Below are 250,374 nucleotides of genomic sequence, written 5' to 3' on the forward strand. Positions count from 1 at the left end.
CCTGTGGGCTTATTGCATCGACCCCACTGATGGGTTGTCTGTTTCTTTCCATCAGACTTGCCCTAAGGGTATTGGGACTGTTATTTTGTTAATTTCCAAGGGTCTCACATTCACTGATCCTTCTAGGCATACGGGGAGAATTTAAACTAACATATAAATACCCCAAATGGTAAGACTGGAGAGCGTCCTGCCCCTTCTAAATATCTGTGGCTGCTCTGTGGCTCTTGAGGTTTTCTTTGACTTAAAACCCTTCAGGTCAGCATCTCCTCTGATTTTCCTGCCCACAGGCAGCACTTCTGCCGGCCTCGCGGCACTTGTGCTTGTTGCTTGGAATTTAATTACATGTGAAAATGTCAGGTAGGCACATAGACATGTATCACGTGCGTGTTGCACGCAAGTGTAAAAACACGCACACACGTTTGGGGTCCTCTTTAAATCAAAAGTCCTTGTGAGTGAATGAAAGGAGAGCAGGGATTCAGGGACAAGGAGCTGTCTGCTGACGTCTTCATCCTGCGCCAGGTAGCAAATGGTGGCTTGTCCGGAGCTGGAGAGGTTTGCATTTAAACGTTTCCATGGAAAGAGGCACCCGGCCTCCTGTGGGTCTGCTCATGTCAATGGTGGCTCCTGGGGTGTCTGGATCCCCTCACTCCTATGGCTCAGATTGTTGCGGGGGTCTCTGCTATCTCCTCCAGCCTCTGCCGAATCATCAGCCGCAGCACGGTGTACCTGGGGACAAGAAACGGGCGCCAGTGGAGAGCAGGCAGCAACACGGCCCTCCTCACGACCTTCCTCGCCACCCGGATGACACCAAGGTGACTCCGGGTAAAACCAGGAAATGGTGTAGGCCAAGTGTCCTGCCCCTTTACTTCCATTTTTGGCCTACTCTTTTTCATTTCTACAATAGGATGAGAGGGGATAAAGAGGCCAAGTCCAAATTAGACTATTTTACTATGGTTAGAACATCTGGCAAAAGGAAGATGAAAAGGTAAAAATAACAACAATAATAAGCATTCCATTAACTGAGTGTTTACTATGCCCAAGACACTATACATAAGACTTTCTATACACTGTAGCTCGTTGACCCTCACCTAGGCGGGATTATACGAAATTGCCCATATTTGACCTTTTTGGAGGACCTACAAAAATGGCAACTGCGTGTGCTTCAACCCTATACCAGAACTTGCATTTTGCAGAAGAGGCCATAGCAATGCCTAGGCATGGAGGTCCACGGCTGGTGGGTGAGTTTGGTTTTCCCTGAGCCGTGGCGCCACAGCCACTGCAGTGGACACTGTCGTTCAGGGCTACATGGGCATATTCCTTATGCTCAGGGATTTGCACTGTGCAGCAAAAGCTATTTTTAAACTTTAAGACATACTAAGTGTTCAATAATTGTTAACTAATAACATTCCAGTTATTATCATTGATATAGCAAACATAGCATTGGCTTTATTCTCCAGTGGCAAACATCAATCACTTACTCTACCATACCTATAAGATGCAGTCCATTCTATGACTAAACATGGCAAAGAAATCATAAAATCCTCCCCAGAAAGAAGCTTTACTGGATTTTTCAATCCAAATGAAATTTCCAGAAAAGAAATGTTTAAAAGCAAGGAAGGGTGGAAAGAAAGGATTTTTGAGGTAGGCAGCTCAGTCTACTTCCACTAAGACAACCTTCCTGGAATCCCGGAACCTCTGGGTCTTGGTTAGCACTCCTTGCCCTCAACCAAAGTTAGGCAAGGGGTGGTGACACTAGCTCCCAGGGCTGCACCATCCCTTGAAGTTACCCCAGACTCTGCCCAAGTCTCTGTAAATAGTCCCTGCATCAAACACCCCTCAAAGACCCTCCCTGGAGTGGGCATCTGTGTCCTGCTGGGAGCCTGATCATACACTTGGGAAACAAGGATAAAGTCACCTCTCCCATTTCTGAATCTAGACCCCAAAGAAATTTGAAACCAACACCTTCTTTTCAGGGTCCTTCCATAGAAGGGGGGAACAAAAGACATTCTGATATTCCACATCGAAATGAGAAGCTGACACCAGAAGCAGAGAGACAAACACACTTAAGTTTCACGTCCCCATCTGAGGTCCAGATTGGTCAGCGGGCAGCCCCCCAGAGAAAGCCCATAAGACCCAGGCCCATGCAGCAGCTCGGCACAGTCCCTGCGAGGCACCTGAACAGAGAGGTCCCTCTGGTTGAGACCCCAGGGGAAACCCACCCAGCACCCCGGAGGCCACACTCACTTGCGCATCAGCTTCTTTACTTCCCGATCTTCTTCCTCTTGGAGCTTCTGAATGAAGCTTTTAAGAACAGGCATCTCAAACTTTATATACTGGGCCACCTGGGGAGAACAAAGTAAGTTCTGGGGTGCAAGCCCCTCCCAGTGTTATTCCAGTTCCTTTTGGCATCACTCGCAGGCAAGGCACAAAGCCTTGGGAGATCTATTTTTCCACTAACCCAGGATTTCCTTAAAGGTGGGGACCAAGCCTCATTCTTCTCAAAGCTGGCAGAGAGTCTGAGATGAAGATCGCTTCATATACATGACACTACCTCATAGCTTCTCATTTTTCATCTCATGTATGCCGTCCATGATGGGGGATGGCAAACACGGAAAAGCACTTTCTCCTGATGCATCAATGTAGAGAAAGAACTGATCCCATGATATTTAACAAACCTCTTTGTTCTCCACTAAGAGCACTTAAGAAACCATGGTGCAGAGGGACCATTGGGGTCTCAAGGCTCAAACAGGCATCCAAATGTGAACTTGCTTCAGAGAGGCTGTGGGTGGCTCCCAGGTGAGCTAAAGTTTAAAATCAGCTTCCTCTCCCCCACTACAATCCACCCCTCTTCTTCTATCAACCCTCCTCCTGGGGAGAAGTGTATTTCTCCACCCTGTGAAAACTGAACTCAGCTATGCGACTTGCTTTGGCCAATGGAATGTGTGTGGACATGACATACGCCAAATCTGAGTGGAGGTTTCAAATGCACTCCCTGGTTTGGCATGGTTTCTTGTGCTCCATCGTCCCCCAGGAGGAGCATATACAGGAAGAGGAGTATGCCCTGGAGCCTGAGCCTCTGAATAAGATACACATTGCAGACTGAACTTAACCCACAGCCTAGAGCAGAGCCCCTGCTACCAGCCTACAGAATCACAAGCAAAAAAGTAAATGTCTGCTGTTTGTAAGCTACTAAGATTTTGGGGGATGTTTGTTACTGCAGCAAAAGCTGACTAATACACTGCTAACTTCTTGATGTTGCTAAGAGAGTGTCCAGAGAAACTTCTCAGGCCTCTTATAGTACCCTAGGAAGGCTCAAGAAATGTATTCCTTCTATGGAAATCACTTTCTGCCTGAGAATTCCTCCAACAACTCCCACAGGGCACACCCTCAGTGTGCCTTCATGAACAGCTGGTATTGAACAACGGCAGTGAAAGGGGACACAGTCCTTGGTGAAAAAGTCATGCTATACCCCAGACACAGGTAACATCACCAAATCCCCCTCCCCCTGAGGGCAGACCACTCAAGCAAAAGGGGACTCACGTCATAGGTGACTTCCTCCACCTGGTCCTTCTCCATAAGGAACACTTTGGAGACCTGCTCACATGGGCCCTGGAGAATTCGGGCAATCAGGGGATAATCGGTGGTCTTCAGCTTCTGTTTCTCTGGAACCACACACAACCAGAAGCAGCCTTGAGTTTGGCTAGCGGCCTTTCTCACCTTGAGTAGTGGTCAACTCAGGGGCCCAAAGGGACAGACACCTTAGGAGACTGATTTGTCAAATGAACCACTTAACAGGTGCTGTTAAACACAACCTCCACCCACTCTTCTTCCCCCAACGATACTATGGTGCTTCAAACCCTTCAGAGGAATTGGGTTTATCTGTCTCTTGAGAAAATCTAGTTCCTTTTTTAATAGGCAGTTAGGTTTTAGAGTTTGTTTACTGACCATATATGGCATTCCCAGTGGGTTCATCCAGCAAGCCCATCAGCCTTGGAGCCAAACAACATTTGGAAGTTTCCAAAACCCAAACAACAAGCAAGGCAGAGGTATTTTTTTTTAACTTGCTATTTTGAGTTAATTAGAAGTTTTAAAGTACACTGCGGTCGTCAGACTTACCACCACTGGTATGGACCACGTACAAAGCAAACTCCTCCGCTGAATTCTCAATCTGAATCAGGAGCAAAAGGTACTAGTTGAAAGCATATATTTAAACATCCTCACTTTGAGCTTTTCCCTCTTCTTTAACACTGCGAAGCTAAATTGATTTTAGGCTCTTTTGAAGGGAAAGCTATATATTAACAGTTCTTAGAAGTGATGAGGAGATGGGACAGGTGGATAACTTTGTCAATAATACAGCCACGCATCACTTAACGACAGGGAGACGTTATGAGAACTTTGTTAGGTGATTTCATCATGCGAACATCCTAGAGTGTATTTACATAAACCCAGATGGTACAACCTACTGCTCCTATGCTACAAACCTGTACAGCAGGTTACTGTACTGGATACTGTAGGCAATCGTAACACAATGGCAAGTATTTGTGTATCTAAACATATTAGACATAGAAAAGGTATAATAAAAATACGGTATTATAATCGTATGGGACCCCCAGCGCATATTCAGTTCATCATTGACCAGAACGTCATTGTACGAGGCGTGACTACAACAGATAAAAATAGCTAAAATGTATTGCAATGTACCAGGCCTAGTTCTACACATTTCACATGTTCTAACTCATCCATCACTCATGACAACACCATGACAATGTGCCATTGTCCTCATTTTACGAATAAGGAAGCAGAAGCAGAGGCAGGTTAAGTAACTTGTCCAGTTCATTCAACTAGCAGGTGACAGGTGGGGACTGGAACCCAGAGACTGTGCTCTTAGGCAGCTAGGCTGCACTGGCTTCCAGTAAAAATAAGATTACCTGGTCTCCAAAAGAATGATAAGGAGGTTGTGGAAAACATAGAGTAACAGGATGTTAAAAGCATTCATGCACCATAATTTGCACATTTATTTAAGTATCATCTTTCAAAGTAGGTTCCCCAACTGTGTCCTAGAAGTCAATCTGTGCACTGAGCCCAAAACCTGTCAGCAGGTCCCAGGGCCCTTCCATAGCAGCCCATAAAGGACCCGAGGGCCGATGCCTCTCAGACTTCAGCAGGCACCAGAATCCCCTGCAGGGCTCGTTAAACAGGTACCCTGGCCTCACCCTCAGGATTTCCAACGAGCTCCCAGGTGATGCTGGTGCTGTGGACCTTCCTTGAACAGTGAGAGTCTAAAGAATCCAAACCCACTGCCCAGTGCCCCCCAAACCATACACTCTCCTCTAGGGGTCCCCAAAGCACATGTGTGACCCTATCTGCGGCCAGCCAGCAAAGGGAACTTGCCTTAAATTTGTTGAGTAGCAGCTTCAGGACCTGCGGGGTGGTCATGGTGCTGTTGATGCGGACGTTGGTGACGGAGCCATAGGCCGGCGTGAACACCGATGTCTGTCGATAGAGGGGTCCAGCTCAGGGTGGACAAGGACGAAATACTAAAACCCACATGCAGTATAGGGCACAGTGACATTGGTACTCAAAAATGGTACTCGAAATGTACTCCTGGAAAGCCCCTGGCAGCCGGGCAAGCAGCAGGCTTTATAGACAAAGCAGCCCTTGGGGTTTGCCTAATTCAGTTCATGCTCTTGCAGGGAGCTCAAGTCTGAGCTCCCCAAATGGCAGGACTGGGGAGGGGGACCCAGACGCGATAAGTGAGGTCCTCTCCACATAAAACACTCACAAAGACCCTTCCACGGGGACTTCTACACGAGGAGGACTCTGACCACTCTGCCACCAGGCACTTGCCTCTGGGCGTAGGATGTGAACCAAGCAGCACGAGGGGAAGGAGGTGTCAGCTAACTTGGGGTGGGGTGGGTGGCGCACTGGCACTCCCAGATCTGAGGCCTGCAGCTCTGCCTGGGAGGCAGCCCTTAGCTCAGGGGACTGTCAGACCATGCACCAGCCAGCAGGCACAGTGTGCAGGAAGAACGGGACACATAGATTTACCTGGGAGGGGTTAAAGAGGTGTGTTTGTGGGGTCTTCCAGGCTACAGCAGGGGCTGCTTCCTACAGCCCCCTGAATTCACCCACCACCCTAGGGAGGTCTCAGAGCCTCTGACTAGGTACCCTCATCCTTCAGGAAGCCAACAGAGCTTGCAGCCCACCTGCCACCCAAAGCCTAAACAGCACCACGTGGCTTCCCAGGGATCCCACCTCGGACCACATGGCTACAGCCCTGAGGTGGCAGCGGCCCAGGAAGAGGGCTTGCCCCCGTCTCCCACCCCCTATCCACTCTACCTTATGGTTGTAGTAATGGCCGTTGATGGAGAAGCGGTGGCGTCTGATTTTCCGCTGATCACTGGGAGTCCTCACGTTGCCCCGGCGACGCACCCCAACATCACTGCGTGTGCGCATCAGCTGTGGGGTGTCTTCCTGCAGGGGCTTCAGACCCCTGGCATCTGAGAGGAAAGAGGAAAATGAGCTCTCTGGACCCTGGACAGCTTGCACATGGTTCCCTCTTTGTGGCCAACGCTACAGCGCCCACTGCCTCAAAATATATATATTTTATACAAATAGTATTTTCTGCTGGAGGAAAAATATAATGCACAATTGACTGAAAAGTTATGCAGTGAAAAGTTTCAGAGTATAGACTTTGAGCCAGACTACCAGGATTCAAATCCCAGCTCCCCTATTTCCCTATATCACTAACCTCCGCATGCCTCGGTTTTTTCATCTATAAAATGGGGATGATGATAACACCCACTTCATGAGATTGTTGTGAGAGTTTCAGTGACTTAATATACATAAAGCACTTAGAACAGTGTCTGTCACAGGACAAGCACAATATCAGGGCTTGCAAGATACTGCAAACAAATTCTGACATATTACCACATGGATGAACCTTTTGGACATTATGCCAGGTGAAATAAGCCAGTCACAAAAGACAAACACTGAATGATTCCACTCATATGAGGTACGTAGAGTAGTCAAAATCATAAGAGACAGAGAGGAGAACGACGGTTGCCAGGGGCTGGAGGGAAGGAAGGAAAGAGAAGGAAAATGGGGAATTATTGTCTAACGGATATAGAGTTTCAGTTTTACAAGATGAGAAGATTCTAGAGACAGATGGTGGTGATGGTTGCATAACATTATGAATGTATGTAATACCACTGAACTGCACACTAAAAAATGGTTAAGAAGGTAAATTTTATGTTATGTGTATTTTACCACAATAACACATTGGAAATAAAATGCTTAATAGGGCACATAAATATACACAAATACGACATATTTCTGTCCTTGTGTGTATAAATATAAAATATTGACATTAATCAAATAGGGAAGCAGAAATAGGTTAATCTGTTTTATTAAAATAGTTTTAATCTATATTATGTTAAAAAAGATATTGCAAATTGATAATATCTATTAAAGTTACAGATGCACATAGCCTCGAACCCAGCAATTCCACTTGAAAGAATCCTACACACACACTGATAAATACGCAAAAGGACACATGTATAAGGCTACCCACTGCAAGCTTGTTTGTCACAGCAGAGACTTAACCATCTATCAGTAGGGTGTGATTACATAAATTATCATTTTTCCATAGAATGGAATAATGCAGTGTTGTAAAGAAGGAGGAAGTTCTTTACGGATTTGGATGGAACAATCCCTAAGATAAACTGATAAATGAAAAAAGCCATGTGCAAAATGCTACCACTTACATATTAATAAAAAGCAGAAAAAAAGAAATTACATCCAACCATAAAGGTATGTTGGTGTGTATTTGCTTATATGTGCATGGAATACCCCGGGGAGGATGTTCTTGGTTGGATTCTAGGTGGGCAGATGAGGTGGGTAACTTTTAATTCTTTCTTTGTAATACTTTTAGTTTTTCTTTTTTTTTTTTTTTTTTGTGACAGAGTCTCACTCCCCGCATAGAGTACAGTGGCGTTATCACAACTCACTACAACCTCAAATTCTTGGGCTCAAGTAATCCTCCTCCCTCAGCCTCTTGAGTAGCTGGGACTACAGGTGCACACCACTGAGCCCAGTTAACTTTTCTATTTTTGCTCCGGCTGGTCTCAAACTCCTGAGCTCAAGCGATCCTCCTGCCTTGGCCTCCCAGAGTGCTAGGATTGCAGGCGTGAGCCCCTGCGCTCAGCCTAAAATCTTGAACCATATAAATTTTATGTTTTCAAAACTAAATCTCTGTTTACAACAGCTATCACAGCAGTCTTCACGCAGCTGGCCCCTAACCCGAAGCTCCTTCTACGATGCATGTACCTGCGGGACTCAGCGTCTGGTCACTCTCGGGCGGTGCATCCACCTCTGAGATCTGAATGCTGGGCGCGGTGAGGGGCTTCAGGATGGTGCTGTGGGGGGGAGGCGAGCAGAGACAAACAAAAGGAAGACTGGTTTAGCCCCTGCAGGGAGACGCCCCCACTCCCACCCCAACCCACCCCACCCCACTCCTGCAAGGGGAGCGCTTTGCTTGTGCCAGGCTGGATACCAGCACCCATCAGGCGAGGAAGGGTGCACGTGGCCTGCCCTGAGCATCCCACCAGGCTGGCCAGGCTCCCAGACTGAGCAGCGGCTGGGAGGGGGGAGTTCTGCAGAGAGATGTTTTTTCCCAGCATCTGCAGCAACACAAGCACCCAATTCATCAATCCCAGGATAAAGAACACCAAAGAACAAAACCCGTGTGTTGCCGGCACTGAGTTTCTAAGCACATATGGGTTATTTGGAAAACCCTAATAATGGCCGTTTGTTTCGCAGGACAGGATTCCAGTTCAGATCCATCTCTGTTGGAGGAATAACTCATAAATTGCTTCTGCCATCCGAAGGGAATGAAAGGTAATATTTGATGGCTACAAGGGTCGGGGTGGCTTTGGAAGGGGCGCTGATGACAGACAGTGTTCGCAGGGTTACAAGGACAGAGTCCTCCACCAAGCTGGAGAAAGGGCCCCAAGTAGACAGTCCAAGCTAAGACCTGGGTTTGCTGTGATAACTGGCAAATAACTTCTCAAGGTGAAAAGGAACAATGGGAGTAGCATAGAGAGAAACATCCAAAATCCACAGAGGATTTGGTAGTAAAATTGAATCATATTTGACCAGTTAGGACCATCCCATGGTGAGAAGAGCGTGGTCTCCCTGGGACCCAGTAGAGACAGGCTTCATGTTCCAGGGATGGTAGTGTTCAGAAAAGACAACTGAAATTGGAAATCTGAAAGAACTTCCTATTGTGATAGAACTCAAAGATTTCTGAGCTGCAGAATAGGTCTGGTCAGAGCCTCTCTGGATGGAATGTAACAGGAATGGAATGGTCTGGGGCTCAGGGCTGGGCTGTGAAAAGGGTTTGGCCCACTGGAAATCAAACACAGTGACGGTGCCGAAGCAAAGCAGAGTGTGACTCCAGCAAAGTTAGATGAAACCAAAGAACCTTGACCAGACGTCACAGCGCCCAACGGGATGGGCAACAACTTTCCTCCTTAAATTCCTTGGAAAGAAACCAGAGCAGCCCCAGGATTTGGCCACATCCTAGGTTTCTCTAATTGTACAGAGAGATAGATTTGGCTGTGGAGTTGAACAAAACGTTCGATGTGGCCAAGAGAGAGGGCTTGGTTCTCATTTAAACCAGAAATAACATCACTGTGGTTTGGCTGGGGGGCCGGCGCGCTCCACCCAGGCTCTGGCCTGAAGGCCGTCGGCGTCAGCAAGTTCCAGGATGGAGCAAGGCTAGTCACTCGATCCCGAAAACTGAAGACCCAGAAAGACAATAAAAGGGTGTGCCGAAGGGCTACTCATTTGGCTGTGGAGGATGGGGAGGAACAGGCTAGGTTCACAGACCTTCCAGTGGGGACCCAGAGGAGGGGACTTCCCAGACTGCTGGCCATCACCCGGCCACTCACTCCAGGTGTGGTGTGGAGAAAGGGCCCTGGCAGGCCTCGCTGGCTGGCTCAGACATTCCTTTACCTCTTGCAGGTTCCTGGAGACTCAGAGTGCCTTGGTCAGAAGGTTCTAGTCCTAAATGTCTCTGGAGCAGGGCCATTCTATAAGAAGCAAGCTCAGCGGGGAGGATGCTGGGGCCCTGGGCGTCCGGTCAGAAGTCTGCAGGCTGGGCCTATCCAGCCCCTAGCAACACCCCTCAGAGACTCCAGAATTCTCCACGAGAGAGGGCACGCTATCACCCCAGCCTTGGCATGGGGCTCCCCCTCTGACTCAACAGCTCCTTTCCTTCCTGTGACCTCACTCAGCGATTGTGGTGACAGGACAGAGGCCCCATCACATCAGTGTCTGCCCCTCTCTCCTCACCCCAAGCCCAAAGCGGGGACGAGGCAGTGGAAGTGGTGGGACAGGAGCCAGGACGAAGGCTGGCTGGAACAAGGTGGCCTTGACCTGCTGGGAACACAAAGAGTCCCCAGGCACTACCGTCTCCCGGCCCCATCCCGCCTCACTCACCTCTGGGCCCCCAAGTTACAGCCCGAGTGCCAGGAGGAAGAGGATGGAGGGGGACGGATGCGCTCATTGTCATCCTGCATCTGCAGACGAATGGGCCGGCGCAGGCCCCAGGAGATGTTCAGCAGTCCCTCCACAATGAACTCATCTTCTTCCTGCCCATGGAGCAAGCGCACAGTGAGCCCAGAAAAGTCCCATGGAAGCCAGGACCACGCTGGGGGACGAATGGCAGCATCCTTCATGTGCCCTTGCTGGGTGTACCCAGATTGAACTCACAGGATGCGGGCAGCTGCCCAGTCCACACTCTAGCTCCAAGACACTCTCTACTGCAAACTACCCCAGACCTTGAAGCTGACCTCACAGGTCAGCACGAAAGTTGCCGTGAAATTCAAATGTACATGTGCAAATTATAAAACTTTCTTTTGCTTTGGTACTAATGACTTTTTTTTAAGGCAAGCACGAAAATGAGGTTCATTGAGGAAAGATAGGATTATCGAGCAAGAGCAAGATATAGGCTTACAGGGCGTGGTACATACGCCACAGATGACAATTGGACCCATTGTCACAGCAAAGGGGGAGCAAAAGAAAGAGCCAAAAAAAAAAAAAAAGGTACTAATGACTTTTAAAGACAGCAGAATACATCTCTTAAAATAAATGAGACTAGTTTTGCTAACAGAAGCAAGAATTGGATTGTCGGGTTAGCTATTTCCCCTCCCCCCCCTGTGGGAAATGATGTCTTTAGCTAAAACACATGTTTAGCAACCTGACCCGCTAGATCAGGGGTCCCCAACCTATGGTGAGTTGCATAATTGTTTCATTATATATTACAATGTAATACTAATAGAAATAAAGTACATAATAAATGTTATGTGCTTGAATCATCCAGAAACCATCCCCACCTTCCCCAGTCTGTGGAAAAATTGTCTTCCATGAAGACAGGCCCTGGTGCCAAAAAGGTTGGGCGTTGGAGAGCGCTGCACTAGATGAAGGAGATTTCCTCAGGTTCATTCTCTGCCTGATGCACTGTTGCCTTCAAAAGACTATCAAGTGATTGTGAGCTGGGAGAGGCTGTGTTAATCAGATTTCCTAACAGCAGAATGTCCCAGAGCCTATAATAAGCTAATGTGTTACATGACAACGCTTTAAGAGGTGAATAAATCCTGCAGGAGTTCCCAGTTTATATAGTCAGAGGTTGCTGACTAATAAGCTACATGTAAAATCCATCCAAGGGCATTTTTATGCTCTATCCCAAAGAAGTGGATCTTATGTACGACCATGACAACCTTTAATCATGGAGCACTTTGAGGATTTATTCTATAGGACATACCCCCAGGAAAGCTATTTGAGAACCAAAATCTCACTCATGGCCCAGCCACTAATTAGGATAAGCTCTGAGGACAATGCCTAAAAGAGTCAGGCCTCCCTTCTCCAGTCTCAGAAAAACCTTTCTGAACCCATGTTTTACAAGCAGGGCCCACAAGTGTCAGACTTGGGTCATGGCCACATCTTCAGGACAAGCCTCATAGGTGAAAATGACATCTGCCCCATGAGCAACTAACCTGGGCCATGCCTTAGAGAGGGAAGGGGACATAGAAGAAGGTAGGAGAGGGATGGAACAACTTCAGGGCATTTGGGGATTTGAGGGAGAAAGGCCTTATGTATGCATAGCTATATATATATGGCCATCCAGCTGGTCTAGGTGGGTATCATTACTTTACATTACACAATTGTAGGACAGAGTTTAACTTGAAACAGGACTTTGCCTAAGTGAAGTGGTTTGTGGGACACAGAAAAGGCCACTGCATCCACATACTGTCCCCAAACAGGCTGCTTTCGTAGCTGAAATTCCATCAGCTGCTATCTGTTTCTATGGATTAAATCACCATGGCTTGCTGACCTGAAAATGTGTTTCGAAGGGTATGACACATATGTACCTTCTTATCAGTCAAGAACACTTGAGTATAAATTACTCTATCAGACTCCTTTATAACTCATCTTCTATCTGATAACAGGCTTTACCGAAATGTATACAGGATGAGTAAGCTTAGATTCAGGCTGGGGGTGGGGAACAGCAGACGGATAACAAAGGGCATTTCAGGAAGGCAGCCAAGAAAATCCACTGCAGTTGTGGGGCAAAGCCACACAGAGCTTGTGTGACTCGCCCAGGTCCCTGGAGCGAACTGGGCCCAGACATGTAAACCTAGAGGACTGGGTAAGGTTCCTAAATTGCCCAACAAGAGGAAGCCCTCTTGGGAGACTTCTGAAAGAGTGATTTCATGAAAGCTTCCCTCTGAAAAATCTCCCCTCTGAAGCTGTGTTAGCCCAGCCACACACGGGCAGGAATGGAACAGAAAAACTCATCCCTTTTAGAACAAAACTGGGCCTGGGGTCTCCTTCCAAAGAACCCCAAGGACTCTTGAAGTTTTTTGGAAGAAACATCCTAAATGAGAGGCCACTGACTGTGGCAGGAGAGGTTATGACCTCTTGGGATCTCAGGAACCCTTAGACCGAGGACACACGTTGACAAAGACTGGGCCGGCCATCCAGGGCAGGAGACTCACAGGCCTTCCCTGAGGACTCCTTACCTCTCGGTGCCGGAGCTGCAAATTCTGGCCTTCATAGTATAAGTTATAGGTCTTCAGATGCAAGAGAAGTTCATTCCTTAGGGGAAAAAGATACAAGAGGTGTTACGTTTTCAGCTGAAGCCACATATAATGCAGTTGTTCCTTCTTTATCTCACCTCTAACCTGGTCTTCAGTCACCCTGCTTTGTCCACATGTGTGTATCCACACACACACAGGCACACGCAGAATTCTACCACCGCCACCCCATCACCATCCTCTCCAGAATCAAGGTCAAGAGTAAACACCACCCAAGAGCAGGCTGAAGGTAGGGGGCAACTCCAGAACACCAAAGCAGGCCTTGTCTGCGGACAGCACCCCGCAAACCCGTGCTGAATAATCAGGTGTTAATGAGCTACAGATGCACAGAGACAAACACACCTGGAAGCCCAGACAGGGTTTCTCCCGCCCCTGCATGACCTTTCCCGCCTCAAGCATGCCGAGTGAGGAGAGAACAATTACTGCAGGCCTTCTCAAGATCCAGAAACTTCCAGGCTTTTTAGCAGATTAAAAGGGACAGGTCTGGGCCTCACTGACTTATGCTTCCTAGACACGATCTTATCATGTGTTTAAAGACTTACAAACTCCCAGCAACAGTGGAATACACAAATCTAGTTTTACCTAAAAGTATGTGTTATTGCACTCCATGAGGGGGTTGCTGGGTGCTTTTGCCTATTCTCAGGCAAGAGGTGACAGAGGTCAGTCCCCCTAAACACAACCATGCAATGGAGAGGTATTTGGACCACACCAGAAGTCAAAACCTGCTGGAAATTCCAAGAAACTCCTGACAAGTTAAACCTAGATAAACTGGAATCATTCTTTGCCAGCTGAAATGAATTAGTGAAAAATGCGATTCCAAGTAACCTAAAACAAAAAGCTATTTGGTACTTTTGAACACAACAGGTCTGAAGCCAGGATTTAAAATTTCTGGTTGGTAGAAAGTCTCTGGGGAAATCTTTCAATAAAGAGATAAGAATGATGTGGATCTCACACAACTGGTGTCTGTGTATGACCGAGTGTGTCTATGGACTTAAAGCAATTTAGTCTCAGATCAATTAAACATTTAATTAAGATATAGAGAGCATCCAGTATGTAAAATCCCTGCACTAGACATAAAAATATATCCTCAAACTTACAGTTCGAAAAAGTCCATTTTGGCACAACTTGTCACATTAGCAAAAAGGCTGAGTTCAAGAGACTTTAGTGCATAGAAAGCAATGAAACTGTCCCCATCTATTCAGAGGGCACCTGTGCCAACTGTAGCCAGAACCACAGCAGCCCAGGGAGACATTACCCCAGCCAGGAGTCCCTTGTGCAACACCACAGACAGGACAGTGAGTGGTTTCTTAGTCCATTTAGGCTGCGATACCATAGGCTGGGTGGCTTATAAACAACAGAGATTTATTGCTCATGGTTCTGGTGAATGGGAAGTCCAAGATCAAGGTAGATCCAGCATCTGGTGAGAGCCCTGTCCTCACAGATAGTGCCTGCTCACTGCATGCTCACATGTTGGAAGGGCAGACAAGAGCCCTCAGCCTCTTGTATAAGGGCACTCAGATCTAATCACCCCCGAAAGGCCCCACCTCTTAACACCAGCACCTTGGGTATAGGTTTCAACATATGAATTTGGGAGAGGACACAAACATTCAGACCATAGCAAACAGCCACTAGCCAACTCCTCTCCTGGACACCACTTCTCTCCAGCCCTCAAAGGTCCCATGTCTTGATCCCGCTTTACTTCAACCTCCAGGTTCGGCGGGGCGGGGTGGGGTGGGGGGGTGTCCTTATCTATGGCAGCAGCCTTGCTGATGCTCTCGCTAAGTCCAAGTTCAACTGCTCTGTTCCTTCTTACACACAGGAGCCCCGGCTGTCTGATGTACAGGGGAGACCCCTCTGTCAGCGGCTGCCATCCACCCACAACATCCCAACACAGGGTTGGCCACTGGGGACAGAGCACTATAGCAAAACATCTTACTTGGAAATGTATTTATCTTGTCCACAGGGGACCAGGGAAGTTTGGTGACTATAGTCCATTCTTCCTTTCTCTTTTCATCAGAAGGAGAGGCCTGTATTTGAAAGGAGAAGACAGAGGTTAATGTCAGGTTATGTCCCTGGAAACTCAGCAAAACGTGGGCAGCAGGGAGGGTGGGGTGGGACGTGGGAGTGGAGGACACAAAATTGGATGACATAGCTTTTGTTCCCCCCAGCTCCACAAAGCTCTAACACTGGCCTAGGACGAGTGAGATGCCACATTGCTGGCTGTTGCCTCTGCTTGCCACAGCCTCTGGGGAAACACCCAAAGGAAAGATGACAACCCTTTACGGTCTGAGAACAAATGCCCCAGCCGCAGAGAACACTGACACTCAAGTTGATTTCAAGGACGACTGATGAGTTCTCCTTTCTGAAGGGACCTTCACAAGACAGAATAGAGACTTATCTGTCAGATTCTACTGAGGTATACTGAGATGGGTAAACCACATAAAAATGCCCAAATATAGCTGGGTGCAAAAAATCACAACATATATGCCTACAATCACCCTTAAAATATGACAGTGTGAAAGGCAATTTAATTATTTGGGAAAATAATACATTATGAAAATGCAGGTTACAGAACTATGAGTTCAATTTTGTTTAAAATACACGTAAGTGTACAACATGCACATGTATAAACATATATGCACATTTATATATGAATATGTATGTTCAGAGATGTGTGTGTATGTATGTCAGGGCTTTTCAACCTCAGCATTATTGACATTTGGAACTGGGTCATTCTTTGTTGTGGGGGTTGTCCTGTGCATTGGATGATGTTTAGCAGCATCCCTGGGTTCTACCCACTAGATGCCACCAGCACCGCCCCAGATATGATAATCAAAAATGTCTCCAGGCATTACTATGTGTCCCTGGGGGCAAAATCACCTCTGGTTAAGAACTGCTGGCACTTATATATATATAGATACATAAATGAATGAAAGGCTAGCTCTATCTGGGTAATGGCATTACCAGCAATTTTTCATAAATATTTTATTATGAAAAACTTCAAACATAAAGACATATGACAGCTAGATGCTGTGGCTAATGCCTGTAATCCCAGCACTTTGGGAGGCCAAGTCAGAATGATTGCTTGAGGCCAGGAGTTTGAGACCAGTCTGGGAATTATAGCAAGACCCCGTGTCTATGAAAAATTTAAAAATTAGCTGGGTGTGGTGGCATGCACCTGTAGTTCCAGCTACTTAGGAGGCTGAGCCCAGGAATTTGAGGTTACAGTCAGCTATGATCAGGCCACTGGGTCACTGCACTCCAGCCTATGCAACAGAGAAAGATGAAAGAAAATAGAAAAGGAAAGAAAAGAAAAGAAAGGAAAAGAAAGAAAGAAAAGAAATATGACAGTGAGTAGCCATGTGTCTGTGGCTATTCTACCCTTAACATTATACTATGCTCACTCCATCATATATCTGTTCATCTATATATCCTTTTATCCAGCCACCAATCCATGTTATTTCTGATGCATTTCAAGGTAAATTACAGACATCAGTAATTTTCCCTTAAATACTTCAGTATGTGTATCATTAAATTGAGCTCAACATTTGTTTATAGTACTAGTGAATTTTTTTTATTTTCCCTTTTACTTTACTATACCTTTCTGGACTGTTGACAATTATGTAATATATATAACTGGAGCAAAAGGGGTTAGACACTGGGTGGCTCCAAGGAAGTCAGGGAAGAGCCAGAGGCACACATCTGTCGGGGGTGGGGAGACATGTTCAGAGCAAATGGAAGCCCTTTCCTGCCACCACTCACTGCCAGGGGCTCCAGGTGGTCACAGGGGACTGGGGACTCAGACACAGGTGAAGGTGCCCACTGCCCACCCACTAGCTGCCAATCTCTTCGTTCTTTAAGTCTAAGCAAAAACTGAGATGGAAGGAGATATCTCAAATTAACATGGAAGAGGCCAGCTCATGAGCTCACCGGGAAGACATGTGTGCTCTTCCTTTTAGCTGCCGGTGAAGGAGGCAGAGAAATGGATCCTAGCGGAGGCTAGAGCAGGGAGTTGAGGCCTGTGGTGGGCAGAATAAGGGCCCCCCAAAAGTCAAAAGGTAATGCTGGATTGTCTAGGTGAGCCCAATGTAATCATAAGGGTTCTTAAAAGTGAATCAGTAAAGTGAAAAGGCAACCCAAAGAATGGGAGAAAATATTTGCAAATCATGTATCTGATGAAGGGTTAATATCCAGAATATATAAAGAACTCTTACAATTCAACAACAGAAAAATGAACAACTCAATTCAAAAATTGGCCTAGGTCTTCAACAGACATTTTTCCAAAGATGATATACAAACAGCCAATAAAAGATATTTAACATCATTAATCATTAGGGAAATGCAAATCAAAACTACAATAAGATACCACCTCATACCCATTAGGGAGCCTACTATTAAAAAAAAAAAAAACCAGAAAAAAGCAGTTGGCAAGGATGTGAAGAAACTGGAATCCTTGTGCACTGTTCTTGGGAATATAAAATGGTGCTGTTGTTATGAAAAACAGCATGGCAAGTCCTCAAAAAATTAAAAACAGAATTACCATGTGATCCAGCTTCTGGGTATATGCCTAAAAGAACTGAAATCAGGGAATTGGGGAGATATTTACACCCCTATATTCACAGCAGCATTATTCACAATAGCCAAAAGGCAGAAGCAACCCAAGTATCCACAGATGGATGAATGGGTAGTACACACATAAAATGGAATAGTATTCAGCCTTCAAAAGGCAGGAAATTCAGACACATGCTACCACATGGATGAATGATGACATTATGCTAAGTAAAATAAGCTAGACAAAAAAGACACTGATTCCACTTTTATGAGGTACCTAGAGTAGTCAAAATCAGAGACAGGAAGTAGATTAGAGGTTGCCAGGAGCCGGGAGGAAGGGGAGATGGAAAGTTAGTGTTTCGTGGGTACAGAGTTTGCAAGATGAAAGAGTTCTGGAGTTGGATGGGCGTGATGGCTGCACAACAATATGAATGTATTTAATGCCACTGAACTCTACACTTAAAAATGGTTAAGATGGTAAATTTTATGTTTTTACTTTGCCACCATTTTTTTTTTAAGTGGAAGAGGAAGGCGGAAGAGTCAGTACTATTGGACTGGACCTGCTGTTGCTGGCTTTGAAGCTGGAAGAAGGATCCATGACCCAAGGAACAAGCCTCTAGAAGCTGGAAATGGACCCTCCTCTAGAGCTTCCAGAAAAGAACACAGCCCGGCTGATACCCTGATACTAGTAACCTGGTGAGACCTGTGGCAGACCTTTAACCTACAGAGCTGTAAGATATCTGTGTTACTTCAAGCCACTAAGTGTTGGTAATTTGCTATGGCAACCAACAGGAAACTAATATTAATACAAAGACATGCTAAGGAAGGGCCATGAGTGGGGGAGGGGAGCACAGTGAGTTCCACTCAGAAGACGCAGACTCCACCCACGCACCCAAAAGTGGCACCCTGAACACAGCTGGTCTCTCTAAAGTTTAAATTTTTTTATTTTTCCAAAAAGGAAAAATAATCTAATCATACAAACCAGTGTACATACGTACTGCACAAAAAGGTAAGAAGAAAAGTCAGATTAGTGAGAATGGTTTTATTTTTTAAGTGACAATTATCCGCAACTCTTGAGTATTTATTTTAAAAAAATGTACCTCTTCTCTGCATGTGTAAATGTGCCCATTCAGGAAACATTTATGATGCTTCCTGATGGTGTTTCAACAGCAAAATAACCAGGTACAAGCCTGTCCTCAGGGCTACATGGTCCAGGAGGAGGGGGACAGAGGGTTCTAGCCAGGGAGGGTAGGGGCTATGGTAACACACATGAGGGTGGAGAGGTCCAGGCAGAAAGAAGGAGTATACACCACAGAATTGTGCAAGATGGGGTGGCAAGAGGAGGACCACGACATGTTGAGGAGTTTGGATTTCATCTGGCAGGCAAGGACATGCCCTGGCGGGTGTGGTAGGACAAATACCGCATCCCGATCCCAATCCCTGAACTCTGTGACTGCTACCTTATACGATAACAGGGACTTTGCAGATGTGATTAAATGGAGGATCTTGAAATGGGGACACTACCCTGGATTATCTGGTGGGCCCTGAAAGTCATCAGAAGTGTCCTAGAGCTAAGGCGACAGGACAACCTCAGCAGAGAGAGAGATGTGAAGATGCTCCACTGTGGATAAAGATAGTGGCCACAAGTGGCTCCCCACGCTGAGAAAGGAAAGCACACGGATTCCCCCCAGAGCCTCTGGAGGGAGCGCAGCTCTGCCCACACCTTGGTTTTGGCTCAGGGAACCTGATTTCAAGACTTCTGAACTTCAGAATGGGAGAGTGCACATTTGTGTTGTTTTAAATCGCCAGGTCTGTTGTAATGTTTTACAGTGGCAAGAGGGAAACAAGGGCATCCTTACAGGAGGGATGTGATCTGACGTGCACTCTGGAAAGATCGCCCCACCCCACTCCCTGCTTGATGGAGAAGGGACCCAGCAGGTGACCAGGTGAGAGGCCTGAGCCAGGGAAGGAGGATGAAACGAGAGAATCTGAAGGTTTCAAAGAAGTAGAGGAAAAAGTCGTGATGCATCAGTAAAAAGCCTGGGACGAGGGGGTGCCGCTAGACTGGGGGTGGGGTGCGGGCAGAGGCACTGGCTGCTGGGGAGGGCAGCCAGGTGGAGGTGCCACGGCCGAATTTGAGGCAGGCCCGTGGAACCCTCTGGTGCAGACAGTGAGAAGCACAGCCAGGTCTGGGGTGCAGGAGGGTGGGTCCTGGCACGTGAGGTCAGCAGAGCGGACGAGGTCATCCGAGGAGAACAGGGAGGGCAAAGAGGGCAGGGCCAAGGGCAGAATGCCACACTGTCCTGCTCTTTAGACAATTCCCTTTTGATACCATGTCCTCCTAAATCTACTGAGAATACCAATTCTCAGAAAATGTATGTCTTCTCTACAGTTATTAAAACTATTTTGTTCTAGAGAGAAACAGGCAGATCAATGAAACAATATAGCATACAGAGAAACAGGTCCAGATATATCTGGGGACAGAACGTCAGCACCATTTCTAAATAGCAGGGAAAAGTAGATTAATAAAAAAAAAGTCACTAGAGAATTGGTTGGCCTTTGGAAAAGGGAACCTTGGGAAGCTGAATCCCTACCTTACTCCTTCCACCATAAGAAATCATAATTGAATAGAAAAATTAAACATTAAGAAATAAAATGCTGAAGGAAATGCTCATATTCAAGATCCAAAATCCAGAGGCATAATTTTAAAATATTGGTATCAATCTGTAAAAATTTTAAACTTCTGTTTAGAAAAAAAAAATACCCTATACAAAGTTAAAAGTCAAATAAAACACCGGGGAAGAATATTTACAATACATATGTCAAAGGGCCAATGTCCTTAATCTCTAAAGGGATATTAATATTAATATTAATAAATCAATGAGAAAAATGTCCTACCCTCATTTAATAAAATAAGCAAAGGACATGTGTAACAGTTTATGGAAAAATAAATACAAATAGTTAATAGATATACAAAAAAGCCTCCTTCATGACTATCTTTTTACTTACCAGATTGATATTATACAAATCAAGTAGTCTGACAGCCCCAAACGTGGGACATCTCCAGGACTCAGTCACTCTCTACCTGTTGGGCGATCTTACCAAGGCCATAGCTATTTATGCGACCCATGGGCTCCTGTTGCCCCGTCTTTGTCTCTGGCCTGACTGCTCCCCACCTTTTTTCTTACTTTTACATTTCTTGGAGAAGGAGCATTAGGAAAATACGTACATCGCCCCCACTTGGTTGAACTGAGATTACAGGTAAGTGTCTGTCTGCCTTAAAGACATCTGTACCTCTCTTCACCAACTTTCCAACCGTCACCACACATCACCGGCTACCCCCAGCCAGCTGAAAAAAGCCAAGCTAAATCTACATACACTTTAAGGCAAACACAAGAGCAGCGCTAACAAAGGGCCGGAAATTTACAGTTAAGTCTGATGTTTTTTAAACAGAGCATTGTTCCTCACACAAGGAAGGGTCAGAGGAAGATGGTTAAGGAGCTGGAATGTGGATTCAATTGGACACTTCCTCCAAGCGTGCCTGCCAGTAGCTGCAGCCTTGGAGAGAGGGATTCTCTTAACAGACTGGTTGCAACCCTTCTGCCTTGCCTGTTATTATCTAGAAGTTATGGGACCCTCCTGGGCTCCAAAATGCCTTGTAAGAACCATTTACAAGCATCACTTCCCACGATGCCTTGGCATATGGCCCGATGGTCACCATGTCTTTGTAGAGGGGAGAGCAAGGCAGGGAGGAGAGAGGGCTTCCCGCATCAGCCCGCATCCTAGGCACGGGACTGAAACACCTCCTAGCTCACTACACCAGGAAAAGAGATAAGAAGGAGTGGATTTTACACAACTAATTTTTAATGTGGAGCTGCTCTTGGGATGTCTAAAACATTTCAATCTACTGAACTCCCTCTATGGACACAGCTATGTAACCCCTCAAGAATTCTAAATTAGTACTGCTCCTTAGAAAAACCACTTTAGAAAATTACGTTCCCTGGAGCCTGCTCAAAACACAGAAATCATCTGCCTGGTGTTGTTTCTTTCCCCTCCTGGGCCTGCAGCTTCCTCTCTCCCGGCCTTCAGCCCAAGGACGCTAACCTGCTGCCTTGGGTCAGGGGATTCGAGAAGCAGAGCCCGAGAGGAGGATGCTTGTGTACGTGATTAACTCAGGAAGTGAAGTGTTTGCAGGAGAAACCTGTGAGGGAGTGAGGAAAGCAGGACAGGACAGGGCGGTGGGGGCAGCTAAGGGTTCAGCTGGGGTCCAGCCACAGCCTGATCCCCGTGGGAGCTCTGCGGTGTGGGGGGCACCATAGGGTCATCTGGCCGGGCCTGTGGAGCCCTGTCAATCATCAGCTGAGAGCCACCCCTGGGAGGAGGGGCTGACCCCCCCCCCTGGCATTTCCCTGCAAGAGCCATTATCAGGATAAGGAGGCAGTCAACACTCACAACACACCGCACAGATTGAGAGGAATAGGGTGGGCACAGTGTCCATGACACCTGCCCCATGTTTGGGACTGAAGCAGCTGCTTGCTGTCACCTTCCCCCACCCCCATCCCCAAGCTGGGAGGCCACAGCTGCCCACTCAGGACCGGCCTGGCGCTGCGTGAGCCCCGGCTGCAGGAACAGGGCAGACTCACCCAAGCTCTGGCCCAGCCAAAGCCCTGCAGCGGTTGCACAAAGGATCTTTTCCTCTTCCTTTCCGCAGACCCCCACTCACAGGTGTTTCCAGCCTTCCCGAGAATACACGAAGGGCTGTCCAAGCCCTTGGAATTCACAGGCTCAGCTTCCTGTGAGGAGAGCAAATGCCAAGTCCTGTAGAAGCTCTGGGAGGTGGAACAGGCATTAGAGCTCCCTCCAAAGGTGGCAGAATCCCCTCTTCTGAGCTCTTGGTTCCCCCAAACGCCCCGCAGTCAGGGAGCCTGGAGGACGAGCAGTGGTTAATCTGGTCTCCGAGCATCCCCAAGATGCTGGCTGGCTCATCCCTACAGTTTCTGTCTGGCCTGAGGACCAAGCATCTCTCCTCTTATTTAGCAACTGGAAAGCCCCCGGAGGGACAGCAGCAAACGCAGAACAGAAAGGCAGGCAACCCTGGCAGGAAAATCCAGAGCAAGAGAGATGAAGAACCCCTCTCTGGTGGCTGCTTTTTGTTTTTTGTTTCCCTAAACTGTCTTGCTGGTTGTAGAGCAGGGGCCAAGCCCCACCCCACCCCCAACTCTGCTCATGGAGAGATGGGGGAGGGGAGGGCAGAGGTCGATTTATAGGACCCAGGCAGCCCCAGCTGTGAGAAATTACACCTGGGCGAAGGGAGAGACAGGTGCGGGGAGGAAAGGGCTTTCCACGGAGAATTCCCAGAGTGGCAAACCCCACAGAGCCACGCCTGACCAGTGAGAGGGCCGGGCAAGGACGGGGGTGGTGGGGAGGCACAGCTGTGCCTAGGGACACATGACATCTCAGGGGTGTGGGCTCTGCGTGCTGATCAGACTCTTCCGGAGCAGAGGCAGGGCAGGGGCTGGGGAGACGGGTTGCTTTTAAAACCCTGATGTCCAGGCTTCAGCCCAGACCAGTTACATCAGACCCGCTGGGAGGTGCCCAGGCATGAGCATTTTTAAAGCCGGTCATGCCAGTGTACAACCAGGGCTGAGAACTGCTGGGAAATCTGGTAGGGATAGAGCTGTGTAGACTGAGGCCACCACCAAATGTATTTCAAAGCTGCCTTTCAAGAAAGGAAGAAATGGAATTTTCTAAAAGCAAACTGAGTTGGGTATTTAGTGCCCTCTCCCCATTACTAATATTTCTGAGAAGGCCGGGGTCAGTGTAGACCCCCCCCAAAGGCCCGTGTGTGTAGACACAGAGCTGACGCAAAGGGCCCCTGCTTGTGCACCATGTCACAGAAGCCAGGAAGCCAGCGCCAGCCCCAGGCCCGATGCAAAGGAAACCCTGGCTGGAGGACCGCAGCTTCCTCTTTTGGGGCCTGTCCCCACCTCCTCTCTGAGCCCTGCCCCTCCCTCTGAGGACAGTCTGGGACTGGGGTGGAGAGGAAAGTTATCTGACCCAGTGCTTCATACTATAGTGTTAAAGACTGACTCGGCCGGGTCTGCTGAGGGAATGCGGTGTAACCGAGCAGCCCCAGAGGAGACAGTGCTGAGCCCTCTGCGTGCATTTAAGCCCCATCTCTGCGCCTCAGCCCCCTGGTAGCGGGGCAGGAAGACGTTTTGATGGCAAACAGGAAACCCCAGTGCTATTGTGCCACACGAGGAAGGAGACTTGAGCTGCGGGCTGGGACCCTGCCAAGACCTAGAGATGACAAGAGATTGCACGTGATGCTTCCTAAACCTGAAGCCGTCCTGGGCATTGCAAAATTCGGGCTGCTTCGGGAGGAAATGGAAGGCCTGCTGACCAGCCAGGCCCGTGTGCTCTCTGGGACTTATGCCTCCTCCATCCCCTTTCCCACCACACTCCGCCTCCTGGGGCTCTCCCAGCCACTCTGCTCAGGAAGGGACCCGGCACCCAACACCACCTCAGGGAGAACTGAAGCTGCTGGCTCTAGGTGCTTTATCTCTGTCCCTCCACGAACTCCCGGAGGAAGGTTTTATTGTCACCATTTTACAGATGAGGAAACAGGAGGTCCCCAGACTTGGGTGACTTGTCCCTGGTCACACAGCCAACATGAAGCCCAGTGTCCCTTCTGCGGTGCCCGGGCTGAGAGCTGGGTGTGGACGGCTGGCAGGTGCAGGCTGGCTTCAGTTCCCAGCCCGCAGCAGCCCCGCCTGTCCTGGGGAAGGGAGGGGAGTGAGTGACCAGCCCAGAGGACAAGCTGTGGGAAAAGCAGACCCTGCAGAGGCCAGGGAGGGAGACCCAGAGCAAGAGCTGGGCACTGTGTGCACAGAGCCACTGACTCTCACCCCAAGTCACCCTCTGTCCAGGCAATGACCTAACCCTCACACTCATGGGCCCCACAAACTGTCCCAAACATGCTCCCAGAAAAAACCTGACAAGCGACAGGCACAGGCCCTTGCAGAGGCCACCCCTGCTGCCCACCCCATACAGGAGGGACTGAGGTGCAGCAGGGCAGAGCTGGGGTCCCCCCAAGCCTGCAAAGCCCCCACTCTTCTTGCTCCTGGCTGGGGCCCCAGCCCGGCCCTCCCTGCTCAGGCCTTGCACACTGGTCTGAATTCCCCAGCACGACAGCGGAAGATCCGAGGAAGCGGTTCCGGGACTCCTCCGCGCCATGCCAGCGGGCGGGTGGGCAGGTGAGTGACCTGGAAGGCCACCACGGGGGCCGCCCAAACAATAGCCTCCCAGGCCGGAGGAGCAGCCACATGTTTATAGGGAAGTCTCTCCAGCGTCCGCAAGCTTTGACCTTCTGGATGGATGTTTAGAAGGAAACCCAAGAGCCCTCAGCTCTTATCAGAGAAGCAGGGTGTCGGAGGAGGACAAAAAAAGAGGTACAGAGGAAGTAAAAACTCCAGACAGAAAAAGCTGTATGTGTGAGTGGGTGTGAATGTATAGGTATGGGTGTGTGAGTGTGCGTGTGGTGTATGTGTATGGGTGTGTGTGTGTCCAGGTGTATGTGTGTGTCCATGTGTATAGGAGTGGATGTGTGTGTGTCCATATGTATGGGAGTATGTGTGTGTCCATGTGTATGGATGTGTGTGGTACACGTGCATGGGTGTGTGTGGGTGTGTCCATGTATATGGTGTGTGTGTTCATGTGTTTGGATGTGTGTTCATATGTGTGGAGGTGTGGCGTGTGTCCATGTGTATGGGGGGGGTGTCCATGTGTATGTGTGGAGATGTGGCGTGTGTCCATGTGTATGGGGGGGGTGTGTCCATGTGTATGTGTGGAGATGTGGCGTGTGTCCATGTGTATGGGTGTGTGTGTGTGTGTGTGTGTGTGTGGTCAGTACATGTAGAATTTAGACTCTGGCTCAGAGAAACCAGAGACCTACAACGCTAACCCCCCAATATCTACTGACGGGCAGGAAAGAGCCCGGTCACATGTGCCTCCCTGAAGCAGCACCTCTATGACCTTCAGCCAGAGGGACCCAGCCAAGACAGACCCCATCTTGGGCTCAGATTCAGACAAGTGAGAAATTCCATGTGACAGGTTTGGCCCGAGGGGAGAGTTGGAAGTTGGTGGAGAAAACACTGGCCCAAATAAAGCAAAGAGGACTAAACACCCCCCGACCTGCATTTCTCAAAATGGAGGGCTATTTTATAGGGTGGCTTTAATGTCCTACCTGGGGCCGCTGGGAGGCCACCCCGCAGGCAGGGAGGGCCTGAGGCCTGTGTCACTGGGTGCTCCCACTCAGCTGTGTGCAGGCTGGTCTCTCAGCTCTGCAGAGACACGCTGACCGACCCCGGCAGGTGAGGAGGGGCTGCCTCCGGTTCCCCACTTCCTACAAGCGCAGGTTTCATTGATAGCCGCACTTCCTGTTTACCGGGTGGTTTCCAAGTCGCAGGTCTCTCTGAGACTCATCTCTGAGCTCACATCCCCTTCCTAAAGGGAACCCCAGCAGTTCTTCCTTTTTTGGTGCTATAGGCTGAGACTCTGAGCTCTGCATGCAGAGACCGTGGGGTCTCCTCTGCTTGCTACCTGGGGACAGGATTGGAAGCCTAAGAGCCAGGCTGGCTGGTCTCCTCCACCCTGAGATGGGCAGCTTCCTTGGACGCGAGGGGCAGTGAGGGGGAGAGCGAGGAAAGGGGCAGCCATCGTGGGGGCATCGTGCATCCACCCTCCTTGTCCACACCAACATCACATGCGGGGAAATCCACCCTCCCCCAGCAGACGGCGGGCCCTGTGCGGGGCCAGGAGAGGTGGCACATCTGGGGGTTTCCAGAACATTTCCAGGAGGCTGAGGGGAAGTTTGCCACAGTACCACATTCACAGCCTCCCCAGCCTGCCTGCCCTGTGACCGGCTGACTAACCCTGAGGGAAAGTCAGCACCACGAAAAGCAGAACTGCTCCTCAAAGCCGCCTTCAAAGGCGTCTCTCTGAAATCTTTGCGCTTCCCTAACTGCCAGCGCTTAAAAGGGGCAGCTGCCCACTGGGCAGATGGAAAACAGGCAGAGCCGGGGACACCTGAGAGCCCTTCTGGACCTACAGGGCAAGTGCTTCGGGGAACTCACTTAACAAGGAACTTAAAGCATTTTCCGCAGAACAAGGCGTCCCAGAGAAAAGCCGCCTGACCCACTGGCGTGACCCCTGAAGAGACTCACGCGACCTAGTTTCCTAGTTCTGGGTCCCGCAGCCTCCCCATGAGATCTGAAGTGCCCCGACCCCGTGCACCGTGGCCCCAGCTACACACAGGAGAGCAACAGCTGCCTTCGTTCATCAGCCACAGCCACAACCACCTGATGGGTGTTTAGCAGGTCGAGTCCAGCCGCAGGGTTTGGAGCACCCAAAGGATGCTTGAAATCGACAAATTGAGACTCTCCCAAGCTTCGAGGCAGCTGGTGTGGACAACCCCACCTCTACCTGGTTTGGAATCTCACTCACTGCAGGGCAGCTGCCCCGTGAACCGCAAGCCCACCCTTCCAAGCCCACCAGCACACTCGGAAGACCCTGGGGTGAGATGACTCAGCAGCAGGCAACCAGCAAAAGCCACACTGTGGTCAGCGCCCAGGCCAGCGGGGCCATACTCCACAACCGCTGGCTGCCTGCCTTTGTCCTGCCAGGCTGAGATGGAGGTCACAGCCTGACACCTGCCCCAGGGCAGGAAGGATGCCCAGGACCTCTGTGGTCCAGCCTGAAATGGAACCACCAGGGCCAAATACCACAGCTCTCTCCCAGGGCTTGCCTTTCCTTTCTACTACACAAGTAAAATAAATATTTCTTATTTGTTTTATTTTAAAAATACAGATAAGCAAAAAGATTAATACCCCAAAAGGACAAATATTGTACAATTCCATTTATATAAGGTACCTAGTGTAGTCTGACTCATGCAGACAATAAGTAGAACTGAGGTTAACAGGAGCTGGGGGTGGGAGGGAATCAGAGGTTATTGTTTAATGCGCACAGAGTTTGTTTGGAATGATGGAAAAGTTCTAGAAATGGGTAATGGTGATGGTCACACAACACTGTGAATGTACTTACTGCCACTAAATTGTACACTTAAAAATGACTAAAAGGGTAAATTTTATGATATCTATATTTTACCATAATTAAAAAATAAAAGTAATTACATATAAAAAAAGATGAAGATCAAAATCTCCCAAAATTCCACCACCCAGAGACAATCACTTTAACCTTTTCCCATATATCCTTCCAGATACGAATATAAATGGGTGATATAGTTTACAAAAATATCACACTGTTAATCTGCTTCTTAGAAATATATTTTCCATGTTAATAGATACACATCTACATCTTATATTTTTGCAGCCACATGGTATTCCAATGTACAGATATACTATAATTAACTAATTTATGACTGTTGGGCATTTAGTCTCAATTTTTTTTTGCTGCTGTTGTCATTATAAATAATGTGGCAAGGGACATCCCTATATACTTATTCTTCTGCACTTGCCCAATTATATCCTTAGGATAAGAATTCCTATGGGTAGAATTGCTGAGTCAAGGACTCCCTCGGGAGAGTTTTCAATAGAGCATTAAGGCTAAAACTAAACCCCTTGTAGTCCCAGCTCCTCAGACTCAGGAGGCTGAGGCAGGAGGATTCCTTGAGCCCAGGAGTTTGAGGTCAGCCTGGGCAACATAGCAAGACCCCAACATTAAAGGAAAAAAAGAATAAAAGTACACAAGGATGTTGAATTTGTCACATAAAAGTCTCTTTCTCCACGCGGACTTTCTTTGGATTCCACTTGGATGTTTATGACATTGCATAGTGGATCAGAAAGGGATTGTCCTTTCAATAAGAAACCAGCACCTCCCCCCCAACCCTGGGCCTCTTGTGGGGACACACTATGCCTATGCCATGAAGTGAAACTAGTATACATAAAGAGGCTGGATTATACTGGGTTAATGTCTACTGAATTCCGTTGTCCAGCAAGAAAGACTCTAGGATGGCCCAGGGCTGGGTACCCCATATTGGGCAACACAAGTGTAGGTACATGGAAGGTTTTCTGTGGTTAAAGGTTTTGTTCTTATATAAACAGGACAAGGCACCAGATTCTTCCTAAAGAGATCAAGGGCTAGAAGGAACCTGTGGAATCCTCTACTCCCATGCCTTGGAGATAAACTGAGGCTCAGAAAGACTCAGTGTAAACATTTCAGTCTTCTTTAAATGTAGCCCAGAAGTGTCCTACTCACAGCGATCCAACCTGGTCAGGGCAGAGCTGGAACATATGCCAAGTTTTTGACACCTAGTACAACTCTTGCCCTCCCCTCCCCCATGTACAAAATTGGAAATTGAGATCACTGGGGTCACCTGCTGGCTCAGTCACGGCTAGGTGTGTGCCAGAGCTGGCTCCTACTGGCTCTCAAGGGCTGGAGGTGCTCACCTCTTCCCAAGTCAGTAACTCAGTGCTCAGTAACACCACTTGGCAGCTTGAAATCACCATGGTGGGAATATTTACACCACAGAAATTGGCAAACACTGCCAAGCAGGGCTCCCTCCACTCCAGCCTTCCAAGAGCCAGTTGGTTAAACATTGGTCACAACCAAGGAATCACTGGGTACAGCCTAGGAAGGCAATCTGTAAGCAGGTGACCTCAGTTTCCTCACCTAACATAAGGACAGCCTCTCTCCAAAGTACTGAATTCTCCGTGTTCCACCATGTTGCACTCTCAACTCCACCATAACCCACCCCATACTCACCAATGAGTACCGCATGGTGGGCACAAATGCAGACAAATGCTTTCTTGAATGCTTGCTATATGCCAGGCCACCGCCTGAACACATACAATAGCTCATCTGATCTTCACAATATTACTGTGAGATACTTATTGTAATTTCCATCTTATGGTTGGGGAAATCGAGACTTTCAACGACTTTTTCACCACATACTAAAGCCCGTCTTAGGTTGGTTTCCTCCAAAAGTAGACCCTGAGACAAGGATTCAAGTGCAAGTGCAAGGGGAGTGGGGCAGTGAGATGGGGAAGGGAAGGCAGCCAATGAAGGGAGCGACTTATTGCCATGAGTGATTGGGGCTCAGGCCTGCTAGGGAACTCTCAGGGACAGCAGAGAACGTCCCTCAAGGTTATCTCAACAGAGAGGTGAGAGGGCTGGAGCATTTATACACCTTCTCCCTTCAGTCATTGGTGGAAGCCAAGCAAAAATGGGCAGGAGGCTGACAGCATCTATGACACTGCCCGATATCCTGCAGCTAGAATATGGTAGAAAGCATTCGAACATCCAAATCCAATGCTCTTTTCATTACACTTACAGAAATGAGCAGTTAATCATGCACAAACACTTAACTGAGCACTAAGCATGGGTAAAGCGTCACACCGATGAAGGAAACCTACTTTGCCAAATCACTTTGGGTTGATGTCCAAAGAAAGCACAAGGTATCTCTCCACCAACTTTTATCAATAGAAGGAATAGGAAAAGCCCTTGTAAGTCACTTTGTGCATCCCACAGGAATTAGTCAAATACCCTTTCAGGCTCCCTTATGTGAGAGGTTCCTTTCTCTGGTGCAGCCACAGCTGCCTTGGGCAGGAGTTTGCCAGACCCAAGCTGTCACCCTAAATAGCCACATCAACCTGTGATTACAGGATCTAGAGTCTGCCATTCCAGAGATGATAAAAAAAAAAAATGACCCGCTGGCCGCCCAACCTGCCGAGACTGAGAATGCACTATTTACTATGCCCTCCTTCCCCAGTGCCTGCTGTCCCACACTACCCCCTACCCTCACACGGCCACGTCCCCCATGGGAGCCCATAAGCAGGGCGCATAAATGAAACCAGCAGTTTCATTCATCCCAGGCCTGCGGGGGGAGCTCATCCCACCTTCAGGACTTTTTAAAAATTCTTCTGGGAGTCAAGAAGGTATTTAAATAGGACAGTATGTCATTGGGGCAAACAACTGAACTGCAGGAGGGGCAGGAAGGTGGCAGGAGGGGACTGCTACCCTGCTTTTATAAACCCAGCTGTGGCAGCTCTCAGCAGCTACACGTTGAAGACAGAGACTGGACATCTTGTTCCCTTCCAAGTACATTGCTGAGACCTGCCCGGTGGCTCACTCTGGGAGAGCGGAGGAAACTGAAGCAAGTCCTGAGACTACTCTTGGGATCACCCAGTCCACCTCCCGGCCTCTCCTTGGGCCTCTCTGGTGACCTGGCCCTGCCTCTGTGCCCACACCTCCCACTCGGTGAGGATACTTCCTGCCAAAGTATTCCAAAGAGGACTGAGAGCAGTAATCAGGCCAAGGTTCTTTTGTGCTTTGATGACAGGTCGCCTTTCTGGCAAGCAAGCGGCGCAGCCCAGCCCTCCGAGGCAGCAGATGCACAGCCCCGGGCGCCTCTCCAGCGGCTCTCAGCCATTCCTAAGCAGCTCACGCACAGAGCACAGACACGAAGCCTAGCTCCGAAGCACCAGGAAACAGACCAAGAAGTAAAAGCAAAGCCAGCGGGTGACTGAGCCGTCCCAGAGCACCCAAGAGTGAGGGACTGAAAAGAAGGCGTAGGGTTGTCTACCACCCCGAGTGACTCCTAAGATAGCACAAACTGGGGAGAAGGCCTGAACCTCCAAACAGAAGCCATGCAGAGAAGCAGAGAGGTGGACTGTGGAGCCCCAGGGAGAGAGTGAGACCACCCTCAGGAAGGTGGGGATGATGCTGGCTGGAGATACAGCAGCCGCAGGCGCACTTGGCCTGATGCAGAGGGCACCCCACCCCCTTCTCCTGGAGGAAGGCGTGGCTGGGGCCTCAGATCCCTGGCCTTCTCTCAGCCAAGCTCCTCAAAGGGGTCCTCATCATCCTAACCGAATTTCAACAGCCCTCCATCCGAATGAGGGTAGTGGAGTACTTGGGATATGTCTAGGCTGAACCCCAAGGATTTTCCTGTGTCTCCCCAATATTCCACCTCTGCTCTCCCATCTGCCGAAGGAGGGGCAGGACTTACCTCCCAGCCTCCCCAGCACTGGGAATCCCAGACTGGAGCAGCCCACCCCCCGGGGTGCCCAGGCAGCCTGCTCATTTTGCCTCTGTCTTCTCCCAGGGCAAGAGCTACCCCTGTCTCCAAAACTACTCCAAGCTCAGCCATCATTTGAGACTCTCTTTTGTCCCCCTGAGGCCCACTGGACTGCCACAGTTCCCAGGCATCGGGCTGGCCTGTCCAGAGAAGAACACACAGTTGCTGCCCCACTACAGGCTCTCTGGTCCCAAATGGGCACCACCCAGGTAGATGTCACGCTTAGTCCCTGGGACACTGCATTTGAATACAAGTTGTTGAGGTTTTTTTAATCTCTTCTCAAGCCAATTTATCTTAGCCATGAGAGGTTTCCTTAATTCTTCAGACTACCTGCAGAATAAGTTCCTAGTAAGTAAATGTGTTTTGATTAATAAGATAAGCCAATCTCAGATTCCTCACCAGATGCTCCTAAAGAAGGTCCCTGGCTCCGTCTCCCGGATGTTTAAAAGAATCACGGTTTCTAATTCTTTCCTCCCATTGTGCCAGGATCAACGGGAGGAACCAAGGAACCTAGTCCTCCTCCAGGACAAACTGTTATTTGTCAGCTCGTTCGTTCATATATTCATTCATCACACGTCAGGTACTTACTATAACCCCAGCTGGCCGTAGACACAGCCTCTGCTCTCCGGGAGGACACGCTCTAGGCACCGGGGTTGCGGACACCTGGGAGGAAAGTGCGAACAGCGTTGAGCAGCCTCGCGCTCAGCCCCTGCTGTCACTGAGGCGCAGAGGTGCAGTGGACAGTCCGGGACTCACACAGCGCCCCAGAGGTGAAACAGAACCCTCGACCTCCCTGTCAGGCCACCCCCACTCTGTTGTCCCCAGAACTCTCCAGCTTAGCGCTTAGTGCATAGCAAGCGCTCGAAATGAGAAGTTACCCTGGGCACCTGCAAAGAGAGGATGCAAAGCAGAGGTCCCCGGCGACCTCTGCTCAGGCACCAGTTCCGGAGGTGGGGACAGGAGACCACAAAGGGGAAGTGCCCCAAGGACCAAGGGCCCCCGCGTATTCTGCGCCCTTCCGAAGGCAGAGGGAACCCCGAGCGCGCCGCCTTCCCGCGCCGGGGACTAGGACCCGCCTCCGGGAAACTGTCCACTGCGCGAAGGCGGCGGACTGGGGTCGGACGCCCTCCGGGGCTGTCCCGGCCTGCCCAGCCATGCACCTGCCACGCCTCCCCACCTCGCCGGAGAGTTCCGGAGCCCCCGGGATGGGGTGGGGGCGCCTTCCCGCCGCCACCCCCGGCGCGGAGAGAAGGGAGGACCCCCTAGGGGTCGGAGAAGGAGGACGAGCTCGGAGCCACAACTTTCTTCAGCCAGAAGGCGGGAGGGCTGGGGCTCCGCGCCTACGCGGCCCCTGAGGGGCTCTGCACGCCCAGGGGGAGTATAGGAGAGACCAGAGGCTGGCAAGGACCGAGGGGATGACCAGGACCCTCAAGGGCCATCGTGGGAAAACTTTCGGCGAGGTGGAGGGACGGGAGAGAGAGAGAGGACAGCCTCGTGCCCTGCACCTTGCGCCCGGCATCCCGCGCCGGTGCCTGGCCCCCAGCGCCCCACGCCCCGCACCCGCGCCTTGCCTGCATCCCGGGGCAGCCGCATCGCGCGCGCGCCGCGGGAACCGTGGACTTGGAAAGTGGGGGCGCCGCGGCCGGGGGGCTGCTCCAGCTGCGCCTCGGCCAGCGATCGGCGGGCCCGGCTCAAATGCAGCCAGGCTGGGCAGGCGGCTGCAGCGCGAGGGGGCATAGGGCGCCCGGTGCTCCCCGCTCCCCTTCGCCCCTCCTCGGCCTCCCTCCCGCCCCTAGGCCTTCATCCGCCCCTACCGGGTGCGATCGTCCTCTCTCCCCCCGTTCCTCGCGCTCTCCATCTCTCTCCACCCCTCAGCCTTCGCCTTTCTTCCTCCCCTCCTCTCCCGCCCTCCCTGCCCTTCTCCCCTCCCCTCTCGGGGGCGGAGCTTCTCCCCTCCCTCCCAGACAATGCGGTGGCTGCGCGTCCCCTTCCCCGCCCGCGAGTCGGGGCTCCCGCTGCCAGCGCTTCTTCCGCGCTGGAGGTGGGGTGGGGGCGGGTAGAGTGCGGGGGTGGGGAGGCCGAGCTGACTCCCCTGGCCCCGCGGCTGCAGCTCTCTCCAAGCGGGATGCAGACTTGACCCAGGCTCCTCCGCTACCCGGGCGCCGTGACAACCACTCCCAGGGAACAGTCGCGCTGCCCCACCTCGAACGCCCCGGCTTCCCCAGGCAGCTATTGTGGGATTTGTTTCCAACGCCCCAGTTCATTCCCAAAAGGGTTTGAGCTGGACAGGGGATAAGCAGGCCCCTTGGACTTGGCGGGCTGGCAGACGTGACAGCAATGTGAAGAAGGCCAAGTTTCTTTGTCCATCTCTCACCTCCCCCCGCCCTTCTCCGTCCCTGGACCTCCGGGGGCTCCAGTGCACAGGAGGCCGTTGAGCTGCCGGGCTGCGGCTTCCCTATCTGCTCCCTTCCTCTTATCGGAGTTCTCCTCCTCCCTCCCTCGCCTACCCCGGCCCTGCAGAGTCCTCCCCACGCCAAAGGGGAAGGGAGCCTAATGGTTCATGGGTGGCCAACCCCCAAGATACAGCCGAACCAGCTCGTCCAGCCTGGAAACCAAACATTCCTCACTAAATTCATTGTTTGGATCTTGGAATGTGTCTCCCTTAGAAACAATGTTATAAATGGTGATCTGCTTCCCAGGCCAGCCACAAAAGTCTGTTGAACCCAAAATGCAGCTGTAGGGTGGTGCTGAGAATTGTGTCAGCTACCCTGGAACAAGGAGGCCACTGATCCGCTTTTATGGGGGGGGGGGGAATATATATATATATATATATATATATATATATATATATATATATACACACACACACACACACACACACACACACACACACACACATATATATATATCTTCTGGTTCTTTCCCCTTGAGCTATAAACACTATAAATTAAATAAATTAAAGCTCTCTCATTAAGTTTTCCCCCACTGGAGCCACCACTCTGTAAGTGAAGCTTCTTTCCTTTGCAGGTAACAGGAACACCCTGGGGGGGGTATATTTTGAGGACACGGGTTTCTAGAGAATCTCGGTGTCAGAACTGCAGGGAGAGATCAGTAAGAGGCAAATCCAGACCCTGAAGGGCTTGCAGTAACCCAGGAAGTCTTTTCTGAGAGGCCCTTTCTTCTCTTTCATCATAGACTGGCCTTTCTTGCAACCTGGACACCTTACAGAGCGTGGCCATGGCTTCCATCACTGGGGCTGGGAGCCCTGCTGTTCAGGAAAGCAGCCAGCCAGATGCTGGTAGAATCCTTTAGTCTCTACTTTAGTCTCCTAGGAAAGCAGTTCATTGGCTCATCTTGGGTCAGGTGATGATCCTATGACCAATCATCTGGGGCCAAGGGTGGGCTTGGGTTTTCCAGTCTGGACTTCCAGAAACCCTGACCCTAGGCCCTGTTTAAAAGAAAACCCATTTCTGATGACTTATATTCTCCATCTGGTGAATTGATTGATTGATTAGTTCAAGGCACCGGAAAACATTTTTCTATTCATCAATTTCCCCATACTGAAGCCACAGGAGAGAAATAGACCCTCATCCTTCATCCTTCAAGGTAGAATAGAGGCGACAGATCTGTAACAGAGATAATATTGTGTATATATTAAACTAATGTATTAAAATCCACCCTTAAACTGTTTTCTTTTAGGCTTCAGCTGCTGGACCACGAGCTCGTAATGCAGGAAGCAACAGGTGAGCATTGTCTAGAATTGTCTAGAATTCTCCAATAGAAATACAATGCAAGCCACAGTGCAATTTTAAACTTTCTAGTAGCTACATTAAAAATGGTAAAAAGAAACAGGTGAGATTAATTTCAGTAAGATATTTGATTAACCCATATCTAAAATACTGTCATTTCAACATGCAATCAATATGAAGATATTATTCATGAGATATTTTACATTCTACTTTCACACTAAGGCTGAAATCCCGTGTTTCATGCTTCAGCCCATCTCAATTTGTACATTAAATTTTCATCCAAAATACTTGATCTGTATATAGGTTTTATAAAACTTCTAGTTGAAAAAGTAGATTTACATACCCAAGTTATTCCAAACATCCTTAAAAGCTTCCAGATAACTGAATCAAGGATCAATGTGTAAATTATAATTTTAGTTAATTATGAATAAATAAACTTAAAATTCAGTTCCTCAGGGCCACTAGCCCCATTGCAAGTACGTGGTGGCCATGGGTGATTAGTGGCTACCAGACTGGGATGGCGCAAGATTAGAGCGCGAGGAGGCCACTGCCGAGCTTGGAGTCCCAGAGCTGACTTCCTTTTTTTCTTTAACAAAACCGTGGTGGGAGTATCAAGCACGGCCAAGAGAAAGCAATTTTCCACATTTCTTTATCTCCTCCCTGTGATATCTCGAGAGGCAGGCCTGGCCACTAGATCGGAGTTCTACCCTGTGCATGGGGAGGAGGCGGCTACACAGAGAAGAACTGGGAGGCCCAAAGCCCACTCTTCAGTTCCCAGAGGATTCTGGGAGAAGGGAGGGGTGATGGGGGAGACAGGGAGTCCCGGATGCTGCCTCTTCCCTACTTGTGACCTTTGGCCATAGAGCGGAGGTATGTTGGTGGGACATTACCACACTGGCTGCCTGCTTCCTTCTCCCCTGTTTTGGGCACTAACCGAGGCTAAGGGACAGCCTCATTCAAGTCAACTCAGTGGGTCAACATGGCCACATGGAGGGAGGGCCTGGGTTTAGCATCCTGGGGCCACCGCAATGCCCCTGTGGCATAGGCATGATGCCGGAGCCCCTCCCTGCTCCCGAGGACCAGGGGCTTCAGAGGGAAGCCGAGTTGTGTGGGCCACAGGCCTTCCTCAGGGCCTGTCCTGGTTGGAGTTCCCTCAGGGGCAGAACCTAAGGCAAGGACTTGGGTACAGGTTGTTTACTGAGGACCCAGGAAGCAGGAAGGAGGGAGGCAGGAAGGGGAGAGGGAGACAGGGAAGAAGGAGAAGCTAATAAAGGTGGATTATCAGGCAAGCAACTGCCGTGGGCAACTGGGGCTCGAGTCCTCTGGGCACCCTCCGAGGAGCTGTGTAAAACATGCCTCAGAATTGTCCTATCCAAAGTGGGTGCCGGGGCGTTTGCCCAGTGCCTCTCGTCCCCCGCTAGCTGAGGTGCCCCCTGGGAGGGCTTGCCTCCTCTCGCTTCCTGGTGTGTGTGAGCTTGCCTGGTCTGAAGGAAACATCCGTGGCAGAGAAGCAGGAGCCACTGCCACCGTCCCCGCCTTGGGATAGGATGAGTCAGGGTTCATGGAGCGTCCACCACAGCTTTGCTGGGCTAAGGGGCCTGAGAGGGTGTGACACAGAACACGCAAATCATCTGCTCTGAGCCCCATTGTGGAGGCTAGATCAGGGGCTGGCAGGAGGATGTGATGGAGATCCAGAGAGGGCACTGGTGAAGGCCAAGTTAAGGTCAGGGATGCAGAAGGATCGTGGAGCACCCAGACCCTGAGTTACATAAGCTGCAGGCGTCAGCAGTGGACTCCAGCTGAACACTCAGGGATGGGACCATTGCCCCTCAGCATTCTGGTTTTAAGGGAAGGTCCAGAGCAGGCCCCTGCAGTGGTCTCCCTGTGACTCTGAGCACCAGCCTTACATGCCACCACAAGACAAGTAGGTATAACCTCTCCCAAAGATGCATCTTGCAAAGATGCTGGGAAGGAAGGGAGAACTCTGAGTTTTCACATAAGGAGACCAGAGGGACTGTTTGTTTATTTATTTGTTTGTTTATTTATAGAGACAGGGTTTCACTCTTGCCCAGGCTGGAGTGCAAGTGGCCTGATCCTAGCTCACTGCAATCTCAAACCCCTATGCTCAAGCGATCCTCCCACCTCAGCCTCCCCAGTAGCTGGGACGACAGACACACACCACAATACCAGCTAATCTTTTAATATTTTGTAGAGAGGAGGGTCTTGCTATGTTGCCCAAGCTGGTCTCGAACTCCTGGCCTCAAGTGATCCTCCTGTTTTGGCCTCCCAAAGTACTGGGATTACAGGTGTGAGCCACCATGCCCAGCAGAGATGGCCTGTTTAAATTATCACATTAAACTACATTTACCAGACTATCATTAGGGGTTGGTTGTTTGTTTTTTCTCTACTGTCCAGGAAGTGAGAATTTATAGAGGAAGATCCGGTAAGATATAGAGAAACAAGCAGCGTAAGCAGGGTAGGATGCAGCCACGTCTGGGCACGTCTGGCACACTAGTGTAGTGGGCATGGTGGAACTCTGTTTGCTGGGGAGGTGAAAAAGGCCCTTTTCAGAGATAATTTTTGTTCTAAGAAAAGAAGAAAAGAAGTTTGGCCTGGTTCAAAGCTTTAGTTGACAAAAGGGTAATGAGATTGTCACTCAGCTCTACCCCCAACCTGGTCCACTGGACACATGGGAGGGAGTTCCTGGGAAGACGGAAGCGGCTCTATGCTACAACTCAAAGTGCTATTTCATAAGCCTTGGGGTACCCTGGGGCCCAAGCAACCATGCTTTGGGGAACCTCCTGCTGAGTAATATTTAAGGAACCAACACTCCATTGCTCAGCTTCTCTATTTCAAGGGCTTGGTGTGTTGACAACACGACCTCAATAGAGGTAGATGGATTGCCAAAATGGTCACAATTATACCCCTCCTATGTACGGCACACATTCCCTTTGCAAATGTGACTCTGCAGTCCCTCCAAGAAAGAGGTGGAGTCTGCTTCTCCACCTTGAACCTGGGTTGACATTGTGACAATGCTGTGCTTTGGCCAGTAGAATGTGGCAGAAGTCATGTTGTGCCTTTTCAGAGCCTCAGGAAGCCTTGGATTCTCCCACTCTGTCTATGGGAACATTGCCTCCACCATGTGAACGAGCCTGAGTTAGCCTGCTGGAGGATAAGAGACCCCCCGGCCCAGAGCCAGATCAGCCCAGGCGTGTGAGAGAGCCCAGCTAAGATCAGTAAAGTCCCATACCCAACCCAGAGCCGACCACCAAGGCATGAGGGAGCCCAGCTGAACCCAGACCAAACAGCCAACCAATAAAAGCACAAGCTAAATAGATGGCTGTCATTTTCAACCAATAACGTTTGGGGTGGTTTGTTTTATAGCAATAGCTGACTGCTAAAGAGCTTAACAGGATACTGCAGTCATGACCAGGGTACTCAGTGGACATAGCCCAGAGGTGCCCTAGATTTGTTTATGAGCTCGTGTGAATTACCTCTAGGAACTCTGCCCCCACTGCCCGCCCCATGTCCCCTCTCCCCAACCAAAGCAGCACAGAGATGTTTTCAAATGGCTCAAATGTGAGTGAGCTGGTGAAATGAAGGTTTATGGCTGTTAGTGAGACCCCATTTGTTCTCACAAACTGGAGAAACCTAGGGAAATTTGAGTAACAAAGATTTTGTCACTGAACTCCACAAGTTTATCTTTCGTGGGGAAGCACTATCTTAATTAAACGGGGCCATGTAATCCACCACTAAGAAGTTTCCATAGCTTCTAAAATATTTATATGAGACAGTGTCCGGATTCATCCTTGCAGGTGGGAGGGTAGATCACAGCCTGTCACGCAGCTGGTATCTAAGCAGACTCAGGTGCACGAGTCTAGGGCCACAGACAGGAGACCGATCTTACTAGATTTTTCTTCCTCCAGTTGAAATGCAGACATGGGGCAGGTAAGAGGAAACAAAGATAAGCAAAAGATCCAGAGCACATGACCTAGACTCGTTCATTTCCACCCAATATGTCTCTTGTCACAAAAAATATTTGGTAGAGAGCCTCAAGGCTGAACTCTCTCTCGGCAGCCTTCCTGCTACACAGAGTGCTTATAAACCGTTTGGTAACTGACCTGTTTCAAATCGATGGGATATTTCATATAATTTTCCTGGGAGTCTATTCAAGTTCTATTAATCCCAGGGTTACATTCCACCAAGTTCCCCTTCCCTGTTTGGAAGGAAATACCAATTACTTGGTGTGAAAACGTTACTCTGCCATAATACCAATTGAATATACATTCAACATAACATCAGTAGACATTAACTAGACACCTATGGTGTGCAAGGTGCCACGCTAGGCATGGTATATGAGCCAAAACAAGTAGTAGGCAGCATCTTGTCCAACAATATATTTAGTGGGCTCACAAAATGGGACTTAGAGAAATCAAGTCACCACACCATTTGGTTGCAAGAAACAGAAGCCATTTGAGCCAGCTTACGTAAAGACAGATTAATTTTAAAGAATTTCTTGCAGAACTAACAGGAAAGCAGTGAGCCAGGTCTACAGACAGAACTTTGACCATGACCTATAGCATCTTCTCTCTCTTTTTCTCTCCCTGTCTTGCTCTCTTCCTGCTTCTTGTATTGCCTTTCTCTTATCTGCTCCAACTTCTGCCCAGATGCCAGTCTTGATCCATACTCTTAGAGATTTTGCACCTACCAACAACTCACTCAGTCTCTGGGTGCTATCAGATGTGGCCAGCAGTGGCGTAGGGGCCAGGACATGAGATGGGTCAGTGTTCTCAGAAGGGCGAGGGGTGGGCAGAGATGGTAAGTGAAGTCCCTATCTGAGCGCTCATATGGCCTGTTCATCTCCCACCTATTGGAGCCCAGGTTCATGGCCAGGCTTGAGGGCCCCTCTCTACTTCCCCCAGCCCCTGAAACATCCTTGAGAGATTCTGGATGGTGAGTTCCCTGAACATGCCTTGCTTTCTCATTCATACCTCTGTATATTTGCCCAGGTATTTTTCTTCTCCTGGGATGCCCTTACCTCCCCTCTCTGCCGGACTGTTTCTCCCATGGCAGTGCCAAGGGTAATGATATGGGAGAGCTTTGCCTATCGATGTAACCTCCATCTGTGTCCCTACCCTTCAGCCTCTCAATTTAAATGTACAATCTAACTAAAAGATCCATTCAAACGTAGCATCTTGTGCATCCCCTGAGCAACCTGGTTCAACTAGAACTGTGCCCAAAGCCCCCATCATCTTCTAGAGCTACTCTTCATGCCCGCTTATCCTCCAAAACTTGGTTCAAGTGCCACCTCTACTGGAGAGCCCTCCCTGCCAGCCTTTCCCCACCCATCCCCTCACTTCCTCAGGGCTCACACAGCTCTGTTTCAAAATGCATCTACAAGGACCACTTCCTCAGGTCAACACACCCAAGGGCCAGGATGGGGTCTTATTTACCAGTTCATCTCCTTCTCCATTGGCCACTCCATGAGTATTCAATACATACTGGCAAATGAAAGCAATGGAAGCAGGGAATTTATCAGCTATGTGTTGAGTACTCACAATGTGGCATATTCATGTACTCATGAGAGCATGACATATGTTATGCAACACGTGTATAGTTGGCATTCAAATCCCGTCACACTGCAAGCATCAACTCATTTAGTCCGCATGCAACCCTAGGAGGTAGTACTGTTATTATTCTCACTTTCACAGAGCATGAAACTGAAGCACAGAGTGGTGAGGTAACTTGCCCAAGATCACAGCCAGAAGGTGCCAGAGCTGGAATCTGCACCAAGGCAGTCTATCTCAAGTCCCTCTCTCCACCCCTGTGCTTTTTGCCTCCTGAGCAGCCAGGTCCAGTTGGGGAATGATGCCCACTGCCCCTCACTCAGACTGCTAGCTTCAACTAACACCTGAAACCAAATGGGGAGCCTGAGGCTGGAGGCTGGTCTAAGTCCTAGGGTGGGGGTAGAGGGAGTCAGGGTTGTTGCTTCTTTGCAGTTTCCACAAGGCCAGGCATTGGAAGCAGCAGAGCATCCCCTTAGAGCCTCTGGGATGAGAGGGGAATGTTCACCCCCACTGGGCAAGGCTGTGAGGTCAGTTGAAGTTGGCCTTGGTTTACTGCCCTCACTCCCTTGTCTTTCCCTCCTATCCCACACCCCCATTTTTTCTTTGATTATGATGTGGAAGGCTCTTTCCTTCACTGATTCATTCAACAAACACTTAGTGAACATCTACCATGCCAGAATTGTTCTCAGCATGCTGGAGATGAAGCCCTGTCAAGTTATTATTGTGTAATGAATGAAGTCAATACATATTACTGTGGTAAGATAATATGCTTAAGTACTAACAGATGTCACACACACACACACACACAAGTTCTGGCTGCAGGAGAGGAGCATTCCGGAACCCCATATTACACCAGAGACTGGCAGGAAGATGGGTGCTGAATGAAGAAAAAATGCATAGATGTAAGACACCAAAACAAAGTTACAGAATGAAGGAAAATCTGTGTCTGTGTTTGTCTTAGGAAAGGCCAAATTATCCCCACCACTCCACACATAGACCACACACAACTCCACTGGTCAGAGCTCTCCAATTAGCCAGAAAAAGACTTCTTGTGAACACTTGAGAAAGGTTTTGTCTTAGACAGATAAAAACTGAGACCAAAGATTTTCTCATGAATTCAATACTTAATTAAAAAATCACCTATAAACAACAACTCAAAGAAAAGTTACAAGTACACAAGAAAAAAAATGTAAGACAAGGGAAAGAGGGGAAATATAATCTGCCAAGTCTCAAAGAAAAAAATGAAAGAGAAAAATAAAGCCATCACAAAAGTGAAAGACCCAGTGAAGGAGCAAAACACTACGGAAATTCAGCTAGGAACCTGGAAGATACACTTCAGAAAAATGAACATAATAACATGGAGGATAACAGTGAATTCTAAAAGACAAGAGAAGAAATAATAGATTGGAACAAATACAGAGGAAATCCAACATATGTATAATTGGCATTCAAATATATAAATTAAGAAAACTTTCCTAAACCAAAAAATTTGAATTTATAGATTGAAAATCCATACTATGTTCTGAGAAAATGGATATATGTGTTTTCCCCCTTTTTAGTTCTTCATCAGAATGTATGTTCCATGGGGTATGAAGATAGGGATTTTTGTCTTTTTTTTTTTTGTTTACTGCTATGTCCCCAGTGCTTAAATAATGGCTGGCACCTAGGAGCCCCCAACATACATTCACTGAATGAACAAACCAACCCACACCAACATATCCTATTAATGTTACCATACTTCAAAGATAAATATTCTTTGGTGGCCTGGCAGAAAGTTCAAATTATAAATGTTCAAAGCTAGAATCCATGAAACAATCTTGTACCTCACATGTTACCAGGATGTCCTTAGAGAAAGAAAACATGACCCAAGAACTTTATATCAACCCAAACTGTGGTCTAAATATAAAACTTGCACTTATTTTCAAAACTACAAAAACTCAGCCATATTGAAGAAAATATTAATACTAAAAGAACAAGTTCGGTAAACAAATGAATTGAGAAACAGAAGCAAAAGCATCAACAGTAAGCACTGAATATGTTTGGGATGAAAGTTAAAACAACTATTGGAATTATGGTTACAAAACAAAACATAAATGTTATAGACCCTGATAATGTAGAAACTGTAAAAGCCAATGAAGGTAAGAATTTGTTAACTATTCTTATTTCCTCATTATTTAAAGGAAGGGAATGATGATGTATTTAAAGTGGATAGCCCAGCTACTAGAGACATAAATAAATTTGAAGCTGTACAAGTAGCCACCAGAGAGAGGTTTTTGGCCAGGGGTGGCGTCTGCATCTTTGGTGGTCTTGGAGCTTGAGCAGTGTTGATGTCATTTAGTGTGTTGGGATCAAAGACAATGAGCAAACTGCAAAGCGCTCGACTGTCTTGGACAAAGAAGATCTGTCTCATACAAACACTCCCAGTGTCCCTAAGGAGGAACAGAGCACTAGAAGTAATAACAGCAATAACCAACCCAAACTGAGCGAAGCAGAGGAGATCAGAGTTGGGAAAAAGTGGAAGCCAACTGTTTTGTCATCACTCGTGGTAGAGATTCAACTGATTATGTCCTAAGAAATAGAGGATTAGGCCGGGCGCGGTGGCTCACGCCTGTAATCCTAGCTCTGGGAGGCCGAGGCGGGTGGATCGCTCGAGGTCAGGAGTTCGAGACCAGCCTGAGCAAGAGTGAGACCCCGTCTCTACTAAAAATAGAAAGAAATTATCTGGCCAACTAAAAAATATATATACAAAAAAATTAGCCGGGCATGGTGGCTCATGCCTGTAGTCCCAGCTACTAGGGAGGCTGAGGCAGTAGGATCGCTTAAGCCCAGGAGTTTGAGGTTGCTGTGAGCTAGGCTGATGCCACGGCACTCACTCTAGCCCGGGCAACAAAGTGACACTCTGTCTCAAAAAAAAAAAAAAAAAAAGAAATAGAGGATTAAATAAATTGCATAAATATATGAATATTCTTTTGTACTACAGACTTATTTTTTTTCCATGTACATATATTAACTAGTCAAAAAAACAAAAAGCAAAGAAGATCCTATGGGTGGTGGGGAGAGGGGAATGGGGAAGACAGGAAGAGGAGAGGTGGGGATGAAGCAGGTCAGTGAGATGCTGGTGGGGGTCCTGAGAAGGTGTCCAGCACACTGCCCTCTCCCCAGGGTTATGTCCAGAAGGATGGGAGTGGACAGTAAGACCCTCAGGTTGCAGATAGTGTGGGATCTGAAAGGACAGAACTGTGCATCAGTCAGCTGCAGTGACATGGCTCCCATGGCGTGGGGCTGCCTAGGGCATCTCTAGCAGCAGAGGGACCTCAGCACACCTAGAGAGCTCCAGGGTTGTAGGATAGCAGCCAACATTTCCCATACCCCAGAGAAGGGCATGGAACCAGATGGGAAAAAGATGTGGAAACTGAGGGTATCTCATAATCAGAACAAGAGGACCCATGAGAAGACACCAATCTGGGCCACGCGAGGGACCACATGGAAACTCAAATACCTTGGGAGAAGCCCAGCAGAAGGAGCCTGTACTGGAAGCATCATGACACCCACACAGGAACCAGATGCTCCTTTTACCTCCCCAGTTGCTGAGATGTTACATAAGCCCACCACCACCACCACCACCCAAACAGAGATGAGACCCTAGGGAGAAAGTGGAGGTGGGACGGGCAGAAAGGAAAATTTCAGAATTAACTGAATTTTAACCTGAAATGATCAAGTTTATCAGAAACTTACCAGCATGTTTTTTGCTACTACCCAAATGGGAGTTCAAAGCAGAGATTAAGTTGTATTTTTTTTAAGATGCATGTGTAGCACATCAGAGCGTTTGGCCTGAAAATTCAAGCGAGAGAATGAGATAAATGTTTTAGATCTCTGCGGCTCAGAGGGTGGTCCATGGACCAGAAGCCTCATCATCACCTGGGAGTTGGTTACAAATTCTGAACCAGGACTCAGGCCGTGTTGGCGATGTTAAGTTGGAGCAAGATGGTCTCTGCGTGCCTGTTAAAGGTGGAGACCGTGCTCTAACACAGCCGCTCCATGGAAGCACCCAGGAAGACAGGACTAGGTGTATAAGGGGAGATCTCACACAGGAAGTGACATCTGGGTCAAGCCTTAAGGGTGAGATGCAGAAGGACATTCCAGGCAAAAGCAGAGGCAAGTTCAAAGCCATGAAAAGCTTAGGTCAGCCAGAGAACAGCGTGTGGTCCAGCGTGGCTGGAACAGAAGGTGGGAAGTGAGAGGTGTTTTACTTACAAGGTTCAACTTACACAGCCAAGAAACAAAATTCAAGACGAGTCGAGTTCCCTGTTTCCTGTGGCGTTTCAGGGACAGATCTCTCACTTTCCCCTGTGTGTGTACGTGGTCCAAACTGCAGGTCCGGGTGGGCAGCCAGCGCCACCTCCCATGGACGTGCGGAACCGGTTGAGAGGAGCCAGCTGGGAGAAGTTTCTTGGAAGACAGACACACTTCCCGGGCCAAGAAACCTCAGGAAGAAGCCAAGGAGGGGAAGACAGCCAGCGGGACCGGCCCAGTGACCCCTTCCAGCTTGTCGTGAGACACCTGAGACGCTGACCCTCCGCCCAGAGCTGGCCAACTGTCTGCAGTCGCAAAGCCAACGTTCAGGGCTTTGCCACCAGGAGACCTTGACTGCCCCTCCCTCCTGCTCCTGGCCGAGCCCACCCTCCTGCGTGCTTGGAGATGGACGTTCAGCATGTTCTCTCCCACGCTTTGCCTAATCACTTTGCTATGGAGCAGCCCCACGCCTTCCTGCTGGCCCTGATTGAGAACAGGCCCGAGCTATCCAGGCCTTCCAACAACCTTAACCTCTTCCTCCCCAGACCCAGGCGAGCAGGGCAGGGGTGGGGAGGAGGATCTCAAAGCAGCTACGAGACTGGACAGAGAACGCAGGTCACCCATGATCAATCAGTGCATTGGCTCTTGCTCTGAGGGGATGATGAAATAGCGCCCAGGCAAGCAGGCACACGGGCACTCGGAGATGGGCACAGAATGAGGTGGGAGACGCCGGGTCATGCCTGGTGTGGCAGTCCACGATGAAGAGTTTGGGGTTTCATTCTTATTGCAATTGGATGCCCTTGAATGGTGTTTATTAGTGGGGTTAGACCTTCTGTCCTTGTAGGAGAAGCTGGTGAGGTAGCACCTATAAGAAGACCACTGGAAGGTAAGAAATAAGTCACAGGGGAGGTGATGAAGAAATCTGAGGAAGGCCACTGCCCCCGTGTGCAGTGGCAAATCGAGGTCAGCTGGGGCAGGCAGGGAAGAAAAGCTGGACACAAAGTGGGGACAGCAAAGATGAATGGGGACCCGCAAAGTCACACTAGAACCCGTGAGGACAAACTGGAAAATGTGTCTATCTTTTACAAAACTGGAAGGGACCTGCAAATGACACTAGTGCACAGCCTCAGAGCTGCACATGTAGGGGATCCAGCGTGAGGAGGGGGACCTGCCCGCCTGACTGGCCGCATCCAGCAGATTGGGGACAGGGACGGGTGCTGCTGCAGTGGCACCTGGACCCTGCACCTATCTTCCAAATGTAACAGCTGCTGCCTCTTTCCAAATCTTGCTCAAGTTCCACTCGTGGCCAGCCCTGCCCTGGACCCACACAGGGAAGGGAATTCTGGGAGCTATGACCCCAGCTTAGCTTGGCTGACACAGCACACGCTGTCACAGAGTCCAAAACAGAGACGGTGTGTCGCATACATCGAGAGCTTTCTTTAATTCTGGTTTTGTTTAATATTACAAATGCGCTTGGATAAATTAGCATTGTTTCTGAAAGCTGTTTTGAGATATTGCATTTGCAGGAGTGGTGGCATAGGATTTCTGTGTTCCCAGTTTTTTGGCACTCCATCCTTTACTTGATAAGTGTATTTGCCTTCTGTTTTTCATTTGAGATCTACACAATTAAACCCTTTAATGGCTGCACCACTAAAAGGGCTTGGTCTTAAAAAAATTGACCTTTAAAAAAATTGCAGTGGGATGCCATTGAAGGCCTTTAAACTAAGAGGCAATCTGATTTACAATGAAAAATATCACAGTGGCTAGTTTAAAGAATGGATTAGCAAGGGGCAAGATTAAAATATGTAAATTGGTTAAGAGGCTATGGAAGTTAAGAAACAAAATTGTGGCCACAGGATCACAGAGTTGTATCAGTCAACTACTGCCACAATATTGGTGTGTAACAAACAGTGCTAAACCTCAGGGCTTAAAACAACAAAGATTGATGGGGGCAGTTGGGACAGCTCTGCTTCCTGCTGCAGGGCTGCAGCTCTGCCGTAAGCCTCTCGTGTTCCAGAGACCAGGCGGCTACCCTGAGGTGCAAGAGAGCAACCCCCGTCCCGCAAGCACATATCAAGTCTTTATGACATCTTATTGGCTGAAATAAGTCATATTGGTCAAGCCCAAAATCAAGGCATGTGGCAGTGCACCGCATTTCTAGTGGGAGGAACTACAAAGTCATATGGAAATGAGCGTGGATTCAGGCTAGGTGAAAAACTGCAGTCCGCTACCAGAGATAACCGTGGGTGTGCAGAGACGAGGATAGACTTAGGAGGTGGTCTCAAGACAGAACCCACAGGGTGTGGTGATAGTCTGGATGTATAAGGTGACAGAGGAGTGACCATGAGTGACAGCCAGGCTTTGAGGGAGGGTGATGGGGCTGGAGGACAGGCATCTTTGGCGGAGAGGGAAGGCAATGCTTCTGCTTTGAGAAGCATCCCATGGTGACATCAGGTAAGCAGTTGGCTCTAGGGTCTGGAATGTGGACACAGGTCTGGGTAAAAGTTTAGAGCACCCCATCATCTGTTTGTCAAAGCCTACCAGAGCGCTTTGGGAAGTATTTGCTGTGGCAATAACCCATGACACCACAGGACATCTGTGCTCCTTTTCCCAACCCCACCCCCAGACAGGGACCCCTGAAGATACCAGACCGCATGTCCCCCAGCTCCAGGGGCACCATGCTGCCGCTGAGAAGACGATTCTCACACAGGTCCAGAGACTGAAAGGAAGAGATAAACTGCATTTGGCTGCAGAGAGGTTTTTTTCTGTTTGTTTTGTTTTGAGAAAATTATTTGTAGGAGCTTGGTAGTAATGTGCAACCTCCCCATCTCCACTCCTAGAAGGAGGCACCTGTGAAATTCGGTGATAACTGTGGGTGGGAGTCACAGTTTGGGTTCCCCTAAATGCAGACACCTAGACGCAGACTCAGGTGCAAGTTGCTGAGCTGGAAGGTGGCAGGGGGAGTGAAAGCCCCAACACAGGGTGTGTGGAGCAGGTTTCCACTGGGGGCCACAGGGGCTCAGTCCCTCTGGAACTCTGGGAGAGTGTGGAGCATATGCCTTTGCCACCTGCCTGAGGGACAAAGGAGCTGGCCACTGATCCTCCAGTCGCTGGTTGAGGGCTGTGCCTGTGGGCGTTATCCTCTGGCACTTCCTGTTTGTTCAAAAGGTTCCAGTGAGCAGCTTGGTCAGGCGAGTGGCCAGAGGGAGCAGTGGACACTCACAGCGTCTCCCACAGCGGGAAGGCTGCTGTCCCGTCCATCTCAGGGACGCCATGAAAAGGCAGTCCTTCTCCCAACAACATGGCCAGAGCTACAGTCATCGGGAGGAGGGACAATAGTGACCACTTCTAGGGAGTCTCTGGGAGCCACAGATGCCACCTGGGATGGCAGGATGGGTGTGCCCACTTCAGCAGACCATTCTAGGGATGGATATGGGTAGTTCACCGAGGGTGGGATTGAGGGGTGGGTGGGATACGACTCCAGTTCTGGGGGACATGTCCTACTCAGGGATGCAGTTTCTTTGTCCGTCCCAGATGACAGAGACGGCTGCAGAAGGCCTCAGGTGAAATAAAAGCCCCCGTGGACACCAGCCACCATGCAATGAGAGCAGCCAGGAGTCTGAACACATAGACGCGGCCGTGGAACATTCCGCGGGGCTGGTGAGCAGCCTGAGGTTGGCGGGGAGGAAGTTGGGGGGCACGGGCTGCAGAGGAACCGCTCTGAACAGCTCCCGAATGGGACTGGCAATTCCCGCCTGAACTAACTGCCTGTACTGGGGAGGACCAAAGGAAAATTCTAATGGATTCTCAGTGTCAAGAACAGAATAGTCAATCGTAAGACAAATGATTCATTTTGTGCATATCCAATTTGTGTTTGTGCTGTCTTGCATGATAATGTGAACCATGGCCACAGGAGAGGGTGGGCACCCTGAAGAGAGAAAAGATCCAAGGTGGGGTCTGCTAGTTAGGGGTGGGTGCCTGCCCTTGAAATCCTTTTGCCATTTCCCACAGCTGTAGGACTACGTCCTGAAGCCTCATAGTGGCCCACGTCTTCGTTTGGCTTCACCCAAGAGCAGACTCTGTGTATGAATTAATTATCTATTGCTATGTAACAAACTACCTCAAAAGTTAGCAGCTTACAACAATAATAAGCACTTACTATTTCATACAGCTACTGTGGGTTAGGGATCTGGGAGTTTGGCTGACTGGCTCTGACACAGGGTCTCTCGCGGGGTTGCCACCAGGAGGTCAGCTGGGGCTGCGATCATCTGAAGGCTCGACTGGGGCTGGTGGAATCCACTTCTAAGATGACTGTGCACGTGGCTGTTGTCAGAAGGCCTCAGTTCTGTCCCACATGGACCTCTTGACAGGCATGCTCGTGTGTCTTCATGACATGATTCAAAAGCACAAGGCAGAAGTTGTAATGTCTTTTATGATCTAACCTTGAAAGACACACATTGCCATGGCTACTGTAGTCTGTTCCTTAGAAGTGGTCACTAACTCTACCCATACTCAAGGGGAGGGAAATTAACTCCACCCTTTTTTTTTTAATTTTTACTTTTTTCTTACTAAAAGCCATGACTTAAGCATTGTAACTCCACCTTATAAAGGGAAGAGTGTCAAAGAATTTGTGAATATATTTTGAAATCACCACACCCTGAGGCAAGAATTTGGGTGCACATGGTTTATTTGGGAGGTAATTCCAGGAAGCATCATTGAGGGAATGTGGAAGTGGAACAGCAGAGGGAGGAAGGCCAGTGAAAGGTGCAGTAACGAGCATGTTACCCCTGTGGGCAACTGGAGCTCAGTCCCATGTGTCCTCTGAGAGATTGTGTGGAGTGTGCCTCAGAGTCACCCCATTGGAAGGTGGAAGGTGGACATTTCCCTCCTAACTCCTGTCTTGCATTGGTTGAGGTTAAAATTCCTGCATCCCCCACTTCCAGGGTACACCTGCCTTCAGCTGAGCAAATTCCCATGGTGCCCAAGCCTTAAGCAGAGAAAATGCACGATGTTCAGATGCTCAAGGCTGGAAGCTGTCTTCCTCCGCAGCTGCAGGTGAACACAGCTGGGTGAGGGATTAAAGAACAGAGCATGAACACCATCAACTGGGGCCTACAAGGCAGCCCGTTGGCTCACCCTTGCCTGAGGCGCCATTTCCATTTCTTACTTCTCTCTGGGTCACATGTTATGTGTCAACAAGGCTGAAGTGCTTGCTGCTCCCTATGCCTACTCTGCTGTTTTACGCTTCCTTGACTTTGCTCAAGAAATTGTCAGACCCCAACAAGAGCAAAAACATTCAAAGAGTACCTAAAAAGAGTTGAGAACAGCATAAAAAATATTTTCTGGCACTAAGATATTGAGCTTTATTATGAATATTTACATACCCACAGCAGTAAGTACTGTGGACCTCTCCATCTGCCACCCCAGATTTAACAGCTGCAAACATTTTGCCACACATGCTTCACCAACTCCTTTTCTTCGCTAAGTATTTTTCCCATGTTTTTATTGTGCTAAAATACACATAACATAAATTTACCATCTTAACCACTTTTAAGTTTATAATTCAGTAATATTCAGAAGTATTAAATACTTTCATAATGTTGTGTAACCATCACCACCATCCAAACTCTGTTCCCATTAAACAATAGCTCTCTCAAACATTCCCTGGGCAGCTGTAAAAAAACAAAAACAATGAAAACAAACAAACAAAACAATAGCTCTATTTCCCCCTCTCCACAACCCTTGGCAACAGCCATTCTGTTTTCTGTCTCCTTGATTTTGACTATTCTACATACCTCATATAAATGAAATCATATAGTATTAATATTTGTCTTTTTGTGACTGACTTATTTCACTTAGCATAATGTCCTTGAGGTTCATCCATGTTGTACTGTATGTCAGAATTTGTACTGTATGTCAGAATATTCTATGATGTATATCTATAGACTACAATTTGCTTTTCCATTCACCTATCGAACACTTGGGTTGCTTCCACATTTTAGCTTGTGAGATTCTACTTTCAATTTTCTGGGGTATGTACCCAGAAGTGGAATTGCTAGATCATATGGTAATTCTATTTGCTTTTTTTTTTTTTTTTTTGAGAAACCACCATACTGTTTTCCACAGTGATGTATGTATCCTTTTACATTCTCACCAACAGAACACAAGGGTTCCAATTTCTCCACATCATCACCATTTATTATTTTCTCAACATTTTTTATTATTATCTCGACATTTATTATTTTCTGGTTTTTTGGTAGTAGCCATCCTAACGGGCATTAGTTTCGATTTATATTTCCCCCATGATTATTGAGCATCTTTTCCTGTGCTTACTGGTCAATTGCATGTCTTCTTTGGAGACATGTCTATTCAAGTCCTTTGCCCCATTTTTGACTCCTGATTGTTTGGGTTTTTGTTGTTGTTGAATTTTAGGAGTTCTTTATATACTCTGGATATTAATTGCTTATCAGATTTATGATTTGCAAATATTTTCTCCCATTCTGTGGGTTGCCTTTTTACTCCACTGATATCTTTTAATGCACAAAATTTTTAATTTTTACGTAGTCCAATTTGTATATTTTTTCTTTTGTTGCCTGTGCCTTTGTCATATCTGAAAAATCGTTGCCAAATCCAATGTCATGAAAATTTTGTCCTGTTTTCTTCTTGGAGTTTTATAGTTGTAGGTCTTTGGTCCATATTGAGTTAATTTTTGTATATGGTGTTAAGTAAGGGTCCAACTTCATTCTTTTGCATATGGATGTCCGATTTTCTCAGTAACATTTGTTGAAAAGACTGTCTTATTGCCTATTGAATGGTCTTGGCCCCCTTGCCAAAAATCATTTGACCAGGCTGGGCACGATGGCTCATGCCTATAATCCTAGCACTCTGGGAGGCCAAGGCTGGAGGATTGCCTGAGTTCAGGAGTTCGAGACCAGCCTGAGCAAGAGCGAGATCCCATCTCTACTAAAAATAGAAAACAAAAATTAGCCGAGTGTTGTGGTGTGGGAGGCTGAGGCAGGAGGATCGCTTGAACCCAAGAGTTTGAGGTTGCTGACGCCACTGCACTCTAGCCTGGGCAACAGAGCGAGACTCTGTCTCAAAAAAAAAAAAAAAAATCATGTGACCATATATGTGAGGGTTTATTTCTGGGCTCTCTATTCTATTCCATTGGTCTATTTGTCTGTCTTTATGCCAATACCACACTCTTTTGATTACTGTAGCTTTGTTCTACTAAGTATTTTAAAGCCAATTCCAGACACCATGCCGTATCACCCCATGTGCTTCAGTGTGCATCTATAAAAGCTACACATGTTCTCGTCTAATCACAATTTGACACATGCTTTAACTACCCACTTTCGTACTTTGTAAAAATATTTTAAAGCTAACTCTCTTTATAAAATGGACATTTTACCATCTAAGCATGATTTTTAAAATGCAATTTTTAAATTAAAATATATGGTAGATGAACTAAAGGAAAGGATGGTCAATACTGAGAATTGAAAGAAGGAACTAGGCACTTACACAGGAAAAATAATCAAATTGGGATCAGACTTTTAATCTGCAACTCAGTAAGCTGACAGACAGTGGAATAACACATCCTGATTTTAAAAACCCACAACAACCCAGCAACCTAAGAATCCTCTACTAAACTAAGATATTACTGACAAGTCAGGATGAGAGGCATCAGAATGTACTGTACCTTAGGAAGTCTCTTTACCCACTCTTAAAAAAAAGAACCCTTTCTCAAAACCAATGACTCAACACAGAGATTTCAGGTTGAGAGAGGGTAAGAAAAAGAGGAAACAGTGTTGAGCAATGGACCATTCAAAATGCACGCTATTAATCTAACAGAATAATACATTGTGGAAAATTGTATAATAAAAGTACTCTGTAATACTTTATAAATAGAAGAGACATACTGCAAGAGAAATTCAAATAATCAGCTGGAATGAAGAGTATTAACCTATCTCTGCAAAACTCAGTAGTTATAGGGTGACAGGGATTGGAAAGTAAAAGCTTTCTGTATGTCTCGTCTGAGATGAGGAAATGAAAGTATTGTGTCTGTCTCGACTTATTCAAGGGAGGGGATAAAAGTAGTGAGAGGAATGATTGGCATCTTGGTTTTGTAATAGAATTATATTTACGTAATTATGAATGCTGCAAAAAGTTCAATGATGTTCCCTGGCTAACTGGACAGAGAGGGGGAGAAAGAAGGAAATAAACACAATTTCATAAAAATTAATAAAAATTTTAAAAAGGTAAAACACAACAAAGTCATAAGTAAAATAAAGGAATAGAATCAAGAATAGCAGTTAATACAATAAGAACAAACATAATGAATTATTCCAACAAAAGACAGAAATGTCAGACATAGTTAAAATATAGGCCGGGCATGGCAGCTCACGCCTATAATCCCAGCACTCTGGGAGGCCAAGGTGGGAGGATTGCTTGAGCTCAGGAGTTCGAGACCAGCCTGAGCAAGAGCGAGACCCCGTCTCTACTAAAAATAGAAAAAATTAGCTGACCAGCTAAAAATAGAAAACAAAAAAGTTAGTATGGTGATGTGCGCCTGTAGTCCCAGCTACTTGGGAGGCTGAGGCAGGAGGATCACTTGAGCCCAGGAGTTTGAGGTTGCTGTGAGCTAGGCTGACACCACAGCACTCTAGCCCGGGAAACAGAGCAAGACTCTGTCTCAAAAAAAATAAATAAATAAAAATAATAGGCTGGGCGCGGTGGCTCACGCCTGTAATCCTAGCACTCTGGGAGCCCGAGGCGGGAGGATTGCTCGAGGTCAGGAGTTCGAGACCAGCCTGAGCAAGAGCGAGACCCCATCTCTACTAAAAATATAGAAAGAAATTATCTGGCCAACTAAAAATACATATATATATATATATATATATATATATATATATAGAAAAAATTAGCTGGGCATGGTGGTGCATGCCTGTAGTTCCAGCTACTCGGGAGGCTGAGGCAGGAGGATTGCTTGAGCCCAGGAGTTTGAGGTTGCTGTGAGCTAGCCTGACGCCACTGCACTCACTCTAGCCCGGGCAACAGAGTGAGACTCTGTCTCAATCAATCAATCAATCAATAAATAAATAAAATAAACATAGAAAAGGTACAGTAAAAATATGGTATTATAATCTTTTGGGACCATTGTTGTATATGCAGTCTGTCATTGACAGAAACGTCGTTATGTGGCACATCATTGCATTTATAATACAATTTATACTTGCTATTAGCTTTACAATGTTACTCAGAAAGGAAAAGGCTTAATCTTTGTATCTGATCAAGGACACGCCAAGGGCAGAGGAACATGTTAAAGGGATGCATTTTGCATCTTCTGTGGAAAACTGCAGTCCAAATAAATTGCTCAACAAATAAGTTACAAGGAAGAGAGAGAGTGAGCATGAGAGGACAGTGCGGGGAGGGGGAGAAACAGTCATCAACCAATGGCAAAATGCAGATGTCATGTGGATCCTATTTCAAATATTTGAGACAGCTGGAAACTTGAACGAGATGCTTAATCGTATTGGGAAAATACTGTTAATTTTCTAAGGTATAATCATTGTGTTGGGCTATTTTTTAAGTCTATCTTTTAGTTGTAACTACTGAAATATATGTGAAGTGGTGTATTTGGGATTTGCTTCAAAACAAGAAGGGAAATAGAGGGATGTAGATGAAATGCAATTGGCCAGGAGTCCACATCTGTTAAGCTGTATGATGGGCACGTGGTGGTTTATGATGCTATTCTACTTTTGTGTATGTTTGAAAATGACCAAGATAAACTGTTTTAAAACTGTACTAAAAGACATCAACAAGAGGTTGGGTATTCTACAAAACCCAGTTAGTGATTTAGATAACTGCTCAGGGAATTCTCCCAAAATTTTAAAGGAAATGGAAAAAGATAATGAGTGAAATACGTGAAACTTAGAGAGTAAGGGATGCAGTATGAATGTAAAATCAGAATCCCAGAAGGAAGTGTGAATAGAACAGAGAAATGTGATATCCTTCATTCAAGAACATTTCCATTTTTGGTTTCTTCTTTAAACAAGCTATCTAGCAAATACTCAGGGATTTTTATTTACATTTTTACTAAATTGTGTATAGTTAGGAAACATGTTCTCTGTAACACTTATTTTTGAAAACTTTTGGACTTGCTTTAATGCACAGAACAAGACCAGTTTTTAGAAACATCCTTGCACACTTACAAAGAATGTGTATTCCCTAATCGTTGGATGCGGTTCTAAGCGTGCCCTCTGGTCACTTTTAAGCCTTGCTGGGGGTGGGGGGTTACTTTTCTGCTTTATCAAAAGCAAAGTGTTCAAATCTCCTCCAGGCAGATAGACTCATCAAGTTCTCCCTCTACTTCTATTTACACTGCATGAATTTTGAGGCTGACTAGATGCTTGTGTTTAAAACTGACTCTTCTTTATAAATTGAGCATTTCTGTCATTACCTCATGAAGCTCCCTACTTCTAACAATGCTTTGTGCATTAGAATTTATTTTGTCTGAAGTATTAATAATAGATGGATAGTATTTGCCCAATGTGATTTTCCTACATCCTTTCACTTTCAAATTTACATGTCCTTATGTAAACCAGAGCTTCTCAACATATCTATGGTGAAGGATCAGTTGTTTTTTGCTATACACTGATCATTTTGTAAAATATTTTAAAAATGGTTATGGAATTAAAGATATGCAAAATATAAGCCCAGACATTTTAGTATTAAATTCAGCACACATAAAATTGTTTAGAAGACTTTTATGAACTTTATCATTTCTAGGACACTGTCAATTTCTGATCATATCTTACGGCAGTCTTTAACTATCTGAGACCACAATTTTGAACACCAGTGTTAAAAACAGGATATCTCAGGATTTTGTTTTGCTATCTAGCCTGATAATCATTTAACTGTTGAGTGTGGTTTATTTGCAGTTATTGGTCCATTTGGACCTGTTTCTACCTCTCACATCTGTAAGTCTCCTCTTTCCCCCACACCATATTGACATGATCTTGAATTATAACTTGAGATTATGGGCATGTATTTTGTTCTTCCCTTTGGTCCTTAAAAAACTGCTGCCAGAGAATCCGACATCCATCGATCCCAGCTCTAGAGCTTTTGGTTCTGCGTGGTCTCTCTGGAAGCTTTCAGAATGTTCTTTGTCTTTGTTCATCTTAAATTATACTACCCAGCAGTGAAAATGAATGAACTACATTAAAGAGACATATCAATATGAAAGAAGCTTCACAACACTGAGCAAAACATGTCAATACATACATCATTCTTTTACATAATGTTCAAAAACATGCAAAACTAAACAGGAAACTGGTTAGGGGTGCAGATATATGGCAAACCTGTGAAGAAAAGCAAATGAAGGATTAATCCAAAATTCAGGGTAGTGGCTCTCTCTTGGTGCGGATGGAGCTGCACTAGGAAAAGCGTCCAGGGGTGCAGAGGAGGTCTGAAGCACTGGCAGTGTGCCGTGGTCCAAGCTGGGACCACAGATATTCTTTATTTCAATAGGTAAAACCATCCACCTTCCTGTGGACTCCCCAGCAGTGGTTCATGGTCAAGATATTGGGAATGGGTGGCAGCTGGCTGCACATCCTTCAGGAGTGGCTGTGGTGGTCACACATGCCTCGAGTGGCCAGAGAACCAGAGATGGAGACAGGAATGGGGTAGTTCTAAGTTTGCTCTAAATGGGAAAATACTTCTATGCACCTTTGAACCCAGCTTTATGCCCCATCAGTGAGCCACACTGTGGACTAGCTGGAGCCCCAACACGCTCAGAAGCTGCTCTCAGCCCTTCTCAGCCACCCACAACTCAGCACTTCCTGGCGCACGACTCAGCCCGACAGTGGCCATCATGGCTGCTCCGGGACCCTCTGATCCCACCACGCGAACATGCAGCCTTTCTGGTCACCATTCCCAACATGTCTTCACCCCCCAGATGTGTTGCCATAAGAGCAGACTCATAGGTTCACATCCAAAGGCTAGCGTGGGTGTATTCTCCAACTTTTTAACACCTCTGAGGTTTCATTTCCCCCTTTCACATCCTCCCAAGAATCCGGTCCATGTCACAGTGCTCCGGGAGGGAGGACTGATTGTACCTTTGCTCCAGCTTTCACTGTTCAGTCTTCCAGGTACCTGATGATGATAACGCCTGTGAACTTACTGAATTGAATTTCTTAATAGTCAATTTCCCTCCCTAGCTGATGACTTGCAATTAATCAGCCTCTCACGTCTAAGGCTTCTGCATCCTTCAATTCAACTGATGAAAAATATCTAAAAAAAATAAATAAATTGAAAAATACAGTATAACAACTATTCACACAGCACTTACATAGTATTAGGTATTATAAGGAATCTAGAAATGATTAAAAGTAGGCAGTAGGACGTACATAGATCATACCCACATGCTACACCACTTTACATCAGGGACTTGAGCACACTTAGAATTTCACATCTGAGCGGGGTCCTGGAACCAGTTCCCTACAGATACTGATGGACGATTGTGCAGTTTTCTTACAGACCAGCCCAAGAAGGAGGCACGTGAACCGCAAAACTGTGTCCAGGAGAGCTTTTATTTGTACGGAACAAGTTTTAAAAATACAGAATAAAATAGCTTTATCTCTACTATTATTCACAACATCTGGTCCAAATATTACATATTTTTTAAAATACTTAAACATTTAATGAAGCCATGTTAGAAAAACAATATGAAAATTCTTTTTAAAAACTCCATAAAAGAATTACACATCTCAGAAAACAACCCCACCCCAAATACCCTCGGTATGCAAAATAAAAATAAACAAACAAAATCCCAGAAAGGTATATAGCCAAAGTCAGTCACAAAAACTCAAGGAAAATATAGGCATCCCCACTGTTTTAAGAACAGTCAGAAACGTATTAATGTGTCAAACAAAGGTCGTTACTAACGAACAGAAAGGGAGATTCATTTGAACTGTCAGTAAGATGGTGACGCTGGTAAGGGTGCCCTAAGTGCCTGGAAACACAGACAGCAATGCTATGGACGCTGGATGACAGGGTGACGGTGAGGCACGGTCAACGACAACCTGAAAGGATGGGAATGTTTGTGAGGGTGCTGCGAAGGGATCCCCAGCACTCACGTGCTGTGTGAGTCCACGGGCGGAAGCTGAACACTGGCAAAAACGGGCAGCCTTCTTGCACTACTCGGGTCTCACTGGAAGAGGGGGAGAGGGGAGATGTCCTATTCTCTGTGTCCAAATCATAAGGGGACAGAGTACAACAGGCAGCACCTGCATCCCCGGCCTCTTCTCTGAAGCCGAGGGGTGGCTCCCTGGAGAAGTGAGCTGTGTCAATGCTCAGGCACGGGGAGGAGGACGCGGGGCACACTCCCAGGGTGCACAGCAGGCGTGGCTGGGTGCACACAGCTGGCGTCCAGCGACAGCCGGGCAAGCAGGCCCTCCTGCCAGCCATGCCAGGCCGGGCCAGTGCATGCAGCAAGCGTACACCCCAGGAACAGCTACCTGCAGGACACCGCCTCTTCTCTGGCCAGACCAGTTCTGGAACGAGGCTTCCGCTTCACCTTCTGTCTGGCCTGGCCACTCTTATGGCCTCGGTATTACTGAAGATTAGGCTTGACAACTTTACGTCTAAGTTGCTAGTACCAATAGTTCAGCAGGGACACGAATGAAAGAAATCACAACTTAGCTCATGGTCATAAAATACGTGGATGGGTAAATAAAGTATACACACATACTAGAGATTCATCAATGGAGAAATTCTATCATCACATGACATTGTCATGAAAATTATATCATTCCCTCCCTGGAAAACTGTGACTATTATCCTGGGTAGAAATGTTATTTTACTATATGGAAATACTGCAATATTCATGCATAAACCAAGTTGCCATCATGAAGGTCAGTATTCTACAGTATAAAGCAAAACCTGTGTGTGAATTTGTTACCATGAAAATGGGAAACCAACAGGACCTGTGATGCTGCACTCTGGCTGGCATGGCTAAGCCACTTCTCTTGCCTTGCTCAATCCCAAGAAACTAACTAAAAGTTAACATATTTGAAATCCTCTTAATGGTTCTGAAAGTAAAACATATCAGTGAATCTACATTAAACTTCCTAATGAGAATGAAGATCGCTTACAAAGACTAGAGCTATTTATTTCCCATTATTCTGTGAACCAGTGGTGGGGTCCCCCACCTCCCCCTACTCCACACTGTGAAGCTGGCATCATCTCCTGTCCTTATCAACACTTTCTACTTTCCATGTTGGGTTTGCCAGCACAAATGCTTTCTTTCAGGGACCAGGCAGGTGACATGTGAGGGTGGTAGGGTAGTCACTATGGAAATTGGAGACTGAATGGCCTGCAAGGACATTCACATCCAAAGTATTTTAGAACAATCTACTGGCAAAACAAAGCACGATGGTCTGAAGCCCCAGCAATGCAGGACGACAACGTGAATGGGAAGTGTTATGACCACGCATGTTACAACCACGCACGGCCACTGAGTCCCCCAAAATCTCCTTTTGGGTGTGTGCTTAAACCCAAGAAGCAGATGGATTTATTCTTTTTTTTTTTTTTTTTCCAAATACAGACTTTCATGCCGTAGCGTACGTGCTACCAGGAGGACCACTTCCTAAAGGGGTTTGTGAACGTGTTGCATGTCCAAGATACGTTAGTTATCAGGGGACTGCAATCACTCTAGGCTGTGCAGAAAGTACCAGATTCAAGGGAGGCATCGAAGCAGGCTGCCCTCTTTTCTCCCCACCTCTGATCCCCTTTTGCCTCCTTGGACAGAATATCAAAAGATGGCCCCCCGATGGAGTAAGAAGGGCAGAAACCCTCTTTCGACGGGAGGTGCAGAAGATATGAATGCTTGCAGAGGACGTCCCCCAGACTAGCAGGGATGGAGCCTGCCAATAAAACCCAGCCCAAGGAGAGCTCCGGAATGGAGTCGGTTTCTGGACATCTAAAGTACACACCCTGAGTGTTATTCAGAGGAGGGAAGATGCCCAGTTAGGTGGAAGAGAACTTGCTCCTGAATTGCTGATGGTGCCCATTGTTTTTATTTGTCTTATTTCGTCCTTCTGCACACCTAGAGAGCTAGAATACTGCAAATCTCTGGGACGTTTAGCAGTTTCCCCCATTTTTCAGAGCAGAGAAATTGGAGATCTTGAGCAAAATACAAATAGAAGGAACTGAGAGCAGCTCAGGGTAGAAGGGCGTGAGCCTGAAGGGCTTACCGCATTCAGAGGTATGGAAACTGTGAACCAGTGTGCTTCCAAACTATGCAGTGAATACACATTTTAAAAAATAAACAAAATTAAATGTAATTTAGAATCTAAGTCCTTTACTTTATCTGCGTAAGATTTTGGCAAAACAATGTAGTGGCTCTGAGGTGTTCTTCTGGAATAAACCCTGAAGCCCCAAACTTCCCGGAGTCCAGGGGGGCTGCAGAGACACACCGATGCCCTCAGCATCACAGTGCGGAAAGCCGAGCCAGCCTGGGGTTGAGGGGGACAGGAGACGCACCGCGTGGACCTGAGGCTGCTGAGAACCGCGCCTGCTGCTGGAGACGGGAGTCGGGAATGCCTGCTGCCCCACCAAAGCTCGCCCAGGGCAACGACCCCCTAAGACATATGACCTCGTGAAGCAAGGTCACCACTTCCTATCTCAGGCTTTTCCTTTGGCTGAAAAACTTCAAACCAAATTCGACAGCAATCATTTTTTCAGAAAGAATTTAGTGTTATTAGTTAGAATTCTCTTAACAGCGGGAGCCTGTGGGCTGCTTTTCCCACCACCTTCCGCCACAGCTTAAACAAGAAAGGCGGCATTTGGGCAAGGGACCTAACCTTACCCTCTGCAAAATCAAGATCTCATGGGCATGCAAGCCTGACAACCCACAGAAAGCCTCCCTAGGCCGTGACTGCCAGAAATGACTCGCCACAGGAGAACCAGAGCATTCGGTTTACCGGAGGATGGCCCAGTCCACGCGGCGGCCCTGTCTGGTACCTGCCCAGCTTCCCTTCTTCACAAAACAAATTCACATACGACTTGACCCACCGTTTCTGGGCTCTGGTCCAGTAGTCAGTTTTGATAAATAGATTAGGCATTACAGTATTTACACTTTCATGGTATCAAGCAATACAAAACACAACCACAACAATGGTTACTGGCCTCCAAAAGCCGTTACAACAAGCTTCCTTGACGGTGTCCACAGCTTTACAAATGCTGGTTCTCTTCTTAGTCAGGGGGGGTGGGGGACACAGGTCATAGGGGTGCCAGGAAAGAGGGTCACATGGAAAAACACTGATTTCAAAAATCTGCTATAGTCAGTAACATTAAATAGGAATAAAACCTTGAACTTATGGACGCGCACGACAACAGCATCACATGACGGCAGAGCCAAGACTCCCGTGAACTTGTCTGATTGGTGCCCTCGCGTGGCACTCTATACCTGTCACACCAGCCAGGAGTGATATATGCCAGGTAGAGTGTCTCGGCCACAAGTAAATAGAGGCCAACTGGGGCCAGGACGGTGGGAGAAGGAGCAGTGGAGAATCAGACATTGGCTTCAGGGTCCTCTCCCTTCTGCTCCAATCCCCGGAATAGATTTTCACTCGACAGCATCTGTACAGACCTGACCCACACCCAGGCCTGGGCGCAGAGCAGCGACAGCACCGTCTCCACTCAGGATAACAGCCTCCTCCTACAGGAGTTACCAGGGACAGCAGAATCACATGAGCCAGGCATGACACTGCGAGGACACTGGTGCCCCTTGGTCAGAGGGGGTCTCTGCAGGTGCAGGCTGAGGTCAAACAAACGGGAAGTGGGTCCAGGGGCTCCCGAGACAAAAAGGCCCGGAGATCCCAGAGGCAACCTGTAGGAAAGCCAGCATGGGGTGGCAGAAGGGGACTGAAAACAAGGATTCACTGCGGATTTCAAACACCCACTCCCACGGGGGGGCTGGAACTTCAAGTTCAGTGACCACGGCCAGCAATGGACACTCTCAAAGGGCAAGGGGTCAAGGGCTTAAATAAGGAGATAGGCGAGACACGTATTAGACACGATCACCACCCACAACGGAAAAGCTACTTGCAATCTGTCTTAGCTCTGGGGTGAAGGATGTAAATGTAGATATACAAACATATATTTCACTTCTCGTTACCCAGCAGGAACTACGGGCACGCGCCTCCCCGCGGCTGGCGCGGCTGGGGCTATACCGCAGCCTGCGAGTCCTCATCCGAGCCCCGGCTGCTGTCGCTCTTCCTGAGCCCTTTCCACGTGTAGCCCACAAAGGTGGGGCTGATGGGCAAGTAGCTGAAGCATCTGTATTTCTTAATAATGTTCATGCCAAACGGCAAATTGTAGGATTCCATGCCATCCAGTGACTTGTTCCCTTTGCCCACGCCCTTCTTCCACTTCCTAATTCCTCTTTCCTCTGGGGTACCTGTCACACACACCCCAAAATAAAACACAGGAATGCTTAGTTTCATCGTTCTACTGAGAATGAGACTCTCGTTTCGTATATATCCAGTCTCTTAGCTGGTTATCCAGTCTTCCAGCTCACCACCCCCTCCCCGAAATCTGTTCTCAAGTACTGTGCACAATATACCTCTCTAAAATGCAAATTTGAGCTCAGAGTCTTTATTATAACATACATTGCCTTCATCAACCAATCACTGCATACTCACCTCCCACCCAGACAGGCCCAAGTTTTCTATTGCTTTGCTCCACTTTAGTATGGGAGGGTGGGGGAATCTGCAGAAGTCATGTAACTGTGCTCCTGTGAGCATAAACTTCCACTGGTCTAACACTCCTGGTCACTCTGAACCCTGACAGATGAGTCAGAGAGAAAGAGCTGGGCACACAGGGCTTAGCAACTCCTGGATCCTATGGTGCAATGTTTAGGAAGCTCATGACTTTTTTTTTTTTTTTTTTAATGTCTAAGCTATAACCTCTCGTCAGCATTTCAGTTAATATTGCAGTCTTTAATTTTTATCTGCATGGCTGGGAATGGTGGCTCATGCCTGTAATCCTAGCACTCTGGGAGGCCGAGGTGGGAGGATCGATTGAGGTCAGGTGTTCGAGACCAGCCTGAACAAGAGTAAGACCCCGTCTCTACTAAAAATAGAAAAAATTAGCCAGGTGTGATGGTGTGCATCTGTAGTCCCAGCTACTGGGGAGGCTGAGGCAGGAGGATCACTTGAGCCCAGGAGGTTGCTGTGAGCTAGGCTGACACCACAGCACTCTAGCCCGGGCAACAGAGTGAGACTCGTCTCAAAAAAAAAAAAAAAAAAAATTTCATGTGCTTTACTCCTACGCCCCCCTGCATGTCTCTTGTCATTGATTCTGGCAGCACTGATCTCCAGAATCAGCTTTTGCCCACTGTCCTCCACTGCCTTTTGGTCTTAGGTTGCTGGAAGCCCACCTGAGGAATGACTTATTTAAAGGAGAGGCTCCCCAAGTAGAAATAGGCTGTTTCCAGCTGGCTGGGGAATGTGTGCACAGTTGATGAAAGCCACAGTGCAGGGCCCTGGGCACAGGGTGTGCAGGGAGGGAGGCGGCAGCCCAAGGCATGCCCATCCCACTGCCATCAACCACACGCAGGGAGCTCATCTGCTGGTCCTAACGGTCATTCAGAGGAGAACCAAATTAAGCTGGGAGTGTCATCTCAACTGTTTTAGAAGATAGTTTTAACCAGTGATGGCTTTGAACTGATTCACTCTTCCTGTTTCCTACTTCTATCTGGCAAAAACATAACTCACATATGTAAAAATGCATGCTTAATATATACCACATACCTGGGATGGTGTTATCCAAAATAAAAGCCACACAGCCTCCCACAAACATAGCAGTTGTGAGAAGGACGTTTAATACTTGATCGATTCCTGTTATCCCTGGAAACAGAACATACACACAAGGGTCATCGCTGCAGATGGGACAGACCTGCCCTTGACTCGGGAAGGAGCAATGGTGTGGGCTCGACTTCACCAGTCAGTGCAGTGCGTGAGAGTATAAATTTCCCAGTTGTACATGTGTAGATGAATAATTACCAGTAATGTCTTAAACTACTACTATGAATACTCTCAACAACAATCCAAAGGTAGCTCCATAAGGGAGATTCCTAACAGTGGAGCACAGAAGATGAATCTAACAGAGTGATGTTCATCCTATGATGAATTAATTAGGAAGCCACTGGGGCATGGTCTACAGATAAAAAAAAAAAAATTCATAATAAAAAATGGTTGTCATAAGGCTGATAACCATTACAAAGTGAATGATAACACAACAAAAATATCTGTGGTATCTGCAATCAAACAAGGGTTTTCAGTATCCTGGATTACTAATTTGCTGTGTTCAATCAAGAGCAACTGGATTTATAAAGATGTCCTCCCATGAATGTGATATATTAAAATGTAAAAAGCAGCAAAAATCTCCTTATTATTAGGAAGATCACATACTTTGTATACTTAACATGTAATGATCCTCAACAGAAAACAAGTGTTGGTGAGGATGTGGAGAAACAGGCACCCTTGTACACAGCTGATGGGATAGTAAAATGGTACAGCCAGCATGGAAAACAGCGTGGCAGTTTCTCACAAAGTTAAATACAGAATTACCATACGACCCAGCCATTCCACTCTTAGGTATGTACCCAGGAGAACTGAAAACAAGTACTCCAACAAATTGTGAATTTGCATATGCACTAAAATTTGTTGATAAACCCAAAATGAAATACTCTGAGCACTTTCAGTCATGCCCAGAACAGTGAAAAATCTGAGTCGCCCAACAAACACATGTTCTCAGCTGAAGTCAAACAAAGCAAGGCGAAGCTCCACCTTTCTGTTTTGGCTCTCATACTGTAAACAAGTGTCCTTTTGGCAGTCTGTTTAGTACCATGTGTGTCACATTTGGTGCTTTCTGTTGGTGACTTTGCTGTTTAAAACAGCCACGAACTGTGCTGGGGTGCTGTCCAGTGTGCCTAAGTGCAAGAAGGCTGTGGCGTGTGTTAGATAAGACTCATTCAGACATGAGTCGCAGTACTGTTGGCCGTATTTTCCCTGGGTACAATGGTTCAGTATTTGCTAATTGTTTGCAGCAACTTCACAGAACATAACTATCATGAATAATGAGCACTGATTGTATCTGTACACCAATATTCATGACAGCCAAAGGTGGAAACAACCCAAATGGCCATCAATGGATGAATGGATAACCAAATTATGGTGTGTATAGATACACACACACATTGGATTATCTAGTCGGAAAAAGGAATGAGATACTTACACGTGCTACATGTATCAGTCTTGAAAACATGCTAAGTGACAGAAGCCAGACATAAAAGGCCCCATATCGTGTGAGTTCTTTATGTGAAGTACCTAGACTAGGTGAACGCATAGAAACGGAAGGTGGAGTGGCGGCTGCCAGGGGCTGGGAGAAGGGGGACGATGGGGACTTACTACTTACTGAGTATGGAGTCTTATTTGAAGTGATGAAATGTTTTGGAAACTAGACAGAAGTGATGGTTACAACATTGTGAATGTACTAAATGCCACTGAACTGCTCACTTTTAAGTAGTTAATTTTATGTTCTGTGAATTTCACCTCAAAAAAATATATAAAATTGTCCTCAATTCTACATTTGCTAAAATATTACCTGTAACAATAGCTATTTCTTAAGATGCTTCCTTTGTTTATTCTTCATGACATCAGCGGATTAAAATAAAAAGTAGAAGTTAAAAAGGTTAGTCTTAAATTCAAAGTAGCTATACTCCCAGTAGAAAGACATGTGTTTTGGCCGAGAGCAGTGGCTCATGCCTGTAATCCTAGCACTCTGGGAGGCCGAGGTGGGAGGATGGCTTGAGCTCAGGAGTTTGAGACCAGCCTGAGCAAGAGCGAGACTCCGTCTCTACTAAAAAATAAAGGAAAAATTAGCCAGGTGTGGTGGCGTGTGCCTGTAGTCCCATCTACTAAGGAAGGCTGAGGCAGGAAGGTTGCTTGAACCCAGGAGGAGTTTGAAGTTGCTGTGAGCTATGCTGATGCCACGGTACTCTAGCCTGAGTGACAAGAGTGAGACTCCGTAAAAAAAAAAAAAAAAAAACCAGAAAGAAAAGAAAAACATGTATTTCAAAGTCTATGAAGCTGAGTTTCAAGAAATTATACATATTAATACAGCCATAAGTTTAAAAAATCAAAAAGTTTACAGAGAGGCATTCTCCCACAAGAGAGGGTGAAGGTAAAAAGAGAGTTATGTGCACACACGAATGGGAAGACCCTGCTGTGAAGTGAGATTCAAAGAGCCGCACAGACAAGTGTTCACCGAAACAATTCTTGAAGTTCCAAAGTCCATTCCAACCAGTGAAGAGCTATGGTTCCAGCTCCTGCCCCGAGACTCAAGGCCTGTCTTCCTTACCTGTGACAAGAGGGTTCTGTCTGAGGTAACTCGGAAGGACGAGCCCAAAGAAGATTGAAAATCCGAGCACGAAGAGGTTCCGGGAAGAATTTAAATCAATGAACTGCAGGTTAGAGAGGCCAACAGCTGTGATCATTCCTGGAGAGACAAGCACAGCAGACCACGAGTCCCACTGAGCCCACCACAGAGTGGACGACAGACGCTCACAGCAGTCCCTGACGTCCTCTCTCTGTCCAGCAGAAGCAGACTGGAGAACCATGCAGTGGCAGGAAGGGGGAAGGTGTAGGGTCAGGTGAGGCTCCAAAGGGACCCTCAGCCTAAGCACTATTTGGGCTTAGAAAGGGGCATAAACATCACACGAAGTTTTCATTAGATTGAGTAGAAAACTAAGGAAGCAGAAACTTTTGACTGAATCCAATTTTACAGAACAAATCCTTTTCATAGGGATTTGTTCTGAGAAGTTTGGATTCCACGGAGGGGTCACACTCGGGGATCTGGAGGGCCACATGTGGCCTTAAGGCTGCAGGTTCCCCACCCCGGACATATCCTTTTGTATTTTAAAACAGAAATTTACCTTCTTACTGAAGCTAGTCAGCAAAAACCTCGTGATCCCTATTAATAATTAGCAAATATAAAGAAAGGAGGCCAAGGGGGGAGGTTTACCGAAGAGTGTGCAGAAGAGGGCTCCGAGCACAGGATCCGGAAGAGACGCAAAGAGGGCGCTGAACTTGCCGATCATGCCCAGGGCAAGCATGAGGGCTGCTCCGCACTGTATCACGCGGCGGCTGCCGACCTGCGGGATGCAGCAGAGGCAGGGCAGGCTCACCGGCCGTCCTCCAGGAGCTGGGACTCCACCCAGGCCTCCCGGGGCCCAGGGTAAATGTGACAGAGTCCTTAGGCAAAACCTAGATTAAATCTTTAAACTTTCAGTTAACAGGGACTGATCTCAGTATGCATCACTATGAATTACTCTAAAGACATCCAGAATAGAGATACTTGGCACCCTCCCCTCCCCCCAGCTGACTCCCCTGGCCTGACCCTAGGTGACCCGCAGGATGGGCTGTGGCTTCTCCATGCCTGGGTGATGCCCCCTGCGCTCAGGCCCTGGGTCTCCAATGTCTTCATGTGACCATCGGCTGGGATGACCCTCTGTCTCCACCGCAAAAGCCACACTTTGCCCCTGCCTCTCCCCTGGGTTCCCTGCAACACCCCTTCAACAAGTCGGTCCTCCCCGAAGCCTGTCAGCCGCAGCTCTAGCTCCCCACACCCTAAATCAGACCAAACCCCATACACCCAGGCAACCTCCTCTGCTCATGGCACCTTGCCCATGACAGGAGCCACAGTAGTGGGCCCGGGGGTGAGGACTCAGCCCTGCCACTGTCTTGCATCCCTGCCCTGCCCTTGACTGTGTGACCGGGCAAGGAACTTGGCCTCTCAGGGCCTCACGATCCTCATCTCTGTCACAGGCAAGCCATGTGGTTTGGCTTTGGGGACTAAATGAGACGAGCATAAAACAAACAGTCTGGACGGTAGCTAGCAAGCACTGAGCCATCTGACAGCCTCCCAACGGGGACTGCCGCCTCTGGCCTCTCCTGCGTCCACTTGTCCTCTACATTGCCACAGAGTGACCTTTTTAAAACATGGATTTGGGCGATGTCAGTCTCTGCTTAAATCCTTTAGTGCTCATGAAATAAAACCCACTTCTCAGGCTCTTCCCAACAAAGCCTCGCCTGCTGGCCCTCCCTCCTGTGTCCCAGCCCCGGCCGTGCTGGGAGCTCAGTGCCAGGCCCGTTTACCTTCCTGGCCAGTTCCCGGACATATCCTTTGAACGCAACCCCTGAAAGCCTTCCTGACTCCAGGACTCGTGCCCCACTCTGGGCCTCTGCAGCACCGTGGATGGCTTTTCCCACATGGTCGCATCCTTATCTGTTCCACCTGATCTCTGCCTTCTGGCAGCTTCCATGTGGCCTGCTGTCACCCAACAGCGGGAGGTGAGCTGGCACCTGGCTCAAGAATCCTGCACTGCTGGCCCTATTCTGGGCTGCCTTTTCCAGCAAACATCTGAAGACATAACGTGGGGCAAGGAGGTTCCAGAAGTGTTTGGGGCCGTGTCCACAGGCCTTGATGTATGACTCACAGTGAGAAGACGGCTGCTTAAAGTAATTAAAATGAAATAAAATTTAATATGCAGTTCCTTATTTGCCATCTTGAGAGCACTCACTAGGCACATGTGGCTGGTGTAGCCGTATGGCAGGGCGCAGGGCTGGAGCACTGTGACCACTGTGCAAAGCTCTCAGAGGACCCCAGGGTCAGCTGGTCAACCTTCAGAGCCCGATCGTTTACTGTACAGGTGTGAGGCGGCCATCCAGCCAGACTCGGCCACTGTGTCCAGCCCCTTCCCGCACCACAGAGGGCAGGGAACAGTGGCAAAGATCACACAAACTGATGTATCAAGCAAAGGGGACATATTCTTGGCAACTACTACAGGATAAGCCAAGTGATAGTTTTTCAAATAATTTCTATCCCAAGTTAGTAGAATCCAAGGATAACGGAATCCATGGCTAAGGAACTCAAGGACGCGGAGGGTTGGCTGTGATTTTTGGAGATTAGCTATGTGCCTACGGGCTTGTGGCAGCAAACTGCCTAAAGACTGGCCTGGCTCAGGCCCCATTCTGTGCCCATGAGACCTGACCCTACCTCCCTGTGTGCGGCACCTGCTTCTCACCACAGGCAGCACCGGCGTCCCGGGGATGGGCTGCAGGGAGGTGCCCATCAGGCACCTGCCCTCGCATGCCCCGTAAACCGGGAGCAACAGACAGGTGGGGCTATCTGCACACCTGAAGCTGGGCCCTGGCACAGACCTGACAACTTAGTGAAAACCAATGAACAGACCAGGCATGCGCCTGCGTACATGTGCCCTTCCCTCTCACCTGGATTTGCAATCCAGACTAATAAAACTTAGTATCTGGTTTTGTTTATCTGGTTATAAAAATCTCACGTGGGGGTTGGGGTGAGGGAGACCTGTGAGCTGTGTGGGCCGTCAGGGAGGGGGAACCAGCTAGAACAGCTGCAGCCGCACAACACGCCACTGCTGGTGGGGGGTGGGGCTGCGTCCCTCCACACCCTGGCAAGCAGTACTCTCTAGCCTATGGCAGCTGGGCTAATAAAGTTTATGTAAATATAAACTGGAGTATAAAGTAATAAACTTGAAAGGCCTGGGAGCAGGCTTTTGGGGTGGGGCAGCCCCAGGTTCATGTATCGGGGTGTGGGTGGGGTGGGGAGGGGAGGAGAGGTAAGTGTGTCAGGCTCGTGTCCAGGCCCTGCTTCAAGCCGGGTGACTCACTGTGACTTGTTTTATCCACTAGACGCCACATCAGATTTCATTTGCAAGAGAAGGACCCTGCTGCGGAGGTTCAAAAACTATTCTTTAATGTAAGATCAATGTAATTCTATAGTGAGTGGCATGATCTCTCATCTAAAACTAGTGACACCTCCACTTGCTTTCCCATTCTGTCTCCTCCCCTGCCCCCCTCAAGGTCTAATCCCATCACAGCAAAAAAAATTTTTTTAAAAAATCAGATTGAGCCGCGCCCTTTGGCACCCCTTCCACCTAGCATCTGTGGCTGAACCCACAGGGCCTGCGGGACCTATAGTCACCTGATCCTCAGTCACCTGGCAGGCCTACCTGCTCTTACTCCTCCCCTCCTCACCCTGCTCCCGCCCCTGTGGCCTCCTGGCTGACCTTCCACTCCCAGGACAGGGCTACCACACCCCTGCATGCAGAGTGTCTGGAACAGTCTTCCCCAGCTCACCTGCAGGCTGCTTCCCTCCACCCTTCAGGTCTTTGTTCAAGGTTGCCTGGCTACTATTTAATACTTAATCGTCCTCTCGCCATCATCCCCCACCCTACCCCATGTTGTTTCCTCAGTGTTTATCACGGCTGGCATCCTGTATCACTTACTGACTTAGTATGCTTACTGTTGATTGTCCGTCTTCCCTTGCTAGCATGTAAACTCCACTGTTTTATTCACTGATGTAGCCCAGGTGCCTAGAACAGCAGCTGGGCACAGGGTTGGTGCATAGGAAATATTTGAAGGAATGATAGCACCTGAGTGCCTCCCTTCCCGGGCCAGCAAAGTGAGGAGAGACTCCAAATAAGCCCTCTAAAAACTCAGAGAAGGGGACAGAAGATCATCTCAGAATTGGAGGCCCTTCCCTTTGAAACCTGCAGTAGTCACGCCACTCAATAACATGATGAATGTTTAGTGGCCCAACCATGTAATTAGAAAAATGTTTGTACCTTTGTAATTCCCAAAACGCCAATGTTGGGACTGGATGATGTAGAGCCATTCCCGGTACCAAATATGCCATCGAGAACACAGGAGAGACCCTCCACGAAAATCCCCCTAGAATGTAAAGAAAAACATTCATCCAAGGGGGGAACCACCCGGAAATAGCCTCCAAACACCTGCAACCCAAAGAAGCCTGGTCCACAGACCCGCAGCTTCCACATCCCGGGGAGATGGGAGACGCAGTCTCGGGCCCCACCCCAGACCTGAAGCAGAACCCGCGTGTTAACAGAACCCCCGTGCTTGTGTGATTCTGAGAAGCACCTCTCCAAATCACACAAGACACGGGTGGTTTAAAATCATTCCAAATGAAAACAAAGGATTTTAGCCAGAAAATAAAGCATTTGTTGGGATATAAGACAAACATGAGCTGTGTGTCGAAATAAACCATACGGATTTGATCTGTTCCTATTAAAATCCAGTTTCATGAGGAAGGAAATGTTTTGTGATTTCATAAAACACTGAAACTTTTAAACCTATTGATATACAGGTATTTGACCACATGCAGCAACTCCATTAGAGAAAGACGTAGAAACCAGGACCAAAAGTCCCAGCAGAACCAGCGCAGGACATGCCAAGAACCAGCCCACAGATCTCATCACACACAATCCCTCTGCAGGTGCAGCAGCCGGCTGGGACGGGGGTGCCCTGGGCTATTTTTTTTTTTTTTTTTCTCTCTGCAGCCTCCTCAGGGTCAATTCCCTACCGACTTCCAGAAGCTAAAGACCACGTGTTTTGACAGTGTAAACCCCACAGCTCATAAACCTCTAGATCCTGCAGATTTCATTTATTCCTCCCTCTTCCTGTTCCTATTTATATATGAATTGTCATTGTGAACAGATTACATGGCACCTACCCTTAGGAACAGATGAAATGCATCTATTGGACAGACCTGGAGCAGTTACTGTCTGCTGCTAAGGTTTCCACTACAGATACGAAAAAAAGGTGTCCCTGTGCTTTCTGACTGATTGTGGCAGCCCACATGGAATGGTGGAATATGGAAGAAAAATAGGTAATCTTTGCAACTCAGAAATAACCGTGGTTAGCTGGGTGTGGTGGCTCAAGCCTATAGTCCCAGCTACTCGGGAGGTGGAGGCAGGAGGATTGCTGGAGCCCAAGAATTTGCAACTGTAGTGCGCTATGATCTTGCCTGTGAACAGCCACTGCACTGCAGCCTGGGTAACACAGTGAGACCTGGTCTCTTTGAAAAAAAGAAATGAAAAGCAAAAATAAACAACCCTATAAACAGCGAAGAGCCTGTTTTACTGCAAAGAATCTAAAATTTTAGTTTACAAAAAAAAAAAAGAAAAAGAATAGTTGGAAAAACAAGACAAGAAAATCAAAGCCAAGATATAAAGAAATAAATCAAGAAAAACAAGACAAGAAAATCAAAGGTGGGGTGGGTGAGAGAGAGAGAGAGAGAGTGTGTGTGTGTGTGTATCTTTCTCAAATGACACAAAACCAGGGCGATGCCTGGCGTTTGTTTCAGGGCATTTAAGGCTTACTTACAGTGGTTTCACGGAGAGTATCTCCTCTGGTCATCACCGCCAGTGAGGGAGCATAGAAATTCTGTTTTGTGTCAGGACGAGGAAAATGAAAGTGAACGAGGGCAGTGATGTGTCTGACGACAAACAGCCCAGAAGCAGCCCTGCTGCTCGGCTGCCTTCACGCTAAAATGCTTGGCTTTGTCTTCAAGGTCACTGAAACCTAAGAGCAAAGGAACAAGGCGCTGGGCCCAGGGAATGTACCTGTTGATGGCGTGGATGGGAGGCGGAGGGGCACAGGACAGCCTCGCACAGGCGTAGTAGTCACCAATAGACTCGATGATGCTGGCCACCACGGCGCTGAGCATGCCGATGACGCCGGCCGCGGACACGGTGGGCAGTCCCCACTGAACTGAGGGAGGAAAGCCACCGTGAGTGCTCCCGGAGGGGCAGGCAAAAGTTACCAGGGCCAGTTACCAGAAATTGTTCTGAATGCTGGAGGACCCTGCAAGATCCACTCAGATTTTGAAGCTCGTGGAAATTATTTACTTTTAAATCTTAAACATGAATGTATCAGATGCCTGGGACCAGTCACTGAGGCAGGGGAAGGTGGCCGTAATGAGGACGATCTGCTCTGCGTCTTTACCTAGAAGAAGAAGAAATCTCCTCTTGGCTGGAAGAGGTGGCTGCTTCTCTTCCTGCTTCAAAGTCACATTCAGTACCTACTAAATAACAACTTAACATGGCCTGCAGTGTTCAGATAGAAATCCATATGAGAAGAATTCACAGCCTTGCTGCACAGAGCATGGTATAAAATAACAGTGACCTTGCCCAGGGAATGGCATCAAATGCAAAAGCAATGAAAAATCACCACCTAAATTTAAATCGCAATAGTCAAGCGTCCACAAAGTTTGGACAGCCTTTCTCCACTACAATACCAGAGCTTTATTTTTAAAGTAAATCATAAATGATTCATAGGAAATTAAATAGTTTCATTTAAGAAAGAGACATCCCACTGAAATTTCATTTTGAGTATCTGAATTTACTTAATTCTTCATTAGATATTTTTTTTCTTTAAAAATACATCTATTTGGACTTGAGAGCCATAGATCTTTCTTGATAAAAAATAGCACGGGTCTCTTTCAGCATTTGAATGAATAGACTCCTTTGATAGAGGAGCTCGCGCCCTTTTTCCCTTGAACCATCAGGTATAATACACCAGTGAGGTATAAAGCACGGTGGAAGAAGAAAGATGGACAAAACATGGTCTCCCACGCAGAAGCCCACAGTGTAGCTGGGGGAACAGGACACTCAAAGTCCCAGGGAGAGTGTGACAGGGCAACTTCAAATGAACGAGCCGAGCTGGGTCACCAGGAGGAAAACGGGGAAGGCAGGAAAGGGGCAGAACTGGAGGAGGAGGTGGGGGTGGCAGTGCCCCCTGAAGGATGGGGCGCGTTTGAGCGGGGAGATGAAAGGAGAGGGCACTCTGGTGGAAGCAGAGCGCTCACACGGGGTGGGAGGCAAGTTTAGGAAGGACTCGATATGCTACCTGAGCCACCAGAGGGGACTGGCCTTTGTGTCCTAGGAAAAGGGGAAGGGAAAGATGACATGTAAAGTCAGGTACGCAGAACAGGCCTGGAGCGTGTTTGAGGGCAGAGCTGTTTCACCTGTGGGAGCAGGCAGGGGACACGGGGTCACAGGTGCATGGCCCACAGGTGCACAGGCGGCGCACAGCACGTCCTGCGCCCATCGGCAACAGCATCGGCATCTCACCTCGGCGCTGCTTTGGGATGGATTTTCCTCACCCAGAGGCCTTCTTTACCGAAGCGACACTTTGCGACACTTTGCTTTTTCTAAATAATCTTCTTTTACTGTTACCTTGACATTGTTGTAGCATTGTGGTTTCATTTTAGTGTCTTGATTTTGAGGGGGGGAAAGGGGTTCTTATTTTGACCCTTTTTCGTTTAGACAGATTTATTTTTAAAACCTCGTTGGCTTCCAGCCTTCTATCTTAAATCTGTTATTTCATTTCTCCTTTTACCTAGAATCTTTCATTTGTTTTGTAACTTTACAGCAGGGTTTCTCAACCTTAGCACTGTTGACATTTTGGAACAGAAATCTGTATGTTACTAATTTGGGTAATTCTCAACACACTAAAGATTGAGAACTACTACTCTAGATATTTGAAAGCCTGTCTCCGGATTAGGCCAAATCATTGGAGAGTACACAGGCTACATCTCTGGGGGTGGCCTGTTATCTAGTGAAGCTCTAGCAACACACCAGCTCTCAGCAATCAAGGGTTGTTGCTAACGGCAGCCCTGCACGCTCGCGCAATGCCCACACTCTGTCTGCTAAGTCACACCTGCTTTGCATGGACCCCGGGAGGTCCCTGGGGGAAATCTCTCTGGTCTCAGCACGTGAACAGCTGCTTCCCCTGAGCCCAGCGGTGCTCCTACTGGTGCTCACTTGGGGAGCTGCCTGCACAGGCAGACAGGACCGTTCCACATGTGCCATGGGCCTTCCTCTTACCCACTGCCTCCTCCCGACGGCCTCACCAATGCTTTATCAAGGATTATAGGTATGTTTATGAACCATGCACATTCCTTTTTGGAAGAAGGATAGGTATATATAAATATACACTTAGACCATATGATCTGATGAGAATGCTATTTTAGAAAGATGAACCTTTTTGAAGCTTTCATAATGTATTGAGAACAAAAGGAACCACCACCAACATCTTCGTCATTCGACACACTCACAGCAGTCATCTTCACCCAACCTTAAAATTGTTGTCTTTTTTTGTTTGCTTGTTTTTCCTCCTTCCCATTATAAAATATGAAAATAAGATGGCTAAACAAGGGAATAAATTGGCTAAACTTGACTAAGCTCAGGCTCCAATTTTAATAAAAACCCAAATGCTGGAAATAGAGTCTCCCCAATAGAACCACATGTAACACCCACTGGGTTCATACAGGTCACTTCTGGGGTTAGGGTTTAGAAAGTGCACCCATGAATCCAGGCGATACCTCTTCCTCCTCCCCCAGTGGTTACTCAACACTCAAATTACAACTTAAGACCAGGCTTCTGGCCATTTGTGACTATCCATTTACCTCTATAGCTGGACCAAATGAAAAGGATTACTGCCACCCATTAAAAGATTACATAAATTCCATCACGGTTGAGCAGTTCACTTGCTAATCTTCGGGCCCTCCCAATCAAACCTTTTCACTATGGCAGCTCTGGTACCAACAGGTCTGTACTTGTCTTTCTAAGCAGCTGTCCTCAAATCCCAGCCACCAGAGCTCAAATCTGGCAAGAGACCCCTTGCCGGGGATTTCCTCCTAGTGGACCCCAAAAAGCCAACTGGTTAATCCAAGAAGGGAACTCGTCTCTGTGTGTTGATTACTGCCCTCTGGGAACAGGGTTTTCCCCTTTTTTGCTGTCTAATCCTCTAATGACCAGAATGGTGAGAACTTCAGGAGACATTCTGGGACAAAGAAGCCTTTTCCACCTGGCTCCTGACCTCTCTGGCCCGGGAATACTTACAAGGGTAAGGAACCTTGAACCACGGGGCCACCAGAAGCACGCCCTGCCTGGCATCCGTGCGAGCGTAGAAGCCGTACTTTGCGCTGTCGGGAGGGAAGACGTCTGTCACCGTGAAGATGAAGCAGAGCAGCCAGGACACCAGGATGGCCAGGATTATCTAAAGTAGTCAAGGGAGAGCTTTCAGGCCAGCAGAGCTCGTGACTGTTGGCAAAACACACATCTTCCCACGGTCTGAATAGCACACCCCAGAATCCACCACGGTCAGTATGCTGCAGACCTACCCCTTGAACCGAATCAAATAGAAAGAGCAGTTTCACGCAGGTGATTTGACTTTAACCCCTCCAAAGTCTGGCTAGTAAGGTAAGAATGGACATCGTGTCTGCAGGGGCCACACGGAGTCAAATCTCACTCAGCCCCACGTTGTCCAAAGGACAATGTTGTCCTTTGGCACTGCTCAAAGGGTGTGGCTCCCACTTCAGAATCAGAACCTTTCACCACTTCTAAATATTACATCTGTGATGATTTGGGTGATCACTATACCCCAATGTCACCAACAGACACAGTCCCTCCCCGGGAGGCCTGCTTAAAACCCTCCCTCCACATAAATATCATACATATAAGCCAAAGGCAATGGCAAGGCAAAGGGGGGGGGAGTGGTTCAACTACTCACAGGGAACATTTTGAAAAGCTGTAACTTGTATGCAGTCCACCCTTTCTTGGATTTATAAATTGGGAGAGGAAATTTAACATTTCTGGCATACTGAGAAAACAGTAATACTAGGAAAATTGTCCTGAGGAAAGAAAGAAAATAAACCAGGTTAAATGCTGTTATGTTCGTGTTGTATAATAACACCCAACGCCTCCATGGCAAAATTGACTACATGTGTTCAGTTTATCTACCTAGAGAGCCATTGGTCCTCTTAATCACTGTATGGGAAATCATATCTTTTGGAAATACCATTTGGGGGAAGATGTTACGATTAATTTACCTAGCATTTCTTGATACTGAAATGCAATTGTAATATAAATGCCTTTGACTAACTTTTCCTAAATAGAATAAGAAAATCCAAAGAATATACACATTGATGGGAAAAGCTCACACTATGGAAGGGGAAAAGGTGCCACATTAAACAGGATGCACAGTAGGGGAGGGGTAAAAACCTAACTAACAGGTACAGTGAACACTACTCCAGGGATGGCCACACCTACAGCCCTGACTAAAGCATTATAAAATGCTATCCATATTAACAAAAACATTTGTACCCCCTTCATATTTTGAAATTAAAAAAATAATGCATAGTAAAATTAAAACTATGAAGTAACCATAAAGCAAACCAAGAAACTACTGCATACACACACACACACACACACACACGTAAACAGGAGAGAAAGACATGAGCCAAATTATTCACAGGGATTAGCTTTGGGAGGTTGTATAACCTGTGACTGGTTTTTCCACTTTTCTGTATTTTCTGATTTACTTACAATGAGCGTAAATTACTTTTAAAAGAGCAAAATAACTTCAGTATTTTATTATAGAAAATTGTATACAGAATTCAGTATTAATAATATGCCTGAGGAGTTCCCATGCCAGACACCACACTAAGGTCCCTCCTGTGCATCACCTCAGTCTCATGGGGTGGCTTCTATGATCACCCCCTTTTCACGGACACACAAAGCCAGTGGTCCAAGATCACACAGCGAGAAGCTGCCGGGTGGCAGGGCCAGGGGTCTAACTCTACAGCCCGAGCTCTTAGCTACTGCCCTCTGGTCACAGGGCAGGAAGGTCTAGGCTGGCTGCCCAAGTCCCTCTCCTCTGAGCCCCAGTGGTGACCCAGCTGTACTGAGCACCACAGGAGGCAGCGACAGGCGGTGCCCTCCCTGCAGCGGGACCCTGACATGTCCTCATCCATCTGTGCCCCATGCGGCTGGCGGGTGTGGGGCCGCTTCCCATCCCCTGGAGGGATTTACTCCTCACTGAAACAACAAAGGCGCACGTGTGGGATCCTCACGCGGACTCGCTCTTTCGCTTACAACCTGAGGAGGAGTTGGCAGGAAGAGTGGGTTCGCAGTCAAAGCTAAGCTTAATTGTTCCCGGGCACAGTTCCAGCTGCTGAGATGGAATCATTAGCTCCATCGACAGCCAGTCAAGTGCGGCCTCATTGTCACATTCCTAATGAGGTGTGGACAGCAGCCTGGCGGGAAAACAGGCATGTGCTGCTCTGCCGGTCTCCCCGCCTCGCTTCACCGAATTTGGGGGGTGGGGGGAGCAGGTCTCTGCTAGTACCAGTTTGAGGCTGAAAACATAAAGGGTGCCCAAGTTATTTCAACTCCTCTGAGATAGTGAAGTTTAACAAAAAACAATATGATGACATGGGACACTAAAACTGGCATATTTTTAAACTTAGGCCTACAGAGAATTTTCACGTTTAGAAAAATTAAGTGCTACTTAATGTGCTTCAAAGTGAATATTACACAATTCTAAGGAGCCTCAAGTCTGGGTTATTATGTCAGGCAACATCTACCTGCATGATGGTGCTGACTTTTCAAAGCATGTTTAAAAGGGGAGGGGGACACAGAGAGATTTCGGAGAAGGCGCAGATCTCAGGCCCAAATCTAGCAACTCACACTAGGGAAGCAGATTAGGCAGATGAATACTAGTTTATTATTAGTTTTCTAGTTTATTATCATCATCACATATACCTGGAGGCAGGCACCCCCAAGATAGGCAGAGGTGAGGGCATGTCTACATTCTCAAATCTTGACTGAGCAGAGAAGGGACAATGGTTTTGGTCTCAGCTCCTCAGGTACCGTCTATCATGCCAGGCACTTTCCACCTCATGTTTACATCTTGCTTCTTTGTTGACTTTTACTTTAAAATATTATGCAAGTAATGTATACCAAAGCACAGAAAAAATTTAAAAGGTAGATAAGCAAAAAGCAAGAGGCAAGACCCTGAAGATAACTCATAATCTTCCATTTGGGTGATAAAACTATGCAACATTCTGGTCTGTTCTGAATGGCTTTCATTTCCTGGATATTTGCTGGGTGCCAGGAACTGAGGTCAGAAGAAGACAGTCATCTTCTTTGTCCTTAGGACAAGGACAGGTCATTTTCTAACCCAAACTGGGATCACACTTAACATGCTGCTTCCTAACCTGCTTTTAGCACCACTAATTCCAAGAACACTTTCCCACCTCACCAGATGGAGATCTGCACCAGCACCTCCCTGACTGCTCAGCGTTCCATTTTATGGACATACCATAAAATGGTATGTCAATCCCCATGACAATCCCCATACTGTATGACACTGCAAGGAACAAACTTTAATTAAGAAGTTGTATCATCACTTATTTTAATATTCATTCTTTATGCACAAGGCTATGTATTTTAGCATTGTTTGCAACAGCAAAAATTTTAGCAACATCAATGAGCATCAATTGGGAAATAGTTGAACAAATTATAGACTATTCATACTATTAAAGATTGTGCAGCTTCACGAAGAATGAGATCAATCTAAACAACTGAAGGTGAACCCAACAAATCAGTAGAGTGAAAAACAAATTATAAAATGATAGTAAAGGTATTTATTTGCATGTCTGTATTTGCATAGAAAAAAATATGGATGGATAAACACTTAACTTTTACTAGTTAACAATCATGAAAATTTTTTGAGAGATAGCATGAGTGGGAGAAAATTACTGTTTTACTTTAGATTTCTCTATTTAATTACTGTTAAATGTCAGACTTTAACTGATTTGGAGGAGGCTGGGAAACAGGGGTGTGGAGGTATACAAAAGAACCACCACCACTGGTGGTGGAAGCTCTGGAATGTATTCCTGTAAAGGGAAGTCACTATTTCCTTGGGTGTCTGGTAATGACGGGTGGGGGTTCATTATACTATTCTCCCTACTTTTGAACAGATTTGAAATTCTCCTTAAGAAAAGTAAACAAAAAATAAGTTTTCTCAAGAAAAACACAATTCCTATCAAGGACTTATACACTGTTCTAGAAATAGCAGTCACTGGATTTGCCACACTTACCCTCCCCTGAGACTGTCTCTAAATTCCATCACTGTTGGAGTGACTTAGAAACCCATGTTTGTGCAACATGATCCACTCCCAATTCTAACAGAATCATGTGAATAATATACATGTTGGTAACTATCGAGGACAAAGCTTCTTAAACATTAATCAGCTATTTGCATTTCCTTTTTTGCTAAATAACTGTCCATATCATATCCTTCATCCATTAGTGCACTGGGATTCTCTCTCTTTTAAATTAATTAATGAAAGTCTATGAATTAAGGACATTAGCCTTTCTTGCACAATTTTTATAAATATTTTCCCAGATTTGTTTTTTTTTCAGTGATTTTTGACAACTATTTTAAATGCATTCATAGTAAAATCTATCAATCTTTCTTTCTCTTTTCAATATCTGCTTTAAGAACAATCTTCCATCCCTCCTGATTAAATATTTATGTAGGTTTTCTTCTAGCACTTTTATGGTTTTATTTTCTATAAGTCTTTAAATTAATTGAAATATAATTTTTTATAAACTAGGAATCTAACTTTATTCTAAATAATCATCTAATTTTTCCTATACAATGTCCATTCCCCACTGGTTTCAAGTATGACTGCCATCTTTCAATATTATAAAAATAAATATTGATTTTTTTTTTTTTTTTACTTGGTTCTGTTTCTGTCCCTCCTATTCTGCTCTACCTATGTCTATTCCTGTTCCAGGGACACAGTATTACTTATGAAGCTCTGGAATGTATTCCTGTAAGGGGAAGTCACTATTCCCTTTTCCCTGACCTTTTTGGGACTGATCCATATTATTTTATTTCTTGTCTTATGCACTGGCTAGAACATCCAGAGCAACATTAAATGATAACATTGATAAGAAACATGTTACCTTGGCTCCTGATTTCAGCAGGCAGGACTGATTTGAGTCTTTCACCTCTAAAGTGAGAGGCTTTTTTTTTTTTAAATAATATTTTTCCCTAACTGCAAGAACCCAGCTGGGAGGGCTTGGGGCCCCAGAAGCCAGCATGAGGCATTTAAAAATCTTATTCAAGAAAGATCAATCTATTCCCATACTGTTAGCAGTCTGCAGCAAGGAAGTAGGATGGTCAAAAATAAATTTTTTTAAAAAACTATTACCATGGCTTTTATTAATAAAATCCACCATGGAGCCCTGACAGAGTTGCAAGGAACAGTACAGTAGAGAAAGATTCTGAACTGTAGCATGCTACCTGAACATATTTGATCTCAGAACTCTTTGCTTGGGAAGTGCCCAAAGAACTAATGAACAGCTCAGGGTTTTGTTTTTGTTTCTAACACAACTTCAGGAAGGAAAATGAAGGTCTACAGTTCTCTTCTACTATTAGCTCAGTCAGGATTTGCCAGTCAGATAAAACTGACTGAAGTTTCTTTCCCAAAGCTCTAGAGTACTTTAAACAGTGCAGAATTTTCTCTTCCTTGAAGATTTAGTACACTCACTGTCTAACCGCTTGGGTCCAGGGCTTCCATTAGGAAACAAAGTCCTTTGCTAACAATCTCGACCATTCCTGTGGTCATGGGTTTATTTGGCTTTCTAAACCTTCCCTCCCTTATTCACAATCTGCTTACTGAGCACCTGCTCTGCAACAGGGTGCGGATCAGGTGCTGGGGGTGGCACGGTGACCGGCTCAGAGGGAGGGCCTGCCCTCACAGAGCCCACAGCCCCAGGACAAAGAGGTCTTGGAAAGTTAAAAAAAAAAAAAAAAAAAAAAAAGGAGCAGAAATGAAACGCTTGACTGAAGGAGAATTCCCATAACTTGAGAAAAAAGACGAAGAGGTGGAAAACAGGCAAGGAAAGAAGGAGTCCAGGAGGTCCAACATCCTTGAAGTTCCAGAAAGACACAAGCAAGGGTGGAGTGGACGAAGACATCTGCAAAATAATTCAAGATCACTTCCCACTTCTGCACGCCTGGTTTCCAGAAAGAAAGGGCCCTGAGTGCCCAGCCCAAGACGCATAAATACACACAGTGGGTGAGGTGTCAGACATCGGGACAAACAGGAGACCTAAACGCTTATAGAATTCTAGCTTGTGTCTAATCAGAGTTTCAAAAGGCGAGGACAGAGAAGGACCCTTGGGAGACACTAATGGCTGAGAATTTTGCCAGACAGAGAATGGACAGGCAGAGGGCAAGAGAGAGGCTGGGGACCAGTGAGGAATCCGCGGCAGAGGGGGAGGCTTGCCTGGGGGGCGGCAGTGAGGGCCCAGAGAGAACAGAGTCGGAATTTGCTCTGGAGGGGGGGGTGACGGAAAGGGAACAATCAAGACAGCTCCAGGGTTTCGGCTTCAGCAACTGGGAGCACAAACTGGGAATACGGTCATGCTGCTTACTGACAGGAGGAAGACAGGAGAAGGAAGTGGTTTGGGGGCAGGGAGGGAATCAGAAGTCTGGTGCTTTTTTCATGTAACGCTTGAGATGTGTGATCGTAAGTGCAGAGGGAAAATTGGAGGCTGGACCTGTACGTCTGGACCTCTCAGGTCCGAGCTACAGGTTTGTGCGCGTCTCCAGCAGGAAAGATGTTTGCTGGTGCTGTGGCCCAGATGAGACCACCTAGGCCGGGGGTGCCATACGTGGACAGGAGGCGGCCAGAATCACGATCTGAGGAGGCTTTTCTGGAAATCCATGATTTTATTACTGTTTTCTTTTTCTCAATTTGAGGGCAGGAAGCATAGATTTAACTCCTGCCTGGATTGCCGTTTACCCCTCTAGACACCCCCACAGGTATTCTCTCATCTTCATTAGCCTCCCCAGAAGTTTGTCTACTTTGTTTTCTCTTCCCAAAGGACCAGCGTTTATATTTATGACTTTGTTTCACATTTTCTGAAACATTATTAACTCTCCCCTCCACCCCGCCCCTTCCATTAAGTTCATTTTCTGTCCTGTTTTCCCAGCTACTGAAATTCCTCATGTGCTTTATTTGCCTTAAAGCTTATGAATTTTCTTAAGAACTCTCTAAGCACGACTAGTGCTGTTACTGTCATCATTTGCTAAATTATCAGTAATTATGAAGCTTCAACTTCCTCTCTCAGAGTTATTTATAACAATGTTTTCTTTAGCTTCTAAGTGGTTTGGGTTTTTTGTTCATGCTTTTGTTGTTGGTTTCTAATTTTACTGTACTGTAAGTACAATTTTGCCTTTTTGGCATTAATTACATATCACCGAGTGAACATTCTTACATGCCATCTTCACGCCCGTGCTAGTGGTGAAATGAAGAAATTCAGAACAATCTCGGACAAGTGTGATGACTGGGTTTTCACACTCATGTGCGAGTTTTGTGTTGCCCTTAAATCTTGTTTTTTCTTTAAAAAAAGATCTTGAGTACTTTGGATACTTTTGTATATTTTGATGTAATTTGTAGTGATGTATATGGGCTGCATTTCTGCTATGATCCACTTTATTTGTGCACCATGCCCTAAGACACAGAAGCAGGACTGAATCCAATGAGTTAAATCCCAATTAGACCTTGTGGGTTTTGGAACCCATCTACTAGCTGTGAGATGCTGGGCAAGTAACACTGCATGTTTGTGTCTCAGCCCTTCGGCTGTTACACGGGGATGACACTGGTATCTGTTTTATCCATTAATATTACAAGTGTTATGTGAAGCAGTGAAGCACAGTAAAAGATCAATAATTAAATAATTACGGAATATTGCACAAAGCAAAACAAAAGAATTTGAAATCGCCTTATGTTATTACTTCATTTCATGAAATTTTACTGTTTGGTAAAATTCCAGAGTCCTGGAACCATTTGTCTATGAGATACTCAGTTCTTACATATGCTCTACAGACACACGCAAAGAGAATGTGGACTCAATTTGTGGTATGCAGAACTCTGGCTCATATCAATCTTAGATTATCCAAGTCCTATATGTCTTCTTCACTAACACAAAATGTGACTTCACTTAAAGGGCAAGGGACATCTATAATGGACTTAAAGTTCCGTGCAAAATGATTGGCTCTGACTAGCAGGATCATGGAAGAAATCAAATCCCCAGCCCTCACAGAAGTGCAGAGCTCTGCTTGGCCTGGGGGGCAGTCACACTCTCAATGCCAACAGACCCTCCCGTGTGACTCTGTCTCCTGCCAGTCTGTAAGTATTTTGGAGTCTCATCTAAAGATGTGGCTTCTCAGTATTTCAACTCTTACATACAAGACTTGGCATGATCTCAGAAGTCAAGAGTTAATGGCGCTACCACCTTACCCCATTACCGAAGTTTAAAGCCTTGCAACCCACCCTCTACACATCACTGCCAAGTACATCTTTGGAATATCTTGAGGGTATGTCACTTCCCAACTTCTGAGTCTAAAAAATCCTTCAACTATTGTCTAGCATGAAGCAAAATAAAGTTTAAACTGTCAAACCACTCTTACTCACCAAAAAAAAAAAAAAAAAAATTTTTTTTTTCCTCCCAAAGTGTGAATGTTACAAATGTTCCCAAAGGCTGTCCCCACAGTGGTGGGATGAGGGGAGATTTTTACACTTACAGCATGGCGATGCCCCAGTGCTTGCCAGCCCTCTCTCCTGCTGCCTGGAAACCAGAGAGGCCAATGAGGGCCACCGTGGGCGTGATAGTCAGGGGCCCGATGTATTTCAGCAGAGCCCCAGGCAGGCCTAGGAGGCCGATGACCACTTCTATCAGTGAGGACATGATGATGGCCCCCTGGATCTGGAAACAAGAGATGGCACAGATGTGAGAGTGAGCTGCTTATGTGCTAGACACTCAATGTCACCTGCAACCACAACCGATAATTCTGCAAGGCAACAAGGTACTATATTACCTAACAGGCATGACACAGATGGAAAATGCCCTGGAACCTGATAAGAAACTTCAGTGGGGTTAATCAGGGCCTAGCAAACACGAAGCATGGCAGCACTGATGCAGACATATTACAGAAATGGGCACTGAACTCAAAGCCCACTTGCCTTATCCACTGATAAACGATACAGTGAATCCCCATTTAAGAAACACAACACCGCAGCACAAAGACTCTTGGCTTTAAAGAGTGAGCCCCTGTAGGACATTTACAAAATAGTGTTACCGACCAAAAATTCTTAAGGAATGTTTCCAGTGTACAGAATGGCCATATCTGTGCTCATTCTGAACTGAAGGTGAATTATCTCATAGATCTTGGAAAATATGAATAAACGGTTACTGTTCTTCATGTCTGGGGACTGCCACACAGTATTCTGCTCAAGTGCACTTTGGCAGACAAATATCTTTAGTTCTTTCGACAAATACAGGCATACACTGAGGCCAAAATGAACAACTCTGCTGATTGTCCCCAAACGTCTGTAGCTACTTCCAGTTAGTGAGCTACAAGCCTCAGCTAGTTGCACTGGAAGGTGTGAGTGGACAGGTCTGGGGGTCTGCAACAGGAGGGAGACAATTCCTTCTAGTTGCACAAAGCACTTCCACATGCTTTATTTTAGAATGACGCTGAACTGAATTTAGTTTAACAACAGAAATAAATGTATCCATAATTGAAAAAGAAGGGTTTAGTACGATCAACTGTGGTTTCCTGGGCACAAGCAATGCTGAAGCTGAGAAGAAACACAAGCCACAAGCAGACAACGCTCGGCTTTACCTCTCGGATCCGGGGGTACCAGATGTGTTCTGTGTGCAACAGTTCGGCTGTTCCATTGGCAACTGAAACATCTTGAAAACAAAAACAAAAACAAAATTTTTCTTGGAGTGACACTGATGTTTCCCAGGAGGTATTCATTTCACCCTTTAAAAGAATTTCTTCCCTATTTTAATTATATATGTGTCAATACCCATCCCTAAAATTCAACCTACAGCATTACAGCTTTGTCCTACTGAAAGGTGGATTCCCCAATGCTAATTTAACCAAATGTATTCATCGACTGAGAGTTTCCCCAACTTGTCAAAAGCTGACTGACGTGGTGATACATGTTACTGGTACCAGCCTCACACAAAAATCCAACCTTTGCAAGCAGCTTACTGAAATGCCCAACAGCAAGGTTGCTGGACTGAGGGTTTAAAAACTGAGATAAAACAGAGGGCCTTTTCCAGTTCCAAAATCAAATCAATGGTCACAAAGTAACCCCTAGGAGCAAGGAAGGAAATGAAGGCTGGAAAACTTTGCTCCTAGAACCTCAAAATGTAACCCTATTTTGAGAGTACATGTCTGACTCTGATTTTCTCAAATTCCCTGTCTTTATCTGACCTTATCGGGTTCCTTAAGGATCTTTGCAATCACTAAGGAAGGGGAAGGAAAGTCATTTGCAGAAAACCACAGTAGCCAGATCCTTAAAAAGCAAAGATGTTTCAGAGAAGGGATGCTGACGCAGCAAAGAGAGTTATTACTGGTGGGTCATAAAATCCACTGAAAGAGAGAGGCAGAAAAATAGCACAAATATTTTTCTATTCCGTCCCCATATTTATCAATTTCATTAGCATAGAGAAATGAGGTCATTTCTGGTCCTTTCTCGCTCTAGGGTTAGGGATGAACAAGTGGATAGAAAGAGAGAGACAGACATGATCTACAGATTGGAGTGTTCTAAGCTGTTTGTGTGTTTTGTGCCTAATTCCAGAAAGGATTTACCGCTGCTGAGGGCAGCATGTCCAGGCCTCCCTTTTATCACCTGCATTAAAGGACCCCAATGACATATGTGGAAATAACTGCAATTACCTGTGGTGTTACATTTCCATTTATCTAAAGACAGGATGGCTCGAGCAGGGGCCAAAAATGCAAAAGCACTGGCCTGAAACAGGGGTAACCTAAAAGAAACGAGACCAAAACCATGATCACGGCATCGGGAACTACCGAGGTAGTTCACTATTTGACAGCTTAACAGTCTTTTCCATAGACATACAGCACATGAGTTAATGCAGGCACACCTGAAAGAAAGAGCCCCGGTCTGCAAAGGTCTCCTATGCCATGCAGCGGGGGCCACTGGCTTCTCCATCCTCCCCTCCGCTGCTCTCCCCCCGGCAGCTCCAGGGTGGGGCCTGGGGGACCCTGTGGTCAGTGCCAGCACCCCAACACCAGCCCCTGCCATCACCACCTTTCCTCTGTGGGGTCAGGGGGCTTCTGGCACCTGGGCTTCCCTCTTTCCTGCTGAGCTTATAAGCTCCTTTTTAGACCTCAGTGTATTTCTGCTATTTTACCATCCTCTTCCTCCTCCTCCTTTTCCATTTCAAATTCTTATCAGTTATCACAGAAAAAAATCTATCTCCCTTTGTTGTTTGATTTTGTGAGTCCAAAACCACCATAATCATGGAGGATAAGTATTAAAACCATATTAGTGATCTTGAGCTATCAAAATTGTAAGCTACAAAGTCACAGCAGATATAATAAATATTCTGCTTAGTCATAAAAACACTTATAAGTGTTCTAACACATCTTTAAAGAGCCCAGAAAGCTTGCAGAATCTCCATTAAATTTCCTGTCCACATCTTCCAACTAGATACAGAGATCCTCAAATGCCATCACTTGATTCTATTTCAGATACTTGATGTTGGCTTTACGAACACTTTAGCTACTCAAAATGATTCTGACACTTTTTTATCAGATATGTACGGCATTTCAGCTAAGATGTATTAAAGAGGCTTTATGGGTTAGCATGAGAACCTAATCATTATTCTTAACATTATTTCGGAGGTAAAACATAAAACTGGCTCCTTCTGTCTGGAGGGCTGGGAACTCTCAGACATCCAAATCCTTAAATGCCCCAGGCAGCACTTGGCAATGGCCTGGCCGGTGAGACAAGCGCCCAGCATCCTCCCTCTGAGCTGGCTGACAGCAAGTGCTGCCCGCAGTGAAACAGGAACTGGACTGAGAAACGTAAGTGGCTCTGGCCGAAGGACAAGCAGCCACACTGCAAGGCCAGAGCCCAGCACGCACCATTCTGAGCCAGATGAGGTTAAGGCTCCCTTGTTACAGATGCTCTCCTGGCCATTTTAATCATGCAGTGAAATCAACCGGGAGTGCGCGGGATGCTGGCTGTGAGGCAGAGGCAAGCCACACCATACACACCAGATGCACTGCTCACGGCCACTCCCATGGGCACGCCCTCCACCAACCATCCAGTTATAATTACCTGCCGGAGGGGCCCGGAGCATAGTGCTGTCAAGATCACCTGGTGGCAATGTACATCAAAGGTAAAACATGCTTTGACTTACAAAACTCCTTAAGCACAAATGTTCAGAAATATGTTTAAAGGGTAAAGGAAGGTCAGCATGTAATTAGGAATGGGAGCTGTCTCAAAAGGCCCAAAAGGCATCTGGTCTACTATAGTTGCAGGTTCCAGCCATGCATGCTAGGGCAATGTACTAGGAATGGTGAAATACATTCAGAGATTTTTGTCCTTAGAACATGGCCATCCCACTGCACTGGGGATTCACTGGAAGTGGCCAAAGTAAAGGCTGGATCCGGCTTCTCCTCCTCAGGTAACCTCAGTCTGAACCTCGTCTTGCTTTCAGGGCAAGCAGTTCATGGCTTAACCAGGACTAAAGCCCCTCTGAGAGCACTGCTGCAAAGCAGCTTACTCGTTTGCAAGCAGCCAGGGCTCTGGGTTCTTTTGAAAGTGGGTAAACAGAGAAGGTCTCCCAAGATGACCTGGAAAGGGCTGCTCGTGCTGCCATTATGCGTTCCCTGTTCGGCCACGTATACCAGCTGCCAGGAGCCATTAACACCCCAGCAATAAGTGTGGGCTCTGTAACCAGCAGCACATACCCGTGGCTGGACTGAAATGTTCTCAGGGCAAGTTGCAACAAGAGCACATGAACACGTTAAACAGATGAGAGCTCCCCTAGATCACGATTAAGAAAGCCAATTTTCTGAGAAAAAGATTGAAGATGACAGAGTGGCGTTTTCAGGCACTTGCCTGGCATGAAGCCAGTCAACCCTCAGCTCTTGTCTCTGTACATGCAGCAGGGCTCCTGTCTCAGTGCCTCTTGCTCACGTGACATCTAAGCCTCAGGCGTGGGGGTGGGTCTCCCCCAGGAAGACAAGACTGTCGGTTCTTCTATTTTGTACTGGAGACAGGAAAGGAAACAAATTAAACTAGGCCTTTCTTTACACCGGGGGCTGCCAAACTGGGCCAAATCTAGCACACCACCTATTTTTGGAAGTCAAGTTTTACTGGAACGCAGCCACGCTCATTCATTCGCTCGCTGGCTCTTGGTGCTTTCGTGATACAAGGGGAGGGCTGAGTTGTTGCAACAGAGACGCGACAAAGCCTAAGGTATTTACTGCTCGGCCCTCTACAGAAAAGGTTTTCTGACCCATCTACAGGAAAGACATATCTTAAATATGCGAAGAAGCAGTGGATTTTTGCAGATCAAAATTTGTACAGTTAATAGTGTCACGAGATATTAGTTTTAGAAAAAGGAAAACCTGAGCGGATAGAAAACTCCATCATGACACAGTCCCATGTTGGGCTCCAGTCCCAGGAGGACAAAAGGAACCTCATAAGCCCCACACAAGTCCTTATTTTACTCAAAACCCTGGCAGAGGCCCCGTATTTCCAACTTTGTACCCAGGTAACCTGAACCCCGTTCCCAGCCCAATCTCTCACCCACCCTCCTCACGTGCCCTGTGCCACAGTCTCGGGGTCAGGATTCTTTTCTGTTAGGCACATTTCTAACTAACGTTCAGCTTTCATTCACCAGTCAAGGCACAGAGTAAGTATCACCTACCCCAGGAAATATTCCAGGATCTCCTCTGAGCATGTAACGCTTTCCCCTACAACCCACAACTTTCTAGCAAAGATTTCTGCAAGTCACCCCCCAAGTTGCCAGGAAGCTACTTCGGGATCCCCTGGAGCTGCTGGTTAAAAAGGGAGGTTTGTGCATCTCGCCCAGTCCCCGTTAATCAGAACCTGGGGGCGGCTGCACCAAATCTGCATTTTCAACACTCACTTGCAGATGAGGCTGAGATGCGGAGCTCCTTGCTAGATGAAAGGATTTATCATTCTCACTTGATAAATACTTTCCGGTACCTGCTTGACACAGGCACAATTACACACAGATACGATGATGGAAAAACACCACCCAAGCCATTGAGGGGTCTCTGTTGTGTGAAGACGACACTAATCGTGGTCACACGCAAGGGGCAGGGATGTGACGGTGTGAGACTCTGTGGGGCTCAGAAGGAGCAGTCGCCAGAGCTGGGCTCGGAGTACTCAGAGCGTGGGGAGCACTTCACCGAGGGCGAGGGGTTATGAGCACCCCGGGCAGAAGGAAGAGGGGTGCAAGATGAGAGCCACATAACAGGCCAGGAGCCCTGGGGGAACTATAGGTGCTTTACTGCGGGAGCAAGCACAGGGAGCTGGCACGGTGACGGCCAGTGGGGACCAGAGGGCAGAGGCCCTGTGTTCTTCCTGCACCATGAGGAAGAAAACTACTGCAGGAACCACTTTGGGGGAACTGGAAACAGCGACCTCACCCGAAGGTGACCTTACCCAAAACTGTTCTCAGTCTTGAAAGAACCAAACCACAGAGGACTATGACACAGCCCAGATGACCAGCCAACCTGGGCCAGGTCTCCACACACACCCCGGCCTGCCTGCTCCCATCCCAGCCCTGCTGCTGTCTGTGCTGATGCTCCCTGTGAGCTGCCCTGTGCATCTCGCCCTGGAGGCTGGGACCCCCCGACAGTGGGAAGTGAGTCCGTGTCCCCCACTATGGCATTCCCAGCACCAATAAATACTTAATGAATTGAAGGTGCTATTTACAAATATTCTCCAAATGGAATTTTATTAGACTAGAAATAAGAGGTTAAGTCTTTCTGGCATGTTGATTTTAACTGCAAATTTGGAGGACATTGTTTAGATTAAAAGCTCTCATTAGAACAGACAATAAAATGTGCACGAATTTTCGCAATAAACCCAGATACTCCTCCAGATCCCAGGGCTTGCAGTCCCCCTCTGGTGCCACCAGAGAAAGGTCTTTAAAAGGCAGTGTTTGTACAGGAAGCACCATGAAGGTACAAAAGGTAACTGCCCAGAACTAAACCGTTTAATAAAATCTATGCCTGGCTTCCTCAACCTACAGAGACAACAAAGTTGATACAAAACCCTGCATTGCCAAATGAACACTGGCTTCAGTCTGAACTAAGGACAATTTTACGACAATAATCTCTAAGAGATATAAGCAGGTCTGGCTTTGAGGAGCTATAGTTTTATTATTGAATCCACTATCTGGAGTGTGGGTCCTAAGAGCCTTTTAAGAAAAGCAAGACACTATGTGTCAAAGATAATTTTCTTAACTGAGGACACTTTCCAATCATTTACTATACGGGTGTGTGTGTGTACATATGCATTTATCTGCTGAATCATTAGAAAGTAGCTTACAGACCTAGTATACTTCACCCAAACCCTTTAGTAGGCATCTCCTAAGAATAAGCATATTCTGGGCCAGGAGCAGTAGCTCACAACTGTAATCCTAGCACTTTGGGAGGCAGGAGGATAGTTTGAGGCCAGGAGTTCGAGTTCAAGACCAACCTGAGCAAGAGTGAGACCCTGTCTCTAACGAAAAATAGAAAAAATTAGCCAGGCATGGTAGCACACACCTATAATCCCAGCTATGGGGGAGGCTGAGGCAGGAGGATCGTTGAGCCTAGGAGTTTGAGGTTGCGGTGAGCTAGGATCATGCCACCGCACTCAAAAAAGGTATATTTCCCCATATTACCACCTTCCCCTTATCATACCCTCAAAAAAGTAACATTTAATAATGTAATCTAATATTCAGGCCATATTTAAATTTATCTCATTTTAAAGAGTACTCATAGCTATTCCCCCCAACCATCCAAAACGAGTTTCTATATTGCATTCGATTATCGTGTGTCACGATTAGCACCAGGCCAGCATTTCTGGCAAGGAGACTTGTTATGGCTTCACATCAGGAGACTGTCACGTTAGATGTTCCACCAGGTGGGAATGTTCAGGTAAGGCCGTGGCATTGTGTCTCTCCATTTAAAAAGTGCCTTTTCCTGTCTGTAATTAATAAATAACCCGTAGGGTGATTCTTAGACTGTGTGTATATTATTTTATCAGTAACTTCATATTATAACATAGTGGATTTGAATATTTTTCAGTTTTATCATTTCATCGATACTTTATTGGTGTCCCTTTATCAAGAAGGGCTTTCCTTTTTGAACAATTTTATCTCCTTTTCACCCTCTTTTCTGAGTATTGCTGTAGACTCATGGATTCCTTTTTAATTCAAAGTTTTATAATTCATTACCATGACTGTTCTTAATAATTAATTGTCCCAAACTTGCCTAAAGCAATCTTGTCTTCAAGCTGGTTCCTGTTCCTTTGAACGTGGCCGACCCCACTCGCCATCCCTCTTTGAGGGAGCACCTGGCTTTCTGGCACAAGATGTTCTGGGCTCAACTTATGTTTTTCTCAGCACCAGCCTGGACTCAATCACTTCTCCAAGGAGCCCTGGTTCATTTTAATGGGGAATGTTAAGTAGAAACCAAGGTCTGGGCACCAGGTGGGCTTGCCCTTACTGAGGATGTCATTGGTGTCATTGTTTCTGGGCCCTTTCAGTTCGTGAACAGAGATAAAACTTTTTTTTTGATCATGGGATTATGATACCTCCAATTTCGATCCAATACCTCTGAGTCACTTCCTTTCTTTCCACATTGGTATCTCTCCTTTTCCAACACTGAGCATCTCAATTCCTATCATCATCAATATACTTACTCATTTGTTCTATCCTGTAACATTATACAACAGTTCTGAAATCACACTGACATTACTGCTAACATGACCACTCTAAGTTTAAGCATAATATTTCTCTGTGCTTTTGGGGTTTTTTTCTCTCCCTTAGAACATATCCCATTCAGGATGTACAATGTACTGTGTTCTAAAATCTAATTCTTTTCTCTACATGGTTTAGCAATTTGACATACAGTTAGGTTTACTTGTTTCTGTGTGCATTCAATTTTAGGGTTTGCTTTTCTTAAATTTACCATTCTTTTATTGCTCCTGGAGTTTGAATCCTAGTTCAAAAGTCTTTTCCCACTCCTAGGTTATAAAGGAATTCACCCTTGTTTTACTCTAATACTTATATAATTTCATGGTTCTTACATTTGGATCTCTAAACCATTTTAAGTTGATTCAGAGAAAATTCTTAATTAAAGGCAAGTGCAACCTTTATCTTCGAGTTCATGTTATTTTGGTTTTATAGGTAAATATCAGTATCATATGAACAATTCTGGTGAGTGCTTCCAATCAGAGAGACTCCTGGAGTGACAAGCTGCTGAATGGCTGCCCCCACAACCCCACAGCTCCCAAATAGAATGATTTGTCCAGGGAGAGCACAGAATTCTAGAGGGCTAGTCGGATAAAATTTTGGTAACCTCCTGTTCATACATGATAACATCAAACTATGCTAGGTCCAGGATTTGCTAGCATCAAATACTTTTACTACTAAGGACCTGGCCATTTACAAAGAGGCATGAGGGACTCTCTGGGGAGTGGCAGTGTTCTCTGCAGACTGCAGTGGTGAGGAGGTGACTACACACATGGGTAAAAGCTCATCAAACTACACGTTACAAAGGGTGAATTTTACTGCGTGTCAATTACCCCTCAATAGAGATGATAATAAAAAATTGTCTATCAATCCATCAGTAATGGGGGTGGCAGTGAAAACATATTCCTTAAAATATGAGAGTCATGCCAAATAGTCACAAAACTCCCAAATTTAAAAGAGGAAAAGAGCTCCCCTCCCAGCATTTGGTGATAAGCCCTATCCTCTACTCCTGTGTCGTGCTGCTTTTGCCAGGACAGTCATCTGCCTAAAAAGTAAGGAATGGGAAGTGGGGAGGGTGTGGACCAGGAAGAAAAAAGGAAGAGCAATCCAGAGCACGTGGACCGCGTGGGGCAAGCAGGACCTGACAGGCAAGGGAAGGTCGTAAAGAACTAGATGCATCAAACCCACACATAACAAGAGGACTCCTCACTCTCGGAGGCTCTAGAGCATCAGAAATGGAGAAAGGGTGTATTAACTGAACAGGACATCACCAGAAAAGCCACAGCTGAAAGGCTGTGAACAGCCCTCAGCCCTGCCCTAGAGAACACACTCAGCTGAGAGGCAGGAGGGACTCGGGAAGGACTAGAACAAATGCCCTCACGGCTTTCTGATGGCCTCTGCCACAGAAGGACGTGCCGCTCCCTGAGGCTTCCTAGCCCTGGCTGGCTGTGTCCCCATCTCCTGCCATCCTCCTTCCCTCCTTCCCTTCGGGGACCTCACTCAAAGGACGAAAGCCTACAGGTGAGGTGGATGGGGCCGGGCATCACTTACAATCTTAGCACCAGCTTGCATTCCAAGGAAGGGGGCTTGCCCAAAGCTGCAGGGCTGGTGACAGGTGCAAAGGGAGGCAAGCCCACCTCTGCGCCCAAAGCCCCCACTGCAGGTATCTGGGAGAGTGAGGCAAAGCCCGTCCTCCAAGGTCATTACCTCCGGGTTCTCACTGGCCTCCCAATTTTAAATTTCCTTTCAGTTAAATGGATGGTCAATTTCTTATTGGCAAAACCCCCTATAACCTGCTGTTATGTGCCTACTTGACAGGACAGAATACAAAGCGGCTGACGTCACCTACACAGTAATTTTGGCAGAAATGTTCACCCTGAGTCAACCGTGCCTCTGGCCAGAGCTTCTAGTTTACAACAAACAAGGAGGCTTGCGGCACAAATCAAACCACGAAACAAGGACACAAGCGACGTCAGACTGTGGAACACTCAACAAGACAACTGGCCTGTGTTCTTTAAAAAGATGGTGGTGCAGGAGGGAAAAGGTGGACCAGCGAGACAACAAACGAACGTACCACGTGAATTTGACCGGATGCTGGTTTAGGGAGGGAGAGGGAATAGCTATGAAGGGCATTTGGGGGGTGACTCGAGAAACTGAATGTGGGCTGCATATCAGACAAGACAGGACATTCGTTTTCGCAGGCGTGATGAATGAACGGAGGTTACACAGGAGACCCTCACTCGCAGGACAGCACTTAGGGGTGAGCCATCATGCTGTCTACAACTTTAATTTCAAGAGGTTCAAGAAACCAAAAAAATTGCACATGTACCCCACACAGATACATACGTAGGAAGAGAGTAAGGGAGGAAATCCGTCTCTCCCACCCCAGTTTGATCACTGTGTCCCTCCATTCGTCTAGGTTTTGTCAACAGTCATGAGTTCAAAGCCCCCAGATTTAAGACCTTGAAGTATCCTGGAACCATGCCCTGTTCTCAGTGAGCACATAACATGGGCTAGGCCCCCTTACAGGCCTCAAAACCTGGTAAGATAGAAGACAGGGAAACTCTCTCTCCTGGACAGAAAATCTGGTTAAGGACCCGGTTCCTGAACTGGCTACGATGATTCTCTTGGCCCAAATCCTACCTTTTTTCAGTATAAAAACATGCTATGTGCCTACAGCAGGCATGCAAATGGCCAGGAAAGGCTCCTCCTGAAGTCTTTTATTTTACTGAAGACATTAAGAGTGACACCTCCAAAAGGGGCCTAGAGCTAAAGGCTGGGGGTGTCCCCCTAGAGTAGGGCTCTCGTCCTGCCAGCCTGTGGGGGCAGGTGAGGGGGGAGGGGCCAGGTCTTGGAGGACCCTAGAAACAGCAGGGCTGGGGTGAGGACTTGGGGAGCTCGGAGCTGCCACAGAAGTGTGACAGCTGCAGGCTGGCTGACACTAGGTTTGGGGGGACTCTGAACAACCCTGCCCTGCTCTCTCAGGATTTTAAAGGCTTTGTACTAATTCCCAGAACAAGGGGTAGCCAGAGTCGACATCCCACAGATCAACCAGAATGAGGACTGTTGAAAGCTGGCTCAAGGGAACTGAGTAAGACCTCCTTGAAGCAAAACGCAAGGAAAGGGGGAAGAAGGAAAAGGCAGGGATGGGGAAGGGGAGGCAGAGGGAAGGAAGCTGCTCCCTCCCCAGAAGACAAAGGCTCTGGGAAGGACAAAAGCCCCAAAAGTCACAGGACAACTGGAGCTGAGACCCAAGACCTCCAACGCAGAAAGATCATGGCCCCTGGAGGAAAACAAAACACTTTCGTGCCAGGAGAGACGTGCAGCGGAGGAAGGAGGGTCTACAGCATGCCCAGCTCAGACTTATTTCGTGTGGCGCCAGTCAGCCAGCCCAGGGAGAACGTGGCCCCAGTAGTGTGTGCGCTGTGGCTGTGGCATCTTAATGTTGGCATTCTGTGCTCCGAGCAGGCCTTCCAAGGCACCTGTCTGTTTCCCCTCCACGGGTTTCCCCTTGACTCTGGGTATTTTTGCAGAATGAAACAGGCTTTCAGGACAGCACTCCACTCTTAACCACAGAGCCCGTGTGAAATGAGGAGGGAAAAAACGACCACAGCACTTCGTTCCCTGCTCTGCTCTGGACACTTCCTCAAAATAAAGACCCCAGCCCTCAAGGCACGGGCCACGGTTTGTCTCCAGACCCTACACTGGATGTGCACAGCATCCAGCGCGATGGGAGCACTGGGTGTTCAGCTAGAGGTAGGCGAGTACACAAAGAAACACGTGCAACTCAAAACACAACCCGCAGAACCACCACCTTGAGTCGGAAAAGTCTGAGAAGCTGTCTTAGAAATCATGAAAGCTGAACATGAAAAACTTTTCCTCTGCTGCTCTAAGCCTAAGGAAATGAGTGGTGAGCTGCTCCAGAAAGAAAAGAAACAAAACACACCCGGCACAGGCCATCTGCAGTCCTTATGGCCGTGATGCTGGGAATAGACCCCACACTCGCGGCCACATCTGCCTCCCCCCACGCCGTCCCTCCCTCCCGCCCCCACACCTCACTCCAACTGCTTCATCTATTTATTCAGTCCTGCTTGGAGCAGGAAATAAACATACAAGTCTAAAAAAACAATCCGCAGCCTGTGCTGGGTCTGTCTTGGTAACTAGCAGAACTAAAGGGATCTTCATATTATTCATACCCAGAACTTCTCAAAAGTATTTCAGGAAGCTTATAACAATCTACAAAAACACAATAGATTCATTAAAATAAGGACAACACATTGTTCACAGGACACGTTAGAAAGAGCCTCCTCTTGTTTTCATAAAGGAAACAGAGCTGGGGAGGTCACCTGTCTGAGGCCAAGCCACACTGGTCCCTCTGACTTCTCCTTTGCCACATGCTACGAGCTAATGCTTTACCTTGGGAAATGCAGGTTCTGACTGCCCGAGGGATTAGACTTTCATAAAGCTATCCAGAGACGTGACGTGCGCTAGCACTGGCCTTGCCACCAGTTCCGGCAAGGCTGGCTTTGGTGAGTGCCCTGGCACAGACACTGTCCTGAGTAAGGGCTGGGTGTCCGAGGACAGGGCAGCGGGGGGGTCTCTCCCCCTGCTGCAGTCTGGCTGCCAACCTTGCTCTGCGGGAAAGAGTGGGGGTAGCGGTGGGGCGGAGGGGGGGGCATATGAATGGGATACTTGGCCACTCTTGGGATTTCTGCTCTTCCCTCACTAAACCCAGAGGAAACCCAAAACAAGGGTGCGAGAGGTGGCTCAGGCGGAGGGGTGGCCCTGCCCTCTCTGGCACGGTGGAAGGATGGGAAGATGTGGGATGGAGGAGCCAGAGTCCAGACAGAAAGGGAGGAAGCAGGGAGAGATGCAGGGGGTGAGAGGAGATGAGACACATACATACATGGCGTAGCAAACACCCCCTTAGATGGTGACTGGCCAGGCAGAGAGGGAAACAGCCGCCTGTCTCGCCACCTCAGCACACCTTCATGGCCTCTTGAACAGCAGGTCCCCGAGTGCAACCTGGACCCACACTGAAAAGAACCTGCCTACAGGGTCTGAGGCTGTGCTGAGGGGAGACCCTGCCTTCGAGCACCTGCTCACTGCCCAGTGCGGGCCAGGGTGGAAGCAAGGGTTCCAGGAAAGAAGTACTGCTGACACGGAGAATCAGGACATGAGTGTCACTGAGCGCCAGGAGGGCCAGGAATGCAGGCAGGGTGACAGCATATGGCTGGGGCACTCCCCCGCCCCCATCCTGAAGGCACTTTCTAATCCATAAGGATTCTTTAATCGAGACAAATGAGGAATTGACCTCTAGAACGTGCGCTGGAACTGAACTCATCCGCCAGACACACCCTCCCTTCCTCCCCCTCCGAATCCACTCTCCTGCTCCTCGGGGTCTCCTTCCCATCCCCCACCCACCATGTGTGCCCGGACCCACAGTGTTGCTCCCGTGGATAGCACGGATGCCCTGGGATGCCCTCACCCCCCATACTCCTTCCAGGCACAGCCCCATTGGTGAGTACCCCGTTGACAAGGTCGTGGCAGAGTCCCTGTGCCCTGCTGATCCTGCCAAGCCCCTCTGCACTGTGGGCAGAGGAACTGCCCGCCAGCCCGTGTGGTCCTGCCTTTGACGGAAGGTGCTCCCTCGCCCTCCTGGGCCGAGAGCTGCAGAGTCCTCAGGGGCTGTCTCAGACACCACGTGCTCCATGACTCCCTGCAGGACACCACTGCCTCTCCCTGTCATCACCTCTGCTCACCAGCACAGCCAGGCCCCCGGCACTAAGTCTGTGGGATGGAGCCAGGACTAGTCCTCTTTGCCCAGGTTAAGTGTATGGGCACCACCCACACCCCAACTGCCACAGAAAACCCACACCTCGAGCCCAACACCACACCAAAGCCGCTCCCAACTCCCTCACCCGCCCAGCGCACACGTTCACAGACGCAGGGACATGACAGAGCCTCCTGGTTCACGGCTGAGCACACACACACACCTCGGGCAGGATGGAAGCAAGGAGGGGGCCGCTGCTCCCCACACGCCAAAGGACTCAGCAGGGCTCTCCCTGACTCGCCAGGCAGAGAGCAAGGGGACACTGCGCGCACCGAGCCTTGGGGGTACAGGGCACACACGCGCCCCCCACAGGTCATAAATCTACATTCTGGGCCCCTGAGCCACCTCGGCAGGGTGTCAAATCCCACCCCTGTTCTTCCTCAGCTCAGCTGCTCTTTCAAAGAGGCTGAGGGAGGTGAACAGCACTGACCGGTTGTTCCCTTTAGTCCTTGTGCCCCAAAGGTGGGCAACAGGGTGCCCTCCATGACCCAAAGTATCACCCAAAGCCCCCAGGCCCTCCCTGTGCCACCATCACACAGAGACGCCCACTGGGCTCCACTGTCAGCCAGGACTGGCCTCCTTGGTGGAGACGGGGCAGAGTTCATGTCCCAGTGCGTGTTTTATTGCAATAAAGACATCCTTCATTCCCTCTTCACATCAACCAACAATTCTCAATCAGAGGCACTGCCCAAATTTACAGATGGACTGTGCCTACGGATAGTTACTGATAAGTCAGCTGTTTAGAAAAAGATTTCCCCAGAGAACCTGCACCTGCATGCAAGGTAAGGCTCCCAAGTTAGCCAATAAAAGCCTTGTCATCCCCTCTGGACGTGAAGCGAGAGCTGTGAAAGAGGCTGCCAGCCACATGTAACTGCCTGGCTGGAGTCCTCCTTGGGAGGCCCAGACCACACACCTCCTTCCCCAGCAGGTCAATGACACCCCTGCCCCTCCCCTCCAGGTGCCCTGAGGAGACCCTCCCTTCTGCTCAGCACAGTGTGTGCCGTCTAACAGGGCCTGGGGACCTGGGAACCCCACGAGCTTGCCGGCCCATGGCTTCCTTCTGTCAGCAGACCTGCCGCCTGCCCTCTCAGGGCATGGTCCACACTGTCAACTGGAACACCCTAACCCTCTCACTGCCCCCCTAATCCCCTGCCCCCCAAGTAAGGGCAACCCTCTTGAGGTCCTGAGGATTCCCACTCATCAGAATACAGTCCCCGACACCCGGGCTGACTTCCGTACTATGTCCCTCTCCCACTCCCCCAACAGGAAGGGCCGAGCCTCACTCAGACTACCTCTGAGGGAGCAAGAGACAGAACTTGCAGGTGTGCTCTGAGGACAGGCAAGGACAGTCCCGCTAGAGTAGGCGGCACCCCCTGAGCAGCGCGCTGGGGTAAAGTACGAGGGCAGAAGACAGGGAAGGAGAGGAAAAGGCAAACTTGCAGGAGGTGGTAGGCAAGGACGTCCCCATTCCCTCCTGGCCAGCTCACACCCACGTAGGCTGGGGGGCGGGGGTGCAAAGGCAGACGCGCCAGAGTCCTGGCATCAGGGAGAGAAGCACTACCCAGTGGGAAAAAAAGACAAAAACAAAAAAGGGCAAATTGGAGGAAGAGCCACATTAGAAAGATGAACACAAGATGCGAACAACGAAGGCTTCCGGGGAGGCAGGGACGTGTCACAGGAGGAAAGGACAGGCTGGGACCGGAGGATGAGCAGGTCCGTGCCAGGTGGGTGGGGAGCAGACACACAAGAGGGTGAGACAGCAGAGCCTGCTTGAGGGTGACAGTGGGGAAGGTGGGCGGCGGGGCTCAGAGGCATGGCCAGAAAAGTCGGTGGGGCAGAGAGCGAGGGACACACCTAAGTGCAAGGCACATCCTGGGTTGTGAACAGAGAGTACAGCTGCAGCCTGGCCAACACCAAGGAAGACGTGGGTGTCAGGAAGACAGTACTGGTGGCAGGACACAGAGTGGGTCAAAGAGTGGCCCCCTGGAGGCAGGGAAGCCACTGGGAGCCAAGTGGAACAGTCTGGGTCTGAACTGAAGGAACGGGGGCCGGGAGGGGTGCCAGGGAGCAGGCGTGACTTGCTAGGGGATGAGAGGAGGGGCGAGTGGGACTGAGCTTCCAGCTCGCACAACTGGGCGTGGGAGAGTGGTGCCGTTCACCAAGACAGGAGACATGGGGGACGAACCCTGCGGGGCTGGGGGCCACGGGCCACTAGGACGCTCCTCCCACTCCAGTGGGTCCCTGTGAGCAGCCTTGTGGCGCAGCTCAATGCCTTACGGGGGCTCCGGCATCCCGCTTTAGTACCCCAATCTCACCTGCATCCAAACGTCGTCTGCAGCAAAGTTGTGATCCCCACGCAGAAGAAAATGGTCCCGATGAGCTGGCTGGTGGCCCACTGGTCGTACCCCACACACATGGCGTCGGCCAGCAGGAAGGGCACCGCGATCGTGCCGCTGAAGCACGTCAGGTAGTGCTGCGGGGCGGGAGGAGGGCACAGGGGAAAGATGAACCCTTCCTCGTTTTTTCCTGATTTTATCCTAACTTTGCTCCCCTACTGTCTTTAAAAAATAGCCCAAGTGAAGACTTCTAGGTACACATTCTTACCATGTGCCAAATGATGGTTTTGTCCTCTTTTCCAGCATTTCTCCCTTTCTTTATGTTTTCTTGTCTCATTATTCGCTGGTATCACTATTACTTGCATGGATCCAAGCCAGCACAAAGAAAGCAACCAGCACAACACAGGGGATCTGTTTTACTTATATAATTCTTATTAGGGGCATCTTTTTCATGCTTTTCTGGCATCAACTGCTAAAACCATAGGCCTTTCTCCTCTGATCTTTAACAGGAATGGTATTGTGCTAACCCATTCTTGCATTCTTGGAACAAACCCTAGTCATGTTGTATTTTTCTTCTGGGATTTGATTTGCCAATATTTTATATAAATTTTACATCTACATTCCTAAAACAATTAAGTCCACTCTAAAAAAAAAAGTACTTTCAGGTCTGGGGATTAAAGTTACATAAGCTTCATTGCATGGGGTGTTTTCCTGTCTTTCTCTGTGGGCTGGCACTGTTTTGCCAACATGGAATTTACCTGTTCCAGTCAGGGCAGGGATAAGGGCATACAGTAGCTGTGGCTATCTTCCAGAAAGAACCCCATCCCACTCTTCCTTTGGGGACTTCTCCCCTAGACCTGCAGCCCTAGGAGGACAGTCCCAGCCTTCCCTGGTTGCCAAGTTATTACTTCTTTTCTGCAAACTTCCTACTTTTCTTCCCAATAGCTTTCTATTTCTGCCCGTGTTTGCCAAACATGTCGCTTGCAGCCCACGAAGCCCAGCTGCACAGGTGCTTCCTGGGGAAGACGGACATTCCTGCTCAGGACTTAACTCAGAGCTGCTTACAAGTCTGGGCACTGAGTATCATCAAGAAGTGCATGACGCAGGCAGGGCTTCCCACTCCTATCTGACCAGGGAAGACTTCCAGAAACCTCTACAATATAAACATTACAAAAATCATGTCCGCTGAACCTGGTTCGGAATGCTCAGCCAAGCCCACTCAGCTTCTTTGTCTCTGACTCCTCCCCCTTTCTGGACACCCTCCAGTCCAGGTTACCATGTGTTTTGATATCTGAAGGGGTGGGGGTGGAGGAGCTGGACACTCAATCAAAACGAACCTGTCTGGGCAATGAGACTGGTTTTCCCAACATCTGAGATACCTTAAGTTCAACTGACCACACAAATTTGAGAAACAAAGAATGGAAAGTCAGACCTCAGAACAGGGTTCAAGCTAAAACCAAAGCAAATACAGGCCAGGGGTGTGGGTCTAAGACAGAGTCTCCCACCTGGTCCCCTTCAAAAAGCCCTACTTTAATCCTGTAATAGATTAGGCGCAGTGGCTCACGTCTGTAATCCTAGCACTCTGGGAGGCCAAGGCAGGAGGATCGCTTGAGCTCAGGAGTTCGAGATGAGCCTGAGCAAGAGCAAGACCCCATCTCTACTAAAAAAAAAAAAAAAAATCCTGTAAGAGGGAAGAGAGGTGCTGAAAAGAGAGGAGGGAAAGTGCCAAAGACTCAGGAAGGCCCCATCAGACTGTGTCACTGCCACCTTGGCCCCGGCCCATCTGCCCTCCCCTCCCACTGAGAGCTGCGGCAGACGACGCAGCCACTGCAATGGCACAGTTTCCCGTCCTTTAAAAAATAAGACTGAAACCTCTCATTTAGCTCCTGGGCCAACATGGCACTTTTCAGGGGCACGAATATTTCATGGAAGAGTTTGCAATGACTGTGGCTGGGCTAGCTAGACCAGGGATGGGGAATGAAAGTTAACGCCTCTTTTTCTCTACTCTTCTACTTTTCTCCTCCCCCTACTCTCCCTTCTTTTTAGAACTCTGCTGTCTTTTTTCCTTCCTTTCATATTACTTCTCTTGCTTCTTTCCTCAATACTTTTTTCCCCTGGTTAATCTATTCTTCCTGTTATTTTCTTCCTCCCGCCAAAATTGATGTTAACAATTCCCAGGCATCATTCTTAAAAGAGTAATTTATAATAACATCTTCAATAAATAAAAGTCAAAGCTGCATTTTTAAAATCCAGGTAGACAATTCAAGCATCTGCTGGTGGTTACACAGACTACAAGAACCATCATTCATACCTGCAACCCCAGAAATATACAGAGGTACCAGGGAGGAACATCTTCTATGGTGTAAATCATGTCTGATCTCTGGGGGTCCAGACTGCCAGTGCTATCCAGGGTCTCCGCGAGGGAGCTCTGCAAGTGAGAGGGAGAAAAGGGGGTGCTCAGTACACACAAGGACTAACATGAAAGTAAATGCAAGGACCAACTTTTAACTCAGCTCAGTCCAGGCCACCGTTACAGAAAAATGACTTTATCGAGCGGCCGCCAATCTCCTGTAATTGCAAACCTTTGTTCCTTTGATGCAAGGCTAAACTCCGCTCACTCGGTGGGACAGTAACCCCTCAAAATTCGGAGGTTCAGTGTCCCTTGGCATCAACTCATCCCTGAGAGCATCCAGCTTGCTCAGAGCTTCTCCCCAAGCCTGAGGGTCCTCCTGCATGGACAGAGATGCTCCCAGGTTGAGACCACAAAGTAACACCTTGGCATGAGCAGTCCTTGAACAAGGCCCCCAAATGAAGGAATGATATAAAATGCTAACCACTTCCAAACGGTGAGCGCGCATCTGGCCCTCCCTCTCCACCCCAACCCTCCCCGGCAAATAGAACAGATCTTTGTACCTAAAAATAAAGTCCTACACCGTCCTATCAGAACACTGTTGCTCAGACAACAATGTTAGGTAAGAAGAGCAAAATTCAGAAGTGTGCAAACACGATGATTCAAATTTTGTTTAAAAAAACAAGAGACTAAAAATATATTTACAGTTTAGGTGACAGCTTTTTCCTTCTTTGTTCCCCAATATTAGTAAAGATTTTCCTTTTAAGCCAAAATCATCGCAAACACCAGACACTTTCAGGTTATAATCCAGGAACTTCCAGTCAGCTTTGGCATCACTTCTGAACTCACATAGTACCTGGGCCGAACAGAAAATTCCAGGTAGCCCTGAGCTCCCCAATGCTGCCTCAAAACTGTTCTGCTTTCTAAAACCCTGCAAACCATTCCTTGCATTTCTGGAATCCAAGATACGTGCCTTTTGTTTTGTTTTTAATCTTTTATAACCCAGCAATGTGCCTAACGGGAACCAAAAGATCTTCCACCAACAGATAAAGATGATGACATTCTGACCCTTGACCGTATCTAGCCTAATGAGTGTCCTCTTATCTGATGCATTAGCACAGAAAAATGCTGACTCAAGTGTCTGTCACTCAATTTTCTATGCAGAAAGAACAGGAATTTGGGAGCCAAATACCCTTAAATAAGTGACACAGCTCAGCCTCAACTTCTACAGCCTGAAGGTAAATGTCTGGTGTGAGCTGGCATCTGATCTAATCCAAACGTTAACTGCTTATGACTTTTCTGTTTTAACAGTGGGCACTGACAAATTCACATTCTCGAATGGGTTAAAATGGGTTATGTGTGTCTTTAAAAATTTGTTGGTAGACGTGGTAGAGATAGAACTTATGTGTGTAAGGGGTCTGATGTGCAGTAACTCGCAGTAAAGGATTAGCTCAGCAGCTCTGGATTGTCCAAACCTTGTACATATTTCAAAGAAAGGTTTGGCCCTTGCCTGGCCTCTGAGCTTTGGAAATATCTTGCCCCTTAAGGATGCCTTTTGTAACCTGAAGCCTTGGGCCACACAGTATCAGCCTTACCTCTGGAGGAGCTGGAAACTAATGTCAGCTACACAGGTGATCAGTCACACCTATGTGACCAATCTCCAATAAAAACCCTGGACACCATGGCTTGGGTGAGCTTCCCTGGTTGGGAACAATCCGTGAGTGTTGTCACACATCACTGCTGGGAAAATTAAGCCTTATCTGCATGACTCCACTGGGAGAGGATGACTGGACACTTATGCCTGGTGTCTCCCAGATGCTGCCTATGTACCTTTTTCCATTGCTGATTTTAATCTGTATCCTTCCTCTGTAATAAACTGTGAGTATAACAGCATTGCTGAATTCTGTGGAATGCTTGTAGCAAATCACTGAACCTGATTTGGAAACTCCTTGAAGTAACGATTTTGTTCACATGACGCAACTGTGGATGCTGGGCTCACTACAAAAAGGTTAGTTTAGCACTGTCACGCTATCTAGTCTCACAGGAGTTCCGGTTAAACAAGGCAGATTGACTGCATGTGTTGCCTCGTCTAACTCCTAAAAACACATAGAAGGAATAGGTATGATGTAAATCCACAAGGACGAAGGAAATGGGAGGAAGAGAAATGAGATTAACACGTTTTTTGGAATACGGAAAGCATTTGCATGAGTTGTGACCATGCTGGGAGAGGGAAGGAATGGCCAGCCTGGGTGCTTACAGGATACTGTGAAGAAGTGGGCTGCTTGACCCACAGAATCCCAAAAAGGGTCTACCCTTGGAGGCACAGGTCAGGGTGGGGATGGGGAGAGGTTATGTCTCAACTCCACACATCTCTCAGATACCCTGTTGCCCACTGCTATCCTCCTCCTTCAAGACATAAAAATGTATGGTTTGAAGAATATAGGCTGGGAAGACTGGCTGATTTCCTCAGGGTCGCATGACTTTGTAGCAATTAAAGTATGATACAGTTATTCTCTTAACTTTGTGTTCAATAACGTTACGAACATACGCAAAGGTAAAAAGAATACTGATCACCCATGCCAATTTACAGCTTCAAAAATTATCAGCATCGTGTTTGTGTTTAATCTATTTCCCATCCCACCCCAACTTTATTGAGGTGGGAGGATGGATTCTTTTAAAGCAAATAATATATATTTTTTCACCCATAAACATAATGTTTCTTCAGCAGATAATATAGTTTTAAAAAGAACCACAATATTTTTATACAACTAATCAAATTTAAAAATGTGCTTAAGTTTTTTTCATACTGTGTCAAAACTGTTTTATTGGCCGGGTGAGGTGGCTCATGCCTGGAATCCTAGCACTCTGGGAGGCCAAGGCGGGAGGGTGGCTTCAGGTCAGGAGTTCAAGACCAACCTGAGCAAGAATGAGACCCATCTCTACAGAAAATAGAAAAAATTAGCCAGGTTTGGTGGCACATGCCTGTAGTCCCAGTTACCTGAGAGGCTGAGGCAGGAGGATCACTTGAGCCCAGGAGTTTGAAACTATAATAAGCTATGATGAGGCCACTGCACTCTAGCCCAGGTGACAGTGCAAGACCCTATCTCCAAACTTTAAAAAAATTGTTTAAATTATCAATTTTAAGAACTGAACTAAGGTAATATAAGGGAGTATCTTTGTTTTAAGGAAATATACATGAAGTATTTAGGGATAGAAGAATATTATGCCTGTAACTTTCAAAAAGCTCAGAAATGATAACATGTACATAAAGAATGACTAAGCAAATGTAGTAAAAAATTTTAACATCTGGGGAATCTATGTGTGCACAGAAAGTGTTATGAAATATACATATGGGTTAAGTTCTCTTATTTGAAATGCTAGGGACCAGAAGTGTTTTGGATTTTTTTCAGATTTTGTAATATTTACCTGGTTGAACATCACAAATCCAAAAAACCAAATTCAAAATGCTCCAATGACCAAGCATTTCCTTTGAGTATCATGTCAGTCCTCAAAAAGTTTCGGATATCAGAGCATTTCAGATTTTGGATTTTCAAATTTGGGGTGCTCAACCTACACCAGATTGCCAGCCACAAGTTACATAATGGAGGAGCACATTTTAAGCTTTCTTAACATATTTTTGGACCTGTTTACTATTAAACAAGCATGTTCAAGAGAACTTCATTTTTCAGGAACAGCTGGTAGTTTTAATAAAAGATGGCTTAAAGAGAATCCATAGGGATCAAAGTCAGAAAAGGTTTTGAACTTTAAAAAAAAAACCCTCAAGATAATAAAAATAAGTTTATCTTACATTTAACAAGATCTCTGATAACTGCAACTATGGAGTTGAAACAATGGGCAACCAAAGACTGCAGAGGTAAGCAGGGCAGCACATTCAAGTGGAGACTCTTTAATAACTAGTTATTAATAACTAGGTAACCATCTTTCAGGTTGTGACAATCTCTGCTTCCTAAGACCCTGGCACTGTTTTACACTCTGTTATTTACTTCCTGCCGTGGCCCTGGGAAGTTGTAAGTTGTTGTGATCTCACTTTACGGCTGGGGAGCTGGAGATTCTGAGAAGGCGAATGACTTGCTCGGAAACTGAACACAGACAGGCTTTCCCCAAAAGCCACATGTGCCCACGTGCCACGTGGCCCCCCACAAAGAAACAGAGTTGCTTTTTAGTAATTTCCAGAAACAGCGAATTTTCTGAAATAGTTATGAATGATTTTCAGTACCATTGCAACCATTTTAAGTACTTCCATGGACAAATTTTGTGAAGAATCTATAAAACAACAAAACACTGGTATTTCAATGGAACATCTAAGCTGTTCACTTAATTCATTTCATTTAATTCAAAAAACCTTGCTGTGAAGTTTAATCCCGTCGAGATCCCTGATTTGAGAATCCCAGTGACACTGAGGTCAATGCTCAGAATGTGCTGGGTGGGGGCCACGATGCCACCTGATTCGTGATGAGGATTCATCCTTCAGATCCTTCCAGGAATAAATCCCTTTGGGCGAATTCTAAGGTGGGTACCTTGTAGCTAATACCATGCTAACAAGCATTTACCATAAGGGGTTCAAGAATATTAACAGATGCTGGAAAGGTCAGGTTTTTGATAAAATAAGTGTATAATCATTAACAATTAAGTATAATTGGGAAAATAAACATGAATAGTAAGACCATGTCGGGCAGTATCTCTTCTCCTCAGTTTTCTTGTGTCTCCTTGAATGTCCCATGCTTATTTCTTAAGAGCAAGAATTTTTCGATACCATCTGAAAAGCAAGATCCCAAACAGCAGCACTCTCTGGCGTGAAGTTTTCTTTGCACAAATTTGAGACAGCAGGGGACCTAAATATTGCATTTTCTTTACCTTTCAAACATGGATAGTGATAGCACCTTTCTAATAGGGTTCCTATGAGGATTTCAATGGGATGGGCTCTCTTTAAAAGCATCTGGGTGAGGGGCCATCCCATTTATTAACACTACTCAATACATAAAATGGCCAATAAAATAGGAAGATATGCTATCTCACTAGCGGTCAATGAAATGCAAATGTATCAATGTTTAGACAATGAAAAAAATACTCAAACAGGAAAATAATCTATAAACAGACTGCAACCATGAGTAAAAGGTACAACGATAGAGGTTAAAAAGCCCCCAAAGTGTTACTGTTCCTTACTATTTATTTTGAAAGATATTTCCCAGACAATGGAAGAAGTCTGAACACATGACAGCCTGGGATTATGGCATACAGAATCAGATGCGGCTCCAACAATCTGTGAAAATGCACTTTGTTACGAGATATGCCAATGATCGCTGAGGCAGAGTGGTGTAAGGTGTGTCTGAGCTGTAGACCTGCAGTCTATACCACAAGGCCACACACCAACTGCCACTGCCCTAACCTCTCAGGAGAGGCTTGGAACCCAACACTCCTGGTATTTCAAGATCTTGGCATGCATCTAATTAATCTCCATTTATAATTATAATAGCTCTAAGCAGCAGGAAAATAATAGCAATATTCATCCAGACAGGCAAAAATGAGATTTCCATCCCCCAGATTGGAAAATTTTTAAAAAGGCACAAAAATCTGATTACCCTAGAATTTCAATATAATTTCTTTGTTGTTTATCATTTTAGTGATTACACTATAAATGCACTGCATGAATATCCAAGTATACAATGTCTTGTTATTTAAGTTGCTTAAATTAATAAATATTTACAGTGAAAATAAAATGTTTTTAAATTAAAGTCTGTCAAATAAATTTCAAATGAAATTGAGAAGTCTCATAGCTGCAATGTAATCTGGAAATGCCATATTATCAAATTTCTCATATGTGTTAAGCACTGTGGCAAATACAAAGAAAAAAAAAAATTAAGGTGTCTGGACATCCTTTGGGCAGTTCTTCCTGACCTCTATGGTCCCAAACACTGACTTTTCAAGAAGATGGGCTACAGCAAAAAAAAAAAAGAAAAAAAAATCTCCCTACCTTAGTGTGTGTGATTTCCATTGTTTTGGTCAAAGAGCTCCATCAAAGGCATTCATAGTCTATATAAACTACCTGCCGGTTTCTCTTATTTACTGCACATGTAGTATTTAATAGGTATGATGTAATAACTTTACAAATATTCTTTTATTCAATACTCACCACGACCCCTAAGATGGATGCTGATACTGTGATTCCCATTTTAGAGATGAGGAAACTTCTGTAATTCCCTCAGGGTCTGAGTCATATTTGCAACCAGACCTGACTTTAGACCTCAACCAGTTCCTCAGGCATCCTGGCGAAGGCTTTTTAAGCTATCTAGATAATAATTACCATATGGTTCTCACTTTAATTGCCATTAAAAACTAGGAACTTCTTTTCCTCCTGACTCCTGTTTCCATTATAAAGAGAACACAGTCTCCCAGGAGGGTAGAGACCAAGCCCCCAGGTGGAGGACATCCAGGTCCCTGGCATAGGAAGAGGGCAGGGGTGGCAGGGGCGGGGGCGGGGAGGTGGGGGTGCGGGAAGGGTACCTTTTCTGCAATGCCATTTTCCGTGGTGTAGATCGCCATGAGCTCAGTGTCTTCATTGTCCTGCTCACCACTGGACGTGGCACCTCCATTTATCACCACCTGAAAACAAACATTCCATTTAGAGGTCATTTCAGCACACACCATTCTGATGTATGGAAACATTTTTCCTGCAAAAAAACCCTTTTGTAATTCTGCTCAGAGCCTCACACTATGCATTTTTCACCTATCAAAGTGGCAAAGTCTGGGGGTTTCTTAGATTAAACTCCTGGAGAGCATGAGACAGTGACCAGGTGTTTGTTTCTGATGGCGGAGAAGTGTACCCCATGTCCCGTATAGTGAGGCTGCATGAGGAAGAGGCTCAGTTGGGGACAGCAGCAACGGAATGTCCCAGAGAAACCTCGGCAATGGGAGGGACCCGGCACCCTCCAGGGCAAGGGAGGCACTGCTGTGTTACTCTGACCAGGCCCTTGCTGAGCGGGCAAAAGTGCCCTAAGCTACCTTGGTTAAGATCCCTCCCCACGTACCCACCAGAGGGTGACTTCTCATGGGGCACCGCCAGAAGGGAGAAACGTTCTAGTCAGAGAAATTCAAGCGCTGCTGTTGACCTACTCAGCAACTTTTCATTGTTTATTCCTTTCTCACTGCAATGAAGTAAACTGGCCCACAGGTGTGTCCCTCTGTGAGCAACATCATCTTGGGTTCTGCCAGTCCAGGCTGGAGCAAGAACCTCAAGATATTTTTACTCTTTAGCCAAACGGCTCCATGTCCAGGAAACTATCCAGAAGAAACAATACTGAAAACAAGAAAGACTTTCACTCAAAGAACTAGTTATAAACCCTTTACACCCAGAAAGCTACAAGGGAAATGATTTTTGGAGTTTATAACATCAAGGGAAAATGCATATTTAATAATAGTAAGGTAATTGTACATATATATGGTAACAACTACATTTTTAAAATACAGGTGAAAAAAGACAAAGTATATAAAATTCAAATTCTGGCACTGTGAAATACAGTAAAAAGAAGTAAAACTCAACGGATGACCTAAGAGAAGATATAGTATGACATATAGAGAAAAAGGGTTAGTGTCAATAACTTATAAAGAACACCTCAAATCAATAATAAATAATCCAAAGGTAATGGACAAAGGCTAGGAATACATAATTCACAGAAGAAAAATTTAAATATCCAATAAAACACATGAGAAGATGTTTCACCTCATTTAAAGTCACAGAAAGGACAATTAAAATAAAATTTCATTTTTAACATCAATTGGGGGAAATAAAAATTGAATCTGGTGTTGATCAGGATGTGAGGGGAGAGCTACTCTATGTTCTTGCAGAGAATATGTTCTTGGTGGAACGGCCTTTGTGGAGGGAAATTTGGCAATGGGATTTAAAACAAGCATTTTCTTGGATCCAGTAATTATACCTATAGAAGCTTATTCTCCAGAAACATCCATGCAAGTGCTGTGTACATTTGAGGGTGACCACTGCTGCATTGTTTGAAATACTGAGTACCTGCGGACAACCTAAGTGTTCATCGATAAGACGAACACTGAAATTATGGTATATCTACTTAGAGAATAATACTCGACCATTAAAAGGAGTAAAGCTGACATACTGATAAGGAAACAACTCTAAGAAATAGCGTAATTTTAAAAAGTCATAAAACAATAAGCTTAGAATTATCCCAGTCACGCTAAGAAAATAAAATTTCAATCACCCTCCTACCTGTCTAAACACGTGGTAAAGGATCCAGAAAAGTCACGGCCCAGTAGAAGGGTGCCGCCCTTGGGATGAGGCAGCAACAGCAGACACTGTTCGTTTTTCACTCCCAACCCTTCTTGCGTGTTTGCATCTTTTATCATCAGTGTGCGTTCACACTGTTATTCATGTGCCGCTTTTTTAAACAGATAATGAAAAACACATGCTCCAAAATATTAAAAGGGGTTGTCTTTGATCAGTAGAGCCACTTTGGCCTTTCTTGGCCCCTAAATATTTTGGTAATTTTCTAAAACACGCAAGATCCTATCAGCATAGCTTGGATTGAAGAGGTCCAAAGAGATTTCCAATCCATGTATTTTTTTGTAGTTAAGGAAACCAGGGCTGTGAAAAATTAAATTTCTTATTCAAGGTCATACAGATTAAAATGTAAGTATGAGGCTGGTTTAAAGTATGCCAGAGATCTCAATTAACCAGTACATATATATAGGGTCAAATTTTCCTATATTATTTCCAATAAAGACCTACTTTTAAAATTATTTCTAAATCACATTATAGCTTTTTACACATTCCTGGCCAAGTTCGGGTCCATAGCACAAAACCCGTAACGTACAATGAGAATCATGCTCCAAGTCATATCTCAGCAGTACTCAACCCACCAAGAAGCCAAGAGGAACAGACACTCTGGATGAACTCCCTTAAAACAACATTTAGTGATTAAATCATCAGAGAAGCCCAGATCTGATTTAAAGTCCTATGCTAGTGAAAACTAACCTTCACCTGCATTCATCTCAGGTTGCTGCAGGGAACAGCGGCTTCATTGGTATGGGGTTTCCTCTTGGGGGAATGAAAATATTTTGGAACTAGATGGAGGAGGTGGTTGCACAATATTATAAATGTGTTAAATGTCACTGGATTGTTTACTTTAAAATGGTTGATTTTATGTTATGTGAACTTCACCTCAATAATTGCTTTTCCATCTATATACATGGCACCGAAGAGGGCAGATTTTGAAAGGACTCAGCAATTCCCACTGCTCCCCTGACTCATTCCATTCATACACATATACACACACACTTACAATAAATAAGGACAGGCAGTCCCCAACCCAAGCTGGCTCAGTGTTATGATGGTGCGAAAGCAACACACACTCAGCAGAAAGCAGTAATAAAATATAATCTTATTATATAATAATATTAATATGATAAGAAGGGTCTCATGATTCTGGTGATGCTGGACAGCATCAGTGAGCCACAGCTCCCAGTCAGTCATGCAATCACGAGGGTAAACTGGCACTCTACAGTGTACTGTGTTGCCAGATGATTTTGCCCAACTGTGGGCTAACCCAAGTGTTCTGAGCACAATGAAGGCAGGCTAGGCTAAGCTATGGTGTTCAGGAGGTTAGGTATAAAAATGCATTTTCAACTTATGGTATTTTTGACTTATGAGGAGTTTATCAAGATGTAACCCCATCATAAGTCAAGGAGCATCTGTACACAGACACTCCTAAGCCTAGAAAAAGGCTCATGTGTTCATTCAGCCAATGGTGGCTGTGTCCCAGGCCATGAGGACTCAGTCCTGCTGCCTCCAGGAGCTCCCTCTAGAGTGGGTGCTGTGCTGAGGAATCCTGACTTAACACAGGAGGCAACAGGGAGCCACAAAGGAATGCCAAGTACAGGAGCACCACGATCACATGCATGCTCTGGATTTGGCTGCAGCGGGAGAGTGGGTGGGTCTCGAGAAGCAAAAGGATGACCCTTCAAAGAGGGGACAGTGGCAGGGATGAGGTATTAACAGTGATCTGCAAAAGGCAATCCGCTTCAAGAGACAGCAAAGATGTAGACTTAACGGCCCCTGAAGACTGCCCGGGTGGGAGCTGCAGCACCACACAGCTCAGCAGTGGGCGCAGGGGCAGGTTCCAGCATAGCACAGCGAGCAACACCCCAGCCTGGACCAGAAGCTGGGGGCCCTTGCACTCCACCAGGGGTCCCGCTGGGAAAGGGAAGAAACTTGGAAGCAGGGAGGTTCTGGAGCATCGGGAAGATGAAAAAGGTCCTTGCTGAAGGGACGGAGGGATTCCACAGCAAAAAGGTGCCACAGCTGTAAGAGGAGGGGATGCACACACGGGCTGCTCTTGTCTGGCCACTTATTTCTGATGTGCACGGAGCTGCCTAAATAATGCTTACAGATGAAGAGTTCTATTCCAAGTACTATTTTACTAATATTTTTCCCTTTGTTTATCAAATTAGCTATCCTAATGGTCTATTTACTTAAAATGCAAAATTTAGTTTTAAAAACCAAATGTTAAAATCAGTTATTCAGGAAAGGGATTGAGTTTGTTCTAAGGAAAAGGATAAAAAAATATTGATGATAGCATCAAAGCTTCACATTTTTGAACTCTAAATATTAACTGTAAAATAAAACATGTCTTGGAAAGCTTTCTAAATTAATAAAGTCTGGTTTTGTGCTATGAACAGTATCACAGATAACAGAGAAGAATCTTGGCATCTTTCTTCTCAGGAAATTGATCAAGTTAAAAAAAAAAAAATCAACAGATTATTGTAACCCTTTTGGGAACAAGATGTCCTGTCTCTCTCAAAACTATTTGAAACCAAACTTGTGGCTTTAAATTTTGTCTCCTAAACTAAGATTGTATCACTATTCAATCACCTATGAAAGCAGGTTTCTTCCTGCCTAACCAGATGATTTTGTCTGTCTCCAATATGCAGGGCTATTTTGACTCCCAGTGTGCTAGTATATCCACTGCTCAATAAATACAACGTCTTAGGCTGGGCACGGTGGCTCACGCCTGTAATCCTAGCACTCTGGGAGGCTGAGGAGGGTGGATCGCTCAAGGTCAGGAGTTCGAGACCAGCCTCAGTAAGAGCAAGACCCCGTCTCTACTAAAAAAAAAAAAAAAAAAATAGAAAGAAATTATCTGGCCAACTAAAATATAGATATAGAAAAAAATTAGCCGGGCATGGTGGCGCATGCCTGTAGTCCCAGCTACTGGGGAGGCTGAGGCAGGAGGATCGCTTAAGCCCAGGAGTTGAGGTTGCTGTGAGCTAGGCTGAGGCCACGGCACTCACTCTAGCCTGGGCAACAAAGCGAGACTCTGTCTCAAAAAAAAAAAAAAAAAAAAAAAAACAATGTCTTTTTTGCTCAAGTGTTTTGTTTCTACTAAACTAAGATAATGGTGCTAACATGTTCACTTTTAAACAGTTCTCCTGACTTGGTCAGAGGCACAAGAAGCAGGAGTGCTAGGGGTGTCATGCCGAGTATCGGTGTAACGGCAATGCCAGGTTAAGCCAACAGCCAAGTGTGTCTGTGTTACTCAAACAGAAGTCACCGTGCATCAGCTGCTTACTGACACCTGTCAGGTAGAGGGCACAGGCACCTGGGAGAAACCCTGCACCTCCTATGAGAGTGTTCAGAACTCAATTTCTTACCTATTCAGATTCTGGTATAATTCATCCACCACTGCAATGGATCTGTTTGGCAAGTAAGTGAACCATTTTATACTAAAGCAATCTCTTTCAGAGTAGTAATAGATTCCCAAATTAACTGCTTTCTCTTCTTCTAATAAAAAGGTAACATACACTGTTCTTAACATCCCTCTCCCAACACACACACACACAAAGATTATTTCCTCTGGTATCCAAATCTACTCTACAATTAAAATGTGTTTTGAATAAAGAAGCTATCAAGATTGGTTTTTCCAGCATTTACACCAAGCCCTTTTTAATAAACATAAAAATCTCCCACCTACCATCCACATTATTAGAAATTTCAAAATTAACTACCATGAAAAGTAAGTCAAACCCCAGCCTGAGCAAGAGCGAGACCCTGTCTCTACTAAAAAAATAGAAAGAAATTATCTGGCCAACTAAAATATACATAGAAGAAATTAGCCGGGCATGGTGGCACATGCCTGTAGTCCCAGCTACCCGGGAGGCTGAGGCAGTAGGATCGCTGAAGCCCAGGAGTTTGAGGTTGCTGTGGGCTAGGCTGAAGCCACGGCACTCACTCTAGCCCGGGCAACAAAGCGAGATTCTGTCTCAAAAAAAAAAAAAAAAAAGAAAAGAAAAGTAAGTCAAACCGAGCAAAGTACCATACAGGCTAAACATCCATAGGTTGTCAATCTTAGATGATGATGTCCCAAAAGATGCAGCTGATAAATCTGAAGCTGGTTGAGGCAGCAAAGCTCTATCTTGCTCTTGTTGCCTTTTCAAACAGGATGGCCCCTGGTGACTCCCCCATGGCCACATACAAGCAAAACCATCCGGAGCAACCAATGCCGCAGCCCAAAGCTCGCCCAGCCCTGGACAGCTCAGCCTCCCTCTCTTGCCCTGCCCAGCCCTGGTCTTCTGGGGCAGCCTTCTCTGGGGCCCCAGCAGCCAGAAGCACCCTCAGGGTTCCAGACGTGTTCCCCCACCCGCTCCGGCACCACTTATTCTTCAAGAGGAGCCAAGAAGTGCTTTGCCTCTGCCCGGTCCCAGCCTGCAGCCCTGAGAGCTGGGTGGGGTGATGTGCCTGTCACTGGCCCACACTGAAAATCCCCTGCGGTCTGTGCTCCTACCCCACACACACCCCAGGGTTGGTGGTGGTGACTGGTAATGTCTGCCTGGCACATATTCATGCCAGGCACTGGGCTGGGCTCATCACCAAACATCTTCCCTTCAAGGTGAAGTTTGTAAGAGCTTATAAATCTAAAGATGTTGGCCAGGCCCAGTGGCTCACGCCTATAATCCTAACACTCTGGGAGGCTGAGGTGGGAGGATCGCCTGAGCTCAGGAGTTTGAGGTTGCTGTGAGCTAGGCTGACGCCACGGCACTCTAGCCCAGGCAACAGAGCGAGACTCTGTCGCAAAAGAAAATACATTAATTAATTAAAATAAATCAATCAATCTAGAGATGTCCCTGTGGCTGACTGCAGAACAGGTCCTGAGGGCACCCAGCAGGTTTCAGCACTCCACCCAAAAGGGAGCCCGTCTGCATCCGTTCGTTCCAGGTGGTACCACATTATAGATAAGCCAAAATCTAATATGTAGAGAATATGAAAGGGACATAAACCCAATTTAAAAAAGGTCAACACCCCAACAGAAAAATAAGGACATATATAATACGTGACACCCGAATACTTGAAAAGAGGCTCAATCTCACTCATAAGAAGATGCAAGTTCAAACTCTAATGAGAACAATTTTTCTACCTACTAAATTGGCCAAGAGCCCAGTATGACCACATTCTGCTGCCAGGCATGCAGGGCAACAGGCATGCACACGCTGCCGCTGAAATTACTCCAACAGAGGTCAATGTGTGTGGTACTCTTCAATTTACCAAGGCATATCCCCTCTGACCCAAAATCCCTCTCATAGAAATTTATCCTTCAAGTACATCTGAGTGACATCACTTGTGTGCAAGGTTATTCACCACAGTGCTACGGGTACATACGGAACATCGTCCACAGTATGTCAGTAAGTGAAAAGAACAAGAGCAGAGCTACAGACACTCTGTAGACGCCCCCACAGCCTTCTGCAACACGGGGCTGCTCTCCATAAATGGAGCCAGATGAAATTAGGGCTGTCGGTAATGACAGGCACAGACCTGGCTGGCAGTGCTGCCAGTTCTCCCTCCATTCCTTCAAATTGCTATCTGAGCCAGGGATTTTCTCTGCAATTGTAACTTCTAAGAGTTTTGTGAGCCACTCGAAGACAGCTGATGCAGTATCTTTGATCATCAGTATTGCTCAACAGAAATAAAGTGGGTTGGGAGGAGAATAGATGCTCACAAAGTAAAGTGTATCAATGGCCAAAGAACATTGCTGGAAAACTGTTCCGCTTCACTGCAATTCAAAATTAAAGCAATCAGATACAATAAGGTTAACATACACTAGGCTATCATTTAATATAGCAAAGAATTAGAAAAGACCCAAGGTCCAAATGAAAGTGGCAAAGTTAGATCCACGATTTGCTGTTATTTCACAATTACAAGTTACATTTTCAGTAACAATGAGATGCCAGGATATGATATGAAGTTAAAGGGGTTTATAAAACAGATTGTGTGTATATGTGTGTTGATCAGAATTTTGAAGCAAATATTTGGATGTTCTTTTATAAATCCCTGGAAAGAAATACATCAAAATATTAGCATACTGCTTTTCTGGCTAATGAGATTTTAAATGACTTGTGTTTTCTTCATTATACCATTCAATAGCTTCTAAGTTTTTTGCAGTGAACATATTTCTCTTGTAAATGAAGAAAGTTACACAAATAATGACACAAGGACAGAAAATAAACATATGCAAACTATAAAACGAAATGATAAAATAACCTATCAGTGTTATTGTTTTTTCCATTTTAACTGAAAACACATTTTATACCATAAAGCCTAGAGAGAAATATGGATGCTTTGACACCTATACAATTTAAGGGGGTGGGTGGTGGGAACAACTGGGTAATTACTGCCTTGCAACTTCCAATATCATATCTTCCACCTCAAGTACTTTATAAAATCCTAATAGAACGAATTTTTTCTCCAACAGAATTATGGGCTTAGATTATGGTATAGAAATCCATGTTGACCTGATCAAATTAAAAGGCTTATGCACAGCCAAAGGAACTGTCACGAGAGCAAACAGATAACTTACAGAATGGGAGAAAATTTTCGCATGCTACATATCCGATAAAGGGCTGATAACTAGAGGAAAATCAGCAAGAAAAATATCAAACAACTCTATCAAAAAGTGGGCAAAGGACATGAACAGAAACTTTTCAAAAGACGACAGAATAATGGCCAACAAACATACGAAGAAACGCTCAACATCTCTAATCATCAGGCAAATGCAAATCAAAACCACAATGAGATATCACTTATCTCCAGCTGAGAATGGCCTTTATCAAAAAGTCCCAAAACAACAAACCTTGGTGTGGATGTGTGGATGCAGAGAGATAGGAACACTCATACACTGCTGTGGGCTCTTAACGTTATATGGTTCTGAGGAACACACACTAAGGAAAGCTGAGACAAGTGATGGTGTTTTATGAACTTATGAGTGTTTCCCCAACCCTCTGATAAAACTGAATCTAATGAAGCTAATTCTCAGTTCGTACCACTAACATCTCCAAAGTGATCTTGCTACCCAAAAGAAGAAACCCAAATATTCTCAGAGAGGCTCTGAAGAGAAATAAAATCTTAAGGAATCTTAAACACTTTCCCTGACTCTGAATGATGACGTGCTTTTAAAAAAACAAACAAACAAAAAAAAAAAAACAGCAGGCTGTGTTCGAGATGTGTCTGTGCCAACAGGAAGCTCAGGCTACTAACGTGGTTTCCAGGTTCAGGTGATGCCGCAGAGCAAACACGCGGCCTTGTCCTGGCTGCACTTCCCCGCTGCACTCTGGTGCCAATGCCCATAGGGTATGATGGTTCGCCCAGACTTTCTGCTGTCTTTTTCTGGTTCCAGTTTCTTGCCATGCTGTATCCACCCCATTTATATACTTCCCAGCTGGCGTTAAAAACACACAGATCTGCCTAACAAGATTCCTGTGGGATAAGATCTTTTGCTATGCTTCTCCTATTCAATACCAACTCTAGTCATGTGGTCTAATTTCCATGGATGCTGGCGTTTTGCATGTCTCTTGTTCTTACTGTGACCTAGGTCAGTATTCTTCTTCTATATATGGACTTTTAAAATGATTGTTGTCGGTTGTTTGTTTTATTTTCTTTCAAGAAACTCTGATTCTCTTTCATATGAGTTTTTTAAAAATATGCATTTATTTTAGGAAGTACTTTATCTAAGAGGAACTCGAATGATGAGATCCTTAACACCCACGCCCCAACCACCTACTGCAGCAGACCCCACCCACCCACCACCAATCCTGGTTCTGAGGAACAGCCAGGTTTGGTTCCTGGTGCCCAGTCTCTCTGCACTCCAGCACACCTGCCTCTAGATTGCCTTCGCAGCTGACAGCCCGAGGCCCAGCTTTGGACTACAAAGCAAACAAAGAAATAAGAGCTGGCATTTCAGTCTTGCAAGGCCCTAACCAGCAAGCAAAGAGATGGGCTAACCACTAGGTTCATGTGGCTACTGAGCACTTGACTAGTACAACCAAGGAAGTGAACTTTAGGTTTTATTTAATTCTAATTAATTTAAATGTCAATAGCCACATGTGGCTAGCAGTGATGGTGTGTTGGACAGCACAGATCTACTCAAAAAGACAAAACTCAGAGCTGCTGTGCCGATTAGCCTTCAATGTTTACATTTCCAAAAGCTAGGATAAAAGAAGGTGCTAGCAGGCAGTGACATCCTGTCGTGATCCTCTGAGTCACCCACGTGTGGGCATCTCCAACAGTGAAACCCTCAGCCCTCTCTTCCCGCACAAGGTCTTCCCAGCAGCCATATCCTCTCCCACGGGTCAGCCACCACCCACTCGAGCCTTTACAGTGAGTCTTCACAGCTCTCCTGCTCCCTCCCCGTGTGCCAAGTCCCACACCCACATGCCTGCAGGCTTCGGGAGCACATCAGCATTGCAAATCCACAACTTCCCAAATAAAATCCATCATCTTCTATCTTCCCCACACCCTCCAAACTTATGGTTTTCCCTAGACTTCCTATTTTCTGCAAAGCCACCATCCGCCCGACAGGTTCCCATGTATAAAATCTCAGTGGGCATCCTGAACTTCCCACTCTCTGGGCTCTCAACACCTCCTAGCATCTATCAGCCTCACCTCTCTTCTTACTGTCCCCACCCAAGTCCAGGCCTTTGGTACCTCCCAGGCCCACCAACTCTCCCTGTCCTAACCTGCCCCAGACTCCAACCAATCACCCCAAATAAAGAGTCCAGGGGCCTTCTAGTGAGCTCTGGCAGCACCCTATAACCAGGGGTCCTCAACCTACGGTGAGCTGTATAATTATTTCATTATATATAACAATGTAATAATAATAGAAATAAAGTACACAATAAATGCAATGTGCTTGAATCATCCTGAAATCATCCCCTCTATGACGCCCCCTCCGCCATCGGTAGAAAAATTGTCTTTCATGAAAATGGTCCCTGGTGCCAAAAGCTTGGGGACCACTGCCCTATAGGAACCCTACTGCAGCACTTGCTTCTTGTCTCTGAAGAGAAGGGGAGTGAGAGTGAATAACCTGCCAGCTCCGGGGCAAAAGAAAGCCACAAAAGCGAGGAGTCGATCCCCAGGCATGAATCTTTCCCTTTCACTCTTCAGAGCTGATCTAATTTAAACCTGAGCAACTGCCTAATGAATAAGCTATACTTTCTTTTCCGTTGGAAAGTCTGTATCAACCTTAAACCTTCAACATGAAAGAAAATCTGGTTTCAAAATTTCACTTTATAGGAAAAAAGAAAGTGGTAGGTAGTGCCAGTCATAAAATCGGCTGAACATTTCTCTGTGAATTAATGTGGTAAAAGTCAAAACGTGAACGCAAGTGGCCAATCGACATACTTCAGGATGCCGTGTTCACGTCTTCCTGCATGTCGCCATGTTTTAAGGAATCCTAGGATACTATTCTTGCCATTAACCACATTTCGAACACTTTCGTAAACACCGTGAGACAAGATCTCTCTAAAGAGCTTTTTTCTTTTTTAAAACAAGTATTTTATATAAATTAAGTCATAATCCTACATTTGGGGAAAATATTAGTATTGAACATAATAAATGTACATAATCAATCTTATCTGACTGATATCACTTATTCAGCTGCAACTACCTCTATCTTGGACACTGCCAACAAAATACCACACATGGCATTTGGGTTCCAAACAATCAGTCATTCATTGATCCTCCCACTTTCCAATACTAGTATGAAGTTGGCTTATGTTATTTCATAAGAGCATTTTTTTTTTCTTTTTTAAAGAGATAAGGTCTCATTCTGTTGCCCAGGCTGGAGTGCAGTGGTAACCTCCAACTTCTAGGCTCAAGTGGTCCTCCCGCCTCAGACTCCCGAGTAGCTAGAACTACAGGCACATGCCACCATGCCTAGTTGATTTTTATTTTAACTTTTTTGTAGAGACAGGGTCTCACTATGTTGCCCAGGTTGGTCTCGAACTCCTGGCCTTAAGCAATCCTCCCATCTTGGCCTCAGAAAGTGCCGGGATCATAGGCGTGAGCCACCACATCCAGCCCAAGAGTATATTTTTGAAGATAAAATTAAGGCTTCAACATCCCTCAGTATACAGTAAGCGCTGGGCCAGATTTCAAATGTTAATAGCAATGCATGTTTCCTTGCTGGAGTTAATCCCAGCAGGTGACTACAAGCCGAGAGCAGGGCTAAAACCCAAGAGTCAGCCCAAAGACAACCTCACGTGAAAAGCACCTGGTTTGTAAATTCCTTAACCTTCACTGAAAACATGAGTATCAAAGCCAATCTATGTTGATTCCACACTGAATTTACTTTAGAGTGATTTAAGAAGAAAGGACGGGGAAAACTATTACCGGAAGAGTAAAGAAAGTGGGGTGCTTCGCTTCATCTTCGTATTTGCCTTCTGTTGAACTTCCAGCCTCCATTGACTTGGACGTGGTGTTCTTACCAATGCCCATCATCAAGGCAAAACAAGCAGTCTGCACAGCCGTTGGACTGGAGCGGCTGGAAGTGAAGGCTTATTCAAGCAAGGAGCCCAGGATCAGAGTCGGCTCTTCGGTGCCTGGAGCACCCGATTCTCAGACGGAGACGAGATCCACAAACGGCATCTCGTAGCACCTAGAAAGAACAGAGTGTAGCCAAATCACCTTGAGGCACACAAACAACACAGGACACATGGTCATCGAGTTCCCCGCAGAAAAAAAGTCATGTGACACATTATACTCAAATATCCAAAAATGCATTATCCAATTATTCTTTTCAAATACCCACCCCCTCTCCATTTATAGAAACCCACCAATTCTGAATTTCCCCCTTGAGAGAGGGACCACTAAATAAACTAAAATATCAAAAATATCAGCATACTAGGGAGAAGAAGTAGCTAAGGCATTTCCCTGACACGCATGACTGCATATATCTTATATCCCAGCACTACCGGAATAGAAATTTCTGCAACAAGGGAAATGTTCTATATATGCCCTGCCGGGGTGAGTCATCACTAGTCACATGTGGCTACAGAGCACTTCAAATGTGGCTAGTGCAAACATATAACTGAATTTTAATTGTGTCTAATTTTAATTAAAATTAAAATAGTTATTTGTGGCTGTGGCTACCATACTGAACAATGGAGATAAAGCCAATTTAGTATAGTGAAATGGATATTAAAATAATTCTGAATTCCCTGTATGTGCACAATTAAAAGGCAGGGGAAGGCACTCAAAGGCATTAGGAGTAGAAGATAAAACCAAGCTAAGAGTAAATGGCTACACAGAATTCCAGGAAGGTAGCAAGATGAGGTTTAAATGGGCTAGAATGCCACACCAAAAAAAAAGGCAAAACATTCAAAAATCAAATGACAACATACACTTAAGAAACTCAACCCTCTCCCCCTTCCCGCCCAAAGGAGTTAAACTGGCAAGAAAAAAGAAAAGGTGGGGGGTGGGGGTGGGGGATCAACACTACTAAATCCCCTGAGATGGATCCCCAGGGAATCTCAGATTTGGACACTATCATTAAAGAAACAGCATAATACTCCAAACTAAGTAAAATCTAAGAAAAAGTTAAAAGCAGGATGCCGTGGGAACCATTCTATGCAGCCAAGTTTCAGCGAAGCAGCAGAAAATTCAAGACTTAATTTCAAACAATGGAATTATAACCTGTACCATAAAAGTGATTCACCCTAAGATTAACAAACATTTGGAGAATTTGGCTTCAAAACTGAGAGGGCACAAAGGATCTCTCCAAGGGTTAGTACACATACAATAAAACGTGCCTAGGTACGCCTGAATTCTTATAAAGAAAAAAATAACGCAAGCAGGTAGGGGTGGGAAGGGCAGAGAGCATTCCCTGGCACTCGGACTAGGGTGACATCAGATCTCACTGCCAATTAATTTCCCGCCAAGAATGAACATTCCAACCAAGCTGTCCTGCAGACATGAAGACAGGCCTACAAGAAGCTTGGAAACGCAAGTAGGAAACTTTCTGTTCAAGGAATTCTTCATGGGACACTTCGTTCAACAAATACTTTGGATGAACCAGGCGGGGGGAAAAAAAGAAAACTAAACAAATAACAGAAAGAATTATACAAGATTTGAGAGTTCAGTAGTCAGCACAAAAGGAAAACAAAAGAAATACTTGCCAGAACATCAATTTGCATCAGTGGAACAGAGAGAGCTGGGTACACATATCAAATCTTTTGAGGTGGCTATTCCCATTTACATATATTCATGGACATTTTATGTTTTCATTCATATTATATCCACGTTTGCTTAAAAGCCATGGTTCTCAACCCAGAGTGACTCTGTTCTCCAGGGGGCACTTGGCAATGTCTGGAGACATTTTGGCCATCACAACTGGGGAAGAACTACTAGCATCTAGTAGGTAGAGGCCAGGGGTGCCACCAAATAGGGCAGATCTCACAGTGAAGGATGGCATGGCCCACACAATCTCCACACAAGTGTTGAGACTAAGACCTTGATTTAAAGATATTTCCATCCTCCCAAAAATGGCATCGAAGATGTGCCATGTTGATCCTAAGCACAAGATCAGATCCTCCAAGGCAGTGGTTCCCAACCTTGTTGGCACCAGGGACCATTTTCATGGAAGACAATTTTTCCACGAACCGGAGATTGGGGGCAGGGGTGATGGTTTGGGATGATTCAAGCACATTACATTTATTGTGCACTTTATTTTTATGATTATTGCCTTGTAACATATTAACATAATGAAATAATTATATAAGTCACCATAGGTTGGAGACCTCTGCTCCAAGGGATACTCGTTCCAGTTTGAGAAGCAGGCACATGCATATTACCAGATAGAACAAAGCCCATAAAGGAGCAAATGTATGGGATCTACTGTAGCTTACAGTCACTTTTAAAATAATTTTCCCTTTTCAAGAACAGGGACGAGTAAGTCATATTTTTCCTTATCTTTTCTGCTGCTTATAGAGGATATGAGGACCCATTTTACTAGGTAGTTTCCAACTCATAAACGTGCGGACTTCCTACAGTCAGAGGGGAAGTTAAGGACATTGCTTAGAAAACAAAGGCAGGGCCAGGTGTGGCGGCTCACGCCTATAATCCTAGCACTCTGGGAGGCCAAGGCGGGCGGATCGCTTGAGGTCAGGAGTTCAAGACCAGCCTGAGTAAGAGCAAGACCCCGTCTCTACTAAAAAATAGAAAAAATTAGCTGGGCGCCTAAATAGAAACAAAAAATTAGCCAGGGGTGGTGGCGAGCACCTGTGGCCCCAGTTACTCAGGAGGCTGAAGCAGGAAGATCGCTTGAGCCCAGGAGTTTGAGGTTGCTGTGAGCTAGGCTGACGCCACAGCACTCTAGCCTGGGCAACAGAGCAAGACTCTGTCTCAAAAAAGAAAGAAAAAAGAAAAGAAAAAAAGAAAACCCTAAAGGCTCTACTTGTAGCCCTGACAGAGCTGGTTGTGGTATGGTGTGTATAAATTACTTAGAATTAACCTTTTTCCTACATTCTTACTTAAAATGTCTTACAATAATCCAAGAAACCAATCCCTAGCAGAGGCAAAGTTTGCAAAGAGGCAAGAGTGTCCATTGTCTTTTGTTCACCTGCTAAGGCTACTCACCTGCTATGACTGTTAGTCTGTGTGGCTGCTCAGGGTCCTATGACAAGAGACCTTTTCTTGAACTGCTCACTGGTCCTTTCCTTAAATACACATTTCAGTGTCACCATCAGCATGGTCTGTCTCCTTCCTGAAGGGCTTGGATATGACCTTTAGTGATTTCCTGTCTGTCTCAGAATGTGCCCTTCACCTGGATCTCCTATACCTGACAATCCAGGTGCAGTGCTCAGCTTGTTGATCTGGTTGCCAGGACACCACCAACGTGTAAGCCTAACAACGCCAGCTTCCTGTCACTGCCAGACTGCCCATGTCCGTGAAGTCAAGTGGACCAAACCCAGTCGTGTACCAAGATGTCTCAGAGAGGCAGGAAAATGGGCAAATGAGCAGTTCCCGCCACAGGAGCTGGCAGGCACATTAAGCTGGGACCAGGTAGTCCCTGGACGGTACCCAGATAAAGAAGTTATACTTGGCTGGGCGCGGTGGCTCACGCCTGTAATCCTAGCCCTCTGGGAGGCCGAGGCGGGTGGATCGCTCGAGGTCAGGAGTTCGAGACCAGCCTAAGCGAGACCCCGTCTCTACTAAAAATAGAAATAAATTATCTGGCCAACTAAAATATATATAGAAAAAATTAGCCGGGCATGGTGGCACATGCCTGTAGTCCCAGCTATTCGGGAGGCTGAGGCAGTAGGATCGCTTGAGCCCAGGAGTTTGAGGTTGCTGTGAGCTAGGCTGATGCCACGGCACTCACTCTAGCCCGGGCAACAAAGTGAGACTCTGTCTCAAAAAAAAAAAAAAAAGAAGTTATACTCAATTCATCAGGAAAAAGAAGAGAATCTAAGGGGATTCAAAGAGGACTAAGGTAAAGGTCAGATTTGTGCTTGGGGCAGGAACGTCCTTACCACGTGGAGGGCAGGCAGAGGGAGAAGGTGAACTGTGGGCAGGAAGATCAGAAGCCTACACTGCCTGTGCAGACGAGATCAGGACCCACCCACGCAGAGGCAAGGCTCAGGGATGAGTCAGATGCCACTGGGGTCTCAACCTGGGACTCTGAAGATGGTGACAGTTTACAATAATGTTTATTTTATTTCTGAGTCTGAAAACACTGCAGCGACTTCTTGGAAATATGAAAGCATAAGTCACCTTCAAAAACCCCCTCTGCAATCCCCACCAAAATGAACCAAACACCAGAAGCGGGAAGAACACCACACCTACCTGGTGACCAAGAAAGGCCTCAATCCCAAAAGGCTTGGTGGAGAGCAGCCCTGCCCCCAGCCTCGCATACACAAGAACTGGCCTCAGCCTGGCACCAGGTCTCATAAAGGGTGGGTGGGAGGAGGGCGTGTGGAACATCAGAGGGGAATGAACACGCAGAAAGCAGACCAAACTGAGCACTCAAGTAGAGTTCATGCCTAATGAGGCAAAATGAATGCAAGAATCAGGAGAGTGCCTTTAAAATAATGTTAATTCATATCCTCAGGGGATTCAGGAATGTGCCTTTAAAATAAGGCTAATTCATATCCTCAGGGGAATTCAAGAACAAGTACTAGTAGTAACCAGAGAACCAAAAGAGTTCTTGGAAATTAAACATGACTGCCAGAATAAATCTCTTGGTAGATGCACAAGTGGGAACTACACTTGTAAATTACTAGAACGAGTCCACAAACGTTACAGCCAGAAGAACCAGTATCTGTTTAGGACAAGTTCCCGCAGACAATCATATGTCAAAGAAATAATAGGAAAAAAAATGTCCTCACACTGAAGGAAAGACCTGGGTCTTCAGACACACTGGACATCAAGCGCTCAAGGACTTTCAGGGGAAGTCCTGAAAGAAGACGCCCCAGACAAATCCTAGGGAAATGCCTGAATTCTAAAGATATAAAATCTCGAACCTTCTTGTCAGGAAAAAAAAAGACACAAAAACACTATTTACAAAGGAAAGACGGTTATATTAACATCGGACTTCTTGTCTTGAACAGCAAAAGCTAGAAGAAAAAGTGATGTTTACAACATTCTGAGAACACAGACCCTAAAATGCCACACCCAAGCCACCCTCAGGGATCCCACCACAATTCCACAGCCCCCACCACTTATTGTTTACACCTTCAAACATAATCATCAAAACTATGCTGTTCAATGATTGGACACTTTACTGTTCTGCAGCCCTGCTTGACTGTCTGTGGGGGCCACATTTATAACAATTATAAAAAATGTGATCGTGCACCAACTCCTTTGCCCACCCCTGATTCTTGGAATAGTCTCCCTGAAGAATTACTAGATTAAAGGATCAGAAGATTTTTAAGACTCTTGCAACATAAAACAAAATTCCCTTCCAGAAAGACTTTCCAAACCGTTAATCCCACCAGTAGTGAATCTGTCCATCTCAAAGTTTGATAGTCCCTGATATAACATCTGGGCCAGCAGATAATTTCTCAGAGATTTTGTGATGCATCAATTTGAGAGTTTTTCCGAGTCTGTTGGCAAGCACAGAGCCTCTTTTGTGGTTTATCTCCGTATGCCCTCTATTTTCTACAGTGTTTATGGAGCTTTAAGGATATTAATCCTTTAATTCTTTGTTACATTTGATGCAAACATTTTATCTAGCTGCTTATGAATTTTGTGGATGACCTTGTACACTGCCAGAGCTGTTTTCACGTTTATGTAGTCAAATCTATCAATCTTCTATACTGTGATTTAGCCAGTGACACCCATCATCTTCCCAAGATCTGAAAAAGCAGTGTGAAAAGGAACATACCTAAAAATAAAGTCTGTCTCAAGGGGCAAGACCACCAGGAGCTTATGTTTTCAGAAGATAAAACAGGCAAAACAGTGTTCGCTTTGGCAGCACATATACTAAAATTGGAACAATACAGAGATTAGCATGGCCCCCGAGCAAGGATGACTTGCAAATTTGTGAAGCGTTCCTTTTTTTTTTTTTTTTTCCCATTTCTTCCTCAGTTGGTAACTCCAACTCAGGGTTCATGTGTCCATGCCCTTTAACTTATAGTCCAGTTAAAAAAAAAAAAAAAAAAAAACAGGCAAGAGGATGGTGAAACATTGGCAGACTTTTACGAGGCCACGTGCCATAAAATCATATTCCAAGGGGCCCATAAACTCTTTGTTCCACATCCGGTCCCACTGCCATTAGCATGTCAGCAGAGCTTTCAAATCCACACTTGCCCATATCAACCACAGGGAAAATGATAGGACTTTCTAACCCAGAATGTGGTTACTCTCCTGGGGTACGTTTATCTTAGTGCTCAGACATGCACATCCATTGCAGCAGCCAAGCCCTCCCCACCAACTCCATGAAACAAAGGGGGACAGTTCTGTCTGGACAAGAACGCTTTCCAGCAGGTACTCTGTACTCCACTTCTCCATTTAACTGACCCTCACAAGCTATACTGGGGGACCACCAACTCCCTTCTCCCACCTCTTACGGAGCAGCACCCTTTGGAGTATGCTGAAGCCTCAGACCCAAAGGAGCACAAGAGGGGATGAGGCCAAAGAAGGTGCAGGGCAGTGATGCTCTGAGAAAATCTTCAGCGGAGAGGGCTGCAGAGCCTGGGCAGAGGGGGGGACCCTTAGTCAGGGCATATGGGGGGAGAAGGAAGGGGAAGAAGGAGGGATTCTGAACAAAGAAATGCAGCCTTGGAAACTGCTGGAACAAGTACCAGAATGACACAGCATTCCACACCCAAGGACACCAGGGTGATGACGATGACTTTGAGGTTAGAAACCACGCACCAACCCAAGATCAGGGAGTTTATCCACACAGGATGACTTCTGTGCAGATAAATGCCAAGGTCAGAGGCACAACCCAACAGACACAGGGCAGAGGTGAGGGCAGAGGGGAGTTTAGGGTCTGTGTTGGAATTTGTGTTAAGACAAGAAGCAAAATCTCTCCAGGAATCTGACTGGTGAACGTTCACACAGCCCCCTCCTCCCCATCACCGCCCATCCCTCATTGCCCCTCTTCCTGCCCCCTGCAAAACAGAGAACCGGAAGCAAATCCACTGGCTGTCTTGCCCCTGACACCTGACAAAGGAGAAGGCGGGGCTGAGAGATGAATGATGGTGATGACCACGACAATGGTATTAAGAATAGCAGTTTCTAACTAAGTGCCTGTGTGTGCCAGGCACATCTCTGACCTCTCGTTAAATAAACGGCAATTATTTCTGGCCAATAAATATATTACTTGGTTTGCACAATAACTCCACAAAAGTAGAGACTGAACTTCAGAGAAGTGACCTGCCAAAGGATACACAGCTATAAGCAGCAGAACAGGATTCGAACTGTAACCAGTCATTCTAACCTGCCCTAGCCCTGTCCATATAAGCAAGACATAAAAGTTATCCTTTAAACGCCCAACTTAGCTGACCTCCCTGGCCGAACACGGCCCAGGCCAGGTGGCCTGTACACACCATCTCCCCAAGACTTCCGGTGGCTTCGGCCCTCCCTGTGATTTCTGAGGGAGCTCTCGGGGGCAGGGACACCTTCAAGCTTCTTTACCCGGGCTGTAGCCCACCCTCTTGGGACTAGGACCTCTCCAATCTGTGCATTTCTCTCCACCCACACGGCCACCCCAGGGCACACACTGCCTTCGTCTCTCATCATCATCGCAACAGCCACAACTCATTTTCTCAGTCCATCTTTGATGGCTCCAAACGCTTGCCCACATGGCAACCAGCACGATGATTCTACAAAAATGTTCATGCTCTCTGGCTTCCTAATCAGCTTGAGAGTGACATCCAAATTCCTTCCCAAGGCTGAGATGACTGTGTGGCCCATCCAGCTCCCTTCCCTTCCTAGTCTCGAATGGTCCCCGCTGTGGTCGCTGATGCCCATGCCAGCCCTCAGGCTTCTGCACATGCTGTCCCTCCAAAGTGAGCCCCCTTCCCCTCATCCCTCTCCACTGGGATAACTCCCATCAGTGCCTCGCCACAGTGTCTGAGGACCACTGGCATGGCTGCGACCCACAGCCAGGCAGCTGCAGAGACCAGGAGGAGGCAGCATCCACAGCATCACCACCGACACTCAGCCCGGTGCGGAACTTGGCCGGTGTATTAAAGGTTCCCGAAAATTTGTGGGATGATAAATGATGTGACCTTTTTTTAAAGGCATGTGGCATAATGTTAGAGCCAGGCACACTAAAAGCTCTGACTTCACCATTACACAATTTATCCATGTAACAAAAAACAATTGTACCCTCTACATCTATTGAAATTAAAAAAAAGAGAGAAAGAAAGAAATGCCGTCAGAATGAAATAAAAGGTATACAATGTTACTGGAGATAGAAATACCAAAATTTCCAGGTCTAACAATTTCAGTTTATGAGAATACAGTGGTTTGTTGGGGGGTGGGGAGTGATTCTTGCTTAATGCTCTTACTCCATCAAACCTGTCTGTGATACAACAGACACTTTAATGTCAGGGACAAGCCATGTGTGTCTACATCACTGCTATCAGCAGACGCTGACAGGCAAAGATGAGGTGTTTGAAAGGAAGAGAACAAATTGTATCAGTATCAAGGGATGTGAAAATCTGAGATGATCTAAAATTAAATGGTTAGTTACAAAAAACACATGAGGAAGCTTCGTTCATGTGATAGAACTGAACACTTCCCAAGTGGGAGTAATAAGCACCTGTATCAGAAGCTAAGGATCGCACCTGGCCTGTGTTTGTATGGTCCGTACAAAAGAACGGTTTTTTACATTTGTAAATGGTTGTGAACAACAAAGAACATATGACAGAGATCATCTGGCCCACAAAACCTAAGGTACTTACAGAAAAGTCTGCTGACCTTGACAACAACAAGACGAAGGAATCCTGTTCAAAATGCCAATAGTTAAATACTTAAGAATAAATTTAATAAAAAATGTGCAAGACCTTTATGAAGAAAACTATAAAATATAATTGAGGGGCCTAAAGAGGATTTGAATCACCAGAGAACAGGCAATATTCAATATCCTCAGAAGATAGGAAAGCAACTCTTCCAATACTTTCCAATAAATACTGTATACAGATTTAATAAAAATCAAGTAATACCCCAAAAGGAGGGTAGGGGAGCTTGCTAAAAATTCCTCTGGAAAAATAAGAATAGTCACAAATATTTGAAAAAAGAAGAATGTGCTCTGTCAGAGACGAACCCTAACATAAAGCTGTAATGAATAGAAGAGTTTAACAGACATACATAAACAGACTAATAGACGACAGAAAACCCATAAACTGAAAAAATATATGATGGTAGAACTTCAAATTATAAGACTACGTATGGATTTTTCAATATACATGCCAAGATAATTGGTTCACTATTAAGCAATAAAATCCAGAAAAAGACTTCAGGTTAAAAAAAAATAAAATAAAAGCTTCCACATGATTATATAATATTAGAGTAGAAGACTCCCTTCTTAACATATCATTAAAGACAAAAAAAGAGGGGCCCATGTTTTCCTACGTGCGGGTGACCCTGTGGGCATCATGTTATGATGAGATGGGGGCTTTGGTGACTTGCGCTATCAGGAATTTCAACCTGGAGAACCAAGCTGAACAAGAAATCAGCAACATCAAGCCCTCTCAAGCAAAGATAGACTTTCTCCTGCCAAGAGCTTGATGATGTCCATATGAACGCTAATTCCCTCTACTGTTCCAACTCACGTCCAGGTGGTGGGAGGTTGGTTACCCTTACAGCATCCTCCCCTCTTACAACATAATGTAAAGCAACTCAGTCATTTCTGTTGAGAGCTCAGGACACAGCATGTGGAATAATGATCTCATGTTTAAAGTCTAAACTTTCGTTATCAGAAGAGAATGGAGAAAAGCCAAGGTTCTGCAAATTACATTTAGCATCTATGTTTTTTTTAAAGCTCCCCTGTAGCCAAAGTTAAAAATCACTACCTTAGAGCAAGCAGGAAATCATTATGGTCTCAAAAAAAAAAAAAAAAAAAAAAAAGTAAGCCTGACAGAATGGAAAATCAGCAATTTGGGAAATTCTGTGATGAGTAAGTAGGAAAGTAAAATATTTGGGTCTTCAACAAATCTTTCAGTTCCCTAAGGACTGAGTCACTAGCGTTATAGCCACCAATAATCATGCACAAATGCAGAATAACAATAGTTTTTCATCAGTATTTTATGAGCTCTTCAGCCAGTAATCATTTCTTTCGCATTTCTTTTTATCTGACTGTGTCTCCCTGTCCAGGAAATCAGTGTCAGCCCTCTCTCACTGTGGCTAGGCAGGGCCACCTGAACTGGGAAGTATGGTACTATCCAGAGGGTGTAAGGGCCAGGCTACCCCTAGAGTTAAATACCAAAATCTTTCGTGTTTCTTGTAACCACCACCAAATCCTAAGAAAAACACGTCCTCCCATGAGCAGCACCTTGCAGAGTCCCCAGCACAGAACATACACGGTACTCAATGGGTGAACGAATTAATCACTAAGAGTCTTCCTGAAAAGTAGGATCCCCCTGTGCACAATTCTTTATATTCCCAGCTCTCAGCATGGAAAAAATGCTCAATAAATGTTAATGAAGTACACATTGAGCTGGGTGTGGTGGCATGAGCCTGTAGTCCCATCTGCTCAGGAGGCTCAGAGGCGAGGATTGCCTGAGTCCGGAAGTTCCAGGTCACAGTGAGGCATGATAAGGCCACTGCACTCCAGCCTGGGCAACAGAGGAGGATCCCGTCTCCAAAAAAAATAAATAAATAAAAGTGCACATTGACCCCAAATAGATGGCAATGAATGAATACTACATTAAAACCATAAATACATGGCAAATCCACGATTTGGTACAGACATAAAAACCTACAGTTCTCCAAAAGAACACAAGAAGAATAAGAGAGAACATAGAGTTAAGAATCAGTGGTTCACGTGCTTAAGACTCACTTGGGAAACTTATATAAAATTCAGATTTCTTCCTCACAATAGTTATAGACAAAAGCTGTTACATTTGTAACAGCCTAAAACTGGAAGCATTCAAAGGTCCATTCACAGGTGAGTGAATACACAACCCTCTGGTCCATCCAGAGGACACTACTCAGCAATAAAAAGGAGGAATCTCAGATCCTGCACTGAATGGAAGATGCCAGACTCAAGACTCGCTTGCCTGATTCTCAAAAGGCAAAACTTACCTACAGTGACAGGAAGCAGGCAGTGGATACCTAAGGCAGGAACAGAGGGAGGCAGAGAGGGTGGGGCTCAGGGAGCCCTTGGAGTGATGCAAATGTGCTATATTTTGATTGTGATTCTGGTGGCTCCATTTGGATGCATATCCATTTACTTCACGTAAACGCTACCTAAATCATGTTGATTTTTAGAAGAAGAAAAACAATTTAAAAACTCCTGTAATCCCACCAACTTAAAAAGCATCTCTTCTTCAAATTCTGATTCCATAGACCTGTGTTGGAGCCTGGGAACCCACATTTTAAACAGACACGAAAATGTTCTCATGCTCGTGGTCCTCAGATCACCCACATCGCAGGATGGGCAACCTGGGCTGGAATAAAGCTATTTTCTCCCCTTGTATAAGCCTATCTAGACAGGGGAAGGTATGACTAAGAAGGAAGTCTTTGCCATAAGGACACTCAAAACCTCAATCTGCAGACTGGTACTTTGGTTCTTAACCACTACACAAACACAAGCTTTCAGAGTCTGCCAGCTTCAATGATAAAGCACATTTTATAAGTCAATCCTCGGCTCTCTGCTTAAATCCCATCATCAGGGGATTATAGTTCAATTGTGGCTGCTTCATTCTGTTAAACGCTAACATTTGACCTAAATCTTTTTAATCCAAGTCAAAAAGATTGTTAGAACAAATATCCTCAACTTGTACATGACCAACTCTGTTTGAATGAAACTGCTTAACTAGGTACCTAATATACAGAGTCCTGCTTTAGGGAGTTTGCAATTCTGTTGCTGATCCTAGCTATAATTATTGCATTTAAAGCTCTAAGCAGCAATGAATGAACTTGTAAGTAGTGGTAATCATTTGATTTTGCGATGACAACTATGCTAACAGGGTGTGACTAAAAAAAAAAAAAAAAAAAAAATCCTATAGCCTTCTCCAAAACACTTCAAGAAGTCTTGCTCTTATTTTTCAAACTCAAGTCAGTATCCACTAGTGGGTCATAAGTTAACTTAGTGGATCTCGACCAGAAATTTTTTTAAGACAGGGTCTCGCTCTATTGCCTAGGCTGGAATGCAGTGGCGTCATCATAGCTCACTGCAGCCTCAAACTCCTGGGCTTAAGCGATCTTCCTGTCTCAGCCTCCCAAGTAGCTGTGCCACCACACCCAGCTAATTTTTGCATTTTTTGTAGAGATGGGGTCTCGCTATGTTGCTCAGGCTGGTCTCAAGCTCCTAAACTCAAGCGATCCTCCTGCCTCAGCCTCCTAAAATGCTGGGATTACAGACATGAGCCACTATGCAAACTTCAGAACGTACCTCACAAGACAAGGGTAACCCAGACTGTCCAGGAAAAATGCTTCATACTGTGGGTCAGTCAAAAAAGATCCTGAAAGTTACTGATGTAACTAAAGCTCTGTGCAGGGACATGAAAGGCATGTTCCAAGGGCCCGAATTAAATCAGATTATTTGCTAAGCCTAACATTCACATAGAAATAACTTTCCAAAGTGAGAAAGTGGTACAAGATGATGGCACTGATGACAAAATATAACATTGCCCCTCTACAATGATGGAGAGAGTGTCCCGGATCACAGCAGAGTGGTCTTTCTTTATAATTAGTTACAATAGGCTCTGGGTGTGGTGGCTCACGCCTGTAAGCCTAGCACTCTGGGAGGCTGAGGTGGGAGGATCACTGGAGCTCAGGAGTTCGAGACCAGCCTCAGCAAGAGCAAGACCCCATCTTTCTAAAAAGAGAAAGAAATTAGCTAGGCAACTAAAAAAATAGAAAAAATTAGCTGGGCATGATGGCACATGCCTGTAGTCCCATCTACTATTCAGGAGGCTGAGGCAGGAGGATCGCTTGAGCCCAGGAGTTTGAGGTTGTTGTGAGCTAGGCTGATGCCACCGCACTCTAGCCCAGGCGACAGACCAACATTCTGTCTCAAAAAAAAAAAAAAAAATTAGTTACAATAATCTACCAGAGCCCTAAACCAAACTACCCCCAATGACTGCGATCATGAGAATCTCCTTTGCACCCCAACAAGCCGTCTTATCTTTCTGTCACTATCTTGGTTTATTGGATTTGTTCTCTTAAGAGGAAGAAAATTTAAACAAGAAGCTGAATAAAATCTGGATTTTTGAAGGGGAAGCCAGATTCCATCACCAGGTTCCCTCTGTAGAAAGTCCCAGAAGGAATGATCCCTTAGAGACCAAACTCCCAGGGCCCAAAAGGTGCCGCGACGGCAACAACCCTGCTCTGAAGGTGAAGAAAAGGGCCCCTGAGCGAACACTGCTGGACGAGCTAGGAATCTTCTAAAAATGGATTCTCAGGTCCTCACCAGTGGGCCAGAGAGAATGAAAAACTGCTGGATAAACGAGGCAAATCTTCCTGGAATGTCCATGGGGTGAGGGGGTGGGGAGGATCATTCCTAACTGAAAGCAAACAGTCTATGGAACATTAAACGAAATGCACAGCCGACAGAATGAAGACATGAAAGAACAGGCCCTGCCTGCAGAAAACCCCTTCAGTCTGTCCTAGAGACTGGGTCCAAGAAGTCCTGGTACAGAACAAAGCTCTTGTCCGAAACTAAACTCTAAATCCTAAGAAAGCTCTTAAATCCAACCTGAGATGGGCCATTTTGCTGACATCCATTTCTGTCTGAGCCATGAGAAATGATGACCATGTTATCTGATTACAAGACACTGACTCACTCCACGGCTCGATAAGGGAACAGATGGGGTCTGTGTGCAGCAAAATATCAGAGCAGTGGATGTTTTGTCTGGGGGCTTTAAGATACAAAGCCCTCACCATTTTTTTTTTTTCTGTAAACTTACGATATAGGTAACAGATGCTACAGGGCCTACTGTGCCTGGTATCTTCCAGCAAAATTTCTTCCCCAAATTTTACTTATATAAAATTGTAACAACACCTTCTTAAGCCTCATTGTCCTGGCCATTCCTCCCCAACCTCAGATGCCCCCATGCGACAACACTGATCTCTCATTCCCAGGTCTGAGCTCAAGGGGCACTCTTGGATCTGCTGTCCTATTTCCGTGTTTCCATGACATATGGCTTCTTGGTCCACCTCCCCACCATGATGGGATGGGGGCAGGGACAGAGTGCTCAGTGCATAGAAGGCATTCAAATATTTGGGGAAAACTTAAACATTTTTCCATTGGCCAGTTATTACACCCAGACACAGAGCCTAATCCCATCCTGTCCTCCTAATCCACTTAGGGGGATCTAGTGGCTGGGACATAAAAGGGGAAAAGGAGAGCAGTGCAGCAAAAGGTACAGCCTGCAGGCCAGGATTAAAGCATGAACATCATATATTTGAGGAAACTAAAGCAAAACTCAAGATGGATTTTACTACATTGATTTCTACTGTGTGATTTAACACATCACTTTTTGGACATGTAGTGTTTTTCATTTAAACATTATTTAAAACATATTGATCAGTCATTACAGAAGCCACTGAAAAGCTCCTTTTATATGGCATTTTAACAAGATAAAAGCATGTGCATAGTGAAATGACTACTAAGTCTAAGACACAAACATGATCTCACTCTACCCCTACAAAAATTCCAGGAGAGGCTGTTATTATCTCCATTTCACAGATGAGAAACTGAGGCACAGAGAGGTTGATTTACCCTTGGACGAAAGCCCAAGGCAACAGTGGCGAGCAGGCTAACAGAACACCACTCTCAAGAAAAGGCCTAAGAGGTCATGTCTGAAGGTCAATTTGGAGGAAGCCCAGGAAAGCCCACAGTTACTGTCAAGGAATGGACCAAAAGCATTTGCCCCTTCCAGGTCTACAGATGCCCTTTGTCATTTGATGCCCACCCTCAACCCCCAAAATAATGAAAACCTTGGGGGCTAAGGTAACTTCCAGGAGACAGCCCTGCCAACCCTGACCCGCTGTACCCAAGCTCCCCCTGCTCCATCCTCCCTGTCCAGCACAGCTGATGACTCCTGCCTTCTCAATGACTCCTGCTTTCTCACCTCCTGAAGAGGAAGCCCTCACAGGACACTTGGTCTACTCCAGCCACTGTTGCCACCACTACCCTCAACTGGGAGAAGTCACTGGTGCTGGCAGAATCATCTCAAATAGCCCTTCACTCCTTCGCCTCAAGCTCCATGGACTCACCAGCCCTCTCTCTGAACTGCTCTTCAGACCACACCATCCCTCTTTGTGATGTTCTCATGGTTTCCATGGGCCCCAAGGGCCAAAGCCAAATTTCCTTCTCTCACCTGCAGAGAAGAGGTCTAGCTCCACTTGGCCCTTATTTCCTAACTACCTCATTATACCTGCTCAGTTTTGCAGGACTTTGGCACATCCACTTAGTTCTCTCAACCATCTGCTTTCTTCCTATCCTCTGGGAGACATTTCATTTGTGAGTTTCATTTACAATATATCCTTTCTTCCCACCCTGTCCCTGTTGCCCCCTAGTCCCGCTTACCATGCCGTCTCCTCCCTGCAGACTCTCCCAAGATATGGAAAAGGGAGCTCTGAAATTTCACCTGCCCTGATGGACTACCTCATTGGCTGAAGAGTGACTTTGCCTAAACTGCACTGCAATTACCTGGAGCTGGGACACTGCAGTTCTTCCCCAGGTTAACACTAAGTACACTGTGGTCAAAGTGACAGCAAAGCTTTTCCCCAACCTTCAATAAATGGGAGCCTTTAAACAATCCATGTCTGTATGTTATATATATTTTTTCCCTGCAAAGGAGCTTGTTCCTCTTAAGTAACTCATACAAAATGTATCCATTAAATACACAGACTGCAATCACTTAGAACCGTATGCCACAGATGTCTTGCTTCTTTTCTCGTGTCTGAACTTGACATTTTTATAACCCAAAGATTTTAAAAAGAATTAAAAATATATATGCACTCAGCTATGAAAGAGACTTCAGCTCTCCATGAAGTTTGTTTCACCTATATTCCTTTTCGCTTGTGTACCTCCTTTTCATCACACACGTGAAATTCTATATAAAGGAGAACATAAAAGAACACATGGAGCTTTGGCAGTCCTGGGACTGGACTTGGCTCCCAAAATAAAATAAATAAGCATCTGAAAGACACAGAATCTGACATTTCAATTGCTGCAGATCAGGGTTTCTGGGTTTTTTTGGAGACAGAGTCTGCTCTGTTGCCCTGGGTAGAGTGCGTTGGTGTCATCATAGCTCACAGCAACCTCCAACTCCTGGGCTCAAGCGATCCTCCTTCCTCAGCCTCCCAGAGTGCTACAATTACAGACGTGAGGCAACGCGCCCGGCCCAGATCAAGTTTTAATTGCTACCCTTCCTCACATAGTTAATGAAGGACACTACTTTCTAGGAATTACATAAATGTTAATGTTCAGTTACTAATATTTAAATAATGTCTGACAGCACTAAGAAACTCCTTGGAGATCTTCTGATAACCCAGCTAGGTGAACTTGAGCCTTAGGCTCCTCACCTATGTTGACACAGTCACAGGCACATGCAGAAACAGACGTGGGTGTGCAGAAAAATCAGATACATGGTCATAGACACAAACACAGGCTGACACACGTATGTGGAAACAGACACGTCCGCCCAGATGCAAACACAGACAGATACCAATCAATCTGTACAGCCCCAGAATTCATTCCCCAAAGCAGAGCTTATGTCCCAAGAAATGGTCTTACCTTCACAGTGAAACCTCACCCTATGCACAAAAATGTCCTTTAATCGGTGTCCCACCCACACGGCTCTGTGCTGGCGTCTGTTCCACCCTGTGATTGTCCTGGTGCTCAGCATGAGATGCCTTCGGGTGCTGAAGGAATTTCGGCTTTTATAACCCACGCAGGCTGGCCAAAATTGTATAACCGCACCACCTCATCAGAAATGCTATTTGTATTACACAACAGCCACCACCTGGTTACAAACAGTTACTGCATTCCTCTCTTAGGGTCTCTGTAGCAGGTTTCCGCATGGCGGGCTGAATATCCTATTGTAGAAACCAAGCAGCTGCTGGGATTATATTTCTCAAACCTGCACTAAGAAGGGAAATTAAAACTTATCTTGCTAAACCCTGCAGTTCAGAGGAACAAGTCCACCCACGTTGCTTCTAGCTCAGTGAAAAGGGGGATTAATGTTACTCACTGGTAATTTTTCATTTCCCCAATCAGGGACCCAACAACAATTGTTTTCTCAAAGAATTTCAGAGATCTCAAGGTAGGATCTCTTCATTAAATGGGAGGCAAAGGCAAGAACTAACTCACACTGAAGGGCTGACTGCAGGGGTTCAGTGCAACATGGCCTCTGGCGTGCAGGGCCCCCCCTCCCCACCCCCTGCAGAGGCTCCACTGGACAAGTGCAAGTCCCCACAAAGCCACAAAGGCGGCACACACACGCACTGACAACCAGTAACCAGTAACAGAGAAGCAGACACACCTGTGGCAGACTGCATCCTTCCTAGCCCTGACTCCAGGCCAGGGCCTGCCAGGAGCCTGGGCAGTGGGCACCCTTGCCCGTTGGGATGGGCAAATACCTGCCTCCATCTCCCCAACACCAGACTGCTGCTGGCAGGTGCCCCCTCTGCCTGGCTGTCTGAGCCTTGTGTTCCCTGTCTGGATTTGGGAAGTGCAAAACACATCTTGGAAAATGGGACCCCTGGGATAAAGGCAGAAGAGGAAGCAGGACAATTCCTGGAGAAAAGCAGCTGCAAATGCTCCTCATTCATGGGAATCTTGGGGACTCAGGAGTGGGGTCAGGAGGAAGACACCCAGAACCAACACAGAGACTGGGGAGAAGGTCGGGAGCCAGGTGTTTCAACTATTCAGGACAGGAGATTCACCACCACAAGTGCTCAGAGCCCAGGTCCCCACATGACACACCTGACCTGTCAGGTCAAAGTGCATAAGGGAGCACGATAGGGAGCATAGATAGGGTCTGTGTTGCCCAGGCTGCTCTCAAACTCCTGGCCTCCAGTGATTCTCCCACCTCAGCCTCCCAAAGTGCTAGGATTATAGGCGTGAGCCACCACATCTGGCCTCATTTAAACTTTTTTAAAGTGTTAGGCCGGGCACGGTGGCTCACGCCTGTAATCCTAGCCCTCTGGGAGGCCGAGGCGGGTGGATCGCTCAAGGTCAGGAGTTCGAGACCAGCCTGAGCAAGAGCGAGACCCCCGTCTCTACTAAAAAAATAGAAAGAAATTATCTGGCCAACTAAAATATATATAGCAAAAATTAGCCGGGCATGGTGGCACATGCCTGTAGTCCCAGCTACCCGGGAGGCTGAGGCAGTAGGATCGCTGAAGCCCAGGAGTTTGAGGTTGCTGTGAGCTAGGCTGACGCCACGGCACTCACTCTAGCCGGGCAACAAAGCAAGACTCTGTCTCAAAAAAAAAAAAAAAGACTAAAGTGTTGTATACACACATGTGCAATTATACAGACAGCTATGCACCAAGCAGTTTACGGTGGTAATCTCTATGAAGTGGGATTGCAGGTGTTTCATTGTTTATCTGTATTATCTAAATTTTAGTCATGCCTCTTCCATTATATTAGGAGGAAAAATGAGCAATAGCTCAATTCTTAGTACCTATGTATGGTTGGTAAATTCAGGACAGAAAATAAGGCAAAACAACTAAAATGTTAAACTTGGACAAGTATGGGGGGGAAAGTTTAATTTTTCAGAAATAATTGTGCATCTGAAAATATCTAATTTGACTAATCTCTCATTTATGTTTTCCTTTTATGGACAAAGTCTAAATTATGTTTGTTTTTTTTTTTTAATTCCACACTTGGTGATTACCTACTTCTGCCTTTCCAAATAAATGCTGGATATTGACATTTGCGGTGCCCCTACTGATGTAAAACTGAGAAAACCAAAAGAGATTTGGGATTATCAGCTGGACAAAAACTTCCCTGATTCTGTAATAAAGACAATGGAGATGGGGGAGTCTATAAATTATAAAAGCAAATGCATTAACAGCACCCTCTAGTGTTATAAGATTTAATTGGTCATAAAATATAAAATCGTTTTTAAAAACCTATTTTGGAAAATTTCAAACATACAGAAAAAAGTAGACAAAACACATTTTCATTTCCTATCCAACTTGCTTTTGATTACTGATGGTTTTTATTCATGTGGCAACTTCCATATTTCAAAAATTAACAGAGGTGTCAGAGACCACCAGGCATCTCCAAGGGCCCATCCCTCTCAATTAATAATTCAACTAATGAAATCATTGGTTTTAAGCTGGGCACACAACCGACTAAATTAAGGCAACATTTCCCAGCCTCCCTTGCAGCTAGATGGGACTAGTTTGGGGCAATGGGATAAGTGGGAAGTAGGCCCTCCCCCGACTTCCTTCTTCCCCCGGCCATAGGAACCATTTTGAAAAGAATCGATACTCTAAGAATGAAGGAAAGGGAGTCAGGTTATATAAGCAAGCAGCTTCTATTTTGTTATTTGGGCATGTTAGAACATCCAAAAACATACCCTTAAAACAAAACACACATGTTGTACTCGCTTCGGCAGCACATACACTAAAATTGGAACAATACAGAGAAGATTAGCATGGGAAAAAAAACACACATGTAGATTCACATTTTAAGAATAAAGAAATCTGACATTTGAAAATAAATTGTATTTATGTAAACTATAATGTGCACGTTTTAATAAAGAAATCTGATTATTTAAAAAAAAAACGTGCAGAGAGAAAATCGGAAAAGAGCACTACAAGGCAACACATTTAGAATAACCCCAGTTAGCAAATTTTTTAAAGGAAATACTAGATCAGTACATATTTTAGTCCTGGGGGTGCGGTAGGAGAGTTGAAGTTATTTTCCTTCCGAGGGATCAAACGGAAGGTTCGTGATACAGGATGTCTGCGTGAGATGAATAAATTCATTGTTCACCCGTGCTATCAAACACTTATTAAATTGGCTTCTTTGGCAGACACTTTAAGACTGGCCTCTTACCCATAATCTCAAGGCATGAATCAGAATGTGTGCTGACAAGCGCACACCAGAATTCCGGCGAAGTGGTAAAAACAGTTCATCCAACTATCAAAGTAAATCCACCGTGAGGACTACACCCTTCAAAGTCAGGACTCACATCACAGTGTGTCCTGGTTAGTAGCCTGCAGTGGAAATGAGGGCTGGTGGGAAAACAACACTGAACCGGGAGTCCGGAACCTCCACTGTAGACCATGCACAGCTGTCTAAGTGCAGTGGGCCGAAAATGTCTGTAAAATAAGAGTGCTGACCTACACCTGCGGTATCTGCACTTCTGTTTTTCGTAATGGAACAAGCATCCTCAAATTAAACCTCATTCAAAGATGGGGGGCAAGGGGAATCATAAGTAGATGGGTGGTGTCATTCACATGGAGACCTAACATTCTTCACTATAAAGTTTTCATACATATTTTCCAGAGATAAAAACAAAAAAAGTCCAACTAGTAAATCAAAGATCCCATAATTAAATGAACTTATTAATTCTCAGCAAGAAAATGAATTTATCAAATTTACTAGCATAGCCTGCAAACATTATGCTGTACCATACCACTCCTTTATCATTATTTGTTTACCCTAACACAATGGCCTGATTATAAATTAAAGAAGAAAAAATAAAGAGATCATTCAAGACCAAGAAAAACAAAACTAAAATATAATCTGATTTTTAAATTTCATCCTTTGGACTGAAAAAAAAACTGTATGCCATAACTATTCGAACAGCTAAAACAAAAATTGGTAAGACAAATACCAAGTGCTGACAGGACACAGAGTAACTGGAACTCTCATATGCTGGTGGGTATGTAAACTGGTAACAAGTACAATACTTTGGAAAACTGGTCATTTCTTATCAAGTTAAACATACATTTACCCTAAAACCCAGCAAAATACTACTCCTGGGTATCTACCCGGCTAAATGAAAACATGTAAATGTTTACAGTGGCTTTGTCTTTCTTTCTCTCTTTCTTCATTTATTTTGAGACCGAGTCTCGCTCTGTTGCCCAGGTCAGGGTGCCACAGCATCAGGCTAACTCACAGCAACCTCAAACTCCTGGGCTCAAGCAATCCTCCTGCCTCAGCCTCCCAAGTGGCTGGGACTACAGCACTTGCTACCACGCCTGGCTAACTTTTTGTTTCTATTTTTAGTTGCCTGGCTAATTTTTTCTATTTTTAGTAGAGACCAGGTGTCACTCTTGCGCAGGCTGGTCTCAAACTCCTGACTTCAAATGATCCTCCCACCTCAGCCTCCCAGAGTGCTAGGATTACAGGTGTGAGCCACAGTGCTTGGCCTACAATGGCTTTATTTATAATAACTACAGGGCAGAACACACCCCATATGAGATCTTATATGTAAAGTTTTAAATCATGCAGTCAATACTATATTTTGGTTTATAGATACAGAAACATGTAACACATTCCATTGCAGATGTGAATTTTTAAGAAACAGAAACATGTAACACAATAGTATAAACATGGACTGCAAAGTCACCTCTGGGAGGAAGAGAAAGGGAGATAAGATTAGCAAAGGTACAAAGAAGATATCTCAAATATTTTCCTAAATAAGAAAAACCTAAAGAAAAAATAACAAAGGGTTTTGATTTATCAGATCTGGGCATCTGGCATATACTGGAGTGTTCACTCTTTCATTTTCTTTACATTTGAAATTTCACAATTAAAAACAAACTTCTAACCAAAGACTGCCTCGAGGAGGATACACAATAGGAACACACCAGCACTGGTAAACAGGGCTGCCTCCAGAGAAGGGAGTGCTCCCAACCTGTCCTCACGCACCTTCTGTATTGTTCCATGTAGACACATCATCTATTTTTGGGAGGAAGGGGAATCTATTGAAAGTATTTTTATTTCAGATAAGGAAAGGCCATTGAAGATGTAATCACGATTCTAGCCCTGATTGTGCAACAAATCAGCTCTGCTATCATGCAAGGTGATTTTATCTACTCCCTTCAAGTGTCAGCTTCCAAAATCTCACTTTCTATGAAAACACAAACATGTGCCTGCCAGGCAGAGATGAGTTCTAACTATACCACAGGGAGTGATAAGCAGTTCTCATGTAACCTTGGTAGGAAAACTTTTAGAATGTGTTACGACAGTTCCACACAGACCATCCGTAGTGACGGCCTCACAGCCTCGGTACAGTCCAGCGGGCAGACAGTTATCATTACGCAATACACCACGAGGTAAGAGGCAGGAAGTTGAGGGAGTGCTTATCTGATGACTCCTTTTCTTAATGAACTAAGAAGTAAAGGTCATGGTTGACAGTAAAAAGGCTGGGTATGGGATTGGACAGCGGTGACAATGGGGAAAGGAGTAAAAGGATATTACCCAAAAAAAAAAAAAAAAAAAAAAATCAAGGTCCAGTTCTGATCCCAGAACTCAAACAAAAATGTGATATGGCCAGCAGAGTTCAACTGATCCAAAAAGAGAGAGAGAGAGAGAGAGAGAGAGAGAGAGAGAGAGAGAGACAAAAAAATTAAATAGTAGGACTGGGCCCCTGAGGGACCTTCACAAGTTACAAGAGCAGCTCAAAGAGTGAGAACATGATGCTGGTAGAATGACAGTCACATGACTGCCTGTGGACTCCATGGCACGTAAGAAGGACCAGGGAACAGGACCCTGGAGGAGAGGAAGCTTTCCAAACTCAAGATCCCAAAAGTGCCATCTGGGGGATCTCAGGGCCCAGGAGAGCTAGAGTGAACTGGAAGCAAAGATTCCTACAAAAGATGAAGGTGAAGGGACAGTGAGGCCCAGGGGCCAAATAAGCCAACAATTTAAAGATGATGAAAAAATAAATAAGCAAATAAAGATGATGCTAGAAGACACAGTGGAAAGAAAAGTGCCAAGCCAGGAGCCAACACCCAAACAGCAGAAAGAATGGCCACAAAGTTGGTAGAGGGTGGCATGTAGGTAAGGAGGGGTCTCACGGACTGGTATGGACCTGAAAACTGACAGATGTCACTGAATTAAGACTGGAGGACACAGCCTGCTATTCTACCTAGAAATGCTGCAACACCTGGAGAATTGCTAGTCATATGACAGATCTCTGTTTAAATATCAATTCCTCAGCAAATCCTTTCCAGAACCCCCCAAATCTAAACGGTTCACTGCACCCTTTGCTGTTCCCAAGGCAATGAGCACAATTCATGCCAAGTATCCTTCCTTATGCAAATTTACGCTTTTCTCAAATTCATGCAGGGAGGGATCCATGTTTTCTGGATCTTTCTGGTTCTTAAATTGTGGCTAGCAAAAACTAAGAGTTCAGAGAGGGAAAGCCATACCCAAAATCGTATCCAGCAAGCTGCTGGGTCAGGAAGGTAAGCTCTCTGGCATGCTGGCTTCAGGACCCCTCAGCCAGACACACTTAAAAGCAATCCGCTCGGCTGTAAGAATATCTAGGACTGTCAAGATTCTTTTACTCCACTTTATTTATTTATTTTTTCAGAGACAGGGTCTCTCACTGTCACCCAGGGTGGAGTACAGTGGCACAGTCAAGCGGTCAGAGCTTACTGTAACCCCGGACTCCTGGGCTCAAGCAATCCTCCTGCCTCAGCCTCCAGAGTAGCTGGGACTACAGGCGTGTGCCACTATGCCTGCCAATTTTTTTTTTTTTTGGTAGAGGCAGGACCTCGCTGGTCTCCCAGCCAAGATTCCTCTATTTTGAGTCTCTGTTTTACTGATGGGAAATGATCATGTGTAAGTGTTCTTATAAAAAAAAAAAAAAGGTGAAATATCCAAAAAAGAATAAAATTAAAATGTGTAATTTATAACTCACTCAACAAGTCATAAACTTACTAATTTTTTAATGTCCCTTTAGCAGGCAAGCACTTGAATATACTGCTAGTGGGAGTAGTAATTGGCATAACATTTCTAGATGGTCATTTAACATCATCAATCAAAAGCTCTAAAAATACACACAGCCTTTGGGCCTGACCCAGCAATTTTACTCTTAAGGAATTTATCCTAATAAAATAGGCTCAAATTTTTCATTATGAGAGTGTTCATTAAAATAGTACTTAGTATAATTCAAAACTGGAGGGGAAAATATTAATGCCTAAAAATAGAGGACTGGTTGGTTTAAACATAGGTACATTCCTATAATAGAATATTGTGGAGATTAAAATATCAGTAACTAACGTGGCAGCGTGTTGAATGTTATCACTGAGTGGAGAAAAGGGCAGGTCACAAAACATACCTGATAATCCCATTTCAGTGTGAACACACAGAAAGTGGAGGGAAACACCAAAATGGTGATTATTTCCAGATGATGGGATTATGTGATTTTTTTTGCCCTCATTTTTCTATACTGTGTATGTATCTCTTTCATAATTTTTGAAACTACAAGTCTTTGTCTAAAGACAATTCTAAAATAAAATACAGACAAGACAAACTAGAAGAGAAATTAAAGCTGAGGCTGAAACAGCTCACCCTACTGATATAGCTACTGTGCTCCCGGAGGCAGCAGGGAGGCCAGGGTTTCCCAGTAACCAGATGCTTAAGTCCCTCATTTCCAAGGGCTTGCTGGCAGCACCTGAGAAACTAAGAAAACCAAAAGCGCAGTCAGAAGGCAGGCACTTCATGTTCTGCAAACCTACAGCGTTCAAGGATTTCCCTGTATGTCCTCTAATCCTTTCATCCTGGGATCTCAACTCTTCCAAAAGCCATTTTTATCTAACATTGGTTATTATACTTCTTCACAATTCCTAGGTCTTCAATCCTTTATTTGAAAAGACATGAGGCCCATTCACTGGATCCTAAACTTTAACTTGTCTAAAATTATAAGCTACAGAACATATTTGTGATTCTTGGGTAAAAAAGAAATTACTAAAATATATATATTAATTTAAAATATGTTAAGATGTTTTTTTCTTCCTGGGGGGAAGGGAGGAATTAATTTACGTGTTGAACTGGTTCAGAAGCATTTACCAGGCAATAGAAAACCTCCAAATCTGATAGGAAAAAGGTGAGAAAGCGGAAGCTGTAGGCACATCATCTAACTATGAGTACATATTATGACGCAGTCCCTGAAGTGGAAGTGGCCTACATTATGAAATACCCAAAAATCTCAAAGCTGAGAAGTTGAAAACAGATTACTCAGTGATAAATAAAGCAATGTGGGTCTACACAATGTGTGCCATACAATACAGGAGCCACCAGGCCCCAGGTGGCTACTGAGCACCTGGCATGTGCCAGTCCAACTGATACGTGCCATGGGTGTGAAATACACACCAGATTTCAAAGAGTTACTATGAGAAAAAAAGAATGTAAACTATCTCATTAATAATTGTTATACTGATTACCTGTTGAAATACTTTTTTACATATTAGCTTATAAAATATATTAATAAAATTAATTTTACCTCTTTCTTTTTACTTTAATGTAGTAACTAGAAAACATATGTGACTCCCATTACAATTATATTGGACAGCACTAGTCTAAAGAAAGTGTCTGTAGCCCCAGCTACTGGGGTGGCTTGAGGCAAGGGGATCACTTGAGCCCAGGAGTTTAAGTTTAAGACTACAGTGAGCTATGATCATGCCACTGTACTCCAGCTCAGGGGATAGAGTGAGACCCTGAAGGGGAGGGGAGAGCATCCCAAGAGTGTGTAAACTTCCAATCCTTTGATTTTACACACACACACACACACGTACGCGTGCACACGCACACACACAGAGGCATGGCCATATATCCTAGCCCCAACATCAAAACAAACCTGGTAATTAATATCCTACACAATGGGTAGTCTGCATGGTGGTGAGCAGATGCTATAACCTAATTTTTCACACACGTAGAACTGGAGGAGGAAAGGAACCAGACGTGAGAGAGGCCAAAGCAGAAATCACGTGCTAACGACAAGCACAAACTAAAAGGTCAAAAGGGCTGGAGTAAAGGGCTCTTCACTGGAAGCCCAGAACCAGCACAAGAAAACTAAATAAAACACAAGGCACAGCCAAGGGTAGCCATTACTCAAATCCTGAAGGGCTTTATAACTACTGAATTGCAGGTTCCAGTTTTGTATGGCAAAGCTAAAACAAAATAATACCTGTATTTAAAAAGGATTACCATTAGAAGTCATGGGACTAGTTTATTGATGAGATTTTTTTCCATACTGTATAGAAAGTCAGCAAACGACTTAGACATTTTATAAACAGCTGGTCTTAATCCAACACTAACATGATGATTTTTTTTTTTCAAATATCCAATTGAAAAGGCCAGAGTTGTTCTAATCTGCTTGGAATCTCTTTCATAGTAACCGTTATACAAGTGTTCCATCTTCTTTCCTTACCTTCTTATATAAGCTCTGTAATCACCGTCCGTGTTTACATGGGTTGTTGTAACTAACCAATCTCTCTGGTAAATATTTGAATCTCTTGTTGCTACTGATCAAACCATAAGCAACACAACATTTTTATATAACATGTCTGGTAATGAGAAAGCGAGACATTGACGTCAATAGCACACAGAGTCTGTAAACCAAAAACACCAGAACTTCCAGATACAGCAAGGCTTCTTGGAAACCAGGCACCAATAAAACAGAAATGTCTCCTCACTGCTCTTTAAGTTTTTGACCCAGTTTATATCCAAGTCCTGCTGCATCTGTGGGAGTTCTAGCAGCTTCTAAAATGTGCCTGAACCAGAATGAGGCACTCAGTTTGCAGGCTCCGGGCACTCAGCAGAGCGGGTGTTCTCAGCTCTGAAAGCCAGGCATTGACCTGTCACCTGTATGTTCTTAATGACCAAAATGAAAGGTACGAGCAAGGCTTCTCTTTTCTCAGTTTAATGAGAGCTTGGTATTTTAGGATTTGTGCTGATAATCTCAAAGCAAATGGAATGAAACCAACCATACAACTAGTTTCCTGACCACTGACAATGGTTTAAGCAGTAATTGGAAACGCACTACACCTGAAGCAGTTTGTCACCTAATTGGACAGACAGGGACAACTACTGAGTAAGAGAAGAAAAGCACAACAACATTGAGCCATGCAAGAGCTCAGGGAAACGAGAACTTCACACTTGAAATTGCCAGAAATGACTTTTGGGAAGTGGGATTAGGGTCAGCCTTGGAAGTCCTAAGAGAGGCCAGAGGTAGGTCCAGAGGTGGGGAGAGGGGGCACACGATGAGTCTCTCTCAGGCACTGACCACACCAGCCTAAGGCTAGCACACAGCACCCAGGGCCAGTGGAAGAAGAAAAGCCCTCCCAGGACCAAAGGAGCCGTTCAAGGCAAGTGTCAATGCAGCACAGCTTCATGAAACCTGAGTTTCTGGGCAGGTGAGGAGAGTAATCCTCCACCTCAGGATAATCTCAAACAGGAGAGCAAGAGGCTGTGATGTTAATCCAAGGAGAACGAGTTGGCAGCTGCAATGACAGATGTGCCAAAATGAGAAAAAGGGATGAATAAAGGGAGTCATTTCAAAGAAAACAATCCAAGAATCGGTGTCAAAGATGATCTCTAGGAAAGAACAAGGTTTCCCCTTCAGAAATAAGAAAAGAAATGGGCTTGACAAGGCAAAAAATGAAAACAGGATGTGTTAAGTTGAATTGGTGATGTGTACGTTCAACTCATGCCCACTGGAGACTACCGGGTATTTGAGAGAGAAGCTATGAAATAACAGAGCAAAAGAGATTTGTGAATTAAAACAGAAAGGTAACAACTGAAACTCAGAGTTGGGAGACCATTTATTTTGCAGGTATTCCCAGAGAGAACTCTCTTCCTCACTTCCATCCTTAATAAATGTTACTTTTAGAAATAGAAGACATGGCCGGGCATGGTAGCACTCGCCTGTAATCTTAGCACTCTGGGAAGCTGAGGCAGGAGGATGGCTAGAGCCCAGGAGCAAGCAGGTAGTGAGCTATGGCACTACACTCTAGCCCAAGCAACAAAGCAAAACCCTATCTCAAAAAAAAAAAAAAAATCAGCAAAAAAAAACCCCAAACTGGAAGACATGAAATTTGATGATGATGGCTTAAGGAAAAAGAAGCTACACGCAGAAAGCAAAAATAATGGAAAGAAATATACAAAAATGGCCCTAGTGGTATCATTAGGTGGTAGGATTTCCCAAGTGTTTTGTTATTTTTTTTAAATAATAATCATAGACTTCTTTTATTAGAAAACAAAAGTAACATACTTTAAAAAGGAATGCTCCCCTCTACATATTGGTAAAACTTCTTGTAAGTATACACATAAATGAGAATCTTATGGTACATAAAAGTAAATAAATAACATTGACATAATATTTTACATCCACCACTCTGAATAAATGTACGGGTTTTTTTTTTTAATTCATAAATTTAGTTTTGACAAGGCAAAGTATCTGAGAGAATGTATCAGTAGGAGTGTAAATTCTTGCAGCTTCTCTGTAGGACAACTTGCCAATATCTATTAAAATTTAAAAATTTCATGCACTATACCCAACAATCGTACCACTAGGTTATTATCCTCAAGTTTCACCAAAAAAAAAAAAAGAACCCAAAATATTCATCAAGCTTTGGGATGAAGGAGAAGGTAGAGAAAGAAGGAAAAAAGAAATCCTCCTTAGTAATCTACTTGTGCTTAGTCCAACTGAACTGCAGAGAATGCTGGAAAAGGGGTGAGGGAATAGTTCTTAAATCTCTTTACCCTCAGGGTCCTCACGTGGAACCCTGACTGTGGGCCCCAACGGCAGTGAGTACTCAACAAATGTTTGCTGATAAAAAAGTCAAAAGCATGGAAAGAAAACTGAAAATATTTACCTCCTACCTTGCAATTAATATAAGCGGCAAGACTGTGCCTGTTTATTTTCTAGTCTAATCTACTTACATGGAATTTGGCCTAAAGAAGTCCATTACCTTATCATTAGCATTAACCTAACAATTTATTACTCCCAGGTTGTGCATTTGGACTGTTCCTGACATGTACAAATGTACGAAGGGTGAGGTCAAATACAAAATGGTTCTGAGGCTTAAGGGCTGTCAGCGCAATTCTATCATGAAACACAACTGGAGACTGTGTTTTAGACGCACCTAAATGATGTCGCGTGGACCTGTCCATATGCTTTCCGTTACAAGTTGCTGAGCTACATTTGCTTGTGCGCCGAGGTCCAAGCTCAAAGTCACACGAGGAGTTCCGGTTAGTGGAGTCAAGACCTAGCTAGAGAAAAGCAAATGGTAAATTAATATTGAAAGTAATAATAAACCTAGCAGGAGGCACTCTTCCATGAACGGAGTCTACTTTTCACTCAACCGTGCCCAATCCTAGAACTTGCTCTATTACTTCCTCACTCTTATGGGATGTCTCTGAGGCTCCAGCACATCCCTGGGCAGGGTCACAAACTGCCCCCTCAGTTCCCTTAAGAATACACTCTCCATTTGCACAAAATATCTCAGAAGATAGCATATTAGAATGCCTGTAAAAAAAGCAATTTTGCACTCAGGCTTTCTTCACTGATCATTTTTTAACTCCATGTCCCCTAGCATAGGACCTTGATTTAAGAAAAAAAACACCTTTTTAAAGACTATTTTCGTTCAATGTGCCAAGCATCATACTATGTGTCACACTTGCATCATTTCACCTTCACAAGAACCCTCAGGAACTACTTGGTCCACATGTTACAGGTAAGAAAATCCGAGCGCCGTGAGGCCTCCTGGTCAAGGCCCCAGAGCTTGTCAGAGATGTGACAGGGCAGAGGTCAGAGCCCTCGCCTTTAATGACCACTCTACAATGCCTCAAATACCACCGCTAGAATAAACTGAAAAGCACTGTGTTTGTGGGGAAAGGGGGGCGAGAACACGAGAATACTCAAAAATCACCTTCTTTTAAAGCCCCTTAAAAACGTATTAATACATGCGGAGGATGCATCTCAGAAAGCTAGCTGTGTTCTATCTCTTATGCTGGGTTATCAGTAGGCACACAGATGTTCCTTTTATTATTCATCAAATGAACAAGTACCGGAGCATACATTTCACAAAGAAAAAAACTCAGAGCCTGAGACAGCCAGCGGCCATATGCCTGCCCTCCACTGTCAAGAAAAACACAGGGGGCAACCAGCAGTGTAGCCAGCCTCTTGCTGGAAAATACCGTGGAGACTCTTACCATTCGTTCGTAGATGAGTTGGCATCGGCATTCACCAATGGCCCTGAGGTAAATAAGTGCCAGCTGCCATCAGACATGTACCAGTCCTGCCTTCAGTGAGCCTGTACTTTTTTATTTCAGAAACTAAACATTGGCCGGGCGCGGTGGCTCACGCCTGTAATCCCAGCACTCTGGGAGGCCAAGGCGGGTGGATGGTTTGAGCTCAGGAGTTCGAGACCAGCCTGAGCAAGAGCGACACCCCATCTCTACTAAAAATAGAAAGAAATTACATGAACAACTAAAAATATATAGAGAAAAAATTAGCCGGGCATGGTGGCGCATGCCTGTAGTCCCAGCTACTCGGGAGGCTGAGGCAGGAGGATCGCTTGAGCCCAGGAGTTTGAGGTTGCTGTGAGCTAGGCTAATACCACAGCACTCTAGCCTGGGCAACAGAGTGAGACCGTCTCAAAAAATTAAAAATAAAATAAAATAAAGAAACTAAACCACTCGTCTTTTGCTGTTTGGCACAAAAAAACACTACTCATTTTAAGTGATTAGAATATGAACACAGAAGGGCTGGTTCTCCTGCACAGGGAGAACTAGCCTCTAAAAAAAAATAATATGAACAGAGAAATTTATGTTTTTACCTTTCTAAAAGGTATTTCACATGCTACGCAAAAAAGTAGTAACATGTCTCAAGGTACAATCTTCAAAACCATAAATCTATTTTAAGCTATGTTTATTAAATATTTACAAAGTCAGGCACAGGCACAGTGGCTCACACCTGTAATCCCTGCACTTTGGGAGGCTGAGGTAGGAGGATCAATTGAAGGCCAGGAGTTTGAGACCAGCCTGGGCAACACAGCAAGATCTCATCTCTACAAAACATTAAAAAAATCAGCCAGGTGTGGGAGGCTGAGTCAGGAGAATTGCTCGAGACCAGGGGGTCCGGGTTACAACAAGCTATGATTACACCACTGCACTCCAGTCTGGGCAACAGATCAAGACCCTCTTAAAAAAAAATTAAATAAAAAAAAATCTACAAAGTTAGAAGGGATGCACAAAGGTGACATCAATGAAGATTAGTCAAGAAGAATAATGGAAAGAACATGAAAAAAAAAACAAAAAAGGCACTTTAAAAGAATGGCTTACTTTCAGTTAAATAAACTGTAATAATGTATATTGTTCTTTGAAAAATGCAGGTTGTACAATACATACACTATGATTCCACTTTTATTAAAAGGATAATTATATAGCGCATATTTGTATGCACAGAAAAGGGCTGGCAAGGACACACATCAAGCTGCTTTGAAAGGGGGGTGGTAGGTACAAGATATTGTGTGACTTTCCCAATTTATACCATTCTGACAAGCTTGAATTGTTTTCCAACATGCATATGCTTCTTTTGTAAATCCTTTAAAAAACTAATAAATATTAATTACAAAGGGTTCCATAAGGGCAAAGTTGCAAATTAACAGAGTATCATTTTAGCTACAAAGCACTGAAAAATTCTAAAAGAGTGAGTGAAAGTACTATGACTCCTCGAAGATTTCTTTTTGGAAAGTATTTTTCTAAGCTGATTGGTAAGATGAGTGTTTGGAAGGACTTGGCTTTCTACTCCACTGAACAAGTATTCCAGACAAACCACAGAACTGGGTCAGAAGTTCTAATACTGGAAAAATGTAAATGCATTTCTGAGAAAGGAATCTTTGAGGAAGGAGTTAAGTGACAAGGAACCACTGGACAAACAAAAACAAGACTGAGTTATCAGAGAGCTAGCATCCTTGAACTTTTAGCAGAATGCCCAGAAGACACACCCTCCCCTTTGTAGGTTCCACCACACTTTGGAAACATGAGAACTGCCCTTTGCACACAAGGCTACAGGGCTGAGATCAAAGCCTGGCCCGTGGGGCAGGTCAGAGGAAACAGCACAATGATAGCCACCTCACTGTCTCCCATAACAGCCACAATCAACTCAAAAAAGCTGCTCAGTGTTTACGCTGCTTCTTAATTGGGGTTTGCAAAAGTCAGGACTATATGATGTAGTTTCCAGACTTCGATTTCACAAACAAAAAAAAACATTCACCAAAAACTTTGGGGGAAAATAATATAGCACTGTCATCTCTGTATTTTACCAGGTTATTTAACACCCACTGCAGCCATTCACCATCATTTCCTTTAAAAAGGATGTTAAGGCTTCAAAAGCAGGAAGGCTAGATCCCCAGGGCCAACATCATATATAGGCCAGGACCTCTGAGCAGTCAAATCATTCCATCAATTCAGCAGATGCCAAAAAGGCTGACAAAAACACCTCCTCCTGATTTAAAAACAAAAACCTCTTCATTGAAATTTGAAAGGATGCTTCCTGAATATGACAAATAGCTCTGAAAACAATGGACAACACAAAACACTCTACGCTTCACGCTTTTATATTATGTTTGTATTTTTTTTAAGGACTTACAAAAGAAACACATGTATGTACTTGAAAATCTTGATGAAATGGGTCATTTTTTTTTTAAGGTAAACTATTCTTTGAAAACTTGACTAAGTAACATAAATGAACGGAGAAAATTACAAAAGCAAAGAACTTTCCTCCAAAAAGGTGCTTGCTCTTCACAGGCAGATTATTTCCCAGCCCTCTGGGTAAGAAATGGGAAGGGGGATAGCTTCCCAATTCCTTCCAGAAAAACTGACCAAGCACAAGGAAAGAAAACTATGTGTTAACCTCACTTGCCATTCCTAGACTTTTTGTTTTTTTAACTTTTGCAACTATGACATGGAAAGAATGACATCTGGTTTCAATCTCGATTTCTTTGATCTATGTGTCTATAGTTCTTTTATGAACTGTAAGTGCCTTTTACCCATTTTTCAGTAGGTGTTGGGTTTTTCTTATTCATTTGCAAGAGCTCCTTATAAGTTAAGAACATTAACCCTTTGTGTCTGTTGCAAACATTTTTCCCCATAAAAAAAACAAATGGCTTTTTCCATTTTGTTTATACCACTTGAAATAAAGGACATTTTTAAAATCTCTGTGAAGTCATAGCTAATATCTTTTTGTGATCTCCTTTCACTTTCATGCTAGAAAGCCCTACCCCATCCCAAAATCAAACAAATAGTCGCCACCATTTTCAGCTAGATGTTTTTGGTCAAAATCATTGTAAAATGTTTAACGCTCATCCTTTTAAAAATGCATATTGAACCAAATTATTATTCTAGGAAAATTAGATGAGTATAATTGTATTCACTTTAGTTGCAGGACAAGTAAAGGTCCAATATTTAAGGACTGCCTAAATAAATTAGGAGAGTAAAATACTTTATGATAAAACACTAAAAGCCATTCTTTAGTACACTATCTGATGACATGGGGAAACAGTCACGATCTATTATATTACTAAGAGGTAAGGGGGAAGCAGAATATCTTTACTTTTATAAAAACTACACTTGTTCAACAAGCCAGGTGCTCTGAGACACTTACCTCAATATTAACTGGGTCCTCCCAGGCTGTCAGATTGCAGCTGATGTCTTATCTATACTTTTCTGTTTTACATGTTACTAATGAATTATATATTTGTGATTCTTAAAAAGTTTAAAATTCACAAATACACGTGCTAAACTAGTCACTAAAAATTTTTGCCCAATGCCTAAGCTATAATTATCTTCAAAACATTACAAATTACCTTTCATTTATTTTTTATTTTTTTGACACTTAGCACTTCCACACAATACAGATAACCTTTCCTTAACATATTTAATTCCATGTTATAGATGGGGCCAGGCGTGGTGGCTCGTGCATTTAATTTTAATCCCAGCACTTTGGAAGGCTGAGGTGGGGGGAATCACTTGAGACCAGGAATTCAAGACCAGCCTGGGCAACAAGGGAAGACTCTGTCTCTACAAAAAAAAAAAAAAAAAAAGATAGCTGGGGCATGGTGGCATGCATCTTTAGTCCCAACTACTCAGGAGGCTGAGGAGGGAGGATCGCTTGAGCCCAAGAGTTTGAGGCTACTATGATCATACTACTGCACTCCAGCCTGGGTGACAGAGACCCTAAAAAATAAATAAACACCACATGTTCTCACTTATAAGTAGAAGATAAACGAGGGTGTATATGGTCATACAATAGGGTAATGGACATTAAGATCTAAGAAGAAGGGAGGGTGTGAGGGTGAGGGATAAAAATCCATCTGGGACAATGTACACTATTCTGGTGACGGGTACACTAAAAGCCCTGACTTCAGCATTATACATCCATGCAACAAAAAAACACTTGTACAGAAGAGCGGCAGCGCCCGGCGGCAGTGGGAGGGCATGTGGCTGAGCGGAGGGTGGAAAGGCCACAGCTAAGGCTAAGGCTGTGTCTCGCTCACAGATAGCTGGGCTACAGTTTCCTGTGGGCCGCATCCACAGATACGTGAAGATTTGCACCACGAGCCACGAAAGGGTGGGAGCCACGGTTCTGGAGTACCTCACTGCTGAGGTGCTGGCGCTGGCAGGTAATGCTTCCAAGGATGTCAAAGCAAAGCATATCACTCCACGGCACTCGCAGCTTGCAATCCATGGTGATGAAGAATTGGATTCTCTTATCAAGGCTACCATAGCTGGGGGTGGTGTGATCCCTCCCATGCACAAATCTCTGATTAGAAAGAAGGTACAGCAGAAAACTATCCCTATTCCTCCCTGTCATTGTACTGTAACTGGGACAGAAGAAATAATGGGTATATGTGGAATCTGTAAAAACAGTTAAATGGAAAAACATAGGCAATTCCTGTAGACATAAAAGAAACATCTGTATGTTCTTAAACTCGAAGTTTGATAAAAGCACTTTTTCATGTGGTGACAGTTGTGTGTTCATTGGTTAGGTTTCTCCCATGTGTTTTATACAGAAATGGAAATGATAAACCCTTTTTTAATACTTGTACCTCCTAAATCTATTGAGATTTTTAAAAAAATAAAGCACTCAAATTATTTATGAACACAAAAAACGAATCAACTCTCCAGGCAAAAAGAGGTGCTAGAATGGTTGTGTAATCAACTGAATAAAATTGGATAATGACCAAAAAGGTACAAATTTTAAATTTATTTAAATTTTTAAAATTAAAAATAAATAAAAATGAATTGGATAATAAACTCTCAATTAAAAAAAAAACGGGGGCTTCGCCTGTCCTCCTAATTACGTGAAGATCTAAGAATAATGCCCCAATTTATATTCCTGGCAAAGTGACAAAGTTAAAAACACAGTCCAATGGCAATTATCGGTGGTAATAAGTCAAACTCAGCTAAAACAAATGGTTCTATTTTTCCGTTATTAAACTGAGTCTTTGTATGTGAATAAGCACTGTATACTTTCAACTAAGCTGAAAAGCCTATTTTATGTAGGCTAGCCCCAAAACTTCCTCAGACCTCTCAAGTGTCTAGGAATCATCACAACTAGATAATAACCAGTTTAAAGTGACTCAGGTTCAAAATTCTGAACTCAGAACATGGTGCCTGAGTCTCAGGCAGGCTGCTTCGCCCCAGCTGTGTCCCAGCATCTGACCCGTCACCCTGCCCAAAGATGGTACTCAATGAAGGTGGGAGGAAGGAACGAACACAAAGGGCTTAGAAATCCCACAGCCCCATCCTCCGTGGGCAGTGGAGGGCACAGGGTGAAAGCAGAGACTCACACCCAGGTGGAGGCAGCCCGAGATCCAGAACCCAGGCTACTCTCATTTCTCGTAGAAACCATTAAGAGGAAAACGCCAGGATATATAGAGAGGGCGCTCAGTGCCTACTCCATGCTGTGTCGAGCCAGCCAGATGCTGGGAAGCTACACACATTAAGTTCCCCTCCACAGCCTCAAGGAGTCAGGACTAACAAGCCTTAAAACCTAGCTAGGACAAGAGTATCTGGAGACCTGGAATACAAACGGAAGCCCATTTTTAAATAAAAAGCCTAAAGGATATAATTTAAAAGAGTCATTTAAGGCTGTTATCTAAGTAGGACAAAAGTCTCATATTTTACTTTTAAATACTACTGGTGCAAAACTTAATTAAGGCAAAAGAGCACCATCAACCCAAAAGACATATGTGCCCAAAGGGAATAAACACCAAAAGTATTAATACTTGAACTTGAGTGGAAAGCTGTGACGCCTGGCACCCCCTTCTAGCTGTCTGAAATAAGAGCACCCAGGCCATTCCACTGAAAGTTCACATTTACCAGGACAACGATGTTGAAAAATCTTCCTCAAACTCTAGTTTTTTTTTAAAAAAAAATTCAAAGGCGGCAGCTGATTACGCCAAACATATTTTAGTAAAGCAAATTTGAAATTTAAACAAAATCATGTTCTGATAGATTTTTATTCATCTTTTAAGAAATATGTTCCCTCTGACACTTTAAAGCTTGAAAAATGAGATTTCTAATTTGAAAACTAAATCCCAAGAAAAATGATTTACAAATAAAACTTACTTCTCCAATACATCATAAAATAAAATTACAGGGCAAAACAGAGAAAATATCTATAATACTTATTAAAAGTGCTAATATCCTTGATATAAAAAGAACTGCTATAAATCACCAGGAAAAAAAAGACTGACATAAGACTAGAAAAACTGGTTAAAAAAAATATGAAGGAGCCAGAGAATATACAAATGGCCAAAGAGTCATTAAAGTGTTCAAATTCACTAGTTACCAAAGGAAAGCAAAATAAACAGTGACTCTATTCTTCACACAAATTAGCCAATAAAAAGAAAAAAAAATTAAATATGGCAGATGGCAGTAAATCCCAGTGTTAACCTGAATGAATGCAGGATGAATCTGACATGTATGTTATGCATATGCCAAAGCCTTAGTAATGTAAATGATGTCCCTTCCAAAAATTTAGTCTAAAGAAATAATCAGAAAAACACACAGATGTACAAGGCTGTTCACTATTGTATTATGTCCACCACAGCAAAAAAATGGCTCATAAGCTAAATACCCAACAAGAGAAGGATTTGTCAAATAAAACATGATGCATTCAGCACAAATGAGCTGTTAAAAAGCACGTTTTAAAGAACTATGTAATGATTTAGTCACATGTCTAAGATACATTGCTAAGTAAAAAACAGGTTTCAAACGCCTCTGTATAATTTCTATTTTGAAACAAATAGTTATACATTACATATGTGTCCATTTTACTTTCAAATATAACCAGAAAAAAAATATATCCAATAAGTAAAAACAAGCTACTTTATGCATAAGAGTTCTACCACAATCCTACTATTCCTTAATCTAAGACAGGATGCCAGTCCAGATATTTTTCTGGAAATTCTGATCTCAATTCTGACCAATAGCTTCATATATGTCAGTAGTAATTCTAGTAGCTTCAGTGTTCTCTATACGACAATTACTGAAATAGCTATGAATTGCCTGTATATTCTTCTCAATCCATCTCCTACTGCAAAGAGGTAAAAGATAAAAATTCCTGAGAAATGACAGACACGCTCCAGAAACTCTGCTCTACCTTTGCTCTCTACATAGACCAGGAACAACTCTACGTACCCATGGAGAAGTCAATCTAGCAAAATCATTTAATTTCTCAGAAGAATGACATCAGTGATCCTATTAAACAGACCTAATACATTCAGAGTGACAAGAGCACCTATAGTGTGCAATATGCACATTTCCATCCCCACTGTATGTTTGGTCAACTACACAAAGGTTTTAGAAGCAGTAAATACCTGAGTTTAAGTTCATTTATAGCAATGGTTCTCAGCATCAACCCTGGCTGCACAGCGGAATCACCTGGAAGATTTTTTAAAACTCCAGTGTTCAAGCTGAACTCCCAATCAACTGCATTCCAGTCTCAGGGATGAGACCAGGCATCACTATGGCTTTAAAGTTCCCCAGGTGATTCCAATTTGCTGTCAAGCTTGAGGACCACTGATGTGAAGCACATTTTTCAACCACCAGATAATGAATGACCTATGTGAGCGAGTAATTAATGAAGTGGGCTGGGGCCAGCAATTTTTCAGTTTAAACAAATGGAATGGAGTAGACTAGACTAGGCTCGAATATTGCATTGCTCCTAAGTGCAGATAAATATTGTCTCATGAAATTTTTCAGTTAAAAATATGTAATTCTTGGCAATACTACCCAAACTCATCTACAGATTCAGTGAAATCACTATCGAAATCCCATCTGCCTTTTTGGCAAAAACTGACAGACCGATCCTGCAATTCATATAAGACACACACAGGACCCAGAATAGCCAAAACAAAATTGGAGGACACGTCTTTCCCAATTTCAAAACTTAATACAAAGCTATAGTAATTAAGACAATGTGGTGTAAGGATATGCGTATATACTGGTATAAGGATAGACATACAGATGAATAGTATACAATTGAGAATCCAGAAATACATGTGATTTTCAACAAGAGTGCTATGACAGTTCAATGGGGGAAAGAGTAGTCTTTTCAAGAAATGGTGCTGAGACAACTGAAGTCCATGTGTAAAAGAATAAAGTTGGACTCCTACCTCATGACATATATAAAAATTAACTCAAAATGGACCACAGACCTAAGAGCTAAAACTATAAAACTCTTAGAAGAAAATTTAGGAGTAAATCTTTATGACCTTGGGTTGGGCAACGGTTTCTTGGATATGACACCAAAAGCACATGCAACAAAATAAAAATAGATAAACGGGACTTTAACAAGATTAAAAATTTTTGTGCTTCAAAGGATACCAACAAGAAAGTGAAATGACAACCCACAGAATAAAAGAAAACATTTGCAAATTACATATTAGATAAGGGAACTGAAGAAAATTTTAAGAACTTTTATAACTCAACAATAAAAAGACAAATAACCCAATTAAAAAATGAGCAAAGAATGTGAAGACATAGCTCCAAAAGATGGCATACAAATGGCCAATAAGCATAAGAAAAGGTGCTCAACATCATTAATCACTAGAGAAATACAAATAAAAAGCACTGCACACAGGCCAGGTGATATGACTCACACCTGGCTTGCATCTCTAATCCCAGCACTTTGGGAGGCCTCGGCAGGAGGAACACTTGAGGACAGGAGTTCAAGACCAGCCAGGATAACATAGGGAGACCCCCCCCCACCTCTAAAAAATAAGAAAAATTAACAGGTGTGGTAGTGCACACCTGCAGTCCCAGCTACTCAGGTGGCTGAGGCAGGAGGATCAATTAACCCCAGGAGTTCAAGGTTACAGTGAGCTAAGATTGCGCCACTGCACTCCAGCCTGGGTGACAGCTGTCTCTACAAAAGAAAAGGTTATGTGGTGTGAAACTTGTTTGAGATACACACACAAACACACTGATGTTTATGTATAGAGAGATGAAAAGTGGGTCAGTCAAAACAAAAAGTCTGAAAAATATATTTTAGGAGTTGATGGACACCAATTCAAGAAATAAAACATTAAATGCTCCTGAGATCTCAGAGTCAAAAACAGAAATTGAAAAAATGCTGAAGTCACCTTGGGGCATCACCCTAAGTACTGAACTAAACATCAGAAAAAGTAAACTTGACCCCCTGTCTACTCTGATGGGTCGGTCTAGTAATAAAACAGAATTCCCTACCCCATCCACCTCCCAGAGCTTCTGAGGATCTGAGCAGGGCTCAGAGGAGCTTCCTGCTCCCTCTAAATTCAGGGCTCCTGCTGGCAGAGTCTATGGCAGACCCCACAGGGAGCTCAGCAGGGAACGGTACACCGATCACTGCCACGTGGGGGGAAAGCAGAGCTGCAAGAAGGGCAGCCTGGAAATGCAGGGCCCGAACTCACACTGGGAGGCAGGCACACAAAGGAGACCCCCACCAGCAGCCAGGTGACTTAGCTGGAGGAAAAGAGAGGAGAAAAGAGCAAAATCGATAGTGCTAACGTGTTCAGTTTATCTTCACATGGATGAAAGAATAAAGGAAGAAAAATAAGAGCCGATAAAACTTCTCTGAGAGAACATCTTCAAACACTGCGGGTCGGAATCTCTGATGCAAAAGATGCAAGCAGCTACACAATACGATAGCCTGAGTTAAAAAATAGAAGCCCTTGGGACAAAGCTGAGCAAAGATTCAGCTCATGTAACTCCTTGCGGCAAGAAATTTGAGGTCATCTTCAAATCAGCAGGGAAATGAAACTTATTTGGAGAATTACCACAAGAATAAGGACAGATTCTACTGAGAATATTTGTGAGGATCTCAGGGCCAATGTCAAGGTAACTAGCTTTGTTCATCAAAAAAAACACTATGTATGATATTGTAATTAGGACACTTTTTTAATACCATTAAAGATTATATACAATATTGCACTCCATTAAAATTTGAGAATACGAAAAGGACCACTATCAATTAAACCTGTTCTGCAAATACTCTATATTGCATTAAGAAAAAGAAATGTATAACTACAGCGAGAAAAAAAAACCAAAATGATCATTTGCAGCTACAAATTGACTATCCCTTATCTGAAATGCTTGGCACCAGATTTTTTTTTAATTTTTTTAGTATTTGCATATATAATAATATTTTAATTTTTTAATATTTGCATATACATAATGCGGTATCTTAGAGATAGGCCCCAAGTCAAACACAATATTCATGTTTCATATATGCCTTATAAACGTAGCCTAAGGGTAATTTTGTATTTTTTTTTAATAATTTTGTGTATGAAACCAAGTTTTGACTGTTGTGTTTTTTGGGGTTTTTTGTTTGTTTTGTTTTTTTTGAGACAAGGTCTCACTCTGTTCCCTAGGCTGGAGTGCAATGGCATGATCATGGCTCACTGCAGCCTCAAACTGCTAGGCTCAAGCCATCCTCCAACCTCAGCCTCTCAAGTAGCTGGCCACCACACCCAGCTAATTTTTTTTTTTTTTTTTTAAGCGATCAGAATCTCACTATGTTGCCAAGGCTGGTCTCCAGCTCCTGGCCTCAAGCAATCCTCCCGCATTGGCCTCCCACAGTGCTGAGATTACAGCTGGGATTATAGGCCAGCCACTGTGCCCTGCCTTGACTGCATTTTGACTGCAACTCATCACATGAGGTCACATGTGAAATTTTCCACTTGTTGCATCATGTTGGTGCTCAAAAAATTTCAGATTTTGGAGCATTTCAGATTAGGGATGTTCAACCTATATTATGACTGCCTATCTAAGACACTCAAGAGAATCCACCGAAAAATAAGAGTAACAATTTGATTAGGTAGTATGTCAAACACAGTGCCATTTCACTTTCCTCATGGATACACTAAAAGACTCCATTTCCCAGTCCCTTGCATCTAAAAATAGGGGCCAACAGACTGTGGAAGAAAATGCTATTACTTCCAAACTTGGCCCATAAAAAAATCTCCCATGCACAAAATTCCCATGGCAAACTTAGAGGCCACATCGTGAAGCAGCTGTATTATAAGATAGAAGAAACCTAGATCCCCAAATCGCCACTTAGAGAACTATCTAGAAAAAATGTGAGCAAAAAATAAAAATTTTGTTAGGCCACAGATTTTAGCTGGCACTAATTACCCCGACTAACATAAGTGGTCAGTCAGTTATAAGACATCTAGATTACAAGCAATATACTTGCTTTATACTTGCTCTGTAGCAATTAGGAAATTGGAGGCTGCTGGTGGCATGAGAGGAGATAATCTCACTCTAATAGCAAATATTTTAAAATACAGAGCAATAAACAAGTAATCTATAGACCATACAGATAGGAAAAATCTAGAGAAACTGACTTGTTCTGTTTGTAGACAGAACCAAGTCTATGTTATAAAGATGACAAGTCTCCCCAAATTAACTTACACATTTAACAAAATTTCCCATTAAAAGTATTTTGAGCCAGTCATGGTGGCTCACGCCTGTAATCCCAGCACTTTGAGAGGCTGAATCAGGAGAATCACTTGAGACCAGGAGTTCAACACCAGCCTAGGCAACATTAGCATGACCCTGACCCCAAAAATAAAAATGTTAGCAGGTGGCACGCGTCTGTAAGGCCAGCTACTTGGGAGGCTGAGCCAGGAGGATCACTTGAGCACGGAGTTGGAGGCTGCAGTGTGCTGTGATTGCACCATTGCACTCCAGCCTGGACAACAGAGCGAGACCCTGTCCCAAAAAAATAAACAGCTGGCTCAGTGGCTCATGCCTATAATCCCAGCACTTTGGGAGGCTGAGGCCGAAGGATCACTTGGGATCAGGAGTTCAAGACCAACCTGGACAACACAGATAACCCTATCTCTACAATAAATAAATAAAATAGTAAGGTCATGGCAAAAAATAAACTGAATAAATCTCACAACAGATCCAAGGATTCAGCATATGATTAAGGTGTTAAGTTAATAAGGATAAAATGAATAAATGATGCTGAGAAAAACATAAACTAGAGGGAAAAAATAATCTTTACTTTCATAGCACACTCCAAAATTAGGTTATAGGCTTTTCAGAAGAACTAAGAGGAAACATCAGTGCATGTCTATAAAATCTTGAGGTAGGAAGGCATGGGAAAGAAAAAAAGATTGACAGACTTGAATTCAAAGCATAGAAAAAACATTTGCAATATAGGACAAAAAATGCAAATCTTAATACTAAGTATCCCTAATCCAAAATCTGAAACTTGTTAAGTGCCAACATGACACGTTCAAAGGAAATGCTCGTGGGAACATTCTGGATTTCAGATTTTCAAATTATGGCTGCTCAACAAGTATGATGTAAATATGCAAAAATCCAAAAAAATCCAAAACACTTTTTGTCACAAGCATTTCGAATATGGGATACTTAACCTGTAGCATGTTTTTGAAGCAGGGTGAAGGCAAGGATCAAATACAACATACCTAGTAGCATCATCAACTTTATTCTAAGATTATAAAGGAAGAATGTTTCATATTAAAACAAGCACTGATGTTTCTGGAATAGAATGAAAAATTTACATTAATTTTAGATAAAACAGAAGACTTAAAAGAAGTGTCGTGCTTATTATACTCCTAAACATTCTGAATTATGCATATATTCCCCACTACCATACATCTGTGGAATAATTTATGAAACTGTGTCTTAAAATATAGAGAGCTCTTGATAAAAAGAAACATGAACTCAATAGAAAACTGTTAGCAATGATCACATACATCTTATTGTGAAGCAGGGGTCAGTCAATGCTGTCCATAAAGGGCCAGAGAGCAAGTATGTTAGACTTGAGGATTAATACGGTCTCTTGAATGAGCCTGGCTGTGTTGCAATAAAACCTTCTTTGCTAGAGCAGGTGCTGCTGGTTCCCCTACCTGCAGCATCCTAGTCACCTGTGAACTTCCTAGAAATGCAAATTTTCAGGCCTCACCCCAGAACTTCTGAATGGGAAACTCTTTTGGGGATCCACCTTGTCAGACAAGGAAGGGTTTGTAGTTAACCCCCAGCCAGGTGATTTGCCCTTGGAGAGAGCAAAGGATTTCAGCCAGCACTGCAGGAGTCAATAAAGCCAAGCCAAATCTGAGGCTGAAATGCCAACTAAAGTAGAATATGTGAGAAATGGCATTTTCTCCCTGAAGGCCAAGGACGCAGCAGTGCTTACGGTCTGGAGCAGGGTGGAGAAGACCACCCTTGGAGACCCAAGGAGACACAAAGCCTCTGTGATGAAATGATGGTCCAGAATGAAAAAGCTTATGCAAACATACTTAAATGAAGCTGGGGTATGTATGTGTTCGCTTGAACAAAGAGAAGCCAGTTTAAAAAAAAAAAAAGTCTAAGTGTTGGGGGGGGTGGCGGGGAGAAGATTCCTACAGGAAGAAGAGGGGGAACTAACAGAAGGAACCAGGCTGGGGTGCACAAAGGAAAACACTGTAGCCAGGAATGAAGCTCGGCAGATGAAGGCAGGGCAAGAGTAGGGTCCTGCTGGCCTTCAGCCTTGGCCTCCTCCCAGTGCCCCTCCACCCTGCCCCAGAGTTTTCTAAAATGCACATCTGAACAAGTCATTCCCCTTCTGGGAGTCTGGCCTTCCAAACAAAATTCAAGCCCCATGATACAGTGTCAAAGGACCTTCCCACCTCACCTCCATCACATCCTCAACATCCCTCCAACTGTCTGGACCCAGTCGCCCCCTCGCATGCCCCTCCACCTCTGCCCTTTGCTCACACTGACCCTGCATCTGCAATGTCCTTCCCACCTTCTCCAGCCCAACCCTACCTTCAATCCCAAGTCCTTGAAAACCATTTGGAACACAGAGGCACGGTGTGAGTAGAGTCTAATGTTGAGTTTGGCAATCCACCAGCCTAGTGTCAAATCATGACTCTGCTACCTGGTGACACCATGACCTCGGGCAAGGAGCTGCCCTCCTGCCACACCTCAGCATCCTCAGCTGTAAGATGGGAATAATTAAATAGCTGTCCCAGAGGGCTGCCATGATTGAACATGAGTGAACACACAAAGTGCTGGGCAGAGCACCTGGCACCCAACTGATGCTGACTTCTCTGCCCTCTTCTATACCAACAGGAACTTAGAAACCCAGAGCTTCGGAGAAGCTCTGGGAACAGTGTTCTATCGGTGAGGGCCCCATGCTCTAATGGAGCATTAAGAGCAGAATTCTAGACTCAGGAGTTCACTTAGAGAAGTTACACGAGCTCCAGGTCCTTCATGGATAAAATGAAGGTCCAGAACCGCCCTGCCTGCTGGCTGTCAGAACTAGCAATAATGACCTCAAGTGCCCAGTACATAATCCATACCCGTGGGTGCCACCACTGTTTCACTGGCCCTGTCACATAGGATTCACTGTCTTGTCTTCTAGGGCCCCTATATTGCTTACAGAGGCTCCAACAGAGAAGGCCATCATAATAAACCGCACTCGCATTCAGCTGAGAAGATGAGAAGACTGAACTCTGTAAGAGTCACACACAGAAAAGAGGAGGCAGTCCAGCTGGGTGACCTCCACCAGGTACTCAGTGAGATGCCCAAGGAAGCCTGAGCCATCAGCTGCTTTCGGCACAACCTGCGGAAAGACCTCATGAGTAGAAAAGGCCTTCCTGAGCATTGACCAAAGAAAGCCACTTTCCCTCACGGAGGGAATCCATGGAGGGCCCTAGAAAGGCCTAGATCTGAGGTCAAAGGAGAGAGAAAGACAAAGGACAGAGAGACTTCCCAAGGAGACTTACATGTGCATTGAGGACAACCTCCCCCAAACATCCACTCTCTCCTTTCCAGCTCAGGTAGGGTTGGCATACAACTAAACATGCCTGAAACTGTCCCCTCGGGCATCTCAGTTAATGGCCACTTTCTTTCTAGGTGCTCAGGCCAGAAACCTTGGGGTGCCCCTCCACTTTCTTTCTGGTCCATCAGCAAATCTCCTCAGCCCCACCTCAGAATCAGACCACTGTCACCTCTGCCGGACACTAGCCCTCTGGCCGGTCTCCCTGCTGTGCTGCCTTCAGTCTATTCTCACACAGCACCAGCCACAGTATGCTTGTTAAAAGCTGAATCAGTCCACAACCCTCTTTTACTCAAAACCCTCCCATGGCTCCCATATCCCTCAGGGTAAAATCTACAGGCCTCACTGGATCTGCCCCTCCTTGTCCCTCCAGCCTCAAAACTAAATTATCTCCTCCTGACTCAGGGCCTTTGCATCACCCATTCAGAATGTTCTTCAGATATCCACAGGCCTCGATTCCTTCACAACTTTAGTCAAAGATGACGCATGCCCTCCACTATGAAATGAATTGTTCCGCCCCCTCCCCCAAATTCATATGTTGAAGCCCTAACCCCAAGATGTGACAGTATCTGGAGACAGGACCTTTAGGAGGTATTTAAGACTAAATGAGGTCTTAAGGTGGGGCCCTGATCTGATAAGGCTGGTGGTTTTATGAGAATACAAATTTGTCTATTTGAAGAAAGGGCCTTTAGTAGGTAATCAAGGCTAAATGAGGCCTTTAAGGGTGGGGTCCTGATCTGATAGGATTGGTGGTTTTATAGGAAGAGAGAGAGAGAGAGAAATGGCCCAGAGAAAAGGCCATGTGAGGAGGGAGAACGTGGTCACCTACAAGCCAGGAAGAGAGCCCTCATCAGAAACCAACTTGACCAGAACCTTGACCTTAAACTTCCCAGACTCCAGAACAGCAAAAAATAAATTTCAGTTGTTTAAGCACCTGGTCTGTGGTATTTCCTTATGGCAACCTGAGCAGCATAACAGACCCTCCCTCCCTGTCTATCCTTCAACAATGTCAGCTCCCACTCCAACACCGAATACCCCAAATCCTGCCAGACTTATTCTTCATGGCACTAAGTCTCATTGTCTCATTGTCCAGTGGGAGCTCCCTGTGAGCAGGGACTCTCCCTGCGGCATCCGGAGCACCAAGGATATTGATCGGCACAAATTAGGCACTCAAACCATGTATTAAATATGTGAAAAGCCTATGAAAGGTGCAAGCTGAAAGCAGACTTCAATTATGGGAGAACCGACAACCTAGAACCTGTGACAAAATAACAGGCTCTAAATAGCAAAGCCAGAGAGAAAATGAGAACCGCAGCAGAATGCACAAAGGGCTTGTTTAAACCCGGTCGCAGTAATGCACGGCTTAACCTGGAGCAGGAAGGTTCCCTACTGAAAGAATGAAAGAAAGCCCAGACACCAGGCCCTCTGAGGAGAGAACAACTGGAAGAACAGCAGGGTGTGAAAACGAATTAATGAGGTTATCCAGCATCGGGTATGTGGCGTTTTATAGGCAAGGCCTAGAAACAGGTCAGGGGCCGAATGTAAGATGTTTAAATTAAAAAAGTCTAAGAGGATTAAATAAAAATACATTTTTAAAAAGCTTTCATTTACAAGTACAAAGCGCCATATAATTTCAAATTATTACTGCTGACTTAATTCCCTTAACCAAAATGGGAAAATTCCTTAAGCTACCAGTGGTACCAGAAATGGGTCCCCAAATCCATCCCAGGTTTGGCTATCGAGGATAGCAATAGCCAACTCAGATTTGCAACACCCAACAAACTAGACCTGTGGCTCTGGGAGGGGGAAAAAAAATGAGTTTTATTCAATAATGATTTGTTCAACAGTACATGGCATGGAGACTGAGCGAAGGATGAATGGATAGCTAGCTGCACGAGCTTGCCGCTGGGACACATAACTCATTTCCGCAATGCTAAATCCACTAGACTTTGCTATGAAAATGAGATAGGTAGTATGGCATGAAACTCAGCAAAACCCTCTACAATAATCTAACCAGGTACTTTCATAAGCATTTTTTAAACATCCTAACAGATGTTTAAACTAAGCTTAATGGACTGTGCCACAGTCAGAGAACACAACTGCCATGTAACCATCTAAAAAATTGCCAATACAAAAAGTTCCTAAAATACCTATTTTCTTTAAAAAAAAAAAATCATTCTCCAAGCAAAAAAACCAAAAGAGAAATGCTTTGATATTAAAAAGAGAGAAAAAAAAGCTGGTTGCCATTTTGGCAAAGGAAATAGTCTAGAAAGCAGATACCTCACGCTCAGTATGTCATGTGGAACACGTAGTTGGCTGGACACACCCACCGCCTCCTTTTAACTAACAGGTGTGCCATGAGGGCCTACGGTGTACACACCCACCGGTGCCCAAAAGCTATTATAAATAAATTTTAGATGAGTGAAAAGAACAGTAGTAATACATTCACAAGTGACCCTGAAAGAGCCAACCACAACCCAGTACAGAATTCTGAATTTTTGAGCTGAAAAGGCCCTTTATAAATCTCACCAGGGTCAAACACCTTCAGGGGAAGCAGGCAAAGTCATGTGCAGAGGTGAAAAGGCAGGTGTAGACAATTGGAAATGGTGAGGCCCGAACTCAACAGCTCTCAAATACAAAAACATAAAAAGGAAAGAAAAAAGAAAAATGCTCCAGCCACCCTGACTCCAGCCTTTCGCTTTAGAGAAGAGGAAACTGGCTGAGGGAGGTCACATGGCCAATTAATGACAGCTCAAACCAGGCTGTCTCGGGACTCCAGGTCCCATGCCCCGGCACATCCCGGGACTTCTCTGCACACAGATGACCCAAATGTCAGCCGGAACAGCATCGATTCCCTCCCGTCTCCCAGCAGTGCAAGAATAAAAGTAACGTAACGCTACTGCAAATGCCCCAGACGCAGAACGCCCTTCTGGGTGACTTTCTTCCACCTGCAGCTGCCCTCGTTTACCCTTTGCCCTGACAATTGATGATTTCCCATCAGTCATGCTTAAAACCCCCCAGCCTGTAGGCCGAGTTCCCATCAGCTACCCATACAAGGGGACATCTAGGGGCAAATGAAGGAGAAAATTCCGCGCCCTTAAAGTAGTCACACTCGAAACGTCAATTTCTTTTTCCCGAAAGGTGGCAACAGGGAGACTTGCGACCCCCGGGGACAGGCCAGAGAGAAAGGCCCTGGGGTCGGAGCAGCCGCTTCTAAAATGACTTAGCGCAGCCTTTGTAGGAGGGAAGAAAGCAAGAATGTAAAAGGCACCCCTCCCTCCTCGCCGCCCCTCTTGATGGCCCCGAATTCCAGGGGGCGCGGGGATGCCCGCACCACCACCTGGGAAGGGCGGGGGGAGCGACCCCAGGACACGCGGGCGCAGAGCCCGGGAGGGGGCGGGGGCGGCCACCCGGGCCCCGGGGGGACCCCATTTGCCTCCCCGGAGCGCGGCCTGAGGGCCCGAGCGCGCTGCGGCTCCCGAGGCAGGCAGGGGTGGGGGCCCCCGGGACCCGGCCGGGCGGGGCGGCAGGCGCTGGGGGCGGCCGGGCATCGCAGGCCCCGGGGCCAGGGTGGCCGGCGGGCGCGGGGCCCGGGGAGACCGGTCGGGGTGGGGGCGCGCAGGCCGCGCCGCGGGGTCGGTGACAGCGCGCCGGGGCCGTGCCAGGCCGGCCTCGTGGGCGCGGCGGGCACCTCGCGGCCCGACCGGCAGGTGCGGCCCGCGGGCCGGGCGTGGGGCGCAGCGGCCTGGCTCTCACCTGGCTGCCGCTTGCTGGGTCCCCGTCCTGCCGCCGCGCCTCGGCGCCGCAGTGCCAGCTGCCGCCGCCGCCGCCGCCGCCGCCTCCGGTCCCCGCGACAGCCGCCTGCAAAATGGCGCCGCGGAGGGGCGGGCCGGGGGCGGGGAACCGCGGAGCCGCCCGCCCCCGCGCGGGCCTGGGGCCCGCCCCCGCCCCCTGCCCTCGGGCCTCCCCAGGGGAGGGGCTGCCCCGCGTCCCCGCGTCCCCGCGCCCCCGCGAGCGCTCCCCGAGCAGCCGGGCCTCGCACTCAGCTCCCCTTGCCCGTTCCTCTCGTTTCCCTCCCCGCGCAGAACGCTCGCCCCCCTTGTCGACCCTTCCGGCCAGTCACACCTGCTCCTGGGGGACCACCTGGAATGCACGGCGCTCGTCCCCGAGTCTTCCCCTCCAGATCCCTCCCTCACCCTGTTTTTACCCTGCTTGACACAGAGCACCGTCATCGCTCCGGGGTGATAATCAGGCAGTTAGCCGCGCATTGGGCTCTACGGGTTGTATCTTTTAAAAAATTTCACCGCTTCTCCAGCTAGGCTGTCAGGTTTTTTTTAACTTACTGGAAAGGATGTCCTCATTACGTTATGCGGACACGGCAGTGTAGACCAAGGCTTCTCAGACTTGAATTCCCTGGGCGTCGTGTTAGGGGGCGGGTTCTGAGTTAGGGTCTGGGGTGCAGCCCGAGATTCTGCATTTCTCAGATGCCCCCAGGTGCGGCCCAAGCGTAAGGTCATCGGGCTGCTGAGCGGAAAGGCCCTCAGTCTGCGGCGCACCGCCGCCCCACCTAGAGGGCTTCACTAAGATGCACGTGGTTGGGCCCCACCCCCAGAGTTGCTGAGGCTGGAGGTCCGGAGTGAGGCTCCAGAATTTGCATTTCTGACCCGTTCTCGGGTGATGCTGATGCTATTGGTTTGCGGACCACATTTTTTGAGCCATTGCTGAAATAATCTGGATACATAGCAAATATGTATATATTTTTTATATATATACATATATATAATAATTAACCCTTTCTTACCTTCCATCTTGAAACCAATGTCGTGGTTGCTTTACTAACCGGGTAATTCAATAGTTTCCAGAGCAACTCTTGAGAGACATAACTTGTGGACAGCGCCTGACCTCACGTGGCGAGAAGCAGATTTTATCATCGAATTGCGTGTTTTACGGTTTTAGGAACTGACATCACACATATCAATGGGGGAGGGGTGCCAGCATCTATGGGAATTTTATAAAAGAGGAAAGTGTGGTCTGTGTCTTTGACAATCAGTAATGTGTCATCTCACTTCTCTAATAACTTTGTATTTTTAAAATATAGGCGTTGGCTTGCAAAATTCAGTATACACTGGAAGGCCAGGTGGTTTTGATCCTCTCATTGAAGTTGGGAAAAATAAGAGACAGAGATTCTGTGACCAGCACCCAGAGAAAAACACTGCCTGGCAATCTTATTTCTATACCACTGACAGCATGAGAGCATTTCCCAGCCAGTCTCCCTTCCTTCCTTCCCTTCCTTTCCTTTCTTCCTGCCTTCCTTTTTTCTTTCTTTCATACTATGTGTTCTGATTAGCAAGGAATGTGGAGTCTTCTGGAATAGAACAAAGGAAGTTCCAAGGTCAAGACCCCCTGAGCTTTTAAGTCTATCCCCTTCCCCATTGTTATTCCATTAACTGTGGCTTCCTCAGTGTCTCCTTGCCCCTCCTTAGACACAATTTTTCTCAATCCTAAAAAACCTTCCAGGGTCCCAGTCTCCCGGGCCTTCCCACCTGTCCTCCTCCCCCCTCCCACCCCACCCCCCATCACCCCTCAGGCACTGTCACTCCCTGCTTTATCAGATTTATCTGTGACCTCCCAATTACCAAATCCAATTGCTGGTTTAACAGTCCTTTTCTTCTTCGATAAAGACTTGTGATACTATCACTGAGTGTCTTGCTGAGTGTCTTGCTAACAGTCCTATACTCCTCCCTTCCCTCTCAGTGATGTAAGTGTTGCTTAGACTCAACTCTAGAAATGTTAGTTTTCCCTAATATTTTCCCTTTCTCCCCATCTGTTCCACTGCCCTCTCCTCTTCCAAGGTCAGCCATCCTCATGGTTCCCAAACCTCTCTCTCCAGACAGACGTCTTTCTGAACTTCTAGACACACATTTTCAATTGTGCCCTAGACAACCTGCCCTGTGTATTCTCCAGGAATTGTATGACACTGCCACTAATGGCGTCATTATTCTCCTCCTACAAACTTGTTTCTTATTTGGGTTCTCACATTTTGCCACCAGAAGCTTTTTTTTTTTTTTTTTTTTTTTTTGAGACAGTCTCCCTCTTTTGCCTGGGCTAGAGTGCTGTGGTGTCAGCCTAGCTCACAGCAACCTCAAACTCCCGGGCTCAAGCGATCCTCCTGCCTCAGCCTCCCAAGTAGCTGGGACCACAGGCACGTGCCACCACACCCGAATAATTTTTTTCTATTTTTAGTAGAGATGGGGTCTCGCTCTTTCTGAGGCCAGTCTTGAACTCCTGACCTCAAGTGATCCTCCCGCCTCGGCCTCCCTGAGTGCTCAGATGACAAGAGTGAGCCACCGCGCTGCCGGCCCTCACCAGAAACTTTGAAGTGGTCTTTGACTCCTTCTCCCCCATCTCACGTGTCCACTCTACCACCTGTGCTCAAGCAGGGACGTGTCTGTGGAATTCTCTTCTCATCCAATACAGGCACAGACCCTCACTTGTTCTTCCTTGGACTATTGAAAACATTCTCTCTGGCCCAGAGAGTTATCTCCCAAAGCCATCCTTCTTATCACCCTGAAACACAGGACTGACCATCACACACCGCTTCTGAAAATCCTTCAGGGCCTCCAAGTCTAAAGATAACCTGGTAAAAGAAACAGAATATAGGCTCTTTCCCAGCATAGCAGTCAAGCCCATTAACCCTCTAATCTCAAGCTTCTTTTGCTTCAATTTTTCTGGACAAAGTACTACTTTTTACCGCTGGCAAACTGGACTTGGTATGGGGGTGGGCAGCCCTGACTTCAGCATCTCAGGATTCTTACAAGAATTAAGTATGGATAATGAAGTGTGTATTCAGTGCTTGAATCTGTAGGTGTTCAAGGTCATTATTTTTATATGATTATTTTTATCATCAATTAAAAAATACATGAACATTTTCTTATTCATTTCCTTTTCCTTTCATTTTCCATTCATTTTTCTTTCTATTACAGCTGCTATAAACAAGGTTTTCTCCTCTCTCCTTAACTTCTCTAAACTTAATCAGCAGAATATATCAAGAACATTTGTGACCTGGTTAATTTGATTGAAATTTTAGTCATTTCCAGGCTGTGTTATTTTTGAGAGGTAATTGTAGCTTGGGGCTATTTCATCTTTATACAGTACTTTTTAACATTATTTTCAACATCTCTCTGGAGTCTAGAACAGGAGCACACTTTCTGGAAAGAGCCAGATAGTAAATGTTTTAAGCTTTGTGGACCAAGAGGCAAAATTGATACTATATAGGTGAAGTACTCATATAATAAGAAAAAAATTAATTCCCACAGATTTTTTATTAATGAAATTCAAAATATAATAATAATTGAGTATAATATTTTTATAATGCAGGTCTACTAAGAAGAAGAATAGAATTCAGGGGATGGGGAAAATAAAATTTTGCTTAATTGGTGTTCAAAGTTAGTGTGTCCTATCCTCAAATTAATCGCAAATGTTCATATATAAAAACCATTCTTAGCTGGTACAAAAATAGGCAGCGGGCCTCAGTTTGCAGACTCCCATTCTAGATCATAACTCTCCTCACTTTGGGTTGTCTCTTTTTTCCTTTTAATTTTTTATTTTTTTAAAGACAGGATCTTGCTTTGTTGCCCAGGCTGGATGTGAACTCCTGGGTTCAAGCCATCCTCTGACCTCAGCCTCCCAAGTAGCTGGAACTATAGGCATGCCACTGTGCCCAGCTAAAGTATACCATTAAAAGTAAAACATTTTAAAGTATACGAGTCAGTGGTTTTAGTATATTCACAAAGCCGTCCAACCATTACCACTAATTTCAGAACATTTTCATCACCCTAAAAGAAACTCCATATTATTAGAGGTCATTTCCAATCTCCCCTCTTTCCCAAGGTCCTGGCAACCATGAATCCTTCACTCTTTTTCCATGAATTTTCCTATTCTGGACATTGAATATAAATAGAATCATGTAACAGGTGGTCTTTTGTGACTAGCTTCTTTCACTTAGCATGTTTTCAAGGTTCATCCACATTGTAGCACGTATTAGTATTTCATTCCTTTTCTTTAACTGTGGTAAAATACATGTAAGTTAAAATTTATCCTTTTAACCATTTTTAAACATACAACTCAGTGGCATTAAGAGTATTCAAATTGTTGTGTAACCATCACTACCATACATCTCTAGAACTTTTTCATCATCCCAGACTAAAACTCTGCACCCATTAAACAATAATTCTCCATTCCCCCTCTATGAATTTGCCTATTCTAGGCACCTCATATACGTGGAATCAGAGAGTATTTGTACCTTTATGTCTTTCTTTCACTTAGCTTAATGTTTTCAAGGACCATCCCTGTTGTAGCATGTGTCAGAATTTTATTCCTTTTTAAGGCCAAAAAATACCCCTTTGTAGACCATGGAATGACATCTTCACTACCAGGCTGACCACCAGAAGAGACATAGCTGTGAGTGCCAGCAATCAAGAGGCACTGTCCTCAGGGTACCAGCAGTGGCTGGGAGTGCAAGTGAGATATTTGCATGGAGGAGCCACCATGCACAAGAGAAAAAGACAAGTCTGCCCCACAGGATGGGGACGGGGGTGGGGGGGAGTAAAGGTAAGAACACACCTGTCTCAGATAAGGGTCCACGCTATGGGCAGGCAGGGGAGAGCTGACCTTCCTGTGCAGTGGTTGATCCCTGCAGAATAAGACCCTGTGGCTCCCAGGGGGCTGGAGGCTCTCTCCCACCAAAAGGGACAAACATTTAGTCATTAATATCATTTTTCACTTATCGGATCGTCAGAGATTAATAATATCCATGGTTGGTGATGGCAAAGGGAAATGGACCCTCTCAAAATCTTTGGTAGAGAGTTGGAATTAATCTACTTTTCTGGGATACGATTTGGCAACATTCCTCAAAAATTTAAATGCACACACCCTTAACTCAGAGCATCAGTTCTGGGAATCTATCTGGCACAATTTTAGTATATGTGCTGCCGAAGCGAGCACCTATCTGGCACAAAAACACACTGGTGTTTCTTTTCTAGTTTTTCTAGAGGAAAACACACACAGCACACACACAGGTGGGCACATGATTCACGCACAGGGGTGCTGAAGAAGCACGGTGTGCAGCCCCTCCAGCCTCCTTCACCCCAGCTCATTCACCAGCCCCAGCAGATCGGAAGCCAGCCCGTGGAAGTGACCTCTCTCACCCTTGAATGCCCTCAAATTCCCTGCCTTGCCATATTCCCCTACTCCCAGCAAATAACCTTGCTTCCTGGCAACTGGTCGTGAGAGGTGCATTCCCTCATCCCCATCTCCCTTTATCCACAACCCCACTTTCCCCTGGGGGACCCCTATTCCCAGCCTTGAGAACTGAAGACCCCTCTGAGAACCCCCTCCCTTGGGAATCCTTCTCTGCATCTCATTGCTGACTACCGCTTCTTTATAAAACCTGCGTCCTCCCAGTTCCTGCAACCCCCTCCCTGTCCTAGCTCAGCTTCTCGAAAGAGCCACCTTCAGTCCCTGTTTCCTCATCCTCACTTCTCTCCTCCCTTTACCCCCTGGCAACTTAGCTTCTATCCCTATATTCCTCTGAAATTGCCAGGTAAATTAGCCATGTCCTCCCAGTTCCCCAGTCTCGGGATCTTTTCTGTATGCATCTTTACTGAACTCTCTCGAGGCAACTGGCATTTGTTCTCAGGAAAATCTCTCCCGGCCTGCCTTTGTGGCTGCATTTCCTACTTGTTCTTTTACTTCTCTGACTGTGTCTCTTCTGCCTCCTGCCCTCTTCAAACACTGGTGCTGGGGGCAAGGAGAGCGTGGCTATGTCCATTTCTGTTTTCCTCTCAAAAGCTCTTCAGGGGACTCATCATTTCTACTGCCTGGATTACCTTATGCCTTCTCTGGGTCATTCTTGCTCATTAAATCTTACCTTGGCCTCTCCTAGAAACCTCCTGAGTCCCTAGGTTGGTATAAGTGTACTCCCTCCTCACCTCCTAGCATTTAGAAATGAAATTATATTGAAGTGATCTGTTTTTCTATTTCTCTCCCTCCCAAATTGTCAACTCCTCCAGGGCAGAGATCCTGGTTTATGTAACCCCATACGCCAACTTTTTGTATAGGGTCTTCCACATAGGAAGTACTCAGTAAATATTCAAATGACTTCAGCTGTTGAACTGAACCGCCAGGGGCTGACCACGAGTGAAAGGTAAGATGCGAAGGGAGAGAAAAACTCAGGATTAAACCCCAGGTTCCTGAAGAATTAGAAACTGAGTTAGGGTTTTCCGGAGAGACAGAACCAATAGAAGATAGATAGACAGACTGAGAGATAGGTAGATAAAAGGGGATTTATTATGGGAATTAGCTCACGCAATTATAGAGGCCAAGAAGTCCCACAGTATGCCGTGGGATACTGCAGGCTGGAGAACCAGGGAAGCCGGTGGTGTAATTCAGTCTGAGTCTGAAGGCCTGAGAACCTGGAGCTCTGATGTCCCCACTCCAGAGGAGAGTGCAAATTTGCCTTTGCTCTGCCTTTTTGTTCTATCTGGGCCCTCAGTGGATTGGATGATGCCGACTCAGGCTGGTGAGCTCAAATCTTTACTCAGTCTACTGATTTAAATGCTAATTTCTTCTGTAAACACCCTCCCAGACAGATCTGGAGATAATGTTTTATCAGCTATCTAGGCATCTCTTAGCCCAGACAAGTTGACACCTAAAATTAACCATCACATAAACCAAGTGGGAAACATAGATTAGAGATAAAACACCAAGGTGCCAATGCCAGGGTAAAATAACTGGGCATTATTCTCAATAAGGGAATCATTTGAACCTAGACTCTCATGGACCCATTTAGTCTTTGAGGTAAGGGAAAAGACACAGAAAAAGAACAAAAATCTATCAGTCATCATATAAAGTAGAAAAGAGGCAGAACTAATCTAAGCTGTAGGAATTCAGGATGCTGCCACCCTGTGGGGGGATAGTGACTAAGGGGAGGCACTGGGGGCTTCGAGAAGCTGGCCATGTTCTGGGTCTCCATGTGGACTAGGCACACGGGCATGTTCACTTTGTGAGATTTCATTAAGCTGCACACTTATGTGCATTTATCTGTATGTATACTACAAAAAGCTTTTATTAAGCAAATGCCACAACTAGACTTAGGAAAAAAATATTCCAGTTAGCAGACTTATATTCAACGAGTTGGGTGTTCCTGTTTTAAATAGCACAGTCCTTGGCTGGTCCGATGGTAGTGGGTTATCAGAATTTATTAACATTAGTGTCACTAATGTGGGTCTACAACCTCCCCACTGCTAAATTTGACCAGCTAAATAAATAAATAAATAGCATGGTCCTTCTCCGGGATGGGCACTGAGGCAGAAGTTCGGGCCCAGGGAGGGGAACTGGTCCGAGATATTGTCTCCAGGAACGTGTGCATGGGGAAACAAGGAGTATGTAGTGCCCAATGTGAGGGTTTACATGTTCCTTTGCTCTTAGAATAAATGAGTCGTGTAACTCATGCAGCCTTGGAGAGAAAAGGCACAGAGTCCCTGCCCTACCTCTGCCCTGCCGGGTGACCTTGAAGAAATCATGTAATCAAAATACACATGGGTTTCCTAGTATGCAAACTCCGGATAATTCCATTTGCCCTATCTACCACCTGGGTTGATATGAAGATTAGATGAGATAATTGGTGTGTTTTCTGCACCATTTAAAAGCTTTTTACAAATACAAGGTATTTGTAAGAGGCCTAATCTAGCCGGAACTGAGCCCACAATTGGTTTTGAGCCGTAATATCAACCCCTCGGTCTTTCCCTAGATGGTATTTGCACTCCGCCAATATTAAACTCCATTGTCTTTGTTTTTGATAAGGTCCCCAGTTTGTAAGGTCACTTGGCATTCAGGTCCTTTCTGCCCAGACTGTTGGCAGCACCGCTCACTCATGTCATTTCAGTTGATGCAACCGCTCACTCATGTCATCTCAGCTGATGCAGCCACTCTTCATTGGTCACGTGCTGGCTGGCAGGCACTGAGGTAGACCATTGACAAAATGGTGCATAAGAAACTCACCTCACCTGTCCCCAGTGAGCCTTCATGTTGATAAGTAGGGGAAGAAGGAAGAGAAATCATTGCATACCCAGCATCTGGCTGGGTTCCTGATACCCAGTGGGACTTGTGTTCTAGGACATGAGATGGTAACCAAGAAATAAACAACCAAAAAAATAATTATGTTAGTCATAAATGCTAAAAAAGAATAATAAGAGGGGTAGGCTGTGATCAAGGTTGGGGAGCCAGCTTAGGTAAGGTGGTGAAGAAGGACAAAGAAGGGGACATTATTGCTGAGACTCAAAGAAGCCACTTATGCAAAGAGCTGGGAAGGAGGGGATAGCAAGTGCAAAGGTCCTGAGGCAGGAAAGAACATGTTACATTTGAGGACTCGAAAAGCAGTCAGTCAGTGTGACTGGGACATGGAAGGCAGGAGGCAGAATGGGATGAGATGAGATTGAAGAAGAGGAAGTGAGGCCCAGATAAAGCAGGGCTTCTAAATATGATAGGAAGTCAGTGGTGGGTTTGAGCAGAGGAGTGACATGATCCATTTATGTTTCAAGAAGACTGCTCTGGCTGTTGTGCGGAGAATGGATTGAAGGGGCCATGTGTGAAGCAAATAGAACACGAGGAGTTACAATAGTTCAGGTGGAAGATGGTGGCTTGGCCTGGGGTGAACACAGTGGTGGTGGAGATAAGGGGGTTCCTTTGAAGGTAATACTGATGGTATTTGAAGGCAATACTTTGATGCTCACAGGCTTTATATGGACAATGAAGAAAGGGAGAAGTCAAGATGGCATTGGGGCTTGGAGTTGGGCAGCCAGGAGGACATCCCTGGAGGAAACACCAGGTAGGCAGTTGGACATCTGCATCCGGATCCGCTCATGGAGGCACAGGGAGGAGGACTGGGCTGGAGTTAGGCACGTGGGAGTCATTGCCCCTATGTGACATTTAAACCCAAGGGACTCGAAAGAATCACCTAGGGAGAGAGTATAGATGGAGACAACTGAGAGCCCAGGAAGGAGCCCCCAGGCACCCCTCCAGAATGGGAGACCGGGAGGCAGCAGAGAGGACAGTGGGTGAAGAGGACACCGACTGCCACCGTCTCCGTCTGTGGCAGGGACACTTCAGCAATAACACGTGCCGTAGAACTCAGTACTCACCCAGTTGAAGAGAGTAAGAAGGAAAATCATTGCATGAAAATGGGTTCAAGCACGAAACCGGCCAGGAGAAAACCAGGGATCCCGGTCTAAAGAGGGTGACCTCTCCCCTTTTTTAAAACCTAAGGTATAATATACTTATAATGAAGTCTGCCAGATTAATGTGCTGGTTGATAAAGTTTTACATATGTATGCCCCCATGTGAGTCCTACTCAGATCAACATACGGCATATTTCCAGACTCCTGGAAGGTCCCTTTAGGCCTTCTCCCAGGCATCACCCACTTCTCCCATGGAAATCATTATTCTATTGCCATCAGTTGGTTTTGTCTGTTTTTGTGTTTTTGTTTTTGTTTTTGTTTTTGTTTTTGTTTTTGAGACAGAGTCCTGCTCTGTTGCCCGGGCTAGTGTGCCGTGGGTTTCTTAGCCGGTCTACACTGTGATGTCTTAGTTAGTAGTCAGATCCACAAAGCTAACTAACACATGTAGAGGTCATTCACAGAGGTCGTGCACCATGACACTAGAGAGGCCAGGCTAAACTCCTGAGAGCCTTTTATATCATTTTAAGAATGTTCTAAGACTTAGTATCTCCTATCAGGTTGCCCAGCAGCAGAGATAAGGGTTTGTTTTCAGGTGATTAACGAAAGAAAGGCTCCCAAGAAAAACTAGTTAGGGTAATTTCAGGTAAAGTCCCAGCCTCTGCCTGGTCCCGCACGGGAATTCTGGTATGTAAATTACATCTCCAAGTTTGTCCCTACTCGAGGCAAGGGAGCTGCACCTCCATACTCCAGCAGTTGTCAGTCAAAACACAAGTTCCTGCCTTCTCTGTGCTTTTAGGCAGAGTGGTTCCAATAGCCTGAGGACAGTTCTCTAGAGAGAGCAGAGATGTCAGCCGCTGGAGGCAAAAGCACAGAGCAGCCAGGGGAGTGACCTGCAGAAATGGTCAGGGGACCCATCCTTGGGCACCTGCATGGAGCACCGAGGGTGTCCACTGACATGCCATGCAGGCATTTACGATGTTTCTTAGACAGCTCATCGACACTGAGTGTGGAGGATAAAGAAGTGTGGGAGGAGGCAGATGGAAAGAAGGTTACTTAGAAGGTGAAAACGTCTGGGTGAGAAGTGACGAATTAACGCTGTGGCAGTGGGGACAGACAAGAAGAGCCAGACTGGAAAAACCCAGCTATGTGACCTTGGATGAGTTACTTGGCCTCTCTGGGCATCAGATTCCTCACCTGGAAAATGGGTCAATGACAACAATGGTGAAAGGATAATAATAGTGGTAGTAACATTTATTGAGCACTTTACTGTGATCAAGGAACTGACTGTTCCAAAGACTTTACAATCGTTATTTTTTGATTAACTCTCACAACAACACTATGACACTGTGAGGCAGGTACGTTATCATCCTCATGTGACAGATGGAAATACTGAGGCACAGAGAGGTTAGGTAACTTGCATGAGGTCCCACAGCTAGTGCCTTCCTCAAATGACTATGGAAAAGATTAAATGACAGCCTTAATCATCATTATTATTATTTTTTTTTTTTTTTGAGACAGAGTCTTGCTCTGTTGCCAGGGCTGGAGTGCAGTGGGCTCATTGTAGCTCACAGTAACCTCAAACTCCTGGACTCAAGTGATCCTCCTGCCTCAGCCTCCTTAGTAGCTGAGACTACAGATGTGTGCCACCATGCCAGGCTAACTTTTCCTATTTTTAGTAGAGACAGGGTCTCACTGTTGCTCAGGCTGCTCTCAAACTCCTGAGCTCAAGTGATCCTCCCACCTTGGCCTCCCAGAGTGCTAGGATTACAGGCTTGAGCCACCTCGCTCCGCCTTTTTTATTATTATTGTTAGTAGAAATGACAGGATTTGACTCAGAGAAAAAGGCCACAGATGAAGATCACATAAGAGCCCAATTTGGTGGCTGGTTGGCAGTTGGCTTCACAGATGATACCTCGTCCTGGAGACAAGGGAGGGTTAGTGGAGATTTGAGGTGCTGGAGACCAGAGGGGGAGGACTTCATGCTTGTTAAGATTTGGATGTTTGTGGGACATCAAACTAGAGATTCCTGATGACATTTGGAAACATGGGTCAGGACCTTGAGGCTGTGGAAGTAAAGACTTGGCCACCATTTCCACAAATCCACCCAAGGGAGTTGGGGGCCATGAGAGCGGCAGGGACCTAGAACACAGCCTGGCCCCCAGCTGGAAAGGTGGGAGGAGGGAGAGCCAGGTAAGGTCTGGCCTGGGCTCGTGGGCCTCAAAACTTTCTGATTCCTGCTTCTGTTGATCTGAAACCATTACCACTGAGTTTTGATATTTCTTATCAGCCTCAATCTCCACCACCACTAGCTAATCTTGCTGACTTTGCTCTCGTTCTCGCCAACCTTGGATTTCCCACACCCCCACGCCCCGTTCTACCACCCCTCAACCTCCTCTAAGCTCTTTCTCAAAATCATCCTCTGCTCCATTTTTTTTTTTTTAAGAGATGAGGCCTCGCTTTGTTGCCCAGGCTGGAGTGCAGTGGTGCGATCATAGCTCACCACAGCCTTGAACTCCTGGGCTCAAGCAATCCTTCTGCCTCAGCCTCCTGAGTAGCTGGGAGTACAAGTTCATTATGCCTGGCTTACCCCCTCCTCCTTCGATTCAACGACAGTAATATCAATAATAGCCCTACTTGATTAACACCTGCTGTCTACTGACGCCATCAATATTGGTAGAGGGTTTACTGCAGGTTGGGGATTGCAGTGAGGCTGGGGTTACTGTAGGACGCAGGGCAGACATAGTCCTGGCTTTTTAGGAGGCTGAGATTAACATGGAGTCAAGGACAAGTCAGCAAATACAAGGGGGGGAGGGTCATTCCAGATCAGGACGTAGGAATCAAATGGAGCAGGATGAGAGCAAGTAGGGGTGGGCGCCCTGTTAGAGCCTCCAGGGGAGGCGTCTCCAAGGAGACACGCTGGCCCTGCGACCAAGAGGAAGCAGGTGTGCAAAGACCTTGGAACAGAGCAGAAGGAAGCATGAGTCAGAAAGCCCTGAGGAGTAAGTGCAAGGTTCCCAGCCCAATGCCAGGTGCTTTACACACAAATTTTCCTTTCCCTAATTATAAACCCCTTCCTTTCTGTGAATCAAAATTCCCTTTAAATCTTCCTGCAGGAGCAGCACTGCTGAGTAGCTGCCGGGAGCCACAGAGGGCCAGCCATAACCCAGCTTTGAAGGCAGAATAGGCACCTTCTTTTTTGAGTGTTGCTACACCTAAACGCAGACTGTGGTGGCTTTAGGCCAAGGAGAAGTTGCCAGCAGGTCAAAGCCCAGGAACAGTCTTCCATATTATTGAATTTTTGTTGAGGTACAATTTACATGTAGTAAAATATGCAGATTTTAAGGCCAGGTGTGGTGGCTCACGCCTGTATTCCCAGTACTTTGGGACCTCAAGGTGGGAGGATCACTTGAGGTCAGGAGTTTGAGGTCAGCCTGGGTAAGATAACGAAACTTCATCCCTACAAAAAAATAAGAAAAATTAGCCAGGCATGGTGACACACACCTGCAGTCCCAGCTACGCAGGAGGCTGAGGTGGGAGTATTCCATGAGCCCAGGAGTTTGAGGTTGCAATGAGCTATGAAGATGCCACCGCACCGGAAAGAACAGAGCGAGACTGTGTCTCAAAAAAAAATGTATTTGTCCTAATTTATGAGTTCTTCCAAAACATCGATGTACCTTGTAAACATTATGTTAAGTGAAAGGAACAAGTCACCAAAGACCACATATTGTATGTTTGCGACTAGATGAAATGTTCAGAGTAGGCAAATACAGAAAGACAGAAGGTAAATTAGTGGTTGCCAGGGGTTGGGAGAGTTGGAGGGAAATGAGGAGAGACAGCTAAGGGGGTGATGAAAATGATCAAAAATTGATTGTGGTGCTGCCCGCACTACCCTGTGAAATACTAAAAATCATTAACTTGCACACTTTTAAAGAATGACTTGTATGGTAGATGAATTATATTTTGATAAAGCTTTTTTAAAAAAAATATGTAAAGTATCCAACAGGTAAGTTAAGATATGGAAATTTGTGCTATGTGCCTACAGACGTAATAAGTGGTTTTGAATGCTAATAAACAGCATTTCATCATGGTGAATAAAAGTTGTTCATAGATTCTGGATAGTCTGGTGACTGAGTGCTTTTCCAGTTACAAGTATTGCAAGAGCTGGCGTAAGGCAAAAATTGTGAAATTGAAGTTCAAGTTAACATTCACATGTCTACCAGGTGCCAAGTTCGCTTTGCATAGTATTTTTCTCACTCTCAAACTGTAGGGAGGGCATTATTTTCTTCACTTTACCCTCACACACCAGAGTCCTGAGAGGTTCAGTAACTTGCTCAGTGCTGCACAGCATTTAAGGAGAAGGCTGGGATTAAAAGAAATCTGTCTGAATTCTATTCCTTGAAAAAAGCACATGTAAATTGGTGGCCCTCCCACCCACCCCGTTCTCTTTACTTTTAACACTCTCATCTCCCCTAACCCTCAGTTAGCTCTTCTATTTCCCAAGTTGCTGGTTAATTTCCTCTGGGGAGCCTTTCCCGGCTGCCCACCCCACCAGCCCAGGTTAAGGGGCCCTTCCAAATCTCTTATCTCACCATTTCCTTGAGGCAGGGGGACCCCATCAGTCTTGTTTATTTTGACATCGAAGTAGTAGATGCTCAACACCCGCTGGTTTAATGAATGAATATGAGTTTAGTTGGGAAACATTTAAAGATGCAAAGCTATTTCCCTCTTTCCAGTAGACTGTGGGGCACTGTGATGGCGGTGCCAGAGATGCTTTTGAACATGGGAGTCTGGCCAAGAATCAGCTCTGGAAGTGGCTCTCTTGCACGTCTTTCCTTGATTGTATTAATAATACATCCCTGCCCATCACCCCCTGGGCACAGCCTGTCATCTCAGGGTCCCTCTCCGCTTTCTGTCCTACCCCTTGTGGCTCCACTGCAGCGCCAGATCTGCTCACTTCTGCTTCCTTGTAGAAAACCCAGAGGCAAGGTGCCTGCCCGCCTTGAGCCCACAGCTGGACACACTTGTATCTTCAAGTGCTTTGTACTCACGGGGGTGGGTCCTTTTTAACATCCAACTTTTTTTTTTATTTAATCTCCAACTTTTTATTTTGAAAGTTTCAAACCCTCAAGAAAAGTTGCAAGAAAGGTACAACCAACACCCATAAATCCTTCATCAAGATTCTCTAATTGTACTTGCTCTCTCTCCCTCTCTGTCTCGGTTTCTCCCCCTCCCCTTTTTTTTCCTGAACTATTTGGGAGTTATTGCAGACATTACATTTCACCTCGAAATACTTCACCATGAATCTCCTAAGAACAAAGACATTCTCCCACACAACTACAATATCACACTCAGGAAATTTAAAGTAGCACTGTTCTCTAATATTCAGGCTATATTCACATTTCCCTAATTGTCCCAATAATGTCCTTTGTAGATAGTTTTTTCTTTTTGATCCTGAATGCAAGCAAGGATCACCTGTTGCATTTAATGCTATGCCTCTTTAATCTCTTTTAATCTGAAACAGTTTCTTTACCTCTTTTTGTCTTTCATGATGTTGATATGTTTGAAGATTCCAGGTCACTCGTTTTGCAGAATGTCCCTCAATTTGGGTTTGTCGCTATTTCTTCATGATCAGATTTGGGTTAAATATTTTTGGCAGGACTCATGGATTCAGTGATGTTGTGTCCTTCTCAGCGAATGATAGCGGGAAACGTTGTTTTGTCTCATTATTGATGATGATACAAGGCAGTTACTTTTTTTTCACTGTGATAAAATTTACCATTTTAAACATTTTCTAATGTACAGTTCTGTGGCATTAAGTACATTCACACTGGTGTGCAACCATCACCACTATCCATCTCTAGAACATTCTCTTCTTCCTAAACTGAAACTCTCCACCCACTAAACATTAACCCCCCATCCCTCCCTTCACACAGCCCTAGTAACCATCATTCTACTTTCTGTCCCTATGAATTTGACTACTTTATGTATTTCATATAAGTGGAATCAAAGTATTTGCCCTTTTGTGACTGGTTGATTTCACTTAACTTAATGTATTCAAATGTCATCCATGTTCTAGCATGCGTTAGAATTTCCTTTTTTTTTTTTTTTTTGAGACAGAGTCTCACTCTGTTGCCTGGGCTAGAGTGAGTGCTGTGGCGTCAGCCTAGCTCACAGCAACCTCAAACTCCTGGGCTTAAGCGATCCTACTGCCTCAGCCTCCCCAGTAGCTGGGACTATAGACATGCACCACCATGCCCGGCTAATTTTTTGTATATATATTTTTAGTTGGCCAGATAATTTATTTCTACTTTTAGTAGAGATGGGGGGGGGTCTCACTCTTGCTCAGGCTGGTCTCGAACTCCCGCCCTGGAGCGATCCACCCGCCTCGGCCTCCCAGAGTGCTAGGATTACAGGCGTGAGCCACCGCGCCCGGCCTAAAATTTCCTTTGTTTTTAAGGCTGCATAATATTCCCTTGTATGCATATATCACATTTTGATGCACAAAAGTTTTTAATTTTGAGGAAGTCCCAATTATATAATTTTTCATTTGTTGCCTGTACTTTTAGTGTCATATCTAAGAAATTATAGCCAAATCCAATGTCATAAAGATTTTCCTGTATGTGTTCTCCTAAGTGTTTTATAGTTTCAACTGTTTTTTTTTTTCTTCTTTTTTTAGTAGTGATCTCTAGTGATGGGAGAGTTTTAACTCTTATGTTTAGGTCTTTCATCCACTTGGGAAAATATTTTTGGATATGATGTTAAGTAAGGGTCCACCTTCATTTTTTGCATGTGGATATGTGGTTTTGTTGGATAGCACTATTTGTTGGAAAGACTCAAAGGTCTTGGCACCTTTGTTGAAAAGCAATTGACCACATATATAAACGTTTATTTCTGGGTTCTCCATTCTATTCCATTGGGCTATATGTCAGTCCTTATGCCAGTACCACACTGCTTTGATTACTGTTTCTTTGTACTCTGTTTTGAGATCAGGAAGTATGAGTCTCCCAGCTTCATTCTTCTTTTACAATATTGTTGTGGCTATTCTGGAAATGCAGTTACTTTTTAAATAGGACTCCTGGAGACTCCGTTGGAAGGGATGATCCACAAGCGTTGATGCTTACGCACTTCAGGAGTAATGTTGGTGGCTATGTTTGGCTGCCCTCAAATCCCATCTCATGGCTTTGGTGACTCTACTGTCTATACCAAGAAGTAGAATGCACAGTCTGACAAAGGTAAAAGCATTAAATCCCATAGTTATATGCTATACATATTTAACTTATTAAAATATATAAGATAGCATGGGATCAGAAATCTGAGACATCTGGCCTCTGCACACACATCACTTCAGTCCCTCTGAGCACATCTGCTTTCTTCTGTTCTCCACTCTCCTGACCCACCTCTACCTCCTGCTTGCAGGTGCTACATGCAAGTCATTTTTATCTATTTTTATCCTTTCCTCCTGCAGACCACTTTTTAAAACTCTGTGCTTTAATTGTTCTCGTTAAAAATGAGGCCTACACTCACTTGGTTCAAAATTCAAAAGGTAAAAAGGACCATGATAAATGTCTGCTCTAGCCTTTGGTTTGTCTGTCCTTCCTTCCTCCCTTCCTCAATCCTTCCCTCCTTCCCTCTCCTTTCCCTCCCTTCTTTCTCCCTTCTTTTTTCCCTTCCTACCTTATTATCTGCCTCCCCACCACAGGTTAGAAGAATACATGTTTGTTTTATTATTCTCTTTTCAGTTTTTGTTGGTTTTTTTTTAGACAGGATCTTGCTCTATTGCCCTGGATAAAGTACAGTGGCTTCATCATAGCTCACAGCAACCCCAAACTCCTGGGTTCAAGCAATCCTCCTGCCTCAGCTTCCCCAGTAGCTGAGACTACAGGCGCTCACCACCACGCCCGGCTAATTTTTCTATTTTTAGTAGAGACAGGGTCTCGCTATTGCTCAGGCTGGTCTCGAACTCCTGGCCTCAAGCAATCCTCCCACCTCGGCTTCCCAAAGTGCTAGCATGAGCCACCTCCCCTGGCCTCTTTTCAGTTTTTTAATTTCTCAAAATTAAACACAATTTTAAACATCAGCTACCAGGGTTAAAAAAAACAGGAGATTTCACATTGGAATCTGAAATTCATACTTCTCTTAAAAAATCAAAGGTCCTGGCAATATATCTGTTCTGGGATGACCACAACCTCCTGGGCCACAGCTGAGGGTCCCCTGCTCCATGGGTGTAAGGGCTGGGGTCATCTCTCTGCCATTCACCAGTCCCCACAGAGAAGGCTCCTCACTCTTTTATGGGACCTCCCTGACCGAGTAGGTGACTGGATTTGAAACCCCTGGTTGGAGTTCTCATTAATGCAAGCTAGAAGTATTTCTAAGTTGCCTGAAATTAAAAAATGCGGAATCTCCTAGCCAGAGCAATCAAGCAAGAGAAAGAAATAAAGGGCATGCAAATCAGAAAGAGGAAGTCCAACTGTCCTTGTTTGCTGACAATATGATCTTGTATCTAGAAAACCCTAAAGACTTCTAGAATTCATAAATAAATTCAGCAAAGTCTCAATGTACACAAAATCAATGTACACAAATCAGTAGCATTTCTATATACTAATAACAGTCAAGCTGAGAGTCAAATCAAGAGCTTAATACCATTTACAATAGCTGCAAAGAAAATAAAATACCTAGGAATATATTTAACCAAGGAAGTGAAAGATCTCTATGAGGAGAACTACAAAACACTGATGAAGGAAATCATAGATGACACAAACAAATGGAAAAACATCCCGTGTTCCTGGATTGAAAGAATCAGCACTGTTAAAATGTCCATCCTGCCCAAAGTGATTTACAGATGCAACACAATTCCCATCAAATTCCCATGTCATTTTTCACAGATCTAGAAAAAATATTCCTAAACTTCACATGGAACCAAAAAAGAGCCCGAATAACCAAAGCAATCTTAATCAAAAAGAACAAATTTGAAGACATCACATTACTTGATTTCAAATTATATTATAAGGCTATAGTAACCAAAACAGCATGGTACTAGTATAAAGTTCGATATAGACCAGTCAAACAGAACAGAGAACCTAGAAATAAAACCATATAGCTATAATCAACTGATTTTCAACAAAGCAAACAAAAACATACACTGGGGAAAGGACACCCTGTTCAATAAATGGTGCAGGGGAAATTGGATAGCCACATGCAGAAGAATGAAACAGGATCCCTATCTCTTGCCATATACAAAAACTATTATTATTATAATATATATATATATTTTTTGAGACAGAGTCTCACTCTGCCACCCTGGTTAGAGTGCAGTGGCATCATTGTAGCTCACTACAACCTCCAACTCCTGGGCTCACGTGATCCTCCTGCCTCAGCCTCCTGAGTAGCTGGGACTACAGGCACACGCCACAACGCCCAGCTAATTATTCTATTTTTAATAGTGACTGGGTCTCACTCTTGCTCAGGTTGGTCTCAAATGCCTGAGCTCAAGGGATCCTCCCGCCTCGGCCTCCCAGAGTGCTAGGATTATAGGGGCGAGCCACTGCGCCTGGGCGCCATATACAAAAATTAACTAGAGATAGATTAAAGACTTAAATGTAAGACCTGAAACCATAAAAAATTCTGGAATAAAACATAGGAGAAACTCTTCTAGACACTGGCCTAGGCAAAAAATTTGTGACTAAAACCCCAAAGGTAAATATAGCAACAACAAAAATAAATAAATGGGACTTATTAAATTAAAAAGTTTCTGCACAGGAAGGGAAACAATGAAGAAAGTAAATAGACAACCCACAGAATGGGAGAAAATATTCACAACTATACATCTGAAAAATAATTAGTATCCAGAATCTACAAAGAACTCAAACAAATCAGCCAGAAAAAAACCCAAATAATCCCATTAAAAACTGGGAAAAAGACATGAACAGAGTTTTTTCAAAAGAAGATATACAAATGGCCAAACAAGCATAAGCAAAAATGCTCAACATCACAAATCATCAGGGAATTGCAAATTAAAACCACGATGGGTTACCACCTTACCCCTATCAGAATGGCTATTATTAAAAAAATCAAAAAACAATAGATGTTGGTGTGGATGCCATGAAAAAGCAACGCTTATACACTGTTGGTGGGACAGTAAATTAGCTTGTGGGCTTTTCAAAACCATGACAGAGACAAGTGCGCAGTGTGGGAAAGAGGCACAGACAGAAGTGGTAAGTAAAATAATGGGCGGGCCACGCATGGACTACAATAATTGTCAAGTGTTGGATTCTGACTTAAAGACTGCCCCCAGATGCAGCTGTACAACTGAAGTAAGATGCTCACTTGCCACTATAAAGCCTGCTACCAGATGCAGTTTGTCACTTGCCACTCACTGATAGGGTTTTGATATGAGTCTGCAAGCAATTGATTTATTATGGTCTCTGTGCAGCCAAACCCCTCTGCTAATGATAATCTGTATTTGCAGCCATTCCCCAGCGCTTGCATCACCTCCTCAGCTCCACCTCAAATCATAAGGCATTAGATTCTTACAAGGACACTCAACCTAGATCCCTCACATGCACAGCTTACAGTAGGGTTCGAGCTCTACGAGAATTGAATGCGCCACTAATACGACAGGAGGCAGGGCTCAGGCAGTGATGCCAGCAATAGCGAGCGGCTGTAGATACAGAAGAAGCTTTCCTCGCTTGCCTACCACTCACCTCCTGCTGTGCAGCCCGGTTCCTAACAGGCCGAGGACTGGTACCAGACTGTGGTCCAGGGATTGGAGACTGCAGGTGCAAAGGACACGGGAAACTAAGAAGTGGAGAGGGTGGGAAGGGGGTTGAGGGATAAAAACTTACCTGTTGGTTACAATGTACACTATTCTGGTGACCGGTGCACTAATAGCCCTGACTTCAGCATTATACAATTCATTCATGTAACCAAAACTCTAGTGCCCCCTTAATATTTTGGAAAAAAAAAAATTATTAAAAAAAGGACAAAATCTTATAGAATACAGATATAAAGAAAGAAAATACTTTTGTACAGCTGTACAATGTTTGTGTTTTAAGCTACATGTTACTACAAAAGAGTCAAAAAGTTAAAAAAAATTGAAAAGTTTATAAAGTTAAAAAAATGCAGATTCTGATTCAGTAGATCTGGGATGGGGCATGAGATTCTGTATTTCTTTTTTTTTCTTTTAAGACCAATATCTTTTTTTATTTTATTTTTAAAGTGTTTTCAAGATTCTGCATTTCTTATAAGCTTCCAAGGGATGCTGATTGTTGCTGGTCTCCACACCACACCTTGAGGAGCAAGGATTAGTGTTCCTACTTCCCGGTTCATTTTGTACATCATTAGGGATTTATTTTTCTAGAGCACTATGTTTCTAAAACCGTTTACTATTTTGTTTTTTTAACCACAGAATCTTTCGGCTTCCCAAACGCAATGCTACTGCTCAGATCCTGTGTGCACAGTGCACGAGGCGGATATCACTGACATCCACGAGGAGGCCTTGGGAAACATAACCCTGAAATCACCCCCCTGCACTCCCACCCACTCATCTCCAGGTCCCTGTGGCCAAACCACAGGAATTTAAAACTGTGTGGAACTCAGCTGAAAGTCAGAGACCTCATTCGAGCATTCCAAGGCTTTGGGAGTTAAGTAACTTGCCCAATGTCATGCAATTGCAAAGACCTGGATTTCCTAAACTTGGGTGCATTCTTGTCCTAAGGCCACGCATTGGTATTTTCTCCCAAAGCCCAATCTATTTTTTATTTTTTTATTTTTATTTTTTATTTTATTTTTTTATTTTTTTTTTTTGAGACAGAGTCTCACTTTGTTGCCCGGGCTAGAGTGAGTGCCGTGGCATCAGCCTAGCTCACAGCAACCTCAGACTCCTGGGCTTAAGCGATCCTACTGCCTCAGCCTCCCGAGTAGCTGGGACTACAGGCATGAGCCACCATGCCCGGCTAATTTTTTTTGTATATATATTTTTAGTTGGCCAGATAATTTCTTTCTATTTTTAGTAGAGACGGGGTCTCACTCTTGCTCAGGCTGGTCTCGAACTCCTGACCTCGAGCGATCCACCCGCCTCGGCCTCCCAGAGCTAGGATTACAGGCGTGAGCCACCGCGCCCGGCCCCAAAGCCCAATCTAGATCCTCCCACTTTCTCTCTGGTTTTTCTTGCCCTGGTCACACCTGAGAAACAAAGCCTCTGGGGGAAACCCCTGCTCTTGCCTCACTTCATCCTAATCTCTCCTCCACCCAAAATGTCTTGTAAAGCAGGGTTTAGCCTGGCGAGGTGGCTCACCCCTGTAATCCTAGCACTCTGGGAGGCTGAGGCGGGAGGATCCCTTGAGCTCAGGAGTTCAAGACCAGCCTGAACAAGAGCGAGACCCCATCTCTACTAAAAACAGAAAAAATTAGCGGGGTGTGGTGGCGCACGCCTGTAGTCCCAGCTACCCAGGAGGCTGGAGCAAGAGGAGCGCTTGAGCCCAGGAATTTGAGGTTGCAGTGAGCTACGATGACGCCACGGCACTCCAGCCTAGGTGACAGAGCAAGACTCTGTCTCAAAAATAAATAAATAAATAAATAAAATAAAATAAGCAGAGCTTAAAAGTAGTAAGAAAAGGAGGTTTGTGTCTTTCTCCCTCTCCTGTCCTGCAATTCTCTCCAAAATGGTGCATTTGGCAAAAGGTTGAAGAGCAGGTGACTCCAGGATAAAGTTCTACCTCCTTGACCACCTGGACTCCAGGTCTCCATCCCTCGGTCACGGCCTCTGCCAGGTAAGCATCTTGCCTTATCTCCGGGCCTGTTCCAGGGGAGCCTTTCTGCCAAGCTGGTGCTCACCTTCACCTGAATTCACCTTTGCTTTCCTGCCTAGCCTGTGAGCCCTCGTTCACCCCCGTCCCCTACACACTCAGAATGTCCTTGAGATTTTTAAAGCTACAATGAAAAGTCTTTAATGGATGTAACTGGGAGCATTTGAGAAATTAATGGCTCCTTTTCCATGTCTTTTAAGGTTGTGGCTCATCAAAAACAAATAAAAGCATCTTTTTTTTTTTTCTTTGTTACCTTTCTGTGTCTGCCCAATCTGGACAAAGCAGGGGAAACTAGCAGCTCTCCTTCTGAGGCTTTGAACTCTGCATAGTAGACTATGATAAAGTAGACTGTGAACTAAAATAAAATCTTAAGGCTGACTGAATGGACCCCCTCCTGGCCAGGGGGATATCCTAAAACTAAATGACCTGCAACAAAGAGGGAGGTCAGACATGCCTCATCATGCCCTCTTCCCTTCTTGGAGATATCCTTTGTAACCCATTAACAGGCCTATGGGTATGCAAGACAAACCTGCAGGTCATCAATTTACATAACAAATAGATGTCCAGTGACCTGTCTCCGATTAACAGCTCCTATCTTGAAACATTCCGAGCCTTTAAACAAAGCTTCAAGTCTTTAACCAATTACAAGTCAAGGAGTCTTTAAACCCACCTATAACCTGTAAGTGCACCCCTTCGAGATGGCCCACCTTTTTGGGCCAAACCAATGTATGCCTTCCACATATTGATTTATGAGTTTACCTGTTACCCCTGTCTTTCTAAAATGTATAAAACCAAACTGTAACCCAGCCACAGCAAATCCACTTATTCAAGGCTTCTTGGGGGTGGCTGCAGGTCACAGTCCTCAAATTTGACTCAGAATAAACCTCTTTAAATTATTTTACAGAGTTTGGCTTCTTTTCCATTGACATAGACAATTATAAGGAAAAACATCAGTTACCAAAAATTGTTCAAGAAGAAATAGAAAACCTAAATAGACTTATACATTAATAAAATTGAATCTGAATAAAATATTCTAGCCAAAAAAAAAAAAGAAAGAATTCTAGCTATAAAACATTTCACCAAGCCCAGATGTCCTCACAGGCAACTTTTATAGCCTTCAAGGGACAGAAAACTGTCTTTCCTAAACTAATAAATAAGAGTCAACAACCTGCATGAGGCTAGTTACTATTGATAGTTCAGTTTCACATATATAGATACAAAAATTATCAATAAAATATTAACTAGTCAAATGCAACAGTGAGTAAAACAAAAAACATTGCCAAGGAGTATTTACCCCAGGAAGGCAAGGATGTTATTTTACTATTGGAAAGTACCAATATAATTTACATGGCTACGGATTAAAGAAACAAAAACCATATGCTCATCTCAATCGATTCAGAAAAAAAAATGATAAATTCAACAACCATTGTATGAAAACACTTAGTCTTCATTTGAGTTCCCCTAGAAGCAGACCCCGAGATAGGATTCAAAATGTGTGAGTACCGTAGTTACATTTCCAAAGTGAAGAATCCACCAGTAGGGGGATGAGGAAGTGAGACAGGAAGGGGATGTAGTACATAAAGTGTGTTATCAAGCCAGTTACCACTGTGGGCAACTGGAGCTTAATCCTGTGGGGGTCTCGGGAAACTGCAAAATACCTATTAGCCCACTGGAGGGGTGAGGGAGCTGGGGGATGGATACTCTGGCTCCCAAGAGAAAGTCACTGCTTGAAACTGATCCTGGGGCTATTAATTCTCCAACACATGCAGACTTTACGGGGCAAAGCAGCCTTCCTAGGTTGTCGAGCAGCAGGGAAGGCCTCAGGCCCAGGGAAGGCAGATGATGACATCTGAATGGGGACCCAGGCACTCAGAAAGGTCCAAGACATGGGTGGGGCACAGACAGCATTTGTCATTCTTCAAACACTAGAAACAGAATTATTTGAACCTGTTTTCCATTGTTAAAGATTTTTACAGGCCGGGCGCGGTGGCTCAAGCACACTGTGGCAACCGTTCAAAGGTTCAACCACACATTGGCAAGGTAGCTGGCGTCCCGCAGGCATCACACCCATTTTAAAGCCATAATGGGAGAAGAAAGAGCAAAACATCAATGTTCTTTGTCAGAAAAGCATAAGCCTTAAAAGCCTCTAGCTTTTGCTGTACAAAACATTTCAAACATCCAGAAAAGAACAGAAAATAATATAACCAACACATGTGTGCCCACAATCAATTCTTAACATTGACCTTTTTGCCAATTTTGCTTCTAATTTTTTCCTTAATTAATAAAACATGAGTGATAGAGTGTCTAGAACTATATTTCGTGGCCTCCTAGATGAAAGGGAGATGAGAACATGGATATTTAGTTTTCCGATATCTTATTTTATTTTTATTTATTTTAGAGACAGAGTCTCACTCTTGCTGAGGCTGGTCTCGAACTCCTGATCTCAAGCCATCCTCTCACCTTGGCCTACCCAGAGTGGTAGGATTACAGATGTGAGCCAACCTGCCTAGTTTTCCAAGATCTATCATAGAGGTAGCCAGGCAGAAAGTGTTAGATGGGCATCGTGTTAGCCAGACCATAGTGTCCAAAACACCAACAAAATCAAGTATTGGTGAGGATTTGAATATAGAATAGTGTTCACACATGACTGGCAGGAGTGTAAATCACTGGAACCATTTTGGAAAGCAATTCAGCAATATCTAGTCAATATAAAGATCTAGATACAGGCTACCCAGAACAGTCTCTTCTAGGGATTTGTAGTTGTGAAGTTCTCACACGTGTTCACAAAGACACCTACTAATGTTCATTTCAGCTATTTTTTTTTTTGCAATAGCAAAAAATTGGAAGCAGCCTACATGTCCCTCCATAAAAGATCTAATAAGTACATTTTACAATATGCAATCAAAGGAATACTACACAGTTATTAAAATGAGTGAACTTATCAACTTGGATAAACCGTTAAGACATAATGCTGAGTTAAAGAGGCAAGTGCACAAAGCTACGTAGGGTATGTGACTATTTATGTAAAATTAAATGCACACAAAATGATATCGTGTTTATGGATTCTTGCATTTGTACTAAAGGTGTGAGCTGGGGAAGAAACACAACAGCAGCAGCTATCTCGAGGAAGGGTGGCAATAAGAGGAAGAAACTATCTCTCTAATTGTTTTATTAAGGGGGAAACATAGATCAGAAGCAGATGCTAACATTTGCTGTATCTGAGTTGTAGATTTCTCAATGTTTGCTGTATTATTCTCATTACTTCTTTGGATACTTAAAATAGTCCATAAATTAAAAATCAAAGAAGGAAATGTGACATTTCTTTTAAGCAGCATTTTCTCAAACTTTCAGGTACAACGAATACCTCCCCCCACATCTTGTTAAAATACAGATGCCGATTCAGTGGGGCTGGGGCGAGGCCTGAGAGCCTGCACTTCTCACAAACTCTGGTCACGGGATGCTGCTAGTTCCAGGACAGCCTTCTAGAAAACTCTGCCTGAGGCCTCGCAACGTGGAAGTGAAGGGCTCAGCCCGGAAGACCCCGTGTGAGGCACAGCACGTGGAACCTGAAGACACTGAAAGGGCCTCCGGCTTTCCTGCCTATTTTAGGACACAGTAGAAGCTTGCTGTGTCCTAAAAACCCTCTTTCAGTCTCTCCCCGGCTGCCCCTAGTGGGAATTTTTTATTCTCTATCCTATTTAACCTCCTCACTGATTATCTTCTTATGCGGAACTTTTTATCACATAGGTTTGGTTTCAGTTTTAATCTTTTCAACCTTTGTAAACCCTCAGCTCATTGTGCTTTAGCTCTGTGCTTCTCTTCTAGATTATTCTGTTTAAAACTCTTAATCAGACTTTGGGGAATTTTAAGCTATAGTCTTAGCCTGCTTTTACTTCTTCTCTTGCCTTCTGTGCCTTCCATTTGAAACCATCACCATGTCATTGATCGATTTTCTCCCTTTATTTTCATTTGCTCACCATCCTCCCCTCCACCCCAGCCCCCACTTTGGTTTTTACTGCTCTGTTTTTCAGTTTCGCTTATCTCCCTTCTAACTCTTTCGATTTCATCCTCATTGTTTTAATGCTCACTGATTTCATGCCTCATTGAGGCAGTGGTGTGTCCTTCTTTGGTGACAGCAGGACTTTAGCACCGGGTCACTTGAGTTCACATTCTTCTTCCATCCCTATTGGCTGGGGAGCCTTGGACCAGTAGCTGAACTTCTCTGTGCCTCAGTTTCCTCATTCATAAAATAAGATTAAGAACAATACCTACCTTATAGGGTTATAGGGAGAATTAAATGTGTTAATACATTAGGACTGTACCTTGCTCAAAATAAGCACTAAAGCCACATTAGATCATTTTATTAATTTATTTATTTTGAGACAGAGCCTCACTCTGTTGCCCAGGCTAGAGTGTTGTGGCATCAGCCCAGCTCACAGCAACCTCAAACTCCTGGGCTCAAGTGATCCTCCCGCCTCAGCCTCCCAAGTAGCTGGGACTGCAGGTGTGCGCCACCATACCCGGCTAATTTTTTCTATTTTTAGTTGTCCAGCTAATTTCTTTCTATTTATAGTAGAGACAGGGGGTCTCACTCTTGCTCAGGCTGTTCTCGAACTCCTGGGCTCAAGTGATCCTCCCACCTCAGCCTCCCAAGTAGCTGGGACTGCAGGTGTGCGCCACCATACCCGGCTAATTTTTTCTATTTTTAGTTGTCCAGCTAATTTCTTTCTATTTATAGTAGAGACAGGGGGTCTCACTCTTGCTCAGGCTGTTCTCGAACTCCTGACCTCGAGCAATCTTCCTGCCTCAGCCTCCCAGAGTGCTAGGATTACAGGTGTGAGCCACCTCGCCCGGCCTAGATTATTTTTTTTTCCGCCCCACCCCCAAGTCTAGATCATTTTTTTTAATAAGTCAATACCATGGCACAGCTCATATTTTCACTTATGTAGTGTGGTGTCTGGTTTTCAAGATGGTCCACAGGGATCCTGACCTCCTGGTATTTGCGCCCCTGTGCAGTCCTTTTCCACACTGAATAGGCAGGTGGTGGCCCATGTAACGAACAGGACATTGCAGAAATGATACATGGCTTCCACTGCTTGGTTTGTGTCATCTTGGATCACTCACTCTGAAGGAAGCCAGCTGCCATGTCCTGGGGCATGAGGCCTTGTGCCTGTCCATGTGGGTGAACCATCTCCATCCTGGAAGTGGATCCTGAAGTTCCACGAAGCCTCCAGGTGGCTGCAGCCCTTGCCGACATCTTGACAGCAACCTCCTAAGAGATGGAGGCAGAAATGCCCAGATCACCTGCCCCCAAATTCCTGACCCACCCACAGAAACTGTACCAGGTAATAAATGTTTACTGTAGTCTGAAGCCGCTAAACTTCTAGGTTATTTATTATGCATTAACAGATAACTGATGTATGTAGCTTTAAAAGTCTCTCATTGGACTTTTTATAAAATAAAGGTTATTTTCTAAACTCACATTGTACTTAGTCCTTTTTTAAAAAAAAATCCTTGGCCTGGCAAGGTGGCTCATGCTTGTAACCCTAGCACTCTGGGAGGCTGAGGCGGGCGGATTGTTTGAGCTCTGGAGTTCGAGACCAGCCTGAGCAAGAGCGAGACCCCGTCTCTACTAAAAATAAAAAGAAATTATATGGACAGCTAAAAATATATATAGAAAAAATTAGCCAGGTATGGTGGCACATGCCTGTAGTCCCAGCTACTTGGGAGGCTGAGGCAGGAGGATTGCTTGAGCCCAGGAGTTTGAGGTTGCTGTGAGCTAGGCTGATGCCACGACACTCTAGTCCGGGCAACAGAGTGAGACGCTGTCTCAAAATAAATAAATAAATAATAAAATAAATAAATAAAAATCCTTAACTTTCATCATGATTTTTGTCCCCTTTTTCTTTCTTCTTCTTTTTTTTTTTAGAGATGGGGGTCTCACTATGTTGCCCTGGCTGGTCTTGAATTTATGGCCTCAAGCGATCCTTCTACCTCGGCCTCACAAAGTGCTGAGATTACTGGCGTGAGCCATCACTCCCAGCCGACCCCCTTTTTCTTTTAAGACTTATTTTGACATGGGCTGGCAAAGGGTTGGGGGCAGACATTTTTTATTCCCAGCTTCCCTCTGACTCCGGAGGACTCCTCAGCTGGGGTGAGGATGATACTGAAAGAGCCTCACGTCCCCAGGAGACTGGGAAAAATAACCGCTCCAATGCTGCTCTGCAGGATCACAGGCTTCAACTTGCACATCTGATTTGCTTGACAGTGTTAACATGTCCTACCCCGCAGGCCTCATGTAAGGAATCTCATGGCATGAAACTTGTAGAATGGGGCCTGGCACAGAGTATGGTCTCACTCAATGTCAGCTCTTCATTACTCAACGCTGGTGGAGCATTAAGAACACCTGTGGATGGTTAAAGACCACGCTGCAGATAATTTCCATTAGAACCTCTGGGGTGGGGCCTGGGCTTCAGCGGGGTGTTTGTTTTGTTTTGTTTTGTTTTTTAAGCTCCCTAGGTGATTCCATTACGTGGCCTGGGCTGAAAACTGCTCCCTTAGGGAGAATGGAGGCTGCAATTTCTCAAGAGCTAGATCACATAGATAAATTCCCGATTTGATAAAATGTTCCCACCAAGTTTCTCTTGGGTCCTCCTGAAAGATTCCCCAAGGCGGAGTTTTCTTGTGTATGTCAGAACCCAGGGTCAGGAAAAACATAGCTACGGGAACTCTGTTCAGGTAGAGGAAAAGTTCATACGGACTCACCCTACCCCCTTCCTCACTCCCTTGGAGGAGGCCCCTTCCCAGAAAACCTTTCTGGGAAAACCCTCCTTTGGTGTCTCTAAGGAACCGAGGGCAAGTGATATAGCAATGTAAGAATTTACCTACTATTAAGCACTGATTATGGTATGTAATATAAGATTATTTAGGGCCTGGAGAGGTGGCTCACACCTGTAATCCCAGCACTTTGGAAGGCCGAAGGAGGAGGATCACTAGAGCCCAGGACTTTGAGGTTGCAGTGAGCTATAATGATGCCACTGCACTCCATCAGGGTGACAGAGCAAGGCCCTGTCTCAAAAAAAAAAAAAAAAAAAAAAAAAAAATTTAAAACAAGTCACTGCAGGCTATGGGGAAACACATGCCTATAGTCCCAGCTACTTGGAGGCTGAGGCTGCAGGATCACCTGAGTTCAGGAGTTCTGGGCTGTAGGCACTATGTGAGTTGGATGTCCACACTAAGTTCGACATCAGTATGGTCACCTCCAAAGAATGGGGAACCACCAGGTTGCCTGAAGAGGGGAGAACCACCTCAGCTTGGAACAGGTCAAAACTCCCGTGCTGATTAGTAGTGGGATTGCAGCTGTGAATAGTCATAGCCCTGCAGCTGGGGTAAAGTATCGAGATCAGATCCCATCTCAAAAACAAACAAACAAACAAAAAAAACCCCACAAAATATAGTTTATCCTAAATATGGTTTAATAGTTGGAAAATTGTTCATGTCATGTCGTTTTCCTAAACATATGGAGAGGTAAGAGACCTAAAACTGTGAATATGGGACAAGGAAGGAATGCTTTAAAATCAGCCCTCAAATCAATCTGTGTAATACACCATATTAATAGAATGAGGAGCAAAAAACCACACGATCATCTTAATGCAGAAAACGCATATGACAAAATTTAATGCTCCTTCATGATAAAAATACTCAGCAAACTAGGAATAGAAGAAAACTACCACAACATCATAAAAGTCATATATGTAAACCTCACAGTGAACATCATACTCAATGGGGAAAGACTGAAAGTTTTTCCTCTAAGACGAGGAACAAGACAAGGATGCCCATTTTCATCACTTCTAAGAAAAGAAAGAAAAGTATCCAAGTTGGAAAAGAAGTAGGGAAATTATTCATCCACAGATGATATGATCTTACATGTAGAAAACCCCAAAAAACGACAACAAAAAATTTGTTGGAACTAATAAATTTAGCAAAGCAGCAGGATACAAAATCAACAAAAATGTTGTGTTTCTATACACTGAAAAAGAGCAATCTGAAAAAGAAATTAAGAAAATAATTCCATTTATAATAACATAAAAGAACAAAATACTTAAGAAGTAACTGAGGAAGTGAAAGCCTTGTACAATGAAAACTATAAAACATTACTGAAAGTAATTTAAGAAGACATAAATAAATGGAAAGATATCCCATGTTTATGGATTAGAAGACTTAATATTGATAATATCTTAATACTAGCCAAAGTGATCTATAAATTCAGTGTAATCCCTATCAAAAATCCTAATGACATTCTTTGTAGAAATAGAAAAATCCACCCTAAAATTCACGTGCAGTCTTAAGAGACCCCAAATAACCAAAACAATCTTGAAAAAGAAGAATACAAGTTGAAGGGTTCAAATTTCCTGATTTCAAAACTTACTACAAAGCTGTAGTAATTAGGCTGGGGTTGGTGGTGCCAGTAATTCCACCTTGGGAGGCTGAGGCAGGAGGACTGCTTGAGCCCAGGGAGTTCAAGATCAGCTTAGGCAACATGGCAAGAACCCCATCTCTCATTTTAAAAAAAAAGCTACAGTAATTTAAACAGTGTGGTACTGGCATAATGACAGACATGTAGACAAATGGAACAGAACAGAGAGCCCAGAAATAAACTCCCACATATATGGTCAAATGATTTTTGACAAATGTGCCAGGACCATTGAGTGTGGGAGGGGCAGTCCTTCCAACAAATGGTGCTGAGAAAACTGGATATTCACATGCAAAAAGTGAAGGTGTACCCTTACCTAACACCATATAAAAAATTAACTCAAAATGGATGAAAAACCTAAATGTAAGAGCTACAACTATAAAAATCCTAAAAGAAAGCAATGGGAAAGCTTCACAACCTCATTAGATTTGGCAATGCTTTGGATATGACACCAAAGACACAGGCAACAAAAGAAAAAATAGGCAAATTGCACTTCATCAAAATTAAAATGTTTTGTACAGCAAAGACACTATCAAACAGAGGAAAAAAGGTTACCTACAGAATGGGAGAAAATATTTGCAAGGTTATTTATGGGGTACAGTGTGATAGTTCAATACATGTATATAACGTGCAATGAGCAAATCAGGGTAAATAGCAAATGCATCATAAATATTTATCATTTCTCTCTTCTAGCTGTTTGAAAATATATAATAAATTGTTAATTATAGTCACCCTACAGTGCTATATTTAGAACACTAAAACGTATTCCTCCTATCGAGTCATAATTAGTTAATTTATTTTATTTTATTTTTATTTTATTTTTTTTTTGAGACAGAGTGTCACTTTGTTGCCCGGGCTAGAGTGAGTGCCGTGGCATCAGCCTAGCTCACAGCAACCTCAGACTCCTGGGCTTAAGCGATCCTTACTGCCTCAGCTTCCCGAGTAGCTGGGACTACAGGCATGAGCCACCATGCCCGGCTAATTTTTTTGTATATATATTTTTTAGTTGGCCAGATAATTTCTTTCTATTTTTAGTAGAGACGGGGTCTCGCTCTTGCTCAGGCTGGTCTCGAACTCCTGACCTCGAGCGATCCACCCGCCTCGGCCTCCCAGAGCTAGGATTACAGGCGTGAGCCACCGCGCCCGGCCTAGTTAATTTATTTTAAAATTTTATTGACTTATTTATTTTTAGAGACAAGACCTCACTATGTTGCCCAGGTTAGTCCTGAGCTCCTGGCCTTAAGTGATCCTCCTACCTTTGCCTCCCAAAGTGCTGGGATTACAGACAGGAGCCTCTGCACCTGACAATTGTTAGATTTAATCCATTTGTTCTGGTTTCCTCCTGAGAAACACTAATTATATGCATGCTAGCATATCAGTCAGAGATTTCCAGGTCATGTTTCAGAAAACCCAGATACCAGAGGCTTAAATAAAATAGGGGGTTTACTTTGCTCAAATAATTTAATGTCCAGGGATGGGCAGCTAATGGTCTTGGTTCAGTGGCTTAACAACATTGGAGCCTAAAGCCCTGATTCCCTTTAGCCTTTTCCTCATGGTCAAAGTTTGACCTCTCTGGCGCCAGCCCCATCTCCCACAAAACTAAAATAATGTCAAGAAAGGAAAGCAGAGAATAGATATTTCAACTGTGTCTCTGACACAGCTTTGTGTTCTCTGCTCTTTATAATCCTGTATGTTCTTTTTTGTTGCATTCCAGGCAAATTTTTAAAGGTCATCCCCCAAAATGGATTTTAATTCTATTCTTGAATTTTAGTTTTCCTGCACTATTTTTTGATCTCATCCATCTTTCTCCTGACTTATCCTGCTGTCTTTTCATCTCAGCCATTTCTCTCTGTGTGACTTTCTGCTTGCTTTTCAAAGAAGTCAGTGTTTCTCTTTGCCTACTGAATGTGCTATAGTAGACACTTTTTGGAAATGCCTGCTCAATTTGTCATCCTTCCCACTTCTGTAAGAATAAGCTCTCTGGCCTTGGAGAAAGATTTTTATACTATGTAATCCTGCATCCTTGGCCCCAACTGATTGGACCAAGGGCAGCCACTCAACTCATACTAGCGGATTATCTCCCCTGGGAATATGACATGGAAACTTAAAGGCAATGTTGCAGCCTGAGCAGGAGCAAGACCCCATCTCTACAAAAAAGAGAAACATTAGCTGGGTGTGGTGGCACATACCTGTAGTCCCAGCTACTTGGGAGGCTGAGGCAGGAGGATTGCTTGAGCTCAGGAGTTTGAGGCTGCAGTGAGCTATGATTGTGCCACTGTACTCCAGCCTGGGAGACAGAGTAAGACCTTGTCTCTAAAAAAAAAAAAGGAATTATTATTTAACTTAAGTTTATATAATTTAATTCTTAATAATGGGTATGTTTAACAACTGCCCTACAAAATTCCGGAAAATAACAATTGGCTTTGCAGAGTCTGTGAGAGCTAGCGCCAGCACACCACTGCAGCCATCTTCTACAGGCAGAAAAAGCAGAGAAAGCCAATCTGTAGAGACAGAAAGAAAGAGAGAGGGAGGAGGGGGAGGAGGAGGAACAAAAAGAGCAGAAAGGAGGAGGAGAAGAAAACAAGAATGCAAAGGAAGGCAAAGACTGGTCCAACTTCCTGTTTCCAGTTCCTCCTCCAGCCTAACTGCATTTCTGCATTTTGTATGGATGGACCCATATCCTTGTCATGAATTCTGTCCTTTTCTTGTTTGAGCTGTTCAAATTTGTGAGCAGAACTGTAGTTACACAAATGCACTTTCCCCTGTGGTGGGCCATTTCCAGTTAGCCTCTTTCTGAGTCTCCCGGAAGCCATTTCCTTTTCCCAGTTTTATTTTTTCTCAGATCCAATGACATTTTTTTTCTTTTTCCCTCCCTCCCTCTCTCCCTCCCTCCCTCCCTTCCTTCCTTCCTTCCTTCCTTCTTTTTGAGACAGAGTCTTGCTCTGTTGCCCAGGCTAGAGTGCTGTGGCATCAGCCTAGCTCACAGCAACCTCAAACTCCTGGGCTCAAGCAATCCTACTGCCTCAGCCTCCTGAGTAGCTGGGACTACAGGTATGTGCCACCATGCCTGGCTAATTTTTTCTATATATTTTTAGTTGTTCAGCTAATTTCTTTCTATTTTTAGGGCATTTTTTTTTCTTGACTACTTTTTTGAACATCAGGTTCAGGGTAGTTTCTAGGAATCTGTGATTTTAATAATATCTGGGTAGTTCTTGACATCTTGTAAGTTTAGGAAATACCGAGGTGGGAGATCTTTAGGTCTCTGGACTGCTTAGACAAACCTCAGTGGCCACTGGCTCTCTGAAGGGCTCTCCAGGTTTTCTCTTTCTCTCATGCCCGATGTCCATCAGCAAAGCACCAGCAAATCATCTCAGCTCTACCTTCAAGATCTATTCAGGATCTGATCCCTTCTCACCATCCCCATTGCTCTCCTTGTTTTTAAGACACCCTCTTCTCTCCCTGCATTACTGCAGTCATCTCCTGGTGGGTCCCCTCTGCCACCCCTGCTTCCCTACACAACAGCCTAAGTCGTTCTTAAAAAAAAGTCAGATGAGACTTTAAAAAGTTTCTCTTCTGTCCAAAACCCTCTGTTACGGGCTGAATTATGTCCCCCTCCAATCCAATTCATATGTTGAAGTCCTAAGTCCCAGTACCCCAAAATGTAACTGTATTTGGAGATAGAGTCTTCAAAGAGGTAATTAAGTTAAAATGAGGTCATTAGGTTGGGGCCTAATACAATATGACTGATGTGCTTAGAAGAAGAGGAAAATTGAAAACAGACGTACAAAGGGAAGATCACGTGACATTGCAGGGGGAAGGCAGCCACCTACAAGCCAAGACAAGAGGCCTCAGGAGAAACCAGCCCTGCTGACACCTTGATCTTGGACTTCTCAGAATGCTGAGAATTCTGTTGTGTAAGCCCCCCAATCAGTGTTTGTTATGACAGCCCTAGTGAACTAAAACACCCACCGAGAAAAAGCCAAAGCTCTTACTCAAACCTCCCAAGACCTAAATGATAAATTTACCAGACTTGGTGTCCACTGCTTGGAAATTCATTGTTTCAGCCAATCGGAAGGCTGAAGAATTGCCATTGTTCCATGGAAACTGGATTAACAGAGTTAATGATGCAACAGGAAAAATCCAGCATTGGAAAGAAAATTAGCCATCAATTAATATTAACCTGGTTTAATAAATTAAAATCTCATCTCAGAAAGTTTAGCCAACTCTGGCTCCTTCCCTCTGTGACTGCTCTGCCCTGTAGTGGAGATCATGGAAACAATCGTGGAGCTCTTTGTAGACCGGGCAGGACCACACAGATCCCCCAAGTCATTAGAACAGGGTATCGAAGGTGGGTTAAGAGCTGAGATAAATCAACACAGGCAATTACTTGGTGGTTTATGGCTCATTTCAACTGAAGGACCATAAATCTCTAGCCCGGTTGCACTGTTTCCATTGAGATGTCAACAGCGCTGAAAGGAGGTTGAGAAAGCTGGTTGGCTTCTCTCTGGGGCAGGCAGCAGATGTTACCTTCTGGAAAATTAGCTGTTTCCTATAACTGGCACTGTAACTCCTCGTGAAGAGAGGGCAGCCAGACTGAAATGATCGGTGTTTGGGAGGAGGCAGGGAAGGAAAGGAGCAAGTGATGGTTTGGGCCCAGAGCATGCATGAAGATGCGGCGGGTGCTGGCGGTGCTGTCCAGATCCTGCTTACCTGCTGTCTCCGTCTCTCAGGCTGCCACAACAAAGTCCCATAGACCAGGTGGCTTAGACACAGAAATGTATTTTCTCGCAGCTCTGGAGGATGGGATTCCAAGATAAAGGCATCAGCAGGCTTGGTTTCTCTGCAGACCTCTCTCCTTGATTTGCAGGCTGTCATCTACGAATTGTCATCATGCTGTGTCCTCACGTGGTCTCTTTCCTCTCTGCATGTGCACTCCTGCTGTGTCCTGATTTCCTCTTCATTTTTTTTTTTTTTTCTTTTTGAGATAGGGTCTGGCTCTGTTGCCCCCCCTGCCCCGCTAGAGTGCAGGGGCGTTATCACAGCTCAGTGCAACCTCAAACTCCTGGGCTCTAGCTCAAGTGTTCCTCCGGCCTTGGCCTCCCAGAGTGCTAGGATCATAAGTGTGAGCCATTGTGCCTGGCCTAATTTCCTCTTCTTAGGAGGACATCAGTAAGGTTGGATTAGAGGCCACCCTAATGACCTCATTTTAACTTAATTACCTCTTGAAGGGCCCTATCTCCAACTAGAGTCACATTCTGAGGTCCTGGGAGTAGGACTTCAACGTGGGAATTTTCGACCGGGCTTGGTGGCTCACACCTGTAATCCTAGCACTCTGGGAGGCCAAGGTGGGAGGATCGCTTGAGGTCAGGAGTTCAAGACCAGCCTGAGCAAGAGGGAGAACCCATTTCTACTAAAAATAGAAAAAATTAGCCAGGTGTGGTGGTGCATGCCTGTAGTCCCAGCTACTCGAGAGGCTGAGGCAGGAGGATCGCTTAAGCCCAGGAGTGTGAAGTTGCTGTGAGCTAGGCTGATGCCATGGCACTCTAGCCTGGGCAACAGAGCAGGACTCTGTCTCAAAAAAAAAAAAAAAAAAAAATGTGAATTTTCAAGGCATGCAATTCAGCCTGTACAGCTGCCTGCTGCGTCCCTCCCTCAGCTGCTGGGAGTGTTGGCTGCTAGTAGTGACTTACAACTACCCTCTTCTCCAGAGAATTAGTCTTGGCCAACCAGGGTGGCCTTACATGAGAGGTTACCCACCCCCAGCATCCTGCAACCAGTGCTGACACTGTCACATAAAGGCTGGTCCTCTTGCCAGAAGGTGAGACCAACACTGTGATGCTATTCATGCCCATGAGCTCGCTGAGGGATCACATTAAGCTAGAGTCTAGACAAAAACCACATCTGTGCACACATCACTAATTGATCGTGGCACTCTTTCCCAGTGGGCAGAGATGTAGTCTCAGATTTCTTCTCAACACAGTGCTCTAGGACCTTGCTACTCAAAATATAGTCCCAGGACTGGCAGCAGCTGCATTACCTGGGAGCTTGTGAGAAATACAGAATCTCAGATCCTACCCTGAACTCATTGAATCAATCCTGCATTCCCAGGTGATTCACTTCCACGAGGAAGTCTAAGAAGTGCTGGCGTAGGCAGCCGCTACCAATCAAAGTCATTCTATGGGATGAAATGTGTGTCCTCTGTATTTCAGTCCTTGGTCCTGTCCTTTTCCGTGTATTTTCCATGCTTATTTCTGTGTTGAATGAGGACAGGTAGCAGGCTGATCTGATTTGCCAACAGCAAGAATCCCAGAGGGGTGGCTGAGACACTGGATTGCAGAATCAGGGTACAAACGCACTGAGAGGATGGAGCAAAGGACTGACTCTAACAGTTGGGCTAAATAAAGTTTGATCAAGACAAACATGACAGAGACAAGGGGCATTGCTCCCTGCATTCTGATGAGCACCACGTTGACTTCATAGGCTACTAGGGAGGGACACTGAGAGACTCAAACATCTCCAGAGAGGGATCCCAGGACAATGAGGGCAGCCACAGCTGTCCCACTATGAGTGTCTAACTGAGAGCTGTTCTTCCTTTCCCATCTCAGCATGTGATGGCAGTGGTGGGGGAGCAGGTGGAAGAGTGAGGTATCCAAATGCTTGAGAAGCCCCCAGAGGACCAAAAAGTCTCCAGGGGAAGATTGCACACTTCCCCTGACCCCCTGCCCAGGGACCACTAAGTAACTTCTACGAAACATTTAGCAGCCATCCTGTGAAACAAGAACTAAAATTTCTTCAAGGAAGATCAGAGAACAGACCTAAGACAGGTGGATTAAAGTTCCAGAAAAGTAAAAAGTCATACGGGCTGTGTATACATACATGTGTACACACACATGTGTACTCTATGATCACAATGCAATAGAATTAAAAATTTATAACAAAAATTTAGTACAAAAATTGTTAACCTGGAACTTTTTATAAAAGCTTTCTAAATGATTCTTGATTTTAAGAGAAAACAAAAACACAAATGATAAACTATTTAGAAATAAACCATAACTACAGAGCTGCATATCAAAATCTAGCTGTGGTCAAAGCAGCACTCCGGAAAGTGCATACCCACAGGTGCACTGACAGCAAAACTGACATTAGGTGAATTAAATTTTCAACCTAAGAATCTAGCAAAATAAATCCAGAGGAAGTATAAGCAGAAATTACTAAAGATACAAGCAAAAATAAATAAAATGAAAATAAAATCCAATAATAAATGTTATCAATCAAACCAAAGACTAATTCATCGAAAGAAAAACAATGAAATAGATATTTTTGAAAAGGACAATCAGGCTGAGCATGGTGGCTCACACCTATAATCCTAGCACTCTGGGAGGCTGAGGTGGGAGGATCACTTGAGGTCAGGAGTTCGAGACCAGCCTGAGCAAGAGCGACACCCTGTCTCTACTAAAAATAGAAAAATTAGCTGGGCCTCGTGGCATGTGCCACTACTTGGGAGGCTGAGGCAAGAGAATGGCTTGAGCCCAGGAATTTGAGGTTGCAGTGACCTATGATGACACCACTGCACTCTAGCCCGGGTGACAGAGAAACAGAGAAAGACCCTGTCTAAAAAAAAGAAAGAAAGAAAGAAAGAAAGAAAGAAAGAAAGAAAGAAAAGAAAGAAAGAAAGAAAGAAAGAAAGAAAGAAAGAAAGAAAGAAAGAAAGAAAGAAAGAAAAGGATCATCAAAGAAAAAAAGGTGTGAAAAGAAAAATAACATTTGTAATAAGAAAGACCAAAGAACAGATACTGAAGATTTTTAAAAATACTAGGCACAATTTGATAGCAATAAATTAAAAAATTTAGACAGAGTTATGGTTTATTTGTGAATGAAATACAAATATCCAATAAATATATGAATAGATGAAAATATTAAAGGAAAGCAGGTTTAGTCTCATTATAAGGACTAACTTCCTAACACATTGGAATGATCCACGCATGGCATGAAATCTGTCATAGGAAGGAGCAGGCTCAGAGGCTGGCTGACAGGGGAACACTTGTCAGGAGGAGGGGGGCTGGTGCTCCTGGGGGATCAGAACAGAGAATTCTGTTTCTGTGATGTCCACGATCCACCTCCCTTGGCTGTTTGTTGTTTCCACCAGCGGCCCTTGTTGTGGGCAGCAGAGTTGCTCTAACGATCTCTTTGAGGCTAGCAAGCAGGGGAGCGGCAGCCGTGAGTGGCCTGTTTTCCTGGCCAGGAGGAGGCCAGGCGGCCAGAGCAGAGGTCCCCACCACTCCTCACTCCTCGCCACCACCAGCCTCCCTGGTCTGCTGGACACGTATGGGGATGCTTCTGATCTGATTGGGTTAAGGTCAGGACCCAGCAACTGGGCTCTGGGGCAGGGCTGCAGTCCTAGAGAAGCATGAAGGACAGGAAGTGACCAATCCACAAACTGGACCAAAGGGGCCATGACTCACTGGTTGTGTGGGGGCAGGGATCACGCCCCTGCCATGCCAAATACTGCAACTGTAGGTCAGACAGAAGTGCACCGGAGTTGAGCAATGCCATGATGGGGAGTTGGGCTGCATCAGAGACCCCTGTCCCTGGGAGAAGCAGGGGCCGATCCGAGCAAGGAGGGGGGCTGCTATGATGTGCAAGAAACCCACAAAGTTCCCAGCTTTGGCATTCTGCTCAGGCCTTGCCCCTCCCCTCCGCTGTATTCTGCCCATACACCCATGTTGGCCCAGATTGGGAAACCTCACAGCCTTGCTCAGTCATGGTCAGGTTAGTCAAGGCCAGTAAACCAAGCGGGTGATGCATCATTGCCACACTGGCATGCCTCCTTCTGGACCGGGCTGGGACTGGCCAGCCAAGTCCCAGGGTGAGTCACTCTTCGTTGGAGGACACTGCCTTCCCCTGATGGAGGATGTGAAGTGCTGCTTTGTCCTCCTAGAGTTCCAGAGCATCCCAGAAAAGGAAAGACTGGGGAGCAGAGAAAAGAGAACATTTCTTTAAAAATGAAAACATCAAAACCCCAAACATAACCAAGGTGCCTCCTTCTGGTGTTACTCACACCTGTGATTCACAAAGTTACACCTTGAATGTCTCTGGGCTCGGACGGAACGTCACTGACCCCAGCCAGACCTCATCATCCCTTGCGGACATGAGTGTGTTCATCTCCCCACTGACCTCTTTGTTTTCAATCTCCTGCCCCCACCTCTAGGGTCCCAGCTGCCCACCCATACACCCTGAGCCCCTGTGTAAAGCTTCTAGGTGCTCCCACTGACTCCAAAGTGAAGCTGATATTCCACCCTGTCTAAGCTTGGGTAACTGCAGAAGTAGACTCGGGTATGGGTAGTTTGTTTGGAAGTGATTCCAGGAAGTGGACAAGTGAGACAGGGCAGGAAGGAAAGCCAAGGAAGTGTAGATTATCACTGTGGGCGGCAGGCCCATCCTGCCGGGGACTCTGATGAGCTGTGTAGGAGACAATTCAGAATTATCCAGTGACAGATGGGGAAACTGAGGCAGATACCCACTGATTCCTGCACTCACTGGTTGAGGATTGTCCTTGACACGCTAGAGCCCCAGATTGTCCAGACTCCTGTACAAAGGCTGAGCAAGCTTCTGTGGTGCTGAAGAAAATCCTGAGGTTTTTGCAGTGGGACTGGTCACATGTCCTGGAACTGTCCCCCACGCTGCAGATGAAGGTACCACAATGTCAACAATGTTCTGGCTCCTTGCCTTCTTGCTTCACCGCCCATCATCAAGATCTCTCCATGGTTGCAAGGTCAGCACTGCAGCTCCAGCCCTCACATCTGGGTCCCAAGAAGGGGGAAAGGTAAAAGAATACCTTGCAGCTGAGAGTTCCCTTTCTGAGGAGCTTTTCCCAACAACTTCTGCCTACATTCCATTGGCCAGAACCCAGTCACATGCATGCTGAGAAACACAGTTTGTATGTTAGAGGCCACATTAAGCAACATTATCTGGTAGTTTTATTACTTGTGCAGCTGAGATTGGTTCTATTACTAAAGAAGGGGAATTGGGCATAGGGCTGGGCATGTAGCCATCTGTACCACCCTGCAGTCCCTTTGTGAGAACACGAGCATCCTGGCCTCTTCAGCATCACTCTCAGTACCAAAGATGGGAGGAAGAGGAAGGGAATCCTGCTCACAGGAACGAGGAGGGGAGGCCTCTGTGACATTCTCACCATTTGCAGAAAGAGTAGCATGGGGGTGAGAGGACAGCTGGGAATTACCTTCTCTTGGACATCCAGAGCATTCCCTCCACATAGCCTCTCAGTAGGGGAAACTTCTCTGCTGTATTTTACAACCCAAGTCATTTTCATACTCAAATACTTACTCCTGGGACATTTTCAGTTTAGCACTTTTTTTTTTTTTTTGAGACAGAGTCTCACTTTATTGCCCAGACTAGAGTGCTGTGGCGTCAGCCTAGCTCACAGCAACCTGAAACTTCTGGGCTCAAGCAATCCTTCTGCCTCAGCCTCCCACGTAGCTGGGACTACAGGCATGTACCACCATGCCTGCCTAATTTTTTCTATATATTTTTAGTTATCCAGCTAATTTCTTTCTATTTTTAGTAGAGATGGGGGTCTAGCTCTTGCTCAGGCTGGTCTCAAACTCCTGAGCTCACGGGATCTACCAGCCTTGGCCTCCCAGAGTGCTAGGATTACAGCGTGAGCCACCACGCCCAGTCTAGTTTAGCACTTTTTACATACTTACCAACCTCAGTCAGGTGATGCCTTCATTCCTCTTTCTTCTGGAAGCCTGGAGCTGTGTCCTCTTTGGGATTCCTTCCCCTGATGTGGCCCATCATGGATGGTGTGGCCATTGGACCCTGGTGACCAGCTTTGCCCCTGTGGAGTGGCTTTGAGACTCTGAGAAAGAGATACCCCCTCTCAATAGCACCGTAAGTTTTGCCTGTATCATTTCACCTCTTCAACCCACAGGAATCCTAATTGTCAAGAAGCCATGTCTTACACATTTGGGCACCCCACACACCTCCCAAAGGCCTGTGGGAGGCAGGAGCTTAAGATCTTCTTGTTCTTGCTTGGTTACTTATGACCTGTTACTCAATGAGAGACTAAGCTAAATTATCTCCAAAGAGGGCAGCTGCCACTGTTTCCTTCTCTCCCTATATGTGAATGCTGCAACTCACTTAAAGAGGCATAGCCTAATTCCCCCTTCTCTGAATCAAGGCTGGACTTGTGACTGAAGAGTGGAAAGGACATCTTGGGGCTTCAGGACTCAGTCTTGAGAAGCCCCGCAGGTCTCATCTGGCTACCTTGCAATGTTTACTCTTGAGATACTCCTCAGATCCCGGCTGCCATGCTCTGTGGACTCTCAAGCCACCTGGAAGGCCAGGTGTAGGCTCTCCAATTGATTGCCCCAACTGAGTTCTCAACAGACAATTAGCATCATCTGTCAGCCATATACATGCGCCATCTTGAGTTGGGATCCAATCAAGTCTTCAGATAACCACAGATAAACAACATCTGACCACAGCCACGTGAGAGGCCCAAGTGAGAACTGCTGAGCTGAGCTCAGTCAACTCATGGAATCGTAAGACACAAAAATCAATTGTTTAGCCATGAAGTGTTAGGGGCATTTGTAATGTAGAAATAAATAAACACAAGAGTGACTAAGCCAGGAAGAGAAACCTAAATTTGTCTTGATCACCTAGGAATCCTGCTCGTGAGAAAGCACTGCCCAGCTTACCTACCTGCCATACTCCTGCTTCAGGTGAGCTAAGGGCTGAGGCAGGTGACAGGTGGCATCCTTCTACCACTGTGGTTCCATTCAGCCAGGTGTAAGCAGAAAGCAGTATTTAATTATTAAGAGGGCAGAGACCCAACAAATATTTGCATGAAAGGATTTTTGTTCACCCTGTGCAAATGATCTGGCAGATTTTGTTTGTTGGTTGGTTCTCTTTGTTGTTACTGCTCTGGAGCAAATGTGAGAGAAAAAAAGAAATAGTCTTCTTAGAAGATGTATGGGATTTTTTATTTGTTTATTTTTCCTTATTTTTCAGGAGCTGACACTGCCCTATTTCCAGGTGAACAGCAATGGAACGGTTGTCGGGAGCTATTCAAAAGTCAGCTGATCATACCCCCAGATGCCCCAGAAGTGATGTCAGCTTGGGAGTGGAGATATATTTGAGTCGAGCCATTAGTGAATGCCTCAGCTCAGGAAGCATGCATCGCTGGGCTATATGTGTGTTACTGTACAGCAAGTGCAACCAAGAACACACCAAAACCCAGACAGATGCAGAAAAGGGTGTGGGTAAGTGGACATGGAGAGCTGGAGAAGGGGGGGCATGAATATACATATAGGGTTATACAGATTTATAGTTAGAGTGATATATATAATAAGATGAATATAGACAAGAGTATGTGGATTTAGAGACAGAGATATACGGAAAATGTAAAGAGGTTTTCTATATATTTGAGAGCGTATTTACCCATATGTGGTAAATACCAGTATCTGGCTGGCCTGAAGGTAGTTAGTTATCTTACTTGATTGTTCACAGTCAGTTACAGATTGAACTCCTTGTTCTATTACTTTCCCCCCTCCTCACTACTGCACTTGACTAGTCTTAAAAAAAAAATACAGGTATCTGTATGGTAGGTAGATGTTTTTTCTGGAGAGACAAGGTTGAGATAGAATGAAGCTGGGTGCGGTGGCTCACGCCTGTAATCCTAGCACTCTGGGAGGCCAAGGAGGGAGGATCCCTTGAGTTCAGGTGTTCAAGACCAGCCTGAGCAACATAGTGAGACCTCATTTCTACAAAAAATAGAAAAAATTAGCCAGATGTGGTGGCACTCACTTGTAGTCCCAGCTACTCGGGAGGCTGAGGCAGGAGGATCACTTGAGCCCAGGAGTTTGAGGTTGCTGTGAGATACAATGACCCCACTGCACTCTAGCTAGGGTGACAGAGCAAAACTCTGTCTCCAAAAAAAAAAAAAAAGAATGTTGAGCGGGATGGTAATTGTAAAAGTATTTCTGAAAGTTTCTTTACTGTTGTTATCTTTTCAATAAAAATTATGGTTATGGAATGGAAACTGCCAAGAAACCTGGAAATATTCTTAATGTCAAGGTTGAGAACTGGTATACAGAATAGCCCATGTACTGTGAGTGTGATTATGTACAAGAATATGTTCAAATGACAAAAACTGGAATGAAATATGCGAAATATGCAAAGATTGTGTTAGGGGAGTGGGTTGGGTGATTACTTTGATCTATAATTTTTGTTGTTGTTTTTGCATTGTTTTTCAATAAGCACAATTGAAAGGTGAAAGGTGGGTAGAAAAGAGAGAGTCAATTAAGCAGCAAAATTTTTTTTTTTTTTTTTTTTTTTGAGACAGAGTCTCATTCCATTGCCCGGTCTAGAGTGCCTGTGGCGTCAGCCTAGCTCACAGCAACCTCAAACTCCTGGGCTCAAGTGATCCTCCTGCCTCAGCCTCCTGAGTAGCTGGGACTACAGACATGCGCCACCATGCCCGGCTAATTTTTTTCTATATATTTTTTAGTTGTCCAGCTAATTTTCTTTGTATTTTTAGTAGAGATGGGGTCTTGCTTTGCTCAGGCTGGTTTCGAACAAGCAGCAAAATTTTAAAACCTGGCTTGCCCAAGCAGGGGCAGTGGCTTGTCTTGATGCTGGTCTGTGGTTGTGTCTCGAGACCCAGGAGACACTAAGTTTGGCCTCTAAGTTCCCCCAGAGCAACTTACAGCATCCTGACGGGTAGATGCTGACGTGGAGGTTTTCCCAGTCTTTCTGCAGGAAACCATGCCAGAAATTCAACATGAGAAAAGACTGACGCATTCATGCTCTTGCTTCCTCATTCAAGGAGGTCTGACAGCCCCACATTTAGGCTGCCCAAGGCCAACAGTCCTTGGCCCTTTACAGGCCCCTGTTGGAACTCTTTCACATCTACGTGCCCAGAATAGCCCCAGGACCACCCATCCTCACGTAGCTCTGTGATACTGTCAAAGGCAGCTTAAGCCCTGCCAAGGTCCAGGAATCAGGAGGGGGACAATAATCTAGAGGTACCCTCAGAGAGAGAGCTATGAATGGAAGACAAGGCTGAGAAACAGTGGGAGAAAAAGTACCGGGATGTGCCAGGCTGCAGAGACCCTGGGGTCCACCTTAATTGTAGAGATAGAAGCTTCTTGCCTGAGAATGTTCTTAAAGGGCTGCGACTCTACCTGCTGAGTAGCACTATCACCTATCTTCAAGGTCCCTCCCAGACAAATCAACCCTCACTCATGCTCCCACATGGACCCTGATGGGTTTAAGACGTGGCGGCCATTGCTCTGGTCATCACAGCCAGGAAACCCAAACAGATCCAGCACACGAGGCATCTGCATGGGTTTCCAGGAAGAAAGAGCCTCCCGGGGAAGAAAGGCCATGAATGAGGAAGGATGTAGTCCATAACCACTCGTGCTGTCCCAGCCTGCCTAGGAAGGGAGGCAACATCCGGAGACAGTGCTGGGACAGGAAGAAAGAGAAACTGGGCTTGGTCACGTCATCTGAGCCCTGGGAAGAGGACTCTTCTGATACAGAAGTCCCCAAATTCCCTTTTACTATTTAGCCAATTTGAGGTTTTTTTTTTCTTCCCAATTTGTACCCTTAAGAGTCCTGAATGATTCATTGGCTCTCTTTGGAAGTGGCCCTATTTTGAGATTCTTTGGTTTATTTTTGGAGACAAGAGTCTCACTCCATCACCCTGGCTAGAGTGCCGTGGCGTCAGCCTAGCTCACAGCAACCTCTAACTCCTGGGCTCAAGCGATCCTTCTGCCTCAGCCTTCTGAGTAGTTGGAACTACAGGCATGCGCCACCATGACCGGCTAATTTTTTCTATTTTTAGTAGAGACAGGGTCTTGCTCTTGCTCAGGCTATTTTGAGATTATTTTAAGGAGTTCTTTAAGACATCCTGGATGCTCCATTTATTGTATAAGGGTGAATCAAAAAGAATCTTTTCCCCTAGAGGGAAGGAGGAGAGGGAATTAGTGCTTAGTGAGTATAAAGTTTCAGTTTTGCAAGATGAAAAAGTTCTAAAGATCTGTTTCACAACACTATGGAACCACACACTTAAAAATGGTTAAGATGGTAAATTTAATGTTATGTGTTCTTTACCATAATAAAAAAATCATGTAGAATGCAGGTGTATACATTTATCTAAGTGCATCAGGCTGCATAGCTAAGATGGATACATTCTATGGTAATAGACTGTACCCTAGTAAAGTTGATTTAAAGTTGTAAAATAAAAATGAAAAGAATCTTTTTCCCACAGGGGTCCAACCTCACAACATCCTGTGAGATCATGTTTTGTAATTGCACCCAACCACTTCACTGGACAGGGAGTGTCCTAAGGGACACTGTGGCCTGGTTGTTATTGGACCCCAGATGCAGTGACTTGAGGGTCAACTATTAAATACTGTTGTATGGATGGACTCACCAGTGTGTAGATACCAGTTATGTAACAGGCATCTGTATATATTCTGCCTGTATCTATTCTCAGATTGTTATTCTTTAAAATCATTCATTCATTCTTTCACTCATTATTTACTGAGCAGCAGCTAGCTGACAGGCACTATCCTAGGTGTTGAGGATACACGGTGACCAAAATAGAAAAAGATCTGTGCCCTTGTGGATTGCATTCTAGTAGGGGAACTACTTATAAATAAGATAAATAAAATAGATACTATGATAGATGGTGGTAAGTATTAAGGAGAAAAATAAATCAGGATCCGGGATACAGAGCATGGGAGATGGGGTTTAGCCTCGCTGAGAAGGTGGCGTTTCAGTAAAGACTTCATGAATGAACCACAGAAGTCACCCTCACTGCCTTGTGGAAGTACAACCCGGCCTGAGCACTAAGGAAATTGACCTAGGAGAAAAGGGAGGATGCAGACACGTCAGTTACACACAGCCCGGCCAGGTTCATGGCTTCATGTGTGTGTCCTGTACAGTCACACAGGGATCCACCGTTAGAAGGTCCCCATGTTTGGTTTAATGCTCTGCTGTTGCCACCTTGACTGACTTTCTTCCTTTTGTTTCTTCCTTTCTTTCTCTCTCCTTCCTTCCTTTTCTTGTTCTTCTTTCTCTTTCCTCTTTCTTTCTTTTCTATATTTCCTTCCTTCCTTCCTTCCTTTCTTCCCTCCCTTCCTCTCTTTCTTTCTTCTTTCTTTTCTTTCTTTCAACAGGGTCTTACTCTGTTGTCCAGGCTGGAGTGCAGTGACATCATCATAGCTCACTGCAGCCTCCAACTCCAGCCTCCCAAGTAGCTGGGACTACAGGCATGCCACCATACCCAGTTTATAATGCCATTTAATATCAAAGGAGTTAAATATTTCAAGATTCTCCTTTAAAATTTTTTTCAGGCTATTACCATATCTTTAATTTCTAGATAGTTTTCAGAATCAGTTTGTCAAGTCACCCCACTCCTATGTGATTTTGATTAGAAGGGAATTGCATTTGCAGAGGAATTTATATTTCTTTACAATATTTTTTTAATATCTCATTAAGGTTTTATGATTTTCTTCAAATATATTAACTTCCTACTAATTTGATCTCCAAGGATTTCGTTTTATAGTTAGTGTAAATGAGACTCATATTATGTTTCCTAAATGTTATTCTAGTATAGTAGAAGTGCTCTCAATTTTTATATTCTTTGTAACCATATATCCTATTAAATTCTCTTGGCTGAGTATGGTGGCTGACACCTGTAATCCTAGCACTTTGGGAAGCTGAGGCAGCAAGAGGATCACGTGAGCCCAGGAGTTCAAGACCAGCCTTGGCAACATAGCAAGACCCCATCTCTACAAAAAATAGAGACACCTGTAGTCGTGTGCACCTGTAGTCTCAGCTACCTGGGAGGCTGAGGCAAGAGGATCGCTTGAGCCTAGGAATTTGAGATTACAGTGAGCTATGATGATGCCACTGCACTCTACCCATAGTGACAGAGTGAGACTCTGTCTCAAAAAAAAAAAATTATCTTACGAGGCCTAATAGCTTTTTAAAAAATTCTATTTTTGGCCAGGGGCGGTGGCTTACGCCTGTAATCCTAGCACTCTGGGAGGCCAAGGTGGGCGGATTGTTTGAGCTCAGGAGTTTGAGACCAGCCTGAGCAAGAGCAAGACCCCGTCTCTACTAAAAATAGAAAGAAATTATACAGACAGCTAAAAATATATACATAAAAAAAAAGTAGCCGGGCATGATGGCACATGCCTGTAATCCCAGCTACTTGGGAGGCTGAGGCAGTAGGATTGCTTAAGCCCTAGAGTTTGAGGTTGCTGTGAGCTAGGCTGATGCCATGGCACTCTAGCCCGGGCAACAGAGTGAGACTGTCTCAAAAACAAACAAACAACAAAAAAGTAAAAAAAAAAAAAATTCTATTTTTTTCTTTTTGTAGGTTACAATCAACTTATTTACAAATTATGATTAGTCTCTCATTCTTTTTTTCATTTTATTTTATTTTTTTTTTTTACCAACTTTATACTTCTCATTTCTGCTGTGGGAGTGAAACTTACTGTGTTAACTGATGCACTTTTCATTTCCACTATTTTCAGTGACCCCATGACTGTTTCTCTCCAGCCTGGCAGCAGCTAGGGTGTTCTTTGTCTACTGGCTTAGGGAAGGAATGACACAGCAGAATGTAGGAAAAGGAAGTCAAGTTCTTGGAATTTGTAGTGTCTAAAGCCCTTATCAGACTTGGAACTGCAGATGAGGAGGTGATGGAGCTTCTATACTAGGTTACTCAGTGTAATGACCCCTGCTGGTCCATGAGCTGCTGCTATCCATGATGAGTTAAGCACAGATCTTGAGAACAAATATGTAGAAGCTTTTATAGCAATTTTCTGTTGCCACAATATCCAAGGGCTTGATTGGCAGACTCATCTCACTGAGCGAGCCATGTACAGGCCAAAAATATTAATCCATGACAACTGGAAGTAAAACAAAGTTGGTCTTTCTTCTTACATTTTTTTTTTTTTTTTTTTTTTGAGACAGAGTCTCACTCTGTTGCCCAGGCTAGAGTGCCATGGCCTCAGCCTAGCTCACAGCAACCTCAAACTCCAGGGCTCAAGCGATCCTTCTGCCTCAGCCTCCCAAGTAGCTGGGACTACAGGCATGCACCACCATGCCCGGCTAATTTTCTCTGTATATATTTTTAGTTGTCCATATAATTTCTTTCTATTTTTAGTGGAGACGGGGTCTCACTCTTGCTCAGGCTGGTCTCAAACTCCTGAGCTCAAACAATCTGCCTGCCTCAGCCTCCCAGAGTGCTAGGATTACAGGTGTGAGCCACCGCACCCGGCCATCTTACATGTTTTGATATGTACTTCTTTAGACTAACTAAAAGTGTCTAGATTCAGAGAAAGAAGACAGTTAGAGACAAACAGGTAGGTTCGAAACTGCCATTATGTCCCTGCATCCTGTCCTCCACCCCAGAAGCCCGAGCATTGCCACAAATGGGTGGTGGAGGATGGAAGGGGCCAGCTGCCAGTAGCAGAGCCAGATATCCTCAATAGACCAGGAAACTGGAATCTGAAGGGTCAACGTAGAGTCTAGGAAGGAGCAAGATCCTATCATTTCTTTGGGCAGTGACAAGGCTGTGGGCACAGCTGGGCAGACGGGTCTGGACAGCCCACACAGTTCCCGTGCGCCCCAGCATGGGGCTAAAGCAGCAGAACAACTTGACGTGTGTCCAGAAGGAGCCCAAAGGCAATGAAGAATTGAACACTCCCACCAAATGGGCACAAAGGCCACCTTAAGCTCCTAGGTGCCCAAATGGGGTGCAGAAGGAGCTGAGAGACACAGACCTGAAGAACATTCATAGCTGAAAACAAGTAATAATGCAGCAGCTACCTGTATGTACTAATACTCGGGGTCTAGACAAGACAAAGTGTCTCTTAGCAAACACCAGTGGGGACAGATGCCTCTCCTCCCTGGAGGCCTTGACACTAAGTGACACCCTCTCTCCTCAGATGAGATGGCAAAGCTGTCAGGAAGGGGAACGCTCTCATAATGACCAAGAGTAAATTTCCATCACCTGGGAAAATGATGACTCATGATTGAAATTCAAAGGAATTTTTTAAAAAGCAGAAAAAATTTGGAAAGCCTTATTTCTCGTAAACCTGAGTCTGCAGACTGAGATGCTTGCCTACTTTGGGTTTGCTTAATCAAAATAACAAAAGTTAGCAGGCACTTTTACCTTGTTTCTGATTTTAATAGGAATGCAGCTGGTATTTTTATCGTTAGAATGGCATTTGGTACTAATTCTTCATGTTCTTGATGATGTTAAAGTCCATCTTTTTCAAGTTAGCTAGAGAGTTTTAATATGACTTTTTATTAAATCAGGAATAGATGTTGAATTTTACCTAATGCCTTTTGGCATGTATCAAGGGAGTCATAAGATTTTTCTCCTTCAAGCTGTTAAGGTAATGAAGTACACAACAGATTTCCTTAAAATACCTTTGACTTTGCCTATTTGTTTTATTACATGGCTAGATTTTATCACCTTATAATTTCCTTACAATCTTAAAATCAATATTTATAGGTGAGTTTGGCATGTACATTTTTTTAAACATTCATTTGGACAAGCTTTGATATGGGGATTACAGCCAGCTTGTTAAACGAATGATGCCTCTAAACTTGTCTCATGCTTTAAATTCTAAAACGTAAAACTATTTACAGTTTTTCTTCAAGGTTTACTAGAAAATTTCCACAGCATTTTCTAACTGGGTCTGAAAATTTAGGGGTATAAGACCTTTGATGACCCTTTTCCTAACCTCCTGACTTAGTTGGTCTATTTAGATTTTCCATTTCTTCTTGAGTTTCATTAATTTATATTTAAAAAAATTTATTATTATTATTGAGATAGGGTCTCACTGTGTTGCCCAGGCTGGTCTTGAAATTCCTGGCCTCAAGTGATCCTCCCACTTACGCCTCCCAAAGTGTTGGGATTACAGGCGTGAGCCACTGTGCCCAGACTAATTTACATTTTCTTATTTTAAAAAAGTCCATTTCAAGCCAGGTACAGTGGCACACACCTGTAGTCACAGCAACTTGGGAGGCTGAGGCTGGAGGATCATTTAAGCCCAGGAGTTTGAGTCTAGCCTGGGCAACAGACTGAGACCCTGTCTTTAAGAAAAAAAAAAAAAGTCCATTTTACTTTGATTTTTAAACTCTTACATAAAGTTATACCTAATATTCTGTTACCTGTGTGTCTATTCCCGAATCCTGGAGTTTCAGCTGAAAGCAGTATTCTTGGACTCCAGCTATCCACTGCCCTCTCCCATGTCCTCTCTGATCTCACCACAAATATGAATCTTTTGTACGTTTCCCGTCAGTAGCAACTCCCCTCTAATTCTCCTCCATTTTCTTTTGTGCTTCTGAATCTTCTCATGAGCCAACTGCCTCTTCTCATTTTTACCCAAAGGAGCCTGTTTTTGTCCAGTGTCAGGAGTTGTGATAGGAGTTTCCTGTTCTAACCTTCTAGTCCCAGACAACGAAAAAAAAGCTATACTTTCTCTGGGCTTATTTATCAGATTTATTTAGTTTGGGTTTTTGTTTATATATTTTGAGACAGGGTCTTGCTCTGTTGCTCAGGCTGAAGTGCAGTGGCATCATCATAGCTCACTGTAACCTCACACTCCTGGGCTCAAGCAATCCTCCTGCCTCAGCGTCCTGAGTATCTGGGACTACAGGTGCACACCACTACAGGTGTCTCCATTTTTTGTAGAGATGGGGTCTTGCTATGTTGCCAAGGGAAGGCTGGTCTTGAACTCCTGGGCTCACGTGATCCTCCTGCTGCCTCAGCTTCCCAAAGTGCTAGGATTACAGGTGTAGCCACCATGCCCGGCCCTATTTACCAGATGTAGAGGATGAGCTGAAAGTGAAGAGAAGGGCTGGAACCCCAGCTAGAGTAGGGGACAGGAGGCCAAATTTCTCCCAGGCACACAGGACTCTCCAAGGTCTCACCTGCCTGAATCCTCTCCCCAACCCCCTCCTGCTACAACCTCCCAGCTATAAGGAAGCTGGGCAGCTCTCAGGCCACACCTGTGGTGTCACCTCTCACCATGCTGCCAATGCTGCTCCATCTGTCCAGGATGCCATGTTTCTTGACTTGGGCAGTGTATCGTTGAGTTTCCACTTTTATCATAATTTAAGCTATATATTTATATTGTGTACCTTTCTATATAGACATTATATTTCACAATGAAAAGGGTTTTAAAAGTATTTGTATATATTTTTATATATGCATTTTCCTGGAAGCACACAATGACAGACTGTTAATAAGTGGTCTTTAGTATTTTGCTTAATATAATTCTACATTTAAAGAGGTTAAATTACTATTTTTTTAAAATCTGGAAAATGACACAGGTAGCAGGAAACCCAAGGCTGATTCCAGATGAACAGATACCCTCACAGCCTTGGCTGTGTCCAGAGGGATTCGAACATGCAGCTGTCTCCTTCCTGAACACAGACAAGCTCTCACCTTCTACCCTCACTCCAGTGTCAAATACTCACAGGGTTTTGAACCTCAGGACCTAATCATTGCCAGGTCTGGCTTTGCATACTCCAGGAGCTTTCTAAAGATCTCAAAGAGTGAGATGACATTCTTTTTTTTTTTTTTTTTTTTAAAAAAAGGTCTTTAAACACAATTAGTTTTAACATAATTTCCATTAAAAAAGAAAAAAAAATTTCCATGGGAGATAGAGGTTTGAAGAGTGAAGCAGTGCCCATGTCGCCTAACTTGGCTAGGTCAGCAGAAATGTGGGCAAAGGCCGAGGAACCAGATTTTATTACTGCGGTCATGGGTGATAGGAGATCCACAGAGCAGGTGGAATGGCACGGTTAATGACACCAAGGTCATCTGAGTGTGGGTGGTGGGAACTCAGTATACAACATTTTAAAGGAATCACTTTGGCTGCTGTGCTAAGTGAATATTTTATGTTGGTAAGAGAATATACTGAGATAAGAAAAAAATATTACAGCCACAAAATAAAAATGGATTGCTATAAAACTTAAAAGAGAGTCCTTGGACATTAAAACCATGACAGCAAAAAACAGTAACATAAGGGTAGGAATTAAGTATAACAGAGGAGTTGGAAGTTGGAATAAAAAACTGAGGAAATCTCCCATAAAGGAGATCAAAGAGACAAAGTATGAAAAAAAAGAAAGGACCAAAGTATGAAAAATAGAAAAGAGAAGGACCAACATCTAAAGAATCAATCCCAGAAATAGGAAACAGGGACATGTGAGTGAAAGAGATTATCAAAGAAAGAAATAAATTTCAGCAAACTCACTAACACTAAAGGACATGAGTGTCCAGGCTGACAGGGCTCAGAGTGGCCGGCACAATGGATAACAGGTGCAGGATAAAAGCAGGCAACGGCAAGACATGTCTTTGTGAAATCCTACAAGCACTCAGAGAGAAAAATAGCAAAGGAAAAACCGAGAATCAGAGTGGTACCAGCCAGCTCCACAGACGCATGGCAAGCCGGGAGGCTCTGCAGTCACACCCTCCCCTCCTCAAAGGGACAGTGAGGCTGGGCGCGGTGACTCACGCCTGTAATCCTAGCACTCTGGGAGGCTGATGCATGAGGATTGCTCGAGGTCAGGAGACCAGCCTGAGCAAGAGTGAGACCCTGTCTCTACTAAAACATGGAAAGAAATGATCTGCACAGCTAAAAATACGTAGAAAAAATTAGCCGGGCATGGTGGCGCATGCCTGTAGTCCCAGCTACTCAGGAGGCTGAGGCAGGATTGCTAGGCTGACGCCACGGCACTCTAGCCCGGGTGACAGAGTGAGACTCTGTCTCAAAAAAAAAAAAAAAAAAAAAAGGGACAATGAGTAGGTAGGACAGGGGAGCACACTCCTTTGTGGAGAGGGTTCTTCAAGATGAAATGGATCGGATACCAGGAGACATATACAAATGGGGTCAGTCTGGGCTTAACTAGTGATATATGTATAGAAAATTATGCAACCAAACAAACAAGATTGTTAACTCCAAAGAAAACACTAAATGTCCTGGTTCAGTTGTGAATAGGGTTTATATCCTTAGTAATATCAACATTAATATTGATCCATCCAAAATGACACAATTATATGGACAAACTGGAAGGACTGGAAGTGTGTGTCTGTGGTGAAGGACAGCCTAAATCTCTAATTTCCACTAGATATAGTCAATTGATGAGGCCTAATACTGAAAAGTCACTAAGTGGTAATTTCACGTGGAGAAGTCAGAGTCAATACTACAAGGTTCTGCTGGAAGAAGTGAAGGTGGTTGTCTCTGGGGAGAGAAGGAGGAGGGACTGCACAGGACTACTGATTTTCATGATGAACCTTATGCAACTTAAAAAAAAAATATGTGCATTGATAATTTTGAGAAAAATAAAACAAAATTTAAAAACAAAGCTACCTGGCCAGGCATGGTGGCTCACTCCTGTAATCTTAGCTCTCCGGGACGCTGAGGTGGGAGGATCGCTTGAGCCCAGGAGTTTGAGGTTGCTGTGAGCTAGGCTGATGCCACAGCACTCTAGCCCGGGCAACAGAGTGAGACTCTGTCTCAAAACAAAACAAAACAAAACAAAAAACTACACTAGTTTTTCCTTCTTTAGCTGGTCACAAGCTAGTCCCATGTCTCTTAGTCAACTTTAATCCCCAACTATGCCCATGCCCGGCCTGTGGACCCCAGACCACAGCACCCATTGCCAGCTTTAGGCTGGCCAAAGTCCCCCTCCCCAACTGCCTCTGTCTCAGAGAGACCATGTCATCGTCTGCTCAGCCTCATTTCCTCTCCAACGTGCTTACTGAGCAACAACTTTCTAAACTGCAGTCGCCCCTCGGTATCTGCCAGATCCCCTTGGATACCAAAATAAGCAGATAATCAGGTCCCTTATATAAAATGGAATAGTATTTGCATCTAACCTAGGCATATCCTCTCATATACTTTATTTTTATTTAGTTACTTATTTTTGGGACAGAGTCCCGCTCTGTTGCCTGGGCTAGAGTGCAGTGGTGTCATCCTAGCTCACAGCAACCTCAAATTCCTGGGATCAAATGATCCTCCTGCCTCAGCCTCCCAAGTAGCTGGGACTACAGGCATGCGCCACCATGCCTGGCTAATTTTTTCTATTTATTTTTAGTTGTCCGGCTAATTTCTTTCTATTTTCAGTAGAGACAGGGTCTTGCTCTTGCTCAGGCTGGTCTTGAACTCCTGACCTCGAGTGACACTACCGCTACTGCCTCTGCCTCCCAGAGTGCTAGGATTATAGGCGTGAGCCACCGCGCCTGGGCAAGATCCATTCTTTTAGATGCCTAGCCAAAGCTATGTCCATAGTCAGTGCCCTAAAAATATTTCATGGATAAACTTAAAGGTAGGAGTTAGGGTGAACTGACATGCAAAATTCTTATTTTGTTTTTGATATGCAAATTTAAATCAAAGTCTGGAGATAAAAACCAAGGTTAGATTAAAGCTGTGACTGATAATAGTTAAGACACGTGGAGGACCTAATTGTTTCAAGACGGAGCTTTCAAAGCAATGTGATCTAATTTTCTGGATAATGTTTAAGTGGAGTTGTTTTAATAAAGAGATATTGTGCCCCCCAAAGTACTCTCATGTTTCAAGTTTCTGTGACCCCAGGGCTTGGTATGTAAACGTACATCTGCCCTACCAACACTGTGTGTGACTTTATAGACTTTGGCCTGCTTCCTGTGTTTCCCTAGACTGCAAAGTCCTTACCTCCGTACTCTGAGAAGTTCACTTTTTACCGCTGGTCTGATAAGACTGGAGAAGAGAGGCTTTGTTACCCCTTGCTGGAGGTGGGGAGATGGAGACGCTGGGGAGAGCAACACAGTGGAAGATCATCCTGAGTCAATGATCAAAATGAGTGGGAGTCCTTGATCCCGGGCCAGCATCATTCCATGGCTCTTTTGGTCTCCCTGTGCTTTCACTCTCCATTAAATGGGGGAAAATATTTCGCATTTTCTGACTCCCCAGGTTCAACATATGCATATCAATAAATGTGATATACCACATTAACAAAATAAAAACAAAAACTACACAACTATCTCCACAGATGCAGAAAAAGCATGTGACAAAATTTGACATCCTTTCATGATAACCAACTCTCAACAAGTTAGGTATAGGAAGAATGTACCTCAATACAATAAAGGCCATATATGACAAGCCCATCGCCAACATATGTTAGGCTGGAAAGTCAAAACTTTTCCTGTAAGATAAGGAACGAGGTAAGGACGCCCACTCTCGCAGCTTGTTACTGACATAGTACTGGAAGTCCTGACTAGGGCAATTAGGCAAGAAAAAGAAATGAAAGGCATCCAAATCAGAAAGGAAGAAGTAAAACTGTCTGTATTTGCAGGTGGCATGATCTTATATATAGAAAACCCTAAAGACTCCACCAAAAAAGTGTTAGAACTAAATGAATTCAGTAAAGTTGCAAGATACAAAAATCAACATATAGAAACTAGCAGTGTTTCTATACACTAACAATGAACTATCTGGAAAAAAAAAATCAAGAAAACGATTCCATTTACAATAGCTACAAAAAAGTAAAATACTTAGGAATAAATCTGACATTCCCCAAGAAGGGAAAACTTGGCGTTCTCCAGTACCATCAGTAAGCTTTTAATTCTTAAATTTTTAGATCACAGCTACAAGGACAGGTGGCCTGACTCACTCCCCGAGTTCCTCACGGTCGCTCCCATCTCCTAATGCAAATCACCTCGACCACCATGGATCCAGGGCACTGCCTCCTCTCACCTCTCCAGGCCACAAACCCTCCTAGGCTGTGCTGGTGCTTCTGTTGCTGCCACCATTTCAGAGGGGAGTACCGTAGGCGTTACTGGCCCTGAGGATAGTGGTCTCAGGGCAAACTCTGCAGGTGTTAATCCTAGAGAAAATCCTCTCAAATTAGCATCTTGGGCTGGGTGCCGTGGCTCAAGCCTTTAATCCTAACACTCTGGGAGGCCAAGGCAAGACAATCACTTGAGCTCAGTTCAAGACCAGCCTGAGCAAAAGTGAGACCCTGTTGCTACTAAAACCAGAAAAAATTAGCTGAGAGTGGTGGCACACACCTATAGTTTCAGCTACTCAGGAGGCTGAGGCAGGAGGATTGCTTGAACCCAGGAGTTTGAGGTTGCTGTGAGCTAGGCTGACACCACAGCACTCTAGCCTGGGTGACAGAGCAAGACTCTCTCTCAAAAAAAAAAAAAAAAAAAAAAAAAAAAAAAAAAAAAAAAGAATTAGCATCTTGGCCAAAACGCTTCACTCCTCAGATTGGAGCATTTTTCTGGCTGAAGTTAGTGACAGGAATGAAAGAATGGAGGTGTTAGACATCCACAGAGACAAGGAGGAAAACCAACACCTCCAATGTTCAGGGTAAACTCCTGAATCACCGACCTTGCCTTTCACTGGGTCATAAATTACACCCTGTCCCCTTCCCTGGGGACTTCAGGGCACCAAAGCTTGTTCTACTCCAGCCACAGCCTTCCCCATCTTCAGGACTCCTGTTGTGAATTCTCATTGATCACACAAATGATCTTCACCAAGCCTCCCTGCAGTGTTTCTGCGCCATTTCTATGAAGCTTCCTCGAGACCTCGCGAGTTACTGTCTCAGCCAGAGAATAATGGTGGATCAAGGAAGGACTCTACTTCTGGGCCCTCCCCCCACTGGCACTGCCTGGGGAGGTCCAGTCCCAAGGTAAGGAAATGGACTAGGAGGTGCAGGATGACCCCACCAGCGTTCCTCAGACACTGACATGTAGTGAACACCCAGGGGGTCTTGCTACAATGCAGGCTCTGAGTTAGCAGATAAGCCCAAGATTCTGCATGTCTAATAAGTTCCCAAAAGATGCTGATGCTGCAGGTCCACAGATGACAGCATCTGAGTAACAAGGGGCAAGACTGAGGGGAAGTGCAGAGGTGAAAACAGAGAAGAAAAAACAAGCTCCAGAGAAGTGATCTGATGATGCCACAGTTACAAAACCTCTCATCTTTAAGGCCTTCCCTGCAGGGACTTTCGGATACAATGGGGATGCTTCTGTCCGCCCTACCTTTGCTTTGTCCAGCACACAGCCACCCAGGCCCAACCACGGGCCGGGAAAGCGCCAGGTGCCTGAGCCCTCCTCACATCCTCCAGCAGGCAGTTCTGTCAGGGAGAGGAGCCCTGCTGGGCCCTGCCCCTGCCCCTGCCCCTGTAGCAGTTCTGCCATGAACAGCAGGTTAATCAAGATGGCCTCGGAATAACAAGTGGGCTCTCTCCTCTCCACCTCTGCCTCACCCCCAGCTCTGCTCCCTGAAGCCAAAGGAGTGACCTACATTTTCTCAAACAGCACCTCCCATTTACTGAGCTCTTACTACTTGCTCTGTGTGAAGCTCCATCTGGAATTGTTTTATTTAACCCTCACAATCACTTTGTGAGGTAGGAACTGGTTTATCCCCACTTTGTAAGATAAGGAAACTGAGGCTCCATGACTGAACTACATGCCTGTGAGGCCAGGGCCCTATGGGACTGAACATGAGAAAGAAGCCTCAGGATAGCAACTTAATGAAAAATTAAGGCAACTAAGGTGCACTGACTTGGCACATGACCATTCAAAGGTCAGCAGAAAGTCAATGCTGTGCTATTATTGTCCCTCTACCAGGCTCCCTCACCATGTGCCAGTTAACAGGAGGCTCCCCTGTGCCACCTGGTACACGTAGGTCGTGCACTGGGCTTGGTGGCCAGAGCAAAGGGCACCACGCAGCTGACGGAGGGGCACTTAGAAAAGTCTGAATTAAATGGTACTAGCCCAACTGTCCATACCTCAAAGGAACATAGTGCCTGCCCTGGGATGGAAATGCACTTGAGGTTTTAGCTCATTCATTTGACAAACAGGTGCCTACAAGCACTGTGCTAGACTTTGTGAGAGGGTTTAAAACACATTTTTTGCCCTTAGTGAAGAAAAACAGCAGGTTGGGTATAAAAGTAACAGAGTGGAAACTGATGAACTGGAGAATCCTGCTCAGCTAAAGCTACTTTCGCTACTTTGCTCTATTAGGCTGGAGCCTCTCAGTAAGGAAGAACTATCTAATTTTTCAAAAGAAGTCCAAAATCAAGATCATTTTTAAAAATAAAATGCAGGGCAACTTGTGGCAGCTAGTTTGCAACCTCTGCTCCTCACTAAGTCCTATCTTTTCCTCTTGTACCTCCTCCAGCACCTAACAACTCCTGGTAGAACTGGAGCGGCCAATGCGTATCTGGCATACTCACCACATGAAACTCATCCACGGGAGGCCCACCAGAGTGGCATCATATAGAACAGCTGACGCACCTGGGGAGGACTTTTAGCCTTGGAAATGACCAATGGGAGGCATAACAGTGCAAATGAGAAAATCCTTATAAAGTTAGGGCTCATAGTTTGTCCAACAAGAGCAGAGTGAAACTACTTTTAGGTAAAATATACATTTGACAATTGAGCAAAGACCCTACTACTTCTACTGTCCATAAGCACGTCCCCTGTTTCTTTACTTACCCAGTCCTTAAAGGCATTTGGTTTTCATATCTAGCAAGAGAATTCAGGCTTTGCCTAATTTGAGTCCCAAATGTCCCACCTATTACCTAAGAATCTTACCCAACTTGGGGTTTTTTCCAAAGATTAAAATGAAATGGATATGTAATGAAAGTACTTGGGACAATGTCTGGCAAAGGTTCAAGAAATGTTCACCATTATTACAGAGGTGTAGATCTTTTCTACAAAACACCAAAGAATACAATGATAGTCTATGTGCGGAAATTATAGAGAGTCTGATTTTGGCTTAATAAATACTTCTGTAACACCAGTTGGAATAAGATTATGAGCATCAACTAGAGCAGCAACAGCCATTACTCAGGGGACACTGGAAGGGATTCCCACCCTAGGTAGTAAGTTGGTCTCTGCTCTTAGGATACTCTAACTACATGCACAGGATGGAAAACTACACTTAAAATGCCTGTTAAAAATAATATGGCTAAAAACAAAATAAAGTATGGTGGATCTCCATGAGTATGGAAAGATACAAAAATAGGCTAAGTGGGAGGAAAAAAAGAAATTATAGAACCATATCAAAGTTTTAAAAAAATGGATATATATGTTTACGTGGCTTAGAGCATCTTAGAAAGGATATACAAGAAACTCTGGACAACCTTGGGAGGTGAGCTAGAGGAGAAAATGTTCACTCTCCACCCCCTCAAATGTTTACTTTTCACTTTATACCCTTCTGTTCCACTTTGATTTTTTTTGACCAGCAGCGTCATTACCTTTATAAGGACCAAATGATTTAGTTTGGCAGAAACGTCCTGGTCTGAGCTTTGTTTTGCAAACACTGCCCAAGACAAAGCTTTATATATCATCTCACATCTTCACTGTCAAGGCCCAAGAATTCTAGAGTACTGGACTCCCAGCCTACTCTCCCACTGCAAATGTGCCTAACCTCAGAAGCTGCTTTAGGACACCTCTTTGTCCCTCGTTTCCCAAGTCCTCTTTTTTCCTCCATGTGCAGACACGCCACTGGTGCTCTCATCCAGCCCTGTGGCTCCCAAGACATTGTCCAAACACTGACTCCCAGATTTCTAACTCTAGTCTAACTCCCCCCGAATGCTAAACAGAAATGTGCACTGTAACTACCTCAACAGCTCCACCTGGATATCAAGTAGACACCTAAAATTTAACACATGCAAAACTCATCTTCACTCCAAGACTTGCTCTACCCCCAGTTTCCAAATCACAGCTGATGACATGTCCAGCTTCTAGCTGCCCAAGTCCACAACCTCAGAGCAAAAGAATGACTAGAAAGAAGAGTCTGACCCACAGTGCAAGTAACCTGAAAACAAAGGTAGTTCTGGGTACTGGGATTTAAGATATGGTAAGATAGTTAAAATGTTTTTTGAAATGTTTAAAGTTAACTCATTTTAAGTTTAGGATTTGGATTTCAACATTTTAATTTGAGTAGAAGTCACTTTTTGCAAGCTAGGAAACAGAATCAGCCTAAGGCAGTCTAGTCTGTAGGGATCCAGACTTGTGATCTTTAGCAGAATGACATCACAGTACAAGGTGCTAGCAATAGGGTTATAAACTCTAAATAACAGCCTTATCTATATTTTTCATTAGGAAACAGCCAAAAGTCCAGTCCTTAAAGGCATGATATACAGAACATCTTGACCTACAAAGGACATAATGACCCATATTATAAGCTGTTCAACCTATTGGTGATATAGCTCAGAGCTGGCCAACGACTGGTAAACAGAGAAAGTTTTTACATTTTGAAAACTTGCTCTGCAGCTTAAAAAATTCCTGGTTGCTGTCAATAAGAAAGAGAGTAAAAAATATTACAGATACACCCACACTGATATTTGATTTTACCAAGGTCTTCCACTAGAATATGAATGTAGAAATAAGTATAGGGGATAAGATACTTAGATATTTTAAAAATAAATTACTTAGTAATAAGAAATTAGACATGCTGCATTCTTCCATTTGCTGCAAGAACAAATTGACAATGAAGACAATTTAACAGAAACACTCAACTCTAAAGAGGGTGGTGGCAGCAACACTTTCTACTGCAGAATAACCTCCTGTTTTCCCAGACAATTAACATTGCTATTGTTCCATGATACATATTCCAGTGGAAACACTTGTCAGGAGCTTTGCCAGGGCCAGGAGCTGGAAAACAGAGGATGTCCTAATTAGCTAATTGTAAGCTCAGTTAACATCTTGGGTATGGACCCATAATCTGGCCATTGTTTTGTTAAAAATTGCAAACAGCAGAATTCCTTAGCCCTTAGCCACAGTTTTTGCTCAATATCTCAAAGCTAGGCGTGGTCCCATTGTGACTCCTCTCCTCAGGGCTGGGGTGGGTGCTAGTCATCAAAGTCTGGAATGTCATCATAGGAGTAACCCCGGTAGCCTTTGGATGCATAGTAGGCAATGCGCAGGTGGTAAAATCCAGGAAGGAACACCAGAATGCCAATGATCAGGACTGGAACAGCTCGGTCTGCCCCCTGGTGGCAGAAGGAGGCAAACACATTAGTATCGTACAAATTACAAATTTTAAAATAAAGTCACAGGCCCAATCTACAGATCAGTATCTTACACTTTCAGAACATTTTCTTTGGGAAATACACTACTAACGGAAAAGATTTATATTTCTTTTCCTCCTGATTATAAATTGAAGAAAAACTACAAAGTACTAAAAATGATATAGTAAGAAAAATTATCCATTCTCAACCACAGGTATTTTGGCTTATTTCCTTCTGCTCCTTTTTAAAAGTTCCTAGTTGTGAATACACCATACTCTTTGTATGTTTATCTTTTTAGAACATGGAATTGCCAATATTATTAAAAACTCTTCATACATTTAAACCGTAACGGTGTGTAACATTCCACTGAAATGGAGGTACTGCAGTTTTACTTAATGGCCCCGACATGGTTGTTGGACACTTGGGTTGTTTTTCACTTTCTGCAATTGCACAGAATACCACAATAAATATCTGTGTTTTTCTTGGCCTTTCAGATTATTTCCTTAGTAGGCTCTTTATAAGGAGGGCTTCAACATTTTGGGAGCTCTGAGGGCAGGGACTTTGTCATCCTTACACCCCCAGCTCTACCCAGCATATACTAACTAGAGGATCCGTAAGAGTACTGAAAGAATGCACTTGCCTTTATAAGATTGTTTTCTTTGCCTTGTTTTCTACAATGCAGTTTAAAATGTTTATACATGTAAATGTATCCTCCTTTTTCTCTGTGAATTTTTTTCATTGTTATTAAGCTTAGGAAGATTTCCCTCATCTAAAGATTTAAACCCAATCTAAAAATCCACTTTTAGCAAGATGACACAATGTATATTGATAAGTTACCTAATCAACATAGTTTTGGCTGCTTCAACCACAAACAGAAACAGGTATCTATGGTTATTGTGAAAATTAAATGAGGTAACATATGTAAAGCAAGTGGCCCCAGCTAGCACACAATGACTCAAATATGAACTTAAAACCGAAGGAAGAAAACTTGAAGGGTAAAAAATGGACAATATGAGCATCAAAAAGAGTAAAATCTGCAACTCTCACAACTGACATACTTGGTGCTATTTCTGTAATCTTATTTTACGTTTTCTACTTCTTAAATCTTTTGTAAGATTTTAACTGTACATCCCTAACACAATATATCCTAAGGATTAAAAGAATTGCAAAGAAAATTTACAGCACATTCAGGCTTTTTTCCTTTTTTTTGTAGAGACAGGGTCTTAACTATGTTGCCCAGGCTGGTCTTGAACTCCTGACCTCAAGTGATCTTCCTGCCTCAGCCTCCTAACATGCTGGGATTATAGGAATGAGCCAACACTCCCGGCTGCAGCCTTACCCTTTTTAAATGCTTTCCTTTTTTGGTGTGTGGGGGGAACAGAGTCTCGCTTTGTTGCTCTGGGTAGAGTGCAGTGGCATCATCACAGCTCACTGCAACCTCAAACTTCTGGGCTCAAGGGGATCCTCCTGCCTCAGCCTCCTGAGTAGCTGGGATTTCAGGCCCAAGCCACCAAGCCTGGCTAATTTTTCTATTTTTAGTAGAGACAGCATCTTGTTCTTGCTCAGGCTGGTCTCAAACTCCTGGCTTCAAGCGATACTCCCACCTTGGCCTCCCAGAGGGGAGGATCACAGGCATGAGCCACGCCCAGCCTTTCCTTCTTATACTTAACAGTAATACTATTATTATTTCAAAGCCATTATATGTGCAATGTAGAACATGGCAAGTAATTTTATCAATATCATTAGAATTGACATAAAAATCAAAGATATTAAGTTCAAAATCTATAATCTTAAATAAGCATTAAAAATGTCTATATGAAATTATTTTCCCTTATTTTTTAAAGTATTTATTTCCTGATTCTGTCACTAAAAAGGCCTAGAAACAATGACAACCCAATACAATGAGCATCATTAATCTGGGTAAATTGTGACCTCTAAATCTATTTCCAACTGAAAGAAAGCAGGGCTCCTTAGAGAAAAAGCTGTTTACGCTGGGGGCAGGAAATATGCAGGTGGGCCTGGGATAACCTGCGCCAGAAAGCACAGAACCTACCACTATCCAAGGATACAGGTTTGAGGGACACAGGAGTAACCTGAAGGGACACTTCCTTAATAAATATGGGACAATTTATATTTGAGAAAGAATAAAGATTGTAATTGATTAAAACATAAACATGTAAACAAAATGATGAGTCCAAAATGATACTAACAATTATTTGGTTACCTTTGGAGGTTAGAAGGCATATTTTTACAAAAGTTAGTAGGCCAGGTGCGGTGGCTCACACCTGTAATCCTAGTATTCTAGGAGACCAAGGTGGGAGGAGGATTGCTTGAGGTCAGGAGTTCTAGACCAGTCTGAACAAGAGTGAGACCCCATCTCTACCTAAAATAGAAAAAATTAGCTGGGTGTGGTGATGCACACCTGCGGTCCCAGCCACTTGGGAGACTGAGGTAGGAGGATTGCTTGAGCCCAGGAGTTTGAGGTTGCAGTGAGCTATGATCATGCCATTGTATTCTACTTAGGGTGACAGAGTTGAGACTCTGCCTTAACAAAAAAAAAAAAAAAAAAAGCTGATAAAGAAAAACAAACATTTTTCCTACCTTTACTAAACACACTATATTTTAGGGTAACCAAATGGTAGATTTGAGAAAGTACCTCATGAGAGAATTTCAGCTGATAAATGCACAAAATGAGAAAACCAGATTCATTAGTGGAAAGAGTGATGGGGACATCTGTAATAAATGAATTAGGCTGATGATACCTAAACCCAGTGTTCAGTCTTAATATCATTTAAAATTAGGACAAGCTGCTGGGTGTGGTGGCTCATCCCTGTAATCTCGGCACTTTGGGAGGCTGAGCGCAGAGGACCACTCGAGGCCAGGAGTTCAAGAGCAGCCTAGGCAACATAGCGAGACCCTGTCTCTACATAAAAAAAAAAAGTTAGCCAGGTGTGGTGGTGTGCACCTATACTCTCAGCTACTGGGGAGGCTCAGGTGGGAGGATTGCTTGAGCCCAGGAGTTTGGGTTACAGTGAGCTATGACCTCACCACTGCATTCCAGCCCAGGTGACAGAGTGAGACCCTGTCTCTTAAAAAACAAAAAAACCCACCAACCATTCATTATGTGCCTCCTAATGTAATGCTATAGCAATGGTTCTTAAAAAGCGTTCCACTGACCTCTGGCATTACCTGGGAACTTGTTAGATATGTAAATTCTCAGGCCCCACCCTAAACCTACAGAACTGGAATCACGGGAGTAGGGCAGAAAAATCTGTGTTAATGTATCAGGTAATTCTGCTTGATACTTAAGTTTAAGAAACAATGTGCTATAGCAAATACACAACATCTCTTATGAAATATTCTTCCTAAAACAAACAAAACTCAATCTGAATCTAAGCAAGACCCTAAATCTAAGTTTGCAAGAAATACAAGGAGCAGAGGAACAACAAGGCAAATGAGATTAAGACAGTGCCACCAAAGTTATGTAAAAACTGTTACAGATGAATACTGAAGTTGTACACTTAAGAATTTACAACCAAAATGTAAATCTGGTATTTAATATATAGGGACACAAGTTGGGGGGACAGATGAAACAACATTGGCAAAATGTTTGTAACTATTGATGCTGGGTGGTGGACACATGGGGGTTAATTATACTATTCCCTCTACTTCTGTTTGAAATATCTGTTAATAAAAAGTAAAAAACTCCAACCCCCAAAACAAAACAAAATCTATTAGTGATTTTCTTCATTAATTTCTTAATATCTTTTTCCATATTTATAAGGTAGTCTTCTGTAAACTACACAAGGTGAAATGGTATTTGTTGCATCAACCTTACCTCCCTCTGCTTTCTTTTTCCTCCAGTATTCTTTGTATGACTTGCATTTCTTTTCTTTTTTAAAAAAATTTATTTTAAAATATTAAGGGGGTACAAATGTTTCTGTTACATGGATACGTTTTATCATGCTTTAGTCAGGGCTATAATCGATTTTTTAAAAAAGAGGTGTTGTCCAGGATGGCCTTGAACTCCTGGACTCAAGTGATCCTCCCATCTCTACCTCCCGAAGTGCTGGGATTACAGGCGTCAGCCACCATGCCTGGCTACCTTTCAATTTTTATATCATTAACAGACTCCTTACTATACTCCTGGGATTAATACTGCATGCTTCAATGAAAGTTAACTGAAGACCCAGTCCTGATGTTAGGTGTTCAAATTTAACTGCATTAAGAAAGCCTCTGGCAGCCATATAGTAGCTTTTAATAGCTAACAACCTAAGGCAAATCAGACACACCTCTTAAAAATCATATGCAGCCACTTTATTGTGACACTATTCCCAATTCCAATGATAATACCTGCAATTTCAACTCTGGGCAGTGTTCTTTCTGTAGAGTGATATGACCATCATCCACTAGCCTGCTGTATGTTAATCATGGTCAGAATTAGTTCAGAATAACTTAGACACTTTGTATACAGGGACAGCCCATGAGAAAGAACCTTAGGTTCTAAGGTATCTAAGAAACCTTAGGTTTCTAAGGTATCACATTGAAGCTTGACAGAAACTCCAACTAAACCCAACGTAAGAAGGACTGATTTATGAGGCTCATTGACCCCAGCCCTATAGAAGAATCATTGTTTCTCTCCAAATGCTCGCCAGTGGGCTGCAAAGCTATGAAGACATAGTATTACTCCAGCTATAGGCCTTTACCAATCAGGCATCTTGGATGCTAGCCTCAGCTGTACTGTTCCAAACTATGACAGTGGGCAAACTGCCTAATATCTCAGAGATTAAGTTTGCTACCAGCACCACAATCCTCATAGGAACTATGGAAGGTTATTGTTGCTCAAAGGAAGAAAAACATGTTTTGTCATCAGAGAAAAAAATATAAAAGAAAATCTTCTTTCTGTTGGAATCTGCTGTACTAGAAATGAATGTAAAAACAATAGAGCCTTGGCTGCCATTTTAAAGATCTCACAGCACATTCCCAATGTCTGTCAGCTTACCCCTTTGCTGATGTAGCCCGACAGCAAGAGAGAGCCTATGATAATCAGAAAGGCGCCAATCAAAAACAGCACAGTGGCGAGTGCAATGGCCTTATAAGGAATCTTAGGAGGGCTTTTCTTAAACTGGAAGAGAAACAAAAAAGACAAGGAAGGACATTATGAAAATACCACAGCTCAGATACTTTAAAACAGGGAGGATAATTAAGAAAAAAACTGGATGATTTCTGGGTCTTGAAATATGTCCTACCACCCAGTGCAGCTCTGGGAAAGAAAGCAAAGGGACAGGCAGGAAACAATGCTCTAGCTATTGCTCTAACAGTTCTAGAGAATGGTCATCCTTTCTAGTTCTACTCTAATCCCACGTTCATATGAAACTTTTTTTTTTTTTTTTACAAAAACAGAAACTACATGATGGTCATTCATTCACTCAACATATTTATTAAGTGCCTGGCACACAGATGACTGTACTAATTTATGGGGATTTAAGAATGAATACCATGATATAGAGAAGAAAATAAGTGATTTCTGGAATCAAAGTTAAGTTAGTATATGGCTAAAGGTTCTAGAAACATACAATTTCAGCTTTCTTTAAAGCATTAGTTGCTTGCTTCACGGAGCATGTAAACTGCCTTACGAATAAGTTCAATTCAAGGTTAAGATTCAGAGACAAACCTTCTAAGGTTTGGCTCATGGCTATATCTGATCTAACTGGCTGAAAGCTTCCCAGATCTATTTTTATCTCTCCTTCAAATGCAGGTCCAAGAGTATGAAGAATTATTTATTTATTTATATTTAAAGGGATGGGTTCCTGCTACTTCCTCCTTGGCCCTAGACCAACCTAGAATATTCTATTCCAAGGGGAAGTAGGCAAAAGGAGATGCTGTACTACTATTTTGTAAATGGTTACGGTAGGAACTAATTTAATATTGTTTTACTTACTCTTTGACAAAGAATACCTTTAATAAATTGGATCTCATGACATCAGGAAAGAAGGAAGATTCCCACAATCTGCTGGCTTCAGCAATAAGTTTCTCCCTTAAAAGATGAACTGGCTTTGACTAAAGTGTGTAAATAAACCAGTGACAAAAAATTCCGCTTAGCAAAAAATTTTAAATTCCTTAAAAAAACTCCACTTAACAAAACAAGATCTGATTATTTTCTGCATAAACTAAATAAAACTTGGAACTACAGGGCTCTGGCATTATATCTAAAAATTCTTAGAAATGGACAATATTGGAATTGGTTTGAAACTGCCCTGCCAAGGTCCTCTTCTGCAAGCTATGGCTGAAAGGGTTGTAGATCTGAGTTTACTTCTTGCTGCCCTCTCTAATCCCCAGGGACAGTTAGCAAAACCTTCACTAGGAAGGTTTTCCTGCTAACAACGGAAACGTATACAGTCAGTATTGTCGGTTCCCTTCTGCATTTACCTGAAGGTCAATGTAGCCATCGTCTGTGCTGGAGAGCCTTGAGTATTTCACTTTACTACTGGGGATTCCAGTAGCCAGGTTGGTACGGGAAGGCATCATAACACACTGACACAGCTATAGTCTGCAAACAAAAAAACCCTGTTATTATCTGTAGATGACAATGGTGCATTAAAGCCAATGAGTTCAGGACTCTCAGATATTATGCATTGGAGTTCTGGGCTGTCACGTCATACCTGCAACTGGCAATGTAGGCTTCACTGTTCTTAGATCCAGATATTCCTCTGACACAGTAAAAACTTTCTCATTATGTATTTGCTTTGGTTTGTCCTTGTACAATGACAGCCAAGACACTAAGAACCAGATCCCACTTTATCTTGCCACCAAGGTTCCCTGCCTCTTAATTTTTTCAAAATCACACAGAGATTAGGTGGAAGAGTGGTGACTTAAATCCAGGTCCACCTGACACCACAGTATTGCATAGGAAAAAGAAAGAGCAGCATATACTCGAGTGATTCTCTTACTTGCTAAGGAGGAAGGAGAGGGCAGGGAAGGGAATACACTCACATCAGTGTTCTGGCTATTTTCCCTTGATGGAGATCATCCTTTTAATGTAAAAGATCCATGAAGCTTCTTGTACATTTGGCGAAGCACCTGGCTATCAGTACTATACCAGTGCCTTCAGAAATGCCTGTCTCCCTGCCCCATCCCAAGCACTGAAATATTGATTTTATTTTTCTACTACTTCTGTAGCTCTCTCAAAAAATTGGATAAAAATCTGGTTTATTCATCAAAATATTCAAAGCAGACAACAGCCATGAAATCATGGCTATTTTGTCACTAGCTTAAGAGACAGTGTATAAGATTTAAAAACAAAGACATTTAAATTAAAAAAATTTAAACTGGCCATGGTGGCTCATGTCTGTAATCCTAGAACTTTGGGAGGCCAAGGCAGGAGTATCACCTAAGGCCAGGAGTTTGAGACCAGCCTGCACAATATATCGAGACCCTGTCTCTACAAAAATAGAAAAATTAGCTGGGTGTGGTGATTCTCACCTGTAGTCCCAGCTACTCAGGAGGCTGAGGTGGAAAGATCGCTTAAGTCCAGGAGTTTGAGGCTGTAGTGAGCTATTATTTCACCATGGACTCTAGCCCGGGCAACAGCGTGAGACTCTGTCTCAAAAAAAAAAACCAAAAAAAAAAAAAAAAAAAAAACCCAAAAACCAAACAAACCTGTATTTGTACACTTCCTCCATAAAGTAACAAAGTTATATGAACAAAACTAGTAAATCTATTTTGATCACAAAGCCATTTAAATACAAAAATAGAAAATTAAGTATTTCAATAAGAGCAACATTAAAAAAAAAAAGAACTCATAGACTGACCTTTCTCCAGTGTGACATTTTATAAATCATAATCATTATCATCATCACAACAATGGCAGTTAGTACTTACCTAGTCTTAGTTAGGTGCTAGGCACTGTTCTAAGTGGCTTGCAGTCAATGTAAAATAACTAGCATTATGAAAGAAATGAAGCTAAACGTCCATATACTTTTAAGAAGCTATGGCTGGGTACGGTGGCTCATGCCTGTAATACTAGCACTCTGGAAGGCAGAGGCAAAAGGATCGCTTGAGGCCAGGGGTTTGAGACCAGTCTGAGCAAGAGCGAGACCCCCCCTCTCTACTAAAAATAGAAAGATATTAGCTGGACAACGAATAGAAAAAATTAGCCAAGTGTGGTGGCGCAAACCTGTAGTCCCAGCTACTCCCGAGGCTGAGGCAGGATTGCTTGAGCCCAGGAGTTTGAGGTTGCTGTGAGCTAGGCTGATGCCACAGCACTCTAGCCCAGGCAACAGAGCGAGACTCTGTCTCGTTCATTCATAAATACATAAATAAATAAAAAATAAAAAGTTACAATAATGCTAATCTATGTACTTTTCTCAAAGGGTTAGATCAAACTAACTCTTTTGTGTGGCAAACACTAGGTGTTTAGTGTTGAACTCTAGATTACATTTAATTTTATAAAACTTAAAAGTTCAAACTACCAATATGAGGGAGTTTGATGAATTAATCACATTTGATTTTTATCACTATTTTTAAAAAAATGACATACTCTGCCATTAACTACTCATATACCCGCATCAAAACTTAAAAAAAAAAAAATCACAGGGCAGGAGGGAGAGAAGAAAGGAATGCTTACTTTTGGCAAAGAATAAGGATTCTAAAAGAGGAGAAAAGGAAAAATATAAGTCGATGGAGTATTTTCAAAGTATCAGTCCAACTTCCCAACAGGCTTTTTACCAGTTCATCGCAACCCCCAAATTCCCTCCGCAACTGAATGTTGCAAGAATTATAAAAGCAACAGTAAAGCGCTTGGCACAGTGCCTGGCATTACACGCCTCACCATACGCTATTTTCCTGCCAGTCTCCAAACCTCGCCAGGGAGAGAAATTAGAACCAACGCGAATTTGCAGGGAAAACCAACAAAACTGATTTCTGGAAAGAGGCCAACCGTGCCTGGATGGGCTAACGCTCCACGCCGAGGACTCGCTTGATTTCGGCGGGGAGCGGACTCCGCCCCGCCGAGCCCGAAGAGGGCGTTTCCGCTCGCGCCCCGCCGCACGCACACCTTACCAGAGCGCCGCGCCAGTGTCCCGCGCGCCGAGAGCTCGCCCACGGCTGCCAGCGGAGGAGCCCGAGGCTGCATGGCACGGCCCACCTAACTGCCACACAGTCCGCCCAAGTATAGACTAGGGCGCCGGAAGTGGCGCGCCGGAAGCTGCGTCACCCGAAGCGACGTTTACTCACTCACTTCCTGTACGCGTCTAGTCTTAGGGCTTTGCATGCGTTGGCGAATGGAACCTGGAGGCATCGGGGTTGTGGGGCGGCCCAGTCGGAGCGCCGCCATCTCGGAAGGCTCCCCGACTTGTGCCCGCCACCAGCCCCCTCCGCTGGGGCTGGCGGGCGGGTGTTTCAGGTCCCCGCCCACCTGAGTCACAGGCCCAGGGTAAGCCGGATACGTTGTTCCTCCTTTAACGCTTCTGAGGCGGTGTGGGGAGCGCAGCGGTGTACCCCGGGGGCGGAATCCGAGCCGGTCAGAGCCACCAGATCTCAACCCCGTCGCTACATCCCTTGAGTAGCCCCACATCCGTGTGCTTGTTTCCCTTTCCTGGTCATTAGGCCTTGCCCAGGTAAGAGAGGCCTGCTCACAGGGACATTTTGCCGCAAGTGAAGCTTTTTAAAAAGTTAGATTTATTAAGGCATAATTTACATACAGTAAAACACAACTGAATGTTCTGACAAACTCATGCAGTACTGGAACCATCACCAGGCTAGGTAAAATATTTCCATCACCCCAGAAAGCCATTGGGCCCCGTTACAGCCATTCTCCATCCCCACTTGCAGGTATGCCGTAGGTACGAGTACATCCTGGATACACAGTTCTAACATCCAATAACTAGAACTGTCCAAGTAACACAACAAAGAAACCAGTCATTTTATCTACCAAACAAAATACAATGGGGAAAAAATATAAGCAATGTGGGGATCTGGAAAAAAAATTCTAATAAAGTAATTCTCAATATTTAACATGGCAGTGACCTTGTAGCAGTTCCTGTGAATGTTTTCTGCACTACAGGGCCTTTTCACTTTCTTGGTTCCATCCAACATCCACGGAACTTGAGACACCTTCATCCTTTAAGGGAATGAAGTCCCAAAAAAGTACTCATGATAGAGAAATTTCTGCACAACCATATACTCGTTTAGCCCTATTCTCACATCTACTGAAACTTCAGGACTCTTGTAAAAGACTCCCTAGGCTAAAAAGAAACACCGCCCTATTACAATGGTAGTCTTAGGAAGCCCACACAATTCTGGGTACAGTAAGCTTCTGAAAATTGTTAATGTTTGCTAACTAAAATGACGAAATCCACAGGATTTGCTCTAATTTCCCTGTTCATTACTTGAGCTCAAATAAGAACAAAGTAAGTTTGACAAATGAATCCCTCAAAATATCTGGCATTTGAAATACTTTTTATTACTATCTCCACCAGGCTGCTCGAGACTGAAAAACACATTTACATGAAAGGGTAGCTACAGCTGAGAATTGAGCAGGATATCTGGAAAAGTCAGGGTCCAAATGAAGGCACTGCCCTGCGATATGTGAAATTCAGGTAATTTTATTTAAATTGAAAAACAATTTTTAAAACTGCATTTAGAATCAAGACTTTGTATTATAAAAATCACAAGAAGTATTTCTAAGTAAGACAAAATATTTCTAGGTTAACAAGACTAGATTTAACTTTGGACTTTATTATTTAAACAAACTGTAGAGAATGGAGAGGAAAAAATAGGTTATTTACAGAAAATATCTACATATGTACTCAATATTTCGTGACAAGAAAGACTTCAGTACATGCTGGAATCTCAGAAGCAGTTCTTGAATAGCTTAGTTTTATTTTCTTCGACTTTGAGGCTGCCTAAGATCCTTCTTCATCCTCAATTTTAGGAGCCAAGTAGTACTTCAAATGTCCCATATCAGCAATTTTATACTCTACAACTGAAAGAAAACAGGAAGATAGGTAATTACTGAGGAGTATCACATATACTACCTATAAAACAACATTTGAGTTTGTTATCTTACCAAGGGGTACATCTGCAGACATACTGAGTGTTACTGTTGAAGAGAGTGGAGTGGCTTTTGTGAAGAAGTTCAGGTACCTCAGGGCAAAAGTTAGCTGAACTGGCTCATTCATCTCTATGGTAACCTACAGGAGAAAGCAAAGATTTGTCACTGAAAAAAACATCATGAAAGTGATAATCCAAGCGGGGCACGGTGGCTCACACCTTAATTATACCACTCCGGGAGGCCGAGGTGGGAGGATTGCTTGAGCTCGAATTCCAGACCACCCTGAGCAAGAGCAAGACCATGTCTCTACTAAAAAGCCAGTGTGGAGAGGGCCTGTAGTCCCAGCTACTCAGGAAGGTAAGGGAGGAGAATTGCTTGAGCCCAGGAAATTGAGGTTGCAGTAAGCTACAATGACGCCACCATACTCTACCCAGGGGGACAGAACAACTCTGTCTCAAAAAAAAAAAAAAAAAAAAAAAAAAGTTGTTATCCATTAATAATATATACTAAAAACCAAAAACCTTTATTGGTTATTTTGGAGGGTGCTGCAAAACTAATTTTGAAGACTATAAATAAAGCAAAAGAACCAAGTATTTAGCTTTTCCTATATAAACTATAATGAGGTAATCAAATTATGCAACATGAGAAAGCTTCTCTTTAGAGAAATATTTCTAATAAATCAACTAATAAATGAAGGAATGAAGTATATTAATATGTTTCAACTCTGCAAATGCTAATGACTTAATGGAGCCAGACAATGACTATGATGGCTGCTAACACTGCAAAAAACACCCAGACACCTTGTGCCTCCTACTAGAGGTAGACACTACCACCTCTAAAGTATTCTTGCTCTCCCCACCCCCAAAACAAACATCCTGAATGCCACTGACCCTCTGGAGCTGTAGCTACCAGTTTACAGGAAGTACAGAGGAATATGCTGACACACAGGGATACACTCAGCAAAATCCAGACATGGATCTAGTTTCTTCAACAAATAGATTGTAATGGCACCAGGGAAAAGAGGGAATAAGGAGAGAACCAATGGGTTGAAAGAAAGTTAGGGGCATATAAATCAATTTCAATGTATGGACTTATTATGGATGAAATAATGAAATTTGAGAAAAACAGGGTTGGCAGGGGAGTGGAAATGTGATTTAGGAGATGGATAAAGGTAAGAATCCAGGCGGGGGGGGCGGGGGCGTGCCACAAGGGCAATATACTTAACCTAAACTTTTGTACTCCCATAATATGCTGAAATTAAAAAAAAAAAAATACCTTGTTAAGAAGAAGAAGAAAAAAAATCAGTCCCTGGGCTTTGTTACTAACCTTTTAAAAAAAAAATCTCTATATAAATGGAGTTTTACTTTAAACTGAGAGTTGACCACTTATGCAAAGGATGAGAAAATAATATCTAATATTTATTGTAAGCTTATAATATGCCAGACACTATTTAATCCTAATAATCCTATAACATTAGGACCTTTAATCATCCTTGATTTACAAGTTTAATTGGTGCTCAGGCTAGCAAGTAAAGTTTTTTCATTTTACTATAATTACCAAATATTAGTGTATAAATACTCTAAGGATATAAAAAAAGCACTTGACTTCAGGAAACCTTCACTTACAGATATTTAGGCATTACAGTTCTTCATCATTTTGTTAAATGAGAGTTCTTTAGGCACCCTTTCAAATAATGGAAAAAGCTTAGGTATTTAAATGCTAGTCAGTATTTAACATAGTGCAATTCTTTCCAAGTTGTATATAGTCTACTTTCTAGCTTTAGTGAGGAGACTCTGTTTAACCCTTAATTCCTACAGCCTGTGACTTCGGTTAAATTGCCACTTAACTTTGTTCAGCTGGCTTCTCCACCTGTGGGATAATAATTGAATCCACAACACAAAAAGCTAATTAAGGATTACATAAGAGCTAGTAACAGCTAGAGTTTTATCCCTAACCATATCCTTCAATTGAGTTGCTGTCCAGTGCTCAATTATTTGGTAGAGGCAGGGTAATTATCTCCAGAAAGCTAAAGGTTAGACGCCTACCTTCCCAATCCTATCCTTAGGGCATGTCTGGGCTTGATCTACAAACCCATTGTGTTTTGTGGTTTGTAGCAGAAGAGCTGAATTTGTATTTCCTTCTCACAAATACACTTCTAAATTGGATGGCACTTTTATCACTTGCAGATTTCAATAGTATCTTTTAGTTTTCACAAATTACTTGGGATATAATTTTGTCCATTTTAATTTTTAGTAATTAACCTAATGCCAAGCAGTATTACAATTCTCTTCAAAGTATTTTCTATTTATTTAAAACCTACTTACAGCTTCCTCCTCTTTATCGACGTTACTTGTCTGTGACAATTTAATATTTCCATTTCCAAGTTCTCCACTTGCAGAAAATTTCACTCCATCTTTTGCACAGGAAATTACAACAGCATCTCCGATATGACTGAGATCTCGGCATATACGTGCAAATTCACCAGAAGGCATCTTTACTACACAGCTGTATTCTTGTTCCTACAAAACAAAGAAATTTGAAATGTTAATTGCTAGAAATGTAAAGATCTGGCACCCTCACTTAAGAACCAACATCTAAATGAGAACTCAGAATTTAGATTTTCTGATTACTTTAAAACATCATTCATGTAATTTAACACACCCCAACCACTCAAAAAATAAATGCAGATATAAAACATGTATTTTGTAAGAATTATTATCTTAAGAAAACAAATTAGAGCTTAAACTTTTAACAGTAAATGCACTATCCAGGACTAACTCAAGAAGACATTAGGGTATGGCACAGAAATAATGATGGTACAAACAGACCTAACTGCTTTCTGAAAGGAAACAAGAGAACATGATATTGGGTATTTTCAACATCCCATTTCTTCTCTCTCCTTATCTTGATAAACCTAACCTTGATAAATTTCTCCTGACATTGCTTATATGTCAGTCCAGTAATAAAATCCCTCTTTGAAACATGCATTAGTAGATAGATTTCCAGAAAAAGTTCTGTCAGGAAATAGACCTTAAATATATTAGCATATTTTATGTAACTATCATGACTGAGTGCAGCACCCCCTACAATCAGAAACTGATACTCACTGGAATTCCAAGTTGTTCAACATCCAAATCCATTAACTTCATTTCGTAGTCTGAAACTTTCTCCTGATCTAACAAAAGAAAGTAAACGTTGTTGAAGAAAAAGCCTGAGTTTATAATTATGATGTAAATTTTACAATCATCACCAACATTATCTTAATATTCAGATAAAATGCTGACATTGCATTTTAATTTTCTGTAGTATAACTTAGTGAAAGGGTACAACTTACTTGGTGCTTCAAATACTAGTGCCAAGGTGTCCGCATTATCTTCGGCCCTTAGTGTAATGATATCTTCATTGCCAGCACATTTTAGTATTTTGGACATGCTAGAATACACAAGACACAGGGTTTAAAATCAACACCATCTGCTCATGATCTAGATTTCTAATGCAAGTAGGAGTTATTTATGCTGTTTGAGAATTGGTGAAGAGGGTAAACATGCTGGAAGATGTGTATGTCGGTCCAACCATTTTGGAACGCAATCTGGCAGTCTTTATATAAATAAAAGAGCACTATTTTCTGAACTGCAAATCTCTGTAGTGCATAAATTATTCTCAGGCCGCGACAAACCTTAAAAGTGATCTAATGAATCTATGAAAACACGTTGCATATTGCTTGAGTAATTATTTTTTATAAGCCTTTTAAAATGTAAGCATATTTTTAAAACTCAATGCACTAAATATGTAGCAGTAAGAAAGTTGAAAGCCATTGTCCTGGGGAAATTTTCCCAGCTCAGGATGTTCAGATGCGCACTGCGACTTTGTAATCAAAGACCAGAAACAATCTGCTGCCCCCAAGTAGGGTTGACAGGGCGACACATTCTCACGAGGGCACACTATAAAGCGTTTAAAGTCAACCACGACTAAAGCTAACCCATTCAAAGCCACTGGCATTTAACGAGCAAAGAGCTCTGCAACAGTCTTCCTGGCACTGCAAAAAAGCTGGTCATTTTCCCGCCACCACCCGCTTTGTGACTTTGGCGCGAAAAGAGCCGGTTCGTGCTGTAGCCAGCGCGGGCTTTTCGGAACCGCGCTCAGTTGGGCTCCGCCCCCCGGCGTCGCAGACCAATGAGAAGGCGCGGATGGTCCACGCCAGCCAATGAGGGCCCGGCTCGAAGGCGCTCCCGCCAAGAGCCTGAGACGCCGATGGGCCCCGGCCCCCCTGACCGCCGCCCCGCGGCCTACCTGGTGAGGTTCACGCCCATCGCCAGGTTGCGGTCGCAGCGGTACGTGTCGAAGCCCTCGGAGCGCAGGGTGAGCTGCACCAAAGAGACGTGCGACGAGTCCATGCTCTGCAGGTTCACGCCGCTCGAGCTGATGTCCCAGCAGGCCTCGTTGATGAGGTCCTTGAGTGCCTCCAACACCTTCTTCAGGATGGAGCCCTGGATCAGGCGCGCCTCGAACATGGTGGCGGAGTCGCGGTGACGCGTCTACAGGCGGGTGGAAAGGAGGAAAGTCTGGCCGGTTTTGGCTTCTTGAAGCTGAAAGCGAGAGGACAAGCGCAACAGCGAGAGCCTCAGAGCAAGACAGACGACGACTCGTCAGCTACGCCAGGAGCCGTTTAATGCCGCCGCGTCCGCAAGCGCGCGCTCTCCCCCCAGCGCCCCGTGTTGCAACGTCACCACGCCGCCCCGCCCACAGCCTGGGCGGAGAGACTCTAGGACCAATCGTGTCCCTGCTCCGTGCGAGGCCCGGCCCCCCGAACATCCATTGGAGGATGCGGGCGCAGGGGCGGGGCAGGCGCGCTGGGCGTCAGGCTGCGGGCGGAGCGGCCTCCCGGAGGTCTGCTCCTCTTTTTGCCTAATTCTTGAGCCTGGGCTCGAGGCGAGTCGGGGCTGCGGTCAGGGTCAGGGTCAGGGCTAAGCCCGGGGGCACCGAGCCCCTGCTTTATAGTGCCTCCTCAGCCGCCCACTCGAAGGGTAGAAAGTTTCCAGCCACAAAAGTGAAATGCAAATCGAACCTACCGAGAGGAAAAGCCGCCTTGTAGCACTAAGAGTACAGCAGCTGCTTTAAATATGCACTTTATTTTTGCTATTATGTAAGTGATACGCTCCTAAAAGTGTCAGACGATAAAGGGGTGTACTGTTTGGTTAACGTTAACTTCCACCCACGGTTTTTTAACATCCCCATACACATACCAAGCTCATAAAATCATGCAATCGTTGACTGTATTCAGCCTTTTAAGCTTTTTTAAAAAATACAAATACACACTTAAAAATCCGTTCATTCCAGGCCAGGCGTGGTGGCTCACATGTGTAAGCCCAGTACTTTGGGAAACCGAGGCGGGAGGATCCCTTGAGCTCGGGAGTTCCAGGCAACACTGAGCTGTGATGATGCCACTGCACCCCAGCCTGGGCGACAGAGGGAGATCCCATCTCAAAAAAATTAAATAAATAAAACTAAATGTGCTCTGTTAAGTATTTTGCCTACTTTTTTTTTTTTTTTTTTGAGACAATGTCTCGGGTTTCCCAGGCTAGAGTGCAGTAGTGGGATCAGCATAGCTCACTGCAGCCTCCAACTCATGAGCCCAAGGGCTCCTCCTGCCTCGGCCTCCCAAAGTGCTGGGATTATAGGCAAGAACCATCTCCCCTGGCCAATAAAGTACTTTTAATTGTATACCACGTCCATCTTTTCCATAGCAGTACCTCTTTTTTAAATGGCATAATATCTCATGTATGTAACCTAATTTACCAATTTCCCACTGTAATTACAAACACCTTTGAACATTTAGGTATTTTTAGTCATATCAACTCCTTGAAGCAGTATTGCTTAGTCAAAGAGCATACACGTTTAAATTTTTGATGTTACCATATTGACCTCTAAAAGATTGCTATTTATGGTCCA

General features: G+C 44.8%; 4 protein-coding genes, 1 long non-coding RNA gene, 2 other non-coding genes and 1 pseudogene across 14 annotated transcripts; 3 read left to right on the forward strand and 5 right to left on the reverse strand.

Annotated features, from left to right (window-relative positions):
* Nucleotides 1-418: 418 nt before the first annotated feature.
* RASSF2 (Ras association domain family member 2) lies at nucleotides 419-33,718 on the reverse strand. 4 transcript variants are annotated; one of them, XM_045529045.1, is made up of 13 exons: nucleotides 33,621-33,705; nucleotides 32,395-32,469; nucleotides 22,355-22,504; nucleotides 15,097-15,187; nucleotides 13,086-13,161; nucleotides 10,504-10,655; nucleotides 8,329-8,417; nucleotides 6,340-6,500; nucleotides 5,392-5,493; nucleotides 4,117-4,168; nucleotides 3,541-3,662; nucleotides 2,245-2,342; nucleotides 419-726 (listed from the first exon to the last, which is right to left on the reverse strand). In XM_045529045.1, the coding sequence occupies exons 4-13, from the start codon at nucleotides 15,153-15,155 to the stop codon at nucleotides 657-659; spliced, it is 981 nt and encodes a 326-aa protein (XP_045385001.1). In that variant the 5' UTR covers nucleotides 15,156-15,187; nucleotides 22,355-22,504; nucleotides 32,395-32,469; nucleotides 33,621-33,705; the 3' UTR covers nucleotides 419-656. The 4 variants fall into 4 exon arrangements, with proteins under 4 accessions (XP_045385001.1, XP_045385000.1, XP_045385002.1 ...); XM_045529044.1 differs by lacking the exon at nucleotides 22,355-22,504 and having other exon boundaries at nucleotides 33,621-33,718; XM_045529046.1 differs by lacking the exons at nucleotides 22,355-22,504; nucleotides 32,395-32,469 and having other exon boundaries at nucleotides 33,621-33,715.
* A 27,767-nt stretch (nucleotides 33,719-61,485) lies between these two features.
* On the reverse strand, nucleotides 61,486-171,632 carry SLC23A2 (solute carrier family 23 member 2). Of its 3 annotated transcripts, XM_045529048.1 has the most exons (17): nucleotides 171,550-171,631; nucleotides 151,592-151,714; nucleotides 122,234-122,498; nucleotides 110,056-110,154; nucleotides 103,495-103,611; nucleotides 101,163-101,320; nucleotides 86,938-87,026; nucleotides 85,870-85,940; nucleotides 84,769-84,950; nucleotides 76,891-77,011; nucleotides 76,221-76,377; nucleotides 72,939-73,086; nucleotides 71,142-71,247; nucleotides 67,505-67,634; nucleotides 66,842-66,979; nucleotides 64,231-64,326; nucleotides 61,486-62,876 (listed from the first exon to the last, which is right to left on the reverse strand). In XM_045529048.1, exons 3-17 carry the CDS (start codon nucleotides 122,339-122,341, stop codon nucleotides 62,644-62,646), a joined length of 1,953 nt encoding a protein of 650 aa, XP_045385004.1. In that variant the 5' UTR covers nucleotides 122,342-122,498; nucleotides 151,592-151,714; nucleotides 171,550-171,631; the 3' UTR covers nucleotides 61,486-62,643. The 3 variants fall into 3 exon arrangements, with proteins under 3 accessions (XP_045385004.1, XP_045385005.1, XP_045385006.1); XM_045529049.1 differs by lacking the exon at nucleotides 151,592-151,714 and having other exon boundaries at nucleotides 171,550-171,632; XM_045529050.1 differs by lacking the exons at nucleotides 151,592-151,714; nucleotides 171,550-171,631 and adding an exon at nucleotides 147,018-147,107.
* On the forward strand, nucleotides 72,064-72,193 carry LOC123622948. Its single transcript, XR_006729686.1, has one exon. It is a non-coding gene; the product is annotated as a small nucleolar RNA SNORA31 (small nucleolar RNA).
* LOC123623000 lies at nucleotides 128,300-128,403 on the forward strand. Its single transcript, XR_006729728.1, has one exon. It is a non-coding gene; the product is annotated as a U6 spliceosomal RNA (small nuclear RNA).
* LOC123622929 lies at nucleotides 142,083-142,173 on the forward strand (annotated as a pseudogene).
* A 38,551-nt stretch (nucleotides 171,633-210,183) lies between the features above and the next one.
* On the reverse strand, nucleotides 210,184-213,704 carry LOC123622576. 2 transcript variants are annotated; one of them, XR_006729550.1, is made up of 3 exons: nucleotides 213,029-213,704; nucleotides 211,842-211,984; nucleotides 210,184-211,271 (listed from the first exon to the last, which is right to left on the reverse strand). It is a non-coding gene; the product is annotated as an uncharacterized LOC123622576 (long non-coding RNA). The 2 variants fall into 2 exon arrangements; XR_006729549.1 differs by having other exon boundaries at nucleotides 211,842-212,104.
* An 18,566-nt stretch (nucleotides 213,705-232,270) lies between these two features.
* TMEM230 (transmembrane protein 230) lies at nucleotides 232,271-242,570 on the reverse strand. Of its 2 annotated transcripts, none has more exons than XM_045529065.1 (4): nucleotides 242,433-242,570; nucleotides 239,802-239,922; nucleotides 238,375-238,497; nucleotides 232,271-233,354 (listed from the first exon to the last, which is right to left on the reverse strand). In XM_045529065.1, exons 2-4 carry the CDS (start codon nucleotides 239,898-239,900, stop codon nucleotides 233,214-233,216), a joined length of 363 nt encoding a protein of 120 aa, XP_045385021.1. In that variant the 5' UTR covers nucleotides 239,901-239,922; nucleotides 242,433-242,570; the 3' UTR covers nucleotides 232,271-233,213. The 2 variants fall into 2 exon arrangements, with proteins under 2 accessions (XP_045385021.1, XP_045385022.1); XM_045529066.1 differs by having other exon boundaries at nucleotides 242,428-242,570.
* Nucleotides 242,571-243,960: 1,390 nt separating this feature from the next.
* Nucleotides 243,961-249,165, reverse strand: PCNA (proliferating cell nuclear antigen). Its single transcript, XM_045529064.1, has 6 exons — nucleotides 248,716-249,165; nucleotides 247,760-247,857; nucleotides 247,533-247,600; nucleotides 246,750-246,944; nucleotides 244,441-244,564; nucleotides 243,961-244,356 (listed from the first exon to the last, which is right to left on the reverse strand). Exons 1-6 carry the CDS (start codon nucleotides 248,934-248,936, stop codon nucleotides 244,277-244,279), a joined length of 786 nt encoding a protein of 261 aa, XP_045385020.1. The 5' UTR covers nucleotides 248,937-249,165; the 3' UTR covers nucleotides 243,961-244,276.
* Nucleotides 249,166-250,374: the final 1,209 nt, after the last annotated feature.

This window comes from Lemur catta, chromosome 17 (assembly GCF_020740605.2).
Source record: "Lemur catta isolate mLemCat1 chromosome 17, mLemCat1.pri, whole genome shotgun sequence".
NCBI lineage: Eukaryota > Metazoa > Chordata > Mammalia > Primates > Lemuridae > Lemur > Lemur catta.

Coding starts and splice junctions, on each gene's coding strand:
- TMEM230 (XM_045529065.1), bottom strand. CDS start 239,900: ATGATGCCTTCCCGTACCAACCTGGCTACTGGAATCCCCAGTAGTAAA. Junction 238,498..239,801: donor ATGGCTACATTGACCTTCAG/GTAAATGCAGAA, acceptor TTTCTCTTCCAG/TTTAAGAAAAGCCCTCCTAA. Junction 233,355..238,374: donor CGGGCTACATCAGCAAAGGG/GTAAGCTGACAG, acceptor TTCTGCCACCAG/GGGGCAGACCGAGCTGTTCC.
- PCNA (XM_045529064.1), bottom strand. CDS start 248,936: ATGTTCGAGGCGCGCCTGATCCAGGGCTCCATCCTGAAGAAGGTGTTG. Junction 247,858..248,715: donor ATGGGCGTGAACCTCACCAG/GTAGGCCGCGGG, acceptor TGTGTATTCTAG/CATGTCCAAAATACTAAAAT. Junction 246,945..247,532: donor TTGAACAACTTGGAATTCCA/GTGAGTATCAGT, acceptor TTTGTTTTGTAG/GAACAAGAATACAGCTGTGT.
- RASSF2 (XM_045529044.1), bottom strand. CDS start 15,155: ATGGACTATAGTCACCAAACTTCCCTGGTCCCCTGTGGACAAGATAAA. Junction 4,169..5,391: donor TGCTACTCAACAAATTTAAG/GCAAGTTCCCTT, acceptor CTCCTGATTCAG/ATTGAGAATTCAGCGGAGGA. Junction 2,343..3,540: donor TGGAGGAAGTCACCTATGAC/GTGAGTCCCCTT, acceptor TGTTCTCCCCAG/GTGGCCCAGTATATAAAGTT.
- SLC23A2 (XM_045529049.1), bottom strand. CDS start 122,341: ATGATGGGCATTGGTAAGAACACCACGTCCAAGTCAATGGAGGCTGGA. Junction 76,378..76,890: donor AGCTTTTCAAAATGTTCCCT/GTGAGTAGTTGA, acceptor TGACTACTTTAG/ATAATCCTGGCCATCCTGGT. Junction 71,248..72,938: donor CCCATCCACGCCATCAACAG/GTACATTCCCTG, acceptor TTTACATTCTAG/GGGGATTTTCGTGGAGGGTC.